General features: G+C 38.3%; 1 long non-coding RNA gene across 1 annotated transcript; it reads right to left on the reverse strand.

Moving 5' to 3' along the window:
• Positions 1-40,947: 40,947 nt before the first annotated feature.
• LOC124168265 lies at positions 40,948-242,626 on the reverse strand. Its single transcript, XR_006866887.1, has 3 exons — positions 242,479-242,626; positions 150,472-150,579; positions 40,948-41,017 (listed from the first exon to the last, which is right to left on the reverse strand). It is a non-coding gene; the product is annotated as an uncharacterized LOC124168265 (long non-coding RNA).
• Between the last annotated feature and the right edge of the window lie 1,167 nt (positions 242,627-243,793).

Here is a 243,793-nt window from a genome sequence, read left to right on the forward strand (position 1 = left end):
TACCGTTGAGGAGTAATAGCTTTCATTTTGTGCCAGGTTGTGACATATATTTTTCGTTTCCAAAAAATTTCGAAATCAAAATACTATTCTGAAAAATATTTAATCATCTATTAATAAACCATCGCGTGATGAAATTCCCTTGAGGGATACAGACATAGGACCTATAGATATCTTTTGGCTTTGTATTATCTATAAATAAAGTTGAGACGTAATGGGCAACGTGAATTATATTAATGGAGAAAATCTTATGCAAAAAACACTATTAGTTTAAAATGTCAATCTATGAAATTTATGTAAATATGACGTATTCGTTGCTAAGGATATATGATGATTACTTAAAGATTGAAAAGTAGCTCAAGGAGGTCTTCAGTTAAGAATGCCCCAACCATGTTAAAATTTTCATAATTATGATTTGCCATGAAAAACTATAGAATGTTTAGTTACAATAAATATATCCTCACACGGGTGCAAATTGAATATAATGTGTTTAAGGTGTTAATGCAAAAAAATGTTTGTTCACACGAATGCTACTTTTACTATGACGATGATGAGCAGGGCTTTTCTTCCCAAAAAATGAAACAATAAAGTCAGTGGTTTACGTTGAGTAATTTATAAGGTTTTGGTCAGAAGAAAATTCATATGTTAAAGTTTCAATTTAAGGGCACATAGTGAAAATACTGGTCGCGTGCGAAAAACAAAAAAAAATTTTATATTCTCAATGAAGCGTATAATCAGAAAAAATAAAAATGCATACGGGAATATCGAATCGATTAAGTATGAAAATATCGCAGTTAAGATAAAATATGAGATAGTTTCATGAATTTTGATTATTTTTTTGACCGCGTAAATATGAGAGAAATTTCGTAAAAACTGGCTTTCAAAGAAAGCTGTAAAATTTCCGCGGAACTTCAACCATACTACTTTACATGCACCTTAACTACACTAGTGGCACAATATCTTATCCTGTACTGCCATTTTCCCTAATTTAATGCAAGAAAATCCTGAACGAAAAAATTATTTATTCACTGCCTTGTTACTTACTACTTTTTGCAAAATTAACACCGCAATCTACTACTTAGGTGTATCCACTGGTATTTACTGTGGGGTAGCGGCACAGCGAGGGTTTTGGGGAATAAACGCCTACCCCCAGAATTTCAGAATATTTAAATCGACATTTTAATTTAAGATAAAGTTAGTACGCACAAGTAATAGTTTTCAAAATAAAAGTATGATAACTATAACAACAGTTACATTAGCGCCTTTTTAGCGCTTATTTTTTCTGTATCTTGCGTATTTCACTCTTCACTTGTTTTCTTCTTAGATTCCTATTGGTTGCAACGATCTACGCCACCAACATCAGTGACGTCTATGGCTAGGCCATTAGAGAGACGGATTCACTGACTTTCACTTAACCGCCCTGTCACCAGAATACGATGGCAAAGTGACTGCCGTTAGCTGCAAACCCTTCGCGCTTTAAGTAGCTCGCGTCCACCCGAGTTCTGGAATAAGGGTGCAGGGCTCAGAGAAATTTTAAACTTAATCCATTTTATTGGATATTTATTGGATACTTATACAATAGTGTAAGGATTAATAAAATACCCCTCAGAAAGCCGTAAAATTCACCATTTTGAACCGTTTATCTTAATATTTATCTGGGGAAGGGCCCCCGCACCTCCCGCTTATCCTAGCGGGTATTTCATACCGTTCAGACCTCCCAGTATTAGTTGCGCCAAAAAACACCCCTAGCCTATATTCCTAGCTGCGCGCCTGCAGTATACCTATTTCATACAGAGACAACATACATGCTCTTAGCACATGCTTCGAAATATGCCAGCACTGTTTGATGATGTTAATGTTTGCATCTAAATGAAATTTAAAAAATCTTTAATGTACTCAAACCAACTAAATGACATTGGACAAAATAATTTCAGTACTTGCGATGAAAAATTGCATACTTACAGAGGTTGCAATGAAAAATTGCGTACTTACAGAGGTTGCAAAGATTGCATACTCTTTTTTAGATAATACTGTCTAGTGAACAAAATAGTATAGCGCCAGTAAACAGTGCAAAACTCTTCCACCAAGAAATTCCACATCTCACCCTCCTCGTAGTGCCCTTGATTCTGTGACCGCCCCTAATTAGGCGCGTGTGATGAAGGAGAGCAGTGCGTAGCTGGCCATGTGCATTATTAACCGTGCGCATTCACTGAGCCACTAATTGCACCGTGCCAAGAAATGAGAAAACGGCAGCGGAAACTCCAAGGCCTTGATGAATTCAACTTCCTTGTTTTAATTGTGTCCTGCCTTTGATGAATATTTTAATAAAGGAGAACTTGGGGAAAATTAATTTGCAGGAAATTATTATCACCGATTCATTAAGCTGAACTCTTCACGCTATTTTCATGCTTGTTTATTTTTTTTCCAAGACATTCTATCTTCCGTGTAGTGTCTCGAAAAATTGAAATTTGTGAATTTTCTCTAGATATGCGCAATTAGCACAAAAATAAACCTTATAAAATACAATACCTGAAGTAATGGCACTGTTGATTCTTCGAGGAGCAAAACTATACCTCTACCTTGTTCCCATTCGACATTATTAATTTTTTTGCTCGATGGAGTGAAAAAAACTGAAGCAAAAATAATTTTGGAAGATTTAATCTCAGAAATCGAAAATGATAAAATATATCTTTTTAATGCAGGCATAGATTCCATTAGGCCATTAATTTACTACAGCCGTACGCCGCACTTCTTTAACATAAATTTAGACGCCATAGTGTCTTCATTTGAATTTAAGTGATACTCGTATAAAAATGCATTAAAATTCAAGATAGTCATGCTGCATAAGCTCATTATTACTGAGTTTTGGGATTTCGGAGCTGTTTTTGCTTGGTGCTACATCTCACTTAAGATCATGTTCGGACATATTTACAGGGACCGCAATAATGCACACTGATGATGCAAGGTTTTGATGAACTTAATGCCGTAAAACTCAAACGGAGGAATGTCTGTAAAATACGGGCTCATGCACATCCGTTTCCAAAAATCTAAATACGCTATATGACCACTTTGATCGCCTCTTAAAATAAAAATGACTACATAAAGTGAATGATATGATAAAAAAAATAATATTTAGAGATTAAACCTAATGTAAAATTGGTGTTTTTCCGATGCATAGATATAGCAAAAGTTTGTACGTACGCGGCAATTCAAATGAGATGCATTTATTTTGTAAAGGTTAAAAAATATTTTGTAAAGTTTAAATGACTTATTACTACTCTCCGTATGATTATGCATCAACTAAATTTGGTATATTTACACTTCAATCAGATGCTACCGTTCACTATAAAAAACCGTTCACTAAGGGAGATGCTCTTATTTCATTAAAAAACCTAAACGTAGGCCTTTTCTCGTTTAATATACGAAAAAATCGAATTTTTCTTGAGAGTATGCTGGTGAGCATGGCCATTGATAACTTAGTAAAGATAAGTCGAAAGCATTTAGTGTAATTTCCAATTTATGCATCACATACCTGAGGCCACAGTGATGGGTAATGGTTCATGTTTTATTTATATTTAGTAATTATTTTTAAAATTAATACTGAAATTCCGAGGATGAAAACAATTTCTTTGACGGTCAGCATTTCCTTTCATCCAGAGTGCCTAAGGCCACCGCATAAATGCACTTGAAGCTGAAGCGTAAGATTCGAGTTTGATTACCTTTCAATAATAATGAATTTCTGCGGAATTTCCGTAAAATATCCATTAAAATCAATTGCGACTACGTATTCTGCGGAGTGAACTGCAATAAGCGCCGCTCTTTATTTTCTCAAATCAATCAGGAAGGTATTTTTTAACGATGTATTTATGCAAGAGTATAAATCAAATACTATCTTATCCTTCATTATTTATTAAATTCCGAATAAAAATATCCTTGCTCATTTCTTCTAACACTACTTATTGCGCCGGAAAATTCCCCAAACGTCTGTTTTTATTCAAAGCTTGAATATAAACTGCGGTAATTAAAGATTTTCTTCAACTCTCTTCGTCAACGATGAGCTGTAATCCAGCCCGATGTGAAATTCTTAACTATGTGGCATCTTGGATATTAAACATTTATAGCGACCTGGGTTTCGATGTGTAATCATCATCATTAGTCCTAAAATATTATCTAATCACATAATATTTTACAAATGATCATTATTATCACTCATCGAAACCCGGGTCGCTTTATGGAGGAGGGCAGTTTTTTTCAACCTCCGTTGGGTCATAATCAGTGATTGATTAAAAATTATTTCATTGCTAAATAGGGTAGTTTTCTTCATCATAGAAAACGAAATGCATCGATTGCGATTTGTTATCCACCATTAGTGTATTCATAAAATACAAATAATTTGGTTTTAGAAATCTCAGTTTAGACGAAAGGCAACGGTCAATTTATCCTCATTTGAAAAAGGCCAGATTGGCGCCCATGCGATTCCACTCCACGTTACGTCACAGGGACCTAGTTTCTACAGTAGAGGATAGGAGTTTTACATTGTCTGAGATTACCAATGCATGCATGTGGCACAGAGCTCAGGGAAACATCTCTTAATAATCACTTATTAAAATTGTCTAAGGTCGGAAAGTTTCCTTCGTTTGATTAGGTAGTAATAATCCATATTTAAGCCAAGCGCTACCTGCTAGCAGCCTGCGTTGTATCAGCGCTCAAGCCTCGCCTTAAGGTCACCTCACAGGGCGGCAGCGGGAACCCGAAATACGTCATACGGACTTTTCCCATCATTCCTACTTAGGCGTCGCGTTTTCGCGCACTTGGAACTTTTCTCTTTTCGTTTAATCGCGAAAAATAGATATCGTCATTCTATAATCCAAGAGTGTGAAATGCGCACTCCAGGAGTAATAATATTTCGATTTAGGCAATAAAAAATAATAGGAAACCACCACTATTTTGAGCGCATTTGTGGTGTCCTATCGACATACTGGCATAGGAACTTACCGCATAGGGTTCAGTCCGATTTCTTTGCGTTAATACATTTACCTCCCATAATAGTCCCCGGTCTTGTAGGAATATCATTGCTGATGTCTTCACGGGAAATCAGCCGGGTAAGGATGCACATTGCTGCTAACGTTTCAATGGCCTTCTCTGACATCGTCTTCAGGGCGTATTTGCCGGGTCATTCGCCCTGAAGATCATTGATTGTTATCATTGTTACAAAACGCATAACATATGTCCGTAGGCTACTGGAGTCCTGCGTAAGGCACTTTTAAAACTACAAATAAGTCATTTAATTACATTAATCATATACTGTATTCCAGTGAAAATTTTATTTCGGCGCCTTGGTAGGAAAATACAATTCATGCGAAATTCCATGGAAAATAAATCATTCACTTTAACCGGGATTCGAACCCTAATCCTAAAATTTCTGGTAAGTTCTTTAGCTAGTCAAACTACCGAGGCGTCATTCTCCTCAATGGAAATTTTAGGAGTACAGCGGACAAGATGGTCTGAACTGCTGAGTACATTATGCGATTGGCATTCCAAGCCCGAACTTTGAAAACTAGGGGCGTTCGCTCTTGACTAATTCAAGTATATTGCAAATAGCCGAGGTGAAAGCTTTACGGATTCACGTGCAATGTCTAACTAAAGTTATTTGTGTTTAAAGGCAATTTTAGCCAAATGGTGCAGTTTCACAATTTCGTGAATAAACGGGGAGAAATATGATTTCACGTCGTAGGGTGCAACAAAAGCGAGTAGGTACCCTAGCATATGTAGCAAAAAAGCAGTTTTAGCTCTAAAGCCTAAATATAATAAAAATGAATGGAGCAGGAAAAAATTTCAATAGAGAGAGAAAAAAGTTGGAAAAATAAGGGGTAATAATGAGCCCTACCGCGCTTAAAGGAGAACAAAAAGTCAGCGCTTCTAATGATAAACATTGCATTTTTAGCCATAGATGAAAATATGTATTTAATATTGCTGAAGCTATGGATAAGTTAAAGAGATAATTTGCTTTTTTGATCTGAATTTCTTATAAACGATAAAGGAATCAAGCTAAGAAGCTAAGAATTATTAAATAAAGATAGCCGTGAATACGAAATATTTACATTACGAATCATACCAGAACAAGATATTTGTGGCGGCCAAAATACCCAGCCTCATATCAGACTAAAGTCTTAAATCAGTTCTTGCTTTAAGTATCGCATGGAATCTTAATAAAACATTACAAATAATAAAAGTAATAATAATTAAGCATTAATTTTTCACCAAATAAGGCCACATTATAAAAATTACTGCTATTACGCACCTAAATTTATATGGTGTGAGCTCAATCAATCATAAATTAATTGTAATGGTTAAATAAACCAAAGTAATATTCACGTTCCATAAATACTTAGAAAACTCTTTGTAATTGATTAAGAATATGAGAACTAAATATTCTGAATCAACGATTTGCTGGAAAAGACACTTAATTGGTTTGTTTTAAATCTCTACTCCTAAAAAGAAAAAATTAAATATAAAGTGGGAAAAATTAGAAAGAATTTGGAGCGTGAGTACAAGATAAAAAAATGATGCCATTAAAGCCTATTTCTTTGTCATGGAAGGCTCTCTAGATGCCGGGCTCGTTAACCATGCTGATAGCCATTCTCAGGAAAATGTTTGCGACACAAAAAAATATAGCCTGCGCAGGACACTGAACGCATTTCTTTCTGAGCCTTGTTAGTTTTTCCTTCCTCAGTGCTCCAGTTGTGCTTGCCTTTTTCTGCTCGTAAAATTCTTTCAAATTAAAGCCTACTCTGAATAGAAACAAGCGCAGAGTAGGCTTTACAGATTCCTCAGCCATGAGAACAGAGAGCTGGGATCTGATTCCACAGGCCTCTCTCATACTCCGCATTCCAAAACTCACGCTTGTCTCCCATTGCGTTCGTGACTTTTATTTGCTTTTCTACTCCCGATGACTGCCAGTCTTCGCGAAGCTCGCCAGGGAGGTTAAGATCATTGCAACATGGGACTGGCCTATCTATGCTTGGCACATATTTTTGTCCCCACCTGCGTACTTCCCACTAGTAACTTGAAGTGAAAGCGTTTCCAAGATAACTATTACCTGGGATTGAGACGGTTTAAAGCTAATAAAATGACTACTCTGGACTTACAAAAAGCCAAAATGAATTTCGTTGGAGGAGGGATGTTGGATAATGATTGGGTAAAATGGTTCATTGACCATCAAAATTTGCAGCAGAAAAAAATCTTAGACGGCAAAAAATTCTCTTCCGTGAAAATCGTACGAATCTTGCTCTTATTTGTGGAAAAAAGACAAGCAAGTTGAGAAGAAAAAATTCTTCACAATAAATTTTAACTAATTTTTCGTGGAGTTTTTTTTGTAGATTGTACCTACGTAAAATTACTATAAATGACGTATATATGATGAAATTATAACCATTTTTTTTTTACTATTCTTAACACGGGGGCTTCATTTTTTTCCTTAATTATTTATAAAGATTAACGGTCATTGTGAAGAAGCCTAGAGTCTACATCAGAGAATCAACCTAGAGATCAAGTATTGAATGCAAAGCTTTTATAATGGAATAATAATGCTGTAAAAGCATTTCTTTTATCAAAAATTAATTCATAACTAGTGCATATGAACTGTAAATGAAAATAAATACAAATCACAAAAGAAATAGGTATTTAGAGTGAAATTCGAAATTCAATTATGAGTTTATTTTTTCTCCAATCCCCGCATTGAATTCAATGCCCTTCATTTAATTCTGAGAAACCTAGCACTCAAAAAACCAAAATATGGCTACCACCCACGATAGAGATTTTTGGAACGAAACGGCTTTTGTTCCTGGAACGTGAATAAAATAAGATAGCAGGACGTAGTATCACGGGACCGGAATATATATCGAATAGTTTCCCTCTAAAATATATGAAGAACTTTGGAAAAGGAGAAGAGAGAGTTATCTTCCAAAAGGTAATAAAAGGTTGTCTCTGCTGGCACGCACCTCCCGTCAGTCTTACCAACAGAACCAAAAACATGGAAACCACCCCCGCAATTCGTGACTTCCAAAGATAATCTGTGTTTTTTTTTGTAACAGCTGTTTGGAGAGAATCACGAATTTCTAGGATCAAAGTTGTAGTATAGTTCGATTGGAAGTTTCGATTGGAAGATTGGAATCTAACTTAGAGCATGCATAACCTAGATTACCAGAAGGTAATTACATCTGAAGATACGGGGATCGGGTTGGTGTGGTGGCTAGAGTGTTGGCTTCCCACCCAGTGGGCTGGGGTTCAAATCCCGGCAGTAGTAGAGTATTTTCAGAGACTGCCCGATCCATGCTTGAGTGTTGTGTGAAGGACATTTCAAGCGCAACACTCCGTCCGTAGGATGGGACGTTAAGCCGTGGTCCCCTTGGCGCCTTTCGTCAAGAGTAGGCTAATGCCGACGCCGGGTTTCTCTCCACCCTTCCTTCCATACCCTACCCTCATGGCGAAAATGGCCTCAGCTGTCGGTCGCCTCCTCCAAATACATACCATCTGAAGATACGCAGCTGGCATGATAGTCTATACAAAAATGTCGAATGTTAAGTTCGAGTTACCCAAAGAGTACAGAGTTGAAATTAATTCAACTGTAAAATACTTATTGAATGACGCTCCTTGAAGTTTTCCTTGCTGCCAATGTGGTCCATTCCCATCAATTTTAAAGAGAAAAGTATTTCTAAATTACAATTTCCCCTTTTTCTCAGAAATTATCTCAGTGATGAAGGTACTGAGCAGCTCTATAAAGCATGCGTAACTTCTGCATTAGGTTCGATATGCAGGTTGTTAAAAATTGAGAAATACATAAATCAAATAAAAATGAGGATAAAAATCTTCCCTTTGCTTTACTGGCAATTCATGAATTCAAGATGTGCGCTCAGTTTGATCCATTTTTATAGCATTTTGTAAAAAATAAAGTAATGCAACATCAGCATAAATTTCATATTAAATATCTACCAACATAAGGTATCATTATTCCAATCATCGTAATAGTTTTTGTTTTGAAGCTATGAAGATGCATAGTTCCCTATTCGTATTAGTCACCATTACTATTATGGTGGACGCCTAAAATACTCAAAAACGGTGATAGCAGCTATTGTTTTACCAATTCATGCCGATTAAATCGATGAAATTGCTACACATGCCAAAATCTACCCTCAATCAAAAGAGAAAAAATATCCAGCCCTATCAAGATCCATGATTTATTATAACAAAAAATTAACACTACCTTATTCAAATTCTTCAAAAGATTAAAATTCCATACAATTTCGAAGTATTACGTAAACATCCGCTGTGATTTGTTCACTAAATCTTGGATTGTGATGGTTTGTTCTATACTCTCTCCTCGGAATAAACATCTCGCATTTCTCGCCCACTTCAGTGGGTATCGTATTTTTGTTTTAGGAAAAATATTCACTCATGATATAGGGCATTTTTGGCCAAAGGAGAAATGCCCCTATTATATGACGTAGATTTATATCTAAATCTACACTACAAAATTATTCGGGTAAACTAATTTTAAATTTACGGTCAAAACACTAAAGAGAATTTAAAAAAATCCTATTTTCTTCGGTCAACATGACTTAGTGATGGAGTGAGCAAGACAGCATGGAAGGAAATAGCTTTAAATGTTTGAAAATAAAGCTTCAAAAGCGATACATAGTTTCAATAAGTATTTATGTTTCATAGTATCGAGTGTGAGGAAGCCATTGATCGTGACGAATTAATTATCGTATGTGATATTTAATGGGTTATTTTCATGAATAATCTTGGTAAACCTAATATCAGCATTTAGGGATATTGTGAATCATCTAAAATATGAGTAAACTCTTCACTGGGGCGATAGTGCTGGTTCTTTGATCAAAAAGAACTTGATTCAATGCATTTAACAGTAGCAACATACACTCACAAGTCTTACAGCTCGGACATGCTTCTTGCTTTATTATGAAACTGTTTTAATGCTCGTGCACCTCTGCTACTTCTCTTGGGGCACGTGCAGCAAACCACGCTTAATTTCAAGCTTCGTATTCTGATGAAATGACCCTCCTCCTTTCCTCGTATGCCATATCCTTGGTAGTCACGCGATGAAGTAGTCCCGAGTTTCATGGATAGGGGGGAAGGGTTCTTTCACCCTTATTAACGGATTACCGCACCGATAATGGAATTTATGAGACTCGCAAAAATCCCGAAACGTAAGGGACACTGACGGTGCTATCACCAAACACGGCCTTGGAGTACGTGCAGAGGTTGCGAGGGTTTGGGTCCGACGACGACGACACGGTAGTGTCTGTTGCTAGACAACGGAGTTCTCCAAACCGCTGTCCTTTTATTAGCGTCTCTCCGATGGCCTATCGTCTCCGTACATGTTACAGGAAAAGGTAGAGGGATAAGGATTTGACGAAGGCATGCAAGCAAGTCCCACGACCAGCCCGATGTGGCATGCATACGGTTTTAGCAATCCTATTCCCACGGATTTAATATGACGATAAAAAGGAGCAAGGCACGCTAAATAGCGACGAGGGTGGCCCAAACGGACTAAAAGTAACTCCGTGTAGCGTAGAATATAAAACGATTTGCATTATTATCAGGCAGAGTAATTACGTACATGATGAAATGATTACGGCTATAAGTGGTGGTCTTGTGTAAATTTATTTGTCCTCAAGAATCTATGGGAACAACTTTAGTAACATATAAATTTGCTTATTGCATGCTGTTGTAAGGTGCTAATATTCAAAGTAGCGAATGTAAATAACTCGTAAGGGAAATATTGAATTCTCGGTGCATCAATGTTGTGAGAATGCTTTATTACGACGCTTAGTAGCCTGTATTTCGTAATAAATTTCTAGTAAAAAAACAGAAATCGAAAAAGTAACATTAAAAATTTTAATTTTGTAGTATTATTTTATGCATGCATGAAAAATACTTTGTATGCTTATAATTGTTCGTGTTTTAATGTTCGTGAATAGGATCGCGAAATTTTTCTCTGCGTAACAAAATGGTGTATGGTGTATAGATATGTACAATTCTACACTTTCCCGCGGCGAACAGAATTTGTGAATCAATGCTGACTTAGTTCAATAGCAAATAGGGCTCAGAGATTGCTTTGATAAACATTTGAATTCAAAATGAAAACTTTTATATAAATTATGTTTAACTAGAAATATGACCCATAAGATTAATGTTAATATATCTATACACTAATAAATAAACTTTTCTCGGTTTTCCGCGCGGGTTTGAATTTCTAAGAGCGCTAACGTTTTGGTTTCTGAATCGTCACCCATTCTCAAGGCTAACTGAATAAATATTTGAAGTGACCGTTGAAGCTCAGCATCAGTGGGGGCGGGATTCGTCGAGTTCCGATTGTTCTGGCGGACGACCGCGGGCCAGCGTAGACATATCTCTGGCAATCACAATCCTTATCAAAGTTCGATTCCAAGAGCTGCCGATCAAATATTAGAATTTCTTACCCGCGCTGAAACCCGAGAAAATTGTATTAATTCTGTTCGCCGGGAAAGTGTGAAATCATACATATAAGTATACACACTATTTTTTTATGTAGAGAAAATTCGCGATCCCATTCACGAACGTTTTAAAAGCATACAAAGTATTTTTCGTGCCTGCAGAAGAGAGTATTACAAAAGAAAAATGTAAAAGGTGTTATTTTTTTAAATTTCTGTTTTTTTGCCAGAAACTTACAACCAAACACACGCTTCCAAGAGTCGTAATAAAACATCCTCAAAGTGCGAGGTGGACGAATGAAAGAAACTAAAAACTCTCAACTCTGAATGTGTGAGACTCAACGCATGTGGCTCAGTCTGGCGTGAGCTCTACCCTCACCTAAACTAAATTTCAGATTGAATCACAGAGTTAAAACGCCCTCAAAGTCCTTTCATTTATTGACTAACCTCTCACAATCTCACCTGAACGTAGCTGCGTTGTAAAATTGACCTAGTAGTCTTTAAAATACATTTGCCATTTTTCTTATGCACCATTCCAAAAACAAGGAATCGAAATAAATTGTTTGTCTTTCGACTCCTTTAAATTGGCGAAGGCTCCTTACTACAGACCAAATTCAGATTTAAAAATTTTCTTCGGCTTCACCCCGGGTGATAGTTTGTAATAACGTCCTTTACAAAACAACTCCACGTGCGATCCCTGATAAGTATTTTTACATTCAACTCACAGGGAAAATCTATAATAAATTAACTCTAATTAAGATTTAATTTAGGTGTCCAAAATAAAAAAGGCTCATTTATGCACTCATAATTCGTAAAGCACTTGACAATGTTGCTGTAGCAAGGTAAAGCGTCGTGCGAAAATAAATTCAGAGGAAATATAGTAATTTATTATTTAACAAATCATTCATAAGGAATTGGAAGTACGGTGATAGCATGATATGCAGAAACCCGGGTCGTACTATTTAAAATAAAGTGTGGAGTAGAACAAAGTATTTTTATTTTATTTTATGATTAAGCAGTTCCACAAAGCAACGCCAAAGCCCGTTTCTTATATTAAAAGAATCCTCTGCAGTTCCAGATTTTGTTCATTTGTAAGGTCAGAATATACCGCACAACAATAATTTATATGAGGGAACATATGAGTGTCAACTAATTTTTGCCAAGGGACAGATGAAGTACTCGGAGGAGTGCGGCCTTCCGTCCGATATACGTCATGCAGACATGACGCGAGGTGGGCGGCAGGGGGGAGGGGGTGTTGTCGCGTCGCCAAGGGGAGATTTGAGCGGAGGGCGGCGTCTTGGGCCGGGTGGCGGTGGGCGTTGTGATGGAAGGGGCAAGGGGCCATAAAGTTGCGGAAGGAGAGCCGTAATTCGCGCCGGGGCAATTGGGAGCCCTGGGGCGGGACTCCGCCTCCTATTCGTCACCCAATGAAGCCGAGCCTCAAAAAGGTGCATGGCTCGCCCGGAAGAAGCAAGGGCGGAGGTAGTTGGGTGCACAATGCAATTCATCCCATCAAATAATACTTCCATTTGCTTTTGCTTTAGAGGCTGTATTGCGTTAGAATGTGCAATTATCATAATTTTCAGTTATATCCATCCATTGAGAATATTTATAACACATTCATAACTATTGTGCCAGGTAAATAACGATATTCTACGCATTTGCCTGTTTACGTGTATATTGAGCTTAATAGAATCCATTTATCAGCTGTAATATCAGCTCCATTTATCAGCTGATGAGATTTAAGTTGTTACCTACACAAATTAGAAATTATATCAGTCACCTAATGGACTGGTGAAACATTTATTTGAATAATTTATGTATTCAGATTAATGTATACTATTGAAATATCCACAAAGACTTTATGTATCACCTGATTTTAATCTATTTTAATGACTACCTATTTTGATCGTTCAAGGATTTCCTATTTAGATTTTTCAATGATTACCTATTTTGATTTTTTATGATTACTTATTTTATATTTTTACTGATAAATGATTTTTTCTGTAAGGCTATTTTTCCTAATGCCTCCTTCATTTCCTTATGTATTATCTTTCGGTGTCCATGTATTCCATGTTAAAGGGCAGCATGCCCGACAGTAAATAAATAATTAAAAATAAAGATGAGATTATTCTTGCCGGTATAAATGTATTAAAAACAGATTTGTTTCGCAAAAGTCAATTGAAGGTGTCAGTGTGTAGGTTATTATATACCATGGAAAAACCCCAAAAATGTGACGAGGTATACTGTTTATAAACGGGAAATAGCTTTGCCTGTTTGTTTTGTATGTCTCCCGGGTCAAAACTCAAGAGATATGGCTTAAAATGATCTGTGCATAATATGTAAATTTTTATAAGTTTATCTTTTATATGAATATTAATTATACAATGATTCTGGATCATGACGAAATTATTTTTGAAAAGATTTTTGATTTTATTATCTAACACCATCATACAATACTAACACTTTTCAATTTCTTTTGAAATATAGACAAATTTAAATTGTAATTCAAAGGAGAGAGAGTTAGGTTCGATTTCTTAACCTAGACATTCCATCCATCATGGATAAATATGGGATTAAAATATTTCTTCGATGATGAATCGGTAGTAATTCAGAATGGAACTTAAGTCTCTTTTTCACCATCCGTCTCATAAATTCAGAATCTCACGTGATACGATCGCCTCTAGGCGTAGGTGATTAAGTGAAAACACATAGCCACTGGTTGTTAGAAATAAGAACATTGTCTCACGAGTAATAGGAGAGTGCGCGGAATCTAGTCTTCAAGCATCACCTACGTCATCGCGGATGTGATACGTTTTATCTACAAGCTGAGGAGAATATCTAAACATAATAGTCGTGAGAACAGACATTAGCATCGTATCCACGGATGTGAAATGCAGCTAAACGGATTGCGTCGAGAAGGAAAGACCTAGCTACCATCACGGAGGCAATAAGCGACCACCTCACCTTCAGCGAGCTACCATTACGAGATCGAGTTAGAGATTCGATACGCGCAAATAAATTTAAATTGCAGATGCTTCGCTTCGAATAATAACAACATAATTGATGATTAAAATAGGGAAAGAGAGGAGGAAAAGACGCTTATATGGGAGCGAACGGATGGAAATGTAAATGGAGACAATTAAAAAAATTACACCAGGACCCTTCCCACCTCTTGTCCCAACCGTTTTTGGGACCTGGATGGAAGAAAAATAAGAACGGGGGGCGCATTCAAATAAGACGACGAGGAATAGGGCAGAGGTGTGAGAGGATCTTCAGCTCCAGATGGAGGGGGTTGCGAAGGAAGAAAAGGAGATCGGAATGGTAATCGTCGGGGCAAGGATGGAGAAAAAATAAAGAAAAACAAAAGAATTACGAATGGAATAAATTATGCGCAAGATCCGTATCGCCTAATTTGTGGTTACGAAGCCGTTCACGGTGAGAGTGAAGGTATAAAAAAATAAGAAAACAGTTTAAACTCACTCTCCTGGTATACCGTCCTTGGAAACCATGCTCGCGTCCCTTCGAAAGGGACAAGGGGAAAAACACACACGCCAAAAACTCTGTAGCATTTAATTCGTATCGAATAAATTAAGTGTTTCGCGGAATTTGTTGCTCGAACATTTTTTTCTCTCTCCTCTATAAACCCTCTCTTCCTCCTCCTGAGAACTTTCTCATTGCTTCCCTCCATTACTCATTCGCTTTCCATTTCTTCGATTCGTCCTTTCTCCCACGGCTATCCACTCGGATGCGCTGAGCGCAAATTGTTTCCATGACGACCAACCCCTTCCACTTTTCCTTAACGGCCACCTGCCTGCTACCGCTCCGACTGCTATCTCGGGGCAACGTATTTGTGAATGAAATTCAAGTGATTAACGGACATAAAATAACTCATCTCGAAATTCAATGCCCCACTAGTTACAAAATGTAGCCCGTAGTGTACCTATAAGTACCTTGATTTTTTTGTAGATAGGTTAGTAATTTAGAAATATCAACCAGTGCTACCGCTGACTTTTCGAAAAATCGATTTTTGCATTTTCAGGGATACTTTCATGTATCATATTGAAATTAAAAAAACAAACGAAAAATGAAGATAAAAAACAATATCTCGCAAAGCGCGAACAAGTGATCGATTTTTTCAGTTTGTGATTCCACGCTTTCCTTTAAATGCTGCGCTGTTCATCACTTGCACTGGGGATGTAAAAAATTAAACTTTGAAACGTTGAAAAATGTCATGCTTAATTTTAGAAAATACTGACTTATCTCCAAAAATTACAACACAGATATGAATAAAAGGCTGAGAAAAAGTCACAAAAAAGCATCCCGTAGCACTTGGAGAACGATAATTAATCTAACTTCTTTCACATTTTAACGGCATCCTACGGTGGTCCTCTTTAGGTCTAGTCTGCGACCCAGGACGGACCCTTGCTTTTGACGTAATTTCTGTCGTTTGTGATCAGATGGGCGTATTTTACTCCGTCAAAAGAAGTCTAATCACATTATTTACCGTTGCAGTACGCAACGGAGGTGGAAGACTCCTTGGTTAGCCCATAAAAGGTCTTAAAATGCATATAATTTTAACGAAACAGTGAAAATAACTTATAAGATGAATACAACTCTAAATCAATACATAAAGCTCCACATTTCAAACTCTTTTAGAACCCTTAATCGCCTTAATTGGACAAATTAACTTTCATTATCTTTCACGTAATATTTCTTCTTCTCCTTAAAGTGTGGCTGCAAACTCAATTCAACATCCAAAAACGGTTTACCTCGCAATTAATATTTCTCTTCTCCGTGAGATAATTTTGATTTCCGTTCATTAGGTACAACACGATATGTTTCGCGATATAACAAGACTTGAATTTAGGAATAACTTATTTATGACCGCCCTAAATGGACGATATTTCTCTCTCTCTCTGAATAGATAACGGAGGGACTGAAATATTAATGAATTTCATCCCTCGATATGTAAATCAACTCCTCAAATTCGCTCACAGTTTTTTCAGCTATCGATTGGACTTCAACAAATGAAGTTAATCATCCGTAAAATACACTTCGAGTAATCGGTGGTGAAGCGCCAAACTTTACGACCCTTTCACTGGAAGGGGTGAGGAAGGTTTATTTTACCATGATCTATTGAAAAATGGAGAATTCAGAAGAATTTTTAAGCTGTTCTGCTTACTGCAATGCAGAGCGATAATAGGTGATGAGTTCCAGACTTGATCCTAAGGGATTTGATGCCTTATTATTCAAGTATTCATTTAATTGACGATTTCCGTTTGTGCGATTATGGGAGGATATATAAACGCATGTTTTTTTTAACCAGACACATGATTATTTTTAGGGGTTAAGATATCAATGCAATGTAAACATTTTTTCCATGAAGTTCTTTATGAGTTACCTTCGGTACACCAGTATATTCTAAATATTCAGTGCGAGAATTTCAAAATATCCCCATAACTATATATCCCCAAAGTGGGATTAGAAAACTTGAAGGATAGAGGAAAGACACCGATTTCATAAGGCTTAAACTCTATAAAAAATAAAATATTCTCAAATTAAAAATGCAGTAACCAAATCAAATACTTATATTTCTAAAAATACTCAGAGAGAAAGGAGACGGAACAGAAGTGACTTCTAACGATAAGGGCCTTCTAATTAAAATACTTAAACGGGAGTGCAAAGGAAATCCTATGAAATTCCTGACGATATTTATGCAAACAAAGCGTTCAAAACATTCTATTTCTACGAGAAAGTCGTCAAAATTGTAACAAAATAATATCGTGATTTTAACTACCAGCTAACACTTATTATTGAAAGAATATTCCAAAATCCATGCTTATTGATGGCAAAAACTTCCAACTCTGCATTTGGAAAATATCGGATTCGTGAATCGCGGGAGGACAGTATTACTGTTCAATTCACCGAACCTAAAATCATAACCATGATAAAAACTACAAACGGTGATTTCCACACTTTCATTCAAAACTCAACAACCGAACATGGTTTCAACATATTATGTCATTTTCGGAAATTACCTTTTGTAGTTTTTATAATCCTCTGTATTATTTCTACTGTATAGATACCTTTTTCTCAACTCAATACACAACCAAACTCTACAAATGAGGTACCAAAATGCACAGAATTTATCAGAGAACATGCGACGGTATATCTTACTTCCTAAGTATTGCTATTGTTTCCTAAAATTGGTTATTAAATAATAAAAAAACGGTAAATATTCCTGACGTTAACGGCGCACGAACTGATACATTTGCAACTATATCTCGCATTCTTTAAATAACTTTTATCAAAATGCGGCTGATTCCACATTCAAGTCTCCTATTGATACGTAAGTATGAGTCATCATTTGCGTTTAACAGAGGATACTGTAATTACTTCCAATGTTGTGTTTGAAGAGGTCCTCTGACCTCAATTTGTACATGACCATTCCAATTAAATTTGTACATAAGACCCTGCCTTTTTTTCTACATATTAAAATTAGAAACGCACCTATCCCTCTGTGGACCTGCATTCAAAAGAGCGGGGGAAGCCCGCTTGGAGCGGGCGCATCACGCTCGTGAATAGGTATGTTGAATTTCCACCGAATCAAGCCCAAAAAGATTTTATACGCTAAAATCATAAACCTAAAATAATGCTTGCGTAAGTGAATACATCTTCGATGCCGAAAAGAAAATATATCTTCATTAAGACTGGTACGTGCTATACTGCTAAGCCTTCTCTCCCAAGAAGAAGGAATTGATCAGTGCGTTAGTGTCCTGACCTCTTCCTTCCTCGGACGACGAACGCAAACAAATGAGTCGACGTCTGCGAAGGAAGGGAGAAGTTCCAAGTGATGTTAGACCTTGGGATACATTATCGGAATACTTTATTGGAAGGCAACGCCTCTTCCAAACAGCCGACCCCACCCTTCCTGCGCAAGGACAGTGTTCCTTAACGGACCGCGAGGACCACCTAGGCCGCGAGAGAAAAAAGGTGAGCTTCGCTCAGACTCGATTTACTAGTTATGCGGTTCGTGTGCGCCTTCGCCATTGTTTCCGCCACGGCTTGAGGTATTTATTACAGGTGAGAAAATCGACGCGCAGCTAATAGCTGGGGTTGCAAAAATTAAAAGAACCCGGAATGCTCATGTGTGGAAATGTAAAGTTATTTCCATATTAGTTTCGCCATTTGCTCTTATAAATATGGACACTTCGGCAGAAATCTTAAGTCACGCTGTTCTCTTCGTATCCATTATACAGAGATGTAAAGTAGGTGATATCTATCCTTCAAGATTAAAACTCTAATTATTTACATTGTAAAATTCCTAAAATACATTAATAACCAAATCTTTATTGATGTTTACGGGAATAATAATCGTGGAAGGTAATTCGCGATTTCCACCGGGTCTGGTTCTCTTTACAGCCAACGTTTCGAAACGAATCGTCCATTGTTATCAGGGCATGATGACTATGACAATGATGAAGATATATTACGCCGGGAAAGCCTGTGATCAGGAATAAAAATCTCTGATCAATAAATCTGTTTAACGCTGAGACATATAATACGGTATCATTTATTTTATGTAGTGACGAGAAGATTAATTTAAAATCGCATTCTAAGGATTCGTATTCGCGATTATCAGTAACCAATGAAAATAGTTGTTGAAAAAATGGAGAAAAACAATTATGAAGAGAAGCAGTATCATATATTAAGTTTTTTTTTGTGACCACTGCATCTTTATAAGTCTTCCAAAGGTATAAATACAATATATACACAATGCATTGGTGAATAACTATTGTAAATGTCGTAAGCATTAATAAAGACAATAATTATTTTATTTCTGTAAGTCTGCAAAAGTAACATAGAATAAGTCAACTCAATCGTCAATCGGTATCAATCAGGAGTTCATCCCTACTCACTCCATCTCATATCTCGTAATGATAACTGAGAAACCCATCAACCACCTTACTAAACTCGCCACATTATTCTTTTGTATTATAATCCTTACTTTAGCGATTTTCAGGTTCTTGGAGATACTTCATTCTTGAAGTGGTAACGGTGACATGAAGAGTGGGAAGGCTGTTTGAGCAATGGTCTGAAATTCTCGCAAAAATTTAACACAGTCTATTGCGGCAAAAAACAAAATATTTAGTCTAATCATTCAAAGTAAATAAATGCGCGACTTGAAGAGTTTTTTATTACTCGAATTAATTCACGTGGTGAGAAAATAAGTGTATACTTGAACGTGGAAAATGGTAAAAATGGCTGAGGATAGGGAGGAATGTGAAAAAATTTTTTTGAAAATAATATCACCTCGCTTCCCTCTCAACCTTAAAGCCATTATCTACCTCATTCATTACATAATTACCAGGCTTATTGGTACGTGGTTCAATGATGAAAAACGGAGTTGACGGATGATCTCGTAAAAGTAAAACGTTAAAAATAATATTCTACATACTTAAAGGTTGGAATGATAACGATATCTCTCGCAACTATTTTCGTTTAAAATATTGAAGGCTAAACTAATAGTTCAAATCATAACAGTGAAATTGCAGAGTTCATCGAATGAATATAATTAGATTTTCTATTTTCTCTTGTATTTACCTCTTTTAATTAATGATCAAAAATTCCTGGAATATAGGTCATTTAATGCAAAAAGTTTTTTTCTCCAGCGTTTCGGTTTATTTTAAAACCTTCCTCAGGGCTTAGTTTTTCATATATTTGTATATCAGGAATTTCAACTTAACAATCACATGTTCACGAACTTCCCAGCCTAATTCGTTTATCACATGTGTAACGCTTACTGTACTGCCGTGCGTTTGGTCGGATTAAACCCTAGCCTTCACTCTTGGCTGCACACAAACGTTGTTTAAATCTGATGATAAAATTTCAAAGTCATAGTAATCACTTATTCGCGATAGATGACAGCGTCCTCAGCAATCAAACGTATTTTACAGTAAATGCGGGAGCAGAGGTCATTCATAGAATCGATTTTTGCCGTTCTAGGTAAAGCCCTTGCTTGCCACACAAGAGGTCGCGGGTTAGAGTCCCGCCTGAGTAAGTTGTCCTATCCAGGACTTGGTTGTTCGAGAACATGTGATTGTTTAGTTGAAATACCCGATGCAAATGGCCAATGGCGCTATTTTCAATGCTATAAGAATAAATAAATTCATGTCTATAAAGAAAAAAAGAACCGATCACGCTACCCTGTGGAACACCTAATGTCACTTTAACAACATTAAAGCGATTTCCGACAAGAACTATTTTTTGCCTAGGATCACTAAGAAAGTCACGTATCCAGTCGCATATATGTAGACATTTACACTTGGAATCAAAAAGATACCGGTTATAGGTTAATTCTAGGGGCGATGGTCCAATTTTTTTTGCCGCTTCTCCTAGTTTTCAGTCCAAGTCACGAGAGGATATTCCTCCCGACTGCAATCACGCTTTTGCGCTTGACTGGTTGCGCTTGAAGAAGCGGCATCACTGACCCTAGCTCACCCCAATCCACAATATTGATGGCTTCTTCGACGGTGGTTCTCCACCGAATGAATCGATCTCCAATCCTAGTTTCTCCGAGTAATGATGCCCACGGCCACAAATTCGACCGGGAGTAAATTGATATCCAACGTGACCTCATCAGGGTTCGAACGCATGAACTTTGGGGATGTTAGGGAGGTCAACACGACTTAGTGGAGAAATCACTGGAGGTCACCCACGAAGTAAACTTAACCCTTCCCCCTACTCTTCAAAGGAAATCGATCGTTTGAAGACTGATCGTGATTGGCGGCTCGAGGAAAATTACGGGAGTGAAACCGAGCTTAAACTGTACGAGCCCCAGCGCGGGCAGACAGACGAACGAATTGAAGAACGAAATCCGAATTATTATTAGGATTATTACACAGACATGCGTCTACGAGTTAACGCCAGTTTTTCGGTTAAAATTATATAATTTCGAATGATCATTCAGTGTGCATTTTTTGTATGAGTACGAGTGGGCGAAAAGAATTAGGCATGAACTTGACGAATCTCAGTAATATAGACAATTTCTGTCCGAGCTATGTCGACCCTGTCCAATGCAATCAAAGGATGGATTTAATTTAATCTTTTTTAAATTACTCATTAAACTGGTCTTATTTACTGCAATAGCTCAAAGTGAGTAACATCGCTGAAAGTACAAGATATTACCACTTATATCATTGGCACTATATTTGAAACACCGGCCTCATGATTGTGATTGTAAGTTAATGAGTGTAATGGTCACAATCGGAGTTATCATTTTTATTGTTACCAAAATAGCCCTGCAGCACTGTAATTCAGTTTCAACTCATCGCATTTACTGCTATATAGTTCAATTATTATAGGACCCATATCGCGAAGAAATGGCTCCGTGACATCATGTTGGATCGAAACAAATGCAATCAGGATTTTAATGGCTGTTCTTGCGGGAGAAAGGCCACGAGGTTATGGAGGTAGTTTCATGAACCGGGCAAAACGATGGAGATGTTTATCGGCACACGGTAATAATAAGAGATATAATTGATGCGGACAAGTAATGGGGTTCGATTTAACGGAAGGGAAAGGGAGAAAGAGGCAGGTTGAGGATCTTAAAGAGGGGCCGAGGAAGGTCCCAGTAAGGAACGTGGTGGATGGATGGCTGGCGAGGAAAGGGAACACTTGGTTGAGGCTGGAGGTCAGTGGAAAATAAAGCACGATTCTTCAATCGCTGCGTTAGTTTGACAAAGTTCTGACCGCAACCACGGAAATCCTCCATTCATTAAGTCTAAACTGACTAAAATTAAGCGATCCCTTGTCTATATGAGATCAAAGATCAATGGTTTGTTTCCAGAAAAAAATTAGGATGCTAAAAACATCATATTTTCCAATCAAATCAAGTCATGGACTCTTGCTGTTGAAGATAATTTTAAGTTTTTACGGTTACTTCCCGTTTTTTCGTTTCCATTCTTGAAAAAATATCGCATGCTATTTTCCACATTTATTCAATCAATATAATATTCTGATTACGGTGGTATATTGTCGATTTCTTTCACTTATACAGAAAAAAAAAAATTCCAACTAATCAAAATTGGAATTTATCCTCGGCACAGGTTATCCTATGAAGAAACCTAGCATACTTTACTCTTTATTTGTTATTCCATTGAAGTTTTTTCTTGTTTTCGAGAAAATAAATTTACTTACTTAAGTTTAGATCTGGGAAAAATATTTTCACTTCAATGAAATAAAAACACCAATGAAATGTGATTGTTTTACCCCCTCATAATTATTCTTATGTAGCCTTGGTAACGTAATTAGTAAATTCCAAAGACGTGGGAAAGAATGAAATTTTATTTACCTCAACTGACCTATGGGTACTCGCTACTTTAAATGGATTTATTTTAAAATTTCCCGTTTTACTGCACCATCCTGTATTTAATCTGAGGTCTACCCAACGTGAATCGCCATCTATCCCTCTCCCAATATATCGTACCATAAACTTCCGTGAATTTATTAAAATACAAAAATAAAAGCTAGCGAATCGTCAAAAAATTCTACGGGCGTTCAGAATGTGTTACACAGTTGTTAAATGCATTAGGCTGGGAATCGATAGTGACTCGGAGGCTGCGAACTAGGGTAAGACTGCATGAGAAATCAAGAAAAGATATCTTTTAGAGCGACAAGGAGAATATCATATCAGAACCTCGCTACATTTCCTGGTCCGACAGAAGCAATACACGAAGAGAGATATTTAGCCAAACGGATGGGAATTCTTTTCCCCTAGAAAAATAAAGGAATTAAATAAATAAAAGGCAGAAATTTGTATGGGCATTTACCTTTACTTATTAACATACCCCGCCACACGCCTATTGAGGTGGCTTGCGGGGAAGTAAGTAGATGTAGATAAAGGTGGGATAACTTTTTTCTGGGTCAAATTTGTCTACTTATATCAGGGTGCCAAATACGAATTTTGTTCGAAATTTGATGGCAATAATCGCTGTCACTCGAGGCCTAAAGGGTCTAGCCGGTTAAAATGGTGAAAAGTGCCCCCCGATGTTTTGAAAAATAAAAAATATACACATGAAATGCATCAAAAATCAAGATAATGATTTTACAAAAATAAAACTGGAGATATAGTCAAAAAACTAAAAATCGTGTTTCAATTTTTTTTGGGGTTATTATCCATTGTTAAGGCCTGAAACTTTGGGGAAACACATAATTTTTGATGCACTTTAAGTGTATATTTTTTATTTTTCAAAACATCGGGGGGCACTTTTCACCATCTTAACCGGCTAGACCCTTTGAAACTTTTTCAAAAATACAGGCCGAATTTTCCGAAAAATACCTCTGGAGAATAAACCATTGCAACATTGCCCATTTCGGCCATAAGCAATCATAGATATAAATTTCGGAAATATATTTACGAAGCGTGAAGTTTATCGAATTGTTTAGCAATGTTTGAGAAAGATAAATACATTTCGAGTGTAGGAACCTAACACCCACTGCCACATGTCTATTGGGGCGGCATAACTAGAGATAGGTATAACTAACAGAGTTACGTTTGATGGTTTTGCGTAGCGTGAGAAAGAATTCGAAGCAAGGGAACCTACCACCCCCTGCCACTCGCCTATTGAGGGGGCAGTATGTAGATGTAGTAGGTGTGCATGACGGAGCGGGGGAAGAAAAGAAGGTAAACGCAGCCACCTCCAGACTCTCTCTCTCTCGCCAGTAATCGCCGACCTACGTGCCCAGAATCCGAAGCAAGCGTGACACTGATGTTCCGGCGTTTGAGGCTAGAATCTTCTTCCCTTCCCATCCCCCCCCGAAAGAATTTCCCGCGCCGCCGCGGAGTGCAGCGAAGCGAATAGAGCCAAATGAACGCCCGCCAGAGTGCAGCATAATTGCGACAGGTTGACGGCAAGTATGGGATGGACGGGGTACATGATGCAGGAGGTTGGAGGCGAGGGGGATGGGATTCGAAGGTGCAGGGGCGGGGTTTGACATTGCGTTGCATGTGGAGGGTATGAGGTCGAATTCCGTGTGGAACTTTTGGGAAGGGGAAGGTGATTATGTGATGTGGATTAGCAACACTGACAGTGGCAAGGCTTAAGGACTACTACATGGGGTGAGTGCAAGGTGTCCCTATTTACATTATAAAAGTTAAGAAAACGACGAAATAATATTCCGGACATGGACAAAATGTGGACAAATGCTTAATTTTTTCTTTAAATGTATCAGTCTCTTTCTTTTGCACCCCATTTCGGCAATAAGTCAATTAAATGCGATGGTAAATGAGTATGCCCTCAAATAATGAGTGGTTGCAAACTCGACCTCCACCATTGTTCACCGCGAATAGACGTATTTTGTGAAAGTTCCTTGCCTTTGAAAAAACATAGTTATAGAGACTTTTTGGATCTTTGAACCGCTTATTGATTCGATACACGAACATTGTATCTTTACCCATTAGTAAAGGCTTGAAGAATTCAAGCGCTAAAACACTCGTTTTGTATGGAAGCTTATTCATCCACTTTCATTTTTGAAAACAGCTTTACAAAAACAATATTTTCCGAAAATTTGCACTCGTTCATCATTCTCGATAAATTCAATACTAATAATTTCGCGGTCCAGCCATTCGTTTTAACTTCCCTTAACTTCGCATTACCTGATTGCTTCAGAAACTCTAACAAAATCATCACAAATTACGGTCTATAAGTGCTAATACTAGAGTCGGAATTTTTGTAGCCCCTCTTTTCACTCATATTTCCTTGAGGAAGATCCTCGTCCTAAATAAAGATGGAGAAGGCACTCCATTCCTTCATATACGACGCAAATTTGGGGGGGGTGATGAGGACAATTTTTGAGGAAATTTTTTCAGAGAAAACACCTTTCATCAAACATTGTGCCTTCGAAGATGGCACTTGGGAAATGCGATTCCATAGTTTGGGCGAGTGATAAGGAACTTAGAGGTAACTGAAAAAAAATGATTAAAGTCATGGGTATGACCAAAGTTGGGGGTAGAAGAAATTATAAGCTTATATTAGCAAGCACATGGAGAATTTCCATAATGAATTGAATTAAACCTAATTAAAATAGGGATGTACATCCATAATGAAAAATTCACTATCCTACCTTTTTCATCAGATATTCAGTGCTAAATTCATCAAGCAAAAGATATTGCAACCTCTAAAACAAATGCTAAGAGCAGAATTTCTAAAATAATAATAAAAAATTGTTAACATTTTGTGATAAAAATGAAATACTTATAAATGAATTAACATACACGGTCATCACACGGTTCATTCGCCCTCTATCTTCATATAATGTATATGAAATTAGTTGATTGCGCTTCAAAAGGCGAAGGCGAAGAAAATAAAAGGTTACCATGTGCTGAGTGGAAACAATTCGCGGTGTTCAAAACCTACCATTCACCGCACTTTACCCGTCTATGAGGAATTTCAAAGCAAATAGCTATTGATCTGCGACATAACAAATGTGCTCGATTAAAGTCTATGGTTCATGCACGTCTTACTTCACCCAGAATTAATATGATATGATAAAGAGTGATTTTTCTGAGTAAGCCACCAAGATTGAATTGGTGAAATCCGAGACCACGCGATGAGTTAGATTTATCTAATAGGCTGACTTCGACGATCGTGTTTGTAAATTCTATGTTTGCGTATTTCGATCGGAAAACTATATTTTCGTGAGATTCAAGATTCGCAAAATGACGAGTAACAGGATTCAAATGAATTTTTTTGGTTGAAGTTTTTTATGTGATAGGCTATTTACTTTACACATCAAAGCTAAAGAAGGACTGCATGAAGCATTTTGTAGCCTTCAAAATATCAGGATTCGCTAAGCTATCATGGGGTGATGCATACGTTGGTTTTGTACCCAACATATTGCAGGGCAGAGGACGAGGTAACTTTAAAGGATTGCAATCCATACTATCTTCTTTAATTGCCACCGTCAGTGGTTTCCTTTAGCCACAATCAAAAATCCTTTTTTCATTGAAAATTTCATCCTGGGTACACATAACTGAAGAAGGAGTTCAATTATTGGCCCCAGCTTTTGGTCACTACGCAGCCATTTTGAGCGCTCCTGTAAATATTTACTCCGGGGCCCTTCATTGCCAATCTAGTACCATACGAGGCATCTACAGATAATTACAGGAATGTTAGTTTTTGAAGAAAATATTAATTGATTCATCTACATTAATGTTGTCGCCTTCGATATGGTCCCCATTGGATATTACGCTCTCCGCCAGCGCTTCTGTCAATCCTCAAAATGCTTCTCAAACTCGATCTTTGAGATGGCATTATCTCAATTCTTCGTTAATGTTGAATTAAAACTTTTGGGCTATGTCGCCGCGTCAGATTTTGGGTGGCCCCAACATTTCCCGACCGATTCTGGTCGCTTTCTCAAGGGAATCTGAAGAGGTGGGATTTAAAATTGATATATACAGGTATACAGGTATTGATTAAATTGATTAAAATTGATATATACAGGCAAAGTCACAGTATTGTTTTTGGGAAAATATTCACGAACAAGCAATGAAATATAGAACCGTAATTTGCCTAGCTCATAAAGACTAACCTTAGCTGCTGCCGCATAAGAAGTAAACAATTTATACAGCTGAAAATTTTATCCACGAATATTACAAAAGAGGATCCTCATGCTGGTCTCTAAATGTTTGTCAACCCCCGCGCATTTAAAAGGGTTTACAGAAGTCGCCACTCGCGTCGCTGACGGAAAAATTGATACGAGTTTCATGAGGGAATAAGGAATAATTAGGGGTTTTAACCGACATGTTCATCGAAATTCGTACACATGATAATGTGATCTAACGAATTCGTGGATTCATAACTTTTCAATGCTATTCCTCGCAATTAAAAACACAATTTTTGTAAAATATTGGAAAAAGTGGATCGAATTCCACTGAACACCGCGCCACGGTCATTTTGACAACAGATTAAAATGCGATCGAAGTGGCAATAGAAATCAGCCTTCCGTGGGATGGAATTGGGTCTCATCTATGCAGTCCTCTTTAATTTTTTCATATTTCGGGTGCATGCATACCAACATAATAAAAAATATTGACAATCGCACTCACCAAACTCAAAACAAGAGAAATTGAAAAATGCCCGCTATTTTCGGAACATTTCTCGTATGCAGGGCACATATGGGAAGCCTTAAAAGAGGGAATCCATACATTTCTCCCGCCAGGATAAAAATTACAAGCTAGATGGCGATTCCTTCACTGGCCCTTGAGTAAAATGGAACCCTCGCTGATGCCAAACATCATCACCATGGAGACAAAAGGCTTCGGTCTCAGGGGGAGTGAGTGCAGAAGATGGAGAACGCAGGCGACCGAAGTGTATGACGGGAAAAGAGGTCCTTCGAAGGGAGATATGGGTTGGGAGGAGAAGGGAGCTTCTTCCTCCCTTGGGCCTGTGTGTAGGAAAGACTGGGAGGACTGGAGCATTATCAATTAGCATGCAAATGTGAAAGGCAGAGGCGAACATCACATAAATTAAGCATGGGCGCACTCTGAAGAGGCGTTGGGGGAGGGGAGGGGGGAAGGTGGAGTGGAGGGAAGGAGTCGGTGGCGCGATTTACGTGTTGAGGAGGAGTCAAGGCGACTACCCAGCCTTCTTCCGACGATTGCTAGACACCTTGATCAATCGAATCCATCAATGAATGATCGATCGAACAAGAATATATCACCTAATACTCGATTAATCCAGAGTATCACAAAAAGTTCGGCCAATCAGATGGTGTGAGTTTCCGCATCGTTTAACGTAATTCAGGACTTGATTACAGGATTGCTTACATTGAAAACTAAAGTTTGATAACGGCTAATGATAAAATTAAGTTCATCCATGAAGTATTTGTATCAAATCAAGGGATTACTGTGAAGAAATATGACTAAAAACGCTAAAAATAATAAAATATACAATAATAAAACATGCAAATGTTAAAATAAAGTAGCAGTTAAGTATCAACTTGAAAAAATTAAAATTTAGCCATCCACATTTTGACTACCCTAATGTTACTATGTGACCACGATGAATACCATCTATTACAGCGCACCATTCAAGGTTTAGGTTGTTGTGGTGCTGTGAGTGGAGCCCTGAGAGATTCTCAACTCGTGGGTTCGGCCTCCATCTTGACAGTGGCAGAGGTTTTTCTGCAATTTCCCTGATTGAACACCCTGTAGGGGTACCCCAAGTTCAGAACTCAATCAGTTGGATGATATATTACGCGGATGTCCAACGTCGATGTCGCCTTAAGCAAGGATTACACAGGCCAACAATGAAAACTTGTTTTACTGAAAATACCTTATTCTTACGGTTTTAAAGTTGCTGAATCCAAATATGATGGTTTTGAAGTTGTATAACACACCATTTATTCACATTTTACAGTTAAATTTATGAAATTAAGCAATGGTTTTAGAATTTAACAGCTTTTTTATTGTCATAATAAAATTGAAAAAGTAGGTCTAGTGAACGAAGCTAATGGGATTACTGTTTGTACTTCACCGAAAAGTTCAGTAAACGATTCATCGTAGAAAAAGCTACAAAAGAAGCTTCAAGGAAAAAAGGGAAAGAAAATGTAGACCAATTCCAGTTGACAAGCGAACCCTGTATTATCACGCTGTAGTAAATACAAACAATTTTATCACGATGTAGTGAACAGTAAATACAAACAATTTTATGATGTAGCACAGTGTTTCATTGATGTCCCTGTATGCCGTATAGGGGTTTTAGACTAAATATTAAATACATATTGCTTGGAAACTATGGGTGATACAAAAAACTAAGGCCAGGTTTGGATTCGGCACGTCAAAATCTATAAAGATCAGCTATTTAAGTAAAAAAACTTTCAAACAAAATTTTTTTGTTAGCCTGTGTTATACATCGACGTAGATTATTATAACGATGGCTCATGAAAGACATCTCCCCGCTATTATATCTGTATAGAAGTATCCTGAAGATGCTAAGGCGTGTCGTGATAGCATAGGCAGGAGAGACAAAAATGGTGGTAGTTCCTAAGGAGAAATTATTTCATCTCCTTTTCTTGGAAGGGAAATTAATCCTTTGCCTTTCCCTTAATCCCTTATGATTAAATACATTAAAATAATCAATTTGAATGTCACTAAATCAAACTGAATTTTAACAAGCAGTGGCATTATTTGCTGTGATATTGCGTCGCATATTTTATATATATATATGTTATATGCGCTATCTCTCATCGAAAAACTTCAGCATTAATTGTAAGAAAATATACTTCGACAGATTGGCCAATTTACGAGAGAAAGTATTAAAGTTCTGGAGGTGACTTTATCCAGTACCATGGCCTGTACAATTTATGTGATGTTAAACATTGCACGTATCCCGCATACATTGACCTTTAATGATGTTGTAATAAAATATTGCGGAAGGTGGGAATGCTGTTCAAATTTCTCTCTCACTGGTACATTAGAAAATACCGGAACTCAATTACCAAACTGCGGCGAAAGTGGCGCCGCATCATTTGTTACAACTTTTGAAACCGACTGTACAAAAGATAAGAGGCGGCATGGTTAATGCACGCTTGAAGGTACAACGCATACAAACCCAGTTACCACATGACTGTGTAAGTTCAACAGATTCAGGCTTCAATTGGTGGAAATTAGACATATTTAAGTAAATAAAAGATCGTAGCACTTTTCCACAAGAATTTTTAATGCGTACAACGCGTTTCGGCTCACTGAGCCATCATCTGGTACCCAAAATGTACCGAGTGAGCCGAAACACGTTGCACGCATTACACATTCTTGTGGAAAAGTGCTACGATCTTTCATTTATTTAAACATGACTGTGTGCCTAGAAAACGTCCTAGAGTTATCAATGAATGGGTAGGTTATTGTTATATTAACTAAAAATGTTACGAATATTTGTTTCAACATGAATTGCAAATTCCTATTTTCAATTTGTAGTTGATTGCAATTTGAGATTAGTAGGTACCTGCTGCTTGTGTTACTCAAAGGTAGTGAGGATCCCTCTATTTCATCATCCAAGGAAAAATCCCAACCGAATTACAATCACTCAGTTTTCATGCAATATAATGCGTATAAAATTGTGCATGGAGGTGCGCCATTATTTAGCTTCACTTGTCGGGTTGATATTGCTATTCCATTGTATTGAATCTAGTTTTATTAATCGAAACTTCCGATACCACCTATGCACAGAGATCTACATTCGAGTGATTGTAAATAGGAAAGGAAAAATCCATACTTAGAGAATTTTACAATTTACTCCAGATCCTCGCGTATGGTCCAATTTTAAATGTGTGAAAAATAGTGGCTCATTTCCTGATTTTATATCGAACATGTTACTCCAAAAAATCCTATTCGTTTAATAACTTAAAGGTATTCACAATATCCATGGTCTTTCACGACAGCTCCAGATCTTCAAAACTATATTATTACCTGATCAAATTTTTACGATTTTTCTCATTTCAAGATTTCCATATATTAACCGAGCCTTTACTTGAAACAAATTTATTTTTCACATCCTCTTGCGCTCCAGCCATGTTTAGCCATCCACCCAGGAAAAGAGGATAATAGGGGCTCGTTGGAAAGAGGATAATAGACAGTCACCAAAATACAGAAACCATCGATGACTAACAGCCTAATAGTCTACGAGTACAAACCTCCATTTCTTTTGTTCCGCAAATCGATCATTCACAACCTATCGATTCCATCGAAATAAATTGATCAAGTAAGAATCGATTCCCTCTAATTGAATGTAACTTAACTACAATTCCTCACCGAAATTGATTGGACTGGTCAATAGAATCTTAGCATCATGCACTTGGAGGTGTGTCATAATTTGGCTTCACTAGTCACTTGCTTTATCCGACCACTTTATTACTCCTACTGGTTGATTTGGCGTAAAGATCTGATTTCATTTTATTAATTCACATCGAGTAATACTTTTGGAATGCACTTTCATACACCACAGTATCTACAGCTTTTTGTATTGACAATAAATATTAATTATGAATCCATTACTTCATAGTTATTTTTGCCTGAGAATCCAATCTAGCATTTTAAAGCGGATAGAAACAGGTAGCTTTATCGGTACAGTTTCCAACAGGAAAATATTTTGCCGGCCGAATTTCCTCTAGCGATAGTATAAACCTAATATCGCTATGAAAGTCCCAATTTTCCGTCATCCTAATGGCACGAACAGAGCTTTTCTACATGGATTGATTGATGTGCCGTCTAATCATTCTGGAGTTCCGCCAGCCTTCTTTTTCCACGAAGAAAGGGGACTGAAATTCCGTCAGAATGCATGCTTGGTAAAGAATGACGCCTGTCAATCGCATTCAGTCCTCAATAGAAGGACACGGCGGAATTAGCCAGTTTTCAGATTCCTCGTGTTTTGATGGATTGACATCACAGGTATGCTCACCATGCTATTTGCCTTTCACTCTAATACTTAAAGGTTTACAAAAAAATCAGTCAAATTAGTTAAATGAGACAGAAAAATAACTGACCATTACTCAATATAAATTTAAAAATTAAACGCATACTTTGGCTAATCACAAATAGCTGATGAAAACAGCAATTTTAAAAAAAATATAAAAAATAAATATTGCTATTTATGTGGATTGTAATGAAGTAACAAACTTCTATCATCAAAGGAGATATCCTCTTATATAGGAGCTAGAAAAAAATTTTATTGTTGTTTGCATATCAATGTCTGGTAGTTTTCAAAATCTTTGATCCATTAAATATTTGTCGAGTACGTGATAATAAAAACACACGCTTTTGGAAGGGATGGATTTGTTTAAATACTTGAAATTCTCGTTGTGAAATTTAGTACTTATCTAATGGCAAAACTGATAATGTACCTAATTAATGAGAGAAATTTTGGTAAAATATATTTATCTTACAGTTCACATAAGCTCACAGGAAGCCAAAATTTTAGTTGTCCTTAGTGTAACGCCAGGTGACCAATGTCCAGGTTGTCCGGTGGTTTTCTAATGGCCTTCACATTACCAGATACCTCATTACCTAACTTATTTATTAGCCTCTGGCGTTTTACCACTGTGTGTATGAAATTTATGGTCATGAAACATTTATTTAGCTTTGAAGCCTCGTGACATAAATTCGAGTATTTTATTTCGCTCCTTTTGAAATATATTCCCATAACTTCTTTTAGCGTAAGTATTCAGTGGATGACGAATGTTTCTCATTTATGGTGCTCGCAAAAGTTTACTCCATTGTTCCTCTCGCGGTGATCACGTCGTTGACTTCCAACCTTTCCCAACCAATGCAGTTGGAAGGGCACTGGACGGGTTAACCTGGTAAATTACGATCAATTCTTCGTAGTGTCCAGGCGCGCCGAGGATAGCAAGCATGGTTGCAATACTGGAAGCGTATTTGGCAGCGACAAGTGCTGACGCATCGACCACAATGAAACGCGTGAGTACTCGCAAAGGCAAATGCACGCAATGAAATTTCAGACCTACCCGCGGCCAAAAGGCATTCTTCCAGACCGAAGATGTTTTATTATTCAAGCGGGCAAACACTTGTGGACCAAACGCGAATTTCCCTTCAGGGAAAAAAATCAACGATCCAAATATGACGTAGCAAGTAATTGAATACCCTTTTTCCGATAAATTAATCGGTTTCATCCGAGTTGAAACTGCGGTATACTTCGGTTAATTGGGGATGGGATATTGGGGGCAGCCGGTTTTTTGGGAGAAAATTTCCGAGAACAGTTCTCCATTGAAAAATCACCTTGTGTTTTTTTTCCGGTTATTTGGAGCACAAATTTGTTCATTGTTTTTACATCAGTAGTGTTTATTTGATAATAAGTGAAAATATGCCATTGTTTCATGTATATGCGTACGTTTTTTCAGTGGTAGAGGGGCGAGGGGGGTTTCCGGTTTACAACACCCTGTTGAGCCTTTATTACTTTATTTTATATATATATTTATACTATATACTTTATTTTAATAAATACTCGCACGAAATTACTGTTTTTGAGTTTTAAAATCAGATTTTCAGCATCTAAATCCCAATATTTTCCGCGAACCCCCCTTTGCTCTGGGATGTTTTAAATACACCGTGGAAGGGCCCCAAAGTCTCCGGTAAACCTCCCAATTTCAAAATCCTGCCTACGCTACAGCATTTTATTAATAAAGACCACCATTTTGAGTATTTACCTATTCCATCAGTTAATGTAAGAGATTTTTGAACGCCTAATCACGCTATTTGAAAACCGCGTAAGATTATATTATGTCATCTCTATGGAGACTATCGAACATCAAACACTAATACAGCCTTTTGAAAAAAAAACTCTTACCATCGAGCTATAACTACTTTTACCCACTTTATCCTGATCCTCAGCGCTGCCCACGTAATAGGCATTCATCAATTGACAAAATCTCACCTTGACGTTAGTGATCTAGACAGGGGTGAAATTCAAATTTTGTCGACATGAGGCTTGTAGTTTTAATTGTGAACGCCACATAATATGTGGAGTCTGTGCAACTGTGATGGGGCAACCGACTGCTTTTGATACATTTTGTGTTCCTTCAATAACAATTATCCATAGTACAGCATTTATAAGTTTGGTTAACATACTGCAGCTTTCTAACCTCCCTTTATAAGCCAGTTCGTTTAGTTCTCGCATGCTCAACTTCCTTCCACCTTTATTTATCTATCCCAACTAAAGTTAAAGGAAGATTTCGTATTGCCCACAATACATTGATAGAGTACTACACGTGTATCAATTGTTCACGTGTTCCAGTATCCATTAGTACGTACCTGAGGATGAGTCTATATCAACTGAAACACGTGTAGCACTCTGTCAATAAATTATGGGCAATACGATATCTTCGTTTAGCTTTAGTTATGCTGTTCCATTAGATCTCTCCTAAGAAAGTTGACTTAAACCCAAACTGCTAATATTTTGAGCTTCCTCAGGACATTAAAAAAAAGTCTGCATAGTGTCTAATGTCTCGTGTATTCATTGTGTCTAATGACTTGGCCTATTATGAGAAGTTCTTCGATAGCGCATGGTATTCTGCTGTTCCTTGTCTCCTCCTATTCTTAGACATTCATTAGTATTTATCTTTCAGATGTGAAATTAAAACCATAGCTAAAATAAATTTTCGGAATGCGTACATGGAGGAATGACGACTTCATGAAAATGAAAATATGTGGTTGTGTTCCAAAAATACATCTCAGACACCTTGGCGTTGTCGGCATCGTCAAGAGCAAAATAAATGAAAATTGAAGAAACTGTGGCTGGCGAGATGTATAGGAATGGCATTATGATATAATGAAAAAGAGCCATAGCAATTTTTCCACAAAATTTGATAATGTAGGACGCGTGTGTACTTGGTAATGACCTGACGATCGATACGCGTCCCTTACTCAACTCTCTTTTTCGTAAAATATGAAAATTGGTTGAAAAGGATTGCTTTAATAGGAGAATATATATAGAGGATGGAATCGAAAATTATTCAAATGCAATTTTGAAATACAACAAGTTGTTTTCAATGTCAAATCAAAGTGATAGATTTATAAAAAAAACGAGCATTCATTACCGTGATGGCATGCAAATGGCTCTGACTATCACGAGAGTCTCTTGCAACGTCTTCCACCACGTTCTCAATGTCACCATGCGGTTCCAATATTGCAGATTGGACGGGGTGACATTCAATCATGAATGAGACTTCATCATGCCGCGTTTTCGCGTGACGAGAAATTGATTCGGGGGCCCGGCTTCCGGGCGATGGAGGTTCCGGGGAGATGAGCCGGAGGAGGGCGCGAACGAGAGGACCCGATGGCATTTGCATAAAGCAATAACCACCGAACGAGAGAGAGGCTTTCTTCGCTGCCTACACAACGCCCCTAAAACCCACCCCTTAACTCAAGGGAATAACCCGCCGCACAACTATGGGAAGTTTTTCAATCGCGAAATGAAACCAATCGTCCTTTTCACCCGCCGAAAATATTCACTGATGGGTTATCTGTAGTTTATGCAGGGGATAGCGATAATGCTGACACCTAACTTTTGGATCGCACCCAAGCGAACTCAAAGCTTCGCATAAATATAGATGCTTCGGAGCTGAATCACTCCCGCGGATTTAAGGAGGATTATGATCGAGGGAATATTCTAGAAGGGGTAGGGATGGATATATTCAATCTTATAAATTACTAAGGTATGATAGCCTGAAGAGCAGCGCTAGCAATCGTTAAAACCGAAATATTTGTATCATTATTATAGTATGTATTAGTATTTATATTATAATAGTGAGTTGATATATAATAGACAAAAATAGAATCTGGGTTGCTGGAAAACTTTATGGCACCATTGTAATTCCAATAATAATTAAAAGATACAGCTGCAGTAATTTTTGCCATTTTTATCAGAAACAACTCAAAGGAAAAACAGTAATTTTATGGATTAAATTTTTTTTCGGACATAATATGGGAATAATTTTAATACGATTTAGAGAAATGTCATCTTTACACTAATAAGTGCATTAGGATACCGGTAATTTGCAATGGATAATTGATGAAAAAAGGTAATAGAAAATTCTAGGTGTTGCAGTCATAGCTATTTAGAATGGGTACGTACATTAATTTCGAAAACCAACTGAGCCAAACCCATTTCCCTTCATGGCGGTGGAAGAGTAAAAAGAATGGCTCATAATGTTGATGATAACCCTTAAATCGTCTGAAAGACTGGTACGCAAGAGAATAATTAACTAATTAGCTATTTTAGCAATGATTACCACTCCTTTTTTTCATTTTAATGACTTTGATTGCCAAGACAGCAGTGTAGCATATGACAGCAGTCTACTTTTTGGTTCGTTGAAATACAAAAATTAATGTTTTTAGGTTAAACTAATGCCATAATAAAATAATGAGCCTTATGAAATTATGCCTTTTTAGAATTCCATGCTTTCGTGGATGAACGAGTCAAGGCAGAAATATTGATAGTTGAACCAACGGTATAGCGAAGAAATACATATAATGCACTGTATGTATTGAAGGTGAGTGGGAGAAAATAGAATGCTTGTGAACACCATGCGAAGAGGAAACAGCAACTCTTTAGGGCACATTATGAGGCATATTGGCCAGATTACGACAATCGTCGAATTATACAAATGCTTAGTAAGAACAGCTTTCGCAAGATAGGCAACGGAAACAATATATGGCTCGAATGAAATGTACATGAAAGAGAATAACAACGTTAATACGAATATATTGACTAATAAGAAACAGTGAAGAAATCTGCGTCAAATCAATCTTCAGAATTTTTGTCGAAATGGATACAGGTAAAAAAATGCTGCTTCCGACCATCGCCTATACGTGAAGCTATCACTTCTGGGTCATTTTGCGGACAAAAATTTTCGTTATCAATGATTATGTTTTACGAATCAAACGGAATATGAATCACGTTTTCTGATAAATGTAACCACCTATATAGCGATGATGGAAGAATTAAACCCATTTCACGCAATTGTAAGTCTTTGTCCGGATTGACAGCAGGGCTTTTGAATCCCTTCAGATAGTTCTTGCTTGAGACGCTGGATGACTCTGCCTGTACGAAAATGAAAAAGCAGCCGTTCGGGGCAGCTGAAGCCGCCGGCATGGCCTTCCGTCGCGCACGAAGACTTGATTTTATTCCTGGCGGGATTGTACTGATTAATATCAAAGCAATGTATTAGGCCTTATAATACTATTAATTAGATTAATTATATAATAATATTTATGTATTACTTCGACCCCTAAATCTCTTAGTCAATATTGAAATTCAAGAATTTTCAGAGGTCGAAGTATTTCAGACAGAGTCCTCCAATGATGAGACTGATAAACTGCAGCCTTCCCTTTCTATTTTTCCTAAGGTAGTTCATTTAGTTTACTCACTTCCTTATTCTTCGCATCATATATCTGCCTACGTATTTATCCTGTCAATTTTAGTCTTCCCCGGGGTAATTACCCATTGTAGTTAACACGTATTTACTATGTCTAACGATATGACCAGTGCACCAGGACCTTCTCTAGAATACGGAACTTCAAAATTCCCTTTCTTCTCCTATCATTCGTCACACCTCGTTTCTTACCCTATCCATTCGTTTGATCTTTAGCAACCGCTGCTAGAAACCAGGTCTCCATGGCTTGCTTTCTATTCGTCGTCGTCAACTGCAAATTGGCCTAGACCGCAAGTCAAAACCCCACTCTTGTGCTGTTAACAACTTTAAAATGTGAATAATGGATTAAGCACTTGAACTAAATCTTGTAAAAAGTACGATATTGTAAAAGGCATCCTGCATTCATCACACACATGTGAAATGGCGAAATAGTAAATGTAACGCCAAAAAAATATGTTCAAATTACATTTTCACACAATATCAATGAACACTTAAAAAAAATCGATAAGGTAACTCATGGAGGGAAAGCGCTTGTATGGCTTATGCGAGCATGTCCTAAGGCAATTAGATTTAGGTATCAGGCGAATGGGAAAGAGGTCTTCGGACGAAAAATTAAAGGGACAGAAATGCAATTTTGCTGGGGTGAATCCTACTGCGAGCCTGTTTTAAACCTAGGAAGATATTTCTGAAAACTATGAAAAGTTTAGAGCAAATTACCATGATTCGTAAAAAATAGCTGGGAGTGGACAAAACAAAACGGCTTTAATCCGGGGTAAAATGTAAGCGTCGGAAGCGAGTCAAGACTCCGGGATCTTTAAATGGAGTAAAAATTAAAACAAAGGTATCTACTTCCCGCCACGGTTAGATTACTATTTATATCTATGGGCTATAAAAAAATAATCAAAAGTTAAGCGCGTAAAGGCCGCTATTCACGGTGAATGATCATGCTGAATGATCATGCGAATGAAATCATTCGCCGTTTATAAATGAAAAATTCGCGAATGAACCTTCATGCGCATGATCATTCAGTGAAAATTAGAACATGTTCTATTATGCTCGCATGATCCTCTGAATGGTGATGTGATCATGCAGCATGATCATTCACCGTGTATAGCGGCCTTAAGACCTTTATCGTGACATTGCTAATATCACTACGCATGCATACTCTGTTTTCAAGTAGGTATTTAAGTATTTTGAGTGGGTAAAATTGGGAAAAAATGAATTAATGCTGCGTTTTTGGTGCAATACACGAGACTTTTTCTCGCTTTTCCGAGCCTTAGGTAAACGCAACTCATGCATATTTTCAACCAGCTCTGGGTTCCTTGAAGAATGAAATGCCATGACACGTATCGTATTATCCGTGACCTTAGATTTCTTAAGCGATTGAGGAAAAAAAATCTTTCTGGGTGATACTAAGTGTACTAACTAATAACTTCAAATGCCACACTGATAGTAGCTTTTCCTGCGAGTATTCCTTTTTCCGACTCGTTTCATAATAAAAATCAATGTGTATATTGACAAACCAAAAGGCCCAGGTATCCATTGTTCATTGGGCATTAAAATAAAAAATAAAAAATAGGAGAGCAATAAAATTTAGTTTTATTTATTCTTAAGATTTCCAAAAATGATCACTTGATAACTAAATTTTATGGAATTGATAACTAAATACTGATAATTTTAGTTAGAATATCACAGCACATCGTCTGCAGAAGTATTAAACTACTGGTGGTGCTACATCTAAGAGCTGCCCCCTCCTGCTCCTCGCTGGGCACGCCCATGTGTGGGTATAAATCATTCCGAATCTTTTGAGAGAAAAACATCAAAATCCAACGTACCAAGGAAATATTTGAGCCTGTTTGTCACAATGTTTCCAAAATCAGCGCAAGCGCATCTAGTCACCTTCAATTCCTTATGTTATGACCTAAGAGGCTGAGATTTTTTAACTTTTAATATTTTGAAACAAATAGTTCGAGAATAAATTTTTTGTTGGGGAGGGGCTTCAGGTCGTATGCATCCCAGAGGACTCCAGATTTTACCTAAAGTGACAGTCAGCGGTCAATTGACCGTCTTTCGCGCAAACTACCCAAATTTGGTGTTTATGTCATCAAAACAAAACACTGCTTGAAAACTCAGCACAAACGCATAGTCAATGAGCCAGTTTCAAAGTTGAAACAGTTCAAATGTGCATCATTATGATTAGTCAACAATCCTAAGATTGGTTTGACGCAACTCTCCATTTCTCTCTCCTATCCGCTAACCTTTTCATAGCGACACATTCAACGAATCAAGAGCCAGAGAATCTGAGCGGTCTTTGCTATTGCATTATACATTGAAATTGTGTATTTTTGATCTAAAACTACGAATATTTGGTTCCGAAGCTCTTTAACCGTAAATGTCCGTTCGAGCAATGTATCCCGACGGTTAAGAACAGTATAATTTTAAACGTGGATATTTTCTCCATTTAGATCAATTTTTGAGTTGGAAAAATATAAACTGTACTTTATTTTCAGAAACAAGGGCCATCGTCATGGTCCGTGTCCCAATAACTTCTTCGGCATACCGAAGATTTGATCGAAAGGCATTTTGTTCCTTGAAAATCATATTCTATTTCTGATATTTTCCAGTTTTGAAGGTATAATATGATTTAGTCCAACAATAAAGTCCAAAAAGGACTATCAAGACTTTTATAGAATGTAATTTCCCACGGGATTACAGCAGGATAGGAATTCTAAAAGCCGACCATTCAATAGTTTTTCTGCCATCGTCATGAATGAAGTGTCAATAAATGGATATCAACGATAGCAGCGCTAGACATCGAAAATTAGGTTTCCAAAATACTTTGGCGGTCATTCCGTCAAGATAATCAACGGGAAATCTCACAATTTCACAGGGTCGTTGAACAATTTAGCTCAAAAGATCATGTTTAAATTTCCTTGACTTCTTAACACTCAACCAGGAGCAATATTATAGGAAGTATGAATAGCCACATTTGAAAATTACCACAAAACACAATGTCTTGTGGCTTATTTTCCATGTTCATTGAAAAAAGCATTAAAAAGTTTGCTAATTTTTATCAAAAATAGATGTCTTCATATGTTTATTTTTGATTCCATTTTATTTTCCAGTACATAAAGCCCGTGACCCAAAGCGATGGTAGCTTAGCATGACATCAAAATTCTGAATTTCCATTAAAAGTATATCATGCGATAAGATCGCAATATCCGTATAATGGATCCAAGTTTAATCGCATTTTGGTCCCTTTGCCACCAATTCTCCCCATCAATCCCCCTCCATTTAAAATGCCCCCACCCCCCTGCCCGTGAAAGAGAAAAGACAAAAGGAGAGCGCGTATGATCGATAGTTTTTGGACTGATTCAAAGACCTCGGGCCAAGAAATGAACGGAGAGGAGGCAATCCGGAGCAAACTCCTCCTTCGCCACCCTTCCACCGAAAGATATGTTAATATAAGGGTGAACTCACCCAACGGTGCTTCTCTTGGCTCATTTTCCTCTCCATTTTCAGCTTCCTTCAATGCATTGGACGAGATGAGGAGATCCTTAAAAGATGCACTTCACTTGAGCCTGGAATTAAAGATGAAAGGGCATTTACTTCTTCGATTGCGAACTCAACCAATTCAGGCGTTAAATATTGGAAGTTCGGAATGCTAAAATAAAATTTATCTACAAATTTCCTCCATTAATTCATTACGAAGCTTTTCGGATTTATAGATTGTCTTGTACGTATTATGGCTCGGTAAGTCGAAACGCGTCGTAGGTATGAAAATAACAGTGGTAAAGTGAAATTACGTTTTGCCAAACAATAATTCACCGGTCTTCAACCACTAAGCCTCTTCTTTAGGTCTGATCTTGATGCTTTGATATTCTATAATTTTATATGCAATTTTTGTTTATTTGCTGAAGTGTAGAGATCTTTTTTATTGCCTTTGGTACTCAAAAACAAATGAATAAAATGAATTAAAACAAGCAAATTATTAAAATAGGTATTTATTTCAATTCTTTGTTTGTGATTGCTTTATTGTATTTAATTATTTTTCAGCACAAGCAGTGAAAGACCTCTATATTGTTTGATTTAATCAAATAAATAAAAATTGTATACAAAATATAAAATATCAATACATCAATATCAAACATGTGAAAGATATGTACGTGTTGAAGAGCAGTGAATGTTTTGGTAGCGTTATGAGAGGATTCAAAAACGGTGACAGAAGAGGTCCACGGAAGGATATTTTGAGGCCTGGTAGTTTTGAAATGAAGAAATTCGGTTGAAAAGAAAGCGTTGAGGAAGTTAGAAGCCGATACGGGGGATATGAATGAAACAGTTATTACGTGAAGGACGAGAAGGAAAGAAAATAGAGAGACAATTATTTTGGTTCAAATTTTAGCAAACGGTATTAATATATTTTACAGTAGGTTCATTCAAAGTTCAAAAACATTTGAATTTTTTTGTAGTGAGAATAAGGTTGGCACAGTGCTGGAGACGGTTGCAACCAATTAAAATGAATGCGGTATTACAGTGGGTAAAAATTAATCCCAGCGTGATCGACGCCACATATCTCACACTTCATTATTTTGCCTCATTTTTCCGCTCTTTCTTATTTCGGTTGCAATCTGCGGAACGCCGTATGTCTATATACAATTGCATCTGCTGGGTTACTCTTTTACAGCGATGGGAAAAGACGCATATTACCACACTCTAACTGTTTCCTGTCATTATTTGTATTAGTTTACGCTGGCATTAAATATCTCTTGGCAATGTTTTGACGCTTCAACTACCTAATTCCCCATTCTACCGCATTCGTATTCAATGGCTATATGTCTCTGGTAAGGGATTATCATGGAATCATTGAATTCTGCTATACTTTAAGTGCGTGCGAGCTAATAGCAGTAGGTTTTAAATTGATGCTTCAGGGATACAGATCAATTATATAGAGCGTTCTTTATTTATTAAATTAAATTCTAAATTAATTTTTTATTGTTTTTCATTAATTTCCCCAACATTCGGTTCTCAATATACCTTCCACTGTCAATTTTTCTAGTTGTAAGGCAATGCTCAACGTTTCCTCTCTATATGATAAATTCTCTTTAGATCTTTTAAACTATGTATCTTAATCAAGTAAATTATGAGATCGTAAAAAAAGTCACATTACTTCATCCTGTCGTTTTTAAGGTTGTTTTTAAATGGGAATTTCCCTTCTTATTCAAGTACCTGTTGAAACAAGTAAACAATAAACTGTCAGGAATACATTTTTAAACGAAATACAGCCTGAAAAACTCCATATATAATATTATTTCTGCCATTCTGAACTGCATGCATTAAAATGTACACTTATGTGTAAATCGGACAATGCAGTCAGCTTAATAAGGCATACCGATTTTGTTTCTAGCTTAGAATAGTGCATTGTACACCTGATATTTGTCTTTATTGTATTGTAGATCAAAGAAACAATATTGTCATGTTGAATTCATCAAATTAGGACTTGGTGATCTTATCGACTATTCCGACTCGAACTGTTGAAACAAAACCCACTATAATTCCTTTTTTCTGTCGGGAAGATCGATTTAATTTGTTTTTTTTTTTCAGAGTCATTGAATGGGAATATTCAATTCAGTCATTGAATGGCTGCAAAATATCCGGTGTGGCCGTATTAGAGGGTAAGGGAATTTTGTTAATTGGGTAGTTTCTTTCATCAAAGAATACGAAAGGCATTGATTGCGATTCGTTACCCATCATTAGTGTATTCATAATATTCAAATTATTTGGCTTTAGAAATACCGGTTTAGACGAATAGCAATGGTCAATTTTAAACCTCATTTGAAAAAGGCCAGATTGGCGCCAATGCGATGCCACTCCACTGACGTCACAGGGACCTAGTTTCTATACAAGTAGATATGAGTTTTACATCGTCTGAGATTACCAATGCATGCACGAGGCACAGAGCTCAGGGAAACATGTCTTAATAATCACCTATTAAAACTGGCTAAGGTCGGAAAGTTTTCCTCGTTTGATAAGGTATTAATAATCCTTATTTAAGCCAAGCGCTACCTGCTAGCATGGTACTCTGCTACCTGCTAGCATCCTGCGTCGTATCAGTGCTCAGAGCTTCGCCCCAAGGTCACCCCACTTGCGGCAGCGGGAACCAGAACGACGTCACACGGAGATTTCCCGGCATTCATACTTAGCCGTCGCGTTTTCGCGCGCTTGAAAATTTTCACTTTTCATTTAATCGCGAAAAATAGATATCGTCATTTAAGAATCTAAAAGCGTGAAATACGTGCTCCAGGAGTAATAATCTTTCGATTTAGGCAATAAAAAAAATTATAGGAAACCACCCTACTCTACTTATTTCCGCGAAGCAACACTGGGCGCGATAGTCACATCCCTTTTATTGTGATTTACGTTGTCAGAACCCGGAAGTGCATTAAGGCAGTGAATGAGGTAAAACGTCTGGACCACACCCGTCACTATTTCACGTACTGAAATGGGAATTATTATCTATAATATTTACACTGGGAAGTCCGTTCGAATATTCTCATCAAAAATACGATCTCGACATGCGGGAAGGGTGCGAGTCAAACTACTCTCTCTGGAAACAATTCCTGGAATAAATATTCCATAAAATGCATTCGAGTATTTCCCTCACGTATCTTTCTTCTATATTTGAATATTTTATTCAGAGTTTTTAGTCAGTTTAAAACTTTGGTTGCTGTTATAAACAGTGTTTCCGAGGTTCTACAAGTCATAGTTCAACAATGTTCCCTCTTTGTATCTCACGAAATATACATAATTTATTTTACCACGATTGGCCTACCTACAAGTCTTCATATTAGTATTTTCCTCCTGATTTTCAATTATTCAATATGAATAATCATCATCGAAGAATGCAGAAAATATTTTTCAATTCCTTCTGCTTGTTCAGGAGTCGGCTGATATTTTCCTAGCCGATTAGCTGAAGCTTGACTTTTCAGAATAAGTTGACAGCCTACTAAAATTAAGTTACACATTTATATGTCAATTACAGAGAATATCTGAATATCCAAGATTTTTATTTCCTATATTCGCAGCACGCGCAATGGTACAGACACGAATAAATGATCGTATAAAGTATCGACAGCTACTGAACTTCCTGTGGTCTCAATTGCAAAGTATATGTCATGTTGCATAACAAATAAGGTATGTAGAAAAATAAGAACTTGTAACAGTCATTATTGGATATAAGCTTTGAAATTTCATTACCCTCTTGTATGAAGCACAAGTACTCATTTATTTACGATAAATTGCAGTGATTTTATGTTTTATCTGATTTTAATGATAAGAAATTCAAAATTTTTATAAAGTTTTAGTCGGAATCATAATATTACTATACAACTGCGTTTCGAATTCACGCTTTCTAATTGCTCAATCATTCTGAGCAGATAGAAAAGGTTGCCCGAAAGTTGTATGTCATCCATACCCATAGCTCCTCATCCACCGTAACCGATTTTGGCAATATATTTACCTCAAGAGACAAATTTTTATACCGCTCAATAGAGTGATAATACAGTATTATTCTGGAGAAAAATTGATACCACACGATTTGGCCACATTACTGCCGACCTGAGGACAATTTGTAACTTTATGGTCCAAAGATAAGGGTCATTTTTTTAAGTACTCACTTTCTGGCTCGGTCGAACTCCTGGATAGAATGTGAAGGTGGGTGGGTATATGGGCGCCCAAGGGGGGAATAACAAAACAATTTGGCCCCGAAAGCAAACAGTTCCCCACTCTCCCGACCCCCCTCCACCTCCAAACGTCGAGCAACCCCCCTAGAACCTCGTGGGTGTAGAGGGGGGGGGTAGAAAGAAAAAAGAGTCGAAGGGAATAATAAGATGCGGCTACTCTCATTTTCTCACCCTACTAAGGAAAGCTTCAGAACGCACCATCCCCGGTACCTTGCCCGTCTTAAAGGGGGGAATTATCACCCTCTTAAAAATGACTCCGGAAGGGTGGGCTGGGTGGGAAAAGAGGGTTATATGATGAGAAAAAATAATGAAAGAACCAGGGAGCAGTTTTTTTTCATCTTTTTCCCTCACACTCTCTCCGTACAATTTTTCTTCCTCCTCCCCCTCCCCTGGAGACGATCGTCTGCGGGTACTATCGAAGGGCTGCCGAATGCAAATGCTCTTCAACCCCTCCTGCGGCCGCCCCGTGGGACTCCGTTTAAGGAGGGTGCAAGGGATAAGAAAGGAAAGAAGCAGTATCTGCCATTACCCACGGCCCACTCGCGCGTCGCGCCCTATCCCTATTCTGGACCCGCAGCCTCCCTCGTCATTACCGGGCCAGACCCCTAAGGGGGTGAAGGAGCCGCGCGCCCCTGCAGTGGGACCCAAACAACGTTTCTTAATTTCCTATCCCACCCGATTGGGGGAGGTCTTATCTCACTTTTAACTCCCCGGGAAAAAAAATGAATGGGCGTATAAAAATAGGATAAAGGATTCCCTCATCCTTGGCGCTCAAGAATATCTTCCCCATCCAAAACAACCTTCCCCACTTATTTTCCCGTCCTTCTTTCATCCTTACACCTCTTTTACGCTGTGATAATTATTCTCATTTTCCTCGCTTTCTACGCTGCTACTCGACTATTTTCTTCATTCCCCCGTACTGTACATATTATGACAAACATTAGCTTGGTAACCATAAACAAGCATTTCAGAAAAGGTACCGAAACGTTTATTTTTATTAAAAAAATCAAATTAACTCAAATTCCAAACGCAATTGACGTGGTAATTACTCACGAAGAAAATTCCGGAGCTACGGCTACCTCACAAATCAAATTAACACAATTTGCAAACATACATTGACAAGTGTTCAAGACGAAAAATCGGAAGCTACGACGCTTACGATCACCCACTATTTCCATAACAAGACTCCTTTACTCTTTATTTTCGCGTCTCCAAAGAGAATTGCTGTTTACCATTATTATTTACTCTCATTGTTTCTCCCGTCGCGTCATCCAGGAGAATTGCTACAGCATGAGTCAAAATTCTAGTTTCATATTTGCAAATTTACAACTGAATTTGTATATTATTAGTATATAATAAATTATAGTGAAACATTGTTTTTTTCCGGAATTCCTAAGTAAAATTTTGTATTTTATTTTTTTTAACACAAGATCTACGCTATGAAATCACCAAATATGCACATACTTCCCCTTCCCCTGATGTAGTGACCTTTGTAGATGAGGCAGTAACAATGAATCCTAAGTCTTCATAAATTTTATAATCGTGGAAAGTTGCAAGAATTGATTTCAAATGAAAATGAGAAACTCATCATAGACATTCTTAACTTCCAATCCCTGGTCATTGAAATTACTCTAATATCCTGTGATAATTATTGTCATTTTACAAAACGTCTACGCTGATACTAAATTCTTATCGCCTTTATTTGGTAATATTGATGTTTTTCCATGATTTTATTTTCACACTAACAAATATGATTGAGATTTGCAAGGTTGAAGTTGTTAAAGGATGAAGGATGATTTGCAAGGATGAAGATTACTTTTAGTCAAACGTTGAAAAACAAATAGAACGGAAAATCATTGGAAATTCGTCCCTCACACTTATATTAGGGGGAAGGTTGAGGGGAATGCCTTCACATTGCTAGCCTATACATCAGCGAATAGAATCGAAGAACTCGAAGAGAATAATTTCATCCATGACAGAAACAAATATCAATACTACGTAGGTATGTCAAGTCCAGCGTTGGAGAAAGGACTTCTTTATGAAATTCTATGAGGAGGTGTTATATGAATAGTAGCAACATTAATTCCCTTGAGTACGGCCGTGGATTTTGCGACGATGCTAGGGATAAGGATTATGCGTTTGGATGCGTCTGCTAGCGAGGAGGATTGTGATGTACTTTGCTCTGTCTTTTACGGATTTTAAGATTTTATAACGCACCGTTGGGCTACCAAATTAGTCTTCCACGGAAAATTGGAAATATTCGAAAGCTAAAACATTAAAATTCAAATAATGCCTATAATATATCTCATTAACGTATTGTCAGTCGGGTTGATAAGGTTGTTAGTGTGATGGATTTTGTATCTCGAGTGCCTGGGGCCAAATACTGGCATTCATGAATCAGGGAAATCCATTTGATTACGCTCCGACTTCATTGCTGTGTTAAGAATGGTCTAACTACAGTACATCTACGGGCATGGAATACCAATTTTTGCCAATACCAAATTTATCTTTCCATCTATCTACCTATAAATAACTATAGTTGATTCCAAATTTTATCAATTATCACTTAATGTAATTAATCAGCTGGCGTTGAAAATTTTTTTCGACATCGTTTCGTAGGTTCCATAACATCGGGTAACAACGGTGGGGAATTGCAATACTCCGAAAGTACTAAAACAATTTCAGCCACGTTCTATAAATGTACTATTGATCGAGTCATGATGACCCACCTCTTCATTAGTTAATAAGTGAACACCGGTCAAAAAATTTCCAAACGACAATGGAAGAATGAAATCCAAAGATTAAAGTTTGATGGACTGGAATTTTTCCATATTGAAATAAATACTTTCAATTTTCCACGGTTAAAAAATTTATTACCACCTATTTTTCAATATTAAAACATTGAATATGATGCAGTTACCTTGGAAGATGATATAGTTTCATTGAAACCTTTTCTTCATTAATTTTATAATCGTGGAAAATTGCACGTATTTTTTTCAATATTGGTCAACATGAGTTAAGGATATGACTATTGCTGATTTCTGAATACTACCTGTGCACGGTGGCTTAGCAACGTCAGCTGTGGGACGAGCAATGTGGGAGGGAACGGAAACAAAAAAGATGGGTGGAGCGTAGGCGTCGCTCTAAAAGGACGAACGGACCGCGCTCGTCACTCCGCCCTCCCCTCCGCCCCCCACCCCTCTCCTCCTGTACTTCCCCTCTCCTCCTGTACTTCCCCTCTCCTCCATCCGCTTGCAAAGATAATGGAGCCGAAGACCCCTCCCCTTCCAGCGATGAATGCTTCAAATTGGCTTCGCCATCACTTACACGAAACACAATGACGCTGGAATATGGGAACGAGGAAGAATGATTCCCTGTGGTTTTCATGCGCTGGAATATCCTAAGGCCGCTATACACGGTGAATGATCATGGGATTGAAATCATTCGCCGTGCATAGCGGAAAAATTCGCGAATCAACCGTCATGCGCATGATTATTCAGTGAAAATTAGGACATGCTCTATTTTGCTCGCATAACCCTGAGAACTATCAGGCGATCATTCAGCACGATCATTCGCTTGATCATTCACCGTGTATAGCGGCCGTAAAGGCCGTTTTACACGGAGCACGGAATTGCGCAGGTTAGAGCTGCATTAATTTATAAAATGGCGCGGAATTGCGCGAATGCATGAACGAAATTAGAACAGGGGCTAGTTTGCCGTCTCGTATCCACGCATTCTCGCATGTGTGCTAGCAATTCACCGCTTTACACGACGCAATTTTGATTGCGCCTTCGCACGTACGTCAGATTGCGCAATTCCGTGTACCGTGTAAAACGGCCTTAAAACTTAGAAGGAAATAGCGCCTTGCACCTTTTCTTGAGGCAGTTTTACACGGGGCACGTAATTGCACAAGTTGGAACTGCATTCATTTCTAATAATGGCGTGTAATTGTTTGGATGCACGAAAGCAATTAGAACAGGGGCTCACTTGCCATCTCACGTCCATGCATTCTCGCATACGTTCTTGCAATTCATCACTTCATACGACGCAATTTTGACTGCGCCTTCAAACACCAGATTGCGCAAATACGTGCCCAGTGTAAAACGGCCTTCAGCCTTTAGAAGGATAAGACACCTGAAACGAGCGTTGGAAATTTGAGAAATTCGGTAACGTAGGTCAGAAAATGAGATGTCTATTGAGATCAACCAAATGGTAATGGGAGGTAACGAGGCATATTTTGCAAATCTAGCACAGCGCAAATCAACTCTTCTATCTAGGAATACCAATTTGAAGATCTATAAAACTCTTATTTGACCAGTAATAATTTAATGGAGTTAGGAATGGAAGATATCACATTAGGATGAAGAAACCCGTAGGAAATTTGAAACAGAGATCATTATGAAAACTTAAGGCCCAATAAGAGAAGGAGAGAGATTGAAAATAAAAAATAAACATGGAGATAAATGGAATACTATAATGGAAGAATATAGTTAGATTTGCCAAATCACTTCGACTGCCATGGTTGGGACATGTAGAAATGATGGAAAAGGACAGAATGCCAGAGATAATACTTGGCCCTGGATAACAAAACCTTCATAATTTTACGACGTGCCAAATTTAAATTCCAAAGTATTGGAAAATGCATTTTGTGTACAAAAAATTGCATTTCTCATGGCATTTTAAATATTTTTCCTGCGCACCTTACAAAAAATTTTTTAAAATAAATTATAGTAAAAAGAATTATTAAAAAATATATTGTCCATGAAAGACATTTGAATTAAACTTTAAAATATAAATTAGCAATAATAAAACTTTAAGGTAATTCATTTAAAGCACAAAAATAACCTTATTGGAAGGTAAAAAAATAGTGTTTAGGTTTAGTGGCCACTTGGCTATGAGTAAGAAATAGTAATCCAGGGTTAAACTAAAAAAAGGGTGGTTATATTTCATAAAAATAAATGTTTGTAACAATATAATTTGCATTTAAATATAGCATTAAAATCTGTAAACGGTGGTGGAAATGAATATAAAATTTGAAAATTATTCTCAATGGGAAATGCCAATAAAGAAACAAAGCACTTTTCATCAACAATTAATAAAATGGAAGGGATCAGATGACGAGGTAGACCTCGGAAGAGATGGCTTTACGATTCTGAGGATGATTGGAAGGCATTGGGAATTACAGGATGGAGGGGGAAAGCAAGGAGAAGTCGCGCAAAAGGTCATGCCCACTTTTTGTGAGTTACAGAAGTCATTAGATAGACGAGCGAGGACGAGAAACAGGGGAGCGGGTTTGAGGCGCCTAGCAGGGCAACCCCTTATCTGACGTCACCAACTTATCTGAAAAAGGGACAAAAACCCATCGATTTTTCGCCGACTATAGCTATAGTACGCGAAGCGACGGATGAAAATTAGGAAAAAAAGTTCTCTTTATTTTAATCTATCGCATTCTATAATAATAAAAAAATAGTAATCGAATGTCTTTTGTGTTTTGGAGATGTCATCAAATACCCGAGGTAAAGCGTCATAAGGCAGGCTGCTTAGCGCCAATAATGAATAAGGTAGTTCCCTTCATCAAAGAAAACATAAGGCATTGATTGCGATTCCTTACCCACAATTAGTGTGTTCATAATATACAAATTATTTGGTTTTAGAAATCCCAGTTTAGACGAATGGCAGTGGTCAATTTTAACCGCATTTGAAAAAGGACAGATTGGCGCCCATGCGATTCCACTCCACGTGACGTCACAGGGACCTAGTTTCTCTACGAGTAGATAGGAGTTTTACATTGCCTGAGATTACTAATGCATGCATAAGGCACAGAGCTCAGGGAAACATTTCACCTATTAAATCACCTATTCAAACTGCCTATGGTTGGAAAGTTTCCTTCGTTTGATAAGAGCATAAATAATCCTTATTTAAGCCAAGCGCTATCTGCTAGCAGGGTACTTTACGCTACCGTCATGCTCGGCAGCAATCAGCATGCATCGTAGCGGCGTTCCTAGCCTCGCACCCAGGTGGCCTCATACAGCAGCAGCCAGACGTCACACGGGCTTTTCCCGGGATTCATACTTAGCCGTTGCGTTTTCACGCGCTTGAAAATTTTCACGTTTCATTTAATCGCGAAAAATAGATATTATCATAAAAAAATCTAAAAACCTGAAAAACGTACTCCATGAGTAATAATCTTTCGATTTAGGCAATAAAAAAATAGGAAACCACCCTATTGCTTCACTAATTATGTTCGAAGGTAGCAATATAACTTACAAAGTTAGCATTACTATTAAGATACAATCATAATGACTGCAAACGGGAAAATAATGACGAAGTAGAAGTACGGCTAATGTCGGAGTTTTCCTTCAGCTAAATACATAATACTAAAATATGACAAATAAATATTTAGAGTACTTTAGGGTTTCCTATATCAGTGAGGTATTCCATCGCAACCCTAGTTTTCTACCCAGACACGTTCCATCATGCACAAAAATAAGTTTGCAGGTTCTACAACTTCCGTTCATTAAAATATTTGACATAGATACCTATGCATCTGCTGCATTCCTGTTTGGTTGACACAAAATATAAGGCTGCCACACAATGCAATGTCTGGTCATGACTCAAACGGAATGAATGCAAGTTTCATCGCATAATACCATTTTCGCTTGTTCGCGTTGGATTCAAAGTAGGCACCGGATGTTACCTCCATTGTTTTGCTGAAATGGAATGACGGGTAGTTACTTAGACAGCATTCACCTTTTACGTGCCTACCGAGACCGTGATGGCATTTCAATTCCCTAGTTCACTCCAAAAATTTGCCGTCGTCCAGGGACAATGCAAGCCATTGAAGATTCCATGAACAGAGATTACGCTCACAAACCTATGTAATCGGTATGAATAAAGGTTTATGTTCCGTTTCATATAATGGTGGCTATTACTTTACCTTATTCTATAATGCTCATGAAAAAAGTAGGATCAAAATACATATAATTCATTTTATTTCTCACACATGTATCCATCTGCATTCGCATTAAAAAACACACTGCTACAAGGATAAATTCCTCATAACCTCCCGATCGATTCATTGTAGAACGAGAAGATGGAGATGTGTCAAAAATATTTTTTATCATTAAACATAATTCTTAATTGGTCATAGAAATACAACATTTTTTACGCTATTATTATTCATAATGATCTGTGATGTAGCCTGTTTTCTAAATCACTTTTCGGACAAATTTCTACCTCAGCCTCTGAGCTAGATAGTCTTTCCAATTTCCATGTCTTTAAAATAAGAAGCCTCTTCATTTTAAATAATTCAATGTAATTTGATAACATTGCACAAGTTTAAAATCATAGGAAGTCTACAAATGAGCACGTAAAATTTTTTAAGTAAAGTGAATCAAGAATTTACTAATTCCTTCCCGAGTCGGAATTTTATACTTTAATTGAAACAGAGACGAAGAATCGATGCACGAGTAGAATTTCTAGATATTTAATTTGAAAACTCATTTCATTTTCAGGCTTTCATTGCTGTACGCGTCTATATCTATGATAAATGCTGATTACCGTTGTAACAAGCGTGTTAATTTGACAAAAAATATATATGATGTTTGTCATAACATAATAATCGTTGCAAAATTAAAATTTGCGCTAGGTTTTAAGTTATTAGATAATGAAACAATAATTGCATCATATTAGTAGGTACTTTGAAATATCACCACAATCGGCAAAAATAGTTGGACAAAAATGGTAACTTAAAAAGTAAATTATATATTCTCAGCATTCCGTGTGCCCTTATTGTGCTTTTAACCTTAAATGATGTCGTCTATCGTGACGAAACGTTTGCGTCAACTAGGCGAAAAGATATTTATTTGGATCTTGAATTCACAACCGTAACTCTTTCATACCCCCATCGAGGACTGAAAGCTGCTTTTTAAGTGCTTCCGTGAGAAAAAAAACAAATCGGTTTCATTATTATATAAAATCTACTGAAATATAAAAACAATCCACCACGTCGACCTCAAAACCAAGTAGAAACCCTCCCAAATAATGGAATTTCAGATTATAATTTGAATAAATGCCGAAGTTCTTTAGAAAAACTAAAGGCCAATGCAGTGACTACTTAAAAATACCACAGTTACTTTTTCACTTACTGACTTCTGAACAATATTTGCCTACTTGGTTGCCTTGGTACCTCGTTTACTAGATTTATATTTTTGAAAATCCGTCAATATTTGGAAGGGCCTTTACCAATTCTGCTTAATGAATGGGATAATTCAATGATCATCTAAGAGTCATCATGGTGTACCGACTGTAAAAGGCATGTCAAAAAAGTTACTATAAAAGCGAGCATGCATTTTTTATACAAATTTTGGCCTCAATACTAAATAAACGCAGTTATTGAACGGGAAGCATTTCAGAGAAATGGTAGTAACGCTTCAATTGGCTCGAGCCTTAGGAGAAAGATTTAATTGAAGCACAATCCACCATACACTTATTGCGATACGCAGCATAATATTTTTAGTCATATCGAAAATGAACGGAGGAATGATACCATGCATTCGGTAGTCATTGAAATCAATAAACGTATTGTAGTAAAAGTGGAATAAGATACCATCTTTTTCGAATTTCATTCTCACGGATGAACCTTTGAGTAAACATGAACAAAGAAGGACCAGGAGGGGATCGATCAATTTGGCGAATAACTTAGTTCGTCTCGGCGTGAAACATCAATAAATCGGGTCCGTCATTACGACAACCATTTCCTCCCACAACCCCCCCTTACGCTACACTCCGGGGGTCACCATCCCCCTCAACGTCACCCCTTGAGAGCCCGGGGATCATTCCAATCGCTACAGAACCCGAGGAAAGACAGCTACGGGACTCGTGAGTGGGTAACTGCAAGGGGGCTTGGATTAAAAACGCTCCCACAGGGTTGCCGTGGAGACAGAGGCAGTCGGAATTGCAAAAGAGAAAATGGGAGGAGAGAGACACCCTTGGAGCGAGGATGATGAGTAGGAGCAAGTGAGACGAGAAATGGAAAAATAAAAGGAATTAAGGGTACGAAGTGAAGGGTAAGGCGAGATAAGGCCCAGGAGTGTTGAGGTGGGGGTATGGGGAGAAGGTGGGTGTGGGGAACAGGGTTAAGAAGGCCTGCAGAGGAGGGGGAGGAGGGCGGAAGAGAAAAAAAGTCATTCGGAATTGTGCGTCCGTCGTCTCGGAATGAAAAATTCATCTTTTAAATTAAATGGGGGGGGGGGGGGGTGAGGTTGGTGGATTGGATAGTAACGGGGGATCTGGAGATGGATTGGGTGGTTTAGTTCAAGGGACTTTACGAGGTGCGGGAGGCTAACTGGAGTCGTGCCGTAATTCATGCAATTCTTAGGCCTCGCTCAAATAGGCTTAAGTTTTCTTACCTTAGCATACCTAAGGTTTTGCAAACTTGACAAAGGCGCCTTTAGGTACACAACTAAAAGTATCATTAATCGACATGAAGAAGTGAGGAGAGTAAAAGGCTTACAATTGAAAGTTATATGCAATTGAAAGTTACATGTTCGCTTTTATTGTAAATTTTATGTTTCGACATGCTTTTTATATTCGGCATACCATGATGACCCTAAGATAATGATTGCATTATCTCATTCATTGAGCAGAATTTGTATAGGCTCTTCCAATTATTGACGGATTTTTTAATATATAAACCAAAAACAAGTCTATACATTTCTAGAAAAGATATTTTAAAAAGGTATAAATTTATAGAAATTAAAAAAGGCATAAAAACTATCGTGCAACAAGAGAGGTAGTATTGCCTATCGATTGCTGCCATTCGAGCGATCGAAAGTTATTTTCTTATTAATCAAATGATTTTTAAATGGACTGAGCTTAAATTGGTGGGATATTTCGCCTATTACTCTGGACGCTGAGTAACACCAAATTAAACGGGGAACTTGAAATTGACTTCTCCTTTGATTATCTGGTACTAACGCCTCCATACGTTTTTCACCAATATTGAAGAATGGAAAAGCAATTATTCTCGCAAGAAATTATCAATTAACTTATGCTTTGCAGTATGTACGTAAAGAATTTTCAAATTTAAGATAAATTACTGCCTAGAGAGACTATTTGGTTGGCGAGGAGATATGGAGTAACTAAGCTACATTAAAAACATCAGCACATTGTTAATGCAAAACAATTAAATTAAAAATCCATCGGTTTCAACTTGTCGTAAGCCATGGCTTAAATTGGTTGTGTGCTTTAAAATTCCTGAGATATTATAAATTTAATTTATTTTATTTGACACGTATGGTAACATTACGAAGATGAGCTATACGTGCCACGGTTAGCATGAAATGAAATATTGAATTTAAAACGAAATGTCCCGATAATTTAAAATAATGTGACACGCGGAAATGCCTACAAAATCTACTATAGTTCCAATAAACTTTTAAACAAGTTTACATGTATTGAAGTAATAAAATGTTAGGTGTGAATAAAATTTGCTCGAAAGTAGGTATAATGAATGAAGATATTAAAGAGAGTGTTAGGTCATTATTTTATCTCACTGAATTTGCAAACTTAGATTTAGCAACCTTTCACCGTATGAGTAAACCATTAAGGCAATGCCATTGGCATGTTATATAATTTGAACAATCTCTCTATAAGCGCGGAATTTGGGCAGATAGATTAATAATGAAATCTTCGTAAGGGAATATCGAAAAAACAATAATTCAAAATTAAATATAGTTTCTAACCTTCACCCTATAATAATACCTGGATATTTTATAAAATATTTGTTCTATTACGAGTTTATATTTGAATTTTTAAAATTAGTTCTTTCACATCTGCATTGCTCAACCTGAACGAAGGAAAAATGTTTCATTAATACCACTTCATTATATTACGTTTCTTCCGTAACAATATGAGAATATAGATTTTTTTGCTAGGCATGTGGTGAAAAAGAAGAATATTTCATTAGAATCTTCTCATTCCTGATAGTTGATAAAGATGGGCAAACTCAATCTGAACTGATTCAATATTACTCCGTTTTCTGAGATGATTTTCAATAGAGCTCTTTCAACTGCGATATGTAATACTACTTTTTTACCTTGCGGCATCAAAACCAAGATTGGATGGGAAGTAACTTATCTATAATGGACTGAAGACCTTACCTAAATTAGAATCACTTGCATTCGATGAAATCATTTTCATTTGTGTCTTCAGTAAAATATCTAAGGATAAAAATCATCATCATCAAGATACTTAGAAAAAATTACGTCAAGAGCTGTCGTTTGGGAATTACAGTTTTGATAAAAATAAGACTCAAAGATTTTAAATGTAAAACTCACCTGCCCTAAGGTACTTACACGCAGGTCTCGGGAAAAGCCAACTCAACACGAAAAAGGCTTAACATTCTTTCTTTGAAACTTATTAACTCCGCCAGAAAACGGCTGGGTAAACAAAGGGTAGGCATCAAAGATCCTTTACCTAAGATTTTCAACCTCTTTTAGGGATAGAATGTATGTGAAACATAATCCTTCACTCCTCTAGACCTTTCGTGGAAGACATTCAAATCAAAATAAGAAGCGCGTAACCTTAAACCGCGGGAACTTTGGTCAAGACGCCCAGCTCAATCCATTGGTATCCCCGCAGCGACATGCGGTGGTGGGGAGGGGAATTAACAGCCTTGTCCGCGGAATAGCCATGTAGACACGACCGATTTTAACTGCATCGTCTCGTGAGGAGAAGAGGTACTAAAAACGACCGCGGCTCATCCTTTTTTTTTAAAAAAACCTCCGTCCTTTTTTCCTTGGTCCCGCCGAGTGGTGTAGATTTACGCCTAAGACCACCTGCGAAGCTTTGAGCACATCCACAGAACAAGGAATAAATTGAGAAGGGTCGCCGCGCTAAGGATTTAATCATCACGCAGACCAGGAAAGTCTAAAAATACATATATAGTGTTATCGTTAAAGAGTGGTGCGGTTTTGAACATGGCTTAAATGGAAACAGAATTTCCTATGGTTTTTTTTATTTCTCGATATTGCTGTCTCATACAGTTTAAAAAAAATATAATTACTAAGTTTAAATCTGTAAGCCCATATTCGCTTGGCAGCATGGGCGTACCCAGCGAGGCACAGGAGGGGGCAGCTGCCTCCCCCCCCCCTAGAAGCAAAAATCGCACATGTCTTTAAGGAAAATAATATTTTTTCAAGCAAATAATTTTAAAACTAATAAATAGCCGCTAAAATTTCCTTAAAATGTTGGTTTCATTCACCTTTTCCAAGCTTAAATCTAAACTATAACTTGAACAACCATGGCTTGCCCCCCCATAGTTTTGATCCAGGGTACGCCCTTGCTCGGCAAGAGAGAAATCCGGCGTGATCATTAGCCAACTCATAACGAAAGGTGGCGGCAGAAATACGAAAAATGACTGTTTCTCGTGAAGTCTTCTCCGTTTTTCCACCGCGTGAGTTGATTGTAGGTCGACGTTTCCATGGCTGCTTCTGCCATCTTCTTCAGGGCATATCTACTCAACATGATGCCTACTCATCATGATGCCAACACGAACAACAACACGTGGAGTTTCCATGCGATTCCACTCCACGTGACGTCACAGGGACTTAGTTTCTATACGAGTAGATAGGAGTTTTACATTGTCTGAGAATACCAATGCATGCATGAGGCATAGAGCTCAGGGATACATCTCTTAATAATCACACATCAAAAATACCTAAGTTCGGAAAGTTTTATTCGTTTGATAGGGGAATTAATCCTTATTTCAGCCAAGCGCTACCTGCTAGCATGGTACTCAGCTACCTGCTAGCAACCTGCGTCGTAGCAGCGCTCAAGCCTCGCCCCAAGGTCACCTCACACGCCGACAGGTGGAACCAGAAATACGTCACACGGACTTTTCCCATCATTCCTACATAGCCGTCGTGTTTTCGCGCGCTTGAAATTTTTCATTTTTCGTTTAATCGCGAAAAATAGATATCGTCATTAGAACATCTATGAGCGTAAAATACGTACTCCAGGAGTAATAATCTTTCGATGTAGGAAATAAAAAAAATTATAGTAAACCACCCTATTGCGAATCTCTACAGTCTCCGGCTCAACTTTGTGGAAGATCAGACGAACAAATGAAAGTCAACTATGTACTTAACCACCAATTTGTTCTCACGGTACAACTAGTTTTGACGCACCTCTACTCTCAGCTACTCGAGGTACCTTAATGATGTCCCCGCTAAGGAACCTGATGATGACCCCGCTGCGTCGAAACTAGATGTACCGCGGGAATAAATTGGTATAAGTTTTCTTTCATTTGAAGGAAGAGTTCTATGGTTTCCAGCCGGGTCTAAGGGTTTTTCAGCACCGACATTTTGAAGGCTAAATCTGCCATCATCTTCAGGGCGAAATGATTTCACTCTGAAGACGATGGCAGAGTTAGGGTGCCTTCATAGTTCGGCGTTGCGTTGGAACCGCGGCTTGCGAGCCAATCGGAGCTCTTCTTTGAGGATTGATGACGTCATATCGCCAGCTCGCTGCGTGGTCGCGGATAAAGTGAACCTGTCGAATTTTATCTGCGTGAAGGCGGCAGTACGCCGACGATTTCGAATTGGCGTTTGTTTATGTATGGGAAGCTTAGGTTTACCAATATGCAAATTAGCTCAAATGGGAGTGACAAATGCTATTGATTTCATTATTTACTATTACTTCGAAGTGTTTAGCGTAGATATTTCGTATCTTTCATAAATATAAGACAAATGTTAACCCGAAATTAGATTGCAATCATCGAGGAGCATTAGCATAACACACACCCATCAATAGTATCAAAGGCTAAAACCAACGTAAGAGCTCCTTGATGGTGACTAAGGTCGTTTAAATTCCAATTTACATATAATAATTTTGCCCACATGATCTGCTCAGCTGAAGTTATATAGATATCATGACTAGGACAATCTGTTTGAACAACACTTATCATTAATAAATATTCCTGATAATATTCGACGTTACTCATGTTCACTTAGTGTATGTAATTTGTTATTTTTCATATATTCCGAGTTAGGAAATAAATTTAAAGGTAATAATAATGCTTAGGAAAGGGCCATCACTACGTGCATGATTATCGACTTTATGGTCGACATATAAACTGCAAATGCTATTTATAGTTAAGAAGAATATTTTAAGAAATTAATTTGCGTAAAAATGTACAAATCTACATATGCATTGTGCGTTTGGCTTGAAATCATGATATGATATGTTCCCAGGCCGATTTTTAGGAGCCGACACTTATTGCTTTTCATTTGTTCTCGCAACGCAGATCTGTGAAGGGCAAAATTTGCTGTCGGGGCGGAAGCTCTCGTGGCGTCAACGAAGAGCTGTGAAGGCACCCTTAGCCTTCGAAACGTCGCGTCGGTGCTGAAAAACCCTTGAACCCGGCTGGAAACCCAAGAACTCTTCCTCCAGTCTATTCGCCGGGAAAACCGTAGATTCTTCATTTCTTTCATTTGTTAGAACAATTGCGACTTGCGAATTGGATGCTGGGTGGTATGGTATTTGGAGGAGGCGACCAACAGTAAATAATAGCATTGGCGCCATTACAGAAGAGTACGGAATGAAGGGTGGAGAGATACCCGGTGCTGGCATAAGCTTGATCATGAAATACGCCAAGGGAACCGCGGATTAACATCCCATCCGACGGGAAGACTTCTGCACTTGAAGTACTCAAGGCGCTCAAGCCGGGATCGGGCAGCCTCTGGAAAATCTCTGCCACCCTATTTTTTATCATTATTATTTTTTTCCATCACAGCTCATTTGAGGCATTTTACATTGGGAGAAATAACATGTAACAACAACTATCACAGGAAGCATAATAAAATATACCATGAGTTGTATGTTCCACAAAATTTTAACTGAGCGACCCAGGTTTCGACATGCACGCTGTCATTTTCAAAGGTAACGAACAATTTGCGAGCTTATATATATCTTAGACATGGCTTTATTAGAATGCGAGCTTATTTGGACCTTAGACTATCACACACAACCTAGCCCTGGAAAGGGACACTTCGAACCCGCGACCTTCAGTTTGGCAGGCAAAGACTTTACCCCGCCACCACCGAGGCAAACAAACTAACCCTACTATCTTCCTATGAATTACTGAAACCACACCATTCTTGCAAGATGACTCATTATATAAAAAAACTAAGTTTATTACTTTGTCATGCTTCATTTGCTTCGTAAGAGTTGAAAATGGCGAATAGTACATAAGTATCTACTAGAAATCTTTACTTGAATTATTTATTACCCATAGAAATGTTTCTCATGATAAAAATAACATTGATTTTTTAAGGACTTTGTGAGACAAGTGAGAGAGCACTGAATGATCAAGCAAACGTATTTGCACTTCAGATTGCCGTCTCGATATCCAACATGGGGCTGAAAACGTATAGCTTGACTCACTTCAAGAGATGAGTGTAGCGTAATACTGATAACAAACCTCTTTTTAACATTTGACCAGTAATTTCGTTATCACTGACCATTGACTAATTGAAAAATATAATGTTAAATTATGACTGGTGTGATAAAGTTAAAATTGCCCAAACCGATTCAAAGTATTAGAGGATAATAAACGGTACGATAATTTCACTGATTAGCCTAATTGGTTTTTCATAGCAGAGAAGGTGAAAATTCTTATCAAACCGATATCTTTATGAGGAGTCATTCAAGTAGATTTTAAGCACAGTTAATAACATCACTGAAGTATATCGACAAGGCTTATAAAGCTTTTTTTTGGCGATTTAATGTTACAAAAAATAACCCTGCATAAAAATGCGTCCGCAAAAAAAAATTAATAATTTGTTTTTTAATGGACCACTGCGGAAAAAACTGGGATCAAATGTAAAGGAAACGAAATACGAGTACAAAAAAAGAAAAAGCATTATCTTATTTACTTTTGGCCCGAGTCCTGATCTCGAAGAGTACGAGATGCATGGGAAAAGAGCAGAGTCAATTGTCGTAACATTTTTCAAAGCGAGATAGCATCTCACGGGATATTCAGTGTCCCAGGCAGCCACCCGCCTCCGTCCAGATTGTGTACCCCTACCCCCTTCTCTTTCCCTTTACCCCTACCTCTCCCTCACACCCCTTCCCCAATGAGCTTCCCCTCTCCTACATCGCATGTCTGAAATGACCCGGGTACAATGTAGGGACCCAAATTCACCATTTGTCCCGACTGATTTCCCCACCTGCGTTCATTATACCGGGTCGTCAGGTTTACGTTAATCTCATGATGTTTAATTTGATAAAATATTCCCCTACCCTCTCTTCAATCAGTATGACTTAAATATTGTGACTCATTTGAGTAAATATACAGAATTAAAATGAATAACATCGATTTAACCAAAGCTTATATTTCACTGTCTAGTGAATTGAAGGCTGTTATGTGTACCACTTTCATTTGTAGCTTTCTAATACGGAGAGACTGCACTTAATTACATCCAGAAAAACGCGATTAATAGCAAAAGTTATCATAAGAAGTAGGGGTTAAATTAGAATGAATATATACTCTTACCATCAATGGAACTCATTGAAGTTATTTAATATTATTGTTGAACTTCTTCGAATTTCTGTGAAATCTCCTACACCTGTTACGGTGAAAACATCAAAATGTAATCACAAAAGATTAATAGAACACCTCATTTTTGAGAAAGAAAAATGCCAGTTGCAAATTGACATTGCGGCATTTATTCGCCATTTTTATTAAAATATTACGCATATACAGCATAATGCTAGTGATAAGAATTTATGTACTTCATACCACCTATAATTTCCCTGCATTCGATCTTTGTTTCCTACCTTCAAAATCATATCTGAACCATGAAGTATCATTTATGTGTATCGCTAGAGAAAAAGATATAAATGAAAGGTACCTCTATCTTTCTTTCATTCCTTTGTAAGTTAGAGATGAAAGTGTAGATACCTCTTAAGATAGATGACATAATTAGCGCAGTAGTATCGATAAAATGGGTAAGGGTAAAAAGTTAGAAATAAAAATGGATTCCCAAAATGTTTTTTCCGGAAAAAAATTGATCGAAGAACAGAAATTTAAAATAATTATTACTGTTTTATTTAGATTTTAATTAAAATTAGAGGATATTGTCACCGTCAGCTGGTTATGAAAATTTAAGACTGTGATTTTTAGTATAGAAAGATGTGAATTAATTTGATAAAATAATTTTATTTTCATGAAAAATGATGATCAGATCAAAAAAAAATTGAATTGCTAAAATATTTGTGAATTACTTAACGCTAGATTTATAGGTTTAAAGGAACTGTTGCGTTGTAAAACTTATTTGGATTCAGTACAGTTCTTTATTGTCATGATAAGAAAGATATTAAGGGACGGCACAATAAGTGCAGCTTCAACTAATCTAACCCTGGTGAACGTGGTTGACTGCAGAAGATTTCAGGTTTGGAATTGGTCAAATAGGATTGATCGCAAGAAAGTTCGGAAAACAACTTAGGGAATTAAAAATCCAGAATGTCCTGTAAGCAAAAAAATCCTCATTAAATGAAAGAGTTTTTGGAATAATTTTTATGAATTTATTTCCTGTAAAAGCGAATGATTTTTACTCTGTGGTATCCCTACACGTCGAGTGTAGCGGTGCTTATCTAGGTTAAGGTTCAAAGCTGGTATGGCGGACTTTATTTTTCTAAAATCAGTCAATGAAATTAAAGATTTTACTGGTAAATACGTAAAGGCGGATACTGTATCTTTAGTAAAATATGGTTAATGCATTCGGAAGTTTGGCATATAGACATTTAATGTTACTTGAGTCACTGAAAATAGCTGTTGCCAAGTTTAAAAATTCAACAGGCAGAGGTTAAAAATTTTACTTCTAATCGACAATATTCGGTATTCAACGGCCAATTTATCATGAACATTCGCAAAAATATTTGTCCCAACCCTTACTTCAATCAGTATAGCATAAATAACGTGACTCATTCAAATGAATGAACAAAATTAAAATATCTAACATCAAATGAATGGAGGAATGACTTTCACGGTGAATTGAAAAACGTAATGCATTCCATTTTCTCTTGCAGCTTTCAAATACATGGAAATTGTACTAATTTCTATCCAGAAAAACGCGTTTGATAGCTTAAAATGATAACTATGGGATGGTAAATAATTATGAAAATATCAATTACCTAAATGGAGGTAATTAATTAAATCAATTACCGTGAATCATTAATGGAACTCATTCCATTCATTATCATAAGAACATTTTATTACTAAGCTGAAACATCTTTTTCCATATTAATTGTAATTTACTCCACAAGAATAAAATGATAAGCACTTGTGGCTAATTTATAACGACTTATGTGCTTTCGAAGAGGAGGCCAATGTGATGAGATACATTTGTGATTGATAAGGCGGTTCAACTGAGATTCCTGCATATCTCTACAGGCTATTGTAAATTTTACTGGATTTGAAGACATTATAACTATTTACGTCCCATAGAATGTCTTGATTATCGTGCACGAGTTTAATTAAAAAAAACAAAGCTATGCAAACTCATCTGAATTCATAGGATGACGGAAATATAGAATGAATACTATTTTGATAGATTTGTAGTTCGATATCATCTTCCGCTTTCAATAAACCTATAAAATCGGAAAAGAATTTAACCAATGTCCCCAATGGTAGTGAAAATTATGGCTGTTTTTATCTGAAACGAGTAGTCGCTGGAAAACGCCATCTAAGCTCGTAGGTACACTTCTTATCTCTCGTCTAAAGAAGACTCCAGCATAACATTTCGGCTTCAGTCGGAGCAAGTCTTTTTGTCACTTATGGGACGTAAATATAAAACTCATATTTACCACGTTGCACAAATAAACAGAACGGAACGTTTACATTATCGAGAGATACTCCGATGTGACCCACAACATAAATGGGGTTGGGATGGGAAGAGTTGAACTCGTAAGGAACTGTAAGAGGTGGTGGGCTTAAATCAACCGAAAACTTCTTCGTCGTCACAACAGTCGAACAATCACGAGAGAGAAAATAATGCTGAAAGTCCGCGTAGGAGAGACCTCTTTTTGAAAAAAAAGAAGTGAGGGAGAAGGTTTTGATCTAAGAAAAAATTGCACGCATAAATCCACGGGGAAACTATCTTTTTGAGACGGGAGTTGGTTTTATACTGGGTGGTTGGGGTCCGTGTTACGCAGCGGGACTTGGAGACGGGAGAGCAAGCAAGAACACCTCTCTTAAATACGACCAGTCGTTCGGTCGGGAGCAGATAGCGAGCCACCGCATTGGACTACTCGAGTTTGTGGGTGTAGACTAGTGCGCGGGGGTGTGAGATAGGAGGTTTGGGGTAGAACTGAAGGGGTGGGTGGTCTCCTCACAAAGTCCGCGGAGATAGGTGCCTTAGAAGACGGGTGTGGGTGCTACTTCAACATCGGCTTCCTAGGAGAGAGCAGAGCGGGCATGTAGCGACCCTTGTAAAATCGCTGACTGGCTGGTGAGGTGTAGAAAAGATAAAAAATAAAGTAAATAGACGAATCAACGGAAAAATGTCTTGGAATGATCGGAAATGGATATATCTGTGAGGGCGAGACAGATTTAGAACTATCGTCTGAAAGATAATTATTCGAATAAACGTTTGGCAACAATCACATAAAAGAGAGATTCAAAAATTAACTTTGTTATATTCCACACGGTTTTTAATAAAAACTATACCAGTTTCGAACTTTTCAAGTCATTTTCAAGAGCTTCAATAAAATTACTTCTGTTACTTCTTCAACTTGACCTGAAAAGGTCGAAACTGGTAGAGTTTTTAATAAACACCGTGTGGAATATAACAAAGTTAATTTTTGAATCTATGATATCACGATTACTCGAAGTGATCTCGTGAAATATTGGTTTGATATTGCGGAAAAAATTGAAATTGCCACAATAACTACTTTCACGACGAAATTCATTCCTCACAGCCATTGCTACACTGTATTTAACGATTAGGCTACAACTGTATTGGTAAGTGATAATTTTAATATGTATTTTTCAGCTAAATTATTAAAACAATTTTTTGCATGTCGTGAGGATAGAATTGCAAGCCATGGGGATAAAATTATTTTTTAAGAATAAATATCTAATATTACAAATTTATCATGCACAAAAGACGGATGAAAATGCTAAATTTCACATTTTTTACTTAGAGAGAAGTTGATTTTCTTATTCCATGTAACTGACTTACTGTTGTGTTAAGATAACTTACCATACATACCATTTATTTTAAAGTACCAGCCTCAATTTAATATATTCCTTCGCTCTGACTACCAAGTTGAATGTATCAGATATTGTAATTATATTTCCGAATTCATTTAACTCTCGATGCCTTTCATGAGTCGTACAAAAGTGACAAGGTTTGTTTAAATGAGACCATGAAAATTTTCAACCTGACTTTTTTTTAACGCAAGATGCGTTTCGCTGTATTATTCAACTATTTCCAGAACTTTTCATCATATGAAGATACGAGTCGAGCGTTGAATTTATCCATTTGAAAATATTTTCGAAATCTTATTTAAAAATTAAGAGAATTTCCATCATATCGTGCCGCAAATCATGTGTAACATAATGAAAAAATAAGATGGCTATTTTTCCTCCAATTTATTTGATAATGTAAGACAGTTTAAGACTGTCAGGTAAAATGTACTTCATGATGAAGACCTGACGGTCGTAACGCATCGTGCGTTGTTAAATACAGGTGTGGAAAAATTACCATCTCTTTTTTTTATTAAATCATAATGTCAATCCACTATATCTCACCTGCCTCCGTAACTTTCATGCATAATTCTTCTGCTCAATACCGATGCTGGTAAAGTGGGCTGTACTGATAAGAAGGAGTAAATCCAGTGTTGTTACATGCGAGGAAATCGGGTGCTTTCGGCTTCCCCGAGGACCCGAGCAGTTGACAAGAATTTCGGCGGGAATGCAGAGGTGATGTGGGTGGAGATTGACGACGAGAGAATAAGAGGAGGAAAAAAATTCCTGGGATGTGGATGGGGAATGGAAGGATTTGGACAAGCTCCTTGAGGACATTCTTACCCATGTGCACGGGAAGGGGAGGCGAGGAAGGAGGGAGGAAGTGATCTCTTGCAATTCGGTTGGAAGGGGGACGGAAAAGAACTGGGCTCCACTCCGGGGACGGAGTGACGGGAGAGAGAAGGGAGGAGGGTTTGGCGAAGGAATTAAATGGAAAAGACTTAAGGAAAACGAGAAGATGGAAGAGGGGGTGGGGGGATGAGGGGAGGGGGTGAGTGATGGGACGTTGGAGGGGGTGGGGAAAGGAGGGGAAGAGAGCATTGTGCTGATTGTTATCGCGGACGAATCGTGGTGGGGGTAGAGTTGGGAGATTTTTTGGCCGTGGGTTGGCTTTGAGACTTGGAGACCCCAAGGAAGGAGGAGGTTTGCCCAAGGAGGAGGAGGAGGAGGAGGTGGAGGAATAGATCTGCTGACTAGCCCCGGCATAAATCTTAGAAGGAAGGGTGGAAGGGGGGGAGGTAGGTGGGTACCCTCTTTCTTCCAGAAAAACCACCCCTTTCACCCCACCCTCGGCAGGGAAAGAGAACTCGGCTCCGAGGGGTTGGGAGAAGAACCAAAAGCCCTCCCACACAAACCCTTTGCCGCCCACAACCAACGAAAAAGTCATGAAGTCCGCAGACACAGGCGTGGACCGCCATCTAGCGGGTCCATAGCGCGAGACGGGACGCCGACATTCATATACCTTAAGTCGATTCGATGGCATTTCTCGTGGTGGGTGGGTGAGCGTGTATGAAGAAACTCAACACAAAAGTCTCACAAATTCCGGCACGGGCATACTCATAGAATCCAAATAAATTTATTCTTTACTAGTGGAAAAGCCACGGGGGGATTTTCCGAGTTACAACCCCCTTGAGCCTTTAAATGAGGCGCTAAAAACGAGTAGAATGGCCTCAATAGTAAATATTCATGCAAAACGATTGGTGTAAAATCATAAAAAATCACGTTTTCAACATCAAAATCCCAAAATATACCGGGGGAGGATCCCGGACCCGTTTTGGCCTGGGGTGTTTACCATTCACCCCGGAAGGGCCTCTAAATCTCCGACTTACCCCCCCCCCCCCATATCAAAATCCTCGCCACGCTATTGCATTCTACCTCCAACCTACGCTTGACCTCACTGCAGTTTTGTCATTTAGCTCGATAAATATTAGAGTGCATAAAATTCAACTAAACTTTGTTTAATTTTTAACTTCCTCCCCGATTTCAGTGAGTGGTCGGTGGATATGTAGGTATTTGGAGGACGTACCCAGCAGCTAAAGCCTTCCACACCTTGGAGAGATTGAGAGATAGCCGGCGTCGGGGTTAACCTGGTCATAACGAAAAGCGCAAAGAGAAAAACACACAGAGAAAAATGCTTTTTTGTAGATACCTTCCCTATGCTATCGCAGCAACAATTTAAACATAGTGACAGCAGAAATTATTGTAGCGTTGACAAATGGCGCCTACTACCTTGAATCCGCTACGCGGGCAAAAGTCATTCGTTGTCAGTGCAACTACATTGGACCTGATTACAACTCAAATTCTTTCGCCAGATTTCAGATTTGCTGAAAAAGCAAATTCACATGTTATTTTAGCGCATAGTTGTAGTTTTAGCTACGTGATTTGTAGTCGTAAAAAATTTACTGTTGCGCTGTTATATCATGTTGTTGTAGAAAACTATCAGTACTGATGGCGAAGTTTCTAAATTGTGAAGATGGCTAATTCTGAAATAGCAAATCGGTATTTGTACAAACTGCGACACTATTTTATTCCTTGGACCGGCTAATGCCCTGTCCTGTGGAAGAATTATTGCTCCTACACCTACATACTACCCCGAATGCCACATCAATAGGCTTATCATGGGGGTGTTAGGATACCAGCCATTTGCTAATAAATAGGAAATACTATAACAAAGTTCAGCCAGCATTTATTGTCCGGGGGAAAAGCGAATTCCTTTTCCTATCCGTTCGGCGAAATATCTCTCTTAATTTACCTTTTATTTTAATATATATATACCCTTGTCAGGTCTGGAAATATAGTGGGGTCTAATATGATGTTTTACGCATTTTTCTGAAGATACCTACTCTTAATTAATCAAAAACGACTTATTATGACTATTTTACTTCTACAAAACCTTACTTATCTTATTATGTTTTGGGCTGGCTAATCATCAAGGCCGTCATTGTACGAGCATTGATGACATTAAAAGAAATCGCCCACAGATCTAAGGTCGAGTGTTTCGAAGATTGGAAGGAGCGCTGGTACATTTGAATTGTATCAAATGGGGGCTAATTTATAGGCGAAAACATGGCAGACGGATGAATAAGTATTTTTTTTAAACTAAAATTCCCATTCTTTCTGAAAACACCTCGTACTTGAACAGAAACCGTCATTTTTTCCCCCGACAGATTCGAGACAGAAAGAGGAGCTAGACTCAGAATAGGTGAAATTGGCTGTGCATGTATCGTTTATAACTATTTATATTTTTAAATAGGCACTGACTAACGTTTTCGCATTTTATTACTCGTTCATGAATGATTTGTTACGCTCGTTTTTCGTTTTTCATCACTAACTATTAGTTTTATTAGCATACCAGCACGTTCGTGCCCTTAGCTATCCTCTAGTTTCTGGTTTGACCGCGTGTCGTTATTTCGAGTGCTTGGCCTGTGTCCTGCGAGCCAGCGCGTGTCTAATTAAGGCTAGGATGAGTTCTGCATGCTTGGTTTGCAATCACCTCGTGCCACACACCCTGGTAGCGGCTTGCACGGTACGACATGGATGTAGATTTTGTACGTAGTTGGTTTAGATGTAGTTGGCTTTGTTAAAAGAATATTAGGAAAGTGCGACGACAAAGTGAGAGAAATTAACTACTTTTCCCTCGTTAGACCACATTTAGAATACGCTGCCAGTGTTTGGGACCCTCATGAAAAAGGCTTAATAACAGAGTAAGAACGCGTGCAAAGAAGAGCTGCCAGGTATGTGAAAGGCCGTTACGATAGTCTTGTTAGTGTAACTGACCTCTTAGATAAACTCGGATGGGAATCTCTGTCGGACCGTAGATTGAAAAGTAGACTAAACCTTTCAGATAAATTCAAGAGCAGTGTCTTTTATAACGAAGTTAACCAAATCTTACTGACGCCAACATACTACGGAAGATCAGATCATATAAATAAAATAAGATGGATAGACTGTAGAACAGACAGATTCAGAATGTCTTTTTTTCCACGATCAATAAGAGATTATGACGGCAGCGATTGCATGACTTGTAGTGTGGCCTACTAACCTATGTACAACTTAAAGTATGTTTCTTAATTTTATTATTATTTCTAACGGCATAGGGTGGTATAATTTGTTAGTATACGTGACGCTTTTTGGACCGTGTGGTGTGCATGTGGGAGTCCAATTGCATGCTGATGATTGATCACCCCCTGCCAAACACCCTAAAGGTGGCTCGCAGGGTATTATGTAGATGTAGGTGTAGATTTTTTGGCAAAAAACCCCTTCCTCTCCATCCAGGATGCGTAGTTTATGCACGATCAATTGCATCTCTCCTTTCTCCTCTGTCCGCACGGATGGCATTGAAGGTGGTTCGGGAGGCAAGTGAAGGATCGCTGCCCACTTTGGCGATGCCGGGCAGCGCTCTGAGCCCACCCCCGCCCACCGCGTTTGGTCACTTTTTTATATCCTCTTTCCACGAAAGCGTCCTCCCTTAAAACCATCTTATTTTATGTTCCGTCACCGCTCCAAAATCCTTCCCGGGACCATATCATGGGATTTGGCACACTCGAAGCTTTAAAAAGTCTTCACGTCCATCCGAGTATCTGCAGTTCCACACGAGGTTGCAAAAAAAATGGTGGGAAAAAAATTCTCGAGGAATTGTGGCTTAAAATGTCCCGGACTGAACTTCACCCGTACCTCCTCCATTATTTTTTTCCCTTTATAAAAATCTCCGTGCTTCTTTCAACGTCTCCTTTCAGAGAATGCCACCTGAGCATGACTCAGGAAGCCCTAAATCCCTTTCCAGGGTGCGATGGAAATGACCCAGCGGACCCTGAGGCCAGAAGTCAGCTACGGTAATGAGGAAGACGGAAAGAATACAATGAAATAAGCTCGAAGAATGTAAGTACGTGAGTGGAATGTCGGTCGAGCGCTTCGCTGGAGGTAGGTACGTAATGGGAGATGGGGAAGAACGCATCTCCCTCCGTCAAACGACTGGAGACCTGAATGAGGGAAAGGGTGAAACAGCTGCGTTCGAAGGATTTGCAATCTCGCGCCGCCTTCCAAGAAGACCTTTCTCACCCTCCTGCATGGAGGAATGGAGCATTAAAACATAGCGTGACAGAAGACTTCGCTAATGCATTCCCGCGCGAGGCGAAAGTGTTATTCTCGGAGTGAACACAAATGCGGCATCAAAACCGTGAAATCTGCGTGTGAGAACTCAGTCACAGATACGCGAGAGAGAAACAGTTTATCTTTCCGTCATGAAAACTTAATTTATAGTCAATTTCTTTGATCCGACAGTAAGAAAAGGCATGAAGAACTAAATTATGCGATACTTTACCGTGCGAAAGTCCACGGATACTCGCTAGTGTAAACAAAAATTTAACTATCTGTTCCAGCTATAGCATAGCCTGTTAGAAATTGTATCATCTCTAACGTTTTAGCTGGTTTTCTTGTTATAAAAATTATTTGTGCTATCCTATTTCCGTTACTGCTTTCACTATGGTCAATTTCCCATTAACCAACCAAGTTTGCTTATTTGAATTTACTTTGCGATCTAAAATTGTTTGTATGAAATAACTGCAATAAAAGTAATCGGAACTTATCAATTATAAACTTAAGTTTTGGGTAATTTTATTTGTAAAAATATGTCCGTTAAGGTATGGAGCTATAAAATAGCTCCATATCTATGGACAAAAAAAAATCAAACAAAACTTTTGCAAGTGGCATCAAGCATCGCTAAACTTTAAGCAAAGGACGGCATCGGGAATTATATGTTTGGTTCTAGAAATCCTTTAGTTGCTAGCGTAATGTCAAATACATGTGTAACGTGAAGTATTCTCAGCCTAGTAAGCAGCGAGAATTCTTGGTTTGGTCCAAGAAATCCTGAAAATCGCGCTTAACTTTTAAGGGTTTTTGGCGCAACCATAACAAAGAGAAAAATTAATTCGTATTCTCCTTATAATTTTCAGATTTATATATTATGGTTTCGTACCTTGTCCTATTACGTATGCTAAGGTGAAACTGATGAATTGCAAAATTGCACTGAGAAAAACATCCGCGGGTAGAAACAGTTTACTTTTATTATTTTCGGACATTTTCCCTTAAGTATTTAGAATCTTTCAACCGCTGAATACAACCAGGTATAGAAGATCCCATATATGTATAAAGAATAAATGGGGGATTTCAAATTGGAAAAGTGAAGAAAAATTTTCTGTGCATATAGAATGATACCAAAGACATACTAAGTACTTGGTTAGAAACCACCGCTACTACGAATTGGTGTAGATAAGTATATTTTAACGAAAACGAAACGAAAAGAGAAAAGATAAGAATCTGCATGTACAGTAGATGTCCCACCTACCATTGTTGCTCGAGGGAAATAGAACTCCCGTATCTAACCGCTCGACCAAATATTTTCCTTATTTTTTCGGTTCTGTCGCACCTAAATCATGGTAAAATTCTCATATGATGTTCTCAGTGTCACTTTGAAAGATTCTTCATCAGAGATTTTTGGATTTTTAAACTAAAAAAGGTACATTCCAGTCAAATATTTTCAATGCCGTTCAGACGAAAAATGTTGGAGACAGGCAAAATTTAGTACTCTGGAAGGTTTTTAGTTTAGAGAGACAAATGCTTAGGCCACCTGTAAAAAGATTAAAACTCAGGTCATTAAAAAGTACTTCTTCAAATTTTACTTTCTGGGAAATTTCCTCTAACTTCTCTGACCTTAATAATCCGGTTATCGATTGTTGTTTTGGAAAAATTGCGTTGTGTATGAAAGACATTTATTTCAGCAAAAGTATTTGCTCTTTTCAAGTAATTTTTAATCCATAAATACCGATGAGTTGTGGCTTTGTTCCGTTATTTGTGCTCAGGGAAGACTTCAAATGAAAGAATAAAATTTTCTTGGCCGAAAGTTTCACTGCCGATGTCCAAACCTTTGGACCTGATTTACGATTTGCTCCTTAAAATATCGTGGACTGGAATATTTCATGGAAATTAGCAGAACTTTCGGGACCAAACAAATGCTCAACGCTCCAGCGATAAATTTAAGCGGTAATCATATACTAGCAATAAAAGAATATAATAAAGTTCATGAGCACACTTGCAGCTAAATCTTACCACCGCAACTCCTCACTGGAGGGGGTGGGGGGAAACAGATAAAAACCTCAACTTAAAGGTCTGACCAATTCCTCATCCCATGCCGCTTAACTCACCGACCCCACCATTGGGAGAATTCGATCAGAAAGTTGCCCCCCCCTGATGAATGATTCCGTTATGAACCGCAGACCCTAAAATTTTTCGGGCCTTTCCCGAACAACAATTAGCATGCGACGCGGTCATTAGTATCTCCGTGGCGGAAATGCTAAATAGCGTAATAGGCGCGGAACTTTGGCTCAGCCGTTATGCGCTAGAAGAAAAATATATACGGGAGGAAGGGAGCGGGATATATTCTGGAGACTGCTGCATTGCTAGACGCATAAATCGTCTCGCAAAGGGAATTGAAGAATGGCGGTACAATAAGTGCAGGGGATAGGGTAGCGTAAATAACTTTTCGCGAAGTATTTTATTCATTTATTTTTTTCACTTCTGAATCCCGACGAAAGAGTTCCTATTCGAGGGAATAAAATATTTTCCGCGTGGAATTTCGGAGGAGGGATATTCAAAGAAGGAGAATGGGCCCAGGAACGGTGGGAAGAGGCCTTTCGGGATAAGATGTGGCAGAAGAGGGGCGGTGGTTGAGACTAGTTTTGCATGGGCATTGTGCGCTCAAGCGGGAATATTTATTGGGATCAGAAGTAAAGTTCGCCGTTGTTGGGGTCTGCTGGGCATATCGGCTAAGAATAGGTCGAACGGATTTTATTTCGAGGAGATTTTTTCCATTTCCTTCTAAGACACAATGCGTTCCTCCGGGTGGCGAAAGACGAAAAAATATAACGTCCCCCCCGAAGGATATTTACATTTCAACGGAAAAGGCTGTATTTATACTCTCTACGCCCAGCGTCTTTCAAGGATGGGTGTTTTTTTCTCGGTGAATAAATATTTATGGTCCGTATTGTAGGTATAATTTCAATACGAGAAGCCCAAATTTCCATAATCTGGGAAACTACCCTGTTTACTTTTCTGAAATCAATATATTCTCGTGGGTAAGCCATTATTTTTAGCCTGGATATATTTTTAGAATTTATCAAAGAATTTCTAATGGGTCCTTAAGGAATGAGTGATTTCGTTTCAGAATTACCACGTTGGGTAGAATTTAGCCAATACAATAAAAACGTTTTTGGCCAATTGCAAAGAAACGGTAATCACACTAAGGGTATTCATTCATAATTATACAATCCTAAGATTGATTTCATATATCCCAATCCCTTTTGTTCTTCTTTAGCTGCCAAAATCTTTAGCCTCTCTCCATAGTTTTTTTTCTTTCTAATTGTCCCTCCAAATTTTTGGCGTAAATATTGTGCCTTGTGCCATGGCATGTCACATGGTCCTTCTACGGCTTATGGCATTCCTCTGCTCCCATTCTGCTCAAATTAATCGGTAATTTTATAGTATTTCGCGTCATGACTTTGCGCATATAGTTTAGCTCTTCTAGTATATATATTTTTATAACCAGTACAGTTTATTTTAATAAGAGCAAGAAACTATGCTTTAAGTTTTAAAATTCGTAAGCCATCTAAAGTTTCGCTAATTTCAGTTTTTCTTGCTGATAGTAAATTATACAAACATCATCAACTATAATCAACTCATCTGTCATCAATCACATCATAATCTATAATATCGGAATGATTAGTAATGAAAGGAAATTTTTAATAAGGAAATCAAAACTGCAGCCACAGGTCATAGTTATTTTAAATGCAAACATAAAGACGGCGGATTTTAAAATCAGATTACGTACATCGGTGGCAGGAATTAATTACAAAATATATGTAAATATTTTGAGGCCGATGACCACGCAAATGGCAAGTACTCTTCTGGGTGTATGATGAATGCTAACTAGATTCAAAACGAGGAAATATTGGAAAATTAGGACAAAGAAATCGGATCTGCAATTAATATGAGTGAATAGTAATCACATCAAGCAAATTCTCCCTGAAATCTTTCCATATCTCCGCCAAATTATTATGTTTTAGTATTATTTAGAGAGAATTTTCCGAAGATGGAGGAGAGAATCTTTGGTATCTGAAATGAAATCCCTTTTGGATCAAAAACTATCTCTAATTCCTCCTTTCCATCTCAAACGCATTTCTTACGATGCACTGTCCGTGCTAGATTCTTCCTCATTCTGATTAACTGTTTTGGAAGTAAGTTGTTCCAAAAGAAAAGGGATCTCTCCTCTGATTTTCAGAAAAATTTTAAGCCAAAATTCTCAAAGATACAGAAATTGTTCTTACAAAAAAATTTAGGGGACATGTATTTTTTCCATAATTTCACCAACACGGTCAAGACAGAGGTTGTTATGACTTTTTGTTAATTATTTTCATTGTTTTTTTTTAACTTGTGATCAGCATCAGGTTTCCCAAAAATTACAGCCGATATTTTTGACGTCTAATTTTTTTGGAATCCTATACTGCCAAGAAAATCCATCTAAAATCTAGTCTCAGAATTAGTGGAGAATTTTTTGTTAGTTTCGAGGTTTAAAAATAGGTTACTCTAAGAAGTCTGAAAAGCTCAACAATACCCTCGCTACCTCTCCTCCATTTAATAGAAAAAATTTGCTTCTGGGGGTAGGAAACTGAATCGGAACAATGAAAGGAGGGTTTGGGAAAATTACTGTTTCTGGCGGGAGGAGAGAAACGAGGGCATGGGTTGGGGTTGAGAGATCTTTTAAGTTATCCTTATCCCCACTGATTGGTTGCTGGCTCTTGCGTAGGATGTGGTAAGGGTAAAGTTGGCTGACGGGAATGGTTAGGTTCGGAGAATCAAGTCTTACGTATAGGGGTGTGAGCTCACGATATTTTTTCTTTATCCCCATTTATTCAGGCCTTAAGAAAAACCCACCTCACTCCCTTTCCGATCCATTTCTCAGAAGCCCCCTATTTCAGTCCTCACCTCCCGACCAACCTTTCCTTCATTCCACACCTCCTTAATATTCCACCTCGTCTGCTCACTTGCAGACTTCATAAACATTTTCATCTTGCTTAAGAAGGTTCTACTGCGAAAAGTAAAAATACTATTTTCGCGGAAATTCCATAATATTCTCCATACTTAATCAACTCTGGAAGGGCAATTGACGCTGATCGGAAATCTCCTGATTGGTTTCACTCAAAGTGTTGATTCAGTGTGGTTGGTGATGCAATGGGACTTTGATGAAATAGATTTTTTTTTCCAAAAGCTCACTAAGAGGGTTGGAATTTTACTCGTAACTGTAGGCAACTCATGACTTCGAATGCTTTGGTTAAGGGAGATCGCGATGTATCTTAGGCATCCGGAAACATGGAAAACTCGCGGCCAATCGGAGCGCTTGGCCCTAAGTTTCTGTATTTTAAAAATGGGGTGTGTTTTAGACCTAAACACAATCAGTAATTTTGGTTCCTGCTGGAATCAGCTATCCTGGGTTAATATTTCGTGACACAATTTTTCTCCAGCCAGTACATGTCCTAAAAATCCTAAGATAAATACCTTAGTTTCAAGCAATTAAAGTGCCACGAAAATCGGCTCAAGTGGGAGAGATGCGTTCCCTGAGGGCGTGATCTCTTATATTATTGGCTACCCATCCAATTTTCCTGCCCTAATCTGAGACGCATTCTTCCTTTCGCCACCTCCAATAGCTTCCCCAGGATCCCAAAACATACGAGGTAGCTCTTCATCTTGCCAGCCTCACACGCACTCCGCTACCTTAGCGGCTTAATTGCAGCGAGAAAAGCTTTATCGCTCCCAACGCCTCCACCCTCCAAGGTAAATGGGTTCGTTCGATCCTCTCTTTCGATAAATGGATGTCTAAGCTGCTTATTCTCGTGGTGCTTAAGCCTACGGACGTTGATGCAACCATAGAAATGAAGGGTAGCTCTCATGCTATTGACCAACCAACTTCATTAAGTCCAATATGTGATCTCTCGATGGCCAACCGTGAAGGCAACATTTTGTGTGTTCATCAAGTACTTGACTCCGTATTTCAAGAATATAAAATATTTTGGAATGAGTTATGATCTCTTAATATTTTTGTAGACTATTTCTGGGATGATAGGCCTTTATTTTTTAAATATATTATTAAATTAGAAATAAATACTAATACTCAAAGAAATCCTCTACAAATAAATTTTGAGTACAAACATAAATAAAGCATACTTTAAATCTAAAATCATAAATTACGTTATAAAATTATTTTATCTCTAGCCCACTACAAAAATTGGAGTACAAATCTAATTAGTCCGAAGCGAAATGTATACCTAAGAAGCTCAATAAATAACATGATTTATATTCGAGTTAATCTTTTTTCTTTTTCCCTCGACGTGAGTGCAAAAAAATCGATGTACAAATATAAATTTCATGTTAGCGCGAGATATCGACATTGAATTTTGTTAGACGGGCAAGAACATATAACAAAAAAGCTAGAAAAATTCTTTTAGTAAGATGTTGACTATTTTTATGGAAAAATGTTCCTGCTGAAATGCGAAAAAATGAAGTTGGGCAAAATATTTTTTATACCTTTGAGTCTATCCAAAATGGATTGTTAAGGCCACCATTGTAAGCATTGCAAATTGAGTGAGCAAGCCTCATTATCAACTGAACCCTAGTTCTTTCAAATATGTAATGAAAATTTCAGCATTTGTAGGCGTTTCCAGATCATTATCAAGAGAATTCCTTCTCATTTTGCAAGTTTATTTTTCAATAGGGCGGTTTCCTATTATTTTTTTATTGCCTAAATCGAAAGATTATTACTCCTGGAGTGCGAATTTCACGCTCTTAGATTTTCGAATGAGGATATCTATTTTTCGCGATTAAACGAAAAGTGAAATATTTCAAGCGCGCGAAAACGTGACGGCTAAGTAGGAATGATGGGAATTATTTCGCCCTGTGAGGTGACCTATGGACGAGGCTTGAGCGCTGATACGACGCAGACTGCTAGCAGGTAGCGCTTGGCTTAAATAAGGATTATTATTCCCCTATCAAACGAAGGAAACTTTCCGAGCTTAGGTAATTTTAATGTGTGATTATTAATAGATGTTTCCCTGAGCTCTGTGCCTCATGCATGCATTAATAATCTCAGACAATATAAAACTCCTATCTACTCGTATAGAAACTAGATCCCTGTGACGTCACGTGGAGTGGAATCGCATGGGCGCCGATCTGGCTTTTTTCAAATGAGGTTAAAATTGACCTCGTCTAAACTGGGATTTCTTAAAACAAATACTTTGTACATATATTATGAATACACTAATGGTGGGTAAGGAATCGCAATCAATGCATTTCGTTTTCTTTGATGAAGGAAACTACCCTATTCCTTCTCATTTTACAAGTTTATATTTTAATTGCTATGGCATAAAACTACATAAGTGTTTCATAAAAAGTGGGAATGGACCTTTCCAACGGCTGATACTGATTAACTTACATCGCGACTAAATACTAACAGTTTTCCACTGATTTTATATGGTTTATCCACCGTAAGATGCAAAATCGATTTCTGTCATTCCTTATCACGGTACTTATTACGAACGTCTGAAGCGTGGAATTATCTCAGAGAAGAATTTTCCTCATGCCCATGTATTTTTCTGCCGTTTATGCATCTATTGAAACAAAAACTCATTGATGGCATATTTTTTTTTACGATAGGTTCTCTGGATTTCGTTTATATCTATACATAAGTGTTTTGTATTCGCCGTTTACATTTATACGTTATATATAATGAACTATCTTTCGAAAAAAATATGGATCTCTGGATAAAAATAGGATTTCTGTTCGGTCGCGATTGAATTGGCGTATGCAATATTTTTCAATACGCTTCTTAATAAATCTGGCAATATTTCATGAAATTTCAAGCTGTGATGGGTTTATTTAAGTTCTGGAATGTACTTCAAATGCGAAACGTTTCCCAAGTCTGTAGTCTGATATGATAAATAAGCTCCCCGGACTTCAACTTTTCCCGACGATGACATCAACATGAATCTGCTTGGTGTAAAATTTCAAATTATCGCTCACTGCAATTCCGTCGAGCCGCTGGTAACAAGTTTGTGCAAATCTAGATCTAGAGTAGGGAATTGATCAGTCTGCAGCCCTTGTCATTCAGAGTCGCTTGTGATGAAGAATGATGAGAGGCATTTCGAATTTGATGCGAGGAACGAGAAATGAGTGAAGGAGATTCGATTACTCCTGATAAATCAAGTAGATATTGGAATGATGCACAAATAATCTGCTGACGAAAATAGTAGACTCCGACTGTCTGCCAAAAATGTCATTTTAGTTATTTAACTTCACTCTGAAGTTAATAATTTAGTAAATGCTAATATTACACAATGATTGGTGGCATCTTAGTAAGTAGATCGCTTCGCTAATGATCGGAGAGTCCCATTTCCAAATTTTAAGTGAGGCCTTCAGACAGACATCCACATGCGATGTGTGAGGTATTACGATGAAAAAAAATTGATCACCCCAATCTGAATGTGAACGCTGGTACCTTAATATGAGGTGAGCTCTACCCTCATCTATCGTATAATCTTAGGTTAGAATTAAAATTGGGTGAATGCTACGCGTCACTTCTTTTATTACAACCGGATGAAGCCATTGTCAAGGGAACTGAGCGGAAGATAGGACTAAGTATTAGGTAAGGAGTTTTCTGGAAAAATGCACTGAAGTTTTGAAACTAGTTGGTTTAAAATAACTGATTCGAAAATTTCTAGGCAATACAGAATTTAGCCAGCTTTATTCAAAATAAAGTAGCTCAAAAGTATCTCAAAAGTAGCAACTTTTCAGGAGAGCAATAAACTGACTAATTTCTTTTACTTTTACACTGAAATTAAAAAACAAAAGTGCATATAACTGAAAAAGAAGCATTCATTTGTAAACAAAGAGTTGTATTTTGCTCGTATTTTAATTTTTCAATGTTATTACACTTTGATTAAGATACCTGTCTGAAACCGGCCCAATTTGAGATACGTGTTGCTAGAACTTAGGCATCGATATGAGGCTCTTGATGATAGAAACTTCACACAATTTTCTTTTCATATTGTTAAAAATATGCAGCTAAATGATTTACTAACCTAATCCGTCTATAATTTTATTTTTGAAGTTCGTGGAAATAATTCCATCTGCTGAAAGAGACGGGTGCAAATAGGTTCAATATGGAGGCCCACTGTCGGTAAATAAGTTACCACGGTAACATGAGTAAAAATAGAAGGACAATGAAAAATTAAACTTAACTTTCCTTCGATCTCAGCATTTCTTCCGGGTTTCCTTCCGCGTCAGCTTGTTAGAAGACAACAGTTTCGCTGGCTATCCTGCCAGGGTCTTCAGGTCGAAGGTGTCGGCTGTCTCAGCAGACGATCTGATGCGCCGAAGGCGCTTGAAAAATTGTCCCGGTAGCTATTGGTGTCGGCTGTCGGTTTCTGCCTCGCTTATATACCGTAGGCTGGATGGGAGCTGCACTGTGATTGGCTGTTTGACTGAGCGCTTCTATCTGATTGGCTCTCTCTTTGATTACTCTTTTCCACGCGCTGTGAAGGAAGTATCCCGGAAGTACCCGGAAGAAATGCAGAGATCAAACCATCGCCGCGGAAACCTACGTTCTATCATTAACTTTCCTTCATCCAAAACTATGCTTTCCCTGAAGATTTAATCCTTTTTAAATCCTGGTAGAAAGTAGATAACACTAGATTTTGACACCGCTAACGTCCAGTTTAGCCATTTGGCCACGGCTTTCCCGGAAGATTTTATCCTATTTTATGCTGGTAGAAAGTAGATAACAACATATTTTTGCACCATTAATTCCCAGTTTAGTCATGTGGCCACGGTTCAATGTGAGAAAACAGTATCTTGTATGATGCGAGGCACAATGTGGTGGAAGTTCTTTATATTCGTAAAATTAAGCCGACATTTTTCTTGGTGGAAATGAGTTAAAATAAAGTAGACCGTACGATGTTTGCGCATCATTTCTATGCTACTAACTAGGCCACCACGCTCCAGAGGAATGCCTAATGCGATGGAGATACTGTGAGGAATCGGTCGGAAGCACTTGGGTAATGTTTAGAGCGGAAGACGTAGAAGCGAGCTTGAGATTCGAGCGAAAAGGGACAGGCCTCCGAATTGGGGTGAGGCTACGGAGCTGAAGAAGTAGGAGGGCGAGGAATTGAGACGAAGAGTAAAATCGTCTCGCTCCAAGGACTTTCCTCATTAAAATGTGATCGAATAATTTCCTCCTCTGCATTACGAATGAGCCCATGGGCCCCCACTAGATTTGGAGAAAATCCTCCAGCCTTTCCTCCTCCTAACTCCAGCCTCCAGTTCTCGCTTGACTGAATCTTCCGTACCGTGATCTTTCACACCAGGCTGGAGCCGAGTTGTTTTCCTCGCCTTTTACACCCTTCGTATTAACTATTCCTTCTTTAAATGGAGGTCGTTATGCGCGAATTCACGACGGCTCGAAAAGATTCGTATTTGCTTCCTTGAGAAGGGGAATTCGAGTAAAGAAATCATGGGTTGAATCATACTTTCAAATCATCTTGAGAGTGTTTACGCCTCAAATATTCGGAATTCTGATGAGTGAAAATTTCAACTCCTAGTTTATTCAAACACTTCAGAACGATGAAGAAAAAAATCACTCTGATTCCTATCCTTTTTAACCACACGTTGGTATACAAGTTAAACTATAGAAAAATATTTACGGATCACTAGGTAATACACTGTAATTCAGCCTTGAAAATTAAGGTCTAGGGTTAGCATCTGAAAAATGGAACCAATGAGGCATATATACTCGTAAAACTGATATTGGCTACGTTATTGGAATCATCTGGTAAATTTGAACATGTAATTCACATGGAAAATATAGGATACAACATAATTAAACGAATAAGTTTATTGAAGATGATGCTCCAGAGTTGTGGCGCGTAGAATATTTAGCCGTCATTTCTGATAATTGTGCGGTCAATTCCAAGGTATTTGGATTCGCCATTGATAGGACCTATTCATATTCGTACTCATCACTGAAAATCCTTCTGTCCTTCAATCCAAAGTAAAAAGAAGCTGAATTAAAGGTAGTTGTACCGAAAGTTACGTCAAATTCATCAAAAAATTAGTAAGGAGGAATCGTTTTTTATTTTCTGGAGTGTTTTTGAATTGAAAAAAATAAAAAGAAACAGACAATCAGTAATAAATGTACCTGCTGAAACTAAGCTAGAAGCAGGAAGTCCAAAAAATTTAACCATCTTTTGCAAAGGATTTTAAGAGGACAGTTCTACAAATAAAAGAGGCGTGGATTCTATTGAAGGAAAGAGTATAAAACGGTAAAAAGATATTATTCCAATTGAATAATTTAAAAAAAGACTAAATGCATAGTTGATAGAGCCAATGATATTTTCTAAATTCCTCAAAATACAAAGAGCTCCAATAAAAATGATTATCAATTCAATAAAGAGAAGCGAATGGCATAAACGCTTTTGTTGTAGTAGGGATATAATTAAGATAAGTCTATTTGCAATGATTCCCACGGCAGCAATACTTACCAGGTATCTCACAACAGCATCCAATATGCACGCTGTGGCTATGATGAAAATCATAGAACCACACCATAGCTCTCGCTAGCCTTACACGACGACAACACATCAGGCCGACTTCATCGTGCCATTCAGGGACTTTTAGATCTACAAAAACCCTGGCGCGCTCATCTCATTAGTGATCACGCGCTAAATCATCCTCGGCCAGCTGGCTAATACCGGCTTACTTCAAAAGCATGAACTACGAGGAGAGTACCGGTGCAGAAAGCCTTTCTTCAACGCGCTGGTAAGAGGAAAGCAAAGAGGCAAAAAAATAGGAAATGACGAGAGGGGATTTTCGAGCCCCTTATTTCATCGTTTGCGGGAGAAGGGGTTGTTGCGGTGTGTGTTAGCTGTCAAGTCGCCTCTCTTGCACGTAGGTGTCGCCGCAATCTTGCCCCCAAGGTCATTTCCTTCACAAAGGAGCCGCGCCGCGTGCCTGTCCAGTCGCAAGGGCGTACCAAGATGGCGGCACGGCGTGTTCGTCTATTTTGTTTTGTCGCGGCGTGTTCGATGATTCCACATGATTCACCCATATATGACGCATCATGAGTTCTCCGTTTTCCTCCCCAGGCCTTTTACAAGACAGTGCGTACGGCCTTCAGCAAAGGATGTTTCTCGTGAACAACACCAACAAACGTGTATGCAGACATTATCAGTGGTGAAATTGCATGGGAAAGCAAACAGGAAATTATCCCGTAATAGGGTAGTTTCCTTCATCAAAGAAAACGAAAGGCATTGATTGCGATTCGTTACTCAACATTAGTGCATTCATAATATACCAATTATTTGGTTTTAGAAATCCCAGTTTAGACGAATGGCAATGGTCAATTTTAAGCCACTCCACGTGACGTCACAGGGACGTAGATGCTATAGCCAAGATGCGAGTAGATAGCAGTTTTACATCGTCTGAGATTACCAATGCATGCATGTGGAAAAGAGCTCAGGGAAATATCCATTAAATATGACTTATTAAAATCACCAATGGTCGGAAAGTTTCCTTCGTTTGATAGGGTATTAATAATCCTTATTTCAGCCAAGCGCTACCTGCTAGCAGGGTAGGTACTCTGCTATCAGCTAGCAACCTGCATCGTAGCGGCTCTCATAGTCTTGCACTAAGGTGGGCTTACACAGCGACAGCCGGACCCAGAATGACGTCACCCGGGATTTTCTCAGCATTCATACTTAACCGTCGCGTGTTCGCGCTCATGAAAATTTTCCCTTTTCCTTTAATCGCGAAAAATAGATATGGTCATTTAAAAATCTAAAAGTGTGAAATAATACGCCAGGAGTAATAATCTTTCGAATTAGGCAATAAAAATATAGGAAACCACCCTATTATAATAGAAAAAGTCTTATCTGAGGAAAATAAGTTGACCTCATGTGTTTAAAAATAATATCAATCGCAAGAAGGACAACGGTAAGTGGTTTTTGAAATGTATATCGAGCTAGCATTATGATGCGCAAGGTAAAATAATAAGCCACAATTTTGATGAGGCCGAGCGTAACAGTTTTTTCTGCTCATAAAACGGATAAAGCAGTAAGGATATTAGGGACAGAATTACGTTAGCGTAGAAGGCGATCATGAATAAGAAAGAGCTGATGATAGGATAGATATGTAGGAGTGTAAAGAAGATGATGGTGAAGAGTCCGATCTAGGCACTTCACGATAGGGTAACGTGGACACTGAGAGAAGAGGATGAGAAGAGACTGGAGGCATTCGACATGTGGGAGTGGAAGAGAATGGAATAGGCAAAGTGGTTGTAGCCGAAGAGGTGGGACGAGGTGGACATTATGGGCGAGGAGAGGTGACTTGAAGATGAGATATAGAGGAGAAAAAATATCTGGTCGAAATGAGTAGCAACCAGGAAGGAGATGCTGAAAACAGTTTAAAAGGGAAAAATATTGGCTAAATGTGGAAGCTGGAGGAAAAGAAAACGATTCATAGATAGAATGAAAGGGAAAGGCGTACAAAGTTGTGTGAATAGGGGAGGAGACTCCATATACTCCAAAGTACTCCTTTTAAAAACCAAATTTAAAAAAGATAACGATAAAATCTTACTGCCAGGTAGAAGCTCAGACTAAAAGGCCCGAAAATTTCCATTTCGTACATACGTATGATTCTACAGTATATTGCGGGTGTTCTATGGAAGTTTTCTTAATATTGTTTATCTCGATACCCGACTTGAGCAGATCACATACTGATCAAAACTCCCATTCCATAAATTGTAGGAGATAAAATGGAGGTATTTTTAATTAAACATCGGATGGTGTAATTTCAAACAAACTATTTTGTAAGAGAGGAGGATGGTCGAACTGTAAAAATATGAAAATAAATTATGGAAGATGACGAAATGCTTCCTAAGGAAAGTAAAAGTCTAGAAGGCGGAGGAACACACTTAAAAAGGAGAAATATGTGAGATCTGAGAAAAGAGAATGGACATTGAGCACCACATGAATTTGGAAGTGCTATTCTAGTACTTACATATGCATTTCCTAGAGTGAAAGTACTGCAAAAACCAGTCTCTCCTTTCCCATCTTCATATTTATTCCCTTCGCTTTATTTGTCATGCATTGAAATCAAACTTAAGAATATATTCTTCCCAGACATTCATGAATGATATAAAATAAATTTTAAAAAATCGTAGTAAATGAAAGAGAGGTCCAGTGCTCAAAAAGAAATATGAGTTGCTGTGCGTTCAGTGGTTTTAAAAATGCCTAAGGTTGCGCATGAGTAGCTAACCCTGAGTTAAGATCAACTTAGTTAGAAATATAATTGTAATGATACGGTTACATCTGTATTTAGTCTGCAATGAAGATTCAATAAGAGAAATTGAAATTTAAAGAATACATTATATGATTATATCCATAATAACGAGTAATAGCCAACGTATTATCCCAATTCATCTCGGAAATTCTAATTTTCGAATTATTCGCAATGGCAGTGTTAACAATTTTTACAATGCATTATTTCTATATGCTGTTATTTACTATTTTTTCCACGGTCTATCATTTTTTACACGTCAGTACCACGGTTTTTCAGACCTCTTTTACTCATGTTATACTGTGAAAAATAATCAAATGGCGAAAATTTAGTTCCACTTAAATCAAGAAAATCTAACAATTAATTAACTCACTAAACCTATAGATATAAAATATACTTCCTTTAGATGCAAAGGGTGCTGCGAAAAAAGAAATGTTAGCATTCGCGTGAAACTAACAGAGCCAGAAGAAAAGGAAAGAAAGGAAAAGAAATATACGGATTTGGGTTGAAATGAAAAAGGACACTCCAATTCAGCCAGCAAATTTTAACATTTTGTAACCAATTGTAAATCATTAAAATACATATATACCTAATTATTTTCATGTTATAATATTTCCTGGAGTTTAGGGCAACGTATTTTATGAAAACAAGTTATAGCCAACGTTTCGATTTATTTTAAACCATCATCAGGGCTATGAAAGAAAAAACATAAGAACAATATAAAATACAAAGATCTGTACTCTATCTTAGTATATTTGTATTTTATATTGTTCTTATGTTTTTTCTTTCATAGCCCTGATGATGGTTTAAAATAAATCGAAACGTTGGCTATAACTTATTTCATAAAATACGTTGACTCAAACTCCAGGAAATATTATAACATGTATTAAACGAGGTCAAGATAAGAGGAGGAAAAAAATAATTATCTAATTATTTTCATCATTATTTACGTATGGTATCATCCATCAATCAATTGTGAGGTTTAAATCCTTTTGTAAATTATGCTGAATGGCTTCAAGTACTCTTTTAAAATGAATACAGAAATAATAAAAATAAAATGAATAAGCAGTAATAATTAAGTACATCATAAATTTAATTTAAGTAAATTAATTGGGCTCGTTGAATTTTGTGAATGATAAAAGTTATGATTTCATGACGTCCAGAGTATAAGTCTACTTTTTTGCTGATAGCATTGTAAAAGATTTTTTCCAAGATTTATAAATATATTTATGCCGATCAACGTAATGAAAAGCTGTAACGATAATCAGTTCGCGTGCATTAGCTTTCAATAAAAAAGGACCTCACCAATAAGACAAACCATGATTTTCAAACCTATTATTGTAATAAATGAATGATAAAAGTAGTAATAAACCCGTAAAAAATCACCTAAACTAAAATAATGGATATTCATTCAACTAGCTATTCAACTCAATTCAACTAGCCCTTATTTCAATACGTCAAACACACTATTTCAAGCCTCAATTCGTTGAACTTATTCGAAAAAAATGGAGCCCTGATTATGAAATAATATTTCTAGAAAAAATCAAATATTGATTAAGTTCATTTATTAGTTAGATTAGTTAGTTAAGCCAATATCTTTCCAGTTAAATAAGGTAAAAAAACTCATGGTAAATTTTCTAAGATCTGCTATTAAAATGCAGACAGATTCATAAACATGTCTTCGGGAAGGAATAAAGTTTTCTATAAGGTTCTCTTAGAGGGTAAATTAAACAGATCGTTGCATTACATTTTAATGTACATTTTAACCCGGTAACGCCTGAATTAAAAATTTAATCCGAAGTTGTTAGTAATATTCAATTTTAAATATGATTAATTAGATGCAAATTTTATACTTTTAGCACAAATAGTCTTGAAGATACAGCCTGGTACAATGTGATACCGCTAGGCCCTTAAGGGGTCAAAAAATAAAAATAAAATAAAAATTAGAAATTGCACATTTTAATTCCAAAAACGTTAAATATTTTCAATTTTTCACAAGGAGAAAGATTCATTCATCATTCATCCAATATTACTCAAAAATGTCAAATCTTGCAAAAAAGCAAACTTTTCTGAATAACGTAATAATAAATATGCTTATCAGTTTAAAACTCTCAAAACCCCAAACAAATTACAATAAATAACAAAAAAGGTTCGTTTAGTATTGCACTACCAACTGGTACTATATGGTACCGCTAGGCGTTAACTGGTCAATGCGGATGGTACAGGTAAGCTCGGATGGAAAGTGTAAAAAATATGGAAGATGCGTACCGAATCGCAAAGAGAGGAGAAAGGACAAGACGTATTCGGATAAGAAAGGAGGCGTGGGCTTAATAAGAACGAAGAAACAGTATCGAAGTTGCGGATGCTGGACGCTGGAAGTATAGGAGGAGGAGGAGGTGGGGACGCAGTGTGAGTTGAGGTGGGCCAGGGGGGTCTGAGAGGACGGACTGGGGATGTGCCGGAGGAAAAACGCCGGAGATAGCGGCGGCCCCGAGACCGTCTGAAGCAATAAGGTTGGAGACATCAATCTGAGAAGATCCGGCGAGATTAGATGTGGTTTGGAATCCCGGAGTCGTATTTAAGATGGAGAGAGAGAGAGGAGGCATGGGGGTCGGGAAGGGTTGGGCGAGTCAGGTAAGGCGAGGGAAGGGAAAGGAAAAAAGAGTTATAGAAGCGCAGATAAATGGAATAATGTACAGCGGAAACTGTATAGTTGAGGAGGAGGCGAGCTTTATCTGTGGACGAGAGCCAGATTATTTAATGCGAACGCGGAATTTCATCGCATTAAAAGGGGATTTTATTTGGAGATATAATTTCCTTTTCCTAAATGGGAGTGGGACCGATAAGCTCGATTTCTGTCCTTTTTTGCTAAAAGGATGGAATAGGAGTAGCCAGTATCTTTCCAGTTAAATAAGGTAAAAAAATAATCATGGTAAATTTTGTAAGATCTGCTATTAAAATGCAAACAGATTCATAAACATGTTCTCGGGAAGTAATAAAGTTCTCTAAAACGTTCTCTTCAAGAGCAAATTTAACAGATCGTTGAAGTTTTACCACGAAGCATACTGTTAACGTTTAAATCTGGTTTATTATAGAACTGAGAAAGTTTGAATCCTATCGCGAAAATATGAATTTTAAATGCAATGTTTATTTGGCTAATGTCTTCAAAAATAACCTCTAGATGCATGAACACATTTTTAATTGTCCTGCGGTATAATTTACCTGGTAATTAGAAGAAATAAGAAAATGTTAAAAGCCATTAATAGTAATTTGGATGAAAAAGTATTATGCTTTACAACTAAAAAATGTTATTGCATTATTTTTGATGCGCATCTAGGAGTATTAAATTCTTCAAATATTGGAAGGAAAAAAAATATTTCATAATCTTTGGCGTGATATTCTGTGAAGGAATCATTAGAGGAAGCTTGCAGAAGTTCTAAAGGGAACAGATGTGGGAATTTCCGCTAAAACTTAATTTTGGCGCAAGAGTACGACAGAAAAAGTAATTGCTGAAAATAAGTTCGGAAATGGGAAGAATTGAACAAGTAAAACTCATATCTAAGTATTAAAAAAAAAAAACAAATGAGAGGTATGAATTACCTTTGATGGCTCGTGAATTGTACGAGTTCGTTCTTTGCAGTATTAGTTAATTAAATTTCCGTTGCACTGCTAAGATTTGCATTAGGTCGCTCTGTAAACAAGAATTAGATGTTGGAATGGAAATGTTAACGTGGATCGTTTGTTTTTAACCCTATAAGGGCAAGGTGAGTCTCTTGGACTCATCGCATCACATTTTTGAGAATTTTATTATGTTATTGAAATGTCAGCATGTTGTAAATTTTTTACTTTTTCTAAGTGTATATTTCCCATAAATTAGAGTAATTTAAAATTCTTTTGGAATAAAAGTAACTTAGAAATAATTTTTTTCCCTTAATTCCCACAAATCCGGGCAATGTGAGTCTGTTTGCACAAAATGTAAAAATTAATGTGCATTTTACAAATATTTGGTTTGAATTGTCAAAATATTGTAAAAGTATCACTATGTACATGTAACGATAAATATTTGGTGTTTTATGTAGTTAAACCAGAAAGAATTAGTCAAAAGGGTCCACTGTACTCGCTGTTTGACTACGTATGAAATTAATAAGTAATGTAAAACTTTTCTTAAACAAAAAATAATAAATTTTATGTTAAATGATTCTATAGTGCACAATATCTACAAATTGATGTGAAAAGTTATATTTTTCACTGTTTAATAGTTTAAATTAAAAGTATAAGTTAAAAGAGTCCATTGGACTCACCTTGCCCCATTACGTCAGAAAAATATGTTGCCCGTATTAGGGTTAAAGATAGAATAAGTAGTTTATACTAATGGAGTATAAATAAACAAATTCGGGAACTACTAGATTCATCCACAGCAATTCGAGAATACTGGACTGTATATCTCATATTGCACAGAAAAAAAACTCATGTAATAATTCAAAAGAAAATTATTTATATTAGTACACAAAAGTATAAACAAAAATATGGACAACATTTTTAACAATACGGTTTCACGCATTTTATTCCGCTAACGTGGGAAGCAATAGATGTTTAAGACCAGATGTAATGCGCTATCTGGGATGGTATTATAATGAGTGAAAATGTTTATGAATATGTGCACTAAATGTAATTATTATGAACAGCGGGGGCGCATCTAGGAATTAAGGCTAGGGGGGCTTTAGGCGCCAGCAATACTGAGGGGCCTGGGGGTATGGAATACACGCCAGGGTAGGCCGGAGGTGCGGGGGCCCTCCCCCAGAAAAGTTTTAAGACAAATGGTTCAAAACGGTTTTAAGGCCTTCTGAGGGATATTTTATTAATTCTTACGCTTAAATATTACTAATATTGAGTCAATTCAGTCAAATGGATTTATATTAAAAATTTCTCTGAGCTCGGGGGGGGGGGGGTTATTCCCCCTCGCTACGCCACTGATGTACAGAATTAAAATTATTTGGTCAGGAGTAGTGTGACTGCCGAGAAGACTTTTCTTTAGTAGGGACCAACCTAATTTCTGCAAGACAAAAATTGTTCCACGAAATGTGGGCCCTTTTACTTTGCATTCAGATATGACATAAATCCAAATAGGTTTCTCTAATGCATTTATGGAGTACATATAATTAATTAATTACTTATGGACACATAATATTTCCCTTTGTTTTTTTTTCATATTTCATCAATGTAGGGGAACTATTCCACCATTTACAAGCTTACAAATCGATCAGATTGAGACGCTCGTGCCTTCCTTTTAATGTGCACTTACGGCACTTACGATTTTTTTTTAAATCATGAAATGCACTCTTTTTCTGACGTTGAACACGCTTGATTACATCATTTGTATTACAACGACAGTTGATGTAAATGAAACATACCATTCGTAGTTCATTGGATATACGACAAGAGCTTCTCTGGAGTTATACATATTTGGAGTAAAGAAAACGTACAACGAAGATGGAAGAAAATAAGATTTTTTTGAGAAATTTTTTTATATTTTGGTCATTTGTTTATGCATGCAGATTTCTTATACTTACTTAAAGTAATTAGTTTAGAAAAATGACTGGGACATGACTATGCAGCGGAAGCGAACCAAAACATTGTCGTCATTAAATTCCATCATTACTACAATCATTTGTCAATTGCCTGGTCTTTCCATAGTGCACTTATTTCTTTTTTGTCTTTTGTCTCATGTTCATTGTATTCAACCAAGATATGGCCTAACCAATTTTCGGCTTAATAATATCGTTTTCGCTTAATTAATCACAAATCATAGCGGAGTAATTCAACTTCCTCCATTGATCTGATACGTACCGTGAAGCGTTCACTCCGACCCGGCCGTGAGGGATTTGATATTTTCCTGCCGGACTAAGGTCTAAGATCACCGAGAAGGTTACACTAAAATCGAAAATCCCCGCTCCTTCAAATAGGCATCCTTTTGAGTCTTGAGTCCCCGTGGGTGGGGCATTCGATCTTGAAAGGCGAGTTGGCGACGGATTCGAGTGGTCCGTGCCATGAGCCTTGTGGAGGCGGCTTATTGTTCTTGGCCGGGCGCTGGCGAAGCTCGAGGGAACGTTGGTTGGCTGCAGGGAAGCGAATAAGAGGCATAGAGAGAGAGAAAGAGAGATGGAAGAAAGGGTGAACGAGAGGGTATTCGGAGCGGGCGTATCTTGAAGAGGTGGGGACATAAAGAAAGGGAATTTTTAGTTCGGATTGAGATGGAGTCAGCCGGGTGTGGAGAGCCCCTAGAAGAGGTGGGAATCTTGTGTGGAAGAGGAAAAGCTAGCATATATATATAGAGTAGGTGGATGGGAAAAGAGTAGGGAAGGAAGGATTGGGCGAATCTGAGGGGAGTGGGGAGTTGTCGACCCTGTGAAGGGGTGGGAGGGGATAGGGTATAAGGGAGGCTGAGACACCGCGAGAATGACCTCATAAATCAGTCGAGAAGGTTAGGACTGGGATCAGCCGGACTCAGCTACGTTTCCGGAGGGGGGGGGAGGTAGGTGGGGGTTTGGAGACACGGGGGTTTGGCAAAAGGGACGTTGGAACGGGAGTGGAAATCGCAAAAGGGTTCAAAGGTCGAGGAAGGGAGTGTCGCCCTCTGCGGGGTGAGGAAAGAACCTCCGTGGCTTCGACATCGCATAAGAGCCCTGCACGTATTCCGCCTCACGCAGTGAGAATAACAAGAGTGGAAGGGAAGTCGTAGGCCTTTTCCGTGAAGGGAAAGAGTCGCGGGTGGATTTCATAAATCGGGAGAAATATTACCGCATCGCTTCCAACAAATAGCATTCCTGATATTTCAACCATCCCTCATCTAAAAAAAATGTATTTCGATATCAGTTTTTTTTCTGAGAAAAATTTCAATTCGATTTCCTGTTCAAAGAATTCGGCATGTGCAAGATTTGGCACAGTTGATTACCTAATTCGAAACTCATAATTATAGAAAGCATTATTATGGGCAGTCTGCGGAACTGCGTAAAAGAAGGGAGCCAATATATGCGATACATTTTATCAAAATGTGAGAAGTTACTGAAAGTTTAATGCCATGTTTTCGTGGCACTTAATTAAAATATTCATACTAATTTTAAATTATATATTGTTAAAAATCATTGAAACCGATTTATTTGCCTACTAAAAGGAAAAAAATTAATATAATGACGCTGAAGAAAGTATAAGTATCATGTTTTGACATTAAAAGTATATTGGCATGATAACGAGAGTTTCGTGGAGTTGATAATAGCAAGGAATTTGGAGTAGAAATTTGTATAATGGCGTTGGCACGCGGTTTTATTTCTCATTTTATTGTCATTTAACTATTATTATCATACAAATAGAGATAAATATCATTAATTAATATAAATTATAAAATAACGTAAATTATTTTATGATTTACATTAATATAATAGAAATTATAAGTAATATCTGTATTTCTACCTGAAATTCAAAACTTGTATTTGTTCTTATCACAAATCCTAATGAGTAAATTCGAATCTAATTCTCAAACCATAACTTGAACGATAAATATGTAATGCATAAGTTTTAACATCATACCGAGAGATTAATTAGCTATAGCATGTATAAACTTTGACAGAGTGTTCACACGCCAACAAAATCAAAACAATCCAACGAGTTATTTACAAAGCATATATCGCAAAAATGTTTTTATGAATCAAAAGATAGAACGAGGCAAATAAATATAATGTCTTCAGATATCGGCACACATTTTCATTGCATTGAATTCTTAGTAGCTATAAAGTTAAGGACATGCGTCCATAGAACTTGTGAAATCAAAAATTCCACATGATATTTATGCATGCATGGAACAGAGTTTACTAAAAGAGGGTGTCGTATAGGAGGCACACTGAGGCAAAAATATATAGTATACCTATCAGCGGCCTGGGAGAGGTCACCAATGGCACTCGATGGAATGGCTATGATGCTGGAATATTTGTTGATAACTGGCGGAAACGACCGAAAATGTCCGAGAACGACGAGGAGGGAGGAGGAGGGGAATGGAACCGTTTTCGTGAACGCTTTGTGTCCACACGAACGGGGGTGCTGAGGCATTGTGGTGGTAAAACGTGGTTTTGGAATGGACGGGCGCTCTGGAGAGGAGCATTGGGGTCGGAGCTGGACGCTTTGGGATGAAGATTTGACCGGAAACCGGAAGTACGGCGACCGGAGCGGACGTCGTCCGCCGCTGGATATCGTTCTTCTGGATGGCAGTGTTGGAAGACTTTGATGGCCAGCTAGAGGACGAAAAAACGAGGGTGAATGCTGGGAAGGGGGGGGGGGAGAAGGAATCTTCACGGCAAGCGGAAGGAAGTAGAGGTGGCTGAAATGGGAATGGGCAGTGGGTGCCTATGCTGGGAGGAATGGAAGGCACGCTGGACATTGGCCGTTCGTTCAGAGATAAGGCAACTCACGAGCAAAGAAGTAGGGAAGATTGGGGTTGCAGTCGAAGAGAAATGGATGGAAACTAGGCTTGTTAAGTACTATTTTTTCTTCCAACCTTTTCGATGACTGCCGCCCAATAACCCTTAAAAGTGTCCAACGATCATTACCTCTTATTTTGCAGTTCATCAGCTCCAGGATTAATACTTTCAGACGTAAAGCATGTCAAGTGGCAACTTAATATGCTGCGTTAGAATTGTCTCGGAGGGTATCGCTCAGGCTAATTCTTAGGAAGTATAACATTGAGTAAATATTCCGATTTAAGTCGTAAATAAATAAAAAATACTGAAAGCCATATCATTTAAAATCCTCATGAGTCCTCTCAAAAACTTTTGCGAGTCAATGATATATTGATTGAGTCCATAAATGATTGTATGTATAATATGTTCAGTTAAAATAATGTATTTTTTAATTATTTTACTAAATGAACATAATTTTGCTTGGACTGTGTGATTGTGACCTCTTCGTAGGCATTAGGCTTACTTATGTAATTTCATGTAATACTTACATTCACTCAATAATTCATAATATAATCATAGAAAAAAAAGCATATTATTTGGAATTATGTCATTATAAGCTCATTCTGTCCTATGCTTATGCAATTTACGCAACATGTACTCAGGAAAAAATATTTGAATTACCAATGAATGAAAATGTTCATTATTATTTTCAAACAGGCTGTGTCTACGTGAATGTTTAACTAATAAAAACAATACCAGAGCTAATAAACCACGTATAAGAAATCAAAAGAAACAGAAGGAAAGAAGAATAAAAAACAGTGCAAGATAATAAATACAAGGTGAGCACATGAAATAATCAAGAAATTTCAACATGAAACAACGAAAATTCAGCAAATTATTTGAAGCAAGTTCTAAACTGTAACTGTAGCTGAAGATTAAGGTGCACCCTTAATTTCATAACTTTTATTATTGCTTCTTTGCGTGGACCCTTCATGGGGATATTCCTCCGCAGATTAAAAAAGTAAGTATTTCACGTATCCGTATGAGTAGAACGTAAAACTAGTCCTCCAGAAGTCCTAAACTCGGAATAATTCTGCCTCTTCGGAGCTGTAACTCGTTTCCCTACCTCCCTTCAATACTTTTACCCGAGAACCGAGACCCTTAACCCCTATCTTATTCCCTATTCCCTCCTTGGGTAGCGTAAGTTTTCGACGCAAGACGTTATGGCACAATGGTGACAAACGGAATCGGCGGAAAAGGCGTTCGCTCTCAAACTGCCCGGAACGGATGAACGCGTACCACAAGGAAGCAGTTAGGGTCCAGAGGAGTGGAACGACCGCTTCGGGAGTTAAAGAGTGAGTAAAAGTCGGCACAGGGGAAGAGCAGAGGAATTGGAGGGGAAAGGCGAAGGTGTATACTAAGGAGAGGAAGCAAAAGGATACGTGATGGGTTTAGGAGTACAGAGAGTGAGACAAGGGTATTAGAGTTGCATCAGAGAAAGGTGTTGCTAAAGCAATTAGGAAATATTTGATAAATTTAGTTAAGTGATGGAAAAATCAAAATCGAATTTTCAAGCGATCGATTTTTAATCGAAATGTAAAGCTAAAAAAAATCGATATTTGAACGGAAAGATCGATTAATCGAAAAAATCGACGCTCATTTAAAAAAACGCAGTTCATCAAAAAACGTAATTATATTAAAAAAAGCACTCAATGCACATTTGAGGTGGAAAAATGCCAACAAAATCTACTTACCTACTTAAAATAAATGCATCAATTATCAGTAATAGAAATTTACAAATGCACGCAAATTAATTTGTAAGAATCATCGCTTCGAACCATTAGGTTTCACTGAAATTTTTAATAAATATTAACTGATCACGATATTTTCTTGATGATCGAAGGCGTGCTTTTCAATTTTACCGGCCTTAGAGAAAAGTCTTTCACATGCGACCGATGACCTTACCATAGGCTGGTAGTGGTGCCGTGAAATCGAACCAAATGGTTAAAATAGAAGTTGAAATATTGAGTTTTAAATCGAAAATCGAAATTCAAGGCTCGATCTCAATTTCCTCGTTCTCTTTCATTTAAAAATCGATTTTTGATTTAAATCGTAATTCATATTTCCAATAATAATTGAGTTACAACAGAATCACATCTAAGCTTTGCCATTTTGTCTTAACGTCAAAATCGCATAAAGGAATCGCAATAAGAGGATGTCTGAAAGTGCCAACATTATCAACCCTACAGCGTATTACACGTACACCTACGTAAGTAGGATCTATATTACATGAAATTAAGCCATCAACCTTAGTATCTTTAGTACTTAAAATGCTATTGATAACGTAATTCAAAGTCTATATCACCAGTGAAAATAGCTTCATTAAATATATGGGTGGCAGTTCGAAAAGAGGAAATATAAAACTATTTTCTTCCAAAATTAACTGTCAAAACTCATGTAAGAATAAATCCTAAGCAATTGAGCAAAACTCCTCAGCACTAAAGTCTTAGCTAATGAAGACAATCCCTCCAAAAAGAAAGCTAAAATGACGAATTTTAAATGACCATTGTTCTCTCGTATTCTTAAACATAATCTAATATAAAAATTTAAATCATCTGCAGTACTCCATCAAATTTACATTGAAAATATCCGTTTACAAAATTCGAGTATACGGCAAAGGCAGACAAAGTAATTCCATAAACATGTTCAAAGATCTAAATGCAAATTGAATCTTGTAGAACACAAGCTGACAAAGTGCACTCCTGAAGTTGTATATAAGAATAGTTTAGAAAAATAATTCCTAACTCCTTCTTCATTCTGATAATAGCCAATATTTAACAAAAATATGTCGATGACCTGAGTAATAGGCAAAATTAGTACGTGCAATGATGAATTAATCGAAAACACACTTCCCTAGTCCTATATGGTGAGTTACCACATAAAAATAGCAAGTTTTCTATCACGGCCACTTTTAATCACTCAAAAATCTGCATCATGATGGTTTCCTGACAATAATGTCATCAACTGAATACCGGGTGCAAAGAATCTAACGCACCAAATGCTACAGATTTATGCTCTACTTGTAATTTCTCAGTGCCATTATCTGGTGCCTGACTAGGTAAAATATGGTCGATATTCACTCAATCCTCAGCGAAAGAGGGAATACTTGCAATGAAAGAGGATAATTTGTCAACTCATAATTTTGAATTCTATGTTGGTAATTATTTCAACGTCATACTATAAACACGAAACTATCAGTTGACCTCAATGTTGGCAACTTCATTCACTTATTTGAACTATAAGTTATCATCGTTTTCATTGAAAATAATAATTTTAACCGACTTTTTCTACAACTGCACTATTAATTCTCATATTATTTTTTTACTGAAGAGCATATCAAACTGATACCCACGTAAAAGGCAATGCTTACAATTGTAACGAGGGAAGTGTGACCACCTTCACACCACGTCAATTGCGTTTACCTTAATCCATTTTATCATAGAAACCTACGTATAAATGTTACACTATTTTGAAGCCATGGTGGGAAATGATGAAATAATTTGTGATAATATCCAAGCTGAAATATTTCGGACGCTTCGGTCACAAAGAGGTTCCTGCAAGTTATACGCTCCATCATTACGCTACCAACTACTGAACCACGCGAAATTCCTCAAGATATAAAAGACTTCTACTGTTGACAGCATCGAAATCATGGAATTATTCTTGATTCGGAGACTGGTAAACTCTTACAGTAATATTTAAAACGGAATATAAGCTATAGGCAAAGGTGCGTGCTTCGCAAGAAAGAGAAGGATAGGGTAAGGGGACGAATTGTCTGTCTACTACGGGCGAATTCGGAGAACAAGAAAAGCAGGAAAAACACACCTACATCGGTTACCAAAGTTACCAATTCACTAAATAAAGAACTTTATGTATGTACTATTAAGTAATCAACGTGCAAAGGAAAGTCTCCCCATATCCTCTAACTTCACTTACTTATGAATCCTCACCCACAGAGAAATTCATCTTAGAGTAGTACTACATTATACGAATACAGTTCTAATAGAAGCACTAAAATTTAAAAAATCCTCACCCACAGAGAAATTCATCTTACAATAGCACTACATTATACTTATACAGTTCTAATAGAAACACTAAAATAAAAAAAATACATGAAACAAATAGGTTTTTCCCTGGTGCAATTTAGCTCAGTAAAATTGTACCCGAACGGTTATTACTTATGAATCCTCATCCACAGAGAAATTCCTCTTATAATCGTACTGCATTTTACCTATAAAATGTCAATAGAAACATTAAAATTAACAAAAAAAAACATCAAACTGTTCGGTTTTTCCCTCCTACAATATAGCAATGTAAAAATGCTGGTTGAAACTATAGTTGAAGTGCTTAAATTTTTTAGTATCCTCTGACTGGTCGAGCCCCCAATGCCTCCCCCCACTCGGCTATTGAGGCTGCTTGCGGGGTATTATGTAGATGAAGATGCATTCTGAGTTCTTTTGCATGAAAATACACCTAGTTAATTCATATTTTGCACGCTGAACTTATCACATATTCTCATTTTTGAGGGGCAAATCCGTGATATAGGGTGGGATGTTGAATAACCAACGAAGGGTTAGAAAAAGAGATGGACTGACTGGATAGATTGAAGGATAGACTGGGTTCATAAGAGAAAGAAATTTACGGTGGGAAGGGATACTGGTCGTAGTGACAATACGCCGTGAAAACTTAATTCAATCAGATATTTCATCGAATCCCACCTGGGTATGTTACCCCTATCCAGGGCATGGCTGTTTGGGTACGTTTAAACTGCTAACACGTTAATAACCCTAATGTAAAAGGCCGTATAGAGCTGTTTTCGATAGTATTCCACTCTTTGAAATCAAGCGTCAATATAGATACGCATCGCTTTAACTGATAGGAAGAGGATTTGAATTAAAAATTATACCGATACCTCCACTGGACAAACATTCAACAATCGCCCACCAACTCAAATCCGCTCATCGAGTACTACTAGGGCTGCTAGATAAACAGATTTGATTCGGGGGGCGATTGCTGAGCGTTTGTTTAGTGGAGGTATCGATGCATTACAAGATTTTCTGAAAAAAAAACGCAGTAATAACAAGAAACTCTTTTAAGTTTTAGTACACAGGGCTAAAATAGTTTGAGCAGGCAAATGCTGACGCAACGCATATTTCGTGTTGGAGTATACGTTATTAACAAAATAACTTCTTTTGTGTACATGTATAATGTGGTTGCAGCGCCTGGGTGGAGTTTGGAAAGGCGTGCCAAGGTTGCGTTTATGTTTGATGTAACTTTCTCTTGTTCTTGGTGTAATTGTACGTTTAAACCGTTTGTGAATAAAAGGTTTTATCTTGCGTGTTCTAACAATTTCGTTTGTTGCCAGGAAGTTCCATCACAAAATTTTGCGCGTGTGGATTCATACAATAAATACTCAATGCTATGTAAACCGGCGGAATGCCAATAATATTAATAGAAATTATAGCAATAATCCCGCTTTCGGCTGCTGAAATAATTCTTGGTTGAAAGAGAGACACAAAGGCTGCGAACAAGAACGGGAATGGCGCCTAAAAAGCAGATGAGGGAAAAAGCGAAGATGTGTAGTATACGAGAGGGAAGGAGGGATGCGAAGTGTAGCGGGGGATTGGCGTGGGAGGCTCAGGAAAGGACCCGCGTGCGTAAGGGGGGGGGGAGAAGGCGCAGGTTTTTGGCCGAAGGCGAACACAATTTCCGGAAGGTGAAGGTCCAGTGGGAAGCTGCGGTGAAGTCCAGTCTTCTCTCGGGAAAGATTCGCATTCGAGCTAGGGGTGGGAGGGGTGAGATAACTGGAGGAGAGTCGTCAGGGGGGGCCACAGGACATGGGGTGTGAGCACGCCGGCCCTTGCTTGGCCGTGTGCGTGGAGGTCGAAAGAGGAAATGAGAAGTAGACGGGAATGGGGGATGACCAATGACCAATGGACATCCTGCTCCTTCCGGGACCTTAATGTCCTCCGAGGACCCCCGGTCTAACCCCCCCTCTCTCTCCGCCAGCTCCACGGCTCATTCGGGAACTTCAATCTCTTCTCTGCCCCCTCCCAACCCCCCTCCATTTCTCCACCGAACTCTCTCCCTCCTCCCTCCCTGATCTTAACTCTTCTTCCCCCGAGAGCCCCAGGAGGAGTCCCGTAACCGCAAAATGTGCCCCTCCTTCGGGAAGTGTCCGCGTTCGCTCTCTCTCTCCCTGAAGTGCGGGTCAAAATGTAAGTATTAGTCTTCAACTGAAACGCTACACCGGCATGGAGAGGTAGGTGCTTTACTTTAGCGCAAGAAGAGGTACTATACTACACATAAATTATCGGAAGTGAGAAGCAACTGCACCTTCGAGAACTTTTTCGGGTTATTCATAATATCTGTCAACGGAAGGACCATTTTAATCAGTAGACCATGTAATAGAAGCTATAAAGAAATTTTTTCCTTACATTTCCTTATATAACAAATTAAAAATAAATGAACGATTTAAGTTTTTCCTGGTGAATAATTCTGACAAATATTTCTCGGGTTTGCATCCAGGTGAAAGCTTTTCTGCAAGCCGACGTTTCGGAAGACGACTTGTCTTCCATCCTCAAGGCTGTGTTACTTTATCGAAGTTCAATTTCACACTGACCTGGATCGACCGTTTACCGAGGACAACAATACGGCTCAGGTGTCGTCCGATTGGCTGTAGGTCTTTTGAATTTCAAATTGAACTTCGATAAAGTAACACAGCCTTGAGGATGGAAGACAAGTCGTCTTCCGAAACGTCGGCTTGCATAAAAGCTTTAACCTGGATGCAAACCCGAGAAATATTTGTAAAAAATAAATGAATTTTCCAATGTTTTTTTAAACGTCTATATTCGATTTTTTAAATCTGATAAACTTAATAGACGCAATGAGTTCAGCACGCATATTCTGGAACCCGCTAACGATTCGTACTTTCTACTAATGGACACGTTAACTGCACGCGTATTCTGGAACCCTCTAACGATTCGTACTTTCTACTAATGGACACGTTAACTGCGCTTAAAGGCACTCACTTTACAGGCATATTCCAAAACTCACTAACGTGAGGAAAGCCATTACCGATGCCGTTATTGGCGCTTTAAGCTAAAAATTGCATTCTGGGACTGGCATTAGCAAATAGTCTTAAAGCAGGGAACTTTAAGGGGCTAGTTATCGTAAAGTGCATATCTTCCTCGCTTCAAGTGCAAGACCGTAAACGTTATTGGAGCTAATTGTCACCAAAAAACTGATTATAGGTACGTGGAACTTAAGAATTTACTCTGTATATATACTGTGACTTGCATGTTATCTCTTAAGGCCTATAAACCGATAAGGAACATGCATGTTTTTTAAAAGTACTAGAATAAGAAGATTCCTACCTCAAATGTGCTCGCCGACATTTTCGCGGATGAATTATGTTTTTAGCTGAGTTTTGAGTCTATAAAAAATAATCTTCATCGACTGCTTGAAAACACGTGACGGAACGTGGGCACGTTATATCACGGCACGGTATCCACTGATGACAGACTGAGGTAGTGGATAGAAAAACTGTCAATGTAGGGGCTCAAACGCAAATTTGGCGAACATAATTGCTGTTAATGTCAAACTTCGGATTGTGAATATATTGGGTTGCCAAGGCATTGTTGAAATAAATAAAGGAGATTGTTTTGGGAGATTTGGAAAGATTACATTGATATAAGTTGATTGCAGATTGTGATCTACGTTACACACCTACATCATTTTCTGAATGCAGTAAGTGTATTACAGCATGGATATTCAATTGAAAAACGTGTGAAAACCTTATAAATCGTGTATACCGTGTATCCTACAAAACCATATAAAGTGCCCCGTCGTCTAGTACCTCTGTTTACTCGCTGGAGAATTGCTTGTGTTCCAAAGAACAAAAATAGGAGGAATAAGTGGTCGATGATCCACAGAGTGGAGTTAAATACATTGTCTATATTGCCAATGGGATATTCTCAGCGTAAGTACACTTTAAAATAAGGGTTACCGTAGGGTTTTATCGAGTCGCCAGTTTTTCTCGGATGACCACCAAATTTTGGATGAATCACTTATTTCACTTTGTAAACAACCCTATAAATATACCTATTATTCTGTCTATTATAGGATCAAATTATACGGAAAGTGGCTGATTACGAGAACAAATACTGATTATGATTAAACCACGAGGAGAAATAAGGAATGTAACGGGTGGCCGACCTCTCGTCGCAAGGAGCCCCTAACAAGGAACATTCACGAAGTGTCTTTCGCCGATATCGTTCAAATTTGGTGGGGTAGTAGTGTTTCATAATAAAAGCACATTTTCAAAATTTCTCGTACCCTTAAGCCTTGTGACATAATAAACAGGATATAATAAAGGCAGTTGAGTCTTAGACCTGAAAGCAAGTGTGTCGTGATTTCTCTCCATCCTTCCCCTGTGAATCGGCGCACGCTACTGGAATACACGAGAAATATGAGGCTTTTGGCAAGGTAAATTCAATATTTATTACTGCGATGCCCAAAGCGTTCGCTGCATGTCAAAGCAGAACCTAAAATTTCGACTCGTTTTTGCTGTCGGTCACGATCCAAAAACAGGAACTCGAGTAAATACAGCGTAAATAGTATTTGAAACTTATTTCTTTGTATATCAAATGCTTTTTTATTTCTTTTTAACGATCATTTGGATCTCAATCTTGGACGATTCTCGCGCTTATACATTCGGCGCCTTTCCATCTAATCCTTCCATTTACCCATCCCCTTTTCTTCTGTTTCATCCTTTCGCTACCCATATCCAGTGAAAAATCCAAGACAAGCAAGACGTCAAAATCAAAATAACTATCGGAGCCATACGTAAACAAAGAAGTCGCCAATACATGCCAGATAAACTAAATAATTTGTCACCTATTTCTTCCGTAGGTATCTGTAAAAGTAATTGAAAATTTTACCTTCCATCACATAATATGAGTTATTTCTTCTAAGGTAAATATATTTCATGGTCTAGTTATCATTAGTCATAATAATAACATATATTAAAGATGGACACATGCACGTCTCACATTTCAGAATATTTAAATCGATAATTTAATTTAAGATAAAGTTAGTACGCACAAATAATAGTTTTCAAAATAAAAGTATGATAACTATAACAACAGTTACATTAGCGCCTTTTTAGCGCTTATTTTTTCTGGATCTTGCGTATTTTACTCTTCACTTGTTTTCTTCTTAGATTCCTATTGGTTGCAACGATCTACGCCACCAGCATCAGTGACGTCTATGGCTAGTCCATTAGAGAGACGGATTCACGGACTTTCACTTAACCGCCCGGTCACCAGAATACGATGGCAAAGTGACTGCCGTTAGCTGCAAACCCTTCGCGCTTTAAGTAGCTCGCGTCCACCCGAGTTCTGGAATAAGGGTGTGGGGTCTACTCTTTATGGTACTTTTTACGATAAGTATTTATTTGTTCATATCCTTGGTTACCCTTATTGTTATGATAGGTTTTCCTTGCGCTGATTTCCGTTTTTCAGCAAATAATAAAGTATGTACAATATATATTTTTTCTATATTTCGAATATACATAATTTTTGACGAAATAATCCTCAGGGTTAACGGACACACTACGTAAAATGTAATACGTAAAAGATGTGGTATATGTCAACTTTGAAGTTTTCTAGAACAACTAGATTCGACGCATTGATGTTTTATTCTCGGATACTCTCCAATTAGGTTCCACAACACCTCGCCTCACACTTTCAATTTCATTCTAACACACTATGTTATTAAGAAGGATTTGGTGCTTTCCCGGCGAATGCTGTTGATAAAATCTTCACGGGAAATCAGCCGGGTAAGGATGGACATTGCGGCCAACGTTTCAATGGCCTTCTCTGCCATCGTATTCATGGCGAGTAATGGACCTGGTTATTGCCGGGCTTATATACACCGTTGGGGAGGTCAAGTCGTCTGTGATTGGTCAGTTTTTTAGTTTTCTTTCCTCCTCTCAGCTTACTCACAGACGACTTGACCTACGTTAGTGCTAGAACAATATCCGTAATTATAACGAATTTGTCGTTATAAAAGCTAGGTAAAATAAGTTTTCCTCAATACTAGTTTTAATTTCTCACTAACCTTAGCTGAGGAAAATAATGTAATTTGAAAAAACTGAATAGAAACTTGTAAGTTATGATTCTTTTCCTCAATGATCAAAACAATTCTTCCTCCAGTAACAGGAGGAGTCCCAAAACCGCAAACAGTGCACTGTGCTTCCCACGGAAAGTGAACACTTTCTCTCCCCAAAAAGTGCGGATCGAGATTTACATGTCCTCAAATGAAATCCGAGTCAAACTATGGAGATGAAGGACGGTACTTTAATGCAGTTTAAAATGAGGTAGAGTTCTCCACTGACGTCTCTCTATCTTGGTTGGAAACCAACTTCACCACTAAGAATTTTACGGCTCATCCTAAAATTCACGGAGGAGATTTATTTTTTAGATAAATGTCTTTTGTAACATAGTGTATAATAATTCCTATTTCTGACATTGCAGAACTGTAAAAAAAGCTTCACCGCATGACCGGATACTCCAGCAGTGCAAGGACACCGAGATAACAGCGACTGACATCACCGCGAGCATTTCATCAAACCAACAACAACAACAACATCATTTTACGCGGCGGTCTACGTTGTGTTTTGCCGGTTTCCCTCACGTCTTGGACCAATGTTGGACCAATAGCCATCCCGGAAGAAAAGAGTTCCAGCATTTATTACTTTTACCTTATCTGCTACAAGCTCACAAACAATGGGTAAATCCGTGGCAACAAGAACATAGTAGCAGCGTGGCCCTCCTCAGCTCGTAGTAATCGGAGAGAGGAGGTAGTACTCACACGATTAAGGATAGGGCACAGCCCTCTGACCCATGCGTATCTCTTTACTGAAGAGAAGGAACCTCCCCAATGTGATGATTGTAGGTGCCCGTTAAGTATTAGACACATCATGTTAGATTGTGTTAAGTACCGCGAAGCGCGAAGACGGAATAATCTAGGGGGAGACCTAGAAGCCCTTTTAGGAGACCACCCTACCAACTTAAATAGTACATTTTCGTTCCTCAGAGAAATACATATTTTTAATAAAGTCTAATAATGCACACTTTTTGTACGAAGACATATGCAGTGGATCACTTTCTACATAAGTTTTGTAATTAAATCACACGGTAGTGGTGCAGAATGACCTTGCCGTCGACGCACCCTAAATCCAAACACTACTACTACAATGTGTAAATAATAAAAAATTGTGACATTACCTGAAGTGTTTTCCTACAACGGGGACCTTCTTGTAAATAGCCTCAACTGTACCTTATAAAGCAAATATGCTCATGTAGACTGCAGTATGCAAAATAAACCTTTTTGAACTGAACTGAACTCTTGACTATTTGTTTAACCCTTTTAGTGGCAGCCCATTTTTCCTGGTTTGCTGAAGAATGCCAGGCCTTTTGTTGCTGAATTTGTAGGTTTGCACTAAAAAAATTATATAAAGCCTAATATGCATTTTCTGAAACTAATTTTTTCTTTCATTGACTCTCAATACTTACGGGTATGTAAAAGCATGACAAATACTACAAAATAGAGACAAAAAAAAAACACGAAGCTCGAAAAATAAAAGGCATCAGTGCGAAATAAGCCCGGCCGATGGATCGGCCCTTGGCACTCTTCGCATATATACTACCCGGGCCGATGGATCGATCCCCTGGCACTAAAAGGGTTAACTTGTACACAAAACTTTTATCTATAGAGTTGGTTATTAAACAGATTATTAATTCCACGACAACGATATCTATAATTTAATCCTCATTTGTATGAATTTATTAAAAAAAGAGGGCAAAAAAGGTACTATACAGTGTTTTTGATCACATAACCATATAATTATCACAAGTTGACATCATTCGCATTATGTGTTTTTCTGAAGAATAGAGCGGGGATATGAAACGAACGCGATTCACGGGAAAGGATTTTAACGAGGAAACAAGTTGAGAGAGGAAACCAATGAGTTTAAAGGAGAGGAAATGAGACAGGAGAAAAGATAGCGGGGGAGAGGTAGAGGGAGGAACAGGTGGAAGGGAAGGGGCGATAAATTAAGGAGGACTGAGATAAAGACGGAGGAGAGAACAAGAAGGAGCTCGAGGTGAAGAAAAGAAGAGTGAAAAAGTATTTAAGAGAAAAGAGATAGCTAGATATACTGAGGAACTAGTAGGATAGCAGAGAAAAATGAAGATGGACAAAATAAGAAATAATATTAAAGAAGAATCTTTTTCCAAAAACAGTTTGTAATACTCAAAAAAGTAAAAAAAAAGTTTCTATCACTATCAGTCCGTTCAGCTAAACATCTATCTAAATTCATCTTTTCTGTCAAATCTGAAAATAAAGAGCGGTTTTAATATGATGTTCTTCTTGTCCTCTCTTTCACTTTTCTAATCTTCCCACAACACGCTCAACGAATCCTAGCTTATTCAGGACTCTACCACAAATACAGGGTTGTCATACAAGGATGGTAAAGATTTGAATATGTTTTAAATTAAAACAGTTTGTTATATCAGTTAAATGTTTTTTTCAATTTGCGAGTTTATCGTCTGAAACAGTGTTTTAACATCTGTCTATTGTTTGTCTTTTTGCTATCCGTTTCTATAGGGCTGAGGATTGCAACCAAAGTTAGTGCATAGGTGGATGCTCTCAAACTCCACAGAGTTACTTTCGGTTACGTCCAACGCGTTCTTTGCGTCGTTTTCTCGTTACCGTTTATTGCGTCACGCCATACAACTGCGGTTTGATATCCTGCCAGCTGGGCACACTTATTTATACCCTCGTTCAAAGAGGAGACAAAAATACTATATGATCATGAAATCCAGGTTCTAACTTTCCCACTTCTCTGGGCCTTTTATCCTTCCCGAGCCACGCCGGGTGGCCTTCTTGTAACTAATAAATTTTATCATTCATACCGAAAAATGTCCAAGCGATACTCAACTTCTGTTATACAGCATTAGTTAACATTACTTTGTTAATTATTAACATTGATCCATTTCTACTGTTCATAAAGTGGTTCAGGTCGCAAATGATTTGTCTATTAACAACGCTTTCGATAAACCCCACGATAAAGAAATATCAAAGTGTGATATCTGGTATCTTCCTATGAGTTACTGAAACCGCAATATTCTTTTATTATAACCCTGAATATCTCATATCTGTTCCCTAAGGATGGATAAAGGTAGGAGTCGGAAGTCAGGGCGAAATTTATCAGGTGAACGCTTCCGAACAGGAGGATGGTTACAAAGGAGGAGTGAGGGACTGGTGGATGGAACTCCTCAGAGTTTCTCAGGGTCTTCCGTTGGTACAGAGGGTATAAGAGAGATTGAGCTTCGTTGTACTCCCTTTCCTCTGAGGGCGTGGGGAGAGGAAGACTCCCAGAGAATCCGAGCAAGAGAGAAGTTTCTCTCCCTTCTTAGGGGTGTCTGGGAATAAGACGACGGATAATTGAATTAAGGTGACTTGGGAAGAGAAGGCTGGGCGGTCGGTGGGGGAGTTGGATGCAGAACGAACTGGAGAGAAAGAAGAAGTGTTGGCTGAGGGAAAGTGGGGTGGAAGAAACAAGAGGTGTGGGATCTTCTCAAACGCGGTGGCAGCGCGTGGATCTTGACAGCTGGTTAGGTGCAAGTGGAAATAAGGTAAGCATCGGAGGAGACCACGGAAGGTAGTTGCGGAGGAGTTTCGGGGAGATGGGGGGGAAATGGATTGGCTGGGGTGTTTGGAAATGGTTGGGAGGGGATGGAGGGAAGGGGGAAAGCAAGGTTGGTTGCAGGAATGGGGTGTGAGACTAATGAACATTTTGCGTAGGCGTGGGAATACTCGAGCGTCGTTTACGGTGAGCCTAGGAAGAACTATTTAAATAAAAACTGGTCATTTTTCACAATTTGCGGAAAAATGCTACCAGATTTTATTTAAATTTGTCGAACTTCCACAATATAACGCCTGAATCCGTTGAAGAACTCTAAAACAAAAAAAAGTGATTTGTAATGATACCTTACTCTGGTGCCTTCATGAAACAGTTCGGATATTTCGCTGGGTATATTTTGAGCTGACAATAAAATTTTAAGATGCATTTATGGTCGTGTGAACGCTGCTGGAACGTGGAGGATCCGAACCCTCAGCGAACTACGAGAGCTACGTAAAGACCCAGACATGGATGCACGAATCAAAAGTGACTCAAGAGAGGAGGAACTAAATGTAAAGTGCCGGAGAACATACCAATTAATAAAAGCTGTGTCAGGGATTGTCAAGGAGAATACGACCTTTGGGACGGCCACGACTTCTTTGGAAGGACCAAATCATAAAAAAATTGGAAGACGTGAGAAGAGCTGGAGCAGAAGTCGACTGGAAACAGGATCGAGAGAGGTGTTGTGGTGCAGGAGTGCAGCTAGGAATTAAGGCTAGGGGGGGTTTTAGGCACAAGTAATACTGGGGTGTCTGGGGGTGTGGAATACCCGCCAGAGGAAGCGGGGAGGTGCGGGGGCACTCCTTCAGAAACATTTCACGATAAATAGTTCAAAATGGTGAGTTTTACGGCTTTCGAAGGGATATTTAATTAATATTTACACTATTCTGTAAGTAATATTAATCCAATTAAGTAAAACGGATTAAACTTAAAAACGTTTCTGAGCCCTGGGGGGGGGGTTTATCCCCCAAAACCCCCCCTCGCTGCGCCACTGGTGAGGTGCTGTAGGTGAAGCTACATACCTTCGGAGGTGTAAGTGGCCTGATAGTTTAGGTAAGATAATGAAGTTGATGGTTATTGAATTAACTTTGTGGAAGTTATGCATGATAAATTAAATTAAAATCAATTTGTACTTTCCACAAAATTTTAATATTTTGCGACCGTTTTCGACGTCTAGATGCAGCAGGGCAGTCTAGGTTGCAGTATAGATGCAAGCTAGGCTCTAAGATGGCAGTCTAACTTGAAAATGACTTAGAACACGTCGAAACCGGTCAAAAAATATTAAAATTCTGTGGAAAGTACAAAGTGATTATAATTTAATTTATTTTATTTTATCATATAACGTAAAATAAAGTGTTGATAAGATAAGGTAAGAAAAGAGGGCTGATTCCAACGTTAATCGAGGAATATTGTTCACCTCATCTGGGGAAATCAAAAGGGAAAAAGGTTTATTGAGAAGTGTTGAGAGTAGCACAGAGCTTACGCGGAAGAAGATACAAAATGCTTCCTTCACGATGAATTCTCAGAGATGTAGTTGCTAAGGAATTAAACTAGTGTCATGGAAAATATAGATCACGTGCAATATACTACCTAGAGGTAAATTCCGAGTGAGTTTAAAAACGAGAGTACTGCACTTATCTTCACGTCTTTTGGTTCATGACATCAAAATATGAATTTTGATAACCATCTCTAGGAAAGGGATAAGTAATGTTAGTGATGACATTCACTGCTTCCATCGCATCATCCCTCATCGCACAGACCTTCAAAAGCCTGAGGCGTCAAGATGATGACGTCAAGAGAATTTTGAGAGGACAGTTCTGCTGCGAATTTTTGTGCCACGTTGGATAACGAGCCCCAGGTCTTGAAGATAAATTAGGGTGCTTTCTACCCTTAACTGAACGTAACGCTACTTTAAAACACATTAAAAAGAGCATAAGTTGGTCATTCATAGTCAATGTTCACACATTATGAGAGTGAAAGTAAAATTTTTCCGAAAAACCTAGGACGGGTGACGCCGGAGATAAAGGGTTTTCACCCATAATAACGTATTAAGCTGTGCGAAAAATCCACAGGAAAAAAAATCAGTCGCCTTGATCCCGGTCAAGGTGAATGATTTTTTTTTCTGTGGATTTTTTGCACAATTTGTGCAATGCGGGTGACTTCCGCAAAGTTATCACCGTGGCTAGTCCAGGTATATTTAAAATAAGTATTAACCTGTTATAATGGGCCTGAATACTTTTCTTAGTTGAGTCAACATCTTCACAGCACCGGAGAGATAGATACGATACAGAAAAAAAGTCTTATTCGCACTCTCAGCTTCTACTTTAAATTTAAGGTTTTTATTATAAAAGTTGTCTTCCCGTTCTAGTATATCAACAATTAGAAAACATATGTGAAATTTAAGAATAAACAGATTAGAATCATTTGTTACAGCAGTTATAAGGAAGAGATTTTCATGCCCCGCACAACTAATTTTTCTTATTCCAACTTAACTTAAAAATTAACGATTTTAATTTTTCCTGGTGAATACTACTGACGAATATTTAATGGGTTCTCAGCCAGGTTAATGCTTTTATATACGCCTACGTTTCGGGAGACAACTTGTCTCCCATCCTCAAGGCTGTGTTACCTTATGGAAGTCCAATTTCACATTTCTTTGCAGTGCTTTAAATCGTTCATAACGAACCGAGGGTATATCGAATCCACCTCAATCTCGAATCCGTTCAAATATATTCAATTCATGTGAATCTTCAAACTTACTGCATTTAAAATATTCATAGTGATTACCATTTTTCATTTTTAATACATCGTTAATTAGTGGTTTTCAGACCTCGACCACGATCAGTCATCACACCCAAATTGCAGACTTTCAAATTGGACTTCCACAAAGTAACACACTGTGTTACTAACACAGTCTTGAGGATGGGAGACAAGTCGTCTCCCGAAACGTCGGCGTGTTTAAAAAACCTGGCTGAGAACCCGAGAAATATTCGTCAGTAACTTAAAATTTAGTTCACTCTATAGTTCGGGAAACATTTATGAAAGAAATAAATTTTGTTCAAACTTTTTTAATTTTTAAAATACATGATATTCTACATTAATAAACAAAGAACCGCTAAATATTTTTACTGCCGACAAAACAAATTATGTGAAAACTTGTCGTGACACATCTATATACCCCATCAGGTTGCTCGAATACCTGTATTCAAATGCTTCTGGCACACCCTCAACTCCAAAATTTCGCACCACTCCGAAACCTTTCTCGTCTTAACCCTCTGCACCGACTCTCACCATCAACTTGGCCCAAGACTTCCCTCACGCATCACTTACTAACTCCACTCCCTCGCTTAATGCCTTCCACCCTGCGATTCGCCAAGTTGAACTTACTTTGCGATTCTCCTTCACGCGGAGGGCTAGGCGTACGTGCGAACTGCGGAAGAAACTTTCTCCGCCACTAGAGACGCTGATTAACATGCTTGCATTGTTTTCGGGGTCCAGTGGAAACGTTAGGAGCGCCACCTTCGAGATGCGGAGGCCCGTATAACCCACATCCTTCTCCGCTCCATTGTCACTGATTTATTCCGAAGTAAAGTTCTGGACTGTTGAAGTGGTTCGTTGGCCATCCGGAGTTAACGTCGTCATTCGTTTTTGGTCTTGTAGAGGGCAGACATCTTCCGTCGTTTTAAAGTACGCGATTAATGGAGAAAGACGACACTAATAATAATAACACTTTCATAAGGGTATGGAATTGTATTGTATGTTTTTTTGTACTGTTTATTTCTTTAAGATCTGGCCACATGATCAATTAACTTGCATGAAATAATTAAGATTCGTGCGAAGTCTAAAGCCTGAATCACACGATCATTTTCTTTCGTCGCGAAAAGTGATCGCTCAAGTGAACATTTTTCTTAATCACACGGTCCCTCCCGCCGTCGCCTTTCGCATCACTTTCGATATCACAGCTCGTTGTCATAGGACCCACGTAACGAAAATATATAGCGTGCTTGTTTATTAATGTCGTTTCCACTATTGTCAAACGTTGCGCTGCAATCGCTCCATACGGGCATTCGGTCCGATTGGCTGATATGGGGTTTTAGTGACGGTTTTAGTCTCGGTTTTAGCAACGGAAAAAGCGATAGTGATCACTAGAAATGACGGATAAAATGAACGTGTGATTCAGGCCTTAGACAGTGTTTCTCCGGTGCACTAACACTGGAAAGGTTACACTGGTCCCTATACACTTGGGTCGTCTTTATTTTTCCCCGTGAACACTTTGCTCACATTTCTCGCCGCTGAAGAGGTGGTATATATAAACATCAGCCGAGAGAATGAGGGCGCAAGGGGAGCCCTTAAGGGATACAACACACCGGGGCCGGGAACCAAGTCAGAGACTTATACGCCCGAACACCCGAGGAGGGGGCGGAGAGGAAGGAAAAAGGAAAGAGGCGCCGCCGCGATAGGAGCCCGACGACGCCTCTGGGGTAGGAGAGGGAAGGAAGGGATGGGACGGGGAAAAACACCATAGCGCAATGGAAGTGAAAAGGGCCCAACTAAATAGCGATACCAGGCATCAGCCATTAATGTGCCAGCGATTTTAGAGGATTATCCTACGAGGAAGGATAATCCATCGATCAAATCGCTAGATATATAAACATCGGCAGCTGGCCTTTTACCGGGTATATAACCCGAACCATTTTTGAGGAGGACGGACGGATGACGTGTTTCTCCGTTATGGTCGGGAGTTAGACAGCAAGGGCCGAACTGAAAACTTCCACTGCGCCTCTGGAAGACCCTCAGAATGATCGCCAGGACATCGAGATGGGTAAGAAACGACGTTCTGCAGGAAATGAAGGGAGAACCGACACTACAAGGTCGTCTAGAGACGGCAGCCAGAACTTTCTTCGAGAAGACCGCGACCAGCTATCACAACCAAAGCGCAGAACTGGCCGCAGATGTCCTTCGGCCAATCTCTTCAACGGGATTTTTCGGGTAAAATTTTAACGCAATACTCGAATAGTGGATTTTGGATAAATAAGCTTTCTCATTCATCAGGCTGGATTCATCAGAATCTTGAATGAAAAATATCAGATAAAAAGTGCGCCTACCACTATTTTCACTATATACCCATCTGTTATCTAAATGAATTTATTTTTCATACCGGGTTATTACAATGCATTGCAATAGATTGGAATGAAATTTTTTTTTAAGCCATACACCCTCTTATTCTACCAGTCAAAAGGCCTGCCCAAATTTATTTTAATCTGGAATAAAGAATGTCATGTAATGAGTGCGTTTACCACAATTTTCACTGTAGCCCTTCCTCTTATATGACTCTATTTATTCTTCAACACCGGATTAATATATCGCATTACAATATATCGGAATGAAAGGCTTTTAAGCCATACGCCATCAACCCCCGGCACTATAAAATCCTTCCCAAATTCATTTTAATATGTAATAAAAATGTTAATTAATGAGTGCTTTTACTTCTATTTTAACTATACACCTTTCTTTAATCTCAATCAATTTATTTTTCATTTCCGGTTTAATGCCAATACATTGAGATCGGAATGAAAGTTTTTTTTAGGCCATGCTCCCTCAACCCCTGCCACTCACCGCAATTTCCCTCCTCCAGTCTTCCTTCCTCCTTCCCCCTCTATTATGCATGCCAGCGGTGGCTCTCCCCCACCCCTCCTCGCCTCATGCATACGACTCGGCCGCTCATATCTTTCCTCCTCCTTTTCCCGCAAAAGAGCCCTTCTAAGCTGCGGCCTCTCCTCTATTTTTCAACCTCCCTGCTCCCTTAAAACCATGCGCGTCAACCACGCTATGAAGGATTCATGCGACGGTGGGCGGGCAGCCATTCGGGGTCGCTTGAGGTTCGATGGGATGAGCTGAAAGGGAAAGGAAGGAGATAGGTGAAGGAAAGCAGGGGGGCAGGGGAGATAGTTACGAAAATTTGCCCTTTTATCACCGTCACTAAGCTGAGCAATCGGTCGCAATAACACGCAGAGTCGGAAGCTTTCTAAACTGCATGTAGCTATATTTATTTAATATATTATAAATAATAAAAAAATGTGCTAAGCAGTCCATGAAAATTTGGTGTTCCAATAACTGGAAAACAGTGTGCCAATAACTGGATAAAGGGTGCCAATAACTGGGATTATGGGACTTTTTAAACAATTATTTTTAGTGAATAGTTGTGTGTAAAACATAATTCACTCTCATGGAGAAACTAAAGCAACATGTCTCTCAGATCTAAGGCAAGTTATAAATAAACTGAAATTGTAATACAACGGTCACAAGAGTTAATTTTCTTCGTCAAGGTCCTTAAAGTGCCAAGAACTGGGTAGTTTACCCTATTTGCGAATTACAGTGAAACCTCGTTTAGCGAACGCCTCTGATATAGAACAATTCGGATAACGACCGAAAATTTCACTAAAAATTTGCCTCGGATAGCGAACAAAATTTCGGTTAGCGAACAGATGTGTAGCGGCCATGTTTGTGGTCGGTGCTGTGCGATCCCAAATGGATACAAAAGTAATACCTCCATCCACTCACGCCATCACATGGCAGTAAAAACGGTTAGTTTTTCCTATGCCTCCTTATGTTTAAATGCTTTCTTTAGTGTTTTTATTTATATTTAACTCAATTTTTACTGTATTATAACTATTCTCATTTAAAAAAGCATACCTATATACCCTGTAGCTTTCATGTAATAGCAAGTCAATGGGAGCTTGGAACCAATTATTCCTATTACCTTCATTTCTTGTGGGGAAAATTGTTTCAGATAGCGAACATTTCGGATAACGACCAGCTTTCTGGAACGGATTGTGGTCGTTATCCGAGGTTCTACTGTATAAGATTTATAATTATAGGGAATATAATAGTACGTATAATTATTACACTCCTACATCTCTATCCTATCATCAGCTCTTTCCTGTTCATGATCGCCTTCTACGCTGACGCAATTCTGTCCCTAATATCCTCACCGCTCTATCCGTTTTATGAGCAGGAAAAACTGTTGAATCAGCCTTAACAAAATTGTGGCTTATTATTTTATTTTGCGCTTCATAATGCTAGCTCGATATACATTTCAAAAACCGCTTAGCGTTGTCTTTCTTGCGATTGATATTATATTTAATCACATGAGTTACAATTATTTTCCTCAGATAAGACTTTTTCTATTATAATAGGGCAGTTTACTATTTTTTATTGCATAAATCGAAAGATTATTACTCCTGGAGTACGTATTTCACGCATTTCGATTGTTAAATGACGATATCTGTTTTTCGCGATTAAATGAAAAGTGAACATTTTCAAGCGCGCGAAAAGGCAACGGATAAGTAGGAATGTCGGCAAAAACCCGTGTGACGTCATTCTGGTTCCAGCTGCCGCGTGAGGCGCGTGTGAGGTCACCTTGGTGAGAGGCTATGAGCGCCGATACGATGCAGGCTGCTAGCACGTAGCAGAGTACCCTACTATCAGGTAGCGCTTGGCTTAAATAAGGATTATTTATACCCTATCAAACGAAGTAAACTTTCCGACCATAGGCAATTTTAATAGGTGATTATTAAGAAATGTTTCCCTTAGCTCTGTGCCACATGCATGCATTGGTAATCTCAGACGATGTAAAACTCCTGACTACTTGTATAGCATCTAGGTCCCTGTGACGTCACGTGGAATGGCATCGCATGGGCGCCTATCCGGCTTTTTTCAAATGAGGTTAAAATTGACCGTTAACTTTCGTCTAAACTGGGATTTCTAAAACCAAATAATTTGTATATTGTGAAGACACCAATGGTGGGTAACGAATCGCAATCAATGCCTTTCGTTTTCTTTGGTGAAGGAAAATACCCTATAGGTGAATATAGTTTAAAAAGATTTATTTAAGTATACCGGGACTAGCGACGGTGATTACTTTTACGGAGGTCCCGCAATGCATAAAATTGTGTGAAAAATGTTTTCGCACAATTGAAAAAGATCATTGTCGTTATTTTTCAATAATTTTCCTTCCCATCAGAAAGCAATGCTCTCTCATTTGGGCCAAGCCAGGTCCTCCATGTCTCTTCTCCATTCAATCTATAAACCAACTTCTTTACTAGCTTAGTGAAATATAATAGTGTCCCTCACATGCTCGAAATTTCCATTAATAACATTCTCATTTTTCTCTCCATTCACGATCATCCTTTTCTACGCCTTAAAAGTGACCTTAAATTAATGCGCAACACCCTCAACACTATCACAGACTGTCCTGAACTCTTTTCTTTTCTTGATTTCCCTTCCGCCTTACGCGCAACCACTCCCTGCCACTCCACATTATATGAGGAGAGTTTAATTATTAATGCAAGTCATTTTTTTCACTGCCAATTTTGGTTGAAAAAACTTGGAATTTCTTATGAAGCATTTTCAAACATTCCCAGTTTGTCTTGTATAGTTGCACTAACTTCCGATAAGTAGCGGCGCTATACGGAGCTGTTAAAATGCCATCTCTAAAGGTGCGTTTACACTGTGTAACATGTTATATACACATGTCATATGTTTATATAACATATTACACATATATGTCATGTCATTTGTTCTATATAACATTTGTTTTATAACAAGAGTCCAGCGGAGCCAAAAATGCACAAATAACATGTTACAGATTCAGTCGCAGCCCACCCTTGTCAACTGGGTATTCCCGCCATGCACCTCACCTCTTTTCCGTAACATGTTACACATTTTCCCACTTCGTGCGGGAAACCAAAATCTTGTTATACAACACGAATTTTGTTTTGTAACACAATTTTACATGTAACTTGTTACACTGATTTGTAACTTTTAACTTGCTTATAAAACATGTCACACAGTGTAAACGCGCCTTAACCTAGGTGTGTTCCTAGCAACTGGCAGTGATTGGGTTTCTTTTGGCGGAAAACCAGGGTATGCCACATTTTCATACGCACTTGCAGTAATTTTGAAGTGATCTGGCGGTGGACAAAAGCATAGTGAGTCGTTGGGCAATGCGTGTTTCATCATCGCCGATACGGGGATGATGAAGAAGTTAGTAATGCAGTACGATGTTGGCCCCGACATTGACTAGTTGAATGGATCAGTGGAGGCATGCAGGCCCGCCCTTCAAGGCGGCGACAAACCGCAACATTGAATGGGGATTATATTGAAAAATAGTGTTCATTTACATCTATATTTTACCCCGCAAGCCGCCTAAATGGCGTGTGGCAGGGATGTTAGCACACCAGCCGTTTACACATGATAAGGAAGTGCTCTAAGGAAATTATGACTCCGATAGGGAACACATTAGTTATGCCTATACATGATGGCAACATTTCTAGAGTTTCTTCTTCGATAATTAGGCAGAAAAAATGAGGAAAATAAGGTGTCCGATGCAATAGCCACAGAAAGAAAAATTCATAGCGATTCAGGTAAAATAATGGAAATGGTAAATGTATCCACTACCTTTTATCTATAGACTCGTCTAGCACGTAGTACAAAGTAACGTAAATACCAGTAGTATAGTTTCTTCTCCTTTATAGGTGAAATGTTAAAAAGTAAGCTGCAAAGTGTACACAGAAGAGGAAAAGTTTGAAAACAGTTTTTTCAATCTTATAAATATTCGCCGAGAAAAAACAAGATCATATAGTTTTTTCAATGTTAATAGGTGTATTACCCCGTAAGCCAACAACTAATTTCTCCCGCTAAATTGAGCATACCATTTTATCAGCTTTGAACCACAGTGGCCTGAAGAAGATATTGGTCGAGGCAGTGGGCCAGGAATTTCGTTTCGGGGGGTCAAAAAATAAGGCGGAAATATAAAAAAACAGGGTATCAAGCAGGGGGTTTTAAAACAAATTTTAACACATTTCATAATCGAAACAATTTCATTTATCAAAGAAATCTTCTGTAAATTAATGATTCTTCAATATTTTGTTCTTTTTTAAGAAGGAAAGTAATTATGTTTTTATATTTCGGGGGAGGGGGGTGTCCGGAACACCGGTCCTCCCCCCTCACTACGGGACAAGTGAATGGTAAGAATTGAAAAGGAAGAATTGCAGTTATTATATGGAGATGCAAGTGAAGTTGATAGTTAGTGAAGAATGTGATAAAAAAAGATATACGTAGATGTAAAAAGATAAGCTGACAGAGAACTGAGTGGAGAGCAGCGTCAAAGGATTGTCAACTTTCTAAATTCGATACGCAAATACGCACTCAAGAATGTAGAATTTCAATCGATTTGTTTTTTATGTATTTTTTTGGAAACTCGACGAGTGGGTTTTCAAACTAAGTCAGAGGTAAAATTTAATTCATGTCCCCAAATTTGTTTTTAAAATATGTTTGTTTATTCGAATTTTCATGATCGGGTTTGTAAAGTGTAATGAATGATTGTTGAAATGTGTTTACTTTGGTGGCTTTAAGTAAAGACTTGCAACTGCCTTGAAACTTATAGTCATATATCATATATAAGTGTCAAAATATGCTCATTTTCGACTTCCCGAATGTCGTAAAAATAGACTGAACAAATTTGAAACAATTTTGAGGAACTCCATAAAAATTTTGAAGTACCTATTTAAAAAGGCTCATGTAAAAATTCTTGTCCAAAATTACTAGTTATTTTGATAAAAGCAAAATAAATACCGACTTAAGAAAAACTGGTGTTGAGGTCATTAGCCTGCCAGACTAAAAAAAATACCTTTATAGTAGCACTTAGTTATTAACTTGATATTTCTTCCATGGATTAACTTCAGAGTATTAAGGTAGTGCTAGAGGCTTAATATACATCTATAAAAATTTACAATGTGAATATATACAGTCATTGAATTTTACGAGTAAAAAATTGCACTAATTGTTCCATTTTATATCGAAAGCTAAAGATAAAAGTTGAGTTTTTAAACAGCATGTAGAAGAAGTTAGAATAGATATTCTTCATGAGTGTTGTTACCTCGGAGAAAACCCTTTACGCTCCAAGAATTTTTCTGAAACAAACCTTCGATAATTTTGGCAAATTTATAAGAATATTCTCTATATAAAAAAAAAGTCTGTAGTCTGAGGAAAACTATTTTTTAAAAGCATTTTCGAAGGGAGGCATCGCACGTAGTCCAGGAACTGTTTCCATCCCACCCCTGTCTTTTACCAACACGCCTACATTCCCATAGCCTACACTTTTACAGCAGCACTCTCTTCCGTCCACGGGCGTTGTGAGGCGATACCTATTTTTGCGAAGACGTGAAGGAAGCCGTGGGCGCCGAGCAAGAAACCCGGAGTCTCGCACTTTGGTCCGTATCAATCTTTCAAAAGGACACGTATCCCTCCAGAAACCCTCTCAGAAAGACCTCTCTCTCTGCTTGCTTCACGTATGACGATGGAGAGGGAAGGAAGTGCTATTGGGGAGGGAAAGGTCCCCTGCCCTTATGGAACATGCATATACCCTGGAGGTGTGCTCCCATCTCAACCGCTTACCTCTCAAATCTTTCCTTCTTTTTTACTCCGACAGATCCTCCCTCCCTCCCACTCTTCCCCCACCCTTCCAACTTCACACACGGTTCTACCACGGAATTCCGAGCCGCGCTCGGCCAGGGAATGTCAAATTTTGCTTCATCGTAACCCTTGCCACCTCATACGGAGAGACCATTCTTGAACGTTTCGTATTCGAAACTCTTACGCTGTAAATGCCGGTAATAAAGGTAAAGTATTGGAATTACCAATCGTGTTTATTTTTCGGTAAATTTTATATTCCAAAAGAATAATCCCTAATACGAACGTATGACGGATTGTCTGCTCCTTAATCATTTTGAGAATTCATTAAAATTTGTATGAAAAGGACTTTATAATAAATGACAACTGATTCACGAATATTCATCGTAGTAATGGATCCCATAGTCTACCTTTAGTTATGTGATAGCTAATAACATTATGCCACTTAGTTCTCAAAACAAATGTTTTTTTGTAAGCCTACTTATTTTTTGGCAGCAGCATATGTTCAATTCAACCTATTAAGCATAGGAAATAATGACGCACTTAAATTTGGAGATTAACCAAACGGAAATTCGTGCCTGCTTTATCCATTGTAATGCAATTGTAATACATAGGCATATATTTTTACTGTATATTTATGTGTAATTATTTATTATTTAAAAAAAAAGGATGTGCAACACATGGTAGGAGATGAGAAGAAACTTATTGGGGAATAACGGAGGGCACAGAGGGTTTGGATAAATCTGATTCTACATGCCAAGTAAAAGAGAGGATACCAAGGTAGGCGATAGAGAAATAACAAATAATAAATAATTACACATAAATATTTAATGTATTTATTTATTTATGTAGATGGAAAGAACATTTACTTTGAATGCCAAATGAAAGAATTCCAAAGCAAGCAATGGAATATCAACCATTTGGCAAGAGAAGTATAGGAAGACCAAGGAAAAGATGGTGATGTGGAGCCGGAACAGGCTTAGTAGCCTAATCCTGGAAGGAAGAAGAAGAAGAAGATTTATGTGTACTGGAATTAATTCAGGCATTGGATCAGCTTTTCCTAAAGAACAATTTGCGTCCCATATAATTATTGCTTTGCAGCAATTTCACTCAAACAAAGTCATGATAAACTCAATGAATTAGATACTATTACTATTGCGGCCATATGTGATGCAATATAAAGGTATAAAAGGCCCCAGCTTCCGCTTATTTACCTCATCATCTCCTTCGCTGCATGGGAGATTTAAAAACGCCTACACGGATAGATTGGATTCCTTTGAAATGTGCGCATCGATGAAATTGGCAAAGATGTGCTGGCCAGCGAGAAAAATTGAAAAAGGATGTGCAACACATGGTAGGAGATGAGAAGAAACTTATTGGGGAACAACGGAGGACACAGAGGGTTTGGATAAATCTGATTCTACATGCCAAGTAAAAGAGAGGATACCAAGGTAGGCGATAGAGAAATAACAATGGGCAAGCAGACAAGGGAGGAAAATGACAAATAATTCTCAAATTGAGGGTGAGGGTGCAAAGTCGACATATGGAACAGGGCTATACCACGCTGTGAAGAATAAAAAGATTCACAATGTGGAAATGTGGTTAGTTGGCGAGTGTAACGAGCAAAATGGAGATATTTAACGATGCAAACGTATTTTAATTGTAATACTATCTGTAACGTTAATCCTTCATAAAATAATAGGTGAGCCTCAGTGGACATTTTTGTCTTCAGTTCTCATGCGATATCATGACCGATTGATATGGGTTTTTTTATCCGAAATGTTTTGTTGACAGACAAGAAATACAAATAGTATACTTAAGTAGCACACACAATAGCGTAATTTACTACCTATATATTTAATTTTTTTAATTTGAATACTCTTTATGATAAGTGTAAATCGAACTGTGAATATAATTCACGTTGTAATTTTCTACACAATTAAAAAAAATCATTTATCAAATTTTACATGAAATGGTCTTTATCAAAATAGTAATTGAAGATTATTTCTGAAAAGGAAAAATATTTAACACGCCTTTTATCACGTTCTCAGAGTGATATGCCTAGGGTGGAATTAACTGGTAGACTTCACTTCGCCTAATGCCCAAACTTTGAATATTCCACCTCATTTAGGCAAATGATCCGAACCAGTTGACAATGGCAGCTATAACTAATAATATGCTAAAGATAGTAGGTTTTTTCTCTGCATTCCTTCAGGGTTTTCTTCCGCGTCAGCTTGTTTGTGGACAACAGTTTCGCTGGCTTTCTTGTCAGCGTCTTCAGGTCGAAGATGCCGGCAGTTGGTTTCTGCCTCGCTTATATACTGTAGGCTGGAAGGGAGCTGCACTGTGATTGGCTGTCTGACTAGGTGCTTCTCTCTGATTGGCTCTCTTTTTGATGACTCTTTTCCAGGCACTGTGAAGGAAGTATCCATCTTCTCTATTGAAATTCAATGGTGTTTTTTGAATTAGGGAAGCAATAGGAATTCAAAAAACACCATTGAATTTCAATAGAGAAGATGGATACTTCCTTCACAGTGCCTGGAAAAGAGTCATCAAAGATAGAGCCAATCAGAGAGAAACGCCCAGTCAGACAGCCAATCACAGTGCAGCTTCCATCCAGCCTACGGCATATAAGCGAGGCAGAAACCAACAGCCGACACCTACGACCTGAAGACGCTGACAAGATAGCCAGCGAAACTGTTGTCTACAAACAAGCTGACGCGGAAGAAAACCCTGAAGAAATGCAGAGATCAAACCATCGCCGCGGAAACCTACGTTCTAACATAGTAGGTTTTTCTTAATGTAGGTTATGAGAGCTATGTTACGGCGTCTATATTAGCGTATGTGTACATATTTTGCCAATCCCTGAATATTAAGATGTACGTTCAAAGATCAATAACAAAAGCTTTCGCAGCTCCTCTAAAATATGGATTTTTAGAGCGAATTAATGCTATCAAACTACATGAAACCCTGGTTTGGTTGCACCCTCAGCGTGAGGAAATGACTTAGGATTACGGTAATAAATAATTAATGCATGATTTAAGATATTAAGTTAAGCGCCAGGAATTTCCAAACGCTAATAGCACCAACGATAGTTATTGGCGATCTAAGTTTGTAGCGTAACCATTGAAGGGACAGAATAGACAGTGCTAGATATTCCAAAACAGTGAAATTGCGCAATTGAGTCTCTTTGAGGAATTGAGAGATATCTCCAATTAAGGTGACACAAGGAATATCATTTATGAACCAAAACTAACTTCAATATCTGATGTAACCAGTAATTCTGGGATAAAAATAAATGTTAAACTTATGCACTAAGTCAAAGATGTTTATAAAATACTAGAAATGAACTTGAGGGGCTCATCCTAAACCAGGGACGGCAAGTGAAACGAAACGAAAATGTTTCGCTTCGACCCGGAGGGAAACGAAAATACGAGGCGAGGTTTAGTTTCGTTCCTGCACCAAATTGAAATCACCAAGGAGTTTAGTTTCGACTCGGGAAGAAACTTTACTCCCGTGAACGAAACGAAATTAATCGAGACTCCGCGACTGAAGTGGCAACAGTAGTCAGCCTTCTATGGGATGGAATTGGGCCTACTCTATGCAGTCCCCTTGGTGTCAGCGATGGTTTCAGTAATTGAGAAAAGGACGTGACGAGAAGGGATGATGGCAAGTGAAACGAAACGAAAATGTTTCGTTTCAACCCTGAGGGAAACGTAAGTACAAGATCTAGGTTTAGTTTCGTTCCCGCACGAAATTAAAATCACCAAGTTTAGCTTCGACCCGGGACGAATATTTACTCCCGGGAACGAAATTAAAGTAAACGAAACTCCACTGCTCATAGTTAAGTTTCGATCCCAGAAGTTGAGTGCAGGAGGAAAAGAGGGAATATTTTCGACCCATTTCATGACTGAATCTAGAGAGGTTAAAACGTTGAGCTTAAAAATCGAATGGCTAGTTTTAGTTCACCGTTCTCCTGTTTATGGTCAAAATATGAGTGCCCCTTGCATCTAATGGCGGTAGGCCGAACATCTGCTTTTTTCAACCATACTTTGTACTCTGCGGGTCGAAACTTATCTGTTCGAAGGCGAAGCTCATGGTCCCTCCGGTGCATAACATAATCTGAGTTTCGTCTCGTCCCGGAGGTTTAGTTTAGTTTCAACCCGAATTAGTTTTGACTCCGATTTCGTTTCGACCCTGAGTTAAGCTCCCAGCGTTTTATTCCTTTTCGTTTTGTTTTAAATTTCGCTCCCGGGAACGAAACTATTGAAATTTTACTAGTTTTCACTTTCGTCCAGTCTCACTTGCCATCCCTTTCATAAACCAATGAGGGGTCCACCCCTCAAACTGCTCATCTGTCAAATCAACTTGTTGAGTTGCCTTTTCGAAGAAAGTAAAAGGCTCAGAAATGTTTCACTTTAAAGCCCAGAAATATTTAACAGGATCAAACAGCAAGGGAAAATTCCGGGGGAAAAATACTGTTTTTTGAGACATGCAGTGGGATTTCGGACCACACAACAGGGCAGATGAAACAATAAACACAATTTGGGAGGGGGCACATGAAAAATACAAGCTCAAGCCTTCCCCACACGCCTCTACCCATCCCTGATCAGTTTACGGAGGCATTGAAAAGTCCTCCTCTCCCTGGGTCCAAGGCAGAGCAAAGAGGGACGACCTAGGTACTAAGAGAATAACCAAGGGAGACCAGCGGAAGGAGGTGCGGATGGGGAGGCATCGGGAAGTAAACAGGAATTTGTAACGGGATGTGAGAGAAATTTGGGGGGTGTAGAAGGGGATCGTGCTAAGGGTCCAGGGGTGTGCGCGGGATAAGATACGAGTTTTAAGGAGTGAATGAGGGCCGGCGGAGTATAGAAACAGGAAGGTTATGGGGACACGCCAGGGGGGGGGGGGTTTGAAAGTAGGGGTCAGGGTCCACAGGGGAAAGGCAAGGAGGGGACCAAATGAAAAAAATATAAACACCACCGCGACCGCTTCGGAATTCTCTTCGATGCGGACGAATTTCGAAGTCTCCAGTGCCACCGTGCCCCATTTTATTGCGGCATCGAACTCCTTATTTACCGAAAGGTGGGTAAAATGGGACCGGCAAGGTTGGGAGGGTAAGGTTCGATGTCTCCTTCCCAAGTAATTCTCGATTCCGCAACCACCTCACTCTCTTACCTTACACCCTCTTTTTCCTTCCCTTACACTTTTTCAAAGAAAACCATCTACAATATATATATCCCCCTCCTCCCACTCACATCTCTAGCAACCCAGGCCGCCTCTAACGTTATGAAAAATTCACCCCACGTCCAAAAGGCCCGCTGGATACATGTTCGTTACCCGTACCGTGTGAGATTGATTGTGCAAAATGCAACAGTGTCGCAGCCCTTCTACATACCTCGCAAGCTTTGGTTCCCATTACGACCACCGCGAGCGCTGCGGTCGCTTGGATGCCCCTCCCTCCCCCTTTCGCCTTAGCTTTCTTCCCGCCCTTTCCCTGTCCCTGGGGAGAGAGTAGGGACTCTTTCCTTCCCACAGTTCCCTTCCTCCGCACGCCTTTGGGCTCGACGTGCGTTGCAAGCGAAGCGGAAACTCCCGACCCTGCACCGTGGGGGGAAATAATTTTATGTTGGGTTTTCTGGGCTCCGTGGATGCATATTTCAGGGTGGGATGCCGTGGTGCGGGAGTATGGGATGCGGGGAGTTATGGCCGGGTGCAGAGGGAGGAGCGGGAAGCGGCGAGGTAAAGGGTTTTTTATTTTTTTATTTTTCGTTCCTTCAACCTAAACCCGGAATTCGGAATGCTTTTATTTTTAAGATTTTCCGAATGCGGGAGACGTTTCTTGGATGTCTCGGGGTCCCACCTACTTCTGCCCCGAACCCCCGCGACCCACCCGTCTCCACTCAACCGAACTCTCCGTTTCGCAAGTTACCATTCCACTTCGCTTCTGCTCGGCGGAAACCTCGAAGAAAATCATTCCGGAACACTCTTGGAAGCACACGAAACGCAGAGGAGGAAAATAAATATGAGAGAAAAGAAACAAATGAATGAGATGCACGTAATATCAGATCGGGTGTATTCAACGGAAACTTTCTTGATGCGAACAACTGATGCATCGAGATGGTTATCCTTTCATAATGAGCTTTACTCAGCTTTATTTCATGACTTAATCGCCTTACATCCTCGAAATGGGACCCTTGGAGAATGGAGAGAATAATAATAAGTATTTTTTCAAAGGAATAAAATCAGAAGAATTAATTAAGTGCACATTTGTGCATTGCGGGTGGCTCCCGTAAAAGTTATTTCCGTGGCTAGTCCCGTTATACTTAAAACTAAGTGCGATGGAGTGGAATTTTTCCATATTGAAAGTAACACAAGCAATTTTCCACGATTAAAGTTTATAATCGTTTCGTGTGTAATTCATGGCAATAAAAGTTAAAACCGAGTAAAATTACTTGTGTTTCTTTTAATATTATTTCAAAGGGTCCAGCAGGTTTAGATGGTGAAAAGTGCACCCAGATGTTTTGAAAATAAAAAAATATATACACTCAAAGTGCATCAAATACTATGTCTCCCCAAATCTTCAGGCCTAAAATATTAAAATTAACCCTAAAAAAATTGAAACAAGATATTTTGTTTTTTAACTATGTCTCGAGTTTTTTATTTTGGTAAGAATGTTTTCTTGATTTTTAAATGTATATGCTATTACATTTCACCATCCTGATTTTTTTCAAAATGTTTCGTCTAGGAATTAACATTTCATTTAAGTTTGAAATTTTCAAAATTAAATTAAAATTTTTAGGAACATTAGACACACAGCAAAAAATAATGTGGTTACCCCTAAATACAATTATAATCCTATTTTCTTCAGGTTTTAAAAAATGGTGGGATACGGTCAAAAACATGAATTACTTCTTTATTTTCACCTAAATATACCAAGAGGACATTTGATTTGATTGTTGATAGCAATGATCATTGATCAGTTTTTAATATTAATGATTGAGAATAAATATTAACAAAAACAATGCCTATCACACTAAGAATAATCGTAATTAATTTTTATAACCATACTATTGATTTCTTCAGGCTTTAGGAAATATGACATTAGCCTAAAATTATTTTTTTCATATCTGCTGACTCTTTAAGTATGAGGCTATCGCCAGTGTTTGAGCCAATTCCTCATTTGCTGCAAGGATAAGAAAGAATATTCGGGGAAAAGTTTTCGACAAAGCGATGTCACTTCATCATTGTTGATGCCAACAATAAGCTTTCTCTGATGCTAAATTTATCAATCGGTGCATGTTAAACAATACAGAGGGGTAGCGTGCTGCTCAGAGATAGCTAATTAATTTATCGGATTTACCTAACTGTGAACAATATTTCATAAATGGTTCATATTTTTATCTCCATATATAAAATATTTTTATTTAATTATATAAAAAGTTTTTGAGAGTTTCAACTCTTAAATCACCAGAGGTCAACTGATTTGTGAAAGTCATAACCGTTTTCAACTCCTAACTAATTAGCCAACGACGATATTCCTATAGATGTTTGGCGAAGCAGCGATACCTGAAATAGGTAATTATAGTGCCATGGCCGATAACAACTCTGAATTAAAGTTTGAAATCCCTAAACTTTCTCTGATTCCATTTGGAATAAAAGGGGAGTGAAACTGAAAATTGTCCTTTTCAAAAATCAATACAACAGTCTAAGTAAGGACAAATTAAATGCGATAAAGTTTGAGCCAAGGATAACCTCAGGAAAGATTTGCAGGAAGCAAAATTAATGTGAGTCGGGACTGGATTGAATACTGATGGTGCTAATGTTATTGGACGCGAGAATCAATGGAAGAAACTGAAACATTTTTCACAATTTTTATTACATTTTTATCCCCAATTATATAATACATTTTCGGCTGTTTTTAAACTTAAACCAGAAGAGATCAATTGATTTGTGAAAGTAATTAGTGCTATCGACTCTTAACTAATTAGCCACGACGGTAGTCCCAGAGACGTTTGGTGAAGCGGAAATTACTATAGTGCCATGGCCGGTAGCAATTCTGAATTAAAGTTTGACGTAAGTACTAAAAGCTTCTCAGATTCCATTTTGGACTTCGGCAGAGTTAAACTATCAACTGTCTTTTTCAAAAATCAATTGAAACAGCGAATTTTAGGCTAATATTACCAGAATACCTTAAAAATGTTCGTCGCTTTCCACATTATTCATGTAGGGAGCGTTTGAAAAACATTGAACGATCACATATAAATACTTCCACAGCAAATGCTTTGGGCAATTAAGGAAAAAATGGACAAGGGCATGGGAAAGTAAGGGCAGACGCAAATGTGAGGTTGCCAGGGATTCCTGATGCATAAAGTTTTGAGCCAAGAATGACCGCAGGAAAGATTTGCACGGAGCAAAACGAGTGCGAGTCAGGGATGGGAAGTGAGATAGAAAGAAAGGCAGTTACGTGTTTCGGAAGGATTTCAGGAGGGTTGGATGGGGATGGCAATGGAAGGATCGCTTGGGCGGGGTTGTAAGGGACTGGAGGTGCAAGAATAGCCTTCGCAAAAGGAGGATAATTGGGGCTCGTGGAGGAGAACGAAGAGTTTAATTACTCGTCTGAAGATTGGGTCCATTCGTGTGAGAATTAAGGAGGAAACAGCACCACCAAAACCCTATATAGATGACCCCTCGCACACCCTACCACTTTCCTATCCTATTCTGCCAAAGGACATCCCCCTTCCCTCCGATCCCTCGCTTCCAATTCCAGGCTACTCACTACCCTTCACGGCCTTTCACCCATCTCCAGTCCTTCAACCCATTCCCTTCCCCCCTTTCCCCCCCTCACATCCCTTCATCGTAAAGTTATCAGCCCCAAGGAATGGGTTTTCGCTACTCCCTTTTTCCTCCGGCCGACCTCATGATTCCACGGCTACGCTATCTCAAAAGTTTTAGACCTCGATAGCTGCAGGGTTTCTGGCTCGTGCACTTTAACCGAGATCTTTCTCACGGCTCACCTCATGCCCGATCTCATTTTGTTCGCACTCTAGCGCAGGCCTTTAATAATAAGAGGAACCTTCTCACAGGTAAACATATACTAATGCAGAAACTCGGGAATGGTTTGCAGTAACATTCATATTGCGCACAAAGTTACACGGAAGTGAGCAATAAATCATTCACAAACGGAAAAAGAGGGAGATGTGGCTTTGGAAAATTACGCTTAAAATAAGTCGGACAGCGAGATAACGTAACGAAAAGATTTAAATGATTGGTAAACAAGAGATTTGGAGAAAGCATGACGATATTTTTGCAGAAATAAGGAGATATCTTTAGTTACAGAGGAAAAATATTATGCACAAGAAAAAAATTAAAAGAGAACCTTACAGATCACCATTGGAAACAGGATTGTAAAATTTTTACGACATATCCTCACACAAATTAGGTTTTCTGTCAATGTGCTATAGGGGAAAGTGTTTTAGAATAATAGCATATAATACCGAGGATGCAGTCAGTCTAAAATGTATCCCGTATCATCCTTTAAAAAAGTCATTCTGTATCTTTAAACACGAGAACTTATTGGGACTTTAAATATTGTTAATACGAGAGATTTGGAGAAAAAGCGGTGGAAAATATGATAGCTGCAACAAGGCGATGCCTTCAGTTAAGCGGGAAAATTGTTATTTTTAACGAATTTTATAACCCCACTCCATTTAATAGAAAACGATAGTATGTTAATCCGTCTTTTTAATTACATATTTACCAATAAATCATAAATTTAAGGAATTGAGCATCAACGATCAGAGAGCAGGTTTATGGTAGACTACGAATTAAACGAGGTGGCTCAAATAATAGGTCACAATGAAAAGTAATACGTCACCATATCACTTTGCTACCATTTGATCAATAAGCAGTAGATTCATTTATTTAATTGAAACCAAAATATATAAGTTGAACAGAAGCCGATCCAAGGTAGGTAAGATTAAGTATAGAAAATGTGAATGAAATCAACATTTTAAGGAAACTGTAACAGCTCTTTATCAATTTTTAAATTTATTTGCTTGAAAAAATATTATTTTCCTTGAAGACATTCGCGAATTTTGCTTCTAGAGAGGGGCAGCTGCCCCCTTCTTCCCCTCGCTGGGTACGCCCATGTACTTGCTGTGAATAAATTAAGAAAATTTAAAATGAAATGACCTTTATTGAAATATACCGTAGACATCCTTTGGATGGGACTGGTGGTAATGAAAAACAAAAATGATATTCCAGCGTGGCGTGGCATCAGTTGTGCTCATTGGCTAAGTCAGTACTTCAACGTAGAGTTTGGATTGGATAAGTGAGGAAAGAGTTCAGTCCACATAAAATCGTATGTATTTGAATAAACTCATTGAGGGCAGTGACATCATTATTGTCACCTCGCATTTCGAAGATTTTTATTTCGGGGTATCTGCAGACTTCACTCGCGATTTGAACCCTGTAACCCTTGGTTAGCAGCTCATGACACTACCCACTAAGTATCTATGCGACCCTTTAAATATTTTTTTCGGAGGTAATATCCGTCGATGCACATAAAAATGCATACAAATTAGAATTTTTTTCACTGGGTAGGTATTCATTAACCAAATAAAAATATATTTAAAATTTTAAAATATAATTAATTAAATAGTGTAAGTCGATTGCATAGTAATTTAATTACTGTTTAAAGTCCTCCTAAGCTGCTGGCTCGTTAGGAGGTGCTTGCATGGTCAAACATAGGTAGAGGAAAACGCGTTAGCTGATCAGGTACAACTGATATTTCCTCTTGTTATAAAGACACTAAAGCTAAATTACATACTTGCTATCTTTTTTATGAATATATTTCATATTTAAGGCCATTTCAAGGAAAATGATATTTTTTCAAGCAAATAAATTAAAAAACTGGTTAATAGCTGTTACAATTTCCTTAAAATGTTGATTTCATTAACATTTTCCATGCTTAAATCTTACCTATAACTTCAACAACCATGGCTTGCCGCCCCCTAGTTTTGATCCTGGTACGCCCTTGAGTAAGTATATCTTATATGCTAACTAATGGGAAGGGATTATGGTTGGGTTAAATGGTAGATTTTGGGGTATGATAGGTTGCGTTTTCAGACGGTTCTTACTCCCAATGGGTACCTATTAGTGGATTGCTAGTGGCCAGGGGAGTTTTTTTTTAAACAATATCCTTTCGTTTCATAATCATTGGCGGGATATCGATAAATTTACGTAAATATTTATTTCATATGAGCCATGACTCTCCTGCCAACTCTCTAATGATCGAATTTTCAGTGGTTTGTACTTTCTGTTAGTGTGATTGCGCAGCCATCAGCTGCACTGGTGAAGCATACGTTAAAATTGGTTTAATCATAGTTTTGTAGAGCATATTGAGGCAAAATAGATTTATTTTGCATTGAGCTCCCAGACCTTAGGGAAGAGGAAATATATAAAACGAATCATCTGATCATATCTCCTGCTCGTCACTTGAATATATTGGTGCGAGTTTTAGCTCTTCACATAAACCCATATTTCTTATGAACCATGCCGCGCCTTCGAATTTTCATTAGCATGTATATCACAGCCATCACATAGTGGTGAAGCTTGCGTTAAAATTAGTTTGATCATGGTTTGACATGGAATCAATGCTTGCGAGGTATATGGATGCGATACGACATTGTAGCATTTTGCACAGTCAAACCAATAGGGTGGTTTCCTATTATTTTTTTATTGCCTAAATCGAAAGATTATTACTCCTGGAGTACGTATCTCACGCTTTTAGATTTTTGAATGGCGATATCTATTCTTCGCGATTAATGGAAAAGTAAAAATTTTAAAGAGCGAGAAAACGCGACCATTGGTAATCTCAGACGATGTAAAACTCCTATCTACTCGTATAGAAACTAGGTCTCTGTGACGTCAGGTGGAGTGGCATCGCATGGGCGCCAATCTGGCCTTTTTCAAATGATGATAAAATTGACCATTGCCATTCGTCTAAACTGGGATTCATAAAACCAAATAATTTGTATATCATGAATACACTAATGGTGGGTAACGAATCGCAATCAATGCCTTTCGTTTCCTTTGATGAAGGAAACTATCCTATTGGTGTTTTATAGAATATTGAGGCAGCAAAATGTCAAAAAAATATTAATTTTTTTATCGAGCTCTAGAACTTAGGAGAAGGGGAAATGTATTGATTAAGAATCAACCGATCACATATCGTGCTCGTCAGTTGGCGTTCTCCTTCGGTCAGAGTGAGACACTAGTTGGTGTAGCCCTTCCCGCCTGGAACCCCTTCCCTCCGTGTATTCGCTCCCGTAAAACCTTTGCGGTACCAACGAACCAATTAGGGAGGAGTAAATAGGTTGGAGGAAAGGGCAGATAGGGGGGCGGGAAGGAAGACGGGCCGAGGAAAAGGAAATAAGTTCACGTTTGCGGCTTTATACGGCGGTGTCGGCGGAGCGAATGATACTGGCGTGAGAAGAGCTCTCTTCCGCTCGAACGAGGCAAGGCACGAGTGTGTGTTCGAGCCAAGAGGAATGGATTCTTAGATGGAGACGGAGGGAGAGAAAGAAGGAGAACTATCTGGAGCCGGTAGCCGTGAGACTGGAATATTCCCACGGAACGTCACTCGAGCAGACCGGAAAGCAAACAATAATTCCTACCCTTCCCTTTTTCTTTCTCTTCCCGTCGGGATTATTTTTCCGAGCGCAGGGAATTCGTCCGATTTCTCGCTTGTTTTCACATCAGTGGAGCCGAGCGCCCTCACGTGTTGCAGGAAATTTACAGCAGTCTTTGAAGAGCCTTAGGTATGCTGTCCTGGAATTCCGAAGCGTTGTAGGTAGCAGCGAGTGAAGCGGCGTATATACTAACTGGCTCCTCCATACCGTTTGCTCTAAGCTAATTAAACTCACCGTTCCGGCGCCATATTGTCACCCAAAAGATACTAGCTCTCTGTTTCGTTTTAGAGAAAAAGTTAATGGGCACCCGCGCAAGGCAACGGAAAAGAAATCAAGTATCACATGAAGAACTATGAATCACATGTGAAGGACTGCAAGTCCAAAATGTGTGTGAAGCAAGGTCCGCATTCCACTTCCATGGATTGGAAACCAAGAGGCTACTGATCTTTGTCATTTCTAAGGACATTCCTGCTAATGAAGTCTATTCTCGCATCTTAGAGGAAGCTAACGTCTTTATCCCGTTAGTTTCACGCATTTTTATTAGTGTTAATTGCTTCCCTCCTATTTTACATGTTCAAATTTAAGTTAATATAAATGCATTCGATAATTGTAGTGACCAGTAAGTACTCTTTCAATTACCATTAAACCATCTGAAATCCTTGTCATATTTTCTTACGCCGTTGTACTGCCTCAGCTATTTTAGATTTATACTTCAAACACTGTTTTTGACCCCGATATCACAACATAAAATTTGCAAACTAAATAACACAATACGGATCGGATAAGAACCTATGAGCAATTTCATTTCTTTCACCCCTAAAAACTTCATCTGGCAACACAAAATCAATGAGTTAGTAATTAGAACTTTTCTGCTGACTACTTTTACTGCGATACAGAAAAATCTGATGAATATTTTTCGGATTCCCGTCTGGGTCATAACACTGGTAGAATGCTTTACATGACACGGTGGTTACCCAAAAAGAGTGATGGGACTTCGTTTGCCGGGAAAACGAACACCATTTTTATCCAAAGATTTTCCCCTTAAAACATATCCTTGACGCCGTTGGTATTATGTAACTGTTTGGTGTGACAGGAATCCACGAAAATAATAGCATAGGTCACATCCGACCCAATGAAATTTAGTGTGTTATTTTTCAGTAATTTGATTCTAAGTTATTAATAAAAGATGAGCGAATATATATGTAGCAAATTATGCTAAAGAGAAAATTGCAGAGACGCGTGTATATTCACATGCAATATCGATAGGGAAAATGCTTTCATTATGACAGTTGAAGTCGGACCCCATCTCTTTTGATTCCTGGATTGAATATTGACACATTTAATGCACACATTAATTAGTAATAGCGTCTTATTTACTTAGATTTTTCATAAGAGATTACATTTCTGATATTATTTTCGTCCCTAGACGAGGTGGGTCTTAACGGAGTATGTTAGGGAGTATAGAAATAGTGGCATAAAACCTGATTCGGTTTTTATCTCTAAATAATAAACGGAACTCTAGGGTTCTAAGTAATAGACGTTAGATTAACTGAATTAATGATGTGTGGCTGTCATATCACTTCTTATTCACCTTTAACCCGACATACATCACTCCAATTCATCAATTTCAATGTACTCAATGTACAGTATACAGTTATACTTGTAGTAATGTTAGGAAATTAAACGGCAACGAAACACTTGATATATATATTCACATAATTTTTTTATAACATATTATATTTCATCCCTCTGTTTTACCGTCATATAGCTAGGTATCTCAATCTATTGTGGCATCCTAGCTGATGATGTAGCAATGAGATAGAATTAAAGTGAATCCTATGATGGTGAATCTGGTTGTGAATCGAGACAATCAGAGGCGCCGGTAGGGATTAAGGCTGGGGGGGTTTTAGGCGCAACTAATACTTACGGGTGTGGGAGTGTTGCATACCCATCAGGGTAAGCAGGAGTTGCGGGGGCCCGCTTCCAGAATAATTTTAAGAATAATTGTTCAAAATGGTGAGTTTTACGGCTTTCTGAGGGATATTTGATAAACCTAATACTATTTCATAAGTAATACTGATCCAAATAAGTAAAATGGATTTAACATAAAAATTTCTTCAAGCTCTGGGGGGGGGGGTTTATCCCCCAAAACCCCCCCCTCGCTGCGCCACTGGAGACAATCTCTGGTAGAAGATTAAGACATCCCATTTCCACCAAAGGTCGTAACCGTTAGACCACGTCTAACATTGATAGTAAAATACACTTAAAATCAAAATTTACGATTTGAAGCTCCAGCCTGAAAGGACCAACTATCTCTCTTCTCATTCGACTCTAACCCGATACAATCCAAACAAATTAATCGGTTTCAAGGTAAAGCATTTCCTCACGCTGTTAGTCATGAAAGGAAATTAAAACCACTACCCTTCTCGTTCAACATTAACCAGATACAATTCGATCTAATTCATCAGTTTCAAGGTACCGCATTCCCTCATGCTGAGTGTCATGATAGGAAATTAAAACCACTACTAAATACCTCTATAGAGAAGTGTAATTTTTCACTATATCTTAAAAAATATGCTAATTCTTTTACTTAAACTGAGATCATTTTGGAATCGAACTCCTTCATCACTATATTTACTACCTCACACTCAATGATTTAATCCGTAGAAATAATTATTTATTCTATTTGTGATTTTACTGCCTCATTTATATATTACTAGAAACCTACTTCTATCGTAATTGCAGTTGTCAAAATTTATGCGATAAGGCACTAACCGCATGAGAAGTTTCGGGCAATCGAGGCTAGGGGAAGAAGGGGGAAGGAAGCAGGATATATCCCATTACCCTGCGAATTCCTTGAGGATTCCTCGAACTTAAAGAATCCTTCCATCTCCGTCCGCATAGGTGAGGGAAATGGAGACGGTGAGGTGGGCGAGGTTGGAGGGTGGCGAGGCGGGGGTGGGTGGGGGGTGGATTGAAGGAAAACCTAGGGAGGAGGTTTGGGGACCCTTCTGTCTCACCAGTTCCATTTCCCGCCGCAAGGCATTTTTGGTATCCTTTTTTTTCTCCCACTCTTCCTGCTCCTTCCCACCAGGCGGCAGCACCGTTCCCCTCTTCCGCAAGACCTCTCGCATCCAACCCACTCCGGAGGACCATTTATTCCCATCAGTGTGAGACCATCTCATTACTATACCCTTCCCCCGCTGCTTTCCCTTCCAAGCCTCCAACACACTTCCCTCTCCTATATACACGTACGTTCGTTCGCCTCCACGGCTCTATCCTCTGAGCACCTCACACCCTTAGCCACCTCTACCCCATTCCACCCCCTGGGTCCACGTGCTACTCTTCCCCCACCACCACATATTCCCCCGCCAGCCCTCCCTCACTAACGGAGAATACACCTCTTTCTCAATTTCTCGGGGAAGGCGTATCTACACCCCCCTCAGCCCACCTCGCCAGCACGAGAGAGAGAGAGCTTGTTCTTGTATCCCTCCAAGAAAACTTCTTACCATCTTCCTCCACTGCCTGCCATTGCTTCCTCCTTCAACTCAGTTTCCTGTTTTGCTTCCTCTTCAGCATCATTAGCCTCGAAGGGAATATTTTGCTCTAATTTCGTGCGCGCGCGCAACGCAAAAATTTCATAGCTCAGCCATAGCTGAGTGTAATTTTTCACTATGTCTAAATGAGTGTTCATTTTTTCCTTCAACTGATTGGGAGATAAATTTGGAGTCGGATTCCTTCATCACTGTATTTACTACATCAAAGTCAATTATTTAGTCCCTAGGTTGGTTTGCGTATATGAACATAGAGCTCGAACTTGTGTTTATCGCAGACGAATAGATTGCAGATATTAAAGTGAAGGGGTCCAGCTCCCCTGGCCTACGTCTCTCTTTCTTGGGGAATTCTGTTTGACAAGATTCACAGCTACCTAACGATACATTCATCACATTACCAGCTCCAAAATATTATGTGCGGTACATATAAATGTCTTTGAAAATTTTGAGACACGCCTGCCATTGCTTTCTCCTTAGACTCAGTTTCATTTTTTGCCTCCTCTTCGCCATCATTAGTGTCGAAGGGAATAAGGGAAGTTGCTGTAATTTCGTGCGCGCGCAATGCAAACATTTCGTAGCCATGTGAAGCGGAGTTAATTTTCACTATATCCAAGTAAGTGTTTATACAATTTTTCTTCAACTGAGATTATTTTGGAGTCAGATTCCTACATCACCATCTTTATTGCATCACACTCAATGATTTAATCCGTAAGGTGGTTTGAATATGTGAGGATCGAGCTCGGGGTGGAGTAAGCCGCTGGCACATAGAATGCAAACATTCAAGTTAAGCGTGGTCCATCTCTCTCTAGAAAAATTTTTGTTTCACAAGATGCTCACCTACATAACGCTTCATAAATAAGATTACAAGCAGCATAAAACATTTTAGGCGCTACACTTACATATCTTTGAAACATCTTAGATACGCCTGTATTTGCATCTCCCTTCGACTCAGTTTTCTAAATACTTCCTATTCATCTCCATTAGGCTCCATCAGATATTCTGCTCAACTCCCATACGCTTGTGAAGCGAAAATACTGATATTAATACGAAAATTAGGATTATTTACAATGAATGAATAAATATGCTTTGTTTACTTCAACTGAGAATATCTGGAAGACCTATGTCCAAATCACTATATCCACTGTCTCTTGCTCAACCATTCCACTTGTGTTTTAGAGGTGAGGATAGCGATCACTCCAGTCAATTCTATAGGAATACAATTTTTATACATTCAGGGTAGGAGTACCAACTCCTTTCCCTAGCCTTCATTTCGTCCAAAAAATATTTCAAATTCTTGTTCGTGTACGGGCCTAGGAAGTTGTTTGTTCCTCTATTGCAATATATTTGTTTAATATGCTTTATCGCTAAAAGAAAATTTTTAAACATTTTGGAAGACCAAAAAATTTTCTCTGAATGCATCGTAGAAGATGTCAGAAGATATTTAAGTTGGTTTGGGAGTGTAATGATATTTACCCTTCCATTTCGAACTTTCTACAACACCTAAACTAACCGGAATGTACCATTTGGGTTATGAACATGTCACCAAATGTTGAAATTAATAAATTAAATTTGTATTAAATTGATATAATGAGGTACGTTTCCCAATATTGAAAATATAGAAAGAGATTTTGGTAAAAAGGGTTGCATTAAATTGTAGCACTCAAAACATTAGTTTAGAATGAAGTCAAGTATGTTTTAAAGTACCAAGTTCATAAATTTATTTTATAAATAAAATAACTTTCCTTCGAAAAAAATATGCAAATGCGAAACGTGTGAAACTCTCCCGAAAAAAAAAGCTTATGCATCTTGGACTGCGTATCAAAAATAAATTCGAAAGCACCAACTATTTTAACGGGCAGCATGGTCTTGGTGATATATTAGCACAAATAGTGATACTTCTGTCAAAATAACGACTGCTTTCTTCTGACAGGACTCAATAAAGATGTAATTATCGAAATATCGTTTCCATTCAATCCAAGCAGGATGAATAAATCTGAATCACCCTTACATGAAATAAACAGGATACCTGTGAGATCAGACTAAACCAGGCAGAATGGAACTCAAGACTTGTGAGAAAAAGAAAGCAAATGTAATGGAAAATAAAGCGAATGTAGAAGAAAATGTATAAGAGTAACATACATCGGATGTGAAATGAAATATTAAACCATCGATTGAAGAAAATCCATTTGGAGGCGTATTGATTCAGATATATCATCAGATTGTATTTCCTAATTTCAATTGCAGATTTTTCCATGCACTGAATGTACAGATGTGCAACTGAATGTGAAAATTCTTTTTCACATTCAGATGAATGTCAAATGGTTGTGAAATACTTCTCATCGTAATTACACGTTATTCTAGAATGTAAATTTTAGCTCTTCGATGAAAACTTCCTTAGTAGCCATTAGGAACGGTAGTGTTTTGTGGAGTGTATATTCTCCAGGATAAGGAGGATTCCTGCGTAAGCACTTCGTGTTTTGTTTTGGAGCACGGATTTCATACGCATGAATCGTACAAATCAACTTTCTTCAAAATTGAGAGATTTTGACTACTACTGAATACTAATTAGGATTTACTATCTAACCTGCCATCGGCAATTTCCCTTTCCTTCTCTACCCAACAATTCCGTTTTCTCGGGAATGACTTCTTTGAATTTACTTGATTTTAAGTGATAAGAACAACTTTTTTTCCGTTTGTATGATTTACATGACAATTTAGGCTTGGATGACACTCGTTATAATCATTTTGTTACCTGGTGAGTTTTCGAATAAAAATTTTTATGCAGATTTATGTGTTATATTGTTTTTCGAGATAATCGTGCAATACTATTTCAGAAGTTGATTGTGAAAGATCCAAAAAATTTGGTTAATGCCGAATAGAACGTAATTTTAACAATTTTAATACATTATTATTATTATACTATTCTACCAATTAAGGTAAGGCTTCCATGGAGTACTAAAGAAGTAATATGGGAGCCTCCATTTCCTCCAACCTTATTCAATTCCCTTCAAGGCCTACTCTCTTTCAATCTATCTAAAAATCCTATTATATTTCTTCCTCTCCCTCTTTTACCCTACATTCTACCCTGTAATACCGTTTTCAACATCCCCTCCCCGCTAAGTACTCCCTTCATCCATACCTTCTGTTTCCTTCGTATATCATCTAAAAGCTGCCTCTCCTCACCCACCATGTCCAGCACTTCATCGTTCCTCCTCCCATCTGTCCACTTCACCTTCTTTATTCTTCTCCACACCCACATCTAGAACGCCTCCAATCTTCTCTCATTCTCCCTCCTATGTGTTCATGTTTCCGTACCTTAGAGAGCTAAACCTAATTCTGATACATTTGAATGCTGAATATATCAAAGTAAATTAAATAACTAAATTTTCATTTATCGAAGGAATTCCATCAGCAACATCACCAATTATCCTCGAGAAAATATTTGATACATCGCGTCAAAAGTATCATGCACAAATGCATTAATAACGCCAAAATACGACAGCTAGAAATTATTTATTCAAGGGCACTTCCGCAAGGCATTCGATGCGTAAATAGCAAATACCACTATGAGTATAAAAATGCTAACATTTGAACAGTCGAGGACACAGAGTGAAGTATTTGCCCTGGAATACACGAGTTGGAAAATGTTTTTGCTGGAAAAGTCTTGGAATCAATGGAAATGACGTCGAGTTAATTTTTGTTTCCAGTTTGCTGATAAAATCCTCCTAAGTCACAATAGAAATTCCTGGATAAACTATCACCTCTAAAAATTTAGTAAATAAATAAGTTTAAAGGATATTTTAATGGAAGAATATAACTATAAAGGAAGAAATTGAATACACCAGTTGAATCTAGAAAATATACGCTTCCAAATCAGATGGAAATGGCAGAATAAAATGAAGATCCTCGCCTTGTGACATTGAATCCTTATTTTTATCTTTAATTCATTTTTTACATGTAGTGAGAGATTTCTTCTGTTTCTCTGAGGGTAATGATTTTGCATTTAAATTCAGTTTTATCTTGAGTTTAGAATGTGAATAGCATCTTTGCCAAAAATCATAACTACTACGGACTACTGGCTTTCTTTATTTTCACTAAGCAATTTTTTTTTTAATTTTCACTGAAAATTCATACCAGTGTGATGGCATAACATTAGTAGGTATAAAATAACGGAAATAATTCTCTCGGTTTTAGAATTCACTTCCGATTCACAGCCAGGTAATGCTCTTAATTGGTCTTAACCCCTGCCAAACCCAAGACGAATTTGCGAATGGTATTTATGGAGACAAATTAGGGTTTTTATGATGACTCCACGGCATTCGGATGCTGCAAGTATGCGTGGAGCATTATAGGATATTATTGGCTCAGGAAAGATTGTTATGAGACATGGGTGGAATTAGGTATGTCCGTAAAATTGATTGTCCTATCTTCATGATACTAAAATTGGGCTTTTTACGTCTCGTATACGTAAATTATTCAAATATTATTTCCTTAAAATAGGGTAGTTTCCTTTATCAAAGAAAACGAAAGGCATTGATTGCGATTCGTTACCCACCATTAGTGTATTCATAATATACAAATTATTTGGTTTTAGAAATCACAGTTCAGATGAATGGCAATGGTCAATTTTAACCGCATTTGAAAAAGGCAAGATTGGCGCCCATGCGATTCCACTCCACGTGACGTCACAGGGACCTAGTTCTATACGAGTAGATAGGAGTTTTACATCGTCTGAGATTACCAATGCATGCATGAGGCACAGAGCTCAGTGAAACATGTCTTCATAATCACCTATTAAAACTGGCTAAGGTCGGAAAGTTTCCTTCGTTTAATAGGGTATTAATAATCCTTATTTAAGACAAGCGCTACCAGCTAGCTGGGTGCTCCGCTACTTGCTAGCAGCCTGCATCGTATCAGCGCTCATAGCCTCACCCCAAGGTCACCTCACACGCCGACAGCTGGAACTAGAATGACGTCACACGGCGTTTTCCCAGCATTCATAATTAGCCATCACGTTTACGCGCGCTTGAAAATTTTCACTTTTTCATTTAATTAAAAATTTGAAAGCGTGAAATATGTACTCCAGGCGTAATAATCTTTCAATTTAGGCAATAAAAAAATAATAGGAAACCACCCTATTAGGCTATGGTACATGTCCAGCGAGGTCCACCGCGAGGAATTTCAAAGTCCCTTCATCTCCACGATAACCATACAATTTTCCCTCCCCCCCTGGAACTCCTCCCTGCCTTGCCAACACCCTCCCACACGCCACGCTCATCTCGCGACCACCTTTCACGGACCTTCAACCGCGAGAGACCGCCCACTTAAAAATCTTAAACCCATCATAAACACCGGCTCACCACCGGACGCTGGGCATATCCACGCGCGGCCTTCTCCCGCAGGACGACAGCCAAGCCCTTCAAAATTTCGACCTCGCCACGCTAACGGCGTACAAACCGTCCTTTCCAACACCCGCACCTACCATGCGGGGGCTGGAAAAAAATATACACGCCCCCGCGCCCTAACCTATAAATCCCATTTCACCATACGCGGTATAGCACCCTATCCTCCCACCCTTCCTCTTTTCCCTTATGCTTATACGTCCCGGTAACAATCCGGCGTGCCGGTCCGCGACGTCCACTTTCGCATCCTTGAGTGACAGATTCATTTTCGGGATAATTTACGCCAGTGCTTCTCTTCTCCGAGCCTCGTGCGTGCTGGGTCGTGTGAGGGGCGCGTGGGAATCGCAAAGAGGGAGAAGAGGGCGTAACCTCCAGGGAGAGGGTAGGCGCCCATCGCGTTCGACCCCAGCGAGCGGGGAGGGAAACGGGTTAGGCGAGGCCGGCACTTAATAGCGATCGGGGAATCCATGCGGAGAAAGGTAATAGCCTCCGAGTTCTCCTGAGCAAAGTTCAATGTTGCCTCGTGGCCGCTGTGACGATACGATCACAATGAATATGCCTCGTGCACCCTTACTCCTCTCCCTGGCTTCCGTACCGCAATTTTGTTTCAGGTTAATGCTGAAATTTCATCATTTGAATTTCGAAAGAAAGTTTTGAATGAAATTTAGTTTTCCTAAGAAAATAACAGTGGTAGTGTAGTCGATTGCAACTTTGGACCCGGTATTTTGGGTTATACGGTGGTGTTGAAATTTCATCATTTGAATTTCGAAAGAAAATATTTTATGAACTATGTTTTTACGAGGAAAAGACTAAGTACGGAGGCAGTTTGGGCAGTCAATCACGACTTCAAACCATGTGTTTTGGATTATATTATTAATTTTTTACTCCGAAATCACTAAAATAACTTAGTTCATTATGGATTATTCGATCAAATACAAGTGGAGTATTCGATCAAAAACATATCAGACCATCCTATAATCATTTAACACTAGGAATACCGAACTTGACACCCCCCCTAGAACTACCGAATGGAGTCATTTTGACTCCTACCTTATTATTGTTTATTTTTGCTGTTTATGTCTGTTTTTATTGATAGATTGCATTAGTTTATCATTTGTGTTAATAATTGCAATATTTCAGACGTCGTTTTAACAAAAAAATATATTTTTTTAAAATGCGAAATTTGACAGTGTTGCTTTGAAATTCTTTTTTCTTACATGTTATGTTGTTTTAATAGAATTATAATGGAGGAATTGGATAAAACAGCAAACGTAGACTTTTCAACACATTTTATGATATTGAATGATCAAAAATATTACTTAGGCTACATGGAAGTTCGGAAGACAATTAAATAAAGCAAAAAATTGCTGTTAATACGCCACGCATTTGTCTAAGGTGCTTTAGAGTTCAAGCATTGTCGTTCATTTTCATTGCCCACACAAAGACTTTTGGCAGGTCTTGCAATTCCCAACTGATAGATTATTTTTGCACTTTGGTTTTGCCTGGAAATAATTTTTTCGCAGAAACCCGTCAGAAGAATCTGCGGCATTGGACACGCAACGATTTTATCTACATCTAACATGAGGATCAGCCAACTCTGTAACGAGCTTTTTCTAAAACGTCTTGCGCGAAATGTTTTAGGTAGTCTCAGTGTACACTATCCATGAACACCTGCTAAGTTGGGAGTATTTTCCAACGAGTAGATAGGCTATCACTGAGTAGACGTTCTTGTGGTATATTTGTGATTTCATCTCTTTTGGTTCTTCTATTCTCTTTTATTTACCTTTCCCATAATGCTAGTACCCTGGATTTTTTTGCTGTTCAGCGAGTTTGACTGAGGTAAAGTAATTATATACAGTAACATTTCGCCTATTTTTCAGAAATGGTTGCATTGGTTTCAGTACTGCTAAACGGCAATCTGCATGAAGTGAATTACCTTTTCCAACATAAGGGAAGGCATTTGCAAGATATTTGCTCTCCTTGTCAACAGGTAGCCAATATTCATGGCCGTATTTGTCCGGATTAGAAGGAATGTACAGAGTGAAATATACCTAATTACACTGGGAAAAAGTCGTTCATCAACTCTAATGTACGGACCAGGTTTGTAACAAGCAATGTAATTCTCTATGAATCTATCGTACACTATTGAAAAGAGGGCAAACTTGACAGTTTTGAGCCGCTGGAATCAATTAGATTTCTTATCAACTCTTAGACATTGCAAAATGTTAACAAACCTAGTCGTTCGTTGTAGAAAATGGTATTCCCCAGTCGTTTGACCAAATACTCTCAATAGAGTAATCATTTGTACCTGGTATTCCTCGGGCATAAAATATGGCTATAAATGCAACTAGCTCCACATCGGAAAGTGTAAAATCTTCGTAATTTTGCCTGCGTGGTTCCACAATTGTACATCGCTTTATGTGAGTCAGTATAAACGAATCAATAAATAATCGTATATAATACCTTTTTTTGTAACTACCTATGAAAAGGAAAGTAAATGTGAATTACTGCTTATATTTCGCACGCGTTTTGTCTGAATCTTCAGACTCACTAGAAACGTTTTGAGGAATAAAATCCTCGACTTCGTCACAGCCGAAATGACCTTTTGTTTCGCGTTCCGATTCACCTTCCGGTATAGAATGCAACATAGATAGGACTTCTTCACGCTTTCGCCTACTTCTTCTAGCCATATTCCCAGTCAGGAAGAATGAAATCCTTGCTTCATAGGAGTTTTGCAGTCCACTCGAGAGTTCACTGGATTCACTAATGCAAAGGACAGCGCACGGTTTTCCTGTGCGGCACCCGGCAGCCAGCGCTGTCAGAGCCGAACGTGCTAGAACAGTAACTTTATTTCATTCTACTGATTTATTTTCCTGGTTCATCAGTATATCAATTTTTCTGGGGAATCGGTATATCAGAGGTACTGTTTCATATTTGAAAATCAACTTCCACGCAGTCAAGGCTGAAATAAAAGTGCTGCAGCGCAATGCACAGTATTAGCGGGCGGCGGCAAAGGTGGGCTGCGAGAAGGAAGGGGTAACGGAGGAGGGACAGATACAACGGATTCTTAACACATGGATTTAAAAATGCTATGAATTGCATATTCACCACTTTATCGCAAGGTAAAAGATTATCAGGACATTCACATAGTTTGTAGATCCAAACACAGACCCGTAAAATAAGAAATGCTTTCAAAGTCTCGCAAATATGAGCCAAAAGGAAAATAATTGTATATTTAAGCCTTTGATTGATTTATATTAATTATAATTGACATAAGAAGAGATAAAAACTTGCATAAATATTACTATTTGGTGAAAAGACAAGCAAAATACATTAGGGAGTCAAAATGACTCCCTTTGGTAGTTAAAGGTAAATTTTGAAAAACGTGCACTATTTTATTTTCTAGAATTATTTTAATCGCACAGCCTTATTTTGTGTCGAAAATGAATAAAAGTCACGGAATTTCAGGCCGGAATTCGGAAAATTTTAGACAGGGCAGAGAAATAAAAATGGCGAGGAGTCAAAATGACTCCATCGGTAGTTCTAGTGTTAATTCATGTTCAATGTCTTCGGGCAGTTCTTATTTCAATCCTTAGTAATTGCCACGCTCTTAATTGTAGACTATAACTTATAGAAAGTCAGCATCTCAGAAGAAATGATATCGCCACTCGAAGTTGTTTACTGGTGCCCCCGCAGCAAATTATTTATTTATGTCACTAATAAACGTCACATCTCACCCATAAATTAGATAAAATTTTATTTCGCTTGGTAAACCACTCGTAATATATTATCGCCAGAAATTTTCACTCCAAACCATCATAGAATCATCTCCTTTTAATAATCCGAAGCCGAGTCGAAAGATTAAATTATGCTTTATTTAATTTTCGCAATATAGTGCTGCAACGAATTTCTGATTAGTACCAGAAAAAAAAACACATTTATTAGCACAGTCCATTAATTATATTAACCGGGTGATATCCACAAAACGGGATAACGGGAAGTCATGGATTAGGACATGAACCTCTGTATTTCAGAAATGCACTAGAAAAGAAGATAATGCAGTGTAAAGCGAAATGGCTGGAACGAGGAAAATGGATAGACAGAATGGTGATTGGGAAGATGAAAAATAAAAAGCAAAAAAAAGGAAAAGAGTGAGTCGAAATACCTAATGAACTAGTAGCGAGGATACTCTTCTCTGCTGATAGTGAGAGATGGATCTCATTTAATTATTTGATTCCATAATATCTATTGAAACTACACGGGAATCTCCTTCATAGTTTTCAAATCATCCGAAATTTATTCGTGAATAATTGTGCTACATTCAATTTTCTAAATAAAACGTACTCACTCCTGTGATAGCAGGTACTAAAACTTATTTTCTGAGTACTAACAGAAAATAAACATGTATTATGAGCACTTTCCTCGAATTTGATCAAGCGGCTGGTATTCACGATATGAACTAACGGGAAGTTAAAGAAATTGGACATGAATATGAAATCTTATGCGCGTACGTACTAAGCCACGCCCGATGGATTTTAGAATTACACTAGAAAAGAAGAAAATTAAGTTTATAAATTGAGCAACCTGGCAGGGATGAAAGAAAGGGATAAGCAGATTGGTGAGTGGGAAGATGCAGAGTAAAAAAATAGAATGGAATAGATTGAGCTGAGGTACAAAGAGATACAAAGTTATTTCTTTTCTTTCATTATATTTACTGAAACTACACGAGAGCCTCGATCATATTTTTCTAATCATTCGACGCTGAGTCGAAAAATTAAATTATGCTACATTTAATTTTCACAATACTATGTACTCACGTCTGTGATGGCAGTAAATATTATTTTCCGAATAAAAGCGATAAATAAACACTGATTATTAGCACAGTCCTTATATTAAATTAACCGGCGGATATTCACGCAATGAAATAACCTGAAATCAAACATTATGGATATGAATACGAAACCTTAAGTATTGAAGTACATGAAGTGCCTCCGAAAATTAAAATAAATGAATGAAAATGAAATAAATAAATGAAAAAATGAAACAAAGCCACTCCCGATAGATTACAATATTACGCTACAAAAGAAGAAAATGTAGGATAGACGTAGATCAATCTGGCAAGAATGAGAGTGAGAGAAAGGCAGAATTTTTGAGGGGGAAGATGCAGAATAAAAAGAAAAAGAATGGGAAAGAGTGAGTTGAGAGAGAGATAGAGAGAGAGAGAGAGAGAGAATTTTAAAGAATGAAGGGATAAAGGATAAGAGACAGCGGAAGACGCGGTGGCAAGACGGAGTGGTGGAGAGGAAACGCTTTCGCGGTCTTGTCTCCTATTCCATGAATTTTACATGGAATGTCGAGTGCGGAATTTGATGGCCCGAAGGTCGCATGCACTCCACTCTCCTTTCGCACCATCTCTACGTTGGAGGAGAAGGAGATGGAGTGATAAGGGAAGTGGCGGTGGAAAGAGATGGAAGGGAAATTGGGTGAAAAAGATAGATCCAGGATGTAATGGAAACGAAAAAGAAGACAGACAATACTCTGTGCAGAAAAGGGCAACTGCACTCGACAAAATTTCCACGTAAAGAGTCTCAAATAATTCATGGGGTGGCCTCCCTCAGATACGAGCCTATCTTTCCATCCTTTGCTGAAAATGTTGCAAATAGTATGAGGCAAACTATACCAAATTTTTATTTCATCCATAACAAATGCCCAACATATTTTTTGAAACTAATTAATAATGCTCATGTAAATACCAGGCTAAACTACGGTGTATTTAGTTGGGGCACAGCTTATAAAAATTCTGTAAGATCCATTGTTGTACTGCAAAAAAGGCTTATTAGAGTAATTTCAAAAAAAGAGCGGTCTAGAAAGTTCCTTTCCCTTATTTAGATTTTGGATTATTTTCTATTATATAATACCATGTAATACATGTACGTACTTACTTCAATTCAAATGCTGTGCCTAAATGTTTACATATCTCAATGACCCTATGTAATGATGGTAGCCAAAAAACAGGTTGTCCTTAATGGCTAGCTAAAGTTACTCCGTTTTATGTAATTAATTCTATTTTGTCCTTATATTTTTTGGAATAATAAACAATTTATTATTACCTTATAATCCAAAGGAATGTTAATTCAATTGTTTTTCATTCTAATTTGGGTTATATGCAGTGCTTTAAAATTCGTCGTCGTCGAAGAGCGAAAAAATAGGGATTTTCACTCCGACAGTGGCTTCGTAAGCACGACCTCCGTCAGATATGCCACAGTGTGGAATTGTCACAACAACACCTTGTTCGCTAAAACCTATCCCGAAGTTCGCTCTGAAAAAATGGCTTGGAGGTGTACCTCGCTATCACACCTGACCGGCAATTGGAAGATCCGGGCTCGAATTTCGGCTAAGTTAATTACTTATTCATGGCGAAATCCATTCTTTGGTGTATTTATTTAGACATTATTAAAGCATCGCGGCAGCCTTGTAGTGATTCGTGAAAAATTGCTTCGGGCGTTTAGAATGGGCACACAGATGTAAAGGGAATAAGGCTAACAATCATTATTATCTGAATTGGTAGCAATAAATAAAATTATGGAAGTGTTTCGCCGTTAGATCATGTATCTATATTACATTAGCAACGGCTTTCGGGCGTTCCTCCGGGTAGTCTTGTCTAAAGGTGACGACAGTTTCTCTAGCCATCCTGGTGGCATCTTCAGGACAGAAGTTACTTCAAGTGACTTCCGACCTGAAGACCCCAGCCGGATGGTTGGTGACGCTTTCGTCACAACAACACTACGAGGAGGAATGCCCGAAAGCCATTAATAATGTGGAGAAACGCCGCGGAAACCTCAGATCCAATAAGAATCAATATCACCCGAAGGGGTAAGTATTTATAACTGACGGATAATTAGATGGAAATCTTCACGGGTTCTACACCTGTTAAGATTCTCCATGATGAGGAAATGCTCGACTCGGTCATCGTCCTCTGGGCAGTGTCAAGCTGACCTGCAGGCAATGGTATATTCGGCGATTGGAATACTCAGCTCGACACTCATCCGCCCTGAAGATGATGCCCGAGTAGAGCAATGAAACTTCGGCTAAGGAGAATCTCAACCGGTGGAGAACCCGAGAAAAATTACTTCAACTTTGTCGCCGGGAAAGTGAAAAATCTTCATCATCATCATCATTAGTCAACAATCCTGAGATTAGTTTGACGCAGCTCTCCATTCCTCTCTCCTATCCGTTTGATCGTTTCATAGCGACGTATCACTACTCTTTTACATCCTTTATAACTTATCCTATGTAACTCATTCGAGGGAATCCTCCTCCTACGATTGCTTACATTAGGCCATCATGCCTCATAATGTGTCCAACTAAGTTGACCCGTTTTCTGCTTAAGGTTTTTCGTAGGCTTCTCTTTTCTCCCACTCTTCTTAGCACTTCCTCGTTATTTACACGTTCAATCCATTTTAACTTCATCATTCTTTGGTAACACCACATTTCGAATGCTTTCACAATCTTATTTGACGGAAAATTTATTTATTTTTCTTTAAATGAAGGTCTCGTCATAAAATCCTTTAGTTACATTTTAATTCTCTCTGATTTCATATCATAACCCTCTTTGTCTAAAGAGAAAAACGCGTATTATTACAAAAATATATCAGTATGTATTTCAACGACAGAGGCGGAACCTGTCGTCCCTGTCCTATGAGCAGGTTTTGAAGGAAGCCTTATGAAATATCCATTCAGTACGCTAAACAGGTCAAGATGATAAATAGCTTTCGCATAAACGCACGCCATTGAAATTCAAATGGAGATATTAGTTTCCTCGTATGTGCGGTACAGGAAAAGAAATTCCACGCGCAGACTACATAATGCGGTCGGCACGAGTCTTGCTTGATAAAAAAAAACACCAGATGGCAGACGGCTCCCAGGCAACTCAGTTAAAATTCCTGTAGGGACAATATGGTAATGAGTCGCGATTAAGGCATAACCGACAAAATAGCAGAATGACTATTAAATCCGAAGTCAAAAGACATGCAGACCCCTCGAATACTGATTAACGAGTTTGCTTCAGAAAATAGATAATACAACAGAAACGAAATATAAAAGTTTTTATTAAGCATTTGGGCGTAGAATACAACCTCAGTAGGGCGTAGAATGCAACTGAAGCACGATGACTAAGGGAATATGACGACTACGATTGCTAAACTCCTGGGAAAGCTAGGATTTATTAAGAGCGTAGTGTTAAAAGGGTAGGTGGAATAAATTTTAACAACGCAATATCCACGTTTTAAACCACGTTTTCAGTTTAAAACGTTGAAAACTGTATGAAATTAAAAAAATAATTTCAGGGGTGCAGTAAAACTGCAATGATGGCAGTATTCATGTTAACCCCTGCTAATAAAAGTCATACTATTTAAAATATATTATTTTGGAAAAAAGATATAGTCAATTCTAGAGATCAAGTTTTTTGTTCCAAATTTGGAACACTGGGAAAAAATGGGTTGATAAAGATGCTTCAAGGTTAGAAATTATTCCCATATTAGGAATAAATGAGATCATGGGGCACAAATATATTCAGACATACGATACGACTTTACGATATTTTCGATGGCAAAGTCCACGTTAACCCTCATGTCCAGGAATTATTTCGCCTGCTAAGGCCTGCTTACTTGAAAAGACACCGTGTAACCACCTAACTTGTGCGAATGCATGAACAAAATGTAAAACCTGTTCTAATTTGGATTATGTGTTCGTACATGTTCCGTTCCGGTCCACGAAAATCATTAACGCAAACAGACATGAACTCGTACGGGTTAATGTACCGTGTAAAAACAGGCCTCTAGGCTTTGTTGAGAGCAGTGAAGGAAGAGAAGTCGTAGGGTATTTGGATAATTCTATTTACACATACAGATACATTTGGTTTGATATGTGCCTTCATGTGATTTGATATTTTTAAATCTCTAAAAGCCTTATAATTTATCGTCGCTAATTTCGAACCAAATAGTTCTCCGACGCCAAATTTATCACACTACATTTCACGGTTCCATGGTTTTACATATTGAAGGGAAGCTCTTGACTGAAATGAAGGAAATAGAGATGCCAGCTAATACTAGAACGTTGATCGTTTTCTAAATCCAGTGGGTGATGGGTGAATCCAAGATAATAGGTTGAACTATTTAGATCAAGCTATAAATAAAATAAAGAAGTAACGCCTCCCAAAAATTTCTATTGAAAAACTCAGCAGCTAATGACGGAGGTAAATTCCTTGAATGGATCGAAAAAAGTACACGGACAATATATTTAAGTGCAATTGTCATTTTATCGTTAAAATTTGTTTTGTAGTCTGAATAGAAATACAAAAAGGAAATGCCAAAAAATCGGCACAAAAATTCATTTTTATTTTTGACAGACCATATTATATATTTACTTATATTACTTTGTACGGTAAAAGGTTGCTGAAGTATGTTGTACCTCATACCTTTAATTGTATGCCAAAGGCTTTCTGTAATCTCAAATATTTGGCCGACATTAAAAGAAAATTTAAGATTGGTTAATAAGTGATATTGTAAACTTGTAATTTCTTTATTTTAATCTGAAATGTACAAAATATATTAAATTATCAATGTTTTGTTTAATAGCCCCTAAAGTTGAAGTTGAAACTTGTAATATAAATGCTATGCTCTCAATGTGCCACATGTTGTATTGAATAATTGGAACATTCTGACAAGCCATATGACTTAGAAGGACCAAGTTTGTATATGCAAATAAAGGCAATTATTATATTGCGCCTCTCTCCAAAGCTACCAATACGTTTTGACCCACATTACATGACTATTATGGCTTATTAACTGCATTAAAACATCTAAGGAAGTTCGGGAAACGGTCCATATATGCGCTTTTATACTCTTTCTCCGCATGCGTTGCTCATCAAGGGAGAAATATATTTCAATTTCGTGATAAAATTGTTATGTGACTCTAGATGAGTTTACATTAAAATGAACTTCAGTTGGAACATGATTTTATCACAGTAACTTTAATCGATAAAATGAAATCCAAATTTACCCTGTCTTCGCAACTTAGGGCTAACAGTAAAGATAAAATAAATTGAATCGTGTTCAACGCGAATTTCTTCGTACCGCTGGCCAAAGAAAAGCCCTTTGAGATTGAAACTCACCGTCCACTGCTTCCCCACTCAGCCGTCAACGCTATCCTCTCATCTGCGCCTTATACATGTCCCCAAACTTTTGATGAGATCAGGATGGAGGTTTTCCTTGCCACAGCACTGCAAAACAATAGATTACATCAATTACGTTGCAACGGACTGTGGGCTTGTTTTCGGGGGCAACAGCGCCATGAGGAAGGGTGCCGGCTACGCTCGGGAATGATTGCTTGGCGATTCCGGCGAAGGATTTTTTTCCCCCGAGTTCCCTGACGGTGCTTGCGTGATGAAATTTCATCACGCTAAGAATCACGCCATGAGCGAGCAAGTTTGCCAAAATGCCAAACTTTAAGCGGCCGTTTACAGATCTGATGCCTTAAAAGTCATCGTGGGAATTCCATCTACAACATACCGGGAGAAACAGAATGATAATCCTGAGGAAGAAAAAGTACAACTATTCACGCGGAAATGCCGGAACAAAAATTAGCCATTCGTGCATGATATATGAAATATATTTAGTTTTTTTTCTTTCTCTTTACCTCAATTTGTAACGCTGATTAATGCCTTGTTATGTAGTTCTTTAAGAATTAAATGACAAATTGTAGGCCAAAGTTTTGTTATATTTGTATTGCTCCATCAGGGATTTTTTCGCAACGAATATGATTTGTTTATTGATTGTTTATATATCAGAACAACCTTTGAAATTTCCCGTAGTTAGGTACCACAAGCCTGGATTCAGAAGACCTCCTAAATGTAAATTTGAAAATGCGGAAAATTTCTTAAACTACAAATAAGCCGAAAATTAAATGTTAATCCCTATTTATTGCTATAAACCAGATCTTATCTTGAGCTCTAATCGCCTATATAAAATTTTCTAGCAAATTTACTTATTTAAAGTAGTGTTAAAATAAGTTTTACCATTAAAGGCTTTGCTCTAAATTTAATACTTTTTTCTCTACCTGGTTATGATAAAAGTTGCTGATTAAGTATCAGAAAAACTATTGCAATAAAAATATCAGCAAAATATTGAACATTAAAAAAGTGAATACGATTAGAAATATGCGAGAACGTCGTTACATAGACCCATTGGTAGATTAATTGATGCACTCCCACAAGTATCGAGTACTGCCTTAATATTATATGATAGCATATATAATCAACCTTAACGCGTAAAAATGAACTTTAATCGAAATTGAGTGGTATTTAATTTAAAATAAATGCTATAGAATAGAGAAAGTTCATTAAAATACGTTTTTCAGTATACTGCCACCTTATGACCTCGATGAATAGACGAAAATATATCACCGCTTGACTTCAACTGAAAAATTTAAAAGAAGATAACGTAAAATGATAGGTAAGTCAATAAATGAGCAGAGGCCTTTGCGGGTTACATTTTTTAATTTTAATTCATCTGATAATATCCACGAAAGAAATGGTCATCGGACAATTTCGCAGTGGTTGAGCGTCAAATTTTCTACATACACTAGTACTCCCACAACAAGGAAAGGCAAATGACTGACTGGAATATTTATAAACACCTTGCGAGAGCGGAATCAAATAACGATTTCATAGTCACGGGATGACGTCATTGGTTTCTTGGAATCGGCAAGAACTGGCCAAAAAGATCAGTTTGAGAATTTAAATTGCAAGCAGAGTTTAAGGGAGTTATTCCCCCTTCATCGCATTTAATATTCACATCCTGATGCTGTTTTTGGCTTTCATAAATCTAAATGGAAAGGAAAGCCAAATTTAATGCGGTACCGAGAATATAAAGAAGTGTTTGTAGCGACAGTGAAGAACTGGTGATGCTCAAAATTATCGGGCTGGACCAAGGGATATTGTGTTTCTTATTTCAGGCAAAGTATGATGGGTTTACTTCAATGTATTTTTCTGTCGTTATCGCAGTATTGCTTACAATGGAAATTTGTAAACAAAATCTCACATGATAAAAATTTAAAAACAATTAACATTTCTTTTGTTATATAATCAGAAGGAGATGGTCAATATTTGCCTCAATATAACTTAGCTTAAGGACGCTCACTGTCGCAAATCGGATGATATTTAATACATTGTTGAGGTTCAGCACGCCAGTTCGATTGTTTTGGCATTTCCTATTGACAGAGCTCCTTTATTTGTTACTGCAGAAGAATTTCCATTGGTTACTTTTACCATCTCCATGAAGAGATTATTTTCGTAAATTTATTATGCATCAACTAGTTTCTTCATACGACGGTAATTGTCATTCAACACTAATCTATTGTATTCGTTTTCTAATTAGAAGATGTACTTCGAAATTTTATATGGTGTTCGGGAATCACCTCAGCTACAAAAATATTTATCAACTTAGGGACAAAATCCTGGATTTTCTAGATGAACGTGGGAACGTCCATAAGAGGGCGCGATAAAATTTGTATTTGAACCTGAAATTGCGGCATAGTTTATAGTTACGTTGGTAAGTATTTATAGCAATATCAGTTGATTTGATAGGTAATGACACTATTTATAGTTGGAGTAAAGTTCACTCTATTTCTAGCCTCATTTTCTGAGGCCATCAAATTCTTGGGGAGTCTCAAAAAATAAATTGTCATTCAAGAAAACGAAAAGACAACGTGAAGGACGAAGTATGTTGGCGACTCGCAAGTTGTCTGGAGGGCTTTGCCTTCCATCGTCGTATCCGGTAGAGAAAGGATGATTTGGGGGATGGGGACGTGTTGCAGCCCCGCGCTTCTCCGTACCCCTCTGACCTCCTCCCCCTTGCATTTCTTGAGACAAAGAGAGGTGCCTTAATTATGGGATAACCCGCGGTTTTCGAAGCGAGGGCTAAAAGAAGGAAAAAAAAAAGATTTACCTTACCATCCACGTACCTCCATCTCGAGCGCTGATTATCGGCCTTACCAGAATAGGAAGGTGAGGTGGTGGCTTCATAAATTACACTCTAATATAGCTCCCGTCTTCCCTCATTAAGCTATCTGCTGGTAAAAAAGCGAGGAAAGGAAGCAGGCATACTACTCCCCCGCTTGGAAGACTAGACTGCCCCCAGGGGTTCAGTCAAATGCCGCCTTCTCTCTTTCCCGCTCCGCATTCGTGTTTCTGAGGGCGCCATATCACTCCTTCCCCTCTTTTCCCGCCTTTACCTCTCCTTCCTTCCCCGCCTCGATCCGAGCTCCATCTCTCTCTCGCGCGCACAATAACAAACAAAAGAAGAAAGGAGAGCGAAAATAATGCCACGTCCTTTTAGCCGTGGTTACAAAACCCCCACCGCCAAGGCGAATTCTCATCCGCTGACCCACGATTTGCCCTCCAACTCTTTTAATCTTCAGACAGACCCTGGCTGCACCTGTCACCACGCCCCTATCTCCGAGAAAGGAAAACAAACGCGGCACGCCATCTCCCGCGGACAAATGGCCGCGGAAACAAAAGCCTGTACTCACCTTATATTTTACTCCTCCATTCCTCTCTCTCTCTCTCTCTCCCGCGCTATCTCCCCGAAAAACCAACTCCCCTTTTCATCTTTTCTCCTCGTCTGTCTGTCTTCTGAGGGGAGGAGGTGGATATGGGCCCCGAGGCCTTCAAGTCGGCCCTAAAAGACCCTGGAAAAAGAGTGTAGGAACAAGCTAAAGTTCCACCCCAGGAAAATAAAAACCTCGGTAAAAATTTGCATCGACCCTCCAGCATGCCAGGAAGTACGCATTTTTTTATTGGTAGCATGCACTGGCACATAGGTATGTCTAAGCCATCAGGAGAAAAAAGAACAACCTCTTCCTTTTCCCTTAAGAAGCGAGGAAGGAACAGGACTAAAATACTGCAATATACCTCTTGCCCTCATCCTTGGGTCTGACCGTAGACTCATTTGCGCCGCCCTGCACCGTGCAACTCTGATGTTCCTTATCCCCTCTTGAAATAGAAATAAAGCTGGTTCTCTCCATTAGATACCTTTTTCAATCTCGTGCTTCCGCTTGGAAACCCCCTACCCTTCTTCTTCCGGAGGCTATTCTCGTAACGTTACCTCGGTGAAGTCCACCACTGTGACCCAGATAGTCATTACTTTTCATCCTGCCGCATTTCATTCTTGGAAGTTAATGATTAAAGGAAGAACTCACGTAATATACGGTCTAGCAGATGAGATCGACTTCTATTTTTAAGGGGCATATATGATGAAAACAAATTTGCTTACTTACCACTTGATGTTACAAAAAATCTTGTGAATTAAATAGTTCGGTAATTGTATATTACAAGTATATTTACAGAAAGTGAATATCCGAATATTCTGAAGATCAGTACTTATGTACTTTTTATTCGTCGTTAAAAAGTAAAGACAGCAAGTTTGCTTGAAGCTAGCAACAGTTTCAGGTAGTTGAGTAAGATAGAATCACCGATTTAAGTACACACATCCACTTTATTATGTCATATTCTCCTCCGTATTCTTAATGAATATGATGGTATCTGACGGCTTAAATCTTTCTATGTAGATACATTGCAGCAAACACTGTCCAATTACCAAGCTTAAGTGACATAGAAATGAAAACAAACATAAAAGTAAAATTTAAACCTGAAAATAGTTTCTGCATAAACCCTTACGTTTTTTATTTTTCTGTACGTATTTCCCATTGTAATAAACCTTCAACGAAGCACATGAATCTTTGTTATTGATCTTAAGTAAGAGCGCACACAGTCCAGCATTCGCTCTTGGAAGAGGGACTTATCTATAGATATTTTCCATCATCGTCCAAAAATATTTTAAAGCCATCCGTGGCATCTGTCAAAATTCAAGAGCCAATGCTTTATTATCTCGCCAGTGATAAAGAGAGATGGGCTAAAATAGGAATTTCCCAGGAGAGGGAGAAGATAGGGAATAATGAAATAAAAACAAATTTTAGCGTCCATCAAAACACAGATCTCTCTTATCAGGACCACGCTGGAGGACCCTAATGCGAGCGGCAATATAAAAAGACAACTCTCGAATCGAGGAGAAAAATCGCGCTAAACAATCCCTAATTGAGAAGGGAGTGTGTTCAGAGGACGGGGATAAAATGTGTAGGATGACGGGACAGTGAGGGGAAAGATAGAATGAGAGGCGCAGATGATGAAAGAGGTCCAGGGGTTTTAATTTACGCAAGCACAATGGGTCTTTTTGGAGAGAATGTGGTATGCAGTGAGAGAGGAATTGGTGGAGGCAAACGAATACTCAAAGTTGAGGACAGATCATGGAAGTTGAAGTGATCGGTGAAACGAACTATACGAAGGTAGGCGCAATACAGCGTGTAATTCTTCTCTGAGCTAGGGTAATTTAATAGGGAGATCTGGTCTCCTCCAATATTTACAAGAATGTACTTCATTTAACGCTCATTATTTTATTTGTGAATGTACTGTGAACATAAAACTAAATTTCGGGCATTACAGTTAGCAGGAAAAAATATAGAAAAATCTAACATGAATATTTACAGAAATAAATGGAGCATAGGTGTTTATGTTCACGATATCATTTAAATTCAGTGAGGATTTGGTATTTGCTTACTGAGAAAGAAACTGCATTTAGTAAAACATTTAGTCTAATATCAAGCATAGTTTCCATATTAATCGCGTTGTGAAAGTTATAATTGCCCAATTTAAAGGAGGAATAGTAAATTTTCCACTAAATTTATTTCACTCACATCATATTACGTTGTGTTAAAAACATTTTAAAATATGTACCTCGAATAAACTAACTAACCAATTGTTATAATTAGTTATTTAGTATCAATTAGTTTTTTTTAGTAAGAAATAAAAAGTATATTGGAGTTGATATTCGGATATTTACAGTTGTTGCATTTTCTAAACAAGTATGTAACATACAATTACCGAAATACTAATAATACGTAATATACAATTGCTTAACTTATCTTACTTAACTGAGAATTTTGTATCGAGAGCGCTTAGCCACTGTTACTTAGCTTTGCTTACTAGAAATAGGATCTTTGGATACGGGTTCAAAAGCAGCCATAGTCATCGGGCTAACCTAAATAAAAATTTATTCAAGTACGAGGTGGCCCAGGAAGAGACTGATATATATTGAAATCTGAGGGACTAGGGCTTATTCCGGGATGAATAGAAGGCCTCACGTATACACACCAACCTTAAAATTGAATCAATGAACGAGGGATGTAACCAAAGAACGATTGAAACTATTGCACTGTTGAACGGAAATATGATAAGTGTGATTCAAAAAGGAATTACACCGAGATCTGAAGTGAATGTCATCATTATGAAAGATGCAAAATACAAAATTCAAGCTGTACCTACTCTACTGACTTATTTTCATATATACATGGCTATTCATGCCATATTTTTTGGATTCGGTGGAATCTGATGCTGATGCATGTTTGAACGAGGAAAAATATAAATTTTACTTATAATATAAATATCGTTTTCATAATATTACATGTATTGTGGCATTTACATTCTAATAAAAATAAATTCGTGGCAAGCAATCACAATAATACCTAATTTTGGACGGACCTGCATTTAAATAAAAGTATATTCATGATATATTTATGTTAATGCCTTGGTATAGGAGCTGAAAAGTTTATAATTGAAAGTGAAATCCATTGAATTTTATTATTATTTTGTCTCACAAAAAAGTTTAGTATTTTTATTTCAAAGCATAACTAAGGCATTTAGAAAGTTTTCACAGAATTAATTAATTCTCAACATTAGACGGAGATACGGTGTTGCGTCGCATGGTTCAACAAAAATTTTAAGAACTGAGAATTTTATGAACAGAGTCACCAGAGAAAGCCGCCGGCCTTTTCCGGGAGGTTATGCGGGGGAGATTCCATCTACTCCCTAGCGAGATCTATATTGGTGATTGAAGGATCAATCACGGTCGTTTAACAGTTGAAAGAAAATAAATTCCCAAAGGCTGGGAAATAAATTCCCTCTTGGCTGGGAAAAAAGGGATATGATTGAGACTTACGCAGAATTTTTTTCCTTAGAGCAAATCTGCGAGGTGCGTGAGTGTGCATTACCCAGTTTTATTTATTTTTGTCTATTTCTTTGGTATGAGTGGGAACTTTCACTGGCATAAGCGGAAACTATGTCAACTTGAGTGTGTGTGATTGAGACCTTCGCGGAGCTTTGTTCCTTAGAGCAAATCTGCTAGGTGAGTGAGTGAGATTGCGCGATTCGTATAAAATTCGAAGAATCAAGCGAGATGGAGTGGAATTGATTCATAATGAAACACTGACTTGCAATTTTCCACAAAAATAAAATTTAATTCGACTCGAGTTTCGATGTTACTACATCATTTTCAAGGAGCAACTGAGAGAGGAGAAATGGGATGGAAGGTCCTCAAGGAGGTGGTTGGAATGGGTAGAAGTGCAAGCACGTCCATCAAGTGCAAGTCCATCCCATTTCTCCTCTCTGAGCTGCTCCTTGAAAATGATGTAGTAACATCGAAACTCGAGTCGAATTAAATTTTATTTTTGTGGAAAATTGCAAGTCAGTGTTTCATTATTGCGCGATTGTTTAATTGTCTTTCAGCTTAACTTTTGCGTATCAACCATCTGTCATCCTTCCAACCTTCCACATTCCCTGCCACTTTTGTGCCTAGCAAAGAGTGCTGCCTTGGGGAATTTGTTGTCTCTCAAGAGTATCTATGGAAATAAAAGAGGATAACTGTTTTGTCTGTCCGCTATGCGTTACCATACGGCTGCACGGATTTCGACCAAAGTTAGTGCTTAGGTGCAACTCTTACTATCAAACCCCGTAGGGATACTCATACTTGCGAGCAACGCGTTATTTGCGTCGTTTTCTCATTTCCATTTGCTACGTCACATCATACAACTACTGTGGTTGGACATCCTGCCTTGATAAGCTCAAAACCAACATAAAAATCCTTCTATGTGAACATGAATTTCAAGTTCCAAGCTTCCCACTTCTCTGAGTACGATCCTTCCCGTGCAACGCAGGGTAGCCTGCTAGTGAGATATATAAGGTCGTGTCCCAATTCGCAATTATTCACCCTCGTGCACTTTTTGATCGTCAACTTACGGATATGACGACAGCAAGGGTGGATCCAATCGGCAAGGGCGCAAAGGGTAATGAACAAGGGAACGCGGATGCTCCCTAGTTAACGTGCCCTCGGAGGAAGTGGACGTGAAAATGGCGGCAATGGAAAACTCAGAAATCTTGAACTGGAGTTGTCAGTAATTTTGTGTTTATTATGTGCAGAGAGAGCGTCAAATCGGTGTCAGAAAAGTCAAAATATTAACCAGTGTAAATTACAAACGTAAACAAACCGAGAAGCAGGGTGAAATTGATTCTCAAATCAACTACCAGATGTCCTAACACTACCTTGCGCTTCACATTTCGTTACTGTCAATAGTTCGCATTATTTCCGTTCACACTTTATGGCGCCAGTAGAGCATTAATAAGGGAGCAGGGTGCAAGGGAGAAAGAGAACGAGGGAATGAGTGCATACTACGTGGATTGAAAAACGGCCTAAGTCTTATCAAAACTCTCAAGGACGCGAGAAAGAACAGAATAGAAGTGAATTGAGCGAGGAAGACAACTAGACGTTCGTGAGAGAGCTGGGGCGCGTGAGATTCCAGCTAGCGGAAGGGAATGAGGGTGCACCCGCGGATGACGACGAGGCTGTCCGGTGGGGAGAGGTAGGCACCCACACACCACCAGAGGGGTCCCGAATGGAAGGTAGGGAAAAGGGGGTCGCGGTCCCCCCTGCGCCCCCCTCACGGACGAAATTGGGGTGGCCGGGCGAGGATATGGCCTGCCAGAAACATCTGCTCCCTCCCAAAAACCACCCCCACTCCTATTTCATCCCCTTTCCCACCTACAACCCCCTCTTCCATCCAACTCTTTCCCGGACGAGACGAGGTGCACTGTGGGAAGGATGTGCTTCACCATTCCCCTTCCTCGCACCGGTGGGGGTGCGGTCAGCGGTGTTGAAAAGCGGGTGCAGAAGAGTTTCCACCCACCCCTTCCCCCATATCCACCGCCCCGTGCACTTTATACGCCGGGCCTTACGATGGCAAGCCATTTGGTGTCTGCTCACCTGGAGCCCACCAGTCCCGAAAACCACCGAAGTCTACCCTCCATCCTTCCTCGTTTCCTTGCTTTCTCTATCATTCTCTGTTCCTCCTGCTCCCCTCTTCGCCTTCCTCATCTGGTTCCACCTCTGCATTCTGATCCGCCGTGCCTAGCAACGCACTCCCTGAAGAACAGCTCCATCGGCATAGCGAGCGGTTACATAGTATACCTACTCCATAGTGCCTTCCAAACTCTCTATTTTTCTCAATTATTTAAACAAAAAACCCAATTAGTGGCCAGCCTTACATTGAACGGAACGGAAACAACGGAAATGAAAATAAGTTTTCTTGGATATATTCTATATTATTTCTACTGTACAGATACCTTTTTCTCAACTTATACGCAACCAAACTCTTCAAATGATGTACCAAAACGCACAGAATTTATCAGAGAACATGCGACGGAATACCTTACTTCCTAAATATTGCTATTGTTTCCTAAAATTGGTTTTTAAATAATAAAAAAAACCGGTAAATATTCCTGACGTTAACGGCGCACAAACTGATACATTTGTTCATTTGCAACAATATCTCGCATTCTTTAAATAATTTTTATCAAAATGCGGCTGATTCCACATTCAAGTCTCCTGTTGATACGCAAGTATGAGTCATCATGTGCGTTTAACAGAGGATAGTGTAATAACTTCCATTGTTGTGTTTAAAGAGGTCCTCCGGCCTCAATTTGTACTTGAACATTCCAATTACATTTGTACATAAGACCCTGCCTTTTTTTCTACATTTTAAAATTAGAAACGCGCCTATCCCTCTGTGGACCTGCATTGAAAAGAGCGGGGGAAGCCCGCTGGGAGCGGGCGCAGCACGCTCGTTACACTATTACTTATACCACTCCTTTTAAAAGAATTCTTCTGTAATTTCCAAGAAAACTTATAATGCTATACCACAGTATATAATTGAGTTAGTAAATTTTGGAAATGATAATGTTTAATCTTCGGAAAGTAAATCATGCAGACCAATTTATTGGCCATAGGTAAGCTATTCAAATGCACCAGAATATGGAATTTTAGTCACTTTCTAATAGCAATGCCTGCTCCTCTCTTTTCCTCTCTCACTTCCGCTTTGACCGCAATATTCCGATGCTCTCCAATGATCTGCAGGGCTGGTGAACTTTCTGGAAGGCCTATCAATGAATTGGATGCTTATAACGGGTGTAATTGAAAATAAAAGTCTGGTTCAAAGTTATATAAAGTACAAATGTGAAAAAATTCACGAGGAAAATGCATTCGAGAACCAAAAATATTAGTACGAATGCATTCATGGAAAATAGAATCAATTGTAAGTAATTATGATCTTGTATTTGTAAACGTATTTTTGAGTACACCAATTTGGTACATGAATAGAATCATTAACTTTTGTGTGTCAATCTATCAAGTTACCTGTACTAACCTTTTGTACTACCATGTAAGTCCATTTGCTGATGGACTCTTAAAAAAGATAATGTGATTTAGGTTGAAGGAGTTTCCACCGTGTATGACTCTATTAATTTGAAAATAATTTATAAAATGGGACACATGATGTTGATTGCAGGTATTTTTAAGGTGCTATGTGAACAAATAATTTTTGAATCAGACTTTTTTCTTGCTACCAAGGTCTCCAGTCACGGACCTCTTTTATCCATTTTAATGATGAATTTGGACAGCTTATGTACTCTTCATCGGGTGGAAAGCCTCACGTGATTTTCCGGGAGGCAGCCAATCCGATTTTTCATCGGGCCGGTTTTGATGCATCGCTTAGGGAATCGTCACGGTTGAGGCTACCAGAGAGACCACCCGGCTGGAAGCCCGAATAGCCTTCTTTGTGTCCTCAGTCCTGCAGTAAGTCTTTCTTTTGGTGTAAAGCCTGTGCAATAGGGTAGTTTCCTTCATCAAAGAAAACGGGATGCATTGATTGCGATTCGTTACCCACCATCAGTGTATTCATTATATGCAAATTATTTGGTTTTAGAAATCCCAGTTTAGACGAATGGCAATGGTCAATTTTAACCTCGTTTGAAAAAGGCCAGATTGGCGCCCATGCGATGACACTCCACGTGACGTCACTGCGGCCTAGTTTCTATACGAGTAGATGGGAGTTTTACGTTGTCTGAGATTACTAATGCATTCATGAGGCACAGAGCTCAGGGAAACATCTCTTAATAATCACATATTAAAATTACCTAAGTTCGGAAAGTTTCCTTCGCTTGATAGGGGAATATTAATCCTTACTTTAAAAAGCGCTACCTGCTAGCAAGGTACTCAGCTACCTGCAAGCAGCTTGCGTCGCATCAGCGCTCAAGACTCGCCCCAAGGTCACCTCACACGCCGACAGCTGGAACCAGAAATACGTCACACGGACTTTTCCCGGCATTCATAATTAGCCGTCGCGTTTTCGCGCGTTTGAAATTTTCACTTTTCGTTATATCGCGAAAAATACATATCGTCATTCGAAAATCTAAGAGGGTGAAATGCGTACTCCAGGAGTAATAATCTTTCGATTTATGCAATAAAAAATAATATGGAACCACTCTATTCTGCTGATATTTTCTGTCATGCTTCTCCCATCGCTAGTTATCCTGCTGCCCTAAAAACAGAACTCATCCACCTCTTTCAGCTTATGTTTATCTTTTTTTTTTTTAATTTAGCCTTGACTTATTTTCATCTTATCGACAGCTAATTTCTAGCAACAAGGATCTAAAAAATGGCAACTTTTCAGGAGAGCAAAAGATTTATTTTTTAATTGTATATAATTGTAATTGAAACTAAATACCAAAAATACATAAAACTGAAAAAGAAACATAAATTTGCAAAGTTTTTTTGTTTGAAATCTATTTTTTATTAACATTATTACCACTAGTAACTCAGACCGGCCAAATTTTGAGATACGTGTTGTTAGAACTTAGCCATCGTTATGCAAACTAATATCTTTATTTTTTTGCTTATTTTCAGCTGATATCTGCCCATAACCCTATCCTTATAAACCACAATCTTTGCATTTCACCCATTGCTAAGTATCCTGCTTCCCAAATAACAGAATTCATCCACCTCTTTCAGCTTAAGTTTCTCTTTTTTTAAATTCTAGTCTTGGCATATTTTCTTCTTATGCATATTGATATCTTCGATTTTTGCTTATTTTCAACTGATTTCTGCCCACAACCCTATCCTTTTTAACCACAATCTCACAAAATTGAATTTCTCCCATTGCTAGTTATTCTGCTTCCTAAATAACAGAATTCATCCACCTTTTCCAGTTTTTGCTTCCCAATTTAAAAAATAGTCTTGACTTCTTCTCTTCTGCTGCATACTTAGTATGCTTGAATAAAAGCAAAAAAAATATCCCATTTCCTGACGGAATCGCACCGCCCGTTGCTTCCCCTGTCACCTTGACGTAAACTAACCAGAACTTCTGAGATCCATTCTACCATTCAGTCTTCCGTGGAGAACACGGAAGCTTAGTCCTAAAAACTCAGGATTACTTCTTAAAACACCGTGACCCCCAGTGCCCTCTGTGGCGCTGCTGCCGAAGTATCCGATGCGGAACATTCTCTCCACCGATTCGGCACACCTTGAGAGGGTGGAACCCTCGGAGCCTGACGTCCCTAGAGCCCGCCACCCCTGGGGCTATCTTACAGCCATCTCCCCTTCCCTCGGAGCCAAGCGTCTTGAGATACGCCTCCTCCTCGGCGTCTTGGGTGCAACAATTCATGCACACACTAGTAGCATCCTCAGTCACAAACACCACGCCCTTCCTAAACCCTTGCCCATGCCTCTAACTACATCCACCGCACAATGGGCTTAAATCGAAAAAAAATCTGGAAAAAAATTAAAAAATTCGTTTAGCACGGAAGTTGCATTTTTGGGCATTCATTGCCAATATATCCGTGCATATGACAACTTTAACTATTTTTCATGGGTGATGATTGATAGGATTATATATGACCTCGTATTTCAGCTAAGTTCGCAAAAAACGCAGAACAAGTAATTATTTGTGATGATTTTCGAAAAAAATATAATCAACCTTATGTAACTAAAAAATGCCATTATTGTATCTGCTTATGAATATGTATAAGTGTAACTCGAACAAAATAATAGAGATTCCAGTTTGGATGCCAATGATTTTATGTTGACAAAATCCTTCCCACAGTGTAGCTATATTAGAAGGCATGACGCTCGCAAAAACGGTGGTATTTTGCTGATATTGGGGCTTAATAATGGTTTTATACCCAAAAATTGTATTGAAATTTTCAGAACTGCAACCTATCTTTAATATCTATTTGAACCACAAAGAGTGTTCCAGCAATCAATGGCTAATGACATTTTTAAGGGTGGAAAAATAAAAAAAAGAGTATCAGAGGCGTGTCAATTTTGTCATACCAGCATAAAAATGAAATGGTTAATTAGTTAAAATTCTTAATCTGCTCCCTTTTGTATGAATAGAACTATAGATAGCTATAAATGGCATATAGGTATGAAAAATATAAAACGTCCAAGTATTCGGTATTCGTTATGAGCCATAATGGTACATTGGGATATATTAATCCTGGAATGACCAGGAAAATCTGAGCCCAAAATTGGATTTTATATGCATTTCGAAATTTTAATAAAACAAAGGATATTTTTAAAATGGTTGAGCTTATATTTTCATAGAACATTAATTTAATTCATCCAAAAATAACTAATGGTGCATGGATTACATGGTAATAGATCACATGCCTCAATACACATTGAATCTAAGAGAACTCCGGCGTTTTAATTAATCCTCCATGCTATTATTTGTGCATGGTGGAACTAACCACCAGTATTGATCAGATAATAAACCTCATCCAAGTCAGTGAAACATTATTATTTGCATTATAATTTCATAAATTATATCAGTTAAGGCAACATTTTAGAGTTATATTACATCGAGGTTCACACTTTCGTTTCAAATGAAGAATTTCATTTTGAAAATTGCATCCGTAGTTCTGACATAGTAAATACTCAAACGTTACTTTTGTCCTTTCAAATAACGCAGAACGTACTGGTTAGTCTAGGGTTAAAGGCATCACATTGTTTTAAGGGCATTTACTTCTGTAATACTACTTAGATAAAGACATACGAATGTGATTCCTCATTTATTTTTTATGCTTTGCTCAGAAATCTCTCACACTCCGATGCACCTATGTACAGACACCTTAAAACGGCTTATATTGTTGTGTGAAAAAAGATTTTATGTTCGAAAAAAATTAGATATGCTGAAAACGCCATACGCTTTGGGCAAGATTCAAACCTATGACCTCCGACTTCCACAGGAGGAGCTGCACACAATATGAAGCAGTCAACTTTGAAAGGGAAGTTAATTGCTTGTATGACACTGAACCATTGGACTCCAATGTATCGTGATGCCGAATATAACTCATAAGTTCCAAAAATCACTCCCAATAGGTCTGATATAATTCTTCTACAAAAGATGCAGCCCAAATCAACTTCAATCCATGATGATTAAAGAGTTAGCTAATACGAGCCCTGTTTTTGGATATTAATTTACACAAATTGAAACCACATTAGAAATTTTTCTGTCCGAATGATCCTCATCATCTAACAATATAATATTTGGCAACACGGTCAGTGTATCTCAATTCTGGAGCGAAAAAATACTAATTATAATACTAACGGGCAAAAAATAAGTTAAATGAATTTAAATTATTATTACTATGAGGTCTTACCCATATTCTGTCCGTAACACAGTAAATTTTTTAAATCTGAGATTGGAAACCAAAAATAAATAAAAGGACAGAAATAAAATATTCATAGACTGATTCATCATATAACTAGAAATATTTTCAATAAAAATAATTTTCTCGCAGCGCTTCTCAAATTTATGTCTCTCTGATGATACTACGATAATAAAATATAAAAATTATTTCAGCTTATAATCAAAGGAACCTGAATAACGAAAATGGACTACGATGGTGTAAACCTCTCAGGATACTTACGCCACGAATTTAAATAAAAGGACAGGAATAGCACATCCATGTACCTGATACACCATAGAACTAATGAATTTTTCATTATAAAAATAATTTTTCGTCTAGTTAAGTTTTCAATGAGAATTTAAAATTTATCTGTCCTTACGTTTATCAATGACGTTGTGACGATAATCAAATGTAAAAATTATTGCATCATATAACCCTTCCGTGACCATGCCCAGAAATCTTATGCGACCGACTGTGTAGGGTACCTCAGGTAGGTACCCCATGGCTAATTCATAAATTATATGTTTATGCATTTTCGTTATTCCTGTAATTCAACACCATGGCTCTTTTTTAACAATATAATATCTTGTTTTGCATAATTGATAAATAAATTGTAGGCTACATTTAGGTTTTCACATTGTTTTTGTACGAAATGGCAAGAATCTTTCATACAGGTATTTTGCTATTGTAACTGTACACTGACTAACGTACTATGAAAAATAAGTACAAAAGGTGCCAATGTGTAGAATACTAGAGTTATTGAAGTTGTAATACAACAAAATTTATCGAATTCAACTTGTATCCCTGAACTCATATAACAAAAAAGTTGTATTTCTTCCCGCCAACAACTGTGCGGCGTAACTCGGTTACCCCACCAATAAAAATTGAAGTTTTCAGAAACAATCTAAGTGTAAATAAAATCATTCGTCACCTCAATAACGACAAAGTGTTAGAGCTCATATGCAAAAAATATCAAGGAACAAAATAAAAAATAAAAGGATTATATGGCATTAACGAAATTTGGGGTAACTGAGTTACCCCGCACAGTCACGGGAAGGGATAATCATAGGAATGAAATTAGTGAAAATGAATCTCGATGATGTAAACTACTCATGATAGTTGTATCACGGATAAAAATAAGAAAACAGGAATGATATATCCGTGTAACTGATTCATCATAAACCGAATGAAATTTTGTATTAAAATATAATTCTTCTACTAGTTATTTTGTTCAATGAGAATTTTAAATTTATGCTTATTTATCATTATCAATGAAGATGCGACGATTATTATATAAAAATTATTTCAGCATGTAATAAAAATATGCGAAATAATGAAAATGGAGCACGATGGTGATAAACTTACTGCGGATAGTTGGATCACGACTTAAAAAGGATATAAGTCTTTCCGCAGATTATCTCATGTTTCACAAATCTCTCTCAAGCCTGACTCCTGAGCAACGCTCAAGAAAAGAGCGGATTAAGTCCCCTGGACCGACAACAAAATCGTTAAATTGGCCTCACAGTTTCCGATCCGCCTCACCCCCACCCCTAACTACCCATCATGGCCACCTTCCCACCTTTGCAATACATGGATATGTACTCTCTCTCTCGCTCGAGTACATGGGCGTTATTTCCCTCCTCCACTACTCCTGCCTACTCTCTTCCTCCACCCTTCTCCTCTCCCAATATCTCGCCCACTTCCTCAAAATCTCATCCCCAAAGGCACCCCTCCCTCTCCCCCAACCCTTGATCCCTCATGAACCCGGTGGAACAATGGACGTCACTAGCAGAAGTCCCAGTGCTGGGTCGCAACCCAATAAAGTCTGGCGCTCCTGGGAGAGGGAGGGGGGACCAATGAAAGAAAAAAGTCGGGGGTGGGTGCGGGTGGAATCTAGGGGGGTGGAGGGGGGTTGTAGGGGGTTGGAGGAAGGACAGGAGACGGCGAGATGGTGTCGGTCAGGAGAAGATGGTGACAGTATATTAGGCGGACCGGGGAGGGCGGAGTGCGGTAGAGTGGAGGAGAAGACAAAAGAAATGCAGTAAAAAAGGACGGGAGAGGAATGCCTAGAACTGAACGGGGAAAAATGAAAGATATGATAGATTCAAAAATAAATTTTGTTATATTACACGCAGTATTGGCTAAAAACTCTACCGGTTTCGATCTTTTCGAGTCATCAGGTAACATCTGTAATATTCCTCATAATATTTAAGAGAAAACTATAACGTTTACAGCTATTACCGCTCGATAATGACCTGAAAATGTTACAATCGGTAGAGTTATTAGTAAATCCTGTGTGGAATATGTAAAATATGAAAATACTGTAACTGGTAGAGTTTTTCTTTAATAATGTTTTTGAATACAACAAATTATACATCTTGATAATGACCTGAAAAGGTCGAAACCGGTTGAGTATTTGGTAAATAGTGTGTAAAATATATCTTCATTTTTGAATCTATAATGTCACCATTCCACCAAGTGAACTCGTGAACCATTGAGGAATCTGAGCTTTTCCCGGTGAATAGCGTGGATGAAAGTTTCTCGGGTTTCCAACAAGGCCTACACCATGCAGACCCTGACCCGGTTGGAAACCCGAGAATCTTTCATCCTCGCGAACCATTGATTTGAAGATGAATCTATATTGGATAGTTTGGTAAAATTTGAAGCGTCGAGGTTGAAGACTATGGACCATATGCCAAGGACCATAATAACGTATGGGCCATATATCACAATACAATACAATCTCTGTAATCCGGCCTTGCAGTAATCCTACACATCTAGTAATCCAGCGAGAAGGGTGGCGACGTCCCTTCGACTAATATACTGTCGTCAGTTTTAAATAAAATATTTTCCAAATCATGGTGAGTATTTGATTTATTACTATGTATGATGGTATCAGTCCATCAGCATGTATTTTTGGTTACGTGACCCTCTGAATTGGGAAAAGAAATTTTCTTTGCAGAGTCACTGTGGTGCCCATGGTATATTCTGCCTTTATCAACCATAATCGTTATTATTAATTTGATTATCTACCTAAACTCACACCCTTAGCAGTAGCAAGAGTTGGCATCAATACATCTATTTCATTGCAAAATTATACGTTACCAAGGTTTTTGCTCATGCTGTTTTTTTCCTTTTTCTTTCCAATGATCCGGCGTTTACGATTTTCCGGCTATGCCACGGCTGCAAAGGTATTGGGTTACTGACATCGCACTGTATGGCTTAAATGATGTTATGGTTGTCGGACATTGATATTTATATACATTTATTTCGCAATATCCTGCCGCTTTTATTTTGGCCCTGACAATTACAGCATCTGGTAAAGATACTTAAGCACAGGTTGACGAGATAGGACAGGGATGCAGAAAAAAACATTAGAAAATTATAAGAATAGAGTCTTTACCTCTATATATAATAATAACCTCTATATAAGAATAAGGTCTTTTACCAAACGGGAGAAAGATATGGTTAAAATAAAATATTTGGCGCTCTTTCGGCCAAGATATCTGGAAAACTATGTTTCCAAAAACAAAAACCACAAAATGTCTTATGTGATGTTACGTCTTTCAGAAATTAATAAGTGCACAATGCAATTTTTACCATCTTGATATTAGTGCAAAAAGTTTCAATAGTTAATTTTATTGCGAAGAATTGGGCAAGAAAGAGAAAGTAGAGCGAAGAGAATGAAGAAAAAGGCAAAAAACAAGTATGATGGGACAAAATTTGATTTTCTGAAACATAACTGTAAAAAAGTGAGTCTAACTTAAATACCCTGCCTAAGTCCTAGTTACCAGCAAAGGCGGAGATAGGAGGCGACAATTGCGTTGGACGGATAGTTACAAAGTCAAGCAAGAGAGTTTGAAAACTTCCCTTTCGGTCACTCACTCGCTCAGTGTTTCAACCCGAATGTTGATGTGAATAAGTGATGATTGAGTTCACCCCGAACTAAGTCACGAGCGTGGGAATGTATGAATGGAAAACTTTTCCCTTCAAACGTATGAATGTAACACATTCAATGTGGGGCAAAATCCTTTCCCTGTGCCACCTTACACTTCAAAGATATATTTTAGAGGAGTCCGAACCGGGATTTGATCCATGGCACTCCTCTATCAGTATGCGAACACACTACCCACTATGTAACCTCGCTATAATCACTTCAGTGGCATAATAATATCTTATAAAAATAGTACACAGGATATAAGGAATAGAATATTTAGAGATTAGAAATATAGATACCAAGAAAGCCTTTAGCCGTAAAAGAAAAATCTTCACATCCAACACAGTCAAAATGTCGCCGAGGAAAAAGTTGATTAATACCTTTGCGTTATTGCATGGTAACAGAATCTGGATCGTCGAGTAACCAGAGGGGAGAAGACGAGAGACTTTTGAGCTATGATGTTATGGGAGGATGCGAAAAATAAGTTGGATACAGGCAAAGACTAATGAAGAAGTTATGAGAAAAGTGAAAGAAGAACGGAGCCTGTGGAAAAATTTTAAAAGAATACGGAATGGATAGATTGGGCATACACTGTGGCATTGGGGATAAGTGAAGATAATCTTGGAAGGAAAGGTGGAAGGCAATATATATTAAAGGAGTATGTACTAAACTGGAATATTGGAGGCAGATAATGTATATGTTTTGACAGTTTACGGAAATTAAGAGAATGACAGAAGTTAGACAGAGGTGGAGAGCCGTCGCCAGCCAATCCTGATAAAGATTGACAAATGAAGAAGAATACTCAAATATTTGGCCCATATTTAATGAAGTGTGAAATATATACGCTAAAAACCTATGATCCTGCTCCATAAAATAGAGTAAATTTTAAGGGATCAACACGTGGATAGGTTAGATGCCTGTACTTTGCTACATTCTGCAGCTTGAATTCCAGCACAGACAGGTGCACCTTGTGACCGAAGATATTGTGGACTGGAATCGGAAATTTTTGAATAAATTAACATCATTATTAAATTAAATTTAAAAAAGCTGACTACTGTTAAGGTGGCACTATTAGTAAAATATTCTTTAGCAAATTTGCAATTCGATTATACATTCAGTGAAATACGTTTCTAGGGTCTATGTGGCGAGGAAATGAGAGAAATATAGCTTGATTTCAAAAAATGTATTGATAATTAATCTCAATAATTATAGAATGAAGCCCTGCTTTGAGGAATCTCTTAAGGCTTTATCTTAGAAGTTAAAGGACCGAAGGGAGTTCTTCCTTAATAGCCCTAGAAGATCTTGTTTCAGAAAACATGTATGATTATTGAATGACGTTATTTCCTTTGAAAATGTGGAACCTAGGTTTTAGTTTCGCAGCAAAACTGTAGATCTTTGAAAATAAATTTCACCGCATTAATATTATAACTTTCTTCAAAATTGTTAAAAAAATAATGATAATTATTGTTCCCCGACGAGTGTGAGTTCTTTTGCCTGAATGATATTTGTAGATGAAATAGATATAAGATAAGTGCAGCTGACAGCTCATTAATATTTGAAATCGTAAAATCATTGGTATATGGAATTAATTGGTGAATTTTACCAATCTGCAATGTAAATAAATGTCATAAATATTGCAAAAAAGATATAAATACGCCATTAACTTTTAAAAATTATAAATATGTGTTGTTCAAATTTAATATTTTGATTAAATTTCTGGATATCTTGGCTGAAATTGGTGAAATATTATGATAAATATTTATGAAGACTTTTATATAGCAATTAGATAATTATATCGATTCATAGAATAGAAAGGTGGGAGGAAACTTTAGTAATTTTCAGCAATGGAAGTAAAAATCAATGAAACTCAATTGGATACGAGACAACATGTTACGTACTACGATTACAAAAGTATTCCGATCTCAACCGTAAAAATTAACATCGTGTAAAACGCTCTTGGACAGGACTTCGAAGCGAGAAATTTGAACGAACAAATATTCGTATCGGAAGACAAAAGAGAGCTAACTCAGAGCACCAAAGCGACGGATGAAATATAACTGATTGAAATTTTTTCCCCGCCATCCGACAACGGTCCTGCCGAGAGGACAAAAAAAATAAAACGGAGGCGGATGACGAAAAAAGTGATCGGGAATATTAACAAGCGGGGACCGCCAATATTCCGAAACGCCGGGAAGTTCGGAGTGGACAGGCCGCCAGAATAGAAGAACGAGGTGGGCGTGTCCGGCGGCACTCTCGCTATGTCAAACACCTTCCGAAACCCTGTTCCGGAGCGTTGGTATACCAGTGAGGGGGAAGAGAAATGGGCCGAGAGAAAAAAAAGCAAGGAGGCACAGAAGGAGAAAAATTAAAAGGGGAAAAAATTAAAAAAGCCTTCGGTTCAAACACTCGTCCGCCTCCTTTCTCCAGCATTTAAAACCATTAATAAAAATCCCACGCTTGACAATTTTTCAACCTTCTCCCATTCCTTCATCAGATCGGCTCTCGGTGTTAAAAGGGGGTCTCCTTTATGCCATATCCTCTATTCCAAAACCTCTCCACCCTAATTCACGACACAGTAAGAAGGTAGTCCACCAATTGTAAGTACGGGGCTTTCTGGAGAATTGGGACACACCGGGTTGTGTCATCTTTGACCCAATTATGCGGCTTTACATTTATCCGAAGGATTCCATAGACAAATACATGGGATTTAATATGCAACTAAGACGGTGTAAGAATTGAAATGTCTTATATTTTTACTATTTCATACTAGCTAAGCAGCAATTATTGAAAAAATGCTACATTAGTAAAATTTATTTATTTAATATTTTATTTCATTCAACAATGAAACAATTCCACAGAATAACGCCTGATACCGTGTCTTATACCGAAAATTGATAAAAGTATAGAATTTTAATAGATACCATGAAGAAGGAGAGAAAGCATGAAGTTTCTTTGATATACAAAATACCTCTTGAGTTATTCGCGATTGAAATCTTAGAATTCGTGTGAAATAAACCGCGTTTCCCGGCGTTTTTCACGAATAACTCAAAAGTACGCCTATTATCTTAAAAGGATAAAAAAATGAGCGTGCAAAATGAAAAATAGAAAAAAATTTTATGCGTTACCGTTTTCTCTTCCATTGAAAATTTGTGTGTGCACTCTTTTCTTATTCGAGAATTAGTTTGTCAGGGTATTTATCAAAATCAGCGACTTTACTAAATTGAACACCAATTAATTCAACCCATCACGAAAAAAAATCCAAAATTAATCTAAAAAATAGGTTAAAAATATTTATGATGATTAAGCATAGGTAGAAAATCAAAACAGGGTCCACTATAGACCTATTACAATTAAATTATAAATAAAATGTTCAATTTTACCCCAGGAAAGATCAGATTTATTTTTAATTTCCTATTATGAGACTCACGACAGCAGTTGGCACTGACTGCAGTTTACCTCACCAAATATAACCATTGACGTGGTTAAGCGGCGTAAGATGAGCTAAGTGGTACCGAGGCATTACAGGGTCCGTTTGGTTTGCGTGGGGATAGGGGAATGGCTAGAAAGGGCGTGGATGTATGTGTAGGGGTGGCGTGGCGTCAGAGTGGGCGTGTCGGATTGGTGAGGCGGGAGAGGAGGCGAGGTGGGGCCGGCCAAGGAGGCGTTCCTCTCCAAAAGTCGATTGTTCGTCGCGGAGGGCAGGCGTGGTGGTGGGCACGCCAGGACGTGGTCTTTATCAGGTCGCTCCGCTGTGCCTTTTTTCTCCACCCCACCAAAGGCCACCCCTTCGAGTATCCCCACCCTAACCAGGGTGCCAGTGGGGATATGATTGCGTATATAAGAACAGAGGACACCGTATGCTGTTCAGTTTTCTGCCACCACTTCAATCAGTCCTAATAACATAACGGCCTGGTTGCACGATTAGTTTTATCATACTAAAAATTATTATTGATTATTTTTGGATTATTTTTAGCATTCGTTTATTACCGGTTTTAGAGTTCGCAGCGTCAAGGGTCGTAGTAGAGTCATTTTGACGGCGACGTTTCACCTTATGTTCTGTTGGCGTCCTCAGGCCAGGCTGTAGTCTGCAGACGGAAGACTATGTTACTAAATGCTAATACACTTTAGCCTACAGACCAGGACAGACCAGACTGAAGTCTGCAGACGAATGACTTCAGCCTGGGCTGAGGACGTCTACAGCACAGACGGTGAAACGTTGCCATTAAAAAACAACGCGGACGGGACCCGGAAATCTTCCCTGCTAAGTACAAGATGTATTAACAAGTACGAGCTAATATCTATCTAAATGCATGAACGACTTGGAGGACCGGAACGGAGAATATACGAATCCATGAACCTAGCTAGAACAGGATCGGCTTCCTATTCAAGCATTTGTACAATTTGGGTGGTTTACACGACACATTTTGGCGTTCATTCTCGCATTTATATATTTAGCCACTAACTCGAATGTGCCGATGCATAGTAATGTAGTGTAAACAGGCATTTCGATTGGCATCATGTTATCTCGCGGGGTTGCATTTCAGAGGACGAATCAGCTAGTCATGGATTTATATGCCTTAAGTCTTCAGAAAGGGATGAATTTGGGTAGGGATAAGGAAAATGGTTCGCTGAGCGTGTTGGGAGTTAACCGGAATTTTCTTTCGGTGGTTACGATTGGGATGGCTTCGGAAGGTTTGGAGTTGTCAACTTTTTTTTGTGTGGTTAAAAGAATACGTTTTCGAAAACTATGTCTGCAAAGCATTGAAATAGGTTTCAATAGCAATATATGGAGATGGAAAACTTTAAAAGGCCAAGTTAAACGAATAATAATTTTGATAATCAAATTCCTCGTTAAGACTACGATTATTCCAGCATCGTTGGAACTATCGTGCATTCACAAAACGATGGTTCAGATATGGAGTTCCTGACCCGGTGGCGATCCCGAGAACTCTTTACCAAGATGGTTTAAACCTGTGCTGCCCTCTAGTGCTGACATCTAAAGTGAACGATAAATTGGCAGTTAGCAAAGCTGTTGAGGTATGCAAAGTCAAGATATTACTGTGTTCAACGTGTATTTAACGAATAACTTTTCTTCCGCCCATATTATCCCTTGTTTGGACAAATACACGAAAAAATTGAGCGAAAGGAGCTTCACGAACTTTTCGTCTTTCTCTTGTCGCTTCCTCTTCCAGTCCCCCGGCGACTAACCATCGTAAAGCGGCAACGTTCGGAACTACGTGAGCTATTGTCAGGACACGCATTCACACTGCTAGTTCGGCCAACTATCGTTAGGACGATCGCTCGGACAATCGTAATCTCAACGAGGCAAAAGGATTAGCTACATGGTGAGTTGAATACAGTTAACCAACTAATCGCTATCCAGGCCACTATGTCTACTGTACTAGAAAGGTGAACGCGATTAAATGTAAAAAAGATCAACTTTTTGCGTCTCATTCGGGGATGAATTTTTAAATTATAACTGCCAGTTTTTGTGATGATGCCGCAACAGCGATAGGCCCGCTGCTAGGGAAGATTAGGAGTTACCTAGCTATAAACCTCTAACTCTCCTACTAAACTGGTTCTAAAGAAGATTCCGCATTCCACAAAAGGAGTTAGATTAATAAAAAAGAATTTAAAGGGATTCTGAGAACGTTCAATTGATTCAATGAATATCTACTTATCCACTTCAGCTCGCACAATCCTTATAAATGATAGTTATTAGGGATAATGATAGGGATAATAGGGTTTTTGGAGTTTAGGCCAAATAATGCAAAAGTGATTTGCCTACGTTTCGGTTCATTTTAAACTATCCTAAGGGCTTTAAATGAAAAAATGATCGCACAATATTGATACATAAATAAAAGGTTACAGGCAATATATTTTTTACAATAATATAATTTAAAAAATAGAATAAAAAAGGGAAGACACAAGGATTTTGGCATACCTTGTTATCACATGATTGTTTATTTATAGTAACTAAGTTATTACCTTAGTTACCATCAATTTCCATTAATTAAATAATCTATTTTTCTCTTTTTAATCTTGACCTTGTTTCACACATGTTAAAGTATTTCTTGGAGTGTAGGTCAACGTATACACTATACCTACTATCAAAGACATATTTTAACATGTATTAATTAAATAGAAATAAATTTTACTTAGATTCTCCAGTTTTATCTTTTATTACAACTGTTATTGGTTTTAGATATATGAACTGTTATTAGGGATGTGCGAGTAGTGCTTTTTGATGTCAAGTCGAGTTGAAAACTACTCGCGAGTTTCGAGTCGAGTATGGAAATTCATGAACTAGGCAAAACAGCAATGCAAGTTCCAATATATTTTCTTTTTTCCAATCCCCTTGTGAGTTTTCTATTCTGACTGCGTAGCTCGATCTAAAAAGGAAAGGATAATGAAGAGCTTTGATTTTAATTGTGTCACAATAAGGAGATGAATGAAAATTAATGATTCTTAAACACTTCCATTTGCACAATTGAAATTGATTTACCTCTAGTGATGTGTAGTCAATTTAAATAATGTTTCACGCCGGGTCGGAAGATGGTCGGCCGTCGCGCCTCACGAAAAGGTATTCGGCGTCCACGTATGGTGGTAGTCTGCTACGTATAAAAAAACTGATACTTCTAGGCAAAGGCATTAGAACGACTAATCGACTTTGAAAAGATTTTATTATATAGTTAATGCTAGCGCCTCCTGCTGGCAGATTTATGAACTTACAGGCCTCGACAGTTCTGGAACCTAAACTACTTGACTCGACTCGACATTCGTAATAGTACTCGAAGCATTCGAGTCGAGTACCAAATAATCGGCGCGACTCGAATTTTCGAGTACTCGCACATCCTTAATAGTTATACTTCGTAATTATATCGTATCTTACCAATAAGGTCGATTTTATTCATAGGTCCCATTCCCTTAAAGTAACAGCAGGTGGAATGAAGTTTAACTTTGACTGCTGCTCTTAGCAAAATAATTTCGGAAATCAGGAATCATCCGCAATTTTCCATTATTTTGAGAATAATATTTTTGTAGGATTGATGAACGGTAAAAAATAAATTCGATACTCATTTTTGATATCTTATATTAAATATTAGGCATTAACTTTTTTCCTTTTCCAGCAGTCAAAACCAAATGTGATCTCTAAGGTTTTTGAAAGGTCACATATGCGAAAGTTTATCTGTCAAAAAAAGCGTTCCGAAATTGAATATTTCTCTGAATTCATTGTTCGAGCTCACTGACCAAAAAATACCCGAGGGGTGAAATATTACAAATCTTAGGAAACAGCGAGTCTCGATGTCATCCAATAGGACTCAGTGAAGAAATTCTGAGTATGGAAAACCATTTCAGTTGATATCTCTTGTAATGGAGACTGGTTTGATCAAGGTTCTGGAAAGATTCAGATTCCTATAAAATTTTCTCCCTTTAAATTTTTAATCTCTGATATAACAATGAAAGTAATTTTAGTTTTCTTTGCATATAATATAACAATGACCTTTTGTTTTACTTTACTTTGGTGGAAATCTTTTTATCATGATTTATCATTTTGTAATTATTTATACAAAAACGTTACCTTTCCTGATACAAGGGCAAGGAGACGTTATTTTTGGATATGGAAATCAATGGAAAACATTTTTTGAACTAAAGTTCTAGCAACTATCGTAACCTCACAAGTGGTATTAACAGCTATGCATGTAGATTCTTAAAATGGGTCGACATCCATTCCTGTCCCACGTTTAGCCAACATATTTGTTGAATATTCTGTTGAACCCCATATGTACCTCAAGTTCAGGTTTCCTAGACTATTTACCCAAATGTAACTTAAGTTTCTTTGAAACAGAACCTTTTAGTTCATATAGGAACAATTCTCTCTGTTTTCTCTCATTAAAGGGTAAATTTTCTTGGGCTGTGGTTTTTAGAAACCAGCAGCTGTATGTTTTGACAGTCCTGGTTTTCCATATTCTTCTTTCAAGAATCTGATTCAGTGTTTCATTGGACTGACCTTTGAATGAAGTACGGCGAATATTTTGTATTTCGCCTTTCAGCCTTTTCAAGCGAAATCACAATCAAAACTTACATTCCTAAAATTGCATATCTTTCAATAAATACTAGTAATATGCTGATCGCTTTTGCGCTAATAGTGGAGAATAATTTTTGAAAGACGAGGTGATTTTCAGTGGAATACACTGCTTCTGGATAGTTCACGTTATCCAGCAGATGCCTTAATGTATTGAATTCATAGAAATAGCCTAAGTTAGGATTCATATGATGTCCGCTGCGCTCATTTCAATTCAACTCAAAATTTTTGAAATGTTTAGTCAATACTGTGACACTTTTTCTTTTAAGTGGAATCATTCCCATACATCTTACGTAATGTAAAGCCTAGTATTTTGCTATGACACAGACCCTTCTGAAGTATATGATTGAAATGTTAAGCGGACTTATATCATGATCTAATTTTTAACTACCCCAAAAAAATCAAAAGAGGGTAGACACTTCAACTAATGGGTAACTGAGGAGCCTCTATGCTTTTAGTGTGCAGCATATTATTGCGCATTCTTTCACGCATGTGCAAAATATTCGCCAAAAGTAGTCCCTTACATTCGGAATATCTCAAAATGTACACGAAAAACATTAATTTCAAAATTTCAAATGGCAAATTATTGAATCACTCAATTCGATGCGAGGGTTGGTGTGGTTAAATGATTGAAAAGCTCAGCGCAGACTAAGCCGTAGTCGAGTGATTATTACCTATTCAGATTTGGGGGATCAATTCCTTCCTATGGGCTACTTCGTACTTCGAGGATGTTATTTAAATATTTTCAAAGGATTCACCCGGGTATTGAACCAATAACCCTCCAATCAGCAGCCAAAAACTCTAAACTTTAGGCAATCCAACTCCTACGCTAACTAAGGGACCATACCGCAGCTGAATAGGTATTTATAATTTGCTATTACAGACCTGGTCTCAATTTTATGGTCTCAAGTGATTCTATCATGGTATTGCTTTTGTCGGCAATTTTTGCGTTAAATGGTAAAAAAATAATGCAAAGTTAAACTACAGAGTGTTTAAAATGATGGCTTTTCACTTATTTCAAGAATTATTGTCCACATCAGGATTTCATTATCTAAAAATAGGTGTTAAGTAATCTGTGAGATTTCCTATGGATAAGAATAAGTCAATCGGTATAGCAATCAGCGATGGACGAGAAAAGATGGACAAAGTTACTGAGCCAATAGGCAAAGAGGGCATTCGTCAAAATAAAAATATGCTCACTGCTTCGAATAAAAAACATTGGAATTTTTCAGCAATGCCTTAGGACAAAACATTGTACCTGGACCAAAAGATCGTATCCCGCAGGCACAATGCGAAGGCGTGTACACAGTGCCATGTTCCTGCGGAAAATCATATGTTGGCGAAACATGCCGAGGAATGGCGACAAGGATGAAGGAGCATGTGAGAGCTACCAATAAAAAACAACTGCACTTGTCAGCCATTGCAGAGCATGTTTGGAGTGAGGCCGGCCATAAAATTGAATTCGAAAAAGCGAAGATAGTGGCAAAAGAGAGTCGCTACTACCCAAGGCAAATCAGGGAAGCAATTGAAATTCACAAAACACAAATTATTAACAGGGACAACGGCTACCCAATCAGCAACGTTTGGAAGAGAGTTCTGACCAATCAGCGCACAGGAGGAGATCGACCAGTGCTATATAAGACGGCAAAAAATTAAAACTTCTCACCTTCGACCTGAAGACGGAAGCAGGATGGCTTCCGAAACTGTAGTCAACCATAAACGACAGACGCGGCTGGAGAACCCGGAAATTAGCAGTCATCGTGAACAACGCCGCGGAAACCTACGAAGAAACTGAAGAGTTCGCATAAAGTGGCATTTTGATGATTTAATCGTTGCTGGCTCATCTTTGTGGAATATCTTAATGGGAAAAAGGATTAATAGCAACTTCCTATTTTTTGACGAATTAACCAGTGAAAATGACAGAGCTAGTTTCGAAACCAGTTTGATTAAAAAAAATATTGTGCTAAATTACTAAGTCGTTATTGCATCCATTAACTCTGCGCGCTAAATGAAATGACAAGCTCAAATAATAATACGGAAGATAACCGTCAGCAACTTCGGCTATGGTATCATATACTTACATTAGCAGTATAATGCCTGGACAAGTGCAAAGATTCTTTCATAAGCGTAGTAATTATAACTGAAAAAATATTGAAAAGCAAAAGGTTACTCGACTGTAACTAACATGTTTCTGGGGAGCCTCTACGCCTCAAGAGTACATCACATTATTTCGTATTGCCAGCCTCGGTGGCGGTGGGGTAAAGTCCTCACCTGCAGAAACCGTAGGTCGCGCGTTCGAATCCCGCTGGGTAGGTGGTTACTATCCAGGGCATAGACGTTTTTGTCGTGCTTTGTTAATTTCTCCGTTGTAAAGGCATCTGTGCGCTGTGCACGGGGAAGTTAGAAATAATAAAAATAAAATATTCTTTCACGCATGTGCAAGGTACTCACCAAATGCATTCAATATCATTCGGAATTTCTTAAAATGCTTACGGAGTACAATAATTTCAAAATTCCATATGGCTAATTATTGATAAGGAAACCGAAATTGCCACAATTGTCACCTGCTCTATCCATTCACAGCTCCTGTATTTATTATTTTCAGTTACCAACAGTGGTGAAGCGCATGAAGTTTTCCCCGCACTTCAGTTAATGCACCATATAATGTGCGTGTTTTTTTAAAATAAGTGCCATTTTTTTAAATTGAAAAAAAACAGTAAACTGTTTGTGATGATTACATTTTTACATAAAAGCCCACATTTAAACCACTATTTCACATGATTTCCGTTAATATTAAAGCACTTATCATATCGAACAATAAGCTTTTGTATACCTTCGTCATTTAAAATTGCCGCATGAGTTGACAGCCACAGCAAAATTGCCATTTTTCAAATATGTTGGGCAGTGACAAATGCCACCATTCTACTAACTGCTGTTTTGATGCAGGTGTAACGCTGGCTACCCATGTTTCATTACCTGTTAAAATGTGGAATACAAAAATCCTGACCTTCAGTATTATACCGTTGCAAGGATGTCAAGATCTGCATGACAATGCTTGTCCATATGCAGCTGATGGAACTCAAAATTTCATTGCATGAATTGGTTGCGGCACCCTATCGCCAAGTGACTGCTACGTTTTTTTAAAGCTGAATAAACACGTAGGTGGTCAGCGTCATGATGACGATGAAAGCGTAAAAACGACAGTTTTGCAGTAGATGTCAACCCTAGCGGTAGTTTCTATGACGACTCTGTACAAAAGCATGTTTATGGACATGATAAGTGCCTTCATTTTAATGGAAATTATGTGGAAAAGTAGTATAAAGTACAGGATTTTATGTAAAAGTAAAATTGTTTTGAAGAGTTTATAAGGCTCTTTTATATTTAAAAGCGATACTTAGATAAATACCGTGACTCGTTCTTCTATCCGTTATGTGACGTCTGAACAAGCGCAAAAAACTTTCCACGAGCGTGGCTATTACAATTGAAAAAATCAACAAACACGCCCGTAAGAAGGCAATTACGCAATCGAGTAATCGATTTAAAAGAAAATTAAAATGAATTACCTAAAACGGACAAGTACCAGTGGGTGGGCAACGCCCTACCTCACACCTCGCCGTTAGTGCTCTTCTGCGAGCGCACCTCTTGGCCAGCGCACAGCGGGATTCTTTTGTCTTCAATCCCCTCTCCAAAACATGTCTCATTCTCCCCATCTCACACCTGCCTGTTCCCACTCAATCCCTCAAGTCCCCTTTTGTTCCAACCAGAGCACCCAGATGGACCAAAGGCCTTCCACCAAACAGCCCGACGTGGGTGGAAAACTACTCGCATGGTACGTAACTACAGCCCAAAAAAATAAACATATTTTCCTCTCTACATTTCTATCTCCCCTTTCCATGCAGAACCTCAAAAGTCGGATTTGGGCAGGATAAGAGATGTACAGCAGCCTATTTAAAAAGCGGGCGTCCGCTTCGCTTTTTTTCTCTTCGAACACACAGAGCGATGAAGGAATGCCTTGTATTTGAAGTACCCATCCAGCTTAATTGTAATCTCACCTGCCTCTCGCAGGGACTTGGAGGGTATTGTCCCGGGGAAAAAATAGTTCGGGTCCTTCAGGTGGATCACACAAGAGGAGAGAGATATTGAAAAATGCACAAAAAAGCGGATATGATTGTTTGGACGGAAAAGTCAAAACGTCCGGGGGAACAGACAGCGGGCTTCGTCCTCAGTTGGAATTTTCCTCCTCTCTCCCCACTATCCGCGATAGAACCTATGTTCGGGAGTCTACATCGCTCATTATTGAATTTGCGATTGGAGTACTGCTGAAGTATGGGAGCTCAGTTCCTCATTATCGCCAATTTTGACGGATGATAAGCCCTCAACAACCAATCTTCCTCCAAAATAGTCCAATCTCCATGACATCACAACTATTATGAAGAATAACATCGTTTGATTTCTATTAATGTAACTAACACCAATAAGTAAGTGCTATTGATTTAAAATACTGCATTATTTACTCATGTTTTAGTGTATTTTATTTGAAATCGACTCCGAAAAATAGTATAAATATCATGTCAACTATTCCATACGTGTCAAACATTATTTTTATTATAACAACCCACAAAATTCTAAATTTTGCAGTATAAAAATTTGAGAAGGAAATTTTAAACATTGAAAAGTTGTAATTGATTTTATTAATAAATATACCTATTACGTTAATTTCAAATTATTTAAAAGTGATTTTTTTTACAACTTTCGAAAAATCAATGGTACCCTTCGAACAAAGTTGTACAGGTAGGAATGTTGAATGGAGATAATACGGTTTTGAAAAAAGTAAGTGAACTAAAAAGGCAGCTGACGAGACACTCGTGGGTGTGATACAAATATTTATGTAAGAACGAAGATTGTTTTGATTTACACAATGACTAATCGTGCTATTTATAATCCATTCGTAAATAATTTCAAGTAGCCTGTGCATCTCTAGGTCTATATGATTTGGTGACTCAACCGAATTTAGCAGGGATCAATGGATACAATATGTATACTAATGCCGTAAACCAGGAGATACATCGAGTAAGTATGCATATAAATAAGACTAAAGAAGCAGCATTTAAAATATTGCTATTGTCGATTCACCATTCAATATTAAAAACCAAATTAGGTTCTATTAATGAGTAAAACGCTAATCTTACTTTTATACTCAATATTTTGTGATACTCGAGCCATTTGCATTGCCAATTTTAAATATTCTACATGTATCGTCCATAATGATAGCATTTAAAGACTGACATCTGATTAAGTAATATCATGACGTTCCAGCCGACCATATAGAATTGTCAGAGTTGTTTGAGCGATTTTTAAAAATATGTAGGGCATGACTTTCATACCTGAGTATTTTTTTTTAAGGTTAACAGAAAATTCTTAAAAACATGTACGAAATGTCATTTTTGCCAAAAAGAAAGGTGACCTCATAGAACCCTGGCCCCAACTGTTGTCACAACCACATGTATTGAAAACCCGTCATCATATACATTTTATATTATACAACCCACTCCTGCCCATAAGCTTTTCCCTCCGTATGAACAACGTTTATTCAGAGCATTTTTCGTTAAAAGTTTAACCCATATTTTCATTTTGATAATTTGAATTTCTTTATTTCAAATATCTAAACTAAAAATGAAGTTGTTACTAATTTACGGAATGTTTACTTAAGCTAAAACACCAGATATGTATTTTACTTCGATAGAAAATTATTGCACTAAGTGGGCACCCATCATTACCTTAATTTTGGGCACCCTAGGGGTTTTGCTGATTCTTAGTCAATTGCGGAACCATCATTGAAATTATTATGTTTCACAATTCGAGAAAGAAAAATACACAAGATCAAATGTAGTTTCCATATCAGTGGAATGTCTTTTCAAAAAACAGATCACTACAGTGGTTCAATTCATGCTCTCTCGTTATAAATTCACCACCATACACGACACGCTATTGCGCCGGTCCTATCACTCCAAACTACCACTTCTATTCGATAACCGCCTTTCGTTCAAAAATCTACATAAGTCTAAAAGCTGTCTGATTCTTAATTTTGTGTGTATTTAACTTGACAAAACATCCATTTTTTTCTAATTTCAAGTATCAAAAACTAATATAAGCTGTTTGCCCATGTAGCAAATGGTTACGAAAATTTTTAACGCCCTATTTAACGTTTTATCTAACAAAATATATTATTACTCCAATCTTAATGTTACTTTGGACCCAAAAGGATCAAATATTTTTGTGTAATTATTAATCATTTTCCCCGAATCGATTATCAAAATCGTAATTCGTTCCAATTTGAGCGTATGAAACACATAAGACAACATGAAATGTGACTCTCCTCGGAATTTCACTTAAAAAAGGATGGTCACAATGATTTCATACAGCTACTCTATGCAGAAATTCATCCCACCCAAGACTCGCTACTGTGCCGTAATTTTTCATCCAACAAAAACTGCCATTCATTACTTACATGAACCTTATGCACGAAAATAAAAATGACACCATGTTTATCATGATTATCTTTTAAATATGTATATTATAACACATTTTTTCCAAATTTAGCAATTAAAACTTAAAGTTCGGTTGTTAATCCATTCATTAAATCGTTACTAAAATTCTAAAACTTAAATTTGATTCAAATTAAAATAAAAAAAAGGAAAACGCACTAGACAATATAAAATTTTCTCGGAAGTCTAGCAAAAATAAGAAGAAGAAATAAGGATAGGAATTTCGATTCAAAGAAAGGTTGCCCACAATTGTTCCATGTTGACACACTCTGTGGAAATTCGTCACCATCCTGGACCCTCAGCTATGCCAAACCATTCTCCCAGCTAAAAAGAACACTTCCCTACCACACCAGCCCCTCACTCACCCATGCCATCTCCTCTCCTCTTCTGATCCGAATGCTTTTGTGTGTGCAATCTCTTGTTTGCCATTTTGCCCCACAGCTTTCCTAAAACTCCCTCGTCGCTGCATCCGTGTCATTTGTAACTGTCCGGGAGGGAGCGTCCATTTCCACCCTTATCCACTTTCCACCCCCTTATTCCACCCCTCCCTCGTATACTCCTCCTCCTCCGCTTATATCCACTACAACCTTTGAAGCTGAACCTCCTATCTCGCCCCACCCCGCCCCCAATGAAGCCTACTCCGAAACCTTTTCCGCCCCCGCCCTCATCCCACACTACTTTCTCAGCCTCCTATCCCGTCGTCCTCTGCGTCTCCTCCATCTCAACAATAACGGGGCTTTCTCAATTATTTCCTCTCGAGTGCGGAGGAACCTACCGTCTCATGCGGAGGACAGAGAGTCAGAGTAAATATGAATAAGAAGACTAAGGCTTGGAGATAGCTAAAAGGTGAGGAAAATCTAACTTCCACGCGACTCATAAAACAATGAAACTTTTACCACTTTGCTCTAAAGTACTAGCAACTGAAAACCTGAAATAATTATTAGAGATGCAAAAAAATTAAATTTTGAGGACAAGTGCATGCTCCAGACTGCGTGCAAAAATAGTATTTCACAGTTTCGACCGACCAAGATGGATGTTGTCCTTGTGAAGATGGTCTTCCGCGAGAGAGAGTTGTATCCTTATCGGACCATAGGAAGCCAAAAAAAAAGTAGGAGAAATATTTTCCACGGATACAGAAACGGAGGAAGACCCAAAGACCATAATTATTCTAAAAATATACGCTTATAGTTTAGGTAGATTATATGTTTATAATAAAATATTACCATTTACTCACGTCCTGCCTCTCCATAAGGCATTGAAATTGCCTATTGAGATCGTAACATTACCAATTTTCTTTCACTACATTCTTAGTAGGTTTTCTATACACCTTCAATTACCAGGCTTGCCTAGGTCTATTATGTGATTTTCAGCGTCACCGCCCTTCCAGGTAGGTGCATAGCTGGTCTTATCACATCCTCTATTCTCTCATTCACCATGTTCAGCGTCTTATTATTAATTTTTCTCTCCTTACATCCCACGTTTACTGTTTTTGCCCTCAATAAAATATCAAATCCCTTCAACATACTCTCATCTACAGTATTCACTTTTTAGTATCTTGAAACGACACGATTTTGTCGGAGTCTCTGTCACCCATTACAATAGAATAGTTTTAGCAATTATAAAAAAAGCGATGAATTATAAATATCAGTCCAATTTAAAAGCCTGATACCTCTTCTTTTTCTGGAGGCTTAATACAAGGACACTGCCAGGGAAAAATATTTTTCGGGCTGAGTTTCTCCATGGATTAGACTTGGACTGAAGGAAATACTGGAAAAAATATTAGACTTATCCTCAGAAGTGTATAAAAATGAGGGGTTTGGTTTTCTAATCCCAGGATTGTAATACCTAGTTATGCAATAAAAACTAGTTTACCCTTTCTAGCCCAGAGCAGCTTTTGGGAGATATCAAATTTCAAGATTTTTCACTTTGAAAATTTTAAAAATTTTCACTCAACAATAATTTGCATGGCAGCTAAATATTTCGCCATTACAATTTACACCACAAAAAATGCGTAGTTTAGATATTTCCTAAATAGAGCAGAAAATGTACACATTTTTGATGTTGAAAAGAAGCAACATTGGGTCATAATGAGTTAAGTATATCACAGGCTCCCAAAATGGTCGTTCTAAATAAATCAGTACACCTCCCCTTTCGTGAAAAATTTAAATTTTGTAGAAATAATGGCACAAGGAAATGGCGAAAGCAACACTTCATTCGAAACCATAGTACCTTCGAAAACAGTAAATCAGAAGAATAATATATCACGAAAAAGTGGAGGATGAAAATAATGGATTAAATAAGATGCTTTCAATAATGTTGGTATGCGTAAAAGCTAGCTTAACTCTTTCTCATATAAACTCTAACGTGGGAATAGACGAATAACCTCACTATACCCTATGCTGGCGATAAGGAGGTAGAGAAAAGTGGGTTGCATAACGGCGAGGATAACGGTTTCTCTGGGCCAAAAAAGTCGTGAAAAAGTTCATTCCTGATCATTTATCAGAGAGAATGTTTTAATTTAGGTACTTCGTGCAAAGTTCACTTTCCCTCACAATGAAGAAACAGATAATGGGTCTTAGTCAGAGTGAATGTCTTCCTCCAAAGTTGGAAAACAACTCATTCGCAAGAGGGACAAATTGTTCCCTTTTTTAATGATATCAGTCATGGGAATCTTTTCAAAACGTTTGCATTCTATTTAAGTAAACATAAGAAAATTATAATGTTAGTCACGACTATGCAGCATCATCAACATCATTACAAGTTCATAACTACAGGAAACAATTAGTTTAGTTATCTAACATCATGCAGGACGTATCTTAATTTGAATACCTATAGCGCATAATTTATGGATTTCATACTACACTTTAATTTGAGAACTTATTAATTAATATTTGCCCATACTTTTTCCCAGGCATATATGAAAAATTTCATAAAGACAGCACTTTTAAAACACGTAGACATTGAATAATTTAGATGATAAATACAGCAAAAGTATTTCGATGGTGTAAATCAAATAAAAGTGTACCAGCTTTTCATTTCCCGAAGAATTACTGCCTTTTAATCAATCTCATTCTTGATAAATCCGAGTGTACTGGTGTCAGTTTTGCATTGAAAAAGAATTTATCTCGCTGCACATATTATATAATGAAATGATTAATTTTTAAATACTACCTGACGATAATTTCCATCATTGACTCCGTAAGCTAGCATATTCTTTAGTGCATTCCCATAGAGACATGCCTGATTAAGCAATATACTACGTGTTACTAAGGTGCTCTTGCATTGAGGATTCTACGTGGAATATTTGCTTCTGAAATGTATATAAAAATGAAGGAAATGAAAAGGAAGGAGAATGGAAAGTGGTAAATGAGGCGCTGAGCAAATGAAGAAGAGAAAACTTTTACAAAAATCTCTTTTGTGTCCCTCAACGTTGGAGACCAATTCGTGACACCATCGTCCCTTTGGGTCAAAAAAAATACTCACTCCAACACGAGCGAATGAGCTTTTTTCCCTTTATTTTTTTCCCTCCATACCCTCATCCCACATCATCTCCTTCCTGGCGACTCCCTCGTCATCAGAGACTCCCACGCTCCGTCTCCACTCCCCATCCACACTGCACAATCCAGGTCACTCTCCGACCCGCCCTCTGTGAACGCGGCTTCTCATTAAACACACCGTCGGCACCGCACTTAGCCGCTCGGCGGCGCTGTCTCAGACGCCGACAACGAGAGCAGCGCCGCGAAAAGGGTGGCGGACAATGCGGGAAACTGTCCCCGACCTGCCTGTCGGACGTCACGTGAAAAAGGAAAGAAAAGAGCGGGAGAGAGAGAGAGAGAGAATGGGAATTGGGACTGTGAAGGAAGTAACAAGGGGCCCGGAGTGAATGAAAAGAGCTGGTCGCCTGACCCGCACCATCCTCGCAGCGACAAAAATGCCCCCACGATGGCGTTGCGCAGAGAAATGCCGCCGCCCCTGCGGATGCTCCGATGCCACCGGGGACGACAGCCTCACTTTTGGCGACCGGATAGGTCCGTCCGACACACCGAGCGACATTAGAATACTCAGCCTCCCCACCCCATTCAACAACCCATCCCCATTCAACCACCCGTCCACCCTGAATTGCGCTTTATCCACGACCTCTCGCGAGCATTTCCGACAACCCCTCCAATGTCCTAATGTGAGCATGGAACGTGCTGCCCGCCTTCGTTTGCGACGCGTATGCCGTGGGGGGAATAAAATGCATTCGTTTATTAAAAGAAAAGGGTGAAAGGTTTGTGTGCGGAGCGGGGGTAACGGAAAAAAGGGGACATCTTCCTTCTGAAAAAAAAGGGTAGCGAAAATGGCTGATTGCTTCTCCCCACTGTTCCACCACCCGCGCTTCTTTTGTCCCGGGCGGCTGTCTTATCTCGCTGATGAGCCAGAGATTAGGATGACCGCCAGGGAAATTAAGGGCTGAAAGGAATTCGGAATGGAAAGGGATTTTCATAATTTAGAGGGCTCTCTCTCCGGTTTAGATGGGAGCCTCGGGGGGGTTGAAGGTTGAAAAGAGCACGGGGAAAATGAGAGAATGGGTGGGGGGTGCCTTGGTGTATCTTGAACGAGATCGCAAGATGAAAGTTTCTGCAAAATTGGGCGCGAAACAAAAGGTTGAAAAAAACTGATTATCTTAATTCAGGTAAGGGCACCTAAATTAGTTTGTGGTCCAACGCTCCTTTCAAATGTGGTTCCTCATGGCATCATTCGAGATGTAAGAATGAGGAGATGAGAATAATTTGCCGAGTAGTTTCAGTTTAGTGTGGCATAATTAAAATTGACAATGGTGGAAAAGTTATTTCCTCATTTGATTTTAGAGGGCTTAACCATTTCACTGGTATGATGCGTGTTGCAAAGACAAATTCCCAAACTTCACTTCCCATAATTCCCAGTTCTTGCACTTTTTCAAAACCATCCACTGTTTTTATTAATTTTTTACCCAATATTAATGTTATTTTAGAAAAATCAAGTAGTTAACAGTCGTACAATATCGGAACGATCTTTTCAGTGCACTTTCTGAAAATTTGTTCACAAGCCCACTCCTGTCGACTTTTTAAGTGACTTGGTCAAATTATTCAACAAAAATACCAGCCTACAACATTTTATGGAATCCTTTGCAAACATAGTAAAAAAAGAAAAAAATGTCATACAGTGATGACATGAAACCATCAAGTGCGTCCACCGAGTTGCGAATGGTGGGTCCACCTCTAGAATGTAAGGTTAGCTACTATATGCGGGCTCTCTCGTCGAAAAAGCAGCCTCGAATAAAATCGACGTGGAAAGAAGAAGAAATTTGAGGGGGTATTGGTCTATCCTTAAGTAATTAAAACAATTTAAATGCTATGAAAACCTGTAATGATACCGTGACTTGGCAACTGAAGGCTGCAAACAATTATGCCTCTCATAAGATGGGGTACAGGGCAGTATCTCTTCTTCGTCATGTGATTTTGCCCACACCTATGTCATCGCGAGACGCAAGGTTTTTTAATTTTTTACGATGATTGGATTTAAAGTTTGACAACTTATCATGAACTTCATTCCAGTCAATTTCCAATTCAATCGCTACGCTTTGATGGCATTATCACCCATACTACAATAAAATATACAAGTTGATTGTTAGCGGCAAAAATATTTAAAAAATAAGATTTCGTGTGAAAATACAGAAAAACTTCTTACCCTGAATCCGCGATCTGCCAAATAATCTTTGGAGACTCCTAAGAGGTAGCAAATTCCTCACACTAAATAACTGGAAAATGGAAGAATTTTCCTTTTAATTTGAATTGATTTCCCCTTCCCAAATTTTTGTGCACCAAGAGAATTATATGCAACTTATGATTTGGTACTTTTCTGAGACACAATTTTCTGGAAGTTCTTGGGTATCAGGCAAAACAGTTCATAAGAAAAACAACTTGTTGACATCTACTTGTATGGAAAATATTTCCGTTTAGCGGTAAAAATGTCTTGGTTTTTCAAGGTATTATCCTCAGCATTCGATAGATCATATACGAATCTCATTGCATCACATCTATTTGGTCATAACAAAAGCTGAGATTGAAACCTTCCATATGATTATAACGGTTTGGAAGTTATCAATGAAATACCTACATATAATCAAAATCTTCACATCTTTCGTCGTGCATGAGTGTTCCATTTAAGGGAAATTCAATATAATGGAATGAGTTTTGAGATTCAATGGGCAGTATCAATGCATTACATTAAACTGCTTTTGGCTAGTTTATATTACTTCGGTGAAAACGAATAAACATTGAAAATCGTAATATAAAAATAATATATGTAAGTAACCCTGTTTTCCAAGTGATGGAATGAATATATTTATATTAGGTATCTCAACTGAAGACATTTTCCTTAACCATCAGCGAAACAATTAAATTATATTTATTATGTAAAATAATCAAAGTAATGATAAGTAATCAACTTCTAGGGGTAAATTCTATTAGAAAAAAGTTAATTTTTATCAATAATTTCAAGTTAGCGCACTAAAGTGCACTACTTAAAAAAAAGCAAGTAAAAACCGAAATATTCGATGTTTCATGTAACGCCATTTAAAAATATCCATTTCATCTTCGCGATAAGATATTTTTTTCCTATTAAGCCTCGCCGTCTCCACTTCATAGTGAAAACCTCAGAGAAACTGAAAAAATGATGATGAAGGTGGTTGAGATCAGTGGCGTAGCCAGGTTTTTGAAATGGTGGGGGGGGGGGGTTTCCCGGAGATTTCAGGGCCTGTATGAAAAACACTACACTCCAAGGCAAAGGGGAAAATTTTGGGATTTTTTATGTTGAAAACGTGATTTTTAGGACTCAAAAACCATGTAATTACTATCACTTTATTTATTGAAGGCGTCGCTTATTGGCGCGGTCTTTTAAAGTCTCAAGGTAACTCCCTCTTATAAAGAGATTTAATGAAAGGTTTGACACCTCCCCTTACGCATGATTGAGGCACTAAGTGCAAAAGTAAGAAGAATTGAAATGGTCGAAAATTCTTAAAATGCCTAGGAATAATGCCAGAAAGCACTAATACATCCCAGTGCCAATGAAACGAGACGATTATTAAATCGCTGGCGATAAGGCCTATTAATATGTCTATCCAATATTCAAATTTAATCTAATTATTTATGGTAATATCCCATAGTTGAGTGAGCTCTTTTTGCGACCCATACCTTTAGGTATGAGGCACGCTTTTTAAAGTAAGTATCATTTGGAAAAATTTAAGGGAATTCATATTTTCAATAGAAAGAAACAGCGTGTAAACAAACGCTAACATTGAAATCAGGCGATAAACCAATCAGTGATCACGTGTTACTTGATTTTGTCGTTTCAATCTTAGTCGCATGTGTAGGGGTATAAAATCGCTCTTTTTTCTATTTTCTCTTGAGTTAGCATTTGGTCTATCACCCGTCTACTGCCTTATGTTTGTGCACCCCGCAAACCTTCCCCCTTCCTCTCCTAAGCCCCTTTAAAAATTATACCCCTCTTTCCCCCATCCGCTGTTTCTGCCCTCCCCCATTGACATTCGCCTCTCGACCTAGGGGACTGGAGTGGAATGGAGAATGGGAAGTGGAAGTTTTGGCAGCACACTTTGTCATACCTCCCTATTTCATTCCAACGCCCCCATTTCAAAATTCTCTTCTGCGCCCTTCTCTACTCTCCGACAGACTGGCTCACTCTATTCCTAGGCCAGTGTTGTCTTCCTAAGATCCATACAATCCAAAAATCATTTTTAGTTTCTCAACCATGCCGTGTGTGACGTCACATTTGTAAAAAAGTTGGTAATAAATTAATTTTAAATCTTTAAAACAATCTTTTATTTTTATAACGTTTTTATGAACTCGCTTTGTTAATAAATAAAATTTCTTGGGTTTCCACAGGAGTAAGGAATTCTAAGAGCGCCGACGTTTCAGGCTCCTTTTAGTCACCTATTCACAAATGACAAAACGACTTCGTTTTCTTTCGCCGATTTATTTTCTTGGTATCGTACAACATGTTTCAAGCTCCGGAGGTCATTTTCAAGTACAAAATCGTTTCTATATAGGTCATACCAAATATATATAGGTCATACCTTTTGTACTTGAAAATGACCTCTTAAGATTGAAACATATTGCACCAAGAAAATAAATCCGTGGAAGAATATATAGTCGTTTTATCATTTGTCAACTTCAACTTCCACAAAGTTGAGCTGGAAATCATTGAATGTAATAGTCACCTATTCTCAGTGGCGTAGTGAGGCGAGAGTTTCCGGTGCCCCGGAAAAAAACATAATTACTTATACAATGAAGACAATTACTTTCCTTCATAAAAGAAAACAAAACATCGAAAAATTATAAATTTACAAAACATTGGAAAATTGTTATTATTAAAAATATAAATGTTTAAAAAAATAGTTTAAAACCCTCTACTTATTACCCTGTTTTCAAATACTTTCCCCGCTGGTTTTGGACCCCTCACCCCCGAACGAAATTTCTGGCTGTCCCACTGCCCATTCTCAAGGCTACTGAATAAATATTTGAAGTGACCATTGAAGCTCAGCATCAGGCGGAGCGGGGTTGATCGAGTCCCGATTGTTGTCGCGCAGGACCGCGGACCAGCGTAGAATTTACTCTGGCAATCATAATGGGGTAGTTTCCTTCATCAAAGTAAACGAAAGGCATTGCCGGAAGGGAAATTAAGAAATGAAAGGAGTTCAGAACAGTCTGTGATAGGGTTGAGGATCTTATAGATTAATGTCAGGTCACTTTAAATGCGTAGGAAAGGAATATTGTGAATGGAGTGAGAAATGAGAATGGTATTAATGGGAATATCGAGTATGTGAGGGACTATATTTCACTGGGCTAGTCAAGAAGTTGGTTATAGATTTAATGGATAAGAGAATTGATGGACCAGGCTTTGCCCAAATGAGAGAGCAATGCTTTATGATGGGAAGGAAAATTGTTGAAAAATAACAACAAAGATCTTTTTAAACTATATTTCCCTACAGGGTAATTTCCTTCACCAAAGAAAACGAGAGGCATTGATTGCGATTCGTTATCCTCCATTTGTGTATTCTTAATAAACAAATTATTTGGTTTTAGAAATCCCAGTTTAGACGAATGGCAACGGTCAATTTTAACCTCATTTGAAAAAGGCCAGATTGGCGCCAATGCGATTCCACTCCACGTGACGTCACAGGGACCTAGAGGCTATGCGAGTTGACAGAAGTTTTACATATTCTGAGATCGCCAGATGCATGTATGTGACACAGAGCTCAGGGAAACATCTCTTAATAATCACCTATTAAAATTGCCTAAGGTCGGAAAGTTTCCTTCGTTTGATAGGGCAACCCGTTATTTCAAGCGCAACACTCCGTCCGTCGGATGGGACGTTAAGCCGTGGTCCCCTCGTCGCCTTTCGTTAATAGTAGGCTAATGCCGACGTTTTTCTCTACCCTTCCTTACCTACCCCTTCCCTCATGGTGCAAATGACCTAAGCTGTCGGTCGCCTCCTCCAAATACCAAGCCATACCAATAAAATGAACACAGACTTACGTCATAGTACAAGCCTAGTCAGAAAGCTAAGTGAATCCACGCATAGATCGGCTAAGTCCACCCATTGTATCAGTGAAATAAAATTATTACGCTAGTCTACCGATTAAGATAGGTTTCTATGAACTATATGAGAAGCATTTTAATAGCCTACCCTTCCTTCCTGTACTTCCCTCCTAAATCCTCAGTGGATTACTGATCGAAAAATGAAACTCAGTACAATAACATATTATTACTAAAATGAATAATATTTTTAAAAAATTGCATTGTATAGGCCTAGCACTTACTGTTTGGATGTATCTAAGGAAGGAATGATAAAATTTGGGCGTTACGGCAAAACGTTATGGCGAAATTCCTTGAAATGGTACCAGAGGAATGCTTTGACAAAAATGACCAATATTTCTCAAGTTACTGGCTGCGATTGGTTGGCAAAACATAATATGACAGCGCATAGCCTAATGTAATATAGCATAAAATAGGGGTATAGATAGAAAAATTGCATCATGTAGCCGTGGGTATTTAATTACCTTGTCTTTCCAGGTGCTCCAACAGGCAGGAACACGCGGTATTAATGGGTTTAGTGAATGTATTTGTTCTCATAAGCCATGGTGTAGTAACATTTTCAAGTTAAAATTGGTCAGTTTAAAATGTTATAAATAATTAAGTGGGAACAAAACTGAATTTTGGGAGAATGGGATGATTATGAAATCCGGTTTTACGCAAAACCAGTTGCTTTTTTACAATCTTCGCCACACCGAAAACAGTGTATTTAAGGCCTTTACGGACGGTTAATCTAACGAATAACAATGCATGACGATTGTAAATACCCACGCGCTGGATAGAGACAACCTACCCAGGTGGAACTCGAACCTACGACTTTCGTTTTCGTGTGCGAGGACTTAACCCCACCAACATCGAAGCGCCAATATTTATATGTTTTTAAACTGTTAATTATAATACTAAAGTCACAATAGGATGCCGGAATTCGAGTAATGAATGCACGTATACTTAATTTGTAAATCTTATATATTATTTCTACTGTATAGAAACCTTTTTCTCAACTTATACGCAACCAAACTCTACAAATGAGGGACCAAAATGCACAGAATTTATCAGAGAACATGCGACGGCATATCTTACTTCCTAAATATTGCTATTGTTTCCTAAATCGGTTTTTAAATAATAAAAAAATAACAAAAAGAAAAAAAAACAAAAAAAACAAAAACCGGTAAATATTCCTGACGTTAACGGCGCACAAACTGATACATTTGTTCATTTGCAACAATATCTCGCATTCTTTAAACAACTTTTATCAAAATGCGGCTGATTCCACATTCAAGTCTCCTGTTGATACGTATGAGTCATTATGTGCGTTTAACAGAGGATAGTGTAATTACTTCCAATGTTGTGATTAAAGAGGCCCTCTGACCTCAATTTGTGCATAAACATTCTAATTAAATTTGTAATAAGACCCCGCCTTTCTTTCTACATTTCAAAATTAGAAACGCGCCTATCCCTCAGTGGACCTGCATTGAAAAGAGCGGGGGAAGTTCGCTGGGAGCGGGCGCAGCACGCTCGTTTCGATAAGAAAGAGTTCTCGGTTACCAGTTCGTAGTCATATTGTATATTTGGCTCATCAGAAATTGACTTCCAGTCTTACAGAAGGCCAATTTTTAGGAGGCTAAAATGGATTCTGAGGGTGAAATTAAACAAGGCCATTGGTTACTCGCCAAGAGAAGATTACTTCTAAGTAACCGGTTCAAAACAAACTGGTTCCATCAACGTGATTATACCCTATGTAGGTTTGAACTAAGCAAATTAAACCTAAAAAGTGCTTCCTGAATGCTAAAACTGATCCAAAATAATTTAAAGAACCTCATGCATATACCTTGTCCCTTTTTGGTGATACTAAGCCTGACGAATAGGTCCAAGCCTAAAAATGTTCTCTGAATGTCACAACAAAAATGCTAATCCACGCAGAATCATCAAGTCCAATACTGCTCTCCTTTTCTCAGAGTTTTTAAAATTTTTTCTAGTGTTATTAAGATGCAATAGGTACCTATTCAATGATAGTTTGATTACTTCGCTATAAATTTAAGCGAGAAATCAAAGACAGCTCTACATAAAACCTCGTGTAATAAAATCAAGAAAAAAACAGGTGTTCAAAAGTCGCTCTTCTGACTTCGATCCGTTTTTCAATGTTTTCATTGGCAGCTAGAGTAAAGTTCTATTTTGGTTTTGATTGGTAGCACTAATAGTCAGGGCGAAAAACATCCGATCGTAATCATTTCGAAAAAGAGCTCTCTATGTACTAGGGAATTATTGTACATGAAGAGATCACACACCATGAAACGTCATTCATGATATTCAACTCTAAAACCATTCCTGACTTTGGAGTCGATAAAGAAAAGTCTAATTATATCCATGTCTGAGCATCCACATGCTACAATATAGTCCAGCCATTTTACGTAATTTTTTCCAACGCATTTTTATGCATCAAAATAGAGGATATATTTTGGTTTTTACACTTTTAGGATTTAAATAAAAATAAACCCTTTTGGTGAAATTACAAAATAATACAATGAAAAACTACATTTATCAATTAAAACCCTGTGGCAATTCAGGCCAAATTTGATACTATGAATAATTACCGAATGATTTCAAATAAGTTTTAAACTAATTCTTGTTGCCAGCATTCTAATTTTAAGTGTTTCACGACCTATCGCTAAACTAAGTAAATTTCATTATTTTTTATCAGAAACCATAATCAAATAGAATTATAATCTCACTGTGATCATAATGAGGTCAGAGGCTTTGACTCAATTTATTAAATATGAGAAGAAAATTTTATTTTGTAAAATATACCCATAAAAGATGTCTTTCCATTATTTATTAAAAAAATTGAAAAGAGGGTTACTTTTAAGGCCTGGTTACACGATACATTAACATGTAGGAGTTAATATATAAATGTACGAACACGAGAATGAACGCCAAAATGCACCGTGTATCTTGTGCGAATGCATGCACAGAAAATAGAACCTGTTCTAATTTGGTTCATGCATTCGTAAATAATCCGTTCCGGCCCTCCAAAATCACCCACGCTAACGTACATTAACTCGTACGTGTCAATACACCGTGTAACCAGGCCTTTATACTGAAAGCCTCTCAATTGGAGCAATATAAATTAGTTACTTGCAAATGACAAACATTTCCGCGATAGAACTTTCTTGGTATCATTTACTCCTTAAGAATAGCTTATCCTGGATACATTATTCCATTTTTTACTACACATCAGTACGTATCGATTACAAGTTCTTCTTTCTTTTCCCTAATATATCTTTCTATTCGTCCTCTGCCACCCATAATCTTGCGCTAGAGTCAAAAAGTTCCCCCTCAAACTATTCTCACATAATTCCAAAAACGTATATCGGACGGGCCCCTCTCTTTTTGCTCGTTTCGTTCGCCAGAGGGTTCCCGAGAAGTTCCGCGTCGCATTTAGAAAGAGATCGCCGGCTGGTGGCGCACGGGTGCCTCGCCTGATATTCGCCCGGGGAAGTTTTATTTCTCCCCCCAACCGAGCAATCTCATTGCCATCCCATGAACGTGAAAAAGAAGTAACCTCTCCTCCAGAACGGAAACAGAGGAGTCTTTACTCATAAAATCGAAATGTTTGCTGCGTTAAAATTGAATAAGCGGGGGAAACTGAATCGGGGAAACTTTGATTTTATTCTCCATCTCCCATACCAGTTATCGCATCCTTGACATAATATTTGGGATGTTAAGAAGATAAAACGTTTAATTCGAATACTATGAAGACATAAAAACACCCAAGCCTAAGGTTCGAATCAACACAAAAGTTTTAATCCTGTTTTCTATGTTGCTACTGTTTGATCCGAAAATGTAGTCTTCTCGACTGCAATTATCAAATAATGGGTATCGAGGCACGATCCTCAAAAATTTTCTAGACGTTTTTACGCCACTCTCTTTAAGTTTTGTGTGCTTCCACAGGAAGGTTAGACCGAGGAAGGCTCACCAGGCTTCTTGGCGTATTCAGTGATCAGCTGATCATGGCGTCATGATAACTTGGTTGAGAACTCACTGTACACGTACCTTTCACTTATTTTCTTCCCTTCTCATCGATCATATGGCAATACTGATCGGGGAAAATACTGGTCCAAAAATCATTAAGTTTTCAGATGGAGTCATAATGAGCTACCCTGGATCACTGGAGTTACGCGCCTCATGACTTATCCTATTACGGCCCTTGCACAATTTGAAACATCTAGCTAAAAGCCATGCTCCTGAGGTGGAAATTACAAGATATGACGTCATTGGAACGTGTTAATCTTGGTAAAACTACATCAATGGAGAAAAATAGAAAGGGACCCATATGTTTGTGCACAATGACTTTAAAAAGTTTATGGCCAAATTCTAAAAAAATGACCCAATATATGGAGTGACGGCACACGGAATTTGATACTCAATATTGCTGTACGTTATTCCGAGGCCACGAACATAATCGTTGTCCTTGGCAAAACAAAGCGACATTACCATAAATCTCATGCAACCCCCATAATCCATCTCTTAATAAAGTTATCTTGGGGGCAGAATTAACACCATTATAAACGATTTGGTCCTTTATGCAACAATTACTATGCAGTTAATTCATCAAAATTAAATTTAGCTGAAAAAATTATTTAACAGGTACTTGTACTCGCAAGAAAAAATCTGGCAGCTCAACAGTGAGGACATAAAACCTGCTTTATGGCACTTCATGAATTGCATTATATATTTTGAACCGCTGGATATATAGTTATGGCGCCTTCGTAATGATACGGGGATGTATTGGTAAAATTGTTACACAATCTAGGGGAGAGCATTCGTGATATATGCGACCGAGTAATTGGTGTCGTCACGTCCGCACTCAGCACAACGCTAAGCACGATTTCCTCCTATCCATTCCACCCCATAATGTATCTTGAGTACGGATATCGGAAGGGTAAGAACATTGTTATGTCAGCTGCCATAGATCATCGAGCCCTGTTGAATATCGGATAAAATGCCATTAAGTTTACTAACTGGAAACCATAAGATCTTTCTTCGAATACGTAATTACTTACTTGAAGGAGTGTTTTTAGCAAAGAAAATAATAGGCAAGGAAAATTTCGGTGACTCATCACTTAGGACCTCAGATTATGGCTGAAAAGCGTTTTAATCGTATGCTGTAATATGGAAGCACCACCCGGCAAGTGCGGTGACATACCTTTTACAGTACGCAACGTGGTTTTACTATACTGGAATGAATTTGGAATACGCCGGCTAAGAAACAGCCGCGAAAATTATATTGCATGAAAAAGAACCGCCATACATTTGCTAATATTCTAACTCGATCTTGTATGGCTACCACCAATGCATTCCGCTCCTATAACGTACCCTGATTTAGAATATTTCCAGAGTAGGAATTTTCCATATGGTATGGACCATGAAATGTAAGATATTTTGGGCCACCACACCCAATGTTGACAACTAGAAAAAGTTAATGCACCTCATCAACACTCCATTACAACACCTTCATACCTACCTACAAACGTACAAGTGCCTGGCGAAAATCATTTATTATTACTGCATCTTACTTTTGGATTTCTTTCCCCGATGGCTTACAGCAGAAAGGCTACCTTCACGCATTCAAAAATGAATTCCAATCATTTCAAAGTAAAATTAAACTTGCTGAGCTAAATAAATCATAGTGTACATATTAAGGGCCGGTTTTATAATGTCTGGTTAAAATTTTTCGGAGCATGAAAACTGGCATAAAATCATCCTTTCGTTGGAGATCATGAGTTTAACGAAACGTTATTTTCAACTACTTTTACTTACTGTAACTTACTAACATTCTTCAGCTAAGGTTTTGGCTGTACCATGTTCCAGTTAAGGCTAACCAGACGTTATAAAACCGACCCTAAGAATGTTCTAAAATTTAAATCCTTGTTTCTTTGAGATTCAATTCTTAATTTTGTATAATATTGCTCAATCTACAACTTTACTTACATCTGATTTTGTTTTGTATCAACAACTACTTCTGTTTAATTTTCATGTACCTAATGAGGTTTTTGGAGAGCCAATCATTGTGTTTTGCTCAAAGAGTGATGCCCAGACCACATTTTATATATATTCCATTCTATTATATTGAACCAGATATTTTTAAGCTATATATTTTTTCCGGAAAAGTCCATTTTCCATTTGAGTGTATTAATAGCCAAACATAATTTATTTAGGCATAAGAAAATAGCTGTTGGGTTATGAGTTACCAGACTTCTTACTCGTATTATGCCATGAAGATAGTGGACTGCAGGCTATATCATAGAAGCGCCAATCAATAGGATCAGTAAGAAATGTTTCAAGCAAATGTAGCAAGCTGTGTGCACTTCCCAGGATGGAATCACTTTGGAAATAGATTAGAGGCACAATAAGCGGTGATATTAATGGGCGCTATGTCTATAAAGGTGTATTTTAGGCAAAAATTCTATGGATAATTTGTTCGTTAGAAAAAGCATCATGCACTAGCTCAGGAGTTCAGACAGAAACAAATAATTAGACTGAAGACTAAAAATGTATTAAATGATATTAAAATTACTCAAATGCATGTGAAACCCTTAAATAGTAATTTCAAGCGGTTCTAACGTGCGCTAATATTTTTTTTTTCTTTCTGTGAGCTATTTGGTGAACCAAAGAATAGTAAGCGCAACTTTTAATACTGCCAAATTGAATTCTAACCACTGGCTACATCGTTCAACACCATCCAGCGAATGCAACGAAAGATATTTTACGGTAATGTACGTGGTTTCCCTCCGTAGCATTATTTTTTGCAAGCGGAAGCTACGCGATAACTACGGGAATCATGTAAAAAGAACTCGTAATAGTTTACTTTTGAATTTTTAACGCCCTTACGAGGAAGGCAAATACGACCCGCATAGCGGTATTGTTGGTGACGTCTCGTTCTATCTTCTCACGGAAATTGTTGGTGAAATGTCACCCCAACCATTTCACTAACACTACTAGCCATGAATCGCAATATTATAGGGTAGAGATCAGCAAAATTAGGGACGAAATGAACCTTAAAATGGCAGATATCATGAAACTAATCCAGTCGATTCAACGGAAGACTCAAAATCAAGTCTTAAGTTGCATAACAATGCATATTTGGAGAAAAAGATCCGGAATACTGAATATAAGTGCTAATGGTCGATCATTTTGGACACTACACTCATATTAAAGGTCTTATATTGAATTTGAACCGCAGGAAACATCATTGTAACCCCAACCGGCAAGAAACACTTTACAGCACGCTACCTGGTTACTCATTCAGGAATTATTATGACAAGCGTGGGCGAAGCCAAAGCCTCGGAAATCATATTATTTGAACAAGAAGCGGTTTATTCGTGAATAATTGAACACCATCCTGGGTGAGGCAGCCGCGACTCGCGTGGCCGTATAATTGGTGACGTCACGTCGGATCTCCCCGACGAAACACTTAGCACAATTGCCTTCCAACCCCCATAACCCAACCTCCCTCCCCGGGAGGAAAAAAACCAACCCCTTAACCTGGCTCCTAACTCCTTAAAATCCCCCCCCCCCACGATGGCAAGTCCTCCCCCAGAAGTGAATCCTTCCCTGGCTGGGGATCGGAGAGTCTCACCGGTGGATCTATGAAGGAAATCGCTCCTCATTCCTATTTCATAACGCGGCGTGCGGGAGATGGAATAAGAAGTATCCCTTCGGATATGCGTGTGCCAACCCTTCGCTATCAGCTCCCACTCCAAAACCTAACACTCCCCTCACACCGCTCGTCATGCTTTATTTATTTACGTCAACGTTCCCGTGGGTACCTATCTCTATGCTCTTCCCTGTCCTTCATATCCCTCCCTGACACGCCCCCTCCCCCACTTCCCCATTCCACTCCGAGGGTGTATCAGACGCGATCCCCCACCCCTCTCCACACTCTCCCCTCTCTTCCAAGAACACTCAAAACCCGAAAACCCAGCATCCATAACCACTTACCATCATACGGTGCTGCTTCTCGTGTCACTCCTATCAATCTGTCTCTATATCCAACCTACGCCCTCTCCGGAATAATACCGGTGCTCTCAGCCAAACACAATCCAGCAAACAGCTCCTACACCTCGAAGTCCTCACATTCTCCCAGGTACTTGGTCATATAGATGCATTATTTCGTAACCCTTCTTTCTCCCTTCTTCTCTTGAACCTTCATCCTCACTTTAAGAAAATCAGTTTTGCAATCCGTCACTGATATTTTACAAAGTTGAGACCGAAACCTTCGCTTTGCTGTGTACTGTTGTTCGTCTTCGTTTTTTTTTTAATATTTAATTTGCGCCACCAATTGGCGGTGCCAAAAACTATCGGTTTTAGTTTTTAGCTTAATTTTTTTTACCTCATGGAGGGTGAATTTGTGTCGTGGTGAGTCTTCCTCAATTGCCTATTTATTGCCACGAAGTTTATAAAGGTAACATATTATATTGGCGCAGTACCGTCGAAACTGAAAATTATATCAATTACCTTTTGTTATAAGAATTATTATGAGAGCGAAAACGGTTCATTTGAAAACTTAAAATTTTTTATGGCTCGAAATTAGTTGGGATGGTTAGTGGTAGTTTTCTGGGGCCATGAAATGGTCAGGTCTACCGGACGGAAGGGCGACCCTTTTTCGAACCCTTTCTCGGGCTCTCAGAGATAATCCGGGTCCTCCCGAGACGGGCGTCACAGTATGAGGTAACCGCTGCCGATATGACCTTTCGTAGTACATTTTGTACTTTACTAATGCCAGTACTTGGAGGTAAACGATTACACCTATCATACTCATTGCCGTTGAGCGATTAAATGCGTCTTTTGATCACCTCACCCGAGACCGATGACTATCCCTGTATACATAAGATGCCAGCTATTGACATTAGTACGCTCGGAATAGAAAATATATTGAAATCGCTCAGTCCAAATAAATCACCTGGTCTAGACGAAATACCTTCTCGCGTATATAGAGAACTAGCCTCAGAAATTGCCCCCTACTTGCAGTTAATATTCAGTAAATCCATCAAGCAACACGAAGTACCTAATGACTGGAAAATCGCTAATGTAACACCAATATTTAAAAGTGGAGACAAGGAACAGCCATCTAATTACAGGCCGATATCTTTAACGTCCATCTCATGCAAAGTCCTTCAACACATAGTTGTCAGATCGGTAATGAAACACCTAGACGCGCAAAACTTATTAATGGCAACTCAACATGGATTCAGGAAAAGAAGATCGTGCGAAACTCAGTTAGCGCTTTTCGCCCACGATATTTTAGTTTCCGGGGAAGACAACATTCCAGTAGACGCGATTTTTCTTGATTTCAATAAGGCATTTGATAAAGTACCCCACGGAAAGTTAATAATAAAACTGAAATCTTACGGTCTAGACGAAGATACCATTTCCTGGATAAGAGAATTTTTGAGCGACCGCGTCCAAAGAGTAGTATTAGACGGTGCAGTCTCCAATGAGGTTAGAGTCACTTCTGGCGTTCCTCAGGGTAGTGTCATAGGCCCACTCCTATTCCTTCTTTATATAAACGACATTGGCGATGTAGTGCAGAGTAAGTTACGATTATTTGCAGACGACGCTGTAGTTTACAGAGAAATCCGTTCCAGCAAAGATATAGATGAACCAACGAATGACCTTGCTGCTATCCAAGCTTCGTGCGATGCTTGGCAGTTAGAACTAAATTTGAAAAAATGCGTCGTAATGAATTTATGGAAGAAGAACAACTCCCTACAACGTAACTATATAATTCGGGGTACCCAATTGAATCCTGAATCCTGAAATTGACTGTTGAATCCGTGAAATATCTAGGAGTTAGACTCAATAATGATCTATCGTGGAATAAACATATTCGAGAAATAACCGGTCAAGCTGATCGTAAACTGGGTTTTGTTAAAAGAATATTAGGAAAGTGCGACGACAAAGTGAGAGAATATAGCTACTTTTCCCTCGTTAGACCACATTTGGAATACGCTGCCAGTGTTTGGGACCCTCATGAAAAAGGCTTAATAACAGAGTTAGAACGCGTGCAAAGAAGAGCTGCCAGGTATGTGAAAGGTCGTTACGATAGTCTTGTTAGTGTAACTGACCTCTTAGATAAACTCGGATGGGAATCTCTGTTTGACCGTAGATTGAAAAATAGACTAAACCTTTTTGATAAATTCAAGAGCAGTGTCTTTTCTGACGAGGTTAACCATATCTTACGGACGCCAACATACTACGGAAGATCAGATAATATAAATAAAATGAGAGAGATAGATTGTAGAACAGACAGATTCCGAATGTCATTTTTTCCACGATCAATAAGAGATTATAACAGCAGCGATAGAACTTGTAAAAAGATTGCATGACTTGTAGTGCAGCTTACTAACCTATGTAAAACTTAACGCATGGTTGTTAATTCTATTATTATTTCTAACGGCACATGGTAGTATAATTTGTTAGTATAGGTGACGTTTTTTGGACCGTGTGGTGGCAGTTAGACGGCAGTTTTTAAATAACGTCAGATTTATTCAAGGAAAACATATGAATTTGTTACCCAAACACGTACTTGTAAAAGCATGATCAAACTTTCTATGATGTAGAACGAACAAGTACTGGCTTTTTTCATAACGTAATAAGACACTGCTCTTGAATTTATCTAAAAGGTTTAGTCTATTTTTCAATCTACGGTCCGACAGAGATTCCCATCCGAGTTTATCTAAGAGGTCAGTTACACTAACAAGACTATCGTAACGACCTTTCACATACCTGACAGCTCTTCTTTGCACGCGTTCTAACTCTGTTATTAAGCCTTTTTCATGAGAGTCCCAAACACTGGCAGCGTATTCCAAATGTGGTCTAACGAGGGAAAAGTAGCTAATTTCTCTCACTTTGTCGTCGCACTTTCCTAATATTCTTTTAACAAAACCCATTTTACGATTAGCTTGACCGGTTATTTCTCGAATATGTTTATTCCACGATAGATCATTATTGAGTCTAACCCCTAGATATTTCACAGATTCAACTGGCTTTAACTGCGTGCCCCGAATGACATAGTTACGCTGTAGGGAGTTATTCTTCTTCCAGAAATTCATTACGACGCATTTTTCCAAATTTAATTCTAACTGCCAAGCATCGCACCAAGCTTGGATAGCAGCAAGGTCATTCGTTAGTTCATCTACATCTTTGCTGGAACGAATTTCTCTGTAAACTACAGCGTCGTCTGCAAATAATCGTAACTTACTCTAATAACCTCATTGGAGACTGCACCGTCTAATACTACTCTTTGGACGCGGTCGCTCAAAAATTCTCTAATCCAGGAAATGACATCTTCGTCTAGACCATAAGATTTCAGTTTTATTATTAACATTCCGTGGGGTACTTTATCAAATGCCTTATTGAAATCAAGAAAAATCGCGTCTACTGGAATGTTGTCTTCCCCGGAGACTAAAATATCGTGGGCGAAAAGCGCTAACTGAGTTTCGCACGATCTGCTTTTCCTGAATCCATGTTGATTTCCCATTAATAAGTTTTGCGCGTCTAGGTGTTTCATTACCGAGCTGACTACGATGTGTTCAAGGACTTTGCAAGAGATGGACGTTAAAGATATCGGCCTGTAATTAGATGGCTGTTCCTTGTCTCCACTTTTAAATATAGGCGTTACATTAGCGATTTTCCAGTCATTAGGTACTTCGTGTTGCTTGAACGGGAAGTTTCCGCCAATTTCATTTTTTCGCGGGAGAATAGATGGCAACAGTTTACTTTTTATGAATTTTAATTTAGTTTTTCATATAATAGCGAAGTATAAAATCAATCTAGTCGAGTAAAAGTCACGGAAATCCATTGCACTGAAGATAGGGGTGAATTAACGAACAAACTGACAGCAGTCCAAGCATGTTACGATGCGTGCTAGTTAAAGTTAAATTTGAAAAATTGCGCAGTGGTGAATTCTTGAACATAACCTACCCGCAACGAAGATATTTCATTCAAGGTACAAAATTTGAGACTGTAGACTCCAAAAGATTAAGGAGTTAGACTCAATAATGATCTATGGTGGAGTAAACATATTCGGGAAATGACAGGTCAAGATAATCGTAACTTAGGTTTTTTAAAGGGATACTAGGAGAGTGTGACGACTAAGTGAGAGAAATTAGCTACTTATCCCCCAGACCCCATTCGGAATACATCTTCATGCATTTGATACCCTGCGAGCCACCACCTGGCTGTTTGGCAGGGGGTGATCAATAACTACCAATGTTGTCATCCTCATGAACTAGGCTTTAAGCATAGAAGTTAGAACGCGTAGAGAAAAGAGCTGCCAGGTCCTTAGTGTAACTAACCTCTTAGAACAACTAGAAAGGAATCTTTGTCTGACCGTTGACTGGCAACTAGATTAAACATGATATGTTAATCCAAGGGCAGTTTATTTTCCGACGAAGGTAGCCAGAAGGTAGCCTCTTGCTTACTGGATGCTGGTGATTGATCATCCCCTGCCAAACACCTCTGTAGGAGGCCTGCTGAGTAGTATGTAGCGGTAGATATTGGCATCATTCTGTTGTCTCCCTTGGCCATAGAAGAGCCACGATAATAGCGTAAATGATATAAATCTACTTTAACTTCGAATGAATGTGCACGTATAAAAATGATGTAGATTATATGCTTTCATTTATCCATTGGGGAGCGCGCTAGTGGGGATTCTTTTACGTGCTGCATGCTGGTGGTTGGTCACCCCCTGCCAAAGACCCGAGAGGCTGCTCGCATGGAGTTATGCAGATGTAGAAGAATAAATAAAGTAGTGCAGGTCGGTGAAAACTTACACCCTGCCAAACACTAATATTTCTATGACCGTGCGGTGTGCATGTGGCGGTCCTGTTGCATGCTGCATGTTGGTGATTTGTCACCCCCTGCCAAACACCCTAGCGGTGGCTCTCAGGGTATTATGTAGATGGCGATTACATGCTTTTATTTTTCCATGCTCTTGTGGTGATCTTGGTGATTGGTCACCCCCTGCCAGACACCCTTGGCTCGCATGGAGTTATGTAGATACAGAAGATTAAATGAAGTAGTGAAGGTCAGCGAAAGCTCACACCCTGCCAAACACCTTTGAGGAACCTCGTCACCTGAAACACGTGGACAAGCTAAAAATTGGGGTGGGGGGAGAAAAAGGAGCTTTTCGCGTTCCCCCTCCACTCACAAAATTTCGGCGTTGCCAATTCAGCGGAGGCAATGGGCGTCAATTTGATCACTTTTCGTAAAATCCTTATTTCTCATCGTAGAACCTCGATCAAAAGACGCATTTAATCGCTCAACGGCAATGAGTATGATAGGTGTAATTGTTTACTTCCAAGTACTGGCATTAGTAAAGTACAAAATGTACTACGAAAGGTCATATCGGCAGCGGTTACCTCATACTGTGACGCCCGTCTCGGGAGGACCCGGATTATCTCTGAGAGCCCGAGAAAGGGTTCGAAAAAGGGTCGCCCTTCCGTCCGGTAGACCTGACCATTTCTTGGCCCCAGAAAACTACCACTAACCGTTGGGATTTATTATCCAGTTTTGGAATCGCATTGAATATCAGGAAAGTGTGTTCAGAAAAAGAATATGATTCAAATGATAGAAATGTATGCATAATGTGGCAGTTTGTGATGCAAAACTCAAATAAATGAATTAATGTGTAGAGAAATATTTTACAGTTGAAGAACATTTTCCACTAATTAAGGTGGGAAGAAGTTGTAGAACGAGAATAATTATGAAATAATTGATAAAATATTCGGTGGAGGAGAAGCCAGTTGCAAGGGAATAATGTCTTGAACAATGAAGTTTAAACAACAAGTGAGACAAAAAAAAAAACGAAAACCAGAAGGATCCTTTCAAATCTATGCAATTTTCTTTCAAAAAAAGTTCAATCATGTAGCCTTTGCCTGCCCAGGAATGCAAAGCGATAGCGGGCCACCATTTCTATTTGCTATCTAAATATCACGCTTTTAGACAGCACATATAAAACTTTCGAGAATTAATCAAGTACTGGACCCCATCATTATTTACTCTTGAAATATGGGCACGAAGTTGGTAAAAAAAAACTTGACCCTCTCGTTTAAAATTCACCATGGAATCAACCCTCTCACCTCATTCAGAGGAAGATAACATTACCAGCAATAATTTTAATAGCGTGAGAAGGATTTTAAAATGACTTCTTCAAGATATAAGCTCACATCAGAATGTTTATAATATTATTCAAAAGCTAATCCTCGATTAGTCGAAAAAGAGTCCAACTTACTATTATAATGGTCACGTCCATAAAAAAATAAATATTAATGCTATAACCAGCTCCCCGCTTTCATTTCTGCTAGAAAACAATCAACAGAAAAATTCCTACTTGGTTTTTTTAATTGGACTTTTTTGATTTTTCAGTGCGAAAAGAAGGCTAACCCTTTGCTGAAAACAACTAATATTGGCTTTTCTTGGGGTAACTATAGAAATGAGTTCACAATGAGAGCTTCGACTGGCACTCGACAAATTAAAACGTCGTTATTTGACCTAACATATAATCTCCGTAGAAGATAGTTTAAAATTTTAATTATTTAAACAAACACTGCGCACAACAAAACCTTCTTGATTTATTATGTTTGTGGAGGAAAACTCCTGCCTGAAGTTCACCATGTGCAAGGAAGATAATTTTGTCCATATTTAGAACTAACCTATCTTTGTTCTGATAAAATATTAAACGATAGATGCTCAGGATGTTCTCTACTTAAGGGAATGTGTCACCTATAGGTCTCAGTCACAATCAATCACGCTACGCCACTTTTTGGCGGTGAATGGGATATTGGGACCGGTAGGTACTTCAGTTTTCTTTAGGTTCGGAAATAACAGAAACTTTTAGTAATCTTTAGATTTGTGTTAACTAGACCCTTAAAGGTATAGACATAAACGCTGTATGATGTTCGCGGGATGTAAACGAGAATCGAAGATATTTGCGTCACGGAGGCAGGGGACTGAGGAAGATGTGGGAAATCGTACTAATTCAATCCCATTTTATGGGGATTTTATCTTGGTAACAATTGAATAATATTAACTGAGGTCTAAACATACTTGAAAAAGAATAGAAAGAACCAAGTGTTGAAAGTTTTGAGTGAACTTTCATTCCTTGCCTGGAAGCGATTAATCTCCACATTTTCAAAGGACATCCACTTTGAAAGAATTATCAATATCTATCGTTTAAGTAATGATGTTAATACAGCAAATAAATATTTGAGTTTGAGTTTTAATTTTCGCTTGATAAAATGCATATCATTCGTTGAAAGCTTCAAAAAGATATCGCATTGACTACTTATTTCAATTCCAAAATTCTAAAACACGTTGATGATGTCCTCTCGGGTTTTCCACCGGATGAGGCCCACCGACGTCTCGATGGCTGCCTACAATTAACTTACCCGGTGGAAAACCCGACATGATATCACCTGCATCATACGCCGGGAAAGAACAAGATCTTCTTTCTAAAACACGTATTTCAATTATCAGGACTGCGAAACAGTTCTACATCTACATAATACCCCGCCAGCCACCTAAAAGGCGTGTGGCATGGGGTGTTAGGATACCAGCCGTTCTTACATAAAAAGCAAGTGCTCTAAGGAAATTAGTAATAGCATTTATTAAAGTACGTTATGGTTAGGGGAAAAAACGAATTCCCATATATGAGATAAGAGAGATGTTTGGCAAAACATCTCTCTTATTTTAACGCTTCTATTGGACCTGGGAATATAGTGGGGCTCTAATATTATGTTACTCGTGTCGCTCTTAAAGATATTCACTATCAATTGTTCAAGCAATCTAAGCCTAGCGTGCAGTCTCCAATTCTCCAGCGGCTCCCAGCCTTATTCGCTTAATATCTGGGTGACGCTGTCTGAACGCCCGTAGCGGTTTATGACGAACCGCGCAGCATTCTTATGTAGCATTTTTTTTGGTTCGCGGATTACGTCTTTCTGCCCCAGAACCCATACGCTCGCTGCGTATTCTAGGTGAGATCGGACGAGTGTGAAATAGCATCTCTCTTTTACTTTCTCATCCGAAAATCTTCTCACAATACACTTAACGAATCCTAATTTCTTCAGGGCTATGCCGCAAATATTTCTTATATGTGTTCCCCACGATAGGTTCAAGGTTATTGTAACTCCCAGGTACTTCACTTTGTCTTTTTCCTCTATGTTAATACCATTCACAGCAGAAAACATGGTTATAGTTGGACGAACTCTGCAAAAAATGCACCGACATATATTTGTTTAGATTAACCCGTCAGCACCCAAAGTTTTTTTAAATTCACACATATTTCACTCTCAAAAAATATGATACATATGAGCTTAAGTCCGAGTCCCCACTCTTAGCTCCACGAATGAACATTGTTTAAATCCTATGATAGAATTTCATAGTCAAGTGATCTTTAATTTTACGATAGATGACAGTTGAAACAGGCGTTGTAAAGTTTGGAAATTAAATTAAGTATTCCATACGATATCTCTACGTATCTTTTCACCCTGCTGATCTACGATATCCCCCCTAAAAATGTTGACGTCACTTGAGGCAGTGAGAAGAAAATGGGTGTAAGTGACAAAAATTTAAATTTAGAGTAAACTACGTCACGTCAATCACGTGATAAGGGAAACCCTACTCTGTTTGGTGGCATAGAGATGTTAGTGGTATCTTTGACAGGTGCTGATATCTAACACGATTTAATTCAACTATTTAGTAAAAAATCTATTATGACTGATCTTTAAACCAGTTTTACACAAAAATTAGCTTTTGCCTCTTACATCCTCTAGCTTTTCACTGCCTCATTTGTGAATTTGTTAGTGCATGCATGAGTGGCGCTAATAATCCATTACATAACCAAAAAAATACAAACCAACAGAAGACCAACACATTCCCCAAATATACAGGCGCAAAACGAGTTCCACACTCGAGTGAAGCGAGTAAAAAATTACTTTCGGGTGAGGGTGGGGGAATTGAACCGCTTATTGTTTAAACAGATTCTCAAAGGAGAGTAACAAATCGCTTGGCCTGAGCTTGGCGAGCGAGCCTACCCTTCCGCGTCGCGCTATTTCTTTCGACAGCGACCCTGATTTCCCCGCCGATCCACGCGCTTTAACAAAAAAAAGAGGGCAACACGCAGAAACGCAAATCCACCGAAATTTTCCGAAGGATCCTTCCCCGGAGTGTCCTGAAATCGACGTTTGATGAACAGCCCGGAGTCGGGGGAAGCGAAGCCTTATCTCACGCCACGGCCTCCCGATCATCTCCAGCGCCGCCGCTCGCTCACTAACGCAAAACAGTTGACGCGCGATCAGCGAGTCCACCCCAACCCCGCCCCATCTAACGCGGCCCCATTCAACCCACCCACGGCCCCATATTACTCGCGCTTACCCATGGGAGGAGGCTTAGATCGCTCTCCTCTCCCCCATTTTACCGCACAGAGACTGAGAAAAGCTAGAGAGAGAGAGAGAGAGAGAGAGGAAAAAATCAGCCCGGGCGAAAAAAGGAAAGTATTAAAGGGAGAGGGGAGGTTGGGTTGGGTGAGTCCAGCATCCTCCGTAACCATGACGACAGGCTCCTTCAACAAAAAAAAAATATAAAAGATTCCCCCTCACTCCTACAGCCTGAGACATTGACAAATGGTGGACGGGGGTCTGGGCTCCGGCCTTCGTTTTACATATGCAACGACAGTCATTTGTCTAGCAGTCCAGCCACCCTCCCCCCTTCCGTCTTCCCTTTCATTCCACCCCCTCTCTGGAGCCACCTTCCGCTCCTTGCTCCCAAGACTGCTACCCCAACCAACCCACCCCACGCCGTATCTCGTGTTCAGCTCCACCTCCGTATTCTCTCCAAAGCCTGCTTCTCCCCCTTACACTGTTAATGCTTCTAGGCTTGCAACCGCCTTCCCCTCCAATTCCCTCCCATCCACTACCTCAGCATTACCATTCTCCATCCCTCTTAAAAACCCAAGATGTCATAGGGCACCTCCTCCTTTCGTAGCTGGGAAACTACCCTCGTACGAGAGCCAAGAATTGTTTGCACCCCGTTTTAAGTAGCTACTATCTGCTAAGTTGTAAAATAAAATCCTAAGGTCAAGTGTGATGGTGAGGAATTTTTCCATACTTGAATTAATACCAGCAATTTCTTCGCGATTATAAAATTAATTACGATTTAGGTTTTTATGCTACTACAACATCTCCAAGGCACAAATGGTGCCAAGGTACCAATTGTAGCTAGAAGATGATATGGTAGCATTGAAATGCAGATCGTAATAAATTTCGTAATCGTGGAAAATTGCAAGTATTTATTTCAATATCTTTGTTGTAGAATGTTCAACAAAACGATGATGACATAATAAATAAAATGATTACTGCATGCATTACTAATAAACTACATATTGTTAAGGTTAGTTACAATAATTCGCAATAATACAGAACGATGCTGGCAGAAAATTTTCTTTGAGTATGTACATTATTATAAATTTTCTCTTATCTTAGAGATATCTTCTCTTATAAATATTATCTTCTCTTAGATCGAGATCTTAAGTTCAATCGGCTGTATGTGCATGGGCATTTTAATGCATCGAAACGATCTCTTTAATCAGAATTCTTCGTATTGAGCTCTCAATTGCCCAATTTGTTTTAGGCATAACGATATCTCAGAGAATTTATTGAGTCACTACGAGGCAAAATTCGACAAGTACCCTTTCCTGTCCAAAAACACGGGTCCACATGCAGCCAATCGAACTCAAGTGGCCGTCTGCTCGGGCGGAAATTTTCTAAGACGACGGTACACAAAAGCTTGTGGTTCGATACGATAAGTTCTTCACATATTAGCGGAAATTATGTGTAAAGGTATTTTAAAATGAGGGCTTTGGTGTAAAAATAAAATTGTTACAAAAATTTACCAATTTTTTATATTTCAAAACGGTTCTTACTAAAAAATAACACGCCCTTTTAGCATTCGCGATTGAGCCTTGTTAACAGCACCTTGCTCGACCGTTCAAACTGTATGATACACACGAGGCAATACCAAGCAGTGGGTGACAATTTTGGTATTCTGACAGAAAATCGGTTGCAGGGAAGGATGGCGGTAGATGAGAAGAACAAAGGAAAAATGCGCGCTCCTCCGACTTCTTTTGTCTTATTTCCTTGTTATCGCCCACTGTTGTGCCCTTGTCATCAATAGGGGGCCCTCCTCACAGTTAGTCAAGGGAAAAAAGAGGGGCGAAGAAGAATTTTGGGGGGGTTTAGCGTAGGCGTAAGGGGGTTCGTGTCGGCTCCGGAGGGGGCTGGGAAAGGCCAGGGAGATGAAGGGAGAGGGGAAATAAAATATGAGGGGCGTCCGGTGTATTTTATCGGCGTAGTCGAGTCAACATGCTATCAAAGCCGAGTTAGTGTCAGAGGGAGCGAGAGAGAGAGAGAGAGAGTTGGAGCGGAACTGTTAGCGAAGGGTTTGACGCATGGAAAATGCTCGATAATTTTTTTATGGGTCCTTGAGTGTCGACGGACGCAGTGCTGGCGAAACTGGAGGCGACCATCTGGAGCAACGACAATTTAAAAAGCAGTCAACTGCGAGGCCAACTATTCACCTAGCCGGTGTGGATCTAATTCATTCATGGTTCTTTCCACTAGTTTATCCATTTACTTTTAGCGTCACCGTTTCCGATGGAAAAAGTCTCAAACTTTCTCCTTCTACTTCGTGGATTTCTCAATCATTATCGCATGGGAGCTCACACTGACGCTTTTGAAATATTCTACAATTTATAAGTTCACCAACTTCAAGGCCAGAGGTTCAACTAGCTAGTTGTGAATACAGTTCCTTCATATGGTAGGTCATATATGTGCCTACTCGATCATTCATACGGATTCTAAATAAATAACCGTTTTTCAATGAAAAATCATGAACTAAATTCCTCTTTAATCACACTCACACTCTCGCTGAAACTTGTGGAAGCTAACACAAACGCTTTTCCAAAATTATGTGCCTTATGTGATAAAATCAACCTACTTTTATTGCAGATAAAAATACTCTAAGTATAAGGTGAAAATGATATTCTGACCTTTAATGGTATTTAAATTATTTAATAAGTTGGGCTCAAGACGATATGGGCTCATATATCAGCAAGAAACAAGCCTTTATTGATCAGAATCTTGTATGATTTTACAATAATATCTTTCAAAGTCAAAATGTTATAAATTATGTCATTTAATACATCTAGCTGAAATCAGGCCTAAACATTTCATATCCACTAAATGTATGCTAATACAATCCGATAAAATTTCCGTACTTCGCACATCAGAGCTAAAAATAATTTCTGCTCATAATAACGTACTCAATAATGTAACCACTGCATTAGATTCTCTAACATAAGATACCCACGAAGCAATCATTGGTTCACAAAAGAAATTTACGAATGTTGGTGGATTTATAAATATCAGGAGATTAAAAAAAAAGTGTCATTGCATACTCCTTTACGTTTTATCGAGAATGATTGATAAATCAACGAACTTCGACATGGAGTACTTCATAAAGTCGGGAACAGCTATGCTTTGGAAAGCGAAAACAAGCAATTGCGGAACCGCCTGCAAAGTTAATACATATCAATGCAAGCGCCATAATATGATTCAATTAACGTGTGAGTTTTAGTGAGTATTGAAGTATGCTTCAAAAAGAATCTACAATTAAGGATAATGTTACATTAAAAAAGAACTTGTGATTTCGGAGATCGTTCAGCATTTAACGTAGTGGTTGCAGCCATAAACCACTCAACCTAAAATCATGTCGTGAGCAAACCTGCCTTTAAAAAAGGTAAAAGTCTACGGATCACTCGACATAAAACAAAAGTATGCAAGAACTAACCAAATTCTCCTTAAACCTAAAAACGTAAATGATAGCTTTAGATAGGTTATCCCTTCCAGTTGTAATTTCCATAAGCTTTTTTCTTAAGACAAAATTGCAACTTTTCACGTAAAACAGTTCTTTAGGATCAATAAGATGACCGATTCTTACCCCTTCTCGTCCTAAGATAATTTCATCCGTAACCCCCATTTTATTAAAATTTCTATGTCGTGAAAACACCTCCGCGTACTTCTAATAGAGTCACAATGGAGCGTTTTTTCTTACGAGTCACCTGCCTAAATTCAAAGATTTTTGAATAAAAATGAGATATGTGTTTGGAAAATTGGTCTTGTTTAGGCTAGTAAAGCTCATTAACGGGTCGCAATTATGTAAAATGACTTATAAATGCATAATTGGACATCCTTTATGAATAGTTACGCTGCGTTTCAAGTCTCTATTTCAAAAAAGCCGTATCGGAATTTGGTCCGGCTTTTTCCGACATCGGACTGCTGTTCAACGTCTTAATGTTGGTCCAGAGTAAACTTATGTGAGTGATACTCACTGAAATTTTTCCAAGAGCAAGAACAAGTGCTAGAGCTTAAGGAATATACGGAGAATGTAGGAAAATTTCGCAAGAGAGTCAAAAAGAATGTTTCAAAGGATTTAAAAAGCATTGCCTTATCCGCTACCATTCTGGTGACTAGCGTGATTGACTTTCGAGGTAGGCATTCTGTTAATATTCCTACGCTGATTTATAAGGTAAAGAGGAGAAGATGATTCACGACGTGTTCAAATTTACCTCGTCAGAATTTGCTGTTAAAAATGACATCCCATCAGAAAAAAACGGATCGAGTTTTTCAAAGACAGATGGTGATGGCAAAAACTTTGTCAAGATACTATTTTCACTTATAACACCTGCATCTTAGCTCTCATCCTGATACTAGAGACGACCTATTCTTCTTTTATGTCTTATTAAATCAGATAAATTCCCTTATTTAATGATTCAAGCATCATTCCTCTTATAGATATCGAATATGTCAATAGACTCTTCAATTCACATACACGTACGAAAAAAGGACCAGCATGTTCTATCAAATTAATGAGCACGTTCTCATAGTAGGACCTATTTTACGGCAAACATTCCGCATTTAACCCTTAAAGGACCAACCTTTTTCCGGTTACACCGTGGCCCAAGGGAGGGTCAAAAAATGTCCACTTATATTTTTTCGTTTTAACTACTCATGAAACAGAGTATATCTTCAACAATTGTGTTTTTACATTGTTTAAACATTTTAAAATTTGTTTATCCAACTGAAAGTCATAAAATCGCAATAAAAATATTGAAATTTTCAAATCTTTTTAAACTAATCATAAAAGAAATTATGACAAAACTTCTTCACAGAGGTTCCGGGTTTCATGCTCTTATTTGAAAATTAAGTTTCTAAATCATCGATAACTGTGCATCTAAAATAACAATAAGGCATAGTATTTCAAATTTAAGTCAATTTTCAGCAACCGCACTCCAGGAAAACAATTTTATAATTATTTAAAATATACCTAAAATTTTCCACTCTGTTTTCAGTTACCTAATTTAAAAGTACATGATAAATCATAATACGTCTCCTAATTAAAAAAATTATGTTCTACATTGTTCGTAGTATTTATTTATCATTAACCATATCATTATGATAAAGTTATAAAATGATTAACATTAGCAATCACTAATGAATAATCAACTCGAATCTTCTGATAAGGCAGCATTATTGCCTTCGTATTGTATACGTTAGTTTTTATGCCATGTTAACCGCAATTATAACTGTTACATATAGTACATATAATCATAGTTTTTTATAATTTGTTTGGTTTTTCTCTTTTTGATGTGAGTGCGTATTTGCACGCGTGGAAACTTCCTGTGCCAATTACTTTGACAGCAACATATGACGGCTGTATTTTTCTATCCGCGACCCCTTCCATCATCAATAAAATGTGCTTCTGTAAATCTATTGTCTTTTTCAACTAATACTGTATTGTGTCCGCATAAGTTCAAGGCCTATACAAAGGCCTATAACAAATATGCCTAAATGATGTCTTCTTTTAATTTTTTTGATATTTTACTGAGGAAAATGATTATAAAAAGAGAGAATCCATTTAGGGCAGCAATGTCGATTAGTGCAAAGAAGACAGGTTGGCCAACTTCTTATAGATCTTTTGGTGGAATACTTGCATAGCATCTGATCAATAACATCAACAACTCCTTTGGTGTTGTAGTAGAGCAAGTTTACGTCACATTTATTTTTGAAACAATTATTTACATTTATATCGGATATGAACAGATTTCTATATGCTGTGTGGATAGAGAAACGATATTTTTCTTAGGCTTCTCTTTGGTGATGAATGATAAGAGTCACCAGTGGACTCCCATATCTCGGGTCTGTAAATCCAAACAAACTTGAAAAAATCTTCTGACTAGCTGTACCCTTCGATTGTTCAGGAATACGTTTTCTGTTACTCTGCATAGTTCCAACCATAGTCAATCCATAAAGTTCTTCTGTTGGCTCCACAGAATTATAGTATCTACCCATTGACACAGTTTCCCCGGAATTCATGATTGGGACCACCAGGCGTTCACTATTTCGTTTGAACCTATGCTTGTTGATGGTTCATTATTTTCTCAGGCAACAATTTCCATGTTGATCACATACCTCTCATAACAGTTGGTGAACATTCTTATAAGTATCCCATACTACCCTGGTTATTGTTTCATGAATACTATAAACCTACACCTTCCCCTAAACAATGATAACATTTCATCAACTATCATATCAACGAACATATCGGGTTCACAAATGTAATATTTGGGTGATATCGCATTGACCATTTGGAATACCGAAAAATAAGCGCAACTTTGTCTTTTCATCTTTGTCTTTCCTCAAGTAGACTTTTCATCAAATAAGGCAATAGTTCCTGATATCAGTTTCAACTCTTCGCAGCAATATAGGAGGACATTCCAAATCTTTGTAACCACCAATCATGCAATTCTAACTTGCTATCACCGTTTGCGCCGAACAATATCAAAATTCCTACGAAGGATTTTAGTTCTACCGTATCATTTTTAGACTTTGAGCTCGTTCTGCTTCTTCATTCGTATGCCGTAAAATCAAGTCAAGAATTTCAGGGTCGAAATTTTTTCAAATGGCTTGCGCATATCCTTTTCCTTACCAGCAGGTAGTAAACATTGCTTTTTCCGCAATATATTTTGAATGGTTCGCCTAGTCGCGCGACGAGGATTACTCAGGTTTTTCCTTGCCATTTTTGCAACGTACTCGATATCTTCCTAGCTGCCTTATTCCCTACAAAAGTCACTTCCTTCACCTGCCTTACTGTCATTATTTGAACTGATTTTACTAACGTGGACTACAGTATCACTCAATTCTTCATTACTGATTTATTCTGTGTCACTTGTAATTTCCAATTCTCATTACACGTCACTCTCAGTCAAGTAGATAAGCAGATAGGAAAAATTTTCAAAGATATAAACCCTTTCATTCAAAAGCCACCGCATAGTAGCTCTAGATGTCAACATGAGGACCAAAATTTCACAGGAGCTTTGCAGGTAGCATGCCATGCATCGTAAATGCTCACCGTATGATAGGTAATTTTGGGATTGTATCCTGATTGTATAAATTGCATTATATTGTATACAGATTGCATCTTGAATGGCCAGAGTTCAAATCACGCGGCAGCTGAGGGTGAGGGTGAAGGTATTGAGTAAATTAGCCGGTGTGCCATAAATTTAAAAACACTAATATCACGGTAAGAATGTGAGCTAGTTCTTGTTGCACTCATATTTTCGCATCAATGACATTCCAGTTTGATATGAAGGTAAAATACTTCGAATTCTTGCGAGTCTGAGTAGATAGGTAACCAAAGTGTTTCCGGGGTATGCAAAAATTCATTTTGTAAAAGATGCTTCATGAATGGCTGGATAGAGCTCTTTGCGCCCTTTCCTGTTCATGAATGAATAAAATAAATACAGTGAAAAGGTTTTTGTGAAAGTATTATATAAGGAATGACTTCAATATTCAAAATTTCAGAAGGGTACTCAGTAGCTTTATTTCGATGTAATGTATCAGTTTATAATTCTGCCAAGCAGAGCCTATAAGAGTAAGCAAAGTGAATAGAAACAGAGAGTAATTATTTATACATGCAGTTCAAAATTTTTAAAGAAAATTAATCAATATGTAAGATAAATAGATTGAAAACTTTTTTTTACGAATTCGGATTTCTTAGAATAGAATAATAATCTAAAGTAAGTAAAGTAGAAATTTGTGAAATAAAATCAAAGTAATTACATCCTATATTTTAAATACATAAATGCAATATGGAGCCTATTGTTGAATTAAAATAAACGTTAATACTTAATTTAAACTAATTAAGTTATAAATTGTAATACCAAACAAAAATATTTGTCACATTACACGATTCCATTCGGTCGAAAAATATGTCACAGGTTGGAACAAGGGAGGGTTACTTTGTGTCCACCACGTATTTACGCTCTCATAACGTTGTATGAACAAAATTTTCCATACACATCAAGATGTATTTATCTTTTTAAACATATATTTGACAATATAACGAAGTTATGAACCTGTATTGGGTAAATGAGTACTTAAAATATCGAAAAAAGAAAAAGGTGGACATTTTTTAGCCCTCCCTTGGTCCTCTAAGGGAGTTGGTATGACTCCTATCAAGTTCAAGTCGGTCATATCAAGTCCAAAAACGGTTACTCATAGCTGAAGATCTGGAGGTTAAATCAATGACCGTTTACGTATTGTACGATGCATTTAGCAACGATTATATTTTCAATAAATAACAGGGAAAAATATAAAAAAGTTAATTTTGCGTTAAAAATGTTGAATGAGTTAATCACAATGTTTTGATACATTGTGTTAAGATTCACAGCGGAGATACCGGTATTTAGATGCTTTGATTGAGGTTTCCGACGATGGAATCGGTGGATTGAATAATCGAGTTTATTTTCCTTTAATTTAGAGGCTTGATCGTGGAAATTCTAATGCATGCATTGCGAGAATAAGGCTTAAGCGTCTCGGAAAGAAGTGGGCATATTTTTTCCGTGTTTTGCTCAGAAGGCTAACATTTCAAATAGGTAATTTTTCTTTCAAGTATTTGTCAATGCACGGTTTTCTAGAATTTACCAATATTTTTTGAATGATGCATTGCAAAATATGTACCGCGGAATTCAGTTGCTTCACTTGATGCATTTTGTTCTGTTCACAAGGTGTACCTGATTATATAGCGAGCGTAACGAGACAGCGTAGTAAGTAAGAAATACCGTAAAGGCCTGTTTACACGGTACATTAACACGTACGGGTTAATGTCTACATGTATGAACGCGAGAATGAACGCCAAAATGCACCGTGTAACCACCTAACTTGTGCGAATGCATGCACATAAAATAGAACCTGTTCTAATTTTATCGTAGGCTTTCCCGGCGTATAGAATTGTGGAAGGTTACATGGGATTTCCAACGGGTCAGGTTCTCCAACTCCATCTCGGCCGACGTTTCGATGGACGAGTTGTCCATCGTCTTCAGGGCATGAATGAAATCGTGAATGAAACATGCCCTGAAGACGATGGACATCTCGCCCATCGAAACGTCGGCCGAGATGGAGTTGGAGAACCTGACTCGGTGGAAATCCCGTGTAACCTTCCACTGTTCTAATTTGGTTCATGCATTCGTACGTGTTCCGTTCCGGTCCACAAAAATCATTCACGCAAACGTACATTAACTCGTACGTGTTAATGTATCGTGTAAACAGGCCTTAAGAATTTTTTTGATACAGTGCGCGGAGGAGAGCTGACAACTACAAAACAAGGGCAAAAATGGATAAAAAGATGGAAAAGCAAACACAGGCACAGAGAGAGAGAGGGAGAAAAAAGGCCGTTCCCTGAAGCTTTGGGTGGAGTGGTAGGGTTGCCAAAAATGGAGAACTGTATCATTTCCCATCTTGATGACGTCACACTGCCACAATCCCATTCATTATCAAAACCTTTTATACTCTCTTTCCATTTGCCACCCTTCCTTCAAACCACCTCCACACTTATTCACAGGGGTCCAACCCCCCCTGTGGATTCAACTCCCCCCCCCCTCAAACCTCCCTCCCTTCTGTCTCAGGGGAAGGCTTCCAACATCAATCTCTCCGGGAGCGAGCGGGCCCTCGCAGGCCAACGAAAAGCATTCGAGGAACCCTTAATGATGCTGCGCGGAGATAAGGTGCGACCGTCGGCAGCGGTCACACTGCTATCCCTACCCTTCATCTGAGGCTCCCACCCCCTCTCCTCACGCCCCTCTCTCGCTCAAACATACTTAAGCCTTGTTCCTACAGAGTATTTACCATTCCCACCTTGAAACCTATGGGCTAGAGAAATCCTTGTGGTACGATAGCGGAGATGACGTGCCTTGAAAAAGTCTATAGAGCACCTGGCCGGCAACCAGGAGGTTCTGGGTTCGAGTCCCGGTCAGGCCGCATTTTTACCCTCTGATTTCTGGCTTTTTTCCATCTACCACAGCACCGTTGTCCTCGTCCTTTTTCCATTATATCTTCCTTCCCCTTTCTTTCCTTACCTATGAATTAATTTGTATGTTTGCTATTCTTCGCTAAGAGGGTTTCTGCTAGTCTATCCACTATGCGTTTCCATACGACAGCGCAGGTAGCGACCAAAGTTAGAAAAGAGTTGCATCTCATACTCCCGAACCCCATAGTGCTACATTCTGTTGCGTACGAGTATCATTTGCGTCATTACCTCATTCCTATTTATAAAATCGTTTCTGGCTTGTTTTAGTGAAAGTTCGATATATCCCTGATGAAAGAACACATACAGTAATTTCCTTGAAAATGACACTATGTGTTGAAGCCTGGGTCGATTGTCGAGTTTTGGAATTAAAAAGTGTGGAAATTACCTTTTGTTTTCTTTCATCATGGATCATTCATGGACCATTTGTTTCGTCACGTCGTACAACTTATGTGTTTCAGACATCTTACCTTGAAGGCACACTTCTTCACTCGCTGAAAAGGAAAATATAATTCAAACAATGCTACACTTTAAAGTATACCAGGACTAGCCGCGGTGATAACTTTTACGGGAGTCACCCGCAGTCTTTCGCACTAATGCTACACGTATTTATTTTCTCGTTGCAAACCTTTTTGTTGGGGTATGAGTTCACAAAATTTTTTTTGGTCTACATACGTACCGACAGTCATAGCGATAAATGTCGTGGATCGGGGTATGAGCTGACCCTGTACGCCTCATACGGAAATCGTTCGATGTTCAGCGTGCCTAAAAATCCTGCTATATGACCATGAATTCCAAGTTTCCCATTTATATGGGTACTGTCTCTCCCGAGCAACGCCGGGTGCTCTGCTAGTACCATACAAAAATGTGTTGTAAACGAGACATTGCATAATATTCTCTACAGAATCAGCCGTCATCATTAGTCAACAATCCTTAGATTGGTTTGACGCAGCTCTCCATTTCTCTCTTCTATCCGCTAATCTCTTTATAGCGATGTGTTTAATCTCTTTTACATCCTTTATAACCTGTCCAATGTAACTCATTCGGGGCCGTCCCTTGCCATTCTTCCCTTCCACTAGTCCTTCTACGATAGTCTTCATCAGGCCATCGTGCCTCAAAATGTGGCCAAGTAAGTTGTCTTCTACATAAGGTTTTTAGGAGGCTTTTCTATTCTCACACTCTTCTTAGCACTTCCTCGTTACTTACATGGCCAATCCATTTTATCTTCGTCATTCTTAGGTAGCACCACATTTCGAATGCTTACACTCTTCGAATTCTCTGCTGCTGTAAACTTCCATGCCTAGCTTCCATAGAGAAACGTACTCCAAATGTAGCATCTGATGAATTGTTTCTTTACTTCTATGCTTTTATTCTCAGCTGTAAGAAGATTCTTCTTTTTGTAGAAAGCCCTTTTCGCCTGCGATATTCTACTAACTATTTCTTTCCTCCTTTATCCATCGTTGGTAATCCGTCTTCCCAGGTAAGAAAAATCTTTCACCTCTTCAAGTTTTTGCTTTCCTAGGTTAATCTTTGTCTTAACCTCCTCTCTTTTGCTGCAAGCTAATATCTTAGTCTTCTTTTTCTTGATTTTCAGCTGCTCTACAGAATAACTTCACTAATTTTATAAATTTTTTCTACAATATAAAGGCTTCCCTGCAGGCTGACAAAAGTGCCCCTCACCTCGGATGAAATTTTAATTTTTTGTCCAATTTTACATCACGATATATTTCACAAACCTCAGAATGGGGTTTATCACCACAAAACCCAATATGACTGGCAGAATATTTTGAGTTCCACGGAAAGATAGGCCAGCAAAATATTAGGGCTGTTAACCGTAATTTATATTTGTGATGATGTGATCCGTCAAATAAATACTTATTTAACGTATTCCGAGCGATTGAATATATTATATTGCAAATGTCGAAAAAATAGATCTTTATTCCCTAATCGTCGTGCAAAGGATATTTTTGAAAACCGATAAAATGTTGATGAAGTCTTCTTGGGAAATCAGCCGGGTCTAAATAGCCATAGCCGATGGCCTTCTCTGCCATCGAAATGTTGGCATCAATGGCCATCCTAACCCGGCTTATTCCCGAGAAGACATCATCAGTACATTCGCCAAGAAAGCACTAAATACTTCAACCGATAAAGTGCGCGCAAGTAGCAACAAATGGCGAACTTCTATGAGATAGGCTGCGGCCTCCTACATGTACTGTCCCCATAGCTTTTCACCTCAAAACCAACCTTGAAGCCCACAACAGCAGTACACAGTGTCTATATCGACAAACAACCCTTGAAGCCGCCTCATACAGGCGTGTGGTGGGGGCTGCTAAGACACCAGTCGTTGATAAAATAATGGAAATTTTCAAACGAAGCTCCGCTGAGCATTTACTAAAGAGTTTCATGTTTCGGGGATAAACGAATTCCTATACCCATCCGTTCGACAAAGTATCTCTCTTAATTTATCGCTTCCGCCGGACCTGGCATTAAAATGGGGCTCTAATATTAAGTTCTCCGTGTTGCTCTTAATGATATCTATTCTCAATTGTTTATTCTAGCGCGCAGCCTCCGAATCTCTAGCGCCTCCCAGCCTCATTCGTTTCACATATGTGAAACGATTTATGCACGTCCGTATCAGCTTTTGAAGAACTGCGCAGCTTGTCTCTGTATTTTATTAAGTTCACGGATTTATCTTTCTACGCCGGATCCCATATGCTCGCTGCATATTCAGGGTGTGGCCGGACGAGTGTGATATAGCACCTATATTTTAGTTTTTGGTCCGAAAATCTTCCCACAACACAATCGACGAATCTTAGGGCTATCCCAAAAACATTTCTTTCTTATATGTGCTCCTCATGATAGGTTTGCAGTTATCCTAACTTCCATATACTTCACCATGTATGTAAGATATTTTGGGTAACCACACCCTGTTGACTGTTAGTAGTAATAATGTATATGTACTTCATTAACCCTCTATTACAGGTATTTCTTTGGATGTATTTTTAAACGTTTATCTTTGTTACTCAAGGAAAATTAGCACAAACTACAAACGCAATTGCCCTGGATAATTACTCAAGACGAAAATTCAGGAGCGATGGCACGCACCATTATCAGAAAAATCAAAGTAACACAATTTGTTAATACTTTTTAGAACCATTCGGGTGGATAAATCGGGAGCGATGACGCGTACGACCGAACTATTTCTACTCATGGCTACCTTGCTGTTTATTTTCGCTTCGTTAACGAGAATTGTTGTTTACCATTATTTGACTTCCATTGTTTTTTCCTGCCGTCAAGGCGAACTGTAACAGTTAAGATACTATATTTTTTCCTAAATAGGTTCATTTTCCATATGAATCTATATTTAGCAGAAACAATTTGGATAAACAGAAGAAAATAGCTGTTGTTTATCGACACAAAATCCATTATGAGAGAAAAAAATTAAAACTATGATAAAAATTTCATGAAAATGCCATTTTTGAGCGCATATTGACTTGGCTAATAATTTAATATTAAGCCATATCCCCCACAATATCAATACGGAGTGTGATTGGAAAGCAGCTACGGGTAATATCTTTCCGAACCTAGCAATCGTGAGTGGTTCCTTCAATTACGATTTTTTTGGCAATTGAAACTATCCCGTGTAGGCATCATATAAAATTTCCTTAGTTATCTCCATCTCTTTATATAATAATTAGTTGTACTTACTGTGTATATCACGAATTACTAAGTCTTCTGAAGATTTAAGATTGGTCGCTGCATATGTCATTTGGTTATCAAGCCCAGGGCATGAAACAATCCTTTGTTCCTTTTCTTGTTCTCCACAACTCAGTTCTTTGCTCTCAAACCCCTCCGCCTTGCTGTTTCATGTTGACTATATCTTTTCACCACCTCAATCTTTACCCTTTCTTGTTACAATCTCGCGTTCAACTCTGACCCTTGCCCTTGAGAATTTCTCATCCCTGGAGGCTATTCCTTCCTTCCTTTCTCCGTTACCTTTCCCTCCCCTTCAGTAAACCCACAATTCTTCCTTCGTCATATTCTTGCCAAACTTTTTTTTCTTATTCCGAAACGCACTTTTCCTTTTTTTCTCCAGAATTTTCTTCTCTCCAAGCAATCTCCTGGACGACGTAACGCGTCGCGTTCCTCATTTTCATTCCCGTGCCATCTTTGCGACGCTATTGCCCTCTGGCTTTTGGGGAGACGAACAATTTTGACGAGTCGTGCGTCCAGTTAATATTTCCAGTTTTTTTTTTTGAGATGTACCTCAAAGCTTCATACATTAAGGGTTAGAAATCAAAAAGGTCAAAAAATTACAACTGTTGACATTTTTTGCGAAGTTGGATCACGATATTTTTTCAGTGAACCTCAGAGCAGGATTTATCGCACTAAGTCCATTAAAATAGGAAAAAAAGTGAAAACTAACGCAAAACTTTCATATAAAGGCCATTTTCGAGCGCATGTTGATTGGGATAATAGTTCAACATTAACTCATATTACTGACAATATAAATCAGAATGTTAAGGTAAAGCAACACGGGCAATATCATTCCGAACCTAGCAATAGTGAGTGGTTCCTTCAATTGCGATTTTAATGGCAATTGAAACTATCGCATGTAGAAATCACACAAAATTTCTTTCTCTTTATAAAATAATACTGCGATTAAATTATAATTATGTAAATATAGCAAAATTATTTGGACCTTAATAGATTGAAACTGAAATAACAGACTAATTTCCCAGCGTAGATAGTTCTGGTTAATGAGAAGAACATGCCGTTTTAGGCCCATAAATAGGCAAAATCAACAGAAAAAGGAATAAAAGATTAAAGAGACTTTTATTTTTTTCGTGGTATGTTTTAGAAAATTTCTCACCTGATATGGGGATCACTGCATCATCACTGGATCATCTGGGAGCATGGCCATTACACGTAACATTGGACCAGCTTGGTAGGCAGCGCAGTGGTAAAGCATTCGGTTATGACCTGAGGGAATACCTATAATTTTTTAGTGACGGGTAAAGAGATGCTGCGCTCAAATATTTCTATAACAGTGCAAGAGCAGCCATTGAAATCTTAGGCGCAAATTTCACTTGGAACGGATAAGTTCTCAGATTTCGGCAGAGCAGATTGCAAGCCAAACATCAAGCCATCTCCATTAGCTCCAATCACTAAAAAGTCTCTGCTGTAATGGATGAAGTTGATTGGCATTTTAGAGCAAAAAACTTTAATGGATACAAAGAGGAAACCTTTTATTATGGAATAAAATCCAATCGTTCAGTTTTTGCATTATTAGTATGCAGCTTTTTGCAAAATAAATACGCTTTCTTCTGAAGGATTTACTTTATCTCAAAGCTATAAAATTAATTGAAAAATTAGTTGCACAAAGGTTAGTTGGACTTATTTTAGTATTAACGGTGCTTTCCCTTGCTTGACTTTGCGTACCCCACCCTCTTTACTCTTCAATGCTTAAATTAATAAGGGTGAGTAGAGTTACTGTCACGTAGAATTAAGTATCGGATTTCAATCGTTTGATATATTGTTTTCTTTCTCCCACAGTTAATAGCACCCTTAATGCAAGAAATAACAGATAGAGAAATTGCTCACTTTTTCTTAATTACGAAGATTTTTACTCCATGAATTACATGTTTTTTTTTAACCATTGACAACATCTCCAAATCATGAAATGCAGAAAAACCTGAATTTGATGTATTTCATAAGAAATTTACAGAGTATTATTTGTATGCATACGGAATATTTCCTGAACAATAAATATTTTTCTCTCTATCTATCTAATAATTCTGCTATGTGACCATGTATTCCAAGTTCCTCACTTCTGTGAGTAATATCATACCAGAGTGATGCCGGGTCTCCTGCTAGTAGTACATATAATGGAAAGAGCCATCTATCTAATGAATGATGAAAAACTTTTTTTCAGGTCCTTTTCGAATCGTGTGAAGGAAACCTTTTTTTTCAACTTTTTAAATGCTTTGCTCTTTTTTTCGAGGTGCCTATATCCAATTCCTTTCTTCTCAGCAAAATGAAGTTTCGGTCACCAGTGAACCACATGGGGCTCACTTTCGAAACATTTTATTGGACAAAATATAGGCTAAATTTACATAGTAAATTTGGAGTATTTTCTTCGAGAAGACGTTAAATGTATCCTTCGTTTACCGTCATACCATGTTAGATTTGATCAGTGGCGAATCTATGTGGTTGGGGGGATATGGGGGCCATAGCCCCCCAAGCCCATTGGGTCGAAACAAACACTAGATAAATCGAAGTATTTGGGAGTTAACTTTTTTACAAAAGTATTTAGTTATATTTTCCTACATATTCACCTTCTTTAACGAAATACAAATTAACTCTAAAGTAAGGGCCTATTTTACACGCTTTTGGTATGTTACGGTCCAGTGGCGGACCCAGAGAGAGGCAAATGGGGGAACTATAGCGCTTGGGTATTCAATTTACACTAGTTAGAATCGCAATCCTAGCCCCCCTTGTCCCTATCCTGGATCCTGCATTGGACGTGATCACGAGAACAATGAAGGAAATAGACAGCAGCACAGAGATATTTAAAATATCATTCTACCCTCGTACTATTAAGGATATTAACGGTGTCTCGATAAACAGAATTAATAGCACCACTCACAATGACTACTCGTTGCATGGTTTTAAGTTTTCTCTTGTTCTAACCTTGCATTGCTTTCCTGTTGGAGTTACTAATCGCTGGCAGATTTTACATTTGTATGATTGTGGACGTATATTTTGTTACTATGCGAAATATTTACCATTTACATTTTGTATGAAGAACCTTATAATAAACAAGAAAAAAAGGTTAGGCAAAATAATATGTTCCGTCACCTTCTGTAATACGACTCATTGTCAGGGAAAACTCTCGCGACACGGGAACAAAAAATCCGAGAGACACCGATGTATGGGCGAGGTAACGCAAAAACCGACGGTGAAAGGCTGCAGGAGGAGAGAGAACAGAACGAAGCAACAATGAGATCCGGAGACGCGCACAGGTAATGAAAACAAGAGACAAAAGGGATGGATACGCGGGAAAAAACAACCCGAAATCCTTTGACAAAAAGACACGGCGATGCGATGACCGGGGGTGTTTGCGGAAAGGAGAAAAACAGATGACGAGCGAAAAAGAGGAGGAAAAGATGGGATGAAAGGGTAGTCGCGTGAGCAGGAGAAGGAATAGTTATCGGCCCACGACGAAGGAAATGAAAGCAGGGAGAGAGGAAGGACGGGGAGGAAGTCGTGGGAGGATATATATGTAAAAAAACGAGAGGGGGTGACGCGCAAGGTATAAGGGGGGAGCCAGGGTACGGGGGAGAAAAAATAAGATAACAAAGACTTGCTTCCAGGGTGATTAAAAAAGCCTGATGCAGTTAGGAAACGTAGCTAAGGGTTTGGATGGGAAGGAAGAGAAAGGGATAAGGGTGTTGGGCTTTGGGAGAGGTAAATTACTCGAGAGGGTGAATAAAGGTGGGGAAATGAGACTAGAGCTGGAAAAACGGAAAAGGAATTTGGATGAGAAATAAAAAAAGGGAGGGTGAGTTAGTGTGGTGGGGGTGTGGGGGGTTTGGGGAGTGGGGGAAGAATTACGTGGCGAGAGGGGTGAGTTGGGAAATGAAGGAAGAGGCAGCATCTGCGCTGAATAAGAAGGAGGGTAAGGAAATAAGTTTCGTTTGCAAAGGTATCTACACTGGAAGATAAAAAAAGGACACGAGTATATTCTTTTTATGTTTACATTTACGGCAGGAAGCACAACTTCTCAGGAGTAAATGATCTTTTTTCTAACGAGGAGGCGACATCATAAGTACACTGCGTTTTCATTTATCAAATGAGATCATATAAGGTCTAAAAATGGTATAAAATGAACTTTTTGAATGAAGATATACAACCTTTGTAAATTTAAATATAATTTTTTGTTAGTACGACGCGTTTAGACACTAAGGTGTCATTCTTGAGTGGTGTAAAAAATTCTTTGGAAGAATGTTTACAATCAGGTTATTCTGTTCCATTGGAGCCGACGTTTGGGTCAAGATTTGTCTGCCTTTATGTATATTGAAAACAAAAACGACGAGATCGATGGCCAATCAGAAATAACCCCACGCACTACCGGAAGACATATATGTATAAGCGCGGGCATATCTTGACCCAGCACTCAACGCTCTGAGAACGATGGCAGAGTTAGGCTTTGAAACGAGGGCTCTGGCTCAACAGCTCACCTGGTGGAGATCCCGTGAAACATTCATCCACATCCTGCGCCAGGAAAGCACCAAGTGTTATAATTCTATGGAAATATACAAAGGTTGTTTATCTTCATTCAGCATGAATGAAGATGAAATCCAAATCTATCGATTTCAATGCACTTTTTGCCCATATATATGTTCAACGAGGAGGTTTTTGTTTAAGTTGTTATGATCTTCATCCTAAATGATGTTATGCTCACAAGGGAACCCAGTAGAATTTGTACATTACGTCTTTATTACTCAAATGAGGTGCATGAAGGTCTTAAAACAGTTAAAATTGTAAATTTAGGTTCCCACCGTGATTGAATTGAAGGTTGAATTGTAAAGTTGATGGTGGAGTTCACCCCGCATTTCATGAGAATGTAATTTAATGCAAATGAAACCTACAAGGAAACACTAAGAAGACTGAATACCCACCATGGAAATTCCAAAATAATATCTTAAGCTTCAAACGAGTGATTCATCATGAAAAAGACGGGAGCGATGCGACTTCTTGACGTAAGAATTTATTGTAAGAAGCTCTCATGAATAGTCGGTGATGGTTCTTTCTATGCGGTTGAATTACATGAAAAAACTCAGAAACATGCTATGAATAGCAGCGGTCTGTCTGCAGCGAGGGCAGAAATTCTACTCGTCTTGATATCCCGGGTATGATATCCTTGGCAATGGTTTGTTACCACGTAACCGTTGCGTCAATTGCTGTCGCTAAGGAGTCATGTACTGACCTGGTGTCTCGCTGTCATCTTGGACAGATAGGCATCGCGGACAAGTCGTCGAGGACAGGAGAGGCAGGTTAGCGGATAATTAGACTGTTATGCACACATTTAAATACGTGCCTGGATTTCACCGCAAGCGTCAACTGTTTTCAATCAGGGTCAAAATTAGCTTCCACGAATGGAACCTTACACTGAGACATAAGAGTAAACAGTAAAGGACGACACGTAGACTGTGCTCAGAGACATAAGAATGATAATTAAAGGCTCAAAAAGATACAACGAAGGTAGGTTGAGGATGAAAAACTGTTCAAAGTAAAAAAATAAATAATATTACAATATAAAAATAGAACTTTCTAAAATATAATAAAATAGCCGCCCACGGCCCCATAAATTCTTGAAATATAAAAATTTCCGCCTTCGCTTTGAGACGAGCATGATATACTTTGACCAACTAGTAATAATATTATAATCCTACATTCGTGCCACATTTTTCGTCACTTATACCTGAAACGTTTTTCTAAAACTTAAAGTGACTTTCTCATCAAGCATATTAGTAATGTTCAATAATTTAAGGGGCCATAGGCCGCAATTTCTTTTTTTTATAGAACGTGTTTTTTTTACGTTATCATTATTTTAGACTTTCTAGTTTTGTTAGAGTAGAAAAACGGCTACATGAGAAATACTTCTATCTATTTCTATCCGGGCTTCATCATTCAGGAGTCGTCCACCGTAACAAGTGGACTGAGGAGGAGGTTGAAGTGCACGCCAGTGACGTCATGGCAGAATTAGCAGTGCCGGAATGCACTTTCCTTAACTTTTTTTGGAAGAGAAATATTACTGGGAGTTTTTTATTACAAGTTATTATTTATATTTTACCACAAAAAATTTTTTCATAACGAAAATTAAAATACCTCAGGTTGGGCAGAATCGCAGGACACAAAAAAAGATAAAAAACACAGTACTTAATTTTCGGTGGCGCATTACCACCTTCCTCAGAGTTAGGTAGGAGACTGTAGGTAAAGGATGAAAGATAGCTGAGGGAAGGGGAGATAGTGGGGAGGTAGGGTCCAAAGGGGAGGGGGAAGAGTGTGCTGAGGCTATTAAGGGATTATCGGTTGATATTTAAGCCGGGAGGAAGAAATGCTTTAAATAGCCATATGTATGCTAATTCGATTGAATTAAGTTTGAGTGGGTGGTCTGTGTGGTGAAGGGAGGTCAAAACTGATACATTGCAACAATTATTGAATTGACGCCGATGAGTGGCCGCATGTTTCGCCACCGGGAGGGACGCAAAGTGAGACTAAGTGCATGATGCCCTGTGGTTGTTGATACTCAGGTTTAGGGGAGTTGAGGATTTGCCTATATAAAAGGAGGGGCAGTGATGACATTGAATAAGATAAACTACATTCTTGGAAGTACAGGAGGCCGCAGGGGGTGGTGGTAGAAAGGAGACGAGATGACTAGGGATAGAAGGAGGGGTAAAAATTGGGCAGGTCTTGCATCTAGGACGACCGCAGGGCGAAAGTGTACTATTGGGAGTAGTGGGTGACTTATGTAAGGGGTTCGTTGAGTTCCAACATATACATTCGTTTTTCATTACGAATGTATATATTAGCAATTTTGTGGCACCAAAATTGATGAAAGTGTTATTAGGCTATTATGTCTTTAGCTAATCAGTGCTGGAACAGCATTCCGGCACCAGTGGTGCCCGCGTTCTGGTGCTACTTCATCACACCTGTAATGATTGAATCACCTCCATTAGGTTTAGGTGGCCATTTTCAGAAATAATTTCCACATTTAATTTTCATTTCTGAATATTACTCGAGATTCTGTTCCGATCATTTTAAAAGTGTAAGAATATTGTTTTCTCATCCAGTTCTGAACTATGCTGAAAATGTAATCGCTCTGGCTAATTTTTACTTCCAATTATCCCTCTCTCCGCAGTAGAACTGCCAATTTTTGCATTTTAAACACGCCTACAATTCACAACCAGGGGCGCAGCTAGGAAGTAAGGCTAGGGGGGGTTTTAGGCACAACTCATACTGGGGAGTTAGGGGGTATGGAATACCCGCCAGAGGAAGCGGGAGGTGCCGGGGCCCTCCCCCAGAAAAAAATGAAGATGAATAGTTAAAAATGGTGAGTTTTCTGAGGGATATTTTTAAAATCCTTATATTATTATATATGTAATACTAATCCTATTAAGTAAGATGGATTAAACTTAAAAATATCTCTGAGCTCTGGGGGGGGGGGGGGAATTATCCTCCAAACCCCCCCCTCGCTCCGCCACTGTTCACACCTACTTATAAACGTACGAGAATTATCATTATCTATATCATTTAATGACGCAGACAGCGACCGTGTTGCCACAAAGCTGTTTTGAACGGTATATTGGTCGAGGAGTTGTAGGAATTTATAGTTGGTTGTTGAACCTACCTAGGAATGGCCTGTCTTATTCGTTTGGCCTGCTTTGACGCGGGAGAATTCGCAAAAGCCTCTCCCACCGCTCTCGCACGATCACGTTAGTATCGATTAGCACTTACTTGATCGTCTAGAGAATTTCAAGGTACATACCAAACTTAATATTTTTTACATTTGTTGAGTAAGATTCAAAAATTTTAAATTGTTTACTATTCGCATCATGTGAGGAATAGAATAAGGATGATATTAGGCTTTTGGAAGCAACGGATACACTTCTATGATCGTACTACGATACATTTTTATTTTGACTGCGATGGAAAACTTGTAATCGATTGCTCTTACTTAAAATAAGCGATCATCAGCCCATGTTTTTACCTGTCAAGATAAAAACATTAAAAGCTGTTCAATTTTAATTGAACAGCTTTTTAATTGCTGTTGCAAAACATGTCAATTTACAAAATTTGCCAACCGCAAGAGAGCAATGGATAATCGGCTCTTTGGTTTCTTTATAATATATTTGTTTCATATTATTGAAAATATTAATTTCCTAATAAACTAGGTAGTCTAATCATGGTTAACCATTTCATTTTTTTATGCTTGGTGTGAAAAATAATTATGAGGTATCGACTTCACAATAACTTGGTTATTTTTTAAAAGACGCATTCGAAAAATGAAGCGCTCAAACCTGAACTTGGGTGAATACTAATGAACGCATTCCAAACTCGTATTTACGGGAGCAAGTGGAAAGCATGGTTTTGATTCGTTATTAATTCGCTCGGCGCAAAACGAGGTAGGACCCGAATCAACAGCCTCTGTCCCCAAACGCGTCAGAGGACTTTTTTTATTTAGACCTTGATAAGCTCAATAATGGATAGATTTATGGGGTCGTGCTGCGACCTTATTGAAGCAAATATCCATCACCTCGGTCGGTTCATTCGCGAAAATAAATATTGCGAAAAAAAATAATCACGCGCACCTTCCATTCTCAAATCCATTCAGGCGGTTTACGGCCATCAGCGACCGTAATGGATGCCAAAAGCCATATCGGCAGATTGTTACTTACGGGAGGTCATTGACGAAGCAGCGAAATGCCGGGTGAGTTATGGCCTAGCCAGTCAGTTTTTCACGAGTTCAACCCCGAAAACTACCCTCGACCCTCCCCGCCCCACCCCCCAACAGACGCAAATTACAGGTATGTGTGTCGGTGGGCTGGATGGGGCACTGCCATTTTGAGTGGCCTACCACTCGGCAAAGGCCCGTGAAACCGTTGAGGCACACTTCGCAAATCCAGTGGGTGGAAAAATACTTTGCCATCCGAAACAGACTGTTCCGTGACCGTAAATCCCCTTTCCTGTTTCCTGATACTTAAAACTTCACAAACCAAGGTGCGATGTATTTATTTATCATCTATGTAAGTGCTAGTTAATACGAATCATCACATTTACACTGTTAACTTACTCTACTGCATGCTTATGATAACTAATTAGGTACCTATTTGAAAGTTTTCTTAAGTCGCAGGATTTTATTATAATTAAGTTTATCATATAGTTTATTATAACAGTGCAGCTTATTATGGAATGGCATAGTAACCCTCACATGTCTAACACTAAACTTTCTAGGAATCTTAGCAATAATCAAATGCCTACGGCTTTGATAAAATTTCAAATAACTTAATAATTCTCATAAGTATACCTAAGGTAAAATAAATTGTCAATTGAAATGAGATGATGCTTATTAATAACACTTATAACAGTTTATTAAAATAAGTATTTGAGGGTAACTTATAATGCAACAAAAATGTATCATTAAACATTGTATATGCCTACAGATATGGGGCAATTAGATGGGGAGCCAGTGATTCATTTACTTCCAATTCTATCATTCGCACAGGCAATAGCTCTGATAATTTCGTTGATATAGTGCGTTGGAAATGATCACAGGGAGAAAATGATGATTTGTAATGCTCACTATACCTGCTCCGAAAATCCCCTTTCTGTTCCTTGACACTTGGAACTTACAAACCAAAGCGCGCACTTCTATGTAAGTGCTAATTAATAAGCATCATCTCATCTACAACGATACTTTAATTTACTCTATACTTACTGCAATATATAAGTCATTAGCAAAGTTTTCCAAAGCCACGAGAATTTAATTGTTACTGTGGTTATTATATGGTTTATAATAACAGTGCTAGACAAGGGAGGGTTACTAATAATACAATGCATCATTAAGCATTGCACGGTTTATGTGTAGTAACATGGGGTCACTTGATGGAGCGCCCGTGATTTTTTTACTTCAATTTCTAACTCTTGTAAACGTAATCTTGCATGCATTTTCAATTTCTAGCTCTTGTAAATGTAATCTTTCATGTATTTTTGTCTATGGCGGAAATGATTACGAGGAGAAAATACTAATTTATGACACTCACTATAACTGCTGGTATATTTAATATATTACTACGCCAAAATATTAATAAAACTCTTAAAATTTTGGATTGGCTAAGAAAAATAGAATGATACTAAATATAAATAGGTAGGAATAATTTAGCCATTAAATTTGGTAACATTTTTTTCTTCTATTGAATAAGTTTTTGCCTTCGATACATGTACCAACACGACCTTCTCAAGCACTATCGTATCCTTATTCGCATAATTCACCAGCACGCGCTCTCCCGGCAGATGTTTGAACTATTATTTTACCCCAATCTTCGAACTCATGGCATACCTTCCAGTCAATCTTCCGTCCGGTTTTTTTCTGCCTTTTGGGTCGAAAGAAAAAAATGTATTTTTTTCGGCACTCAAAGGGACTTAATATTTTATTACTCTTCTTTTGACAGAAGTATCCGAAAACACTTCAAGAAAAAAATACAAGATTCTTTGCGAATAGTATTTAAAGTGAACCCTACCGAAAAAAATTAAGACAAGGGTACAATTTAAAATACGTTAAGAGCTTATTTATACCTTGCTCTCCCATCAAAAAACTCGAGCAAGGTCTCCGGAAGGTTCGCTTCCCTACCAACTCCCTCGCATTTCGTTCTTCTTTTTTTTTAATCGCACGTAGACCGCAAGTCATCTTTTTTCCTCCTCCTGCCCATTTAAGTGCCCCCTGTCGGCATTTCTGGAATTCCGACATCCTTTCTCACCTGTCGAACCGTAAAATTACGAGAGATGGATACCTTTCAACCAAAATGTCCCACCCCGAGCGCCCGTTAAAATGTGGGCGGGGTCATGGGAACGAGATCACTATGATTTTTTTGCCACGATGGGTCTAAACGCTGACTTTATAAACGCATTACCTTTTGAGTAGCTGTCTGAGAGATAAATCTGTTAAACGGCATAGGACCTGCTGCAGGTTACCTTAAGGAAATTAAAAGTGCATCAGGATTCAACATAATGGCAAGATTTTGTTAGGGAGGCTTTTAAAGCTTGCACTTCTAGTCGTGGAAATTTTACCTCTTTGAAAATAACAGCCTTATTGAGAAAGAAAACTAAAAATGAGGAAATGGGAGTATATCACGAATACTTTTACTTCCAATTCTATCATTTATCGTTAATATACAGCTTTGGATATGATAGCCTGGAAAAAATCTCTTTCACCATAACTATCCATTTATCAAATACTATATTAATACGCAAAAACATTTATACAATCTTTAAAATTTTGGCTTTTTCGAGTAAATTAGAATGGCACTAATCATCAGTTGATATAAACGCTTTGCGAAAGTTTTTACCGCTTATTATATTAATCAGCTTCTGCCTTATAAACGTTCAATTTCATCCCATAGAAGGTGGATGTCTGTTGCCAATTTGGCTGAATTTTTATCGGCTTTCAAAATTGTCCCCGGCGCGGTGATGAGTGATACGATCCACTTTTTTCCAAACTTTTTTAATATAATGTTTGTAATTGCGAGGAATAGCATTGAAAATTTATGAATTTGATAGATCACATCATCATGAATGTAAATATCGGTTAACACCCATGATCTTATGGCCACGTGAAACTCGGATTAATTTGTCCGTCAGCGACGCGAGTGGCGACTTTTGTAAACCCATTTAAAATCGCGGAGCGGGACAACACATTTATACGCCGACTCGAGGATCCTCTTTTGTAATATTCGTGTCCATCCCATTGAAGGTGGATTTCTGTTGCCAATTCGGTCGCATTTTAATCGGTTTTCAAAATTGTCCGCGGCGCGGTGATGAGTGCAATGCGATCCACTTTTTCAAACATTTTGCATAATAATGTTTGTAATTGCGAGGTAGACCATTGAAAAGTGATGAATTTTATAGAGTACACAATCATGTTTATAAATTACGGTTTACACCCCTAATTATACCTTATCTCTTCGTGATACTCGGATCACTTTGCACGTCAGAGACGCAAGTGGCGACTAATGTAAACCCATTCGTCTGCGCGGTGGATAACAACACATTTAGACACCGACTTCAGGATCCTCTTTTTTAATATTCGTGAGAGAAAGGCTGAGGACGTTCCAGGGACCAAGGAGCTGGTCAAAGCTAGACTAAAAGGTGAAGGGAACAAGATTGCCGGCGAGAGTTACGATCCAAATGGACTGCTTCGCGTGGCGCCCGCCGTGGTAGGATGGGGAGTTGGAGCCACGACGCTAGCGCCGCCCGCTGCAACGGCTCCCCATGGCAACATCTGTTTATAGACTCGCTTATTTATACCGCCGCAGAGAGATAGCGATTTGTGAGCCCAACCGCCTCCAACTCCATCCTCTCCAAAACCTCGCCCCCGTTTGGCTGCATCGCCAGCCCCCTGTGCCCTTACATCCATGCCCCCGCAAACACTACGAAGACCCTACGAGACAAAAATCCCGCCTCCATACCAACTTTTCAGAAAAGAGACAACATGGGGGTATGAGGTACCTTCTATCCCTACCCTTAACTCAGCCGCACCTTAACCTTACCCAATCCCTTCTTTTACCCTAGGGTTCTGGGATAATCTCAACAAATCCCTGGCCTTCTTCCTTATAAATAAATTTTTTCCTACCATTTCTATAGCTTTCTCTCTCATGTGTACATTTTTGCCTCCTTTAGTGTTTATATCCCCTTGACGTCTACCATATCGATGACGTTCCTCTGTTTTTTCCTTCCTCTTGCCCTTATTTTGCTCCACGAGACCTCCTCCTATCTCCATGTTTGCTCTGCCTTCCAATCTACCCTAGCCGCCTATCCTGAATCTCCACACAGAGTGCTTCATAAGCAATGTATTCAACCGCATAGAGGGCTGTCTCGTATATTTCCACCTCCTCCACTTTGCCTCGGCTTCAACCCTCGGTTGAGATTAAGGGAGGTTGAAAATTTCGGCTTGCAAAGAAAGAGAAAATTTCTGAGCGGTCTCGACCAAGCGCAAGTATTTTTCATATTTATTACTTGCGGAGATTCTCTTGTCTCACAGTTAGTTTGTGGTTTCATTATTATATTTTTTTATATTGCCAAAGTTCGTCGTATTGTGATAGGAAAACTTTCTGACAGTGATGAAACGCTTGCAACTTAAATTTTCCTTACTTTAGGGGCTGAAGTGTACCTACCTCCAAACCATTCTCTTTTTATAATCGAAAATATTCGAACGTTTACACTCACACGGATTGGATCGCATTTCTTATGCAGAGAACATACTACCAGCCAAGTTACGATAGACGTACATTTGGAAGTGAAAATCACTGATAAAGATCTAAAAAAAATTATGCCCGACACATTTACGTAGTTACTCATGCTCCCAAAAATATTTAATCGCCTGTACGGTAAGCAAAAAATATATATAAAGCTAAAACGTTTGGAAATACTCTAATAGACGTAAATACAGGAAAATTGTAAGGCTTAGTTTTACATTTATTTTGCATAAACGCCATGTTTCGTCAATCAAAGCAAAATCTATTTCACGGATAACTTTTTGACATCTGTAACTAGTTTTTGATCCGAATCTAAAATATGAATGAATGATAAATTTCCGTCACTCGTTTGAACACGTTTCCGAGAATTAAAGCCTCTTCATATTCAGCACTGATGATTAAAAACGACCAAGTCTCCAGAATACCTGAAGCGATGCACAAGCAAAACCAATAAAAAGCCCGGAAATTTTTTTAGCAAGCCTACCAAGTTAACAAGGGCCAAAAGGAATTTTTTTCAAATGAAATGCAAAAAATGTTTAAAAATCGATCAAATCATTTTCACCAAGCTGGGAGGAGCTTTAGAGTAAAATAAGTGTGTAAAAAGTTTGTAAAATGTAAATTTGTAAACGATATGATATTGGAGTAAAAAAGTAAAATTCTTAGATAAAGCAAAACTAAGCGGTACATTATCCTAAAGGAAGTTATCGAACCAAAAATTACTCAGCCATATGGCTTAAAGAATAATCTAGCCAAAGCTACAGATTAAGAGGAAGCTTTGATAACAATCAACCGGGCGTATCTTGCCTTCTTATTATTTCTTGAAAATATATCGTTTACTTGATAGTTACTTCGCACTTGGTACAATATTGAAAGTTGCAGAGTACATAGAGAACACTTTCACAAACAATTACCAGCATCTAAATCACAAACATTTTACATCTGTTATAACCCTGAGGAAAAAATTTGAATTTGAAAAACAGTCAAATGTTGACTGAGGTGTATCTACCTTATCTATCCAGTAAATTTAGATGCCGTACCGTAAGTTTTTAATATATTATTCGTCTCGAAAAAAAAGGTTGAATGACGAGGAGTGATGCTTCCTCTTACAATAACCATGTTGGCAAACTTTTTTGCAGCGTAAAAAATCAAAAATATCCGGAATTCAGTTGCCAGTCGGGTGAGAATGGCCATTTCTCCATCGTTTCGAGGTCTTACGCGTTTCTGAACATCATGGATTTATAGTGGTGCCATGACCGTGGCCTGTATTTATACCTATGGTAACCGGCGCCAACCTATGGGAATTGACCACAACTGCGATTCAAGTATCGATCACGAAGATTACGATACATCCACTGCATAAACGCTCAACAATCCCCCACCGAATCAAAATCGCTCATTTAGTACTATAAGAGCGTTTCTACGCGTCACTGACTGACCGCTACACCCAGTTTTTGTTTATGTATTTCCCCTTTGACTTCATACAAATCAATTTAGGAACTTTCTGGAGGATTCCTCCAAAACAAGTTAGTGAAAGCATACACTGTCTTTGTTACCACCCTGTGGCCCCTGTAGAACTGGAGATTTTTTAACTTCAATATTTGAAACTTGAACACTGCCAAAGGTTAAAATGTCAATCAGTAACAGCGCTGAGAAGCAAAAACGGTGAATACTGGGGAATTATTTTATTCTGACCTTTCATCCTTGGGATGTACTTGATTTGGATACGAAACGATTTATCTCCCGCATCCCTCGATTTTGGTCAGCGGAAAAAATGTATGTCCTTCGTCACTGACTGACACCAAAACGACGCACTGTTGCGTTACATTCCTCTGCGTGAACATGTGAATTTCAAGTATTGATGAAATGGATTGGGAAGACACAGTCATGTTTGGGGAGGATGGTTAACTGGAAATTTACATGGAAAAATCTTATCTTAGTAGCGAAATCTTCAGTAATAAAATGGCTCAGTAAACGGAATCATTTGCTCATATGATACGAGAGCTCAATTCCGCGACGTTTTCGTAAAAAATGGTTGGAGTATGGGGAGAAAAAGGTACGGATTATTAAAATTTGGAATATTTACACCATGTCAGGACTATGAACGGTCCATTTACCTCAAATTGAATTTTTGAACCCTAGTATGACAGTTACGTAGAAACGCTCATAAGGGCTATCTAGATGAGCGGATTTGATTCGGTTGGCTATTGCTGAGCGTTTATGCAGTGGAGGTATCGATTACAAACGAGGACCCTCAAGTCGGCCTCTAAATGCGTTATCACCGTTAAAGTCGCGCATTTAAATGAGTTGACGAAAGACGCCACTCGCGTCGCTGACGGGCAAAGTGATCCTAGTTTCACGGGGAAATAAGACGAAATTAGCGTTTTTAACCGAAATTTATATGCATGATGATATGATCCGTCAAATTCATTACATTTCAATGCTATTCCTCGAAACGACAAACATTATATTGCAGATTATAGGATAAAAGTGGATCGCAATGCACTCATCACCGCGCTGCGGACATTTTTGAAAACCGATTAAAATGTGACCGAAGTGGCAACAGAAATCAGCCCTCCACGAGATAGTATAGGGTAGTTTCCTTCATCAAAGAAAACGAAAGGCATTGATTGCGATTCCCACCATTAGTGTATTCACCATTACTGTTACCCACCATTAGTGTATTCACCATTACTGTTACCCACCATTAGTGTATTCATAATATACAAATTATTTGGTTTTAGAAATCCCAGTTTAGACGAATGGCAACGGTCAATTTTTACCTCATTTAAAAAAGGCCAGATTGGCGCCCATGCGATGCCACTCCACGTGACGTCACAGGGACCTAGTTTCTATACGAGTGGATAGGAGTTTTTACATTGTCTGAGATTACTAATGAATGCATGAGGCACAGAGCTCAGGGAAACATCTAATAATAATCACACATTAACAGTACCTAAGTTCGGAAAGTTTTCTTCGTTTGATAGGGGAATAATAATCCTTATTTCAGCCAAGCGCTACCTGATAGCCGGGTACTCAGCTACCTGCTAGCATCCTGCGTCGTATCAGCGCTCAATCCTCGCCCCAAGGTCACCTCACACACCAACAGCTGGAACCAGAATAACGTCACACGGACTTTTCCCATCATTCCTACTTAGCCGTCGCGTTTTCGCGCGCTTGAAATTTTTCACTTTTCGTTCAATCGCGAAAAATAGGTATCGTCATTCGAAAATCTAAGAGCGTGAAAGGCGTACTCCAGGAGTAATAATCTTACGATTTAGGCAATAAAAAATAATAGGAAACCACCCTATTGGTCCTCCTCTAAGCAGTCCTCTTTGTATTGCTGCTGAAAATGCCAATTATCTGCCGTTTGTTCCTCAAGGATCGTTTTTCCGGTGATATCTATCCTACTTGAATTGAACCCAAGGAATCCCAAATAGTTCTTGGCTTCCAGGATTTGTAATTGTTTGAAGGTGTTGACTAACGGCTGCCACAATGACTTTGGTATCATTAATAAGCAATGTTCAAAATCCTCATTACCACCGATATTGTGACCCAAAATGTCCCCAAAAAGTAAAGGCCCCGAGGCAGTTGGCTACACTCTAGCAGATAGAAAATTTAGTGTTTCGACAATTTTTCCTAAGGTTTCAGACGATTGTAGAAGGGGTCAATTCTGATTTTTGTCGTATCATGTCTCGTTCACCCCAAACATTTGTGTGAGCGAGTGAGTGGTCGGGAGTGGGTTTTATAGTTTAGTGATTCCGGTCACTATCATGGCACCGGCACCATACCCTGATGACAAAGAACGTGACGGACCTTGAAACGTCGGAGAAAATGGAAGCTCAAAACGGGATGGAAACCTGACTAGACCTTATTCAGTCTATTCTCCGGGAAAGCACCAGATATTTCTTCACCCATATCCGAATTGCAAAAATCCTTTAAGTTGAAAAAAAATTAAAGTCACTCAGTCACGCGCAAGGGTGAAAAATTACACAGCATATTAAAAATATTTGACTTAGCCAGGATCTAAATGAGCAATTAACTTAGTAATCATGGCCAAGTCAAATATTTTTCATGGAAGAGCTATTTAGTAAGCCATCCTGGCTATGTCGGATATTTTTTCATGACAAACTTCATCGTTCATTTACATCTAAATCTACATACCAACCCACAAGTTGCCTAAAAGGCGTATGGCAGGGGGTGTTAGGACACCAGCCATTGCCACATAAAGAGGAAATGCTCTAACGAAATCAAGACTAGCATTTATTAAAGTCCTTTATGGTTCGGGGGAAAACGAATTCCCATATCTACCCATTCGGAAAAATATTTCCCTTAATTTATCGCTTCTGTCGGACCTGGAAATGAGATGGGGTTCTATTATTACGTTCTCCCTGTCACTATGAAAAATATCCATTCTCATTTGTTTAAGCAATCCAAGCCTAGCGCGCAGCCTCCATCCTTGGTGTATATTGAAAAATAATAATAAAAGAATAGTGCTCACCTCCTTTGGAATAGCAATTGACCATAGCAAGGATCTCCGCGGAGGCGATGCCTGAGGTGCTTCTGCAGAATTCACCACGTGGTCTCCAGGCAGGCGTTTACCATCCACAGTACCGACTGCAATACGTCTCACCATGCGAATACGTCCGAACGTGGCAACCGACTCGCCTACAATGAACACAGATTGCGCTCTATCTGGGCTCATCGTTTTCGTGAGACCCCTAGAGGTATTAACTATACCAGTCGAATGGCTGTAAACAAAACCTTTTCAAATGAACGTACGCGTTAATGCCAGCGTATCCCTCAAACATCATACTCCATCCCAACCCACCTGCTTATCAGCTCTGAACGCGATATGCAATCCCCGGGTTGCCTCTACTCGCCTTTTTTTGATGGCAGCACATGTAGTGTCTTTTTAAATGACGCACATGCTAGCTCGATGATGGGAAAGTCATAGGCGAAGTCAAAACTTAAATTGGAACGTGAGAAAAATTTCCAAGACAAGGATTCGAGCCTCCGTCTAATTGAGTGAGAGGCGACCAGGTAGACCACCACTTAACCAAGTTATCTCCTGTACATGAGGACTAAATTGATTCATGGTGCAATGGCGTTTCTGAATAAAGCAAAGTAAGTTACCGTTGATGGTACTAGGAATAGGAACCTTCACGGAATCTTACTGGTTTTAATGTTTCAATTGAATGCAAAATCGAATTAGCCGTACTTACGAGATATTTTTACGGCAAGTATATAAAATATTACTCCTAGGCCTTAGCGAGTTGGGAGGTACCAGGAGACAGGGGCGGAACTGGGAGTTCTTTTCAGGGGGGGCAAAGATCAGTTTGCCGCCTTCCCCCTCATCCCCTATTCAGTTAAGGTAAACTATTTTTTGAGATGCGGTTGTTGAAATTACATATTGAAAGTTTGCTATCAAGAAGTTTCATTAATTTTATTGTTTGATAATTAATAAATTCATAATATTGTCAAATAATTTGGTTAAAACAATTAAATGATTTTAAAAAAAATTTACTCCCTGAAATCTGCCGCTAGCGACACGTATATCCTCTGCCCCACTCTATTTCCGGGCCTTTCTGGAAGTTCAATCTGTTCCCGAAATATTTGAGAGTCAAAGTTTTAAGTGTATCCTCCCCAAATGATGCCCTCTGAAATGAACGGACCACAAACACTCCCCCCTCCAATCCTCCCGACTTGCTACGGCGCTGTATAACTGTATTAATCATAAATGCAAAGACTGAAAAAATTAGAATGGAAATTAAAGACTAATAAATAAGAATTATCTTGTTTTTGGTCACTGTATT

The sequence above is a fragment of the Ischnura elegans genome, chromosome 11 (genome assembly GCF_921293095.1).
Source record: "Ischnura elegans chromosome 11, ioIscEleg1.1, whole genome shotgun sequence".
Taxonomy (NCBI): Eukaryota; Metazoa; Arthropoda; class Insecta; order Odonata; family Coenagrionidae; genus Ischnura; species Ischnura elegans.